Below are 288,358 nucleotides of genomic sequence, written 5' to 3' on the forward strand. Positions count from 1 at the left end.
AAAAAAAAAAGAGCCTAACCGCCCAAGACTTGGAGTCCAGCAAATTCAGGCATCCTGCTGGGGTCACCAGCGGTGGTGACGGGGTGGACACTGCTGGTGAGCTAATCCTTCCAGGGCGTTGCCCACGGCAAAGGCACTGAATGCAGTGTCACCTAGGTTCCACCGAAACACTAGTAGGTAAGACGGTGTATGAGGTGGCAATTCAATCTTGGTCACCGCTGCTACGCAGCCTTACGATCTTGAGTAAATTACTTTACTCTCTGTGCCTCAGTTTTCTTATTTCAAAAGGTTGTTGTCAGAGTCACAGACACAGAAAACAAACTATGGTTACCAGGGAGGAAAGGGAGCAGGGAGGGATAAATTGGGAGCTTGGGATTTGCAAATACTAACTACCAACTATAATATGTAACTACTATATATAGGTCCCACTGTATAGCACAGAGAACTATACTCAATACTTTGCAAGGACCTATAATGGAAAATAATATGAAAAGGAATATATATATATATTTATAACTGAATCATAATGCTCTACACCAGAAATTAACACAACATTGTAAATTGATTATACTTCAATTAAAAAAAAAAAGGTTGTTGTTAATGCACATGAAGTGCTTGAAATGGTGCCTGGCACAGAGTATGGTTTTAGGCAGCGTAGGCTTCTCGTGTTTTTCTTAACATCCTCAGAGGAGGAAATGAAGGACAGCAGAGGTGCTGGGCGCTTTGCTCCATACCCTGGGTACCATGGTGAAGGGGGAGTCCAGGCAGGCAGGCTACTTGGGTTCTCTAGCGCCCTCTGTTGGTGATACTATTTTATGCAAGGACTTGTGACCTCATTCCTGCTGGGACTCACCTGAGGGTGATCTTCACATGTGTGTCATGTGCTCCTTTACCCCTAAATACTTCAGTGTGCATTCTCTAAAAACAAGGACATTCTCTTACAGAAACACAGTAAAAGGATCAAAATCAGGACGTTAACATTGATACAATATCTCATCTATAGACCATATTCGAATTTTTGCCAGCTGTTTCACTTCTGCCCTTTGTAGGAAAATCCAATAAATCTTTTCTGGTCCAGGATCCAATCTGGGATCCTACCCACATTTTATTTAGTTGTCATGTCTCTTTAGTCTTTTTTCATCTGGAACAATTCCTCAGCTTAAAAAATTAAAAAAAAATTTTTTTTTTGGTCTTTCATGATGTTGACACTTTTAGAGAACAGGTTCTTATTTTGAACACAGCCCCTCAGTTTGAAAACAGATTTACTTTTAATGTGCACCTTTTCTGGAAACCCAGCAAATTTACCAAAAGGAATGAAAAAATAGTGGGAATATATGAGACATCATAACAGACACCAGGTGGGAATATTTTGAGGTGGGTGGATCTTCTGATGACACATTGAAATTCATTAGGTTGCTCACTGTGAGTAAATCAGTCACTTCATACATAAGATCATGGGTTTGACTTCTATGGTCTCTCATATTCCTTCTGGCTCTGGAATTCTTCTAAAATGATGCAATTCAGATGCATTGTTAATGGTGTGATTGACATGCTTTTATTATGTGTTCCAACACTGGCTTCCCCTTGGAAAGGAACATCCTAGTTAACATCGTTGACCTCCTACTGTTCAATTCTCTCTTCCTTGAACCTTTACAACTTTTATTCCATTTTCTTCACATCCTCAAGCGCCTTATTTTGACCATGCTTCTGCCACTTGGCTGGTCTTGGAACGAAGACATGCCTCACACGCTGGGACTGGGATTCCAACCATTTTCTCCATCCAGGAAACGCTGGCTCCTGTGAAACAGGAAGGACTGCGCCAGCGCGCTCGGCTTCCCGCCACCGCCCGGGCTGGTTGTGATTTACTCTTCCCAAAAAATCAACTGCTGTGTGTAGGCACCTGGCAGGAAGTGAACCACCTGCTGAATGCTGGTGTAGACAGGGAGCTGGCGCCAATGCCGTTGCTCCCCGGCTGGCGGTTCTCGGGTACACCCGCTAGATGCTACTTCCAAGGGCTCTATTTGCTCCATTTGCTATATGGGGTAAAAGAAAGAGGCAAAAAGCCCCTTGGAATGGTAGACTTTGGAAGTGAGTCTGAGAGAGTAATGATGCTAAAGAGGAAGGTGAAATGTAGCTAATAATTGCACAGTGAAGGTGTAGAGTTTCCAGTTGCCTTTGAAATGGCAACGAATTGGCTATTCCCTTAAAAGGTGGGAAGGAGGGTTGAGGTCTACATTAAAAGGGAAGTTTGAGTTCCAAAGAGCCATCTGTGTGTCCCCACGAAGTGCGGCTCAATTTTGGGAGATACTTTCAAATAAAATTTTCTAACCTCCTCTAGCGTCCCAGAGGCTTTTTACACCCTATTTCCTGTTAATTTTTATAATCTGGCTTTATCCTCAAGTTCGAGGCTGGGAGGAGGAGGCAGGTCCAGGGCTTCTGGGCGCTGGCTCTGCTCGGTTCCGTGACTGGTTGCTGGTTACATGGGGGCATTCACGTTGTGAAGCTCAGCGTGCTGCTCATTTCCCTAAATGTGATAAAAGGTTGACTTAAAAATAAATGAATCCTGTTAGCGTTGAAGGTGTAACGTAGTGAAGGCAGAGCCCGATTTTCCCTTGGCCAGACCCCTTGCGGTGGGCGCGCCCCCCGGGTGGGCCCCCTGCGACCCTGCACCTTGGTGAGGATGCGGTTCGCGGTCCAGGCGGCGCCACCGTCGCCCGTGTGCGGAAGGCCTCCGTGGGCTGTGGGAATGGCGGCCTCGGATTTCCTGACTTTTGTGCATTGATGGTCTCACTCACAGAGTCGCATTAACCCCGCTTTGGAGTTTGAATGCCACCATTGGCAGCCTTCTGACGTGCTTTTCAGCCCGAGTGGAGGCTGGTAACGAAGCCAGGAATTCCCAAGCTTTCCCAGGCGAGCGTGGAGACACACTGGGACGTCTTTCTCTCTCTCCCCCCGCCCTGTCCATCTGCAGGCTGAGTGTGCATCCGTCAAAGGCAAACTCTGAATCGGGCTTTGTGCGCGTCTCTGGAAAGACACCCAGCATCGTGTGATGGGGAGAAGTGTCAGTGGGGTGGCAGTGACATCTGCAGAGGCAGCCCCGTCCCTGTCTGCCGCCGAGTGCGTGTGGGCATGCTTCAGGAGAGCAATCCACCCGTGAGAGAATGGAGCTTTTGACATCAGCTGAGGCCGGGGCCGCCTTACAATGAGAGGCCTGTTGGTCAAAGGGAGACTGTTTAATGAACTGAGAACCAGAGGCCAGCTCTGGCCATCTGGACTGAGGCTCTCCGGAGCAGCTCTGTACTGTGACTGGTTACACTGAAGCACGCTGCCTCGCAAAGAAAACAACTGCAACGTTAAATTCATATTTCAAAATCGCGAACTTCTAGGTACTTGTGTATGTGTGTGTGTGTGATGGAAAGCATGGTGTCAGTGTTAGATACCATCACCTTATTAGCAAGTAAGCCTGCAAAAAAGTATCCCACGTTTGGCTCTGAGGTCAATAATGATAATGGCTTTTTCCTGACAGCGGGTAGCAAGGTCCTGTCAAGGATGTGGAAACACGCTACGAAAACGAAATCCATTAAGGCCCTAATTATCAGGTGAGGAAGGCAGGTGATCACGATTGTCACCACTTGGCTGGTGAAACACTGGGACCCAGGGAGGACGACGGCTCTGATGACTCATGACCAAGGTCGAGTGACAGGTGGGAGGCAGAGCTGATATCTCAGCGTGTCCTCCAGCCTCTGGCGCTGGGCAAGGACACGCGAGGCTGGCGCTGACTTTTCCTGGCAGGCTCGTGGTTCGCAGCCAGAGTGCAGGTGGCGGTGCTGTGATTCCTGGCGTAACCTTCAAGGCGTCAGTGACAATCTCGTCGGCGCCAGGTCCCGGCTGAGTGTCACAGCGCAACGCCCGGGCTTATCCGAAGCCGGTGGAGGTTTTCCGAGCGGCGTTTCATTTATTAGTTGTGTTGGAAAGAAGTCACTAACAGCTAGCCGGGTACCTCTGGATCTTAACAGCTGTGGCTTTGTAAGGGACTTGGGAGGGGGCTGTTTTCAAAGTGCCCTTCAGAAAGTATCACCTTCGATGGGGGCTTCCCTTCTGTTCCAGGAGGACGACTCCCAACAGGAAACCAAGCCCACAAGGAAAGTCAGGCTGTATTTTCTTACAGTCCATTTTAGCAAGCATGCCTGCACACCACCTGACCTTCTGTTCGCCTTTGTTGGCAGAAGTCCTGATGCTTTTCTGTCCCATGTGAGTGTCTTGGAAGGTGCCCTGCGCAGACCGCATGGCCGGGGGCTGGGTGCTTGTGGTTGGATCGGGGGACCTAGAAAGCCCCTTCTTGTCTGAGATGTGACGACTCCAGAACTAATGAGTCTCAGCTCCCAGAATGAAATGGTGATAATTACCGATGATCCAGTACTTTCTGGGTTCCAGGCTCTGTCTGAGATCTTAACGTTACTCTGTAAATTCTACTGAAACTGTAGCCAATAATATCCCCATTCGACAGATGACGAAACCGCGGCTCACAGAAATTGAAAGCTTGTCAGATGGCACAGATTTAGGAAGTGACGGTCGCCTGGAAGTCGGTTCCAGACCAGCTAATTCTGTGCTCTAAACCCACAGCTTAGCCAAACGAACTTCAGTCGCCTTGTGGTGTCTCTGATTCAGATTAGCTCACAATCTCTGTCTGCATTTTTGAAAATGTATGACTGAATCACTATGCTGTCCACCAGAAACTAACGCAACATTGCAAATCAACGAGACTTCAATTGAAACAAAAAAGTAATGTTTCCTGGATTTTCAGAGGTGTGCAGGTACAGCAGCAGTCTATCCGGACGACTTTAACTGTAAATGTTTCGTGGTGTCAAAAGTCACTTCTTTTCCATGATAGACCCCAGGGTTTTTATGAACATAATTAAAACTTCTCTGTCTTAAAAGACATGTGAATAAAAGGAAAGTTGCCTAAAGTACTTGTGAAATATGCAAGTACAATTTAACACTCGTGGTGAAAAATACAATATTTTAGAATAACTCAAGCTTTTCAGTTTGACTTTGGAATGAAAATGAACTCAAAAGTAAAAAAAGAAAGAAAATAGCTTTATTGTATGTCAGGGTATGGAACACAAAGTATACAGCAGATATTTCAAGAATATAGCTTCATCTCATCACTCGATGCGCATTAAAAAATCAATACCAAGCGCAGACTGCATCCATGAAGCTGATATTTTTTCAGATTTTATGAGGACTTTTTCAACTTTGATGTTTTCAAAAATGCATCGGAGCTTGAGGTGGAAGTGGCCTGATGACACTGAGCGAGGAGGATGCCGGCCTGCCTCCGGCTGCCACCAAGAAGATGAGGTTGTCTGAGCTTGGTGGGGGTCCGCTGGTGGTGCAACCCACGTGGCCCCAGGACACTCATCTGCAAGGCTCTCACTGAGGCTCTGCAAATCTTGCAAAATAAACAACAGCTCTGACACTGACATTTTATCATTGGAAAGAGGTCATGAACATTTCCAATGGCTACGCAGAGAGGTGAGACCTACTCCACTTTCAATGCCTACGAACTACTGTGAATAGCTCTTTTGCTCTTTCTTTCTTTCTTTGTTTCTTTCTCTTTCTTTCTTTCTTTCTTTCTTCCCTCCCTCCCGCCTTCCTTCCTCTTTCTTTCTTCTTTCTTTCCTTTCTTTCTCTCTTTCTTTCTCTCTGTCTGTCTGTCTGTCTTTCTGTCTTTCATGAGCAAGGGGAGTGTGGCAAAACAGTCTTAGGAGATGCCAGCAGTGGACGTGCCTTGTTAAATGGGGACCTAGGAAGGAAGGGTGGGGGGAGTCAGGCCACCAGAGAGGGAGCAGCACGCGTCCGCTCGCTGGTCCTGTGGGTCCAGAGTGGGCCCTGCTGTCTGGCGGGCTCGGGTGGTGGTCAGTGCTTCAGGGAGGACGCATGCTCTGTGGCTTGTGTTGGTGGGAGTGTCCACTCTGCCCCTGAGGTTTTCTAGAGCTATTGCTGGCTTTCCCCTTATCCTTTATATAATGTGAATCTTGGCCTCTTTTCTGATCAGTGGTATTGCCTCAATATACAGAAAGGGGAAAATATTGATGAAATCTACCCATCCATCAATCACTTTATTTTATTTTTTATTGATGTATATAGTCAGTTACAGCGTTGTGTCAATGTCTGGTGTGCAGCGTGTTTCAGTCATACATATACATACATATATTCGTTTTCTTATTCTTTTTCATTATAGGTTTCTACAGATATTGAATATAGTTCCCTGTGCTATACAGAAGAAATTTGTTTTTTTAATCTATTTTTATATATAGTAGTTAATATTTGCAAATCTTGAACTCCCAATTTATCCCTTCCTAGCCCCTTTCCCCCAGTAACTATAAGATTGTTGACTATATCTGTGAGTCTGTTTCTGTTTTGTAGATGAGTTCATTAACGTCTTCATTTTTCTTTTTTTAGATTCCACTTATGAGTGATATCATAGGGTATTTTTCTTTCTCTTTCTGGCTTAATGCACTTAGAATGATGATCTCCAGGTCCATCCATGTTGCTGCGAATGGCATTATTTTATTCTTTTTTATGGCTGAGCAGTATTCTGCTGTGTAAATAAACTACAGCTTCTTTATCCAGTCATCTGTCGATGGATATTTAGGTTGTATTTTTGATTTTATATAATAAAACATCTGGTGCAAGAGAGGCTGGCTAAAAGATAATTAATAAGATGTCATGAGACAAAAACATTGTGACATTAGAGATTTAGAACTGATGTTTGAATGAAATGTCAGTGTTGAAAAACATGTAAGTTGCTGATTTTGAAGGGTCTATATTTGAAATTCAATCACCAATTGACATATTTTCGATTTGAGCATGAGCCTGTGATGTTCAAGGACGGAAAAGGCCAGAGAGCAGACAAAGGGGCAATGGCAGCGACTAGGAGAGCCGTCCACATACGCAGTGAGACAGGAGCCATGGTACCTTGAACCACAGTGGTTGCTGCAGGAGGGTGAGAGGTGGTTGGATTCTGGACGTGTCTGAACGAGACTGACCGACAGGATTTGCTTGTGGGTCAGAGGAGGAGAAGAGGTGGGAGATCAGACAGCACCGTCCCCACCAGGCAGGTGGAGAGTTTCCAGGTCTCAGCTGCATCCTCCAATGTAGCCACTTCTTCCCTTCAATCATTTCTTATTGCTCTCTGTTCTCCCCTTCTCACCGTCTTCCTCATTTCATCACCTCACATCGCGGTGTCAGTCCCAGGAGCAGTGTGAGGCACAAAAGATGGGATTTCAGACCTCCATTCCATCCGTCCGTCACAGGTGTGCCGGTGCCTCCCTGCCTCCTACCCGTGGCTGGACAGTGGGGCAGGGGTCCCTTTGACCAGCTGATGGGAAGAAGGAAGCCAAGTTCATGATGGGTCAGACTGGAGTGAGACGCGAGCTGAGACTGGACCGCTAAGTGGGTGGTGAGATGCACCATCCAGCCCACTGGCCCTTGATGTGCTCAGTGTGCAGGGGAGTGCTGGAGGAACACGGAGTCCTGAGCAGTGCCAGATGGCTTGGTGGTTGGTCAGAGGCCTTCAGGGAGAAAGCCTGGGCCCTCAGGGATGAGTGGGCCTAGGGAAGAAGCAGGTGGATGGGTACCAAGTGTGAATGGCTTTGTTCCTCATGTGAGACCTACGGACAGCTTCCACTGTGCACGAGGCACTAAACACACAGCTGAGGCCAGCCAGCCTCCTCATCTGCCTCCCGGATGGGCCTGTGGATGGAGCAGCCCTGCTGGCAGGACTGGAGGCAAAGTGTGGGCCATCGGCAGGCTCCTTGTCACCAAGACTCCTGGCTGCGAGGGTCCAACACAGCCCAGCCGCCTCCTCCATCCAGCGCTGCTCCCTTCGCTCCCTCACCAGTGTCCCGACAGTGTGCCCCAATTAATGTTTTGTAGGCAAATATCTGTCTTTGAATCGTCCCTGGGGAACCTGGGCTAAGACGGGGAGGGACACCAAAGAAAGTAGAAAATAAAAAAAGAGAAAATGAACATCCGACATGCTGTCACTGATTAACAGAGAGGATGCTTCCCCGGTGGGTCTGTATCTCTTTGTCTGTAGCTGACACAGGTACCTGCAACTTTCGAAAGATCCACTGGGTGGAGAACTTGCATCAAGTTTGTCGCTCAAACTGCCGCCCCGCCAGCCTGTCAACGGAGCTGCATTTATGTCTGTATTTACTTATTTATTTAACCATTATCGAGATGAAATGATGGGTTCTAATCGACAGTGAGATGCATTTATGGCTCTTCTTAGTGGCCTAAGCTTTTCAAACATTACAGGCCGGAAAACATTATATAGAATTACATTTCTCCTGCGATTGACTTTCTATGGAATGTTTTTTAGGAGAAAAAGATTAACTGGGTGAGGATAAGCTAAAATTTCTGCATAATCATTTTTGTTGAACGCTGAGTCTTGATGAGTTTGTTATGATTTATTCAAAGCTGTTTTAGATGTGCAAGACAGTATTTTTTTGGACTCTCTGGAAGTGAGTATTGATTGAAAGATAACTGCAGATTAAGGAAATAATTTTATTCATTAAAAAGCCTTATGCATTGGTGTGCTTTTTACATTTCAACTTTCAAGCACTGGGCGAAGGAGTTTCTTTTCCTGTGCATTGTTATTCTTGCTGATTATTGGGAAAGTTTTATTGAGGTCACAGAATGCAGGTTAATAGAATTGAGTAGAGCGTGTGGTCTTGGTTGCAGCTGGGAGAGGAAGGCATGTGGCCCCAATTCAGCTGCCAGCCAGCCCTGTGGTGGGAGCCGGGCCCCAGGACTCCTCGCTGGCTCCAGGTGGGGCCTCGGCGTGGGCGTCTTCCCTGCCACGAGGGTCAGGAGCCCTGGACAGCAACACGGTCCCAGCAGGGACCCCCTAAAATAGTCTAGATGTGCGTCTCTGCCTCTGGGTGCACTTTAAAGCAGTGATTAGCAAATCCAGCCCACTGCCTGGGTTTCACAGTCCTTGAACTCAGAGTGGTTTTCACAGATGGACGTTGTCCATCGATTTTATGACGGGAAACACTCACTTTGAACCACGATGGAGTGAAATATTTCCCTTCTCTTCCCCTCCAGCCAAATTCCTTTCTTTTTGTTCACAGACCTGTATTACCAAACAAATCATATGCAGTTATGGTATTTTGGATTTTGTCAATTAAAATGTGTGGGAATTTGTTTTCTCTTTTTTAATATAAATACCTAGATAATACTCACATCTTGCCTCTTGACCTATAAAGCCTGAAATATATATTATCTGGCCTTTATAGCAAAAAGTTTGCTGATTCCTGTTGGAGCAGGTCTGTCCAAAATTATACGTAAAACACGTGTGAAGTGTGTGGATTTTTTTTTCTGGGGCGAGGTTTCCTGGCTTTGTTTGATCTGAAAGGAGCGCGTGACCAAATGTTGAGACCACCAGTCTCACTGGATGAGGGCCTACCCACTGCCCCAAACGCTTCACACGTACTGTATGTATAAGAACAATAATTCAAAGCATTATGAGGCCAGCGTACAAAGAATGATCGACACATTGCCCATGTGAATTTAAGGGGGCAAACGGTAGGGCTGAATTGAATTGTTAAAAATTTGCGAGCAACTCTTTAGTCATGATCACGAAGCTTATTACATTTTGCTGGGAATAGCGTAAGCTATTGTTTGATCAGCTTTATGACATAATGTGAAAAACAGGAGCCCTTTTCTTCTTTTTTTTTTTTTCTGATGGAGGTACTGGGGATTGAACTCGGGACCTCGTGCATACCAAGCACATGCTCTACCACTGAGCTACACCCTCCCTCCCAAGAGCCCTCTTCTTCGATGCCCTTGAGAAAAGCAGAGCTTGGCGCGGCATGGGTGCTGAGCCTGGGCCCATGACTGACTGAGCCACCTGAGCACAATTAACTGGACATCTGACCTGCCAAATGCACGTAGTTAGGGTTATGAGATCACTTATTCTTATGCATTTGAAGCTAACCCACCAGCATGGCACCTACAAGGAGTCAGCCTGTAAAGATCTTGGCATTTCCTACGTTCCGTTGGGCCCACTCTGCTGTCTAGGCAATGGCTGTGAGACAGAGGAGCTCATGGCTTTTGGAAAACAGAGAGGGTCAGAGAGCCTTCGGAGAGCCCACAGCGGTTCCTGAGGACTCAAGTCTGATACCCTGGTTCCATTCGCTTGGAATTTCTGGCAGGCTGGTCTCCCAGCCTTTTCAGGCCACATCCGGCGGGTAGTCGGGGGGGGCTCAGAGGCAGGCTGGCCACACCAAACGCCTGCTTCATTTCTGATGCTGGCTCCAGCTCCTCCTTCCTGCAAAGCTGGGTGGAGACGCGTGGCCTTTACAGCCCCCGCCCCCGGGAAAGAACAGGAGGAGAACAGGAAACAGAGGTGAAGCCGTTGCCTGGAACCAAAGCCAGCATATTCCTGCCCAGCGGCCTGGGAAGTGCTGTCTCAGAGGACTGTCCTTCCTCGCTGGAGCTTATAAAAAGGAGGAGGATTCACACACCTTCTCTGATCGAGCTGTTTGTGAATTCTGGCAAATGTCTTCCAGGGCTTACCTGAGTGGCTTAAGTACCACATCACTGATGGTTCTGATTGAAGAAACTCTCCCGAGATGGCAGGGAGACAGAGGGTCCGCAGGGAGCCACAGCCCCGAAGCGCCCCGATGCTCTGCCCCGAGTTCCGCTCGCCGGGCTGCCCTGAGCCCCCTGTACCCGCTGCGGTGGCAAGCGGCCCAGGGAAGGGCAGCTCTTGCCAACGCTGCAGGATACAGATTTAATTCCATCTAGCAAACATTTACGACACCCCTCTGGGTGCCAGACATGGGGCTGGGTTCTGGGGCTGGAAAGATGAATAGGGTATGATTCCAGAACTCAAAGCGGTCCCGGTTTACAGGAGGGAGGCACAACCGCATGAACAATAAAGCGGACGAGGGGGCAGAGGGGACCTATCAGCGGAGGGATGACGTGGATGTGTCTGAACTGATGACGAGATGGTAACACGCAGACACGAGCATCCCAGGCCCGGGAAACAGCTCAAGCTAAGTTAAGAAGGTATCAAAGTCCATGGCATTTGGGGTGAAAGTTGAAAGGACTTTGTCCTGGAGAGATGTGGGAGGAGAGGCTAGCCCTGCGGCCTGGGCACAGCTGTCGAGATTCATTATTGCTGGAGACACACGAGCAAAGAAAAATAAACACATCGCTGCCACCTCCCCCCGCCCCCACCTCGGGAAGCTGACCTTTGCAGGTGAAGACAGGTAGGTTGTTTGGTAAGATGATTAGTTTCCTAGAGCTGCCATAGCAAAGTGCCACCTGCTGGGTGGTTTAGACAAGAGAATTTTATTGTCTCATGGTTCTGGAGGCTGGAAATCGAAGATCCAGGCGTCGGCAGGGTTGGTTCCTTCTGAGGCCGTGAGGGAGAATCTGTTTAGGCCTCTCCCCAGCTTCTGGTGTCTGTTGGCTTGCAGAAATATCGCGCTGATCTCTGCCTCTATCCTCACACGGTGTTCTCCCTGTGTGTGTCCCTGGGTCCAAATTTCCCCTTTTAATAAGGACACCAACCATACTGGATTAGGACCCACCCTAACGGCTTCGTCTTAACTCAGTCCCCTGCAAAAACCCTTCTAGAAAAGTTACATTCCCAGGTACTGGGGCTGAGGACTTCAGCCTCTTTTGGAGGGGCACAAGGCAACCCATAACGGTATGTTGCAGCAAAATACGGCATCCTAAGTGTGCTGGGCCGGGCATCTGTGTACGAGGCAAGGGTCGGGGAGGTTTGCGATTTTCAATGAGGCGGTTCAGGGTATGACTCACTGCAGAGGAGAGAGACATCTGAACAAAACCTCGAAGGAGGTGAGCGAGTGAGACTTACCGATGTTGAGGGAGGTGTAGCCAGCGCAAAGGCACTGAGTTAGAGTGTGACCTGTGGGTCCGAGGAGCAGGGAGGAGGCCGGTGAGGCTGGAGCAGTGTGAGGAGAAGGAGGCAGAAGGAGACGGGGTCAGGGATCACGGGACACGCAGGGCCTTACTGCCACTGGGAGGTCTTTGGCCAGGGGGCTATCCTGCAGTTTCGAGCAGAAGAGTGAGATGATCTGATACAGGTTTTCAAGAGTTTTGGGGGTTGCTGTGTGGAGAACAGTCTGGAAGCAGGGGCCAGGGTGGCTGTGGGAAGATGGGAGAGGAGGTGACTGTAAAGGTCCAGCTGAGAGGCAGAGATGGTGAGATTTCTGAGACGTGGGTGGTGAATGGAGGCGGTGAGACATTCAGATAAATGGGGAGTGAGCTGCGCCCGGTACGATCCAGCGCGGCGACTGTCTCCACCGAGGTGGGGGCTTTGCAGCAGGTCGGCCGTGGGAACCCGCTGTGTGAGGCAACCGGGGAAAGACAAGGCGGGTGGCCCTGCGGTCGGTAGACCCTCGTCCTCCTCTCCTTCTCCACTTCAACTGTGCACTGAGTTGTGAATCCTTTCTCACCCCTTCCTCTGTTACTGTCCAGTTTCAGGCCTGAATGTCCTCTCACCTGGAATAGGTTCCCCAATGACCTTCCTACTTCTAATTTCTCTATATTTCCTTCTAAACTCTTCTTAAAGTTATTTTCAGACTATGCCCCCCTAAAATGTGAAGCTGACGGTAGTCAGTTCCTGCGTCCCCTTGAGACCCTGGGGTGACTCGCGTTGTCTAACCGGAGCCTGCGTTCTCTGTCCTGGCCCGCGAGGCTGTTCCGCGTCTGGCCCAGACCCACCTTGTCAGCTTCCCCTTTCTCTGCCCGTGACCTCAGACCCCAGACCTTGTCCTCACCACGCAAGTGCCTTTCCCTGCAGCCTGCCCCCTCTCTGCCAAGAAGAAAGCTTTCATCCACAACAGTTATCATGATTTGTTATCCTGCATTTCCAACCGTACCGTTCACTCGTGTGGAAGAGTCCAAAGGGCGCGGACTTCTAAGCCAGCGAGACCTGGATTATAACCGTGGCCTTGACAATGATCAGCTGTGTGACTTCGATCAGCTACCTGATCCTTCTGAGACTCAATTTCCTCCTCTGTACAGTGGAGATCACCAGGTCTCCCCTGAGTATAGGGAAACCAGGTTGTTAAAGTGACTGCTCTGCACCAGACTTGTGAGAGGCGTTCGGTGAATGATGACTGTTATTAGCGGATATCAGTTTGGAGCTCGGAGGAGAAATCATCTGGAGTTAGACTTTCAGGAGTCGGGAATGTCTGGAAGCTGTGGGCAATTTATAATTTTCCAGGCAGACTGTGTCGAGAAAGAGACAACGACCCAGGACAGAACACACACCATTAATTGACGTTACGTTTTAATCTAACACACACTCACATGTCACCAGTTTAAATCCAACTAATTTAGATTTTATGACGCTGCAGGCAAAACTGCGTTGCAACTTACTTCTGTGCTGTTTAGGAGAAAATTAATGGGGAGAACATGATTCCGAGCTCCTGACGTGGGGATGTTTAGCCTACTTGAGCAAGTCAGTGGAAGTCAGGTTGGAATCGGTTTAGCAAGGTTAGCTTATGGGGAGGCAATGCGTCCCTTTAAATGATTTAGGGATGTAAAATTAGAATGTTGGAGAAAGAAGGACACTGAGATCATGAGTGTATGCCCCTCATTCTAAAGAGGAGAAAAACAGAGGAATCAAAAGGTCAACTGACTAGTACAAGAATAAACCACACAGAATAAACAACAAGACGGAGATGAGAATCAGGTGGGCGGAGTCCTGAGTGGCGTTCCTTTGAATGGGCTGCGTATCAGCTTGTACGCTGAAAGTGATCAGTGGGTTTTCCCAGGCCACACCTGGTTAGCCATTATTATTATTTGTTGTTATTATTTTTTGCGAATTCTTGGTGGTAATTAAGGAAGTGCTGTTTACAAATGATTGTGTCACTCAGACTTACACTTGACTCATGCTGGGGTCCCCAGTGAGGCTCTGGAACGGACGACAGGGGTGTGGCCTGTGCACGTGGGCCGCCGTGAAAGGAGACCGCACAATGAGTGCATTCCTGATGGTTCAGAGTTTGTTCACTCTGAACAAATGTTCTTTATTTTTAAAAAATTGGCCTCTAAATACTCAGTTTAGCTCACTGGTCCTTAATTAGGACCATTGTGAGTTGAGGATTTGCTCTGCAGAGTGGAGTTTCGGAATCCTGAAGTCTGGCTGCTTTATACTTAGTCTCAGCCAAGAGCAAAAGCATTTTATGAACAAGAAAACACCCTCCCTTTGTCATCTGATGGCAGAGAACTCTGGTCAGTGTCACTTTTGGAGTCACTTTTTTAGCTTTCCTTACTGGCTGAAATATGAGCAGGTCACATCCATCTCATTGAAGGGGGGCCCTGAGAATAATTAGCTGACTGAGGTGAACTGTCTTAAAGGGTGAATAGTTTGTATAGATCATTATTGGCTCACTCTCGCGCTCTCTCTCTCCAAACACACACACACACACACACACACACACACACACACACACGGCGGGTAGAGTATAGCTCAGTGGTAGAGCACCTGCTTAGCTTGCAAAAGGTGCTGGGTTCAATCCTCAGTGCCTCCATTAAAGAAATATATATATATATATTTTTTGCCCAGGAGAGTATGGTCCCTGGAATTCCTATCGTCTGACTTCAGGAGAATCTGAAGAGAAGGAAATCCAGTGTGATGCATTCTCAAAAGGTCCATGTATTTGTTTGACTTAAAAATTTGTACCCTTAGTACCACTGCCCCAGGCTGTCAAGGCAAAATAAATCAGTGTGTTAATTACTCGAATAAAAGAACAGTAGAAAAACAGCTGCAGCTGGTGGAAAAACAAACAAATGGAAGCCGAATTATTCCACTGCGGAAGATTACAAACTAGGCTGGAACTAGCCACAAAGAGAAATAGGTAAAAATGGAAACTTCTTAACCCTGCAAACCACACACCTCTTTCTACCTGGGAACGAAACAAACTATGACTCATCCTTTAACCTCTGAGGTTCCCCTGCTTTGTCTTTTTCTTCTCTTCTGCCTTCGTCTTGGATTTAACAAAGAGACAGTGGGAATAAGAGTGTAGATCAGTGTGAAACATTAAATTAAATATTATGTATTCTTTATCTCTTTTGGGTTAGAAAGATGAAGAACATAAGAAAGACACTGAGAGCACCCTACTGAACTGATAGTTTTTATAAACCCACTCTAACTCTGGCATGTGGGAGGGTGGTCGTGGCGTGCTCCGGATACTCTGTGAGCAGCTCAAAAGCTCAGGAATTCGGGGGCACTGAATCTGCTGAATTTGCTCAGTTCGTGGCATTTCAAGTGCACACTGGACACAAGCCACGCTGGGCAGGGCAGATCTAAGCCCTTAACACGATCCTTGAATCTCGTGCGATATTGGTTGGCAACTGGCTTCTTAAAGTCCTGAAGTGTGGATTTTCACCTTCTGCCTGGGAAACTCCAGATTCAGCATTTTGCTCTTCATGTCCTCAGTTTTATTGTGGAAAAAGGGAAACCATGTTAAGCCTACTTCTGTATTTCATTTCTAGGACATCCCTATTTAACTGCGTTTGTTCTCAAACATTGGTCATGAGCCATGGCTGGGTTGGTTACAAGAAGCTAGTGGCACTGTGTGCAACTGTCACTGAATCTGATTGGTGTCTGTCTCCAAACTAGCTCCTGAAGCATCCAGGGGCAGGTCGCAACTCCAGGGCCTAACACACTGTAGCTGTGCTGGAAAGTTTGTTGGATGTTAAGTGACCATTTCCCCAACAAACGCTGGCAACTGTTTCTTTCTTTGGATGAATTTCTTGGAATCATGCTACTGCGTGAGATCCTGAAAACTTTCACCTGTGAATCTGTTCAGCTCTGACATGGATTTTAGGACCCATGAGGGTCACAAGAGCAACCTGCATATAAGTGACTTGCTACTCCTCATAAATTACCAGTATTGCGAAATGGAAAGTTTTTTTTTTTTTTTTTTTTTTTTTTTAGAACATTCTTGCAACGTTTTAAAAGCAAGACCTAAGAACCTATTAACAGGAATCTGGTTTAGTTTGCAAAATGGTTCCCGAAGTTCACCAACCTTTTTAATTTTCTGTTACCCTAGTTTGAAGACTGTCCTTTGAACAATCACCAAGACCAAGATCTTCATGAAAACAGTGGGCTTGACTGTCAGGACCTTGGCTGCTCCGGGTAATTTGTATTATATATTCCCAATGAACAAATATGACAGCTCAGGTTGGGATATGCTGCTGATAGGAACAAAGCTTTCCTGACAGTGAGTTTTCACTCTGCTTTTTAAAGGTTGCTTAATGACCTGCTGGAGGTAGAAGTTTAATCCCGCCAACTTCTACTTGGCATTCCAACCACGTGCCCTCTACATTCCCAAATGTCAGTTCTCTCTGAAAAACTGGCAATGGAATTTTTACTTGCACACAAGTGTAGATTCAACCTTTTCATTTTTTTCCTCCGATCTCTATCAGCAAAATGAGGTTTGGGATTTGATGGGGTCATGTCAGAATCCAATTCCCTTAATTCCCATTTTAACACAGCGTTCTATCTAGTTGAAAGGTCTTCTGCTCTCTCGACGTTTCTTTCTTCAACACGGGATGAATCAAAAAAGGAAGTGTGAGAGTCTTGGGTTTTAAACATCAGTCTCACCTCTGGCAGTGATGGATAATGTTGGCCTCTCTCTTAGCTGTTGGGGATTCTTAACTACAGCATATGAGTTGGAAGTTACGGGTTTGAATGTCTTGATCTAAAATGACTTTACAAAATATCAAGTGTTGATTACTTGTGCAGATTTCACACATATTTTCAGCACTGTCTCATCTTGTAACACACGTTATAGCAGCAATATTCAACTATTAATTGGATGCTTACAGCCCTGGGATTCACCTTTCTATCAGAACAATACTATCTTCTATTTTGTCACTGTCTCCAATTTTTTTTGGAGCATTTTTTGCTGGCTTCATTCTTGATTTTTTTTTTGGGAACTATTTTCCCCCTTTAGGGGTTTGGAAAAGGGCTTGAATTTCTCTCTTCTTAATGTCTTTACTGCCAAAAATAGAATTATATCTATGATGCTTGGACATTCAGGAGTGGAACTACGTTTTGCGATTTCCTTCTCCTAAGCCATAAAGCATAAATGATTTTGAAATCCTTTGTTATGGAAACAGAGTTTCATAATCCAAAACATCTGGCTTTGATAGTCATATCATAAATGATACTGAGATAATGCTAGGACCGTGAGGGTTGAATAGGAATTTGGCCCTAGAACTGACATCAGAATGAGAGTCTGCAGATACGAAACACAGTGAGATGGTCAGTTTGCATCTTTTCTATTTTACATCTTCGCAGGACTTTGCATGGAAGAACTTTAAATTAAATAGGCATTTCTCTTGTTTCGCATTGGTAAAGATGGACAGATGGTGAAACAGGGCAAATTACAGGAAGCTGACATAACTTAACCCCGGAGAGTTTGAAAGGTGCATAGACTGAAGGTTGAACTCCACATCAGGGGTCCTCACCTCAGCTCTGACTTTGGGCCACTAATTTGATGAAACTGGAGGAAGGGAGGTCTAATCACCAATCACAGGGCCCTGAGATCTTCACTAAGGGAAAAAATATTCCTGTTGGCCAAGGCTGTTGTAAATAAATGAATAAGCAAAGCCCGTACTCCCGTGGAATCAGTCTGTTCTTTCATTTACCTAAACTCAGAGTCAAACCAGCGGATCTGACCAGCACCTTCTAGTGAGATTTATCATTACTACTTTTAATGTGAAATGTTTACATTTGATTTAATTAATTTGTAAATAAAACATAAAAAGTGAAATTTAATTAAAAAGTACTGATTTTTTAAAATTGGATTTGGAAGGGGTCTACATTTTAAAAAAAGGTTTAGATTAAAGCAAAATGCTTACTTTTCAGTTGAACATACCTAAATTGAAAGGGACTTAATAAAATTCACATCCTGAGTCCCTAAGAATAAACAGGAGGATTTTACTATAAGCAGATCGCATGTTTTAGTTCAGTGAACAAAGAGTGCCCTTAACTGACAACTGGAAAGTCTTCCTCTACCAGTGTTTCCAGAAAGAAGGACTTCAGAAACTAAAAACTCTGAAGTTTTAACAGCTTCCCTCAACTGAGAACTGGCTGATGGTCAACATGCCTGTAAAGCGGGTCAACGCAGTCAATTATACTGGGGCCAATTAAGTCAATTACCTGGGGAGAGTCAGCGAGTAGAGTTGGATCTCAAAAGGTGCTTCAATGAGAGTTGGTTTTCTTCCCTGAGATTTTGGCAAATAATTTTCCACACAAAGATAATTGTTTTCATGTTCTAAATAACAAACCTTCACGACTCAGCTGCTCATTTTTCTGTGTCTTTGAGCAAGAAATCTCGCCTGTGTGCCCTGCGCTCTCAGCCCCGTCAGTGCAGGAGCGGTGGCCTTCCTCTCTGCACGTCACCTTTCTCGAGTGTCTCAGCTTTTACACCCTTACCCCTTGCTCCGCTGACTACAGACACACACGTGTGGGCTTCTAAATGGCAATAGGAAATTCTTAAAAAAAATTTTTTTTTTTTTAAATGGAGGTACTGGGACTTGAACCTAGGGACCCTGTGCACGGTAAGCATGTGCTTTACTGATGAGCTGTACTCTCCCCCCACAACAGGGAGTTCTTGCACTTTTAAGTCCTGGCAAGAAGGGTTCCCCAATCCCAGTGCGCTCAGAGGCCGCCTTTATGGACAGGTGCTTAAAAGCCATGCAGCCCACTTTCTAGATACTCTATTTTTATTTCTGTGTCAAACCTAAACCACCTTGTCTTTGTTCTGCATTGAAGTTACCTTATTGAATTGTTTATATGACATGACATAGATACACCTGGAAGAAATGTATTAGAGATGCCTTATGAATATTCTTGTGTTTACTGTCAGAATATTGGTGAAGGTACAGGTGCTAAATTAAAGGGAAACTTCTTTATAAACACCTACCACAGGAGACATTTCACTCGGATTTCAGATACTCAACGTTCAATAGGTTTGGCTTACGATTCCCTGTGCCGTAGTGACCCCTGGAAAGCTCAGAGTCAAATATTCAGGCCACCTCAAGCAACTGTATGTGACTTTGCATTGTCTGCATACCTTAATTTACTTTTCTCTTTTTTTTTTTTTTTGAGTTTCCTTTTGTTCTTTGAACATTTAGCTACTTTAAAGGTTTTGGGACACTTTTATCAAAGTACACAAGGCAGGGTCATTTTTTTTTTTAGTTCAGGAAAATTTTCTTAAATTACAGATGTATTTATTCTCTTTCATTACTTTGTTCATTGCTCTGGGGACTCCTAATATGTACATTGGATTTTATTTTTGCCCTCAAAAAATTACACTTTTAGTTTAAACATATTTGTTATTTCAATCTTATAACTATCTTCAGGGCATTTTGTATTGTATTTATTCAGGTTTGCATGGTTTTCCTTTATTTTGAGTTCTTTGAGTCCCATCACCTTTTTCAAGTATTTTTCTTCTCCAATCACTTTATTTCTAAGCTTTCATAATTCTGATCTGTGTTATTCTTTAATAATTTCTACAATTATTTATTTTAGTTTTTGAAGTATTAGGTAACAGTTTTTATTTGCTCTGTGAGTGTGTTTCTCTGGTATGCTTTCATTGTTTAAAACATACAAGGATATTCCATCCTTCCTTCCTTTGTGATAATAATGTTGTATAGAAATTGACTGTAATTCTTTTCTGCTGCTCATTTTTAAGTGAAGTTAATTTTCCTGCACTTCTAAGAGGCAGAGGTGGACCACGACGTCTTTTCTAGCTTCACTGCTCTGGAGGCTCTTGTTTTGATGAAATGATTAAAACATGGCTTGAGACTGTGTTTCTGAGCTCAGCTCCGTCTCCTCTGCTTGCTTTCCTCACGTGTATCCGCACTTCTCTTTCCTTTGCCCCACGTATCATTGTCCTGCTCGACTTAGACTCTGCTCTCTTCAATTTCTCCTTAGCGAGAGGCTTGCTCTAGAAGTGAGCTCAGGACTGCAAGTTCTGGGAATCCTAGAACCAAGCCCATTTCAGCACCTCCTGACCTCCCGTGGGTCCCTTTGCTCTCACCTGTGAATCAGAATCTTCAGAACCCCCGACAGTTTTGCTGCTGTGTTTAGGGAGTTACTTACTGTGGGTGGTTTTGAATTCTCCTGTTCTCTAGGCACTCAGATACCCCATTTGCCTTTTTCCACATGAATGTAGATATCAAATGGGTCTTGTCACTGTTCGTGGTTCAACCCCCACTTCTCGTATTTTGGAATTCTTATCAGTCAGTTTTATTGTAGAGTCTTACATTCCTTTGATAGCGTGGTTTTACCCTAGACATCACTATACAAATAAATGTGGTTTCCTTTGAGCTTTTTAGATCACACCTAGAAATAATTTTGTACTTTAAATCTTGATGTGAAGCACAGAATACTGCCTGTAAGCAGAGGGGAGGTAACATAACAGACTTTCTAGAGTTTTTCTCACGGTGGTGAGGTCTCTTCTCTGAATCTGCTTAAACCTGATGAGCGGGTTTATCAAAATTTCATTGTATTTGAACTTTATCTCTGATTCAGTTCTAAAGAGCTTCAGAAAGGAGAAATGAAGAGTTTAGGGCCATTCCATTTCTGTGTTAAAAAATATTCTCCAAACAAGAAAAGTAATGTCTTCACCCTATGAAGTTGTTAGCTTCTTGAAATCACTGTTTTAAAATAACCAGGCCTTGATCATCAATTAGAACTAAATTTAAAAAGTCCTTAACTGCAAAGGTATTTGTTGATCTACTTTCAAGACAAGTCTAAAGCTATAAGCTAATCATATATATGAGAAAAGAAATCACAGTTGAATTATGGTCTATTTTTCATTATCAGAGGTGAGGCTTTGAATTTATAGTGAGTTCCCCAAAGTGAGTTATTTTATATGTGTAGGGGTTAAAAACGGTGAATATTTCTTTGTTGAACTGCTGATGTATAAATCTGGGGCAGATCCTATTTTTAGGAAGTTGTTCTGTAATAAAATGTAAGACTTGGAGCTACTAAAAAAACCCAATGCCCTAGTGCATTCAGTTTCATTTGCTCAGAGACAGAATAATTGATGGGATTTAAAAAAAATCACAACCATGACTTTGACATTCCTAGTTTCTTTGGTCCAATTACTAATTACTGTAAATCTCATTTAGATTTGCCTGTGTATTTCCTCATCAACAAGTAACAGCTTTTGATCTCTATCCTCTGTGGAATCGCATGGAGACGGAGAGAGAAGGAATGGGAAAGGGTGAAATAAAACAGAAAATGGAAAGTATAAAAAGATTTGCTTCTGTATATTTTGAATTCTTGAATTCACAAAGAGATTTGGTTTTCTTGAGGATTAAAAAAACTGGCAACTCAATGGTCCACAAATTGACTTTTTCATTTCATTCACTGTATTTTACATAATTTTTTTTCTCCTTAGTAATATAAAACAGTTTCTAGCTTGGTCCCCAAATTCCCTAGTGGTATGTGTCCCCTGGTCCGCCATCTGTAGGAGCAGAGACAAGGGAGCCGGGAAGGAGTGAGGCACGAGTCTGCAGCACAGTAAGCTTCCAGCAGCACGAGACGGACAGCTCGTGCAAGCAAGAGTGCAATGGGCTCTTCACCGCTGAGGAGTCCTGACCCCCTGTCTAGGGGTCACTGTCAGCTTTGAGCCTTTGGAAGTAGAAATTTCCATTACCTTTTCCACTTAGCATGCTACCGTCCATACACCAAGTAGGCACAATGAATAAATGAACTGAAATTCTGTCCAATCAGGATAAAACTCAAACATGGCTTCCTCTTTGAAGCCTGCCTCGACCCCTACTCAGAAGCAACCTCTGATCCTTCCCTTCCCTGGAGTCCTGACAGGAGACATGGTTCCTGGTGTTGCCCAATCCAGGGCCCACCCTAAGCCCTTTACGAGAGTGTAAGGTTGTGGGAAATTGTATCTCCCACCGTTGGCTGCTCTTATGTATTTGATCCCACCCCACATGCTCTTCTTACAATATGACTGACATTTTTCCCACCCAGAGATGGGGCTGTGGGAGGTTATGTCCCCTCCTCCTGACTTAGGGCAGTGTGGCTGAAGGGTGGCTTCTGGGCTAGATCATAGAAAGGGGAGTGCTCCTTCCCCCCACCCCCCTGTGATCTTACCCTCAGAACCCAGAGCTGGTTTTGTAACGAAGCCTAGGACGCTCCTAGATCTGTGACCAACGGCCAGCATCAACACCTGACCTGTGTGAATGAATCTTCTGGTGATTTCAATCACCAGCCTTTGAGTCTTCTTCCAAAAGAGGCCCCCGGCATTGAGGAGGAGAGATCCACACGTCTCCGCCATGTCCTGCCTGATTTCCTGATGCACAGATGCTTTGAGAGATAATAAATGACTATTGTTGTTTTAAGTCATTAAGTTTTTAGTGACCTCATTATGTACCTAGAAATAGACAACTAGCACACAGGTACCTGAGGGTCCATGTATACATGTGTTTTCCATCTTTCCTCCTCTTATCCTAACTCTTAAACTCTGTAGCATTTAGAGCAAGGATTTGCACATAGAATAGAAATTGTGTTTCTTTAAATAATTATAAGGATTAAATAAGATCACACAGATGAAACGACCTAGCTGAGTGCTCAGTAATAGGAAGTAATCAGTAAACATTACCTGAACAAATTGCTGAATGAACCAACCTTCTTTCCTTTTTTAAAAATTTCTTTCTTCTTCTGAAATTTCCCAGCTTTATTGAGAGATAAGAAATAGACACATAACATTGTATAAATTTAAGGTGTACAGTATATAAATTTAAGGTGCTAAACATATATTGCAAAATGATAATCATTTATGGTTATGATATTTATGGCCTGTTTGTTAAATAGTTAAAGGTGCAGCTGCAGAAGGTAATCATGACTTGGACAGCTCACCTGGTCTGAGGGATGGGTCCTGATGGTTGACTGTAGACTCCGTCCTCTCCAAAGTGCATTCATAACGAGCAGATCAGCCTCCCGAATCCAGGACGTTCTTCTATTCTGTTAAGAACATAGTCTGTGCTAGTGCCTTTCTCCTTTTCTTTTCTATCTTTCTTTCTTTTTTGCAGTAGACACTGTCTTCATGAATACTGCAAGTCCCTTTGTGTGTAACTGTAGACCTGGTGTTGGGAAACCCGGAGGCTTAGTTTCTCTGCACCCTTCTCAGTTGCCTTCCAAATGAGGGTGTTGAATAAAGTTAGTTTAAAAATTCTTGCCTGCTATATTATTCCATCTCTTTGGCATATGGAGCTGCATGATAAATCTGCATAGAAAAAGGAGACTACACAAGAATTACAAGGTAAATTCAAAAGAATCAATCTATATGTCCTTTAGGTTAATTAAAATATTGTTGTGACTTATAAAAACTCCATCTGATTCAGAGCTAATCCTTAAAAAATTTTTATGAAATCTTGGTGAACTGAACTAGAGAGTAAAATATCACAAACCACATGATTCACAGACGAAGTAGAAGCCTAATGCATCGTTGCCATGTTCATCAAACCTCTGCATAATTTTTAGAAATAATAAAATGTGAAACTTGATGAGGTCACCACTGCAAATGCACTCCTAGATTTTGTGCATATAGTTCTGAGAAATTTGTAGTATGATGCTACAGTTATATAATGGAAAATTTTCTCCCCAAAATAATGATTATGATTACGAATGCTAAGTGTTTGCATGAAGGAGATGTTTACTTGTTGACTGAATTACATTTATTGGAAAATAATTAGCAAAATAAATGATAACAGAATGACACTACAGTCATGAAATAACTGAGATGCCCAGCAGTTAAACTGCTAAGATGACCAGCTAGAAATCAGGCAATGAAGAAGGAAAAGTGATAAGTTCTCTTAGGGTGAAAACTTTTTCATGGGGAAATTGAGTGACAACCATTTACAGTTTGGTTTTGCAAAAGCTTCAGGCTATGCAGTGTGCAAAGGTGAAGCCAGAATTTCAAGTCTGGAAAGAGACATTCGATACCGAGAGACATCATACTGTTACTAGAGTGGCCTATTTATGCATGGATACTGGTTACTTCTACTGGATTGGGTCTAGGAGTTAATATTTCTGAGATTTTTATGCTTTAAATAAAGTGTGTGGCTATAGGAAAGGGATTCCTTTTGTTCTGAAACTTTTCTTAACGATTTCATTTTCTTTCACCTTCTTTCTCTCTCCTTCCCTCTCTCTCTCTCACAGAAGAACGTTCTTTCTTGTTCAAGCTGAAGCATTGAGGTGAGTTATGGAATACAGAGTGCTGATTAATTTACAATAGTTTGAAGTTTCTTTCTGCTGTTAATTATATTTTTTATCATATTCATCAAAATGAAGAAATATTATGCAAAATAACAGGCTTTTTTACTCTTGGTCTTGTGGACTAGATAATGATGACGTATTGGTGTTAATTTCATTATGTAGATGGTGGTGCTGTGATTATATAGTGTCCTTGTATTTTAAGAATACCCATAAAAATATTTAGAGCATCATATTTGTATTCTCAATTAGTTCAGGAAAAATTTATGTATATGTGTGTACGTATGAGAGAGAGACAGACAGAGATAAAGAAATGAGAATGCAAATGTGTAGCCTATTTACAGTTGGGGAAACTGAGTAAAAGGTATATGGGAATCTTTATACTATTATAAGTTTTTTTTTAATAAGTTTGGGTTTTTTTTAAGTTAAGAAAGCAACAAAAATGTTTTCCACAATATTCTCCATAGCTTTCACTTTTTTGGTGGAAGAAAAGCCAAGATAAAATCTTTAAGTTTGCCAATTATTTCTTCTTCCTACTCAAATCTACTGTTGAGCCTCCCTAGTTAATTTTTCTTTTCTTTTCCACTCAAGAATTTCTATTTTTTTTTAAATATTTTTGTCCCTTTATATATATTTTCTATTTCGGGATACATTGTTCTCGTCTCTTTTAGTTCTTTTTTTTTTTCTTTTTCTTAACTTTTTTTTTATTGAGTTATAGTTATTTTACAATGTTGTGTCAAATTCCAGTGTAGAGCACAATTTTTCAGTTACACATGAACAGCCATATATTCGTTGTCACATTTTTTTTCACTGTGAGCTACCACAAGATCTTGTGTATATTACCCTGTGCTGTACAGTATAATCTTGTTTATTCTTTTAGTTCTTTAAACATGATTTCCTTTAGTTCAATCTAGCTAATGATTGAACAAAGATTAACCTAAATACCTGGAATCAGTAAGAATCTCATTCTTTACTGAGCTATACTATGTGTGTGTTAGGGAAAGCCCTCGACATTCTGCCAGTCAGTTTATAACTCTGCCTTAGCCTTCACTTCCTCCTTGCCCAGAGGCTCAGGGTCATGCACAGGTGAGAGCTTAGGGCTTTCTCAGTTCTTTACCCAGCATCCACAGACCCCTAGTCATGAGCATGGTCTCTTAGATTTCCAGGAATATGTCAGGTTCAGATTTCCAGGAATACGTCAGAGCTTATCAACACCCCTATGGACTTTGCACCAACTTTCCTGTGCTTTTTTGCTCTATTTAGGCTCTCAATGGATTAGGTGATGCCCAACCACATTGGTGAGGATGATCTTTACTCAGTCTTCCAATCCAAATGCTGTTCTCTTCCAGAAACGCCCTCACAGACATACCCAGAAATAATGTTTTACCAGCTGTCTGAGCATCCTTTAGCTAAGCCAAGTTGACACATAAAATTAACCCATTACAGAGTAACAAAATATTATTTTAATGGTACTAACTAGTTTTAAAATTATTCTCCACACATATCGAGATGATTACTATACCTCCCGCCCCCCAAAACTGGAAAATACCAAGTGTTGGCAAGAATGTGGAGAAACTGGAACACTTGTGTGCTGTTGGTGGGAATGTAAAATGGTGCAGCTGCTGTGGAAAACAGTATGGTGATTCCGCAAATGATTAAAAACAGAATCACCCTATGATACAGCAATCCCACTTCTGGGTATATACCAAAAGAATTAAAAGAACATTCTTCAAGAGATATCTTCATAGCGTCACTATTCACAGTAGCCAAAAGGCAAAAGCAACACAAGTCTCCACGGATGGATGAATGGATGTACAAAATGTGGCAGACACATAAGATGGGGTATTTATTATTCAGCCTTAAAAGTAAAGGATATTCTGATGTATGTTACAACATGGATGAACCCCGAGGACATTACACGAGGTGAAATTAGCCAGTCACAAGAAGACAAATACTATATGACTGCACTTCTATGAGGTAACTGGATTATTCAAATGCACAGAGACAAAAAGTAGATGGTGGCTGCCAAGGGCTGTGGGTGGGGGGCTGGGAAGACTGGGAAGTTGTTACTTACTGGATACAGAGTTTCAGTTTTACAAGATTGGAGACTGGCTGCACAACAATGCGAATATACTTAATATTGAACTGTACACTTAAAAATTGTTAAAATGGTAAATTTTATGTTGAGTATATTTCACAACAATAAAAATAAAGCACTCTCATTTGTATGAGTGTGTGTGTGTGTGTGTGTGTGTGTGTGTGTGTGTGTGTGTGTGCTGTAACTGTTTTATGAGATTTGCAGGAAGGGAGAAATGACACATTTTATTCGTATTCAGAAAGGGTAACTAATTTGCCGCAATTCAGACAGTCCTGAGTGTGCTGGGATGGAGGCAGAGGACCAGGGATGAACATTTATAATGCCCCCTATAGCACTGGAGAGAGTATATTGTCCACGTATGTTAGATATGTTAGTTTCTTTTCATTTGGAAGAGGTAAATAATTTGCCCAAGATCAAAGACCTAGGAACAAGCGAAAGCTTGAGACTGAGGTCCGCTTGACTCCAAGGCACAGACAATTCATACAGTTCCAGATTCAATATTGCCTGGATTAGGGTATGACTGATATTAGGGTACAAACCCTGACCCCACAGCTTCATAGGTGGGACAACACCACAATGCAATCTAGGTTCCAAGACACCCATTTCCCCAGGGTTCAGGCTACGCTTGAGTTTTCCGAGACAGCAGCTTTGCTCTGTTCCTTCCCTTTCCTTATGGTGACGCTTCCCACCCCTTCCCGGTGCTTCCTGAAGAGCACGCCCTCAGTAAATCCAATGCAGCTGAATTTTGTCCTTGGTTCTGCTTCTAGGAAACTCAACCCAAGACACTGCCAGCAGCAGAAGTATGCTGGGAGTCAGTAAGAGTGGGACACTGGAGTTGCATTAGCCACTGGCTGGCCGTGAGGACCTGTTCCTGGTGGTAGGGGAGACACTGATGCTCCCCAGAAGGCTGCAGTGGTGTCGTTGCTAAGATGTTGCTGCGACAAATGTGGTGAACGGCAGCAAGATACAGCGGAAGGAGAGGTGGCTCTGTGCTATCTCTGTGGAATCTGGAAAGTATGAGGGGAGCAGACATACAGAGGCGGCGGAGCCAGGTAGCTGTTGCTGGATCCTGGCGCACGGAAGGAAAAACATGGCAGGCTCAGCTTGGTTCATCTCAGTTTTTAAAGTCAAGTGTGAGGATCAGCAGGTCTCCTTAGGTAGAGAGAGAAACTGGCCAGGCAATTTCTAAGTTCATCTGATAACTCTGTATTTCTACTAGTTACTGTGTTTTATAATTTACCCTGCACATACATTTGCATTAAACTATTGTGGACTGAATGTGTGTGTCCCCCCCAAATACATGCGCTGAAGCCCTAACCCCCAGTGCAATGGTATTTGGAGGTAGGACTTTGTGGAGGTAATTATGTTTTGATGAGGTCATGAAGGTGGGACTCACATGATGAGATTAGTGTCCTTCTAAGAAGAGAAAGAGACCAGAGTGGTCACGGTCTCCCTCTCCCTCCCTCTCTCTCTCTTTCTTCTCTCTTCTCTCCCTCTCTCCCTGCCCTGGGAGGACACAGCGAGAAAGCAGCTATCTGAAAGCCGGGAGAGCTCCCACCAGGAACCAAACCCTGGTAGCCAGACCCTGATCTTGGACTACCCAGCCTCCAGAACTGTGAGAAAGTAACTGTCTGTGGTTTAAACCGCCCAACCCATGAGCTAAGACATCTACCTGCCTCTTCTCTTTACTTCAGATGCCAAGGCAAATCTTCCTGCATTTTCCCACAGCCCACCCACTGGCTTAAAAAGGAGTTACCAGTCCCTCGGTCACACAAGAAACTCGGTGATTCATCCCCACTCCTGAGAAGCAGGGTGCTGGAGTGAGGATATCCCGGGATGTACAGTCAGCAGAAGTGACCCCGCAGAATCACGTCTCTGACTTTGGTCTGCTCATCTCTGAAATGGGAGAATAAGAACTCCTGCCCCACCAGCTGTTTCTGAGATTCAAGCACAGTTATTTTCATTATAAAAGGGAGATACTAGTCCACGATTCTGTTTATGATGACTTTTGAAAAACAGAAACACACATACATAAAACAAGGTTTTTACAAACGGACATGAGACAAAGGAAGGCGAATGAATTTTCTTCCCAGGATTAGATTAGAGAATGAAAATCCCTAACGCTGACCCTGTGGCTTCAGTCACTTATTTTATGGATCTCTGTCTTGTTCAGGTTGTGTTTTTTTTTTTTTTTCTTTCACTGTCATTTAATTTTCAGAAATAGGATTATCGCATGGAAATGAACTAAAGCATGAAATCAACCATGTCTTCATGACTGACCAGAACAGGGCAATCGAAAGAAAAAGGGAAGTGAGCGTCAGGGGAGAGATAAGAGGAGGGTGGAAGTGGAGAGGGTGCAGTGTGGTCTTGATTTCTTACCCTCCTTTCAACATGCATTGTTTAACTGTCAGTGTATGAACGGAAAAAGTAGTTAGAAAAAATTTTCTCAAGAAGCCATTGTGAGAAAAATGTGCTGTTTCATTTCAGCTAAGAAATCAAGAGTTCAAAAGGCATCTTCATATGCAAATTGAGACATCTCTGACATCCGAGAGTGACTTGCAAACATCCTGCTCTGGCTTGTCTCCCAAGGTGGACAACATATTGGTGACAAATGACATCTCTTCCACTTTCCATGAACACATTTTATTCTAAAATTCACCCCCACTTCAACTCTCCCTTACTTCCAATTACCAGCTGTTGTGGACTGTGTTTCTCAGTTCAATATGATTTATTTACCTTTGTCACAAAACTCAGATGTAGATTTAAGGGGCATCCCTTATATAAGTTTATGTTAGGTTCACCTAACATCTTCTTATTACGGTACTGGAAACCTTCACCTTTTCCTCTCCACTTGGGGATAAAAGAAAGCATTTTGGTTATCATATCCCATTGCTTATGTTTCTGTGCTCATATCAACTAGCAACAAAGATGGTGGTTGTCCATACCTGGTCTCTGAGACAAACAAAACCTAGTAGACTTAAGAGAAACTTTATATAGTGTTACAAATACAAAATATATTGGGTACATGGAAGCTATAGCTTGAGTTATGAATTGATTAATTAAAATACCCAAAGGGGATGATGATAGAGCTTGCAAATGTTAGAGATAAATAGATTTAGAAGTTCTGTTAATAATTATCCAAGCTTGGAGCTGGGAAGAAAAAGATGCAATTGTCAGCCTGTGTATGGAGTTTTTTCAGCATAAGGTATTGTTATATTTTCTTCCCCACAAAGAGAGAGATAAGTACAGGGCTTATTAAGCAAGTGTGCTTTGGCTTAGAAGGATACGATGGATGACAGAAAACTCTGTACTGACTAGAGAAATATTTTGATTTCCATTGCTGCCAAATCTTTTCTTCCCAAGCATACTGGAAAACTTTCTGCCTTTGGGGACAAAGACCAGTGGACTAGAAAACTAGTCTTTCTCTGACAGACAGAGGTTCAAGTGTAGCAGAGGGGATGGGGGGGAGGGTGCACTGCAAGAAGCCTTAGAAGGGCAGCCAGGAGGTGGGGCTTCTGTCTTGCACATCTGACTTGCCCACATTCTGCCTGAGGTCTAAGTAGACACTAAAACTTCCCCCAAGCAACAAGCCCAAGACTAAATATGTCTCCCTGGTCAGGCACAGACTCAAGATGAGAAAACAAACAACCCTGACTTCTCACGCATCGTCAGTCTTAGCTGTGCTGAGGAAGAAGTCTCAGGTCATGAAACTGTCATTTGAAGACCAGGGGAGGGGCGATTTCTCTTTGTCCCTTTGTCCAATCACCCAAATAAATAGGTCCTGTTTTTTTCTTTTCTGTACTCAGTATTAAAGTAAAGATATTGTATTGATTTAGCCTTGAGATGGGATAATGGAGGATTGGAACAAGCTGTAACATTTTCACGTGAATTCAAGAGTCAAGTTAGTCATGCTTTCATTTTCAGGTGGTACATCATATCTTGCAGGCAGTGGAAATGATCATATTTCATTTCCACTTACCAAATGATTCAGTATCCTTAACATCACTTTCCAGAGAGGATTTTGAATCAGGGACAAGTTTTACCACTTTTCTGCTCTTGCTCCTTGGAGAATTTGCAATCTAGTGAAGCTGGATGGAACGCCTAAATTCAGAGCAGTCACTGAAAATAAATAGATGTAAAATTCACCAAGTGAGCACAGAGAACAGAGAACTGCCTAAAACCTTTGTTTTTGCTATATACAATTACATTTAAAAAAAATTCTAGAACTTAAAAAAAGTCATCACACCCAAAGGGTAGCCAATTTAGTTCAGAGAAATCCGGATGAACTGTAGAGTCTGAATTTCATTTTATTTTTCCAATGTCCTAAGTCATAGAATTTCATCACCTCCTCAATTAACCTTGCATCAAAAGGGAGATAAATCCTTTGGGAAGCAGGTTTTCAGGACTTCCCTGCATTAATGCCTTTGAATTCACATCCAGATTGTTTGTTGTTGGAATTCAGATATTCAGGGGTTGACAAAAAAAAAAAAAGCCTGCTTCCTCGGATACACGCTTCTCAAGGGCATTCATAGTAATCGTCAAACAATTGCACCAAAACCTCACTTGGGATGGAAGCTACATATTAAAAAAAGAAATTAATGAAGAACATCATGTTTTCTTTTTCCTCTAAAGTTTCTCATCACTTTTCTCATCACATGTAGGGTTTCAAAAATAATAAGAAAAATAACCAAAGAGTAATAACAGTGCCAGGGACACCACCATATCTCTCTAAGCCTTTCTGCCTGCTTCTTTTCCAGACGCAGGTGGACAGTGAGAGGTGGCAGTTATTCAGAGGCCTGAAGTTTTTGCTTCCTCTTTTTAAAGAGTTCACTACTTTTGGGGGGAGGGTATAGCTCAGTGGTAGAGTGCATGCTTAGCATGCATGAGGTCCTGGGTTCAATCCCCAGTACCTCCTCCAAATATAAACAAATAAATAAACCCAATTACTTCCCCCTCATAAAACAAACAAACAAAAGAGTTTACTACTTAAACCCTGAACCTTAGTTTCAGGAAGCCAATGATGAAATCTGTTGAGCAATGAGTTTCTTCCTCTCCGCCTCTCCTAACTTTCTGGTTCATTTAATCTCAGGGATATCTTTGAGGGCGGGGCATTGACTTTGGTGAACCTCATAGCAATCACTCAAACCCATGGTTTCCTATTTAAATTCTTTCCTCACCTTGTCCTTTTCTACAGAATGTCTTGCCCTCCAGGAAGCAGCGAGACCTCAGTCCTTCGAATGCACAGGACCACGCTGTCTTGAGGCATTTCAGGTCCCCACCTCGTAGCCATGTGACTGGTTCTGTCCTGGAACGAGATGGTCTTTTACCCCTCGAGTGATTCCCCAAGGCCCTCTCATCAGAAATCCTGCTGCTTTGTCACTGTGATGTTTTCAGAGCCCAAACAGAGTTTCCCATTTTATCTGAAATATCAGAGGAGGGTAGGTCCCCCACCTGCAGATAAAAGATAGGCCTTTTACAAGAGTTGGAGGCATGGTTCTTCAGTTCTCTTACAGGGAATGACTACCTGAAGGAAAGAAAAAAGAGGTTTGGAGGTGATTACCAAGAAAAGGACCCCTGTTTTCCTGCCCACAGCACTCCTGGGATACAGTTGGTATCTCTCCACCTCAAGTTTCATTCCTTTTGGGTGTTTCACTTCCCGCCCCCCCCCCCCCCCGAAGGTACACAGAATCCCTTCCGACCTTGTTGAAGAATCTGGTCCTAAACCCCTGAATGACAGCACAGCCAGGCTGTCGTCTGGTTCAGAGCCTGTGCCCTCAGGAGGGAGGTGGCTGTGGTGGCCTGAATTCGGAAAGGTGTCAGGAAGGAGGTGGTATTTGAGTTGGGCTTAAAATGAACTTGAGTGGTGAGGCACCCGAGAGTCAGGGGAGAGGAGAATGCGAGCGGAAGGAACGTAGCTGGAGAGGACCAAGGTCAGGCTTTCTGGGTACAAGGATGGAAGGTACAAGAGGTCGGCCTGGCCCAGGCTTCATGGAAGGCAGCTGTGAGGGACGTGGTTGTGAGGGAGGATTGTAGACAGGTCCCTGAAGATTCTCCCTGCTCGGCAGAGGAGAGTCAGCACTGTATTCCTTGGGCACTGGGGAGCCATTGAAGAATTCTGAGCGGGGTGTGATAGTAAAATAGTCCTTCATGAAAATGAATTTGGTAGCTGTGGGTAGGATGGTTTGGAGGGTGGTGATGGGTGGTGGTTACAAAGCAAGTGCCTTGGCTTTGGTAATAAGAATTAAGGGTCTTGAAGGACTAGTGGTTACCAGTGGGGAGAGGGAAGGGGGAGGGGCAAGATGGAGGTGGAGGATTAAGAGGTACAAGCTATCAGGTATAAAATAAGCTACAAGGTTGTGTAGTACAACATGGGGAATAGAGCCAGTATTTTATAATCACTATAAATGGAGTATAACCTTTAAAAATTGTGAATTACTATATTGTATACCTGTAACATATAATATTGTACATCAACTATACTTCAATTTAAAAAATATGATGTTGTAAAATAAATGCACAAATAAATTTTTAAAATGAAAAAAAAAAAAAAAAAAAGAGAATTAAGGGGCTCGACTTGAAAAAGAGCCATGAGGATGGAGAGATGGGGACAAACACTGAGAATGTGGTCTCATTAGGAAGAAGTAATTGGATGGATTGGCAGGGGCCAAGGAAGAGGAAGAAGACAAAGGTGTATCCAAGGTTCTAAGCCTGAGTGACTGCAAGAATGGCGATCCCATAAACAGAAATCAGGAACGCGGGCAGAGAGGGTCTGGGAGCTGGGACGCTTGAGAGAGATGTTATAGCTACTGTGGATGGAGCTTTACAGACATTTTAGATTAAGAACAACAGCAAAAGTTTGGCCAGGTTTTGAACTCCAAAGGAGGAGAGGATTGAAATACTGCAGAGAATTGTGAAGAATAATTCAGAGGAAAATGCCCACCTTGTCACATTTGGAAGGAAGGTTAATTTTTAAATGCTCTCAATCCATTTGGCTTGGGTAGGTAAACATCTTCCTAGAAAATCTCTCAGGAAATTGACTTTATAGCTTCTTATATAATCCTTCAATATTTACTTTCTGGCAAGGAAATTCCATGCCCCATGAAAGGATCCCTTGTGTTTACTACTACAACTAAATAAAAATAAATGCCAAACAAGGTGGCTCTTAAAAGTTAAGAAAAAAAAATTACACCAAAGCACTCCTATTAATATTTTATTAAGGAAATCGCACTATTTACTTCTAAACAAGGGTGAATTATCTCTATCAAAGCACTTTTTATTGCAAAACAATTAATTTATTCCCCCCTCCCACCTCCAGGTCTCCCAAAGGTCGTAGTTATAACTGAACAAGCCTGCTGCAGAAAACACAGAAACTGCTGGAAGTGTTATTTTCAGCTCTTTTGAAAAAAATCATGACCAAAAATTTTTGCGGGTTTATCAGTTAGTGTTAACGTTAGGTTGCTTTTGTAATCGCCTTTCTAAAGTATTTATTTAGAGGACATAGGGAGAGGGAGGAGGGTATAGCTTAGGGGCAGAGTGCATGCTTTGCACGCACAAGGTCCTGGGTTCAATCCCCAGTACCTCCACCAAAAGTAAATAAGCAAGCCTAATTACCTTCCCCCACAAAAAAATTAAAAAGAAGAAGAAGAAATAGAGTACATGGAGCTATACACCATTCCATACCCAACGCTTTAACAGGGACTTCACACTTCTTACAAAGGCAGTGATTCTTCGAGCTCATGTTTAGTATATACCTGTCAAATGCTCGACAGGAATTATGTCACGTGTCTTTTCGACAACTGGCGGAAGAGGGTTACCACTGCGGTCCATCTGTGTCATTTGAAGCTTCTGTATCTGCCGATTCACTTGCTCAAATGTCCTTATCATCCCGCAGGGGTACTCACCGCACTTTCGCGGTCATTCGCGGACACGCACCTGTGTGGAGCAGGCGGAAGTTTGCTTGCTTGATGCCCCTGCTCCCAGGGGACACTCTGATCACCTTGTTTCAGCCCCACAAGTAAACAGGTGTCCTTTGTGGGGGGTCTCCCTAGTGCTGCCTCTGCATTTTCGTGCTTTGCGTTGGTGATCCGGTTGTTTGAAACGGCCCCCAAGCACAGCGCTGCGGCCTGCGCCTGAGTGCTAGCAGGTGGCGGTGGGCCTCGTGGGGAGAGCCCGCGTGTCAGGTCAGCTTCGCTCAGGCCTGACTTACAGGGTGCAAGGCTGCGAGTTCAGTGTTAACCAGTCAACGACAACGTAGATTCAACAAGGCCGGGTGTTGATGGGTTCACTCCTGTGACCAGAGGAACCGAACCCGTGTCTCCCGTAGGGCTAACGGCTCCAAGCTCACGAATTCAGTGTTTGCAGCGACTGCTTAGAGCATAACCACCGTGAAGGCGAGGATCCTGCGGTGTCTGCGTCTGGGAGACGCGGGCGCCCGGGGGGTGGCCCGCGCTTAAGCGCCGCGCCGCGATTCCGCTCCGTTCGGTGCAACGGCTCTGATACTCTGCCGCCTCCAAAAACCAGTGTAAAATGGTTCTTCTGCTCCTCCCCACGGCCTCCCGTGGTTTGTATTTTCTACTGCGACCATTTGCATTCTGAGGACGCTGTCTTCCGCTTGGAGTCTGAGATGCCTCACTTCCTGCCGGCACTGGTACCCAGCCCTGGGCTCTCCGCCCCCGAAGGCGCCGGCACCCACTCTGCTGGGTCCCCCGGGCACGCGTGTCCCCGGCACCTGGACGCGTGGGCCACAGGCTGTCCGGGCGGAAGGAAGGTCAGTCCGTGAACACGGTCAAAGGAACTGTCACCCTTAGTCCTCATGCCCAGGAATTCTGAGCGCAACACCAGCAGGAAACTGTTCTGCCTACATGTTCCTCCTTGGCCAACACTTTTATTCCTTGGCTGTTTGCTTTAATCCACCCGCCACAGTATATACTCATCCAAAACTTCCTGAGAAAAACGTATCTGTTTTCAACCACTTAAGGGAACTGGAGCATTATAATGTGTGAACACAAAAGTAGCGACAGCACGCATTTCCGTTTAACAGAATACAAAGTCAACACGCACCTTAGTTTGCAAACCTTTGCTCTCAAATAGCTCGGAGCTTCCAGGACTGGCATCTGAGCTCCTAAATTTACTTTGTTATTCTGGAAATTACTTTTTTTTTCCCCTGAATATAAAACTAATACATATTTATTGCAGATTATTTGGAAAATACATAAAAGCAGAGATAAGACTAGAGAAGGGCACCACTAATCCCGTTCCTCACGTATCATTCCTCTTAGTGTTGGGGCGTGTGTCTCTTCAGTTTTTCTCTCCCTTACAGTTTATATAGTACAAAATGGTGCATTCCAACCCTTTTCACTGAATGCTATGCTATAAATATTTTTCTATGTCTTTAGAGACAGTTATTACAATCAAATGATAGCAAAATAAGGTAGTGCATGGGTTCCCCATAAATTATTTAAAGATTTCATATAGCTGTATATTCAGGTGGCTTGCTTATTTTTCTTTATATTATAAAACAACTCTACAATAAGAATCCTTGTAGCTAAATCCTTGCACAAATCTCTAGTTATTTTCTTTGGAAAAATTATTAGAAATGAAATTGGTAGATCAACAAAATGCAGATTTTTGAGGCCTTTGAAAGACTCACACCCAGCAGCAGTGTAAATATTGGTTAGCATCCAAACATCTTTTACTCTTTAACTGAAGTTCCTGTATGCCAGCAAATATATTAGCAGTACAGTGGGCAGGTAGGGAGAGGCCTAGGGAAATAAACTTCAAGGATGATGTTTTGGACTAAGATCACTACCTGTTAAATCATCCAAGTATTGATAGCAGAAAGACGAACCAGACTGAATGTGTGTGCAGACGTCTCTGACAGCTGTCCTAAGGGGCCCATTTTCCCCCACAGCATGTTCCAGACCGTCCTGACTTAGGATGTGTACTTGAACTTGCCTGGAATAGTTGCTATAATGGGACAGTGACTTTCGAACAGCTTATACTCAGGACCTCTCCTTTAACTGGCCAAATTCCCAAACAACACTCATCTAGAGATCAGAACACTTAGGAATAAAGTAACTTCTGCAGGTGCAATTGCTGCAGGGTAGAGCTGCACTGGGTAAGCTCTCGATAGTGATGAAATAGAATCATTTACTACAGAAGATTTGTACCTGCAGCTGCTTGAATCTATTTCCATCTCTTGGAAAGACAGCCATTGTGTCATCCATGTATGAAATCATTGGCTAACTTTTAACCATTATGGCAAGAGAAAACCACTATCACCATCACCACCGCATCAGTCTTTCTGCTTAGAGAGTAATTAACGATCGATTCTTAGGACAAGCAAGATATGTATTGTTTACATCTAGCAGTAAAGAAATAGGCGCCCGCAGCTCTGCCTACCATAATGTGAATGTGAAATGAATTAGATCCAATAGAACATTAGCCCTGATTTCTGTCAGATCAAAATTTCTTTCTGGGACCTGAACAAATCAGATGGCAGAGAGCACTGGCATTCTTCCTTTTCACCAAAGAAACTTGTATCATGCACGGTTTCCATTTATATGTGACCAAATTTGTCACAAAGGCAAGAATTTGGTCCTTTGTCTTCTGAGTAGCTGGTGGTGGCAGCGATGGTATTTACACTGGGAACTGTGCTTGCAGGGCAACTCACTCATGCACTGGCCAGCAACCCAAGTGCTGGCTGTCAGGGCATGCAATGCGGTATGGAGGGCTGTTTGTCTCTGAGGTTCCTCCCACCCCTTCTTGTTCTGTCTTCACTTTCTGTCCTTCCCACTTCCTGTCTCACAGTCTGAGTCGCAGACAAGAAAGATCTGATAAACTTTCAGTAAGTTGATAATGCTTATTACTCCTCCATGGCTATTCTGACTTTAAAGCAGAGCCACAAGAAGGCAGAGACCCTTAACAAAAGAGTGATTAATTTCCAATGCATGCTCCCCTGCCATTTCCAGATGTACGCACATGTTTATGGAGGTGTAGATTTATTTTGGTGGGAAGAGGGTGAGAAATGTCAGAATCAATCATAGAAGAATGCATCCTCTGTAATGCAGTTGTTTTTATCTGGCCCAAGGATTGTTGACTGATCTGACAAATTGTCAGTGTAAACAGTCACTTAGTTGGTGGAAGGCTCATTCCTTTTCCATTTATAGTTCTGTCTAACTCCATCCGTTCCCCTACTATTACAGGAGCAGAATTTAGAAGCTGTTAGTGATTTGATTACTATTCAAATCAGTGACTATTTTCTTGCATTGTTAAAAAAAAATTCTTCATGGTTCATTTCACCAAATTTCTGCTTGATTATCCTGGAAATGTTTGCATAACTCATTGTTTTCTTTTTGAACTAGGAAAAATATTGCTACTGTTCCTGCTCACTAGTGGAACACGTAGGGTTTTAGAAGCGATCAACAAGATAAGTGTATCTGGTCCTGTATTTATACTCCAGGGTATCCTGTTCTTTTAGAATTCAAGTTTCTTTTTAGGCACAAATATCTACTCATAAAAGGCAAAGAAAGATTGAAGAGACTGTATTCAAATAAACAGGAGCTTTTCTAGTGTGATTTCATGGTACATATCTTTTAAATTATTTTATGTGCTTTTATTTAGAAGAAAATTTTACTTTATCCTTTTGGTAATAGGTAGCATACATTAGAATCTACAGGACGCATTATCGTGTATTTTTGTCTTTCATTTTGTTTAGAGGGGTAAACTCTAAAAAGAAAAATACTTTCTTTGGTCTTTTAGGGCAGTTATTACTATGTATTGGACAGGGAAAAGTTCCATAGAGATTTTCAGTTTATTTGTTACCCAATTTTTAATGACTTCATTTTATTTCAGGAGCTTCTCTTTGGGTAGACCAAGCTACAAGGATTTTTCATCAGTGTGAGAAAATAGTTCAGTGCTGCAAAGGAGTACGTGCCTTGTAGCTTTTGTTGAGTTGGCCCAGAACAATTCAGGAGCTAAAATCCAGATAAAGGTAGTAAATATCACACAAGTCTCTGGCCAGAGGTTCTGTTTCTTAGGCTGTTTCTGAAGAAGTCATTTAATTTCTCAAGCTGCATCCACTGTTGCTCTGTTTTACTTTCTTTGATTCATTCTCTCCAAATACCAACAGTATTCACTGTACCAAGTTCCATTAACACAGTGACATCCTGCTGTTTTTGAAAATGGATCACAGCATTTAGAAAGGGCATTCACACCACCACCGCCATCAACACCATCATCACCAACATCATCAACGTGATTCTGGTTGGTTTCTTGGAGTAAGCTCATCTTTGTGGGATTTCACAGAGCAAAAGTGGAGTAAACATGCATTTCCCAGCCATGGTGTGGGATGTCTCCACAGTGGGCACAGATGCTGTGTGGAACGTGTCACAAGACCCAGTGGGAAAATCATTAGGCAGGCCCCCAGCATTCTGGAGTCACACCATTTCATGAGCAGCATAGGATTATATGCTTTTTGAAAAGCACCTCCTGGTGTGATCCGGGCTTTGGAACACCCGGTGACCATTCATCTGGTCTGTCCATCGTGAGATCCACAATCTGTCAAGATGGCAAATACATAGAAGCCTAGCTCCAGAGAAGACTATTCTTGGCAGCAGAGCAATTTCAAAGGAAAAGTAATTTTTAAGCCAGTTAAGGTATTATCTGGAATTTCAGCATCCAGATAAAGCCTGCGTATTTGGGATAAGCCTGCTTTGGGGGTTCAAGACTTGTAAAACTTTGCCCTGCCCTGTATTTTGAAGCAGAAAAAAAAAATCTTTATACAATTGGCCCTAAAGAGACAGCATCTTACCTTGACCTCTGGGGGTGTGGTGTTGCTACAGCTCAGGTCAAGAGCTTCCCTGGTTTTCGGTGGTAGGAGACAATCGCAGTGTGGCCCTGTAAGCTACATTCTTTCACCCCAGGCAACCAGACAGAAGAACCCGACTCCTGGATGCCGGATAAATAATCCAATGGCAAATGGAACATGACAGAGAGCAGGAATTGCCTCAGGCATCTTCCAAAGACTAATTATGCTTTTGGGAGACCTCTGCTTTTAGAGATTTCGGAAGCAAAATAATCAGTTTTTCTCATATTGAATTCCTGGTTTAAACAGTGGGTGACGTCATATTAGGAACTTGTATCTTTGCTTCAGGGAAGGCCTAGCTTTGCATTTCCTGGGGCTCCGATACCCTCCTGAACATCTGGTACACCCGCCTCCCCAGTTCCGCCGCTCAGCCTGCTCTCAGCTCTCCCGCTGTGCGCCTGCTGCGCCCTCCGTTCTCCCTGGGTCCTAACAGCTTCCAAGTCTTTGCTCTGTTGGAAATCCTCCCCTCTCATCCCTGTCTCCTGGTATCCAACCCATTCTTGAAGGTCTAGTTCAAATATCACTTCCTTGAAGAGACCTCCTCTGGTCCCCGAAACTAGGATCAGTCTCTCCTTGCCAAGATGACTCATAGCACACAGAACTCATCACGTTCAGTTGCGTTAACAAAACCTATTCAGTACAAGTGTATCTCCTTTTTGGAGTCACAAACTGAAGCAGGGACTCCTCCCCTCCCCTCCCTTCCCTCCCTCTCTCTGGTCCCCTCCCCTCCTGTGCACACAGCCTGTGCAGGTCCTTACTCCCTGGATGTCTACACTTAACACAGACCCCTACCACTAAGGGCTTAATTGTCTGCCCCCAACCCCACCCCATCCCTCAGCCAGACTGTAAACTTCAGGAGCGGTGGTGGTTCTGGAAGCATCTTGGGGGCCACTGGATCCAGTGTTCAAATCCGTGGAGGAGCGTATGACCCATGGGAGGCACTGAACACATACTTGTTGTTGCTTCATCACTCTGCACTTCCTTTCACAGTGTGTTAAAATGAACAACAATTTTTTCATTTGGGTCAAACTGCATTTACTAATAAACCTTTCCAATCTGTCAAGTGCTTTTGGAAATGAAACAATATTATTGTTGTCTCAGCCCAGCTCAGGGCTCCTAAAGCACAGACCAGGCACTGTTGTTAATGACTTAAGAAACGCGCTGGAAGATAACCACACTGTTGATGTAGTCGAGAGTGAACTTCTGTAGGCATTTGGCCTCTCTTGAGTCAGCAAAAGCCACAAGGTTGGACTAGAAGCAAGATCCACAAATGAACACAGGGTACTTTTCCAAGGTAACTTTCCCTTTAACAAAAGGATCTTTGGGAGCAACTTGTAATCCAATGTGTATTCCTATAACTTCTCAACATGTGAAAATCAGGAATTACAGCAAACTGAAAACTATCATGGGCCAACCTAAATACATTAGACATATGTACAATTTACACCTGTGGTTTTCTAATTCTGTGATTTGTAATAAAACTGTCAGGATGTGGTACGAGAGTTGGCAACGTGTTTCAGTGTAAACACTGCTAACTCAACCAGCTAGCTGTTCTGCAGAGGAAAATGGAACTTGGGACAACTTCGCCCGAACGGCGTGAACGCGGCGAGCTCCATCTTCTCGGCCTCCGTGAAACCCGATTCCCTAAGTTTAGAAACTGCTTACATAAAATAACACTAAATCTTAGATCTTCTCAGATGCGCCAACCCAAGATTGAACAACATCACGACTGACAGAAACCGGGGGAAAGGCTTCACCCTTCTTTAAAGTAGGTCTTTTCATGGAAATAAAATAGGGGCTTTTTTTTTTTCTGAGTTAAAATTTGGTTCAGTTTAATGTAGGGCTGCTGTTGGCTCACCATTCTCCCAGCTGCACAGCATCTTTGGAATGTTCTTAGAAACCAGGGACCAGGCTTCTTCACTCCCGCGAAGACACACGTTTGGAGTGGAGATTGTCTGCTGCCTGTGTTTAGAAGTCTGCAGGCCTCCCCTTTCCAGTTCCTTCCTAATTAATCACGCCTGACATTTTCCAAGAGAAGAACAATGAGGTTGAAATGCAATGAAAGCTGGTTGTGTGGATTTACACACTTTTACTCACTTACTCAGAATTAGGGTCATTTGGGGGAAAATTGCCCAAAATGAGCAAACACAGACAGCATTGTACGTGCTTCCTTTTCTCCTAAATAGTTGAACAATAACCTCCTCCCTGGCCCGCACAGGCTTTCCTACATTCATATCTATGTCTTGGCCCATTTTTGCAAACCTTCCACTTTTTAAAAAATTTTTTATTGAAGTGTGGTTGATTTACCATGTTAGTTTCAGATGTACAGCAAAGGGATTCAGTTACATGTATACATACATGTCTATATTTTCTTTTCAAATTCTCTTACATTCTCTTGTTTACCTATTTTATATATAGTCATGTGTGTCTGTGAATCCCCCCAAACCTTCCCCTTTTCAACTTTGGATCCATAATAACTCTTTTGACTCTGATCTTTAGATGATTTTGTGTGTAGTGATAAAAATGTTTGAACACATCACAACTTGATAAACGTCTTCATCACAGTTACACAAAGCAGTTATGGGTGGATTCTGGAGTCAAACTACGTAGATTCAAAACCCGACCCCCCAGTTTCCTAGCTGTGTGACCTATGGCAAGTTACTGACCCTCCAAGCTTTCGGGCACCACCTCTAAAATGGACCTAATAATTGAACCCATCTCTCAGGGTTGTTATGAGAAGAAACGAGATTGGGTTTGTAAATAGCTCAGCAGCGTCTGCTAGGCAGCAAGGGCTCAGCAACGTTAGCTCTTGTTTATATGTGGGTTATCATCACTGTGCAGTCTTCTAATTTTAAAAATTCCCCTGGAAATATCACCTCATTGAGCCCTTCATTATAATCGTAACTGGGCCATCCTAAGTTATCTCTGCCAGAGAGGTGCTTCAGGCCGCACCTTACAGAGCACTGATACTAATTCATTTCTTTTTAATTTATCAAGGGACCTCCATCAGCTACTAATTTAGCAGGGCCCACGTCTCCCGGTGTGTCCTTGAGCGGCGATTAGGAGATGGAGTACGGAGGGAGGGAAAACGCGAACTGCTTGGTCTCCCAGCTGTTCAACTTCTCGTTCTCCAGGACCGCTCTCAGCAGCAAGCAGGAGGCAGGAAAAAGTATGTTCTACGTTGGAAACTTGATTTAATGGGTTCTGCACACAGAACTTTCACTTTCAGCCCTGTCAAGCCCCAGATCCACGAAATACAACCTGTAAGGTCCTCAGTCCGTGGTGAGTGGCCTAGAGGTCAAAGGCAGTCTGGTTCGAGGGGAGATCTGATCTTGTTCAAAAGCGGCTCCTGCAGCCTGGCTTTAGACGAATGTGCCCCAGTGTCACCTGGGTTCTGGGGGGCAGGACCAGGGAGGTTAGTATTGGCCCCTTTGAAGCAGGGAGACAAAACCCTCTCCTTTCTTTCCTTGTTTCTTAATGTTTGATTTAGGCCGACTGAGGTGGCCGTCGTTGAGGTCACAGGTCCATTGGTTCCATGCATAGAAGGGCCGATTGTGGTGCGGCCCGTGGCCCGGGCAACACGACACTCAGCTCCTCCAGGGCTCAGGGGACAGGGACACCACTGCGGGGTCCAGGGTCTGTTTGCTGAAATTGGGAAGGAAAGGGCTACTTCCATCTTATTTGGGGTGGAAATTGTTCCTCTGCCTTGTTTTCCTCTATTTTAACTTGTTGACTTTTATTATAGTCAAGACTCATCGAGGGGATAAAAAATTCTAGAATCTTCAACGGTATTTATCAGAGACAATCATCTCAGGATAAATTCTTGTCTTCTCTCTTTATCTTGATTCAAAAAAAAAAATCACACACTATGTGCTTAAATTGAAACAGGTTTTTACAGCTGAAATCTTAATTCTGATGCTGAATAGTTGTTTTGCGTTGGTCCCTTAATATTTCTGACGTCTACTTCTGCAGGTAAAAAATGAGGGGCTTGGAACAGATGAGCTAAGAAGCCCCTGTCAGATTTTAAAACTTAATTTATAAAGGCATACATTTCCCCACCCCCCCGCTCCAGTCAGTCCCAGATAACGTGCTATTTTTCACAAACATTGCTGATATTGCATTGATTTTCGGTTGCCGATGAAACAGAGAACAATGTGACCCATTTAAAAGCTAACTCAAGAGAGAATATTACCCACTGGTTATCAGTCCTTCTATTTAGTCCTCTTGATAAAAACCGTATGATAGAAACATTTCTTTGCTGCTAAACTAGTAGCAGTCTAGACTGCATTTGGTAACACCATTCACACACTCTGTAGTAGCTCTGAACAATGATTTCCTATTTGTTGCCAATGCGGTTTGCTTGAGTTGAGAAGAAGGAGAAAATTCACTTTCACATTCACCTGTCCTGAAAGACTGCATAGTTAGAAAGACACATGGCTTCTCCAGACCATTAGAAACTGTAACTGCTCATTTCAACGTGAATTGCTCTTGTGCCTATGACCCAGAAGTGACTACGATGAAGATCCTAAGAAATTTCTTTTTCAGTTTTAGGAAAACATTCTTCTGTTCACATCCACGCTTTCTTGAATGAATTAAAGGATGTTTACTAAGAGAGAAAGGAAAGCAGTAGGAAGCACCATTATTTTAATGAACAACTCAGTTCACAGATGTAGTTTCCTAAATTTTATCTGTTTAACAACAATCTGGCTAATGTCTCTCCACTGGTGACAACTGAAAGATTGTGAAAACCTGTTTGCTTAGGGGGGCACAAGGCTTGGAGATACTGGGTATGATGTCAATGGTTTCTCAGCTTAATATTCAATTTTAGTAACAAAGTTCCTATTCCTGACTGGGGCAAATACCAGCGTACGTATTTTTAATGATATATTAACTTCTACATGCATCATTAAAAAAAACACCACGAGGTGATGGCATGTTAGCCAATAGACATTCTGCACACAGAGATGCTTAAGAAATGCATTTTAAAAACAAAAAACCACTCATTAACACTGATAATATTTCTCATAATCCTTTCCCATCTCTGATATCCTATCTGGGAACAGTCCACACGCACAGACACAGATGTGCGAGTGTAAGCGCGCACGCACACGTCCCTTCAGTTGCTGATGGTGAGGAAGGAGGACACAGCCCTCAGCGGCAGCAGTGGTGGTGCTGATGGGGTCGGGAATCCGGGTCATGGCGGGGAGCACTGTGGTGCTCCCTCATCTCCGAAGGCAGCTGCCGAGCAAGTTACCCAGGAGAGGGGGAGGGCAACACTGCTCCAGGAAGATGCCTCCGTCTCCAGCTCACATTTAACAGCACTGATACGGAGAGAGAGAGTGGAAAGTGAGTGACGGGAGCAAACGACAGAAGGAGATGGAGGGTGAGGGAGAGAGGAGGAGGGAGGGGTGAAAGGCACTCCTTAAAGCACGGACGTGGCCTCAGAGGAGGGTGACAGGCATCCTGGTTTGCCTGTTGTCCCCATATAATTAGAAATAAAGTCCCTTCACTTTAAAAGTGTCAAGTGTGGATGACAAACTGTTACCCTAGATATGTCCCAAGTGCCAGTGGTGTCACTGACAAGAGGTCAGCCAGTCCTGGGACTCTGAAGGATCAGTGGTGCAGCCAGGGAAGGGAGACTGCTGAGGGTTTGCAGATAACTCAGACAAAAAGGAAGAAAAGGTCACTGCATTTTTCTTGTATATTTCTATGACCTGAGCAACAGGCTGCTTGCAGATTAGCTACACAGAGAAGTGTTTCTGTATCAAAAATGATCATCTTAAAGTTCAACAAGGCTTCTCCCTCATCAGATCTCTCCCACTGTCTCTGTCCTCCTTTTGCCCCAGTGGTATTCATACCCTTGTGTGAGCCCCTCCCCTGGGGTGGAGGCTGGATCTGGGGACTGGCTTCTAGCAGACAGAATGGGGCACAAGTGATGGGATTGCTTCTTCCAGGTTAAGTTATGAAAAGACTCTGGATGCATCTTGATTCTTTCTCCCTCGGTCGGTCTCTCTCTCTCTCTCTCTCTCTCTCCTCTCTCAAACTGGCAGCCAAGTCATGAGCTGCCCTATGGAAAGGCCCTCATGGAAAGAAGCGGATGTCTCTGGCCAACAGTTACCAGGGACTGAGGCTGCCAAAGGCCCATGGGGGAGCCAGGAAGCGGACCCTGCCCCAGTCCTCACCTGGCCTGCAGCCTCATAAGAGACGGGCTGGCACCCAAGCTGAGCCCAGAGCCTGACCCACAGAAACCACGAGATGATGTTTTTTAAGCCCTCGAATTTTGGAACAATTTATTACATTAGCAAAAGATAACTTAGATGAGCATCATTTCTGTCCCCTTGCCGGCTTTGTGGATTAGCTTCCCTACTTCTCACCGACCACCTGTGACTAAAGCAAATGCTACAACTGGCTGTCACTGTACAGCGTTCTTCCCAGGCCTGCTGCTCAGCAGGGGACAGAGATTCAAGAGTTTATGAGGGAAACGGCCACAGGGAGAGGGTGTGTTTGGTGGGTGGAAGGATTCATCCTGGTGGATTTGCCCGGGGCACTCCTCGCCTTGTGTCCCAAGTCTCTCACAGTTCACGTGTCAGCAAGAAGGCTCCCTCTGGGCCCCTCACGTGCAGCCCCTTCCCCTTCTCACGGAACTGCTCTTCGGTGATGGGACCCTCTTCCAGGTCCTCCACCCAAGACCCCAGCCCTTCCAGTCCCTTCCACTTGGGGCCGAGGCCGGGGCCAGGCAGGCGGCACGCTTGTTCTTACTGTGTTTGAAGAGCAATGGTTCCATTTCCTGCCGCTGGCCAGTAAGACTCCGGGCTGGCCCATTGCACAGTTCGCTTTGTTGGTTTTAAAGCACAGCTTATGTCATGGATTAATGAGGCCACCATTTCTCTCTGATAAGGGCTCTTATCTGGTTTCATTCACTCCTGAGAGGCCATGAAATCTGGTGGCTCAGAGCTTGGCTCTGGATCTCAACTTCCTGGTTTCCGGTTTTGCTCTCAGGCTCCCCCGCTGTGTGACCTTGGGCGATCTGCTTCACCTCTCTGTGCACCCGTGCGCTCAGACAGACATTGGATAATAATAACCGTTACTGGGTACCAACAACCACGTGTCCTTTATCGATAAAGACTAGAAATGGTTAGCTGTTCTAGAGTGCCGAGCCATCAGGAATACACGGAGGAGTCCTGCAGGGCGCTGGGGCCTGAGGAAGTTAACGAGTGCGTGTAGCAGTGCCTGGGGCCTTCTGTGACCGTCAGCTACTATTATCACGGTGTCATCTGGCATGCATATAAAGCAATCATTTTAAACTCAGAATGCTTTCTTGAGCGGGGACTACTTTCTCCAATTTAAATTTTTGGAATTTGCTGTGAATTGTGAAATAGCCCGCTGACACTCACTGGATGCTTAGAGACTGGTTCATGGCTCAGGTCGCTCAAAAGAAGTAAGACCTCCCAGCCGCTGGAAGGCATCTGCGTTCAAAGAGTCAGGATAAGTCCTGGATTACTTGGAGCAAACAGAAACCGCCTATTTTAATGGGTGAGATGCGAACTCTACGGAATCCTTTACAGAACTTTTGAGGAAATGCAATTTGTAAAATAAACGAGGCAGTGTGGAAAAGTCAGCTCTGGTAGCCAAAGGAGAATGAGATTTGTTTCGCTGTTTCTTACCAAGGAGATGGACCTGGACCCGGCGATGACACACAGGTATTCACAATAACCTCATTGCCTACATGTTATTAATAGCAGTGGTTTTCAGCGGACTAAGGGATGCGTATGTATAGAATGCTTGGTTTGTAAGACCCGGAAATGGATGCTCTGGTTTAGAATTAAACCTCAGATAGGGATTATACCCATACACACAGCACACACACGGACACACACGTATCAGAACTTGCACAAGAGGCGTGGGTGTATTTGCTCCCACACTTCTTTCTTTCTTCCTGCTTCCCTGGTTCTGCCCCCAACTCTCCTGACTTCCTCCCTTGCCTTCCCTGACTCCACCCTGTCTCTCCCTTGGTGGACCCTGCGATCCATTCACGTACTTAATACGGAGGGAGCTTAATTCACATACTCAGTGCAGAGGGTTGACTTATTTCCTTACTCCCTCTTCTGGGCTGCCTCGGAGCCTGGCACACACTTGCACTCCGGGCTTACCACTCCGCAGTGTAGCTATTTGTTTATTGCTCTGCCTTCTGCACTAGACTGTGAGGAACAAGGGCTGTATCTTAGTCTTTTTGGTTTCCCTCCAGAGTCTGGCACAAGCAGGTGGTCAACAAATGCTTTTGGAATCTGTGAACAGATGTTTGATTGGTCACTTTTGTTATCATCTTTCTCAAGGCCCAGTCATTTGCTTTTCTCATGCATTTTTCTCTTTATATCATTTTAATGCCATCAGTTGATATTTATGGAGAACCCATTATATGCAGCTGTATAATTTCTTGATTTACTAAATAAATTTTTGCATTACTTATATTTGAAAGTGGTGCCTGGCAGTCCTGATAATGCAAAATCCAGATTTCTATAACACGATTATTCTAGGGAGGAATTTCTGCTCTAAGTAAGTGTGGCCCCTGTATCCTTCACCAACAGCAGGATATGACTTCATCTAGTCTTAGCCCCTTTAGACACACATTATGGCATGTATTAAGCACTGAGCTATTTAGGCCTAATTAAGGCATGCAATCCTGTCTTTTGCCCAACAAAATACTAGCACAAAAAATCCAGCAATATATAAAAATGATGATACACCATGAGAAACTGGGATTTATGCCAGGAATGCAAGGTTGGTTTAACATCAGAAAATCAATGTGATACACCATGTTATCAGAATAAAAGACAAAAACTACAAGATCATCTCAATAGACACAGAAAAATCTCTGACAAAATCTACCACTCCTTCGTGATAAAAACACTCACCAAACTAGCAATAGAAGGGAACTTCCTCAGACTGATAAATATGCCCAAAACTGTCAACAAGGATCATACTAAATGATGAAAGACTGAAGGCTTTACCCTTAAGATTGGGACGAAGGCAAGGATGTCCACTCTCACCACTTATATTCAATGTTACACCAGAGGGTTTTTCAGGCAGGAGGAATGGGAGTGATGCTAATGGGTGTAAATTTTCTTTTTGAGACGATAAAAGATGATCTCAACTCAGATTATGGTGATGGTTGCACAACTCTGTAAATACAGTAAAAACCACTGAGCTGCATACTTTCAACAACAGGTAAACATTATGTTATATATTATATTTTAATATAAGGGTTCAAAAGTCATTACAAGACATAGTGACAAGTGACAAATGTTATAATAGCAGCTCCCCTTTCCCTGAGCGCTGAAGGTGTTGGGGCAGTGCAGGAAACTATTTAAATACATCCTCTCCATAACCACATAAGACGTAAGTGTGGCCATTGCATCTTACAGCATTTTACAGATGGGGAAAGTGAAGCTTAGAAAGTTCAAGTCATCTGCCCAGTTTACACAACCGGTGAGTGAGTGGTGGAGCTGAAATTTGGTCTTAAACACGACCAGGCTACAATGGACGGTGAGAGTAAAAGGGAAGAACCTTACAAGTTCTACTGCTATTGAACACATGCTCTGATTATGACATATTTATGCCATTACACTTCTGTGGACTTACACATCCCTTCCCTTGGCATGAAGTGGGGGGCCTAGATATGGAAGAGGGGGCTCTTCGGAGTCATACACTGTTCTAGAAGTGGGCTGGGCGGAAACTGGGATTCAGGGACGGGGAGATCTCACACCCTTCCGTTCACCCTACAGCAATGAGAACAATATCCTACCCAAATAACTGTCAGCACACACACGCGTAGCAGTAGGACCATCTTCTTCTTCCTACCCTTGGGAAGGCAGCACAGAGCTAGATTAGTAGCATGGCATTCTACCTCTTACAAAGCAACCCAGCCGACGGGGCGGGAGCACTCGGGAAGACAGGACGGGACTACAGCAGGTGGAACAGGACCCTGGAAGGAGGTGTCCCCTCATGTTGCTAAAGACACAGGAGACTCCATGAGCACCCAAGCACATGGTTCTTCTGCTCCCCTCTTCCACGGAGGCAAAGGGGAGATCTTTCACCCTCACCTACTCTCTCTGGCTTCCCTTTTGTGATCTGTCTTTACTTTCAGGCTCTTGGACTCTCTTGTCATGTGTTCAGAGACACTGAATTAGAAGCTGAAAATTGGGAGCACAGCGGGGGAAATCCGAGTCTGCTGGGTTCATCGCCACCTGCAGTGTCACCTGGGAGTGTGAGCTCCGTGGGGGCTAGGACTTACGACAGCCCCCGAGGGCCCCGGATCAGTTTCTTTTGAAAATTCCTATGAGTGGATTATAATTACAGAAGTGAGACAACCCGTTTCTATAAAGTTGGTCCTCAATTTCACTTACTTTTTGATTTCAGAGCAATCATCTCCCCATCGTTTCACTCTGCAAAAAACCCAAGTAAACTTAAGACACTTGAAAGTAGCTGTCCACAGGAGACTTCTAAAAGGGAACACAGAATAACTTAAATGAGTCTAAAAAAAAAAAATAGGTGCGTGGAGTCTCGTACACATCCTCCTTAGGAGCTAGGGAGTCACGGAAGCGAGCGGCATAAAAGCCGAGGCTGCGCACGCGGTGAGCACCATCAGGTACTCGCTCTGAACCAGCAAGTCAGCTGAGTGCGGGGCAGACTTGCGGGGAAGCCAAGGAAACTCAGGGTCCCTCAAGGTCATGGGGCCTCATGTGAGGCCCTGGGGAGGGGCTCCAGCAATTTTATAGTCTTCATTTTACACTCCCTGGAGGAGAGTAATTTTATCGAAGCACAGCATTAGGGAAGAGAGGACAATTGTGCGTTAGTCTTCCCAAGGGCAGGCCCCACCCGCAGACGGGATGCTTTTCAGCCCGACCACGCCTGCAGCGGTCTCCGTGCTTCCCCTGGCGTCTGGAGAGAGCGCCTCCCCCCCTCCTCTCTCTCCTCCCACCCGGGGAAGCAGATTTTGCTCAAACAAACGCCTCTCTGAGTTCTGACTGAGCTCTGAGTGGCTCTTGGCATCCAGTGTGCACTTTGATAAAGACATCAGTGACACGACAGAGGTTTTCTCGGGCCGAATAATGTGCTTAGATTCTCAACATTAAATTTAAAAGGCAAGAACATCAGAAAAAAAAAGCTAGCATTTGAGTTATAAAATAAAAGCTATGGGATAGGGGAAACTGGGCTAGAGCAGCGTCTGTGAAGACAAGAATTCAGTCGTGCTAGTGAGGTCATTAGAAAGCTCTGGCGTTGGGAGACATGGAGTAACCAGCCAAGCGCAGAGGAGCCCGCTGGGCTCAGACCACATCCGGTGTGTCCTACTGTGTGCTGGGAATCCTATTTCAGGAGTGTTAACAGCATGATTTTCAGAAAGGTGAAAAATCACAGAAACAAAATGAACACATGTCAAATATATTATTTAACTCACTAATTTAAATCCACTTAAGATGAGAGTCCGACTTATAGCTTCCCTTGCATCGCCATGAACGGGAGTCATTCACACGGCTGTGGGCATACAGCATTTGTGCTCTTACCCTTTTTCTAGAATTTAAACTCTCTTCCAGCACATTTGTGAAATAGCCTCCTCAACATGAGGCAATTGAACGTTCATACCCCTATGGAATTAGATCAACCCTGAGGGTCTGCTAACAATGCCCTGAGCTCCACTGAAAAGACACCAGAAATCACTTTGGCGCATTTCCAACACTTGGACCGTTTTTCCTACGTGAGGGCTATTACCATAGAGGAGGATGCTTCGCAGAGAGTAACCAGGAAACCAGAAGCTCTTGAAATCACGCATTATGTGGACAAATGATGGTGCAGGGGATATTTTCAGCCTGGCAAACACAAAGACACATTGTTGACATTGATTCAGGTTATAAAATACTGAAGAACTGTCATGAAGCAAGAGGTTATTCTTATTATATGTAGTTCCAGAGGTCAGAGCCAGGGTAAAGGAAAAAAAAAAAAAAACAACCTAAAACAAACAGGCAGTTACAGCAAAGCAGATCTTAATTCAATATATGAAAGACTTGTTCAGAAATGAAAGTGTTGATTGTGGATCCCTTGCCATTGAAAATATTCAGGCAGAGGTTACATAATTTTCCATAGGAATTTTGTGAAGTGTATTTTGACATTTTTAAGAAGTTTGGTCTAGAGCAGTGTTGTCCTATAGAAATATAATGCAGCTCATATGCAATTATAAATTTTCTTTTAGTTGGATTAAAAAAATTTAAAAAACGTATTAAATTGATTCTAATAATATACTTCGTTTAACCTGACATTTCCAAATCATTATTATTTCACCACGTAATCAATATAAAAACATTAAAGAAATCTTTTATGGGTTTTTTTTTTCTATGTTTCTGAAATTATTGTGAATTTTACACTTGCCAGCTTGTCTCAGTTTGGACTAGCCATATTTCAAATGGTTAATAGCAACTTGTAATGACCCTGTTGGACAACACAGGTCAGACCCCTGGTTCTCAAACTTCAGCCCAGCGGACTTGTTAAAACATGATCACTGGCTCCACTCTCAGAGTTTCTGATTCTGTGAGTCTGGAGCAGAGCCCAGAAATTTGCATTTCTAACAATTTCTCCGGTGAAGCTGATACTGCCGGTCCAGGATCACACTTAAAAAACCACTGGTTTAGACAAACCGAAGAACTTTACCTAAAAGGTGAGAAATGTTTCTTTTGACAATGGGTATGCAATTGGGGCATCTGTCACATTTTTGTGAGATGATGGTGTTTGTTCAGTAAAATTCAGAATTTCAGGGTTGACTCCAAATGATTCTTTCTCAGTCTTTATTAGTTTCCTCTATTACGTCATTGCTCATTCTGGGGCACCTAGTGCTTTATTTGCAAAGATAGTTCTAGATGTGATTTAGGAAGCAACTTAAAAATGATTACGAAGCCAATCTACACTTGTATAATTATTTATGATTCTCAAGAACCTTCACATATATTAGCTTCTGTCTTACAATTGTGAGGGGATATCTCTATAGTATATGTTTGCCTTTCGTACAGAAGAGAATGCCATCCTTGTCAACATCGCTGGTGCATGAATGTGGATGAAGCAAGGTGTGTGTGGTTCTTCCCACAGTGAACACACACAAGGTTGCCCTTGTATAAAATGGTGTAGTATTTGCGTATGACCTGCACACATCCTCCCGTACACTTCAAATCATCTCTAGATTACTTATAACACTAATACAATGCAAATGCTATGTAAATAGTTGCCAAGGCACAGCCAATTCAAGTTTTGCTTTTTGGAACTTTCTGGAATTTCTTTTCTCCCCTGGAATATTTTTGATCTGTGGTGGGTTGGCTGCACTGATGGGATGCGTGAATGAATCTTAGGACTTAGTGTTTGCATTCTCATCATGTCTTTAATGATAGTTCACATGTGATTTTTGCTTTTGAAGGTGCACAAGCAGGACAGATAATTTGCAAAAAGCTCACTTCTCGAATAATCTTGTCTTCCTCCCGTGACCTCAGCTGATTACTTTGCTTACACCCGAAATGTAAATATCATGCCCTTATCTATGTGATAATTGATTAAACAGGCTTATGGATAACTAGTCCAGAATACAGCTGGATGTCTGAAATCAAACTATCTTGAAGTCAAACACTTAGGGCTACCTGCTGATTACCAGCAGGTTCTGTTTTGCACTGTGGTCTCAAAGAGATACGGTCAAGTTTGTAGGGCAGGCAATACATTTGAAATTCTTAAGTGATGGACTGTTCCCGTACTGGTTCATATACTTTGAGCAATCTCACGAGTGTGCACATCCTAAAGACATTCCCGAATATGAATACAACAAGAATAATATTAATAATAATAGTAGCAACATGGACAGTATTCAAACTAATGATGACAATAATCAGATTAACTCGAAGAGAAAATGATCTAAGAAATATCAGTTTCTTATAATTACAACAATAATACACTATTTGAGTGCTTATTAGTGGCAGATACAGTCAGTTTTGCTATAATGTGATACCTGTGTTGCTAAAAGACACCGTGCTATGCAAAATTGGCAAAAACAGCTCCAGGGCTTCTGGAGAAAATGGGATTAGGGGCACAACACTCAAAAATCTTCAATGGTGACACATTAAAAATAACAAAGGAGTCGAATAAAATGGTAGCAGCTTTTTACACACATTCAAAGGTTAAGAAATGCATAAATGCTAAACTAAGGGTGGCATTTTAACTTGGAAAAGATCTGACGTTTGCCTGGGGATGTGTCTGCAGCTTGTGAATTACTGAGAAGGGGTGGAAGGAGGGTCAGCTGAGATCTGATGCGGAGTTGGAAAGTCAGGTGTCGTTGGCAGATGTTTGAGGTGGGTGCATGAGTGCCTTTGTGTATGTATGTCCTACATGACTTGGTTCTACTGGGTCTGGTTTTCTGCTTTAGTCTCGTGTTCCTCACAAGCACACAGGGAAGTATTGGTGTGCTTAAATCGTTCCCTACGATATCAATGGCATCGGAACAAATTTGCATTTTCACAAGCACTCTAGAACTGACTGTTGTAGTTTATTATTATCCTCATTTTACTGATGAGGAAACTGAGGCAAAGAGAGCTTAAATGTCTTGATCAAGATCAAAACTTACTAAGCCACAAAGCCGTTATACTATACCCACTTCCAATAGAGTATATTCTGCTGAGGGTAATAACACGTTTAACAAGGTATGTGTTTCCATCAGACTCTTGAAGAGGACTGTTTTAAATAATTCTTAATATCTGATAAGTATTGTGTCTCACCAAAATCTCTCATGTTGTAGTTTTAGTCTCTTTTTCTGTTATCTCCTTTGCCAGGTGGGGAATATGTCGTGTGTTACTGCCCCTTAAAGAATGAAGCCCCAGTTGAAACTAGCACGGTCAGCCTCGTTCAGCGCTTGGTGTGCTCTGCATCACGCTAGCCTCTCTCTTCCATCATCAAAAATTATGCTCAAAGTGATAGTCAGCGAAGCCCAGTCAGTGGGGTTCCGACCATAATGTGAACACGCTGTGCCCATTAGCATTAGGAATGTTTACTGCTTTGTGTATTTCATTAGTGTCCCTGGTTCCTCCTCATTACACAGGCTCTTTATGAAACAGAAACATTTCATATAAAGCATCTTGAAGGCTTTCTGCCTTTTTTGCTGAGCATGTTAGATTGTTAAGGAGCCACTTAATTCGTATCCCATTGAGAGCTGGTTGCAAATGTGAATGGATGAATAACTAATGACACCTTGAATGGGATTCTGGTACAAAAACCTGACTCGCAGGTGAGAGGTGAGAAAGGGGCACGCGGTAAGTGTTGGCTGCGGAGCTGGTTACACCTGTGTCACTCCTCCCCTTGCTAGCTGTGTGCTCATTCGCAGAACATTTAATTCTCTGAGTTTCAGTTTCCTCATCTATTAAAAAAAAATACCTCCTGTCAGATTATTATGAATTAATGAGTGAAATCACATGACACACATGATACATAATAGGTCTTGAGCAAATCATTGGTCCACGAGCAAGGACTCCGCAGTCCAACAGGAGACTTCAGATCCTGGCTTGTTAGTCTGAGCAGAGGAAGCAGGAGGTTGACGGTAAGCTGTGGATTGGGAGCCATGTGACAAAAGGCAGCAAAGCCAGAGCAGGGGTCCAGACAAACCGGCCAGAGGGACAGAGAGGTCAGAGGAGCAACAGAGGTGGACTAAATCATGGCTGCAGGGGAGGGTTGATCTTCAACATGGGATTCCAGCCACAAAGTCCCTTCTCTATATCTGAGCAGAGGCTTAAAATTATACACAGAATGTACAACACAAAGAGTGAACCCTAATGTAAGCTATGGACCTTAGTTAATAATAATGAATCATTGTGGGGAGGGTATAGCTCAGTGGTAGAGTGTATGCTTAACATGGACAAGGTCCTGGGTTCAAGCCCCAGTACTGCCAATTAAAATAAATAAATAAAACTTAATTACCTACCCCCTCAAGAAATAATAATGGATCATTATTATTGGCTCATCAATTGTAACAAATGTACCACACGAATGCAAGATGCTAATAACCGGGGAAACTGGGCTGAGGTGAGGGGGGAGGTGGCAACTGTCTGTACTTTCTGCTCAATTGCTTTGGAACAAAAAACTGCTCAAAAATAAAATCTTTTTATTTAATTAAAAATAAATTTTAAAAGTTTCAGTTTTGTACCTCTCTTTTTCCTTTCTTAGCTTCCTTGACACTTCCATTTTTGACCCTCCTGACCCCGGCTGCCAAGACTGGTCCAGTATACCTCCCTGTTTGCCCAGAGGAAGGATGCAGTAGGGCTGGATTGTGCATTTAAATTTCTGTCTGAACAGCTCACACAACTCAATAACAAAAAACCAACCCAATCAAAAAATGAGCAGAAGGCATAAACATTTTTCTAATGAAGACACACAGATGGCCAAGAGGCACATGAAAAGATGCTCAATATTGCTGATTATCAGAGAAATGCAAATCAAAACTACAATGAGGTATCACCTCACACTGATCAGAATGGTCATCATTCAAAAGTCCACAAGTGATAAATGCTGGAGAGGGTGTGGAGAAAGGGGACTCCTCTTATACTGTTGGTGGGAATGTAATTTGGCACAACCAGTAAGGAAGCAGTATGGAGGTTCCTTAAGAAACTGAAAATAGAGTTACTATATGATCCAGCAGTCCCACTCCTGGGCATATATCTAGGGAAAACTCTAATTCAAAAAGGTGCATGCACCCCAATGCTTATAGCAGCACTACTTACAATAACCAAGACATGGAAGCAACCTAAATGTCCACCAACAGATGACTGGATAAAGAAGTTATGGTGTGTGTGTGTGTGTGTGTATCTGTATGTGTATGTATACATACATATAAATATATATAAAATAAGTATTCCATTACTCAGCCATAAAAAAAGAATGAAATAATGCCATTTGCTTCAACATGGATGGACATAGAGATTATCATACTAAGAGAAGTAAGTCAGACAGAGAAAGACAAATATCACTTATATGTGGAATCTAAAAAAATGAGACAGATGAACTCATTTACAAAACAGAAACAGACCCACAGACATAGAAAACAAACTTGTAGTTACCAAAGAAAGGGGAAAGAGGGATAAATTAGGAGTTTGGGATTTGCAGACACAAATGTATATAAAATAGACAAACAACAAAGTCCAATGGTATATATAGTACAGGGAACTATATGCAATATGTTATAATAACTTAAAATAAAAATAATATAAGAAAGAATATGTATATATGTATGACTGAATCACTATGCCCTACACCAGAAATTAACACGGCATTGCAATTCAACTGTGCTTCAATAAAAATAATTGCTGTGTGGTTCCTAACTGTTCCTACAGCCCATGTTCTCCTGGTCGTGGAGACAGAGCACACTGGCTGAGTTCACCTGCTCCATGGGCAGTCAGTTTGGTGGTTCAGGGCACAGGTTCCAGAGAGAGACAGACCTCGGGTCACCTGCCCCCTCTATCTGTGGCCACAGGCAAGTCTAAGCCTTTTTTTTTCTCATCTGAACCTGAGATGATATTATTGAATCTCTTATGAGACTCAGAGGAAAGAGTCTTTGGGAAATGCTTACGGCAGAGCACCTGGTACACAGTCAGTGCTCGTTCGTTATTTTGTGCTGCGTAATAAACCACCCCAAAGCTTGGTGGCTTAAAACCATGATTTACGGTTTCTCATGATTCTGGGGACCGGGAATTCAGGCAGGATTCAGACAGGCAATTTTTCTGCTCCGCATCCTGCCAGCTGGGGCCACTCACTTGGCCACGTTCAGCTGCGGGCTAAGCTGGGCTGGAAGGTCTCCCACACCTGTGCCCCGGGGCTCCCGTGTGGCGTGGGTGGCTTGGGCCTCCTCACAGCAGGTGGGCTCTGGGTGGTGGGGTTTCTGACACCATGACTGGTTCCTAACAGCAAAAGAGGAATTGACCAGCCTTCTTAGAGGGGCACAGGGTCACTCTACCACAGTCTGTTGGACAAAACAAGTCACAGAGCCAGCCCTGATTCACTGGAAGGGGAACTAGCTGCCCCTCCCACTGGGAAGAGCAGCCTGTGACTACAGGAGGGCAGGAGTGACAGCTGCGATCTTTGGAGAACACTGCCAGGCTCAGACGTTCTTTTCCTGGGAACTGGCTTCCCACAGTGCACAACAGGCTGACCCGCGGGCCCTCCAGCCAACAGCACGTCAGCACGCGGGGCGGCAGGCGCGTGGGAATACGTGTGGCCCACAGGCTGCTCTCACTTGGCCATGGCATCTTGTCTTAATGTCGCGAGCGCTCAATGCATTTTCAGTCCTGTTGTTCTGCCAACAGGATGCAGTCACCGAGCATCTCCTTTGTATTTTATTTCACGACATGAGATTATTCTGAGACATGTTGTTTAAAAAAAATCACTAAAACAGAGACATACTATTTAAAGGTGTCATTTTGCACTCTTACTAACACCACAGAAAACCTTCTTAACGCCACAGGAAAAGAAAACAAAGTTGGCTCGAAAAGTGTACCCGGACTCGCTTCTATATTTGAGTTTTTGTTGTTTACTTTTCCATTTCACTGGAATGTCCTTCTTTCCTCCCTTCCTTCTCTCTGCTGCGGGCAAAAGAGTACTTATTTACCTTTTAAGACCCAGCACATGTGTCACTTCCTTTATGAAGCCCCTATTGACACACTTGCCACCAAGTACTCTTGATCATTCCCTTTTTGGTGGTCCCACTACACCCTGAAAGCTGCCACCCTCGTTGCTGGAAATTTTATTGCACCAGTATGTTGATAAATGCTAGTCGGGTGGCGCAGGGAAGCTGATTCCTGAGTCCTGCCGTAAGGGGATACAAGGAGAAATAAAGCGCTCTTGCCCCGGGAGCTCCCTGTCTGTTGGAGGAGGTCCTACGATACCTACTTCACACACGATCTTCACTTCAGGGCTGGAGATCTGCACGGGGTTACCATGGACACACTTTAACCACTCGAGCAGGGGTTTCATTTGGCAGAGTACCAGGAAGGCACCTAGAGAAGGTTTTGCTTGCTATGAACATAGATTTTGGAGACATAAACCTAATGATCTCAGACACCCTAAATTCAGCCTCTTTCATTTTGATGTTGAAGGAGGTGTAGGGTCCCAGGCCTACCTGGTGCGATCTTAGAGAAGTCCAGAGAGCTATCTATGGCCTGTGTCCACTAGAGGAGATGGGAGTTTTCCATGCATAAGGGCTTTCTCACTGTGTGGTGATGCTGTGAGAATCCCAACTGGGCTGGGCCTTCTGAGAAGTTTGCAAGGTGGGGAGAAGGGCACTGTTTGAAGCTGTTTAGTTCCTCACAGGCCAGAGAGGTACTTTTATTTTGAGAAAAAGAGAGATACCAAAAAGCATTTGAGCAAATGAAGGTTACCCTTGAAATCACCTTTACCTGATGGGCTACTGTAACAGTCAGCTTTTGCTAGGTTATGCTACTGTAACAAACAGCCCTGAAAGCTCAGTGTTGTAGCAAACAAAGGGATTGATTTCTCACTGACGTTACATATTGACTTTGGGATGGCTGTGGTTCTCATTCATCTGTGGCTGTTCTTCATTCCAGGATCCAGACTAACTGAAGGAGGCTTTCCTGAACTGGGTAATTTTGTGGCAAAGGGACAAACATGGTAGTGAAACCACACAGTAACTCCTCAAGTTTCTATTGGAAAGTGGTGCATGCACTTATATTCATATTCAATCAGTCAAAGCAGCGACGTACAATCGTGAATGACAGGAACAATAACACAATCTACACAGCTCTGCTGAACCCTAGGACTAAAAGCTGATGCTTCTGAAGACAAGAGAGCAAGAAGAGGGCTAACGAACTAGGTTGATAAACTCAACTTGAAGCAGGTAAGGTATGAGATTAATCTGCTGAAGAAAGAAATGTAAACAAAAGAAACAGAACATCTTGCCTTATAAGCAAAGCTTGAAACCTTCAGAAATCAGTGGATGTGGTCAGGAAAATTTTAATATCTTTACAGAGAAAACAAAAATCAGACTAACAAACGAAACAACAAGAGAACTGTCTTATTTCAGACCTGAGCACATGGAAGCACACATGTTCCAAGAGATGCAGATGAGTTTTGGAAGGCCACAGAAGGCACTTAGGGGAGAAAATGGATCTACAACCAGCTCTTCCATGATTCAACATCATTTCTTGGCCCGGCAATGCTCTTCCCTCCCTTATCACCCACCAAAATCCTACTCATCTTTTTTGGTTTGCCTCAAATGCCATCTTTTCCCAGAAACCTTTCTGGGTCATTGTCATGTGTCTAAATCGCATCTTCCTTAGATGTGATGGCAATTGCATTTCTACTTAACACATTATCTTTAATTATTAACTCCCACCACCCCACTCGCAAGAGAACTGTGAATTCCTTGAGGGCAGAAACAGGATTTTATTTGTTTTGGGGTCTCCCACAGTGCCCAGGGCAGAGCAGCGCACACAAAGGAACACAACTCACTGTTGCTGAAGTTCAAAAATTGATCATCTTGGGAAGAGCCATTTGACACACACATATAAGTGCCAACCTTGAGGTGTTCCCAGAGCATAAGTTACACACAAGCAAAAGGTAACAATTGTTTTTGACTAATCTAGGCCTCAAACTCACCAACACAGTAAGAAAGCCTTGGGAAGGTAGGCAAAGAGTGACAAAAGACTGGGAGAGAGGGTTGTTTAAATATGGGGTGCTGTGAAGCAATCTTAGTATCTCTTTATTTCTTTTAGGCATTTCTATTCCTATTTTCATAGTATCAAATAGTAGTTAGTTATATAGCTCTTAGTGTTAATACACTTTTCTAGGATGTGGTTTGACCTCTTAGGCAAACACTAGAAGTGAGTAATACAAAGTTAATTTAAGGAATCAGATATGACATTAGGTTGAAATGTGTTAAAACTATACAGAGTGATACACAGAATACTTATGTTCATAATATAGGGCATGATTATTTTTAGACTCTATGATACTAGATTTAGGTGTGCTTGTTCCATTTTGTAAATCAAAAAATTGGCCTATATCTTTCATCTGTGTGTTTCAGTTTTCTGGTGACAGGTATCTCATAATAACTGGAAATAGAAATTCCATCTTTAGTGATAATACAGTGCAGGGTTTTGAGAAGAGGAGGTCTTAAGGTGCTGTTAATTAGCAGAAATCTGAAGCACACAGTCTCAAAGCAATTAAGGCTGCTAATTGAATATTTGGATGTATGGTGAAATGGCTCATATGTTGCTGGGTAGGGCACCCCAGGCTTGCAGAGAGGAGTTACATTACACACACTATGTTGAAAAATTCACAAAGAATATGTATGGATAAACATATGTGTGTCTAGCAGTTAACTGCATTTATGAACGGTGATGCATTGTGGGCTATAGGCTAAACTGCCTATTAGCTGCAAAATTCAGTATCAACAATTCACTATCTCAGCTTGCCTGCTGTAAATATGGCACACTACTTACTCCTGAAAAACTGAGCTTTTTCCATGTGATTTTGCTGTCCTCTGGCTTGGTAAACATCTCTATAAGTTACGTGATCCTTTAAATGAAATTGGTTGTTACACAGTGGTTGCAATTTAGCACTTACGCAGGATTGAGGGCAGAAGGGCATGGATCTTGCTGAGGAGCTCAGGCTTGCAAAGTGATTTTGTTACTGATATTCTTCCTGAGTTCCCATTAGCTACAGCATTGGATGAATGTGTGAACATACTTCTAAGAAGAAACTGGATTGAAAATTTCAAGAATGTGAGAGTTTTCAAGAATGGAAAAAGAAATAAAGTGTTCCTTTCAGAAGAACTTCAGTGGAAAGTGGTTAATATTTTGGGTTGTGCTTATTACTTTTAAAAGCTAGTTGACTTCTGCTTCTGCAAATCCCAGGCTTACCGAGGTACAGGGGAGACAGGGTCTCCACTGAAGATGCAGGGGAGGGAGAGTTTCCACTAAAGAACACCAAAGGCAGTGAGTGAAGAGCGAAGTTAGTCTCTCTCAAACTGTGGCTCAGTCCTCTGATTGGTGGCTTTCTGATCTCTGTGCTAAGGGGAACGAGAAATTACAAGAATGCTTGAGATCCTCAAAGCTAAGTTGACCAATAGTTTTCACTTATTTTGCTAAACATTCCAGAAAGTGGCAGAATTGCAGAAATGATTGAGTACTTCCCCACCTGCCTAGTCCCAATCCATTTTTGGGAGAAATTTCTAATAGCCCGTGAAATGGCTTTTTATAAAAGTGCATGGCTGAGTGGGCAGTGAGGGCAAGAAACACAGAACCTAAGAATCTCCCAGACAGAGCATCTCCATCCTTATACAGAGGACTTAAACATTCAGAGGGTGGTACAGTTTAGGAACCTATTACTCAAACCGCTAACGTTTTGTTGTATGCACAGAGCACATAAAAACAAGTGTTACTTAAAGTCCAAATCTGAGCTTATTACGTACATATACCTTCTAAAACTGCGGGGTTAGCCTGCTCCGGGGTTATTGGCTAGAGCTTCATTTAAAAAGGCCTTCCAACAGGGGGTTGAAGCCATTCACACGGGACTGAGGAGCATATTGAAGAGGTAACTGTTTGGGTCAGGAAGGTTCCTGTTTGTTATGCAATGTGTGCATTTCATTATTTACACGATTTCTCCAGGCGATTTGGAGCTGTGTACACAGCAAGCTGCGCCTGCGGGAGCACCCCAGACTTGAAACTAAAACCAAACACCCTTTCTTTATTGTCTTTCACTCCTGTTGCCTTTGAATTTTTTTTTTTAACGGAAAAATGTCCCTAAATTACTTGTCTAGATTAAAATAAAAATTTTAAAAAATATTTTTAGTAACCACAATTGTAAATGTTTCCCTACTGTTCTCCACTGTGCTCCAAGGCCGAATCAAAAAGTTAACGTTCAATAATAAATATTCGGAGCGGGAAACTTTTTTGTTTTGTTACGGGGTCTCCCAGCCCTCTCTGTTCGCTTATCCGCTGCAATTCATCTTTCTCCTCCCCGACCCCTTTCTTTCTTTGTGGTATTTTCCGGAGGAAGGATGCGATAACTAAGGGTAAGAAGCCGCTGACCGAGGCCCTGCGTCCAGGGGTCCTAAGGGGGGACCCTGGGGCTCTGGAAGGAAGGCGCGGGGGAGCGGGAGCAGCTGGTGAGCGAGAGCGGGTGGGGAGGCGACCCGGCGGTTAGGGCGGTGCCGTGTGTGTGTGTGTGTGTGTGTGTGTGTGTGTGTGTGTGTGCGCGCGCGCGCGTAGTGGGGGGCGGTTCGGCCCGGATCCCCGGGGCCTCAGACGGCCGTGCACCCCGGCCCCGAGCCCGAGGCAGGGGGCGGTCCCTCCCGAGTCCGCCCCGCCCCTGCCCAGCCCGGCCCGGCCCGGCGGGCTTATAACTCGCCCGCTCGCGCTCCCGGGGCCGCGGCTCCTCCCGCGCTGCAGCCGGACTCGCGCCCCGCTCCCCGCGCCGGCCGCCCGAGGACCCCGCGCCCAGCGCCCGGCCGCGCGCTCCCCGCCCGCCTCGCCCTCCGCCTCCCGCGCTCACACTCGTCCCCGCGCGCTCACACTCGCGCACACACGCGCGCTCACACTCGCCCGCGCGCACCCCCGGCCGCTCACACGCGCTCACACTCGCGGCCCGGAGCGCTCGCCCCGCCGAGGCGCGGGCACCGCCGGCCTCCCCATGGCTGACCTGAGCTTCATCGAAGATTCTGTCGCCTTCCCGGAGAAGGAGGAGGACGACGAGGAAGAGGAGGAGGGAGTGGAGTGGGGCTACGAGGAAGGTAACCGGCCGCGCGTCGCGGCGTCGGGGGGCTGGCACCGCCGCGGCGCGTCTTCCCCACGTGGGTCTCCGCGGCTCTCCCGCAGCCCTGGCCGCTCGGGGGCAACAGGCGCTCGGGGAGACCGGGCGTGCCCGGCGCCTGCCTTCGCGTCCGGGAGCCTGGCCTTCCTGCCGGGCAGCGGCTGGCACCTGCCGCCATCCGGAGGGCGAGCCTGAAGGCTCAGGCGGTGACATTTCTGTCTTGCCAGTAGCTCAGACGAGCATCGTCGCACGGTACTGAACACCGTGAGGACACAGCGTTAGTGAAACTTAGTTTCTTGCTTGCTCAGAGGACCCTGCAGGGAGAAAGTGTCTCAGCCACGACTCTGCGGGAAGGATGCTGCCGCCGCTCCACTCTCTCTAAACTAGTCCTCAGTTTCCAGCCGAATCGGTGGGCCTGGCGAGAAGGGGGCTGAGCTTTTAATAAAAAGTTTAGTTTCCTTGAGGTATCCTTGAAGATTTAGGACTGCTAACAGCGCTGACTACTGGCGCTGATGTTGACTACGTACGCTGAAACAAATGTAGAGTTTATAAATTTTATTATAAAAATATGGAAATTATATTATGCGTATGTGCACGGTATATAGATACGTGTGTACGTGCATATGCACACTTCAAAATACTGTCTTTGCTTTTCTGATAAGAAGTGTTTATTCACTAGCAGCAGATTTATGCGTTTTGGCTCTCACCAAGCGTGCTGAGAGTTACAGGAATCTCCCAGGTACTGCACATAATTGAACTAATGAGCAGAGGAAATTTTTGTGGTATCATTTTTTTTCCTGATCACTTAAAGATGACCTACATTTCCTAGACCCATAGATTACTACATCTGTGTGGACAAGTAGAATATTTTGTTAGTCTGGGACTTTGAATGTGGTGTTTGATAACAGTAGATCATTCAAAATATGAATGCAAAATATGTGAATGCAAAAATTCACACACATTATTATTACTACATTGTATCTGTAAAGAGGTGGTAGCCATCACCTTCTTAATAATGGCAAGGATCATAAACAGTGTTTAAGCTAGCTTTCCCATGCTAAATTCTGCTGTAACTTATTTTTTAAATCTGTTCTAAATTTGCTTCGTTTTGTCCTCAGGTGTTGAGTGGGGCTTGGTGTTTCCCGATGCTAACGGGGAGTACCAGTCTCCCATTAACTTGAACTCACGAGAAGCCAGATACGACCCCTCTCTGCTGGAAGTCCGCCTCTCCCCGAATTACGTGGTCTGCCGGGACTGCGAGGTCACCAACGATGGACATACCATTCAGGTTATCCTGAAGTCGAAATCAGGTACTTGAGATGTTTTTGTGCGCTCTTGTAAACTAGAAGTCATCATGGAGCTGGTTAGCCTGTATGACCTTAAAGATAGAGCTATCTTAACTCTGTTGGCAGGATACCTTTATATACTACAAAATGCATTTTGGGGAATTGTTTTCTGAAACATTTTTGAAAAGAGGAAAGCATGAAATGACGAAGGTGTCAGTTTGGTTGTTGTATGTTGTATGGTGTTACTGGTACAACCTTAGTTGGTCAAATCGCAACTGTGTGGAATTTGAGGAAAAGTATATGCAGGTGCACCAACCTGCATTTTATCCTAAATTGTTGATTAGCTTAAATCATTTAGATAATTATAATTCTCTATCTTACTGCTTTATGCAACTAAAGCTTAGGATTTATTGACATAATATGGCATTCAACAGAGACTTTTCAAATTAATTTTCTCTACTATATTTATACAACAAGAATTTTACTAATAGCAGTCAAAGACATCCGTTAAACTCAACAAAAGATTTAGATGGCAAACAAAGCTCTTAATTTTATGTGTTTTTAACTCCCCTCCTCCCATCTAAACTTGTTTGAGATGGATCTGAAATGTTTTTTAGAAAAGCTCTTGGCAATTACCAAGGAAAGTGGTTTTTGGCTTAAATGTAGTGGAGGAGAAAGCAGAATACTTTAAAGTGAGCATTAGCATCATACTTTTCATAGTGAATAATAACTGTATTTCCCCCTTGGGAAGGATTTAAAATTAGAGTGTGTTGAAATACTAGGAGGTGCTTAATAAACAGAGACTGACTGTACTCAAATTAATTCTGAATCAATAAATTTAGTATTTCAAGCCATAAAACCTTTGAATTTATTATTAGAAAGGGAAGGTATTGATATCCAACTATGGATGCTTAATTTGTTGTGAATGTTCCTGAGCTTGGATTTAGAATCCATGAGATATAGATTCATGTAGTCTTCCCTGCCATCCCAAGTTCAAAGACTGGGCATCACCCAAAACAGAATCTAGGTGTTATATGGATGTGGCCAAAGAGACAGCTTCAGATGTACATTTGAACTTCAGATTTTTTTTTTGTCAGGGGGGTTATCTATGATGGGACATTATGCATTATTTTTAAATGTGTAGGAAAATTATTGAATGCTGACTGTTCTGATATATAAAAAACATTTTAAGGTAATATTGGTATTACATTTTAAGGTGTATTAACATGTTGGCATGCCTTTGTACTTCTGGAAATAAACATGTGTCTGTGCAACAAACACACATTTCACATCAGGCACCAAGGTGACTGAGTGTTGGTTTTATACACATGGATAAGATGGTTCTTGAGGATTCATATAAGTGAAACCAGAGACTTTCAAAGTGTCAGGGTAAATAGGACGTGGTTAGTGTCACAGTATTACAGGAGTGTAGAGGGGTGACTGAGGACCAGTGCTGTCAATTAAGGCAGTGTGTCTCCTTTCCTACTCGAAGATCAGATTTGCTTGCTCAAACTGAGTTTACCATTTTCTCCCCAGTACCTTCTCAGACGTTTACAATTTTCCTTCGTCCCCTACCTCACCCCAAAATAGAGATGATCAAGCAACGTTTCAGCCCTTACACCACAGGGTCCCCCCTGGACCACCACGGAGGAGCTGTCTGTGTTTCTCTCTGGGTCTAATTTGACGCACACAATCTAGTCCCCTTACTCCTGCCTCCTTGGAGACCTTGCTCCTTCAGATGCCCCGTCTTCTTTCTGCCACTAGACTCATTTCTTCTCCATTGTTTCGTCTCTTTTAATATTTCTCCGAATTAAAAAAAAATGTAACGAAAATACCATGTCTGGACTAGTTTGTTTATTTGTTTTCTAACATATACAAGCTTTTCAAAGGAATGATCTGCAAGCCCCAAACACTCTGGGCTTTTCATCTATTTAATTTAAGCTTTCATTTATTTAATTTATTTAATTCAAGCTTTGTCTGTATCAAAATAGGATGTAAACTTAAAATAGTTGACCGGTACTGTAATTCTGGCTGCACGCCACCCCTCCCCACCTCGAACTGTTTGCCCTGGCGACAACCACTTTCGACTCCTACCTGTTTCTCTTACTGCCTCATCCACATTTCTTAATAACACATTTATACTGACGTGCTTTGGATGGAAGACGAGGCTAGTCCTTTTATGACTCTTCCCCATCATGGTTTTGCCCCCCCACCCCATGTCCTTGTCTGCTTAAATTACAGTTGTCATTTAAATTAACTCAGTGTTTTTTAATTATAAATGTGCAACTGTTCTTTCCAGCTGAGACTATATTCTGTTTCCTTTATTGAATAATGAGGGGTTTCTCCCCCCTGGGGTTAGTGTATTTTTGTTTATTTGGTGTTTTGTTTATGATTTCATTTCCAAACTCTCTGACGGTTGGCTGGCAGATCTTCTCCCAGGAGATTCAGAAAGCCCTCTGAAGTCCTTCCGTCCTTCCTCTCTCTGAGGCCTCCCTTCCCTTCTTCTGCCCCATGTGGACGGCCAGCTCCTTGGACCTCGAGCCTAGGAAGTTCCTTGGCTTGTCTCCGTGTCCAGTCCCGTGTTTCCTGGATGCTGTGACATCGTCTTTCGAGGTTGTTCCCTCATTTCAGGGAGTTTCTTGGTTTATTCCCTTCTGCAGTTCATCTTCCAGTAACTTTCTGAAAAGAAGGTATCTCTGTGTTGGGTACTTGGTGGCCGCATTCAATCAAGACAGGTGTGTGTTTCATTTCTTAGAACTTTTCTTATATTAATTCATTGTTAAGTTTTCTTTTCTCTTTGTTTCATAACATCTATTTATCTTTTGGTCTTTTTCTTCTACTTTCTGGTAGCTTTTCTTAATTTCGATTTTTCTTTCTCTTAAACTTTTAATTTCTGCTCTTACATTTGTAATTTTCTAAAAAATTGTGTTTATTCTATGAGTCAAGAAAGACTTTAAAAAAAAAAAACAAACAGCTACCAGTATTTATTTCCTAATTACAGGATCTTTCTCCATTCTTTCCTGCATTGCTCTTTCCCTGTTCCCTGTATGTCCCTATTTATTAGGGATCCTTTTTCTGTTTGTTTTGGTCTGTCTCTTTTAGGTTGGAGGTCTTCTTAGATGCCCAGTGATCTTTGGCTCTTTGGTCATATGTAGGAATGGGTCTGAAAGTCAGATCAGCGGTTCTGTGCACACGGGCAGGGACTGAGGTCTGGGGAACGTCACAGTGACGTGACAATGTAGGACCAGGTTGTGTGGCTGGAGGAGTCTTTGTGGGCATGTCGGCTTCTCTGGGGGAGAAGGTGTGGTGGCTCCCACCTGGCTGTCCTGCTTTCTGGTTGTTGACCACAAGCAGAGGAGTGTAACCAGGGGGGCACATGAGCCTCCACTGACATTCACCGTCGCCTCAAGTCCAAGTTTACACTGGAGTTCACTCCTGGTGGTGTACTTTCCATGGGCTTGAACAGATGGATAATGACGTGTATCCACCATTGCAATTTCATACAGAACAATTTCTCTGCCCTCAAAACCCTCGTGCTCTTCCTTGTGTCCCCGCCCCTCCCCACCCCTTGGCGATCGCTAATCTTACCGCCGTCTTCTTAGTTTTGCCTTTTTCAGAGTGTCATATATTTGGAGTCACACATTTCATAGTCTTTCACTCTTTCACTTGGTGATAATGCACTTAAGTTTCCTTGGATGCTGTTTTTTTTTTTAAATAAAAAATTCATAGAATAAGCACAATTCTTTTTTGATTGTTTGGCTTCGTTTATGTTAAAAAATAATACAGAATTACCAAAAAGAGTTACAAGAGTTGTAGCCTAATTTGAGCGCTTATACGTATGAAAGTAAAGCTTTTAACATAATCCTAAGGCTATAGTTCCCGTACGCAGTAACCTCACCCGGGATTTTCAGTTTGAGTGTGTCACGGGTGCGAGCCAGGCAAGCCGCCTGCTGAAAGTTCCCAGACCAAGGTCACCGACGATCTTCCCATCCCACAAGCAGAGGACCACTTTAAAATTCTTAAAATGCTTCAATTCTGCTGCGTCTGCTGGAAGTTTTGGAAGCTCTTTCTCCCGTTGGTCTCTGGGACACGCACTTCTTGCTGTCTCTTCCTAATTTTGGCTGCCCTTTCTCTGCCACTTCTCCATTCTCTGTTATCCTTCAATGATGGAATTCTTCGAAGTTTCTTTCTCAGCCCCCTTCTCTTCTTGTGACCCAGTCGCCCTAGAAGCGGCTCACTCGTACGGACTGTATGCGGCTTTGTTCGCTGTTCTGATTTCTAGTCAGGGAGCAGATGAGTTCAGGAAAGGGCCTGAATCTTAGATTCACCTAGTGGGATGGGCCCCTAGGCCTGCCCGTCTAGCCTCGCATCTCAGACCCTCTGGCAGGTGGCTGGGTGGCCTCAGGTTGAACAGCTCAGGAAAGGAAATCTATTCCTCACTGAGGAAATCCACTTTGCTCTTGAGTAATTCTCCAAATCGAGAAGTTCTGTGATTACCCTCATTGTGTCTTCTTTCTGGACCGCCACAGAACACATGCGATTGTACTTTCACGTGTCATTCTTTAAAATACTGACCACCACTGTCATATCATGGAGCTACCATTTTTCCTTCCTGACATAGTTCCTTCAACCACTCCTCACGCGAGAGTCCTTCATTAATACCCGTTTATGAATCATTTACTACAGGAATTACAAATTCACTTGTCTCTGAGAGCCAGGTAAGGTATTATAAATGAAGGCAAGCAGGAGAGCAAAACTCGTAAATAGCTACTGACCCTCTGCTTTATCTGCAGTGTTGGAAGGCAGTAGGGACTGGTGGGGTCTGTGGGAAATCAGCAAACTGCAGAGAGCACGCCTTGTTTGCCAGATGTCGAGTCTGTCTGGAGAGGCTGGAGCTGTGGACCTGTGAACCACACACACACATTCCCTGCGCTTTTCTGGCCTGCAGGGCACAGTTGGCAATCTTCGTTTTGCTTTATGTGAAGTGTTCCATACTTGGGATCAAGTTGATATGAATCAGACCCAAAGCCAGCCCTCAGGGAGGTTACAAGGATAGGTGGTGAGAGACAGGCATACAGGGAGGGATTATTTGGGACTGAAATTATTAGGGAAGGATTTGCGGAGGAAGTAGCATTTGCAGTGATTGTTGAAGGGGGACTCGCATGTGGACTGGGAACACTGGGATGTGTGGAAAGAGAGGACAGTAGATGAAAAAGATGAGGCTGCGGGAAGGTCTGGAGAGCGGATGAGGAAATGCAAATTCTTCAGTATATCTGGAAGGAGAGATTCATTCACGTTGAATGGGGTTAATAGATAATATAGTGGAGAAGCTGTGTGAAGGCAAATTCACCAGGGATCTTAAATTAGGTCTAAAGAGTATAACCCTTTTCTTGGTTGTTCCGTAGGATAAAGTCATAATTAGCATGTTGTTTTAGGAAAATTAACCTGGCCACACTGAGTAAGACGGGATCTGGGAGAGACTGGGAGCGTCTGAAGGTTGTTGCAAGAGATTCAGTTGCCCAGAGCTGCCGCTGCTGTGTGCCGGTGGTGCTGGAAGGAAGGGGGCCCAAGAGCTTTCTGGGAAGCCGCCTGCCGACCTCAGTGATCGCTTGTGTGGAACGGGAAGCAGGGCCTCGCCGGGGTGGAGCCCCTGTGGCTGGGCCACAGTCTGGAGCCTGTCACCCTCCTTCAGCCTGTGCTGTGACAGTTCAAGGTGGCACAGTTCCCCCTCAGGTGGAGCTGAGCCCGGCATCACATTCCGGGCGTGACCCGGCCAGACTCTTGGTCCTGCCATCTCCCTGAGGAGGGACAGCCTTATTAAAGCTGCCACATGTGTCATTTAATTTCTCCCTAGGATCCACGAATCGCTGTCCCCTGGGAATATTAGCATTTTTAGCAAACACGGACAAATTAAAACCGAATATACTTAAGTGGTGTAAGAAGCAGCTTAAGTATAAAAATTTAATTGCAGATTTCTAGCCCGAGTGGTTTTATACTTAAGTTGTGAAAAAGGTGTCAGGCTGCCCAGGTTTACGCAGTAGAATGTCATTCTGTCTGAAAACAAGTGGTGCGTGACCACTTTTTTTCATGCACCATTGGTATCGGAGAAATTGCAAATTAAGGTAGGTCATTTGTGCCCTGCAGTGCAACTTCTTATAGAAACTTTAACTGGAAAGACTTACTTCTGGGTCTTTGATAATTCTCAATATTAAATTTAGAGTAGATTATTATTATTATTATTATTAATCATACTTTTTCCCCCAAATAGGACAACTTTTTAACATTTTTTATTGAGTTATAATCATTTTACAATGTTGTGCCAAATTCTAGTGAAGAGCACAATTTTTCAATTATACATGAACTGTCACACTTTTTTCTCTGTGAGCTACCATAAGATCTTGTATATATTTCCCTGTGCTATACAGTATAATCTTGTTTATCTATTCTACATTTTGAAATCCCAATCTGAAAATAGGACAGTTTTTTATGGTATATCCTAGGCAAACTTGCTGATTGAAAGATGAAGTCGTCAAAAAATATCTTAAAGTTATTTTCACTTATGAAGAGGCTCTATATTCTTTATATGAAACATCAGGGTTGAATTTCTTTATGATTACATTTATTATTAGCTAATTTTGGGGGACTAGAATTACCTGGACAGCTGCCCTCACCTGCTGACTTTGCTCGTGTAGACCCAGTTTAACTGGCCCCCTCTCCCTACCGTGGATCCCACCGTTGCACGGTATACAAGCCGATGATATTTATTCTTTAATATGAGGTAAAGCTGTGGGTTAAAAGCTCAGGACTATAAAAAATGTTGATTATTGCTTTCAAGACTTCAGATGTTAAAAAAGAACTAATACTATTTTTGCAATGTTTTATGAATAAATTTGGGATAACTTAAAAGTTAAAGTGAGATTATAAAATCTTTGAATCTTAAAAAAAAGAAAAAGATGGGGGGAAGATATAGCTCAGTGGTAGAGTGCATGCTTAGTGTACACGAGGTCCCAGATTCAATCCCCAGTGCCTCCATTTAAATAAATAAATAAATAAACCTAATTATCCCCTCCTCCAACATTAAAAATAACTAAAAAGAAAAAAAAAATGTTTGAACCTTTTGCAAATGAACCTTGGAGGCCCCTGATCCTCTGGGGACCATTGGCGTTGGTCTCCCTGCGTGCTGGGGTCGTGGCTCCAGCGGGCTGTGTCTCCCGGCCTCACCGTCTTTACCTGGCTGTCACATAACTTTTGAAATGGTTAGGCTGCCCTTTGCTGGTCCACCATCCAGGCAGGCCTGGGAGTAATATTTTAAAATGCAAAAATATTAGTTTCCTGCTTAAAAGCTATCGATGGTTCCCCCCATGATAAATTCCAGCCCCTCAGCGTGGGCCACAATCCTCTTCTGACCTTCAGATCCTTTGGCCCTGGGCTGGCGGACTCCTCCAACTGTGCTCTCGTGGGACGCACTCAGGCGGGTTCACATCTCCGAGCCTTTCTCAGCCTCTTCTCTCCGCTCGGCATGCACTGTCTCCCTTCTTCCCTTAGCCTTCTCTTCAAGACTCTGCGTAGCCGTCACCTCCCCCGGAAAGTCTTCCCTGACTTTCTGATGCCCCCTTGGCTTTGGCTCAGCCCCTGCGGGGGCCCCTCCGAGTGCCTGGTGCACTTTCCCTCACCGGCTCTGATGCAGTCAGTCCCTGCTGTTACATCTAGTTCCTTAAGCACTGAGATCCCCCCGCCAGCCCGGAGATTATGTCCTGCTCTTTATGCACTCAGTGGTCCACCCGGGCTGGGCGTGGAGCCCATCTCAACACGTATGTGTTGAACACCAATGGAACGAGGAGGAATAAGCTTTTGAACTATCTGGCAAATCTGTTTTCAGCAAAAGATGATAGAAGCTTGGATAGATCTAGATAAATGTATATACATCACGTCTTTAAGGGATTCTCAAATTTTGCAGTAGCTTCTGAAAGGGGCTCTTTTATGTCTATAAACAGTGGCCAGGCCTGTCAAAGGCAAGGCGTGAAGGAAAACGGAGGTGGGAGTAATGACACCGGTTCAAACTGTATTCTTTTCACGAGTTCGTCCTTCTGAGGAAATGCAGCCTGTCATCAGTGTGAGTTTCGTGTTGTCTCATTGTAATTTTATTGGACATAATGACATCACAACCAATAAACCTGCCACATAGTGATAAGAGATCACTCAGAAAAATTTGAGTGATATTCGTAAGTGCAGGAAAAGTGTTCCCCTTTTGGTGTGACTAGTTTTCCTATGGAAAAAGTAAGTGGTGAAAAGGGAGGAAAATGCCTTAAGAGGATGTTGCCAAATGGGTAAAACAGAGCTGCTCTTTACTTGTGGTCTGTAAACACGGTCATTCCTGGGGGATGAGCAGGAAATGCTTTTACCTGGCACCTCATAAAATTCTGCATTCAGGCTTTTGTCGTTCTTGACGGCTTTGCACAGCCGTGCGATCTTAGGGGGCTTATCTTTGGGTTGTTCATCTGCAGCAAAAGTGAGGAGCCCCAGAGCCGATTCCTGGCTGGAAGCTGCCCCTTTGTCACCTCCCTGGGGACGGGACCTGGGCAAAATGCTCCCCTCCTTTGCATTCACGTTCAACCCAACAGAACGTTAAGACCCTGAGATTATGGTTTCATGATAATTTCATTGAACGCAATGACGTCACAGCCATCAAAACTGCCATGTAGTGACCAAATATCACAGCAAAAATGTGATCTTCATAAATGTATAAATTGACATTTCATCCCAACAGAATGTAAGTTCCAGGGGCCTGTGAATTCTGTCTGCTTTGTCAAAATCAGTGTTATCTTAAGCACTGAAGATGGTGCTGGGTATAATGTAGGTGATCACAAAATATTTGTTGAAATATTTTTTGAGGGAACCCCTGCGGGGCTAGAATTTCTCCCTAACAAGACATAGATCTGCGCAGCTTGAATTTCCAGGGCATTTAAAATGTCAGCTGTGTTCCCAAGTTTTAAGCTAAAGGAATATTGGGCATTGGTCAGGCGGGGGGTGAGTTTGAAGCATGGGTCTCTTTTTGGTCCCTGAAATCACTGCCAGGATCCTCTTCATCTCTTTCTGTAAGAAAATACTGGTGGATGCTCTGTAACAGTTTCAGAAATTATGTGTGTGTACCTGATGAAAATGTTTTGGGGAAATACTTCTTTTTTTTAATACTCTTTCCCATCTCACGTGGGCTTCAGTCCACAATACACCCCTTTCTTTTTCCTTAGCCGAGTGTAGCTATGCCTCCTCCAAGACGATTTTCTGCTTTCTCTTAAAAGTGGAGTGTGACTGACCCCCCCCCCCCCGCCTCCCGCTCCCCGCCGGGCCTCAGGCCAGGTTGTAGCTGCACAGGTGAGGGTGTGTTCCCCCTTCTGATGCTGCAGGCTGGGGAGCAGCAGGTCCGAGACTTCTAAGAAGCCTTTCCCATTTGTTCTTTTTGGTTGAGAGGTGGAGTTCACAGCGGGGAGGCTCTAGGCCTCCTTCCCAGTTTTTCTTAAGACCAAGTTTGGACCCAGCCAAGGGCAAGGAAGCAGTGTTGGGGTTCTTCGGAAGCTGTGGCACCCTGGTTTGAGATAAAAACACCCTACTCCTTCGTTAATCCACGGCAGGGTGCTCACTGAAGAAGGTGCAGTGAGCCTGCATCGCGGTTCTGGATATCAGTAATCCCTTTTAATCCACGTATTGAAATCTTATTTTTGGATTGTTCTAGGAAATAGGATGAGAGGTAATACTCAAGGAGGAGACTGCAGTTTAGAAATCTAGGCTTAAAGAACTCACCATTTTCTGGTTTGTGCTCGCAGGTTCTGAAAGCTGGGGTTCCCTGGCCCTGTCTCACTGTGGGATGTGGGTCACAAGACTCGAGTTCCAGACTCCTGGACAGGCTAGCTGGGGGACCGGGGCGAGTCACACCCCGCCGCTCTCGGCCGTGTTTTCTCCCCTGTCTATGGGGATGATGACACTGACCCCTCCGAGTCATGGCGAAACGTAAAATAAGACCAAGGACGAGGAAGACATTAAAAGTGTGCGTGCCACCGTGGCATCTTAAAGGCCAGGCACCTCGCTTCTCTTCCCCCCGCATGTGAGGTCTGAGCCCTTGAAAAATTAAAATAGCTTTTGCCACTGATGCTGTTTTTCTTCATCAGTTGAACTGGAGGAAGGCTTGGCACTGAATCTGGGGGGACCTTTTAGCAAGGACTCGATGCTGTTCATGTGGGCGAGGACCTCACTGTTCCGTCTCTTTCTGTCTTTGTTTCCCTTTGCTCTTCTTCCTAATCGGTGCCGTCCAGCTGCGGGATAGGAACCTTGCTGTAAACAGCCTTGAATTCTTTGGGGGACGAGTTATCAGATGAAGAACCAACCAAATAAGTAAATATGGCTGCGCCAGCCCTGTTTCTTCTCCTCTGAGTTTAGAGTAAGGATGGCCCACAAGGCTGCTCCTCCAGGCGGCACTCACCTTGGCCTCCGTTGCTGCCTTCACGACTACAGCCTGAGTGTGAACACCCGCCTCTTTCAAAGGGATCCCTTCGACGGGGTGTGAACTTGGTCAGCTCCTTGACTGACAAGAACCAATAATCCTTAGTTGATACCATTTAGAATGAACAGTTTTTATAAGAAAAATGCAAATAACCTTTGTGTTGAAATTGGCCGCATGTAATAAACTTTATTTCACATTTCTCTGTACGACATCAGGGTGTGTTTAACTAATGAAAGTGTTCTGTTGCTTCAAGACAGGTTCTTTTTCTAAATTCTTTTTTTTGAGGGGGAGGAGGTAATTAGGTTCATTTGTTTATTTATTATTGCTAATTATTATAATTAATTATACTATTTATTTAATAATTATTAATATATTTAAAAATTAAGTATTATAACTAATAAGCTTTATTTATTTATTTATTTATTATTGCTATTTTTTTTTAATGGAGGTACTGGGGACCTTGTGCACACTAAGCGTGCGCTCTACCACTGAGCTATACACCCTCTCTCTGACAGGTTCTTAAACAGATGCATTTTTCACCATCCTTCAGCGTGCCCTTGTTTGGGACACAGGTTACATCCAGAAACGAGACTTAGAGACAAGGCCGCATGGAACTAAATTTAATATTTTAGGTATTGTGAATATTTTATGACAATTTTGTGTAGTCAATATTTGTGATACGGGATGATGGATTGCTTTTTTAAAAATGTGTTTTCATTGTTGAAAAATCAAGGTGGCTTCATAATAATTCTCTTCATGGACAGTTTTGTCAGTGGATACCTGCTCTCTAGATTGAAAGCCTGCTCGTATAAATGGATTATCTGTAAGCAAGGTTTAACTTGCTGACAGGCCTCGAGCACATTAGTGGTCAGTCTGAGACCCAGAGCGCCGTCTTGTCCCCCGATCAGTGCTGAGTGTAACTCTCAGGGCGTGTGGCTACTGCCCTGACCTGTTGACTTTCTCTGCACCTGTGCCTAAAATGCTCACGAGGTTAACGTCTATGTTTCATCGCCAAGTGTTGCAGAGTCCCGGAACTTCTGCTGTATCCAGGTGACAGGACAGATTCGCTGCCCAGTTGTAACACCCTTCTCATTTTGGCTTATGGATTTAATCTGTAGAGCACGTGAGACCTTGTGGCTGAAAAAAAAAGTTCTCAATGTTTATAACGCTGTGCTGGTGAATGTGTTTGAGATGTGATTAAACGGACTTTGTTTTCTTTTTCCAGTTCTGTCAGGAGGCCCATTACCTCAAGGGCATGAGTTCGAGCTGTATGAGGTTAGATTTCACTGGGGAAGAGAAAACCAGCGTGGCTCGGAGCACACAGTTAACTTCAAAGCTTTCCCCATGGAGGTAAGAGGAGCAAATCAGTTTGCAAAACGCTTGTTGTTCATGCAGAGTATTCAGTGATTTCCAGAAAACGATTTACTTTGGAAGTAGATGTATGGCTCTTGAATTTCATCGACTTATAGTAAAATTAAAAAGTGCTCAATGACCTGTAAGCTTGGGGCAGCAACTGAAGCTTCCCATCAGCCTTAGTGGGGCTGGAGAACGCACATGGGCTGTTGGCCACAAAGGTACTTTACGTTTAATATTAAATTTCATTCTGTTATTATTACTGTTAAAATTCTGCAGTCTGCAAATTCAGGAGGTCACTTTTGTAGATGCTATGAACAGAGGATAAGCTGAAAACAAATAACTTTTGGAGAAACTTCATGAGTAACTAAAAGAACTAGTTTAGCTCTGATTAAAACTGGTAAGTTGGTTTTATTCATACTAAGCAATGAGAGAGAGAGAGACGGAGACAGAGAGATTTTTAGAGTCATTCTATCGTCTGAAGAATCCCCTCCCCCACTCGTCTTCTTAGTCAACTCCTGCTCTTTCTTCAGTATCTGGTTGAGGTATCATTTCTCCCACAGGACTTACTTCTGAGTTCCTTCCATAAGCAGAACTAATTTCCCCTCTTCTGTGCTCCGAGCACACTTGATAGATTGCTGCAGTGAAATTGACTGTGTAGATTGTAACCTTTAGTGTTTAAAGAGTCCTTCTCTCTGATTGTGGGCTCCTGGTATGGATGGAAGTGTTGGTGACCACTCCCCTTCCCCTGAATTCATATGTTGAAACTCCCCCATGTGAGGGTACTAGGAGGCGGAGCTTTTGGGAGGTGAAGGGGATTCGATGAGCTCATGAGGGTGGGGCCCTCACGGATGGAATTAGCGCCCTCGAGAGGCTCCAGAGAGGGCTCACGTCTCCCTGCTCTCTGCTGTGAGGACACAAGAAGACCGCTGCCTGTAAGCCAGGAGTGGGTGCCCTCACCAGACACCAGAGCTGCCAGCACCTCGATCTTGGACTTCCCAGCCTCCAGAACTGGGAGAGATAAACTCTGTTGTTTAAGCCACACAGTCTGGTAATTTGTTCTGGCAGCCTGAGCTGATGGGACAGCACCTGGAGCAAACGTCTCCCTCTCCTCATGACACCCAGTGTTTAGTCTGGTGCTGGGTGCATCAGAGACAACCTGTGTTGGTGAAATTGAGAGGATGTCTCTGTTGGTCCAGGCCTTGTTCATATTTCTTTCTATGAGGACCTGCATTTCTCTCCAGGAAACAGTCCGTCAGAGGCAGGTAACAGTATATTTTCGGGGCTGCCGAAATGCCAGTCTTCCTTCTCTGTCGTTTCCAACTGCACAGACTTGAGTACAGAATTGCTTAGGGCCAGATACCACATCCAGAGCTGCGTCATTGCCTGGAACTCACGACTCTATAATTTTTATAAATGATGCACGTACTCGACAGGATGACATTGGAGAAAGTATGTCTCAATGTTACTTTAAAACTAATTAACAAATTTCTTTTGAAAGCTCAAAATATCCCTGCACGAAAAAAAAAAAAAAAAAACTCAAGTCTTAAAAGTGAAGTATGGATTGTTTTAAGGATGGAGGGGAATAAAAACACAATTGCAGTTCGTGAAAGAGTATATGAGGTCTGTGATGGTGAGAGAGGCAGAGAAGGCAGCTTCTTTAAGGTCTTGATGGGCAAGGCTGGGCCTTCAGATGTTACCTTCCAGGGGCTCTTTTCTCAGTCCTGCTGACATCCACTCATCGCTGTGCCTGCAAACAGTTCTGCCCTGTCTCTGTGTCAGCTCCGGCTGCTGCCCTGTCCCCACCCAACGTGAGAAGGAAGAGTTCACAGCAGAACATATCGAAGAGGAGAGAGGACACGAAACAATCCAAAATGACGGAACTGCTGGAGGGCTGGAGGGCGGAGGAGGGGCAGGAGGGCCCCTGACTGTCAGAGCCTCAGCCCCGCCCTCTTCTTTGAGTTTGAGAAGCTGCTTGCTCTCAACCGATCCTCAGAGACATGCTCTGGTCATCAGACATTTAAGGAGGCGTGGGAATAGTTGGACAGACAGCAGCTTCTGCATGGGGACTCCGTGGACTTGCTTGTGACATGGAACTTACAGCCTCAGGAAGTTTCATCAGATGAGGTGCGTCGGTGATGTGTGCTCGTTGCTCTGAAGCTGCATAGAGCTTCTGGACCGCATGTTCAGACTGGTCCTGCTACTTGGTGAAGTTTTAACTGCCCCGGTCCGTGAAGCACAGGTAATGGTTTGTGCTGAGTGGAGATTAAATTCTAGTAGTGAGGCTTTATTTCTGCAGAAATAGTTATATTTCGGATAATGAAATTACAGCCTCAATTTTTCCAAAATAGGCGATGAATGGTATTTAAATTCTTTGTTATCCCAGGTCATCTCTGATCCAGTCCTAGAGAAAATCCTCCTTTCAGTTGAGTCGTCTGACGTTTGTTTAGCGCTGTATCCTGTAGAGTGCGTAAGTGCTGTGGGTGTGCGGAGTTAGAGGGAGATACCTGTGGGCCAGGTGCTTTTGGTTTGTTTGTGTGTTTTGTTTTGTTTCAGTGGAGGCTGTGAACACTGAGCTGGGTTTGAAGGAGGAGAGGGCTGACCCGGTGCTGAGGGGAGAGGGGACTCCACGTGGAATAGCCCAGGAGGCAATGAGATGGCTAACGCGGAGACAGGTGGATAGCTTGCCACCATCCCCCGTCCTGAGCTGCCGTCAAGGACCACCTGGGACACAAGACCGGGGGTGGATTGAATGGACCGTGTGGTCCCACCCACGCTGCCGAGTGCTCACCAGGGTCTGGAGAGGAAGCAGTGAGTTCAGGGTCCCCCCTTAGGACGTGGCAGAGGGCACGCGAGACCTGTCAGCTGACTTCTGCTCTGTGGAGTGCTGCTTTTTCACCTTCTAAAGCCAGTTCTTACTAGGAAAGTCAGCTCCAGTTTGAGATTTTTATTTGCAGCAGTAGGTAATACTTTGGATTGGGGTTGCCTCGTGGGAAAAAAAAAGGGACTCTCACCATGAAAAGGAGCTAAGACTGACGCTAAAAGAAAGAACCTCAAATCTGAGTGTTCACTTTTCGGGGAAGCTTTATCATTTTGACCAGAAAAAGGAATCTAAATATAAGGATTCTTATCATTTGGTATCCTGGAGTCTTCTACAGGACTAGCAGATTATGCCTTGTGGGTAAGCACCTGGAGGCATTAGAACCTTGGGCTGTGGCCCCTTCAGTGGTCATAATTGCGGGAACTCTCTTTCACATCTGGGTAAAGAAAAATAAGAATGACTTTCCCGTTCCCTGGATTCTCACGAACGCTTGCATTTTTATTCCATGAAAATCACAGCTCCTGCTTTGATTCGGTATATTTATTTATTTTTTCACTTCTTAAAATGTATTTAGTGCAGAAACCTCACAGCTTACTAAACAGAAAATAAATTACAGTGTTGAACAAACAGAAATGTTCTTTGAGCTGTACCACACGATGTGGCAATCTGCGGTTTCCACTTAGAAGTAGAATTGTATGAAGCCAACTTGACCTTTGAGTAGTCACTTTGAACCTACCTTCAATTTTATGTTTGTATTTCTTATAGTACATTATTCATTGTCGTTGTCTAAAGGTGTACGAGAGGTTTCTTGGCAAAATAGCTGATTTTACTGTGTAAGGCAAACTTGTGCAAAATGAAAAATTAGTCCCTATCAGTGAATCTGATGTATAATTAATTTATAGGTGGTTATAGATTTGCTGCATTTGGAAAATATTTTACATTGGGTTCTAACAGGTTTGAATTCTACAGTAAAATACATCTCCTTTTCCAATAAAAAAATAGACTGATTTAAATATGTAGTTTGTAACCAAACTGTCATCTTTCACTGTTTTCCATCCATCCTTCCCTTTGTGAAAATACCCTGAAGGGAAACCAGAAGTTTTCGTTTGTTTGTTTCTGCAAATAGGCAATGTAGAGAATATAAATAGAGGAAAAAGTTTGAAGCCTTTTTTTTTTTTTTTTCTTTATAACCTCTTCTCCCTTCCTTTAATTGTGGTCTTTTCTGTGTAGAGAAATTCCTTTAGCATTTGTTGTAAAGCTGGTTTGGTAGGACTGAATTCTTTTAGCTTTGGCCTGTCTGCAAAGCTTTTGATTTCTACATCAAATTTGATCGAGAGCCTTGCTGGGTAGAGTGTTCTGGGTTGTAGGTTTTTCCTTTTCGTCACTTTAAAGGTATGCCCCTCCCTTCTGGTCTGCAGAGCTTCTGCTGAAGAATCAGTGGATGGTCTTATGGGAGTTCCCTTGTGTGTTATTTGTCACTGTCCTCTTGTTGCTTTTGATAGTCTCTCTTTATCTTTAATTCTTGTCATTTTAATGATAATATGTTTAGGTGTGTTTGTCTTAGGGTTAATCTTGTAAGGGACTTTCTGCTTCCTGGACTTAGGTGACTGCTTCCTTTCCCAAGTTAGGGAAGTTTTCAGCTATTACCTCTTCAAGTATTTCCTCAGGCCCTTTCTCTCTCTCTTCTCCTTCTGGGACCCCTCCTTTAGGTAAGCACATTGTCTTCTACAAGTCTAGTCCATGTGACATTTCCTGGTCATTTTTCCTGACACATCTCTTTATAATTGCTCTGTATGCGGTTGTAGTAGAATTTAGATCATCAGCTTATTCTGTAGTGAAGATCCAGTAAATATTTCCTGTGTGAGATAACTGACTAACAGTGTGATAAAACTTCTAACTGAATAGAAGGATGTTAAGAGATTTTTAACTTCATAAGATACTCGCCAGTATAAAAATGATATACATCTTTCTGGTTCTTTTTGTTTGTTTTTTTTTTTTTATATTTTCGGATTTAAGAGTGATGGGTTAAAGTGGCAGAGTGACATTAGTGAGATAATTTTGCCCTGGCCACTGCTTTGCTGTGCTTGAACACATTTTTTTCGTTTAGCTTCTTAGGGCTACACACAACCGAAACTCACTGTGGAATCCTAGAACAATGTGCCATGAATCCTGTGGGAAACCTGACTTTTTGGTGCTGTGGTTCCCCGGGTGGCAGCCGGCCCTGGTGATGTAGGTTATCAGTCAGGCAGGGCTACATTCTGGTCCCTGTTTCCCGTGGTGTCTCCTGTCCGATTTCTGTGTGGTTGTTTAACCTCAATTCCTTCATTAGGACGTAAGGATAATACAGTTGTACCTGCCCTTATGAAACATAGAGAGAGGCTGTAAAAATTAACGGCATAATATTAGCAGCACCATTCACTAAGTACAGTGGTAGAAAATATTGTTATTATTTACAAAATCTGGTATTCACTTAAAGTGTTTTCATGAAGCATTTTAAGGGCCATCGTTAGCTGTATTGAAGGCAAAGGTTGTAACTTGGGACAATACAGTTGTTTTGTATTTTTTTAGAAGCCTTGAATTTAGTAGAAAAAAGAAATTCAAATTTTAAACTGTTGGATATAAACATTAAGTATAGAAGGAAGACATCTGTAGTTGTGAGATCTGACAAATGAAAGATGGACTTTTTTTTTGTTTTTATCAATTAATGTTTTTACTTGGAAACCCTAAGACAAGTACATTCTCTAAGCCCAGCTTCATGAATCACTTAGAGCTCTGGATGAGAGAGTTTATTCCGCGGAACCAATTTATTTGGCTTCAGAGTTAGTGTAGTTCCCATGAATATTCCTTGGTGGGTGTGCAAATCAAGTTCTCTGAGGAGAGCCCATGAAGAGATCGCTTCTCTGCAGCCTGAGCTCTGAACAAATAGGAAATTGGCATCATTTGAGTTACCAGATAAAGGAGAACATTGTGGAGAAAGGACACTGGAGACAGAGCTTAGTGTGAGAGGAGAAAGGGTCGGCCCGCTCGGTTATAGGCAGGGGGTGGGGGGAGGGGGTGCCGAGGTGGGGGGAGGGGGAGGGTTGGTGGAGAGGAGACTCGTTCCCCGGTTGGGTGCATTAGCCTGCTCTCTGGGGGTAGCTTAAATTTCAAAAGAGGAATAAAAAGGAGAGAGGAGTTAGCTGAAGGAGTGGAGAGGAAGGCCAGCTTGTTTAGGGAAAATCCCTTTTTATGGGAACAAGGAACAGGGAAGAGGCATTTCCTGTTAATAAGACTAACTCTTCCAAGGTCTCCCACGGAGCCTTTAAAATCATGCAGCACGTGACACAGGAGCCCAGCCACGCAGGATCAGTGAGGGAAGTCCTGCTTCCTTTCACTGCAGGTTTGTTCATTCATCTGTCTGGGACCACGTCCCCTTTGCAGCTTGCAGCTCCGTTTCACCTAAGATAGTCACACACTGTTCTGTTTTTTGGAAGGGTCTGGGGCTCGGAGTGAGCGAGCATTTTGAAACATGTGGAGGATTTTTTTCTTTCTAATTTACTTGGGTGGTTTTTTTGCCCATTTCACCATCTCAGCTTGGACCAGTTCTTTAATCCAAAGACACAACTAAGGGCAGTTTATGAATGTTTCACTTTTCAAAACTTGTGACCTGGGATCAGGGCTTAAATCATGAATCCTATTCCGCATTCAGGTTGTACGACATTGGAAATATTTTGCCATAATTTTTAAACACAAATATCACTTACTCACCTTGTTACGGAGAACAAATGTTACAGATTTTTATCAGTGGGCATTGTTCCTAATTAACTTACCAGCCCTGACATGCTCTGTGTTTCCAGTCTTGCTGCTGTCGACTAAAAAAATGCACAACTTAAAAGCTGAGAATTTTGCAGTGGTCTTTCTGAGGACGTCAAGGCTGGGAAGCAGCTTCTCAGAGCGTTTTGAGGGACTGACTGCTCCAAAGAGGTGAGAGGGGAACCAGGATGTATAGGAGTTCTTGCCGCAAAGACCAGGTAGTTGGAACATCAAAAGATTTCTGTGAATTAAAGAAAACCAGATATCTCAAGTTAAGAAATTCAGCGCTTTTCTGTGGATGGGAAGGTGCAAGGGTCTGGGCTCATTGCAGTCCTTCCTTTGATCTGCACCTGAGCTCTCTAGGGCTTGTCCTGTTCTTTCCCATCCTGAGTCCCCTCAGGGGGCACCGTTGGGGGCGGCTGCAGTGGCTTGATGGCTGCAGCGTCCTTTGCTTATTGATACGGCAGACAACATTTTTCATTCACACTATGTTCTAATCTAGAGCTTGACTGTATTAGAGAGCTTGACTATGCTGGCTCAGTGGCTTGGGTCACGGTGCGATAAAGGCGATAGTAATGTGTGCCACCTTTTCCTCAGCTGAGCTCAGTGGGCTGTTTTATAGCTCTTTCTTCTCCAGAGTCCGTTTTTCCCCATGAGCAAGTGAAAAGAAAGATATTGCTAAATTTTGAGGCTGTTAGGAAGGCAAGATGGTGGAGGCGTATAAACCATTCAGTTAGCCAACGTTTGTTAAGTGCCTGCATTTAAGGCCAAGCTCTGTGGGAAATACGAAAGGTAAGAAGACGCCCTTTGTTTTAATGATTCTATCGTCTGGTTGGAAGAGGGAGAATTAAGATAGAAACCTGTGAAAAGATACCAGTTGAGGGGTTACATAACAGTGGTAAAACAGTTCACAAAGCCCGGAGGAAGCAGCCCCTGTGTGTTTGCCGCTGTGGTTGGTGCTGACGTAGGACCATAAATGAGAAGTAATCCAGGTCTGGAAGACGTTCACGTTCTTCAGCAGGGTGTGGCCTTTTACAAATGGCTGTTATATGTGAAAATACCCGTAAGGGATGAAATATAAAGGGGGACACATATCATGGGATAGTGGATTTCTGCTGGGCTCAGAGAAAACTGGCGAGAGGTGGATTTTGGGGCTGGACTTTAATGACTGGGTAGGAGTTTGCTGGATAAAAATGTTATGGGTGGGAAAAGAAGAGGTGGCTGTGAAAGATTTAGCACAGGACCTGGAGATTGGGCTTGGTGAGTGGTTAAAAATGGCCAGTATGATGCTGAGAAATGGAACTTGAGTAATTGAAATAGTGGTGGGACAATTAATAGGAAGATAAAAAAGGGAGTCAGAAAGTGAGGGACCATGGTGGGGAGAAGCTAATTAACCGGGAGTAAGAAATGATACTATTTTGTGTCACTTTACCCTGCTGGTACCCATGATGCTTTCCATTCCAGCACACTTTCAAATTAGGGAAAGAACAATAGGAGTTGGGGGTCGTGGTCCTTTGAAAAGTTGTGAAGGTGCCCTTTGCTGCGGGTAGCGGGGAGAGAAAACTGGTGCTTTTTTAAACCTTATGTGATTGAGTCTTCATTAGAGCTCATCTTTCTCTACATGACACAAGAGTGAATTAAACTAAAGATGACTAGATTTTAGTGCTTATTTATCGTTAGCTGGAGTTGCTTTGTGTTCTCAAGGGAGAATAATTTTTTGGCTTTGTGATTTTCATTCCATCTCTTTAGTCTAAAAGAATCTGAAGTTATTGACCGTCACAGGGTAATGTGTGCTTTGCCTGGGTTTTCTAGGCAGAACTCAGAAGAAGCTCTCCACTTTGGTGTTGATCTTCTTTACTGATGTATCCATTTCAACCTGGCTCTGGGTGAATGGGTCAATATCAGGACTCACGGTGTCTTTTCTTCATCTAATGTCATGGGATACCAGTGGCAACTTTCATTTGGTCTCCTGTTACCGCCGCTTATGGGTGTCACAGGAGTGTGTAATGCTCCCGGGTAAGCCTAGTCATGCAGTGCTTCACCAGGGGACGTTATATTCCTGACCCTAGGGAGTGGTTATTTTACCCCCTTAGTTTAATTTATTCCGATTGTAGCTATAATAATAGCATCTGTGGTCTTTATCCACATCAATAATTAATCCATTCTTGAAACTTAACTATACTGTTGCCCTTAATAAGAGAGACTCTGGGAACAGCAACTGACAACAGCACCACGTAGCAACTCCCGGAGCACAGACATCAAGAAAAAGCCCCTCCAGGAGGGGTAAATTAGGGGCTGGGGGTTAACAGACACAGTGCTGTACATAAAATAGATAAACAACAAGGACCTGCTGTAGAGCACGGGGAACTATATTCAATTTGTTATAATAACATAAAATGGAAAAGAACCTGAAGAGAAAATACAGATTTGTAGTCATATGTCTAACTGAACTGCTTTGCTGTACACCTGAAACTAACATTGTAGATCAGCTCCACTTCAATGAAAAATTTTTTTTAATAAGGGGAAGGTTTGCAAAAATGGGCCGAAGACGTAGACACAGGAAAGCCTGTGCGGGTCCTTAATAATAAACTAATGAAATCTACTGCTTATTGTTCAGAAATATTAACGGGAGTAGAAGAGATTTAGAATTTGATTTATACTTCTAAAATCCCCTTAGCTGGTACGTTTTATGCTCATTGATGATTGGTTTACATTCTTCACATCTTTACTTTTCAGGGTCTTATAAAATGATGAAAACGCCTCTTAGAATATTTCTGGGCAAAGCTCTCCATCAGAGCAAAAAACTCAATCCACTTTTGTCTGTTCTTCGGTATAACTTTATTTTTAAGAACTATGACATTTTTGTCTATCAGAAGCCCAGATTTGGGTTGTAGTGACAATTTTGTTTATTAAGTTATTTAGGCTATGCATAATCTGAAAAATTTGATGTAAGTGACCAACGGAGTGCTTTTGCTCAGCGTCCTGCAGTTCTTTTAAGGGTGTGCCTTGGTTTCAGGGAAGACATGGGAGACATGGCTGAGAAATAAAGAAGTTTACCTCTCCAATCACGAGAAGTCCCGAAGAGCAGGTCCAGGGTTCCAGAGTTGTTCCAGCTGCTCAGCCATGTTTCCAAAGGCCAGGTTTTTTCTGTTTTTCTGCCATTTCAGCATTTTGGCTCTTTCTCTTTTGATTTTTTTCTCTCATGGTTGCAAAATGGCTGTATCACCTGTAAGCATCAAATCCTCACAAATTAATGGTTAAAGGTCGTAAGAGGAGGAACTTTATCCTCTTGCAGGTAGTGAGATATAATTTACAAAATTCACCCATTTAAAGTGTACAGGCCAATGGCTTGTACGGCGTTTTGCAAGTCACCATGTTCTAATTTTAGGCCATTATCATCACCCCAAAAAGAAAGTCACTCCCTGTCCCCTCTCGCCTAGGCAACCACTGATCTGCTTTCTGTGTGTAGATTTTCCTATTTTGGACATTTCATATAAATGGAATCATGCAATATGCCGTCTGTTCTGACTGCCTTCTTTCACTGAGCATACTTCCATCCAAGGTTTATTCATCCATGTCGTAACCTGTGTCCATACTTCATTACTTCTGATTACTGGAGAGTATTCCATTGCACGGATATACCACATTTTGTTTATCCATTCACCAATTGATGGACACTTGGTTTGTCGCCATTTTTTGGCTATTAATGAATAACGTGGTCATGAACATTTGCATACAAGTTTTTGTGTGGATGTATGTTTTCATTTCTCTTGGGTATATACCTTGGTGTGGAATTGCGGGGTCATATGGTAAACCTTTGTTTGACATTTTGGAAATTGCTAATTTGTTTTCCAAACTGCCTACACCATTTAATGACCCCACCGGCAGTGTATTATGAGGGTTCCAGGTTTTCCGTATCCTGCCCAACACTTGTTACTGCTTGCGTTTTTGATTTTGATTGAAGGTTAATCCTGATCTTGCCTTTTGAGGCCATAGGTAGGTTTTGCCTGTTTGGGGCTTTTACGTACATGGAGGCACGCTGCTGCGTGCTACTGCGTTCTTTTGTGTCCAGCTCTTTTTTTGTTCCAGCATTACATTTAGAGATGCATCCACACTGTGGTGTGTACTTTTGGTTTGCTTGCTTTCATGCATGGCATTTCATTGTGTGAATTTTCCGTGGTAGTTTTTCTAACGTTGATCGAAGCTTGGGCTGTGTTCAGATCTGATCTGTTAGAAGAGAGCTTCTGTGACTCTTCTAGCCTTTTGGTGCACGTGCACGTCGACTTGCAGCCTGAGTTACAGGATGGGCGTAGTTCAGTTCCAGTGGGTACTGCTGGGCAGCTAACCAAAGTGGCTGCAGTAACCTACATGCTCACCAGGGTTTGAATCTCTTTTTCGGAACCAGCAAACGTTTCCCTAGAAGTCTCCTCCCACCCCCTGCCCTCCAGCAGAATTCCCTCGTGTAGCATTGGCTAGAATTTGTGCATGCAAGTTCCTGAAATAGTCATCTCAAGGGAAGAGAAAAGGGTGTAATTGTTTTAGCTTAATCAAGATTCACTTCCTGGAGCTGAGGAGGGATCTGGCCTTCCCCAGATCACTTGGCCTCTTGCTGTGTAAATGCAGGTGGGTTTCTGTTTGCCTGGGGGAAGGGGGTAGGGAATGGATGGTGAGTGTTAAGTCAGCTGTGTCTCCAGAGAGAAGGAACAGCCAGTTAAACCAATTAGATGCTTATCTGAAAAAGTGACTTTCTGCTCCACAAGATACTTCTTCTGGAATTATTGTGAAAATTTTCCAGGTCTTTTAGTTTCAGCTAAATATAGTAAGTGCTCAGTAAATATTTTTTGCAGTGATTATGTTTTTTTCATTTTTATTTATAGTTTTATAACATTGTATTTTCATAAGGCCTGCCATTATACACTGAATGTCCACCTTGGTACAGTATGTCCAGTCCTTACATCCTCACGCGGCTCTCCGTCACGGTGCCTTACTGAAAACGTGCTCTGAGGTCCTCGCTTCCAACTATCAAGTTTTCCCATTTTCCCAGAGAAACATGTTTTTATTAAACTCTTTATCCTGTTAAAGGCTTAACAGCAAATTAATTGAAAATACCTGGTACCATGTTATATAAAAGCAAAGGTAATAAAACAACTGTGTACCTCTATAATAATTTTATTCATTTTTTTTTAACAGAGGTACTGTGGATTGAACCCAGGACATCGTGTGTGCTAGGCATGCACTCTACCACTGAGCTACACCCTCCCCACTTATAATAGTTTCAGATAGCAACATTATCTTCTGAGCTGTGTTACTTTAGAGCAAGGCAGGCTTCTGCTTTTCTAAGGGGCTCGTCTCAGTGAGTACATCCACACACGAAGGTAGGGTTTAGTTCATTAATGTATTTCATCTCTTTAAAGCACGTGTGCCATCTGTAATAAAAACTTTTAGAAAACAGTCATTTTGTTCCTATCATTTGAATTTACGTAGGTTTTTGGCGAATGGTTTGGATGGCCAGGATGATAAAGGCTTTGAGTAGTGGGGCAGACGTCCTAGTTAGATGACCACGACTGCACAAACCGGAGAGTCGGAGGGGTGAGGGGTGTCGTAAAGAGGAGGCTCCAGCCACTTCTGGAGAGGTGGGCCGGGATCCGGCACAAGCAGAGTCCTCATTCCCTGATATCTGCCCTCTGGATGCTTAAAGCACGTCATTTTTTTTTTTCCCATATTCTTCTTTTTTTTTGAAGGCCCAGCATTTTATCGTTTTTTGGGGGGGGTAGTGATTATGCTTTTATTTATTTATTATTACTTTTTAATGGAGGCCCTGGGGCTGGAGCCCAGGACTGTGTGCATGCTGCGCACACGCTCCACTACTGAGCTCTGCCCGCCCCCCGGGCACTGCGTCCTTGATGATGAGACGTTTCGGGTTATGTGCAGCGTGAGACCGCCTGGTTTTGGAAATGCTCTCCCCCTCTGTCAGCGCGAGCTGGACAGCGTTGCCGTGCACGGCCCTGTAAATGTAGGTGAAGTTTCCTGTCTGAATTGTGCTCTTTCTGGCTCACACCCATTGATATCTTTCCTGTTCCTAGCTGGCCTTTTTTTCACCCGGGCTGTTTGGGGACAAGCGCAATCAAGGAAATTGATTCTTTACCTTATCACAGCACTGAAAAGAAACTTGGACTCGCGTCAGGAGTAAGTCAAAATCCAGTTTTCTACAATGTCCTTGAAAATAAGTTGACTGGTATTTGGTTCCCGATAGCCCTGCTCCTGTGCTGGCAGCGAAGTCTCAGGAGAATCTCTAGGAAGCCTGGTCGCCCTCAGCACTGAGGAGTGATGCGGGTGGTGGTGGGTTTGCTGAAGGATGGTTCTCTGTGCAGCTGTCTTGAGCAACAAGTGAGTTGGATTAATTTGTTACGATTTTAAAGTTAAGAACAAAACTTACATAAATAAGGAAGTACTTTGTGAGCAAGGGCTGAGCTGTAGCTCTGCAGGGCTTCTTGTCTGTAAGGTCAGGGCAGCCTTCCTCTGTTCTTACCCAGCTGTGGGTGACGGAGGGGGGGGGTCCTCCCACCCACAGGGAATGCTTTTGGTAAAATTCTGTTACGTGTGTCTCAGTGTATACATTTGTTTGTTTAACCTGCCAGAGCTCACTCTTCCCTAATAATTCAAAGATACAAGATATTTCTCTTGTTGGAAGATCTCTTGGATTATCTCATGGCCACGGAGTTCATGAAGGATTCATCTCACTGCAATTCTCAGGGAATTGTGGGGACAGTGTGAATGCATATGAAGGCAATCCACGTGCCAGGAACAGGCCACATCTTATTTAATCATTAAAGTATCCCTTAGAGGTAGATGTTCTATCTGTTTTCAGCCAAATAATCAGGTCAAGAGGTGTTCAACAGTTTGCGCAAGGCTACGTCGGTAACGGCTAGGACTTGGACCAACTATCATTGTTTTCCCTCTGCAATATGCTCCTTCTCCTATTTCTAATAAAACAGTCCTGATTTTTGCTCCAGATAATTGCATTCAAAACGGAAAAGCCTCTGAGTGTGCTGTGTTCACGGACAAGCACCTTTTCAGGCACAGTGCGGATTAAGGTGGATTTTCTTTACCATTTTCAGATAAGTACATTCTATTACGAGCTGTAATATTTGAATATTGTAATTGGATTTAAAAAATATTGTTCCTGAAAATCAGATTATTAGACTGTGTGTTAGGTGTATGAGGTTGGAGTGTGGAAACTGACAGTGGCGTTTCACAGAGGAATGAAAGAGTGCTAAATTTTAAATCCAATTAAAAATGCTTTAAATGGGTTCTGACTGCTTATTACTATAATTCTTACCGCCAGCTTACCTGAAACAGTTAATACATAATGAACCGAATTTGCCACACTTTCAAAACTATGGAAAGACATATTCCTTCAGTGTATTGGGTGTTAAGGAGTTTGGACCGTGCCCTGTGGACAGTGAGAAGCCTGCGATGGACTTTCCCAGGACAGCGATGTGATGGAACTGCAAGATGGAGGATGAATTTGAAAAGGCAACTTTGGAGGCGTGGAGACTGGTTAAGAGGCCTGGGCGATCTACACTAAGGACTTGCTCATGGGAATAAGCCAGGTGGATGCATTTGGGAGATTTTTAAGGAAGTAGAAAATGTCTGGACACAGTTCTTGGTTGTTTGTAAGGGAAGAGGAGGATGGCAGAGATTTCTGGCTTGGGTCTGTTAACAGAGTTGGGAGCAAAGAGGGAGACAGGAGTCTGAAGGGTGGGACTTCGGTTATGAAATGCCAAGTTGGAAATTTTTTAGGAGGTAGTTTAGTAAAGGAGTCTAGACTCAGGACAGAGATTTTTGGTTAGAGGCGTTGATTTGGGAATCATGGGCGTCTAGATGACAAATGAGCACGTGATGTGGACACAGTCACCCGACAGGAATACGCTCATAAGAAGGGAAGAGGTGAGAGCACGGGGGCCTCGGTAGACGTGCCGCTCGGGGCGCGCCAGGGAAGGAAACCCGTGTATCGAGGAGGAGGGGGAAACCAGAGAGGGGGATGCATGGAACCCACAGGACGGGGCGGGTTTTTGGGAAGAGCAGGCGGGGGGTGGGCTCAGGTGCTGTAGAGCAGTCTCGTCAGCCCCAGCCAGACGGGTATGAGTTAGCAGAGGAGGCTCTGGCGAACTGGAGAGAGCAGTTTCACTAAAGGGAAAGGATGCATGGTGGAGTTCAGGGCTTGTGGAGGAAATCAGCAGGGCGATCGCAGTGATGGGTTGTGTAGACTGAGTTTTTGAAAACGTCTGCAGGGAAGAGAAAGAGAAAGTCGTAGCAAGGTATGTGAGGTCAAGGCAGGGTTTGTATATTTTAAAGGTGAGAAGAATCTGTGCGTATTTAACTGAGGATGAGAAGGAGATAACAGAGAGGGAGACATCTGGCCAAAGAGCGATGGACCAAGGTCCCTCGAAGGGGCAGTGAAGAGTGGAGCCGGGCAGGGGCCAATGTTGGCTCAACCATCACATGGGGAGGAAGGAGAGGACGGCCGGATGTCCTGGCAGGAGGCAGAGGCAGCTCCTTGCTGATGCTTCTATCTTCACTGCCGGGCAGGAGCCCTTGTGTGAGACTGTGAACGGTATTCTCAAGGGGGCTGCAAACTGGGGCTCTTTGGGGCTGGATTTAGGGGTGGATCCCGCTAGCACTGTGTTTTTTTACGTTTGGGAATTTAAGCACCTTTGGGCAGGGCACTGTGTTTTTTACATTTGGGAATTTAAGCACCTTTGGGCAGCTCCCTCCTCCCCGTTTCACCCCATCTCTGCCTCGTTTATCAGCCTGCTTCCTGGAGGCGTTTGAATTGGCGACTGACGGAAGTGACCTGGCTCTCTATAATGGAAAGCATTGTTAAGTTACCATCAAACCTTAAGAAAAGAAGTGGCTGGGTTCAGCAGCATAATGAGAAAATACCCAGCCGGAAGGTTGATGAGTACACCTTCGTTTTCAAAGACCGAGCTCTTTAAACACAACCCTGCCCGCCTTTCCGTCGGCACCTCTGGCTTGTCTCGGCTCTGCCTGGCTCTCGCCAGCACTTCCTTGATATTTGCCAGGAGCTCTGCAGATAAGGTCTCTTGCCCTTGTCATTGCCTGACGCGTTGGGTGTCTGACCTTCGTGGTGCAGCTGAGACGCCGAGGACTCAGGTAATTCTGCCAGGAGCTCGTAGTGAGACGACGGGTCATTCACACCAGGTGTGCCCTTGGTGCCGTGTGCGTCGACGGCGCGCGCGGCCTGGCCGGAGTCTTGCCATTTCTTGGGCTGCACACTCCCCATTCCTTTTCCCTGGCTTTTCCCATCTCTTTAGAGAACACCGCGGGTCCTTCCTCCACGCGTTCTGTGAGTTCTACCCCCATCAGTCGTCTGCCTCCCCTCCCTCTTTGGAGAGAGCTCGCATAGAGATGCTGGAGCCAAACCTCCTGGGCCAGGTCCTGGCTCTGTCACGTGTCCGCTGTGTGTGGCCCTGGACCGGCCACTTCACTCTCTGTGCCTCCTTTCCCTTCTTATTAAGATGGGATGTGAGCAGCAGTCAAGGCATCTGCCGTCGTAAAGGTGATAGCGAGGGCCGGGTGAGGGCAGGTCTGTAAGGAGCCGCGGCCGGCTGAGCGAGTCACGCCAGTGCTCATTAAGCAGGTGCACTTCCCCAGCGTGGCGTCTGCCACTCACAGAGCCCGCAGACCCTTGTCGCTCGTCCTTTCCTTCCGCTGACCTATCAGCTCACCTTTTTACTTATTCACAGCCTGGATTCTTTTGTAAAACCCTTTGAGGTCTTTGTGTTTCCAGCGTTGAAAGCCGTGTACGCTGAAACCCAGTAGATGTGACGCTGAATGCCGCCGTTAGTTTAGAGCTCTCTTGTCAGGTGTGTTTTGGGGGCGGAGGGAGTTGGATCCCGCCATTGCTCACTGGTTCGCCGTGCGGAGTGCGCAGACGTAACCAATAGATGACTTACCTTCTGTAACATCAAGACCCTTTGACAACTTCTTTACTTTCGTTATTTTATAAAACATGAAATTTAGAGAATGTAAGTTACAGCCACTTTAATTGCAACTGTATCCCACAATTCAGATTTCCTTTTTCAGAAAATTAGACAGAGGATGTTTCTTGGAAAACCCAGAAACCAATGTCAATGAACTGGTTTCAGTTGCTCCTGATCTTGCATTAAATATAATATATTTCAACATGATGTATTTTTCTTTTCCTTTGATGCCCATGACTGCCCCAGCAAGGCCTTTCTAACTTTCCATCGTGGATTTCCTAAAGGAAGCTTTGTTTTTTGGGAAAAAAAGCCTTAACAGTATTACGATACCTTGTCCCTAAGAGGGCAGTAAAATCAAAGTAAACAAAAGGAAATTAGCATTCAAAGAGGAAATTGTTCTGCTTTGGAAAAAAAGCCTTTTCATAAATTACACAGAACTAGTGCCTTTTTAAATTGAGGATTCAGAGCCTTAAGAACACGACAAACACCTTTTGATGTTAATGTGTTCATAGATGAAGTTGCTCTGAAATGCACCAGTGCAGCCTCCTATTTCTCTTTTTCTGATATAAGAAAGTACATAATTAAGTTTAGGCAAACATGACAAGTCGGTGACAGAATTTCAAATAATTTCTTTTCAATTCCCTACTTTACAGCGGTTTGCCACTGTTACATCTGTCCACACCTTGAGCGTCCTTCTCCGAGTAATAGCTGCATAATACGTTGACGGTGACATCGTAAAGTGCAGCAGCGCCTGAAAATGCTGGGCACTAGGTCTCAGTCTGTCTGCAGATGGGTGGCTGCTCCGTGGGGTTAGGAGTGGCTCTAAAGAGAGAGGTGCTTTCTGTGCCGTGTTCCAGTTGCTCACGCTCCCATTTTGTTACTCAGACATTTCCCTTCCAGTCTCCGTTTCGTTTTTTAAAATTCCAGTACTTAATATCGTCTTTCTTTCAGCCCTCAGTATCGTAAATGAAATTGAGACTTCAACCTTTTTTTGTTTTCTTTTGTTAAAAAATCTACTCATTTTTTATTGAAGTTTGGTGATTTATAATGTGTTAGTTTCAGGTGTACAGTTAAGTGATTCAGTTACACATCTACATATAGATACATACATGTATGTTCTTTTCAGATTCTTTTCCAGTATAGGTTATTACAAGATACTGAATATAGTTCCCCAAGCTATACAGTAGGTCCTTGTTGTTTATCTATTTTATATATAGTAGTGTGTCTACACTAGTCCCAAACTCCTAATTGTTTTCCTTTTCCAGTTTGGTAACTTTTTCCGAGTGTGCTGAGAATGGACGTTTGGGCTGTGCTAGAGCACAGGGGAGGTGAGAAACTCAGCTTCTGAAACTCGGAATCTAGTGGGAGAGCGGCTACAACTCTCCATGCTTGGATTTCTTTGGGACCGACAAAAGCAATGAAGCAAAATCAGGACCCAGAAACCGGGACCTGCTCTTGGTGACTCCTTTTCCTCTGTCACTGTGCTGTGTCGTGGCTTAGCTCAGAGGAAGGTTCTTCATAAATACAGTTTGCAGAAGAATGGTTTTCAGGTTCGGTTACACCCGATTTCCTAGGTGCATTGAGGACTTCTGATTTTTCAAAGTTAATAGCAGCCTATGGCTCTTTCTGCTTTTACTTTTGCCCAGTAAAAGAACAGATTAAAAGAAAACTGCAGGTGAAAGGTGAGTTTAGTTTGGACTCAGGCATCCTGATTCTTCTTATTTAAAAAAATCTCCTAGCCCTCACTTCAGCTGCCTTTTGAAGTCTGTCTTCTGATCCTCATGGCCCACGCCCTACCCTGGTCCTTCATCCCAGTGCCTTTACCTCCTGCCTCCGCTCCTCTCAGTAATCACAGAGAAGTCGGTCCCAGTCTCGTTCTGTCCTCGTTGTCTCTCGTTTCTTCCCAGCTATTGCAGCTTCGTTGGTCTTAGAGCCTTGACCCTGCTGGCCCCACGTTCCTCTAGAAAGTGTTTTCTCTTCTGTCCTAACAGGACCTTGGAATTTCCTCCTGCGTCTTTGGTATTCCCCTTTTCTCCATCTCACCCTTTCCCAGAGCTCAGTCCTTGCCCTTCTGTCCATCCCTCTTGTGACTTGATCCTGGGTGAACTGACCTTGTAAGGCCGGCTCGCTTGGTATCTCGGGGTGTCTGTGATCTGTACCTCTGGCCCCTGCTTCTCAAGGCAGTCCGCGTTCTGCATCTCGTACTGATGGAAACCAGTGTGACTGTAACAGTGAAACTTTCAACTCTTACCCAAAACTGGACTCATCCTGCTTTTGTTAGTGATTTAGAGTGGAAACCCCAGGTGTCCCTTTCCCTTCATATCTGTTGGTTCAGGTTATCTCTGTCTCCCTCTCCATCATCTCCACCTCCAATCTATCCGTCAAATGTCTGTCAAGGCTAGGAGTGTGGGTAGAATTTGAATGAGTGGTAGGACTGTGGGGAACAGCATTCCAGGTGAGTGGAACAGATGTGGAATGGGGAGGGCGTGGTGAGGGGTCAGGAATCACACTGATTTGAGTATTTTCGGGCTGGTTGGGCTGGGGAAGGATGGGTTAGAGACATTGAAGCCTGGTATGGGTAAGAAATAAAGGAAAGGAGAGAGTTTGAGAGAAATGTGGTGAGAGCTACGGTAGAGAGGTTGGCTAAGCTTGAAAGACAAATGACTCAGGGTCAGGAAAGCCTTGGTGCATTGGAGAGAAAGGGGATGTGGGGGGTCCAAGGTCTCAAGCCTGGAAGGATGGGGGCTCCGTCGAGAAAACAGTGAGCTGGTGGCTTTGAAGGGAATGGATGTCGGTTCTCGAAATATTCAGCTTGAGGGGACACGAAGCCATTTGAAAGGAAATGTCCGTTCAGCATCTGAAGACAGGAGACACGCAGAACCTGTGTGAGTGCAGGGCTGGGGAGAGAAATGTGTGAGTCATAATTGCCTTTTCAGTTTTTACTGCTTTTTCCATTCCTCATGATTCATTCTTTTGTACTTTCATGCTGTCATGTTATTTATGTTAATAATAAACCTCATTTGTCTTGAAGATAGCGTTCTGTTGGGCTGCCACGAAATCTTCAAACTTATTTTTTCTAGGTGACAAATAAACGATTATAAGGCTACGGCTTGTCACAGTTTCATAACTTTGGACAGATTTATCTATTGCTCTGAGTTCAGTACATTAAGATGAACGTTTCTCAGGTGCTAATGGCCGGGCAGCATAATCAGCGGCAGGAGATTTGAATTTGCGAGCCCTTTAGCAAAAGCTCAGGTATTTTCTCTAAAACTACAAAAGGATGCTTTACAGTTGTTGTCCTAGGGTCAGATTTTTTTTTTTTAATAGGAAGGGGTGATAGTTGTGATGCTGACCGAGTCATAATGGATCTTTGCTTTTTTATTTCCCTATAACATGCCCACGGTTAACACACCGGGCTACAGACACAGAGGCCACGGTTGGGGGGGAGGGGGGCGCGGGCCAGGAGCAGCAGTAAGTGAGGACAGACTTGGCTTTAACTGCGATGGAAAACCACGGTCCTCTGCTCTGACTTCCCAGGTTGGGAGGAAGACAGACCTTTTGTCTTTTGTCTCTGGAAGGCGAGTCACCGAAGCGGGTGGAGAAGGGTTTCCACTCCCACGTTTCCGCTGAGGAAGAATTCGTGTCGCCTTGTTTTTCTGCTCCTGCTCCTGGCAGGCTTGGTAGGAGTTTGGGTTCAAACTGCAAGAGGCGGCCCCTTTGTCACCTACTGTCCTGTGCGCTTACAGACAAGGAAGGTCTAGGTTCCAGGAGTCCTTGGTGAAGCTGGGTCCTGCCTGCGGTCACGGGAGGAGTGCAGTGACCAAGCAGAGTGGGACCCTCCGAGTCTAGGCAGCAGGAGTAGTGACCCTGCCGTCCCGCCCTTATCCTCCTTAGAAACGGAGCGGCGTTGGTAATTTTGGGCTTCACCGTAAGTGGGGAAGCTGCTCTCCATTCTCAAAGTCATCGCCCCGCTTTCCTGCCTCTGCGGGTGACTATCACTAAAGCTCATGACAGCAAGATGTGACAGGAATACGGGAGGAATGAGGGTCCGACGGGAGGATGGAGAAGGCTGTGACGAAGCCGAGCCACAGATGTGGCTCTCCCGACTTTCCAGGGAGCCTGATGCTCCAGGAGGGTGGTGGCGTGTGACGTTCCCCGAGCTGAGTTGAAACAAGCATCTTGTGCTTGTGATTCCCGGGACTGGCGTGAGATCTGGTGCCTCTAAGAAGTTAGCGTTAGAGCGGCAAAGGTGCAGTGTTCCCACCTCTCCATAGTGCCCCCTGCCGTAGTAGACCCACTCGGCCCAGTTAGACTTTGAAAAGAACCCTCCTGGTCCCCTCGGTGGATAACCATCTGCTTGGACCTCTCCTGTGCCTCCCTTGGGCTCCGTGGGTGCCTCATCGCTTTCTCAACCACATCCTTAGTATCACACGCTTTCCCATTCCAACTCATCTGTCCCCAAACATATGCTGGAGCACATATCCTTAAAATGTGCATATTTATTAATAAATTAATTCATGCACTAATATGTATTTTATTTATATGTGTATGTATACATACATAATCTATTTTGTGAAACATAGGAAAATTGAAATAAAAGGACATTGGATAAAAATAAAGATAAGCAGAAGCTCTAAGATGTTCTTTCTGAGCATCTGTGGACCACTTTGTCCCCCTCTTCCCCTTCGTCGGAGGAGCTGAGTTTAGTCTGAAAAGAATAAGTTTTAAGCATCATCACTTTAATTGTTAGAGCCTCTTGTCTTTATTTCTGGTGCTTTGAATCTTGTTCAGATTTAAACCTCCATTCATCTCTGTGCCTTTTTTTCTTGCCACACTTTTTTGTTTGTTTGTCTGTTTGTACAATCTATTAGCCAGGGGTTCTCTGGAGAAGCAAAATTACATATTCTGAGAGAGAGAGAAGAATTAAGGTTTATTTTAAGCAACTGGCTCATGTGATTGTGGGAACTGACAAATCCAAAATCTGCAGGGCTGGCCAAAGGCTGGAAACACAGGTGGAATTGTATTCTGGAAGTAGAATGCCTTCTCCTTCAACTGATTGGATGAGGCCCACCCACATTATGGAGGGTAATCTGCTTTTCTCAGTCTACTGATTTAAATGTTATCACATCTAAAAAGTACCTTCGCAGCATCATCTAGACTGATGTTTGACCAAATGACTGGGCACCGTAGCCTAGCCATGATGACGTGCAAAATTAACCATCCCACACCCTTATAATTTTTCTGTTGGAAATGTTGTAGCAGCCTCCTCGCATGTCTTCCACCCTCCAGGGCCAAATACTTCCGTTCATCCCCATTCTGCTGAAAGGACTTTTGAAGGAAAGACGTCAGTGTAGGGGAGTTTGATTCATTCTAAGCAGCATAAATAGTAATAATATTCACTACAGTAAGATATTGCTTTAGTGTTTCCCAAAACATAGGTTAAAATTTAAATCTCTGTGCACTCTGAACCCCTCTAATTTTCCAGCTGCATCTCTCTTGTCACTGCCGGTCTTATGTCCCCTCTTGTCACCCCCAAAGTACTCTTAGTTCTCCACGTGCACTGATGATTTTCCTGTCTCTATGGCTTTGCTTTATGAAACAGAACCGACACTAGTGTAAGGCAGAATATAAGAGGACAGGAGTAAAGAAGGGGCTGTGGGAGACCGGAAGTGGATGTGAAGAAGCCAAGCTGTTCAGATCTGAAGAGCCCTCATTAAGCTGCGGAGAAAGGGAAGGGTGAGGTGGACGGTGTTAGATGCTGCACTGTGTCCCCCCCCCCCCCAACCAGTTCACACGCTGAATCTTAACTCCCAGTGCATCAGAATGGGTCTGCGTTTGGAGACAGAATCTTTATGGAGATTATTAGGCTAAAAGGAGGCCATTAGGGCAGATCCTAATCCAGTGTGACTGGTGTCCTTATAAGAAGAGGACACCTGGACCCAAACACGCACAGAAGGATGATGTGAGCCCCAGGGAGAGGCAGCCGTCTGCAAGCCAACGAGAGAGAGCTCAGGAGAAATCATCCCTGATCACACTTTGGTCTTGGATCGATGCCCCCAGATCTTTGAGAGAGTGAATTTCTGTGGTTTAAGCCACGTAGTCTGTGGCACTTTGTCACGGCAGCAAACTAACACAGCTGGAGTGAGGAAGGGCTCAGGGAGGACAGAGTGAGTTAAAGGCGAGAGGCAGCAGAGATGCAGAGTGTACTTATGGCTGTGGACCGAGCATCCTGGTCACTCCTGCTGGGTTGCAGCTGGTTTCCAGGATGTGCTGGAAACTTGCCTGGGACTGGAATTAACCATCCTCTAGGGGTGTGGAAAGGGGATCTCTGATGATGTTTTGTTTGGTCTTATGAGAGAGGAGGCATGTCCAAGAGAAGGCGGTTTCTCAGTTAAGTACTAGATCAGTGTAGTTTTTAAAGTTTGGGTTCGTTGTGGGCTGTGGGGGAGGAATCTCCTTTGCTCTTGGACCGTCAAGTCTCAGGTCCCTATTTAAGACCCAGATGGCAGAATGAACAACAGGTTGTAGAGATTCCCTTGATGTTTTTGTTTTGTGTTATTGCTCTAGTCACACAAAGGTCACAGCGAGCTTCTGTTAGCCTTTTTAGCTTGGACTGATGGAAGTGCCAGCATTTCCCTTAATTTTTCTTTTTAAAAAAAAATTGATTGTATTTTTTAGAATGGTTTTAAATTTGCAGGAAAATTGTGGAGACAGTATGGAAAATTCCCAACTAACCCCACCCGGTTTCCCCTGTTACTAACATCTGACATTAGTTATAGTTAGTGGACGAATATCGATACACTAAGTCCTTATTTTGTCCAGTTTCCTTAGTTTTTACCTAACGTCCTTTTTCTGTTCCGAGATCCGACCTGTGGCACCACGTTCCTCAGTGCTCACGTCTCCCTCTTGGCTGTGACATTTTCTCAGCTTTCTTTGTTCTTGATGAGCTTGACGGCTGTGAGAAGGACTGGCCAGGTGCTCTGTAGAATGTCCCTCTACTGGGATTTGTCTGAAGTTTCCCTCATGGTTACTGGGGTCCCAGGATATTGGGAGGAAGACCACACAGGTCAAACGTCATTTTTATCACATCGTGTCCAGGGGGCAGATGTCAGCATGTCTGATGCCCATGGTCTTGATCACCTGGCTTGGGTCCTGTGGCCATGTTTCCCCACTGTCAAGGTTCTCGTTCAGGCTGTACCCTTGGAAACTAAATCGCCATGTGCAGCACACACTTAAGGAGTGGGGACCCTTCATTTAAAAAAAAAAAACGTAGTTCTGTATTTTATTATCAATCTTCCTTGGTTTTATTCAATTTTGTAATTAGCCAAAAAACATTTCACTGTATTACTTGACTTTAAAGCCACTTACTTCCACCTCTTCATGCAAAACGAATGAGGGTTTCTCCATCCTTCCAACCTCCTCTTGTGGTGCATTCCAGGCAGTTAGGAATGGATCTGATAAAGGGACAGACACTCCTCTTTACTTTTACTTTCCCACAGATGGCATGGCTCTGTGGTTACATGCCCAGTTCCGACGTGGGGTAGCGGGGGTTCCACACCACCGAGAAGTTCTCCGACACCGGCTGTGTGTCCTGCCGTTCAACTCAGTTCTCACAGTCTACCTAGAGGCGGCATCAGGCCCCACGGGCTCAAGGCTCAGTGCTACAAGACTGCCCTCCTCCCCCTACTTCAGAAGCCAGTCACAAGTCTTGGTTGTCACCTGTGCTTCTGAGGGACCCATCATAGACGGAAGGTTACAAAGACCCCCTCCTTGGGTTAGAGTAACTGGCTAGTGCAGCTCACAGAGCTCAGAGAAACACTGTACTTCCTATATCACCACTTTATAGTGAAAGAATACATCTCAGGAGCAGCCAGATGGAGGAGAGCCAGGGCAAGGCATGGGGAAAAGTTGTGAGGCTCCCAGGCCCTCTCCGAGTGCACCGCTCTCCCCAAATCTCCACGTGTTCACCAGCTGGGAAGCTCCGGGACCCTCAATTTTTTAAACACAAAAACATGTGAAGTAACTTCTGAAGAGCAGGTGTGATCAGGGATGTTGCTGAATTACAAGGAGGGGCCAAAAAAACCCACCAAAAGCCCCAAATATGCTTTTTTGGCTTGTTTCACAGAAAAAGAAAAAAAGAAAGAAAGAAAGAAAGAAAGAAAAAGAACAAAACTCCATACTGTCACTATGAGAAGCAAGCAAAGTGTTGATTTGAACTTTGTAATTTGTCAAATAAAAATAGATTTCGACCTTGGGCTTTTGTTGTTGATTTAATTAAGGCATCCATTCTTATCTGTACCATTGTACACTTATCTGTACCACTGGGACTCCACAGTGATTGTTGCAGCCAGAAAAGGAAAGATTAAATGGATCTGTCTTTCATTATTAATTGAGAGGTAACAGAACATCGCTTCCTTAAAGGCAGTGCCTTGACAGTTGCATTTACTGGGCGGTCAGAGTCCACGTGGGCTTTTCACAGCCTGACCTACCCCAGGTTACGGTTTCTGGTATAGGCAGAGCTCTCATTACCTCCCTCTAGTGGCCAACTTCAGAATCTTCAATTCCAGTTGGACAAATTCAGCAGGAGAAATTTCAAATATGTGGCAATCCTCACGACAATTTTCCTTAATATTTTAATACGGATGCTAAAATGACAGGGTGATTGAATTTTAGTATGTCCTTTTGGATTAAAACTAATTTTTAAGTGAGGCTGTGTTTTAAGGTGGTGTGTCATGATGACTTGATTAAAGCTGAAGTGGTGAAGATGAGTGTTCTAGGCAGGTTTACCTGGCTGTCGTTACACTGAGACCCTCCGTGGCCGTCTGATTTTAACCAGGCAATTGAATTTGGCTTCTTGCGAGTGTTTTATCAGCGCTGTGGGAGCAAGTGCATATTCCAGATAAACTTGAAAGCTGCGGAGTTTTACGCGGCTGGCGTGAGCGAGTTCTCTAGAGCATTGTTCGTCATTCCTTCACAGATAGCATTTTATCTCCAGGGCAGGAAGAGCGCTGCATCGGCACCCACTATATTACCCTGCTGTAAGAAGGTGCAGCACTTTTTCTAGGACGCTATCTCTGGATAGTTCTGAGTTGAAATCGTTCACAGAATTCGAGACTGGCTTTGTATTATCCTTGATGGAAGCACTGGGCCACAGGGTCCTGGAGTACGCGGGTCCTTAGCCTCTGCGTGAGTGAGCCAGAGGGGGTGGCGTTTAAGGAAGGGCGACTGACACAGTGTGAAACCTGAGAGCCCCCTGTGATGTGCTCCTGATGAACGCTAAGGCAGGCCTTGAGAGGACGTGATCCCTTAAGCCCTGCTTCTGCTCAGAAACGAGAAGGAAGGAATTCATGCAGAGAACCAGTGCTGAACCAGCAGTCCCTCTGTGTCTATTTGTGATACTCCTGTTGCGTCTGGTACCATGTTGATACGGTCAAAGTCAAGGTCAAGGTCAAGGTCAAAGGGAAGCTGATGCATCTTTACATGAAGTGACAAGCTCACGTGTCTGTCCTTGCTCACCCAGCTCCACCTGATCCACTGGAACGCCACCCTGTTCAGCAGTATTGATGAGGCTGTGGGGAAGACCCATGGAATCGCCATCATCGCTCTGTTTGTTCAGGTAAGTGGCCCCCGGCAGTGCTTGTTATGTTGTTCAGAGATGCTCATTTCTAACTCACTTTGCAAAAATGCTTCTTGTTCTCTCTCCGTTTTACTACCTAGTGGTGACATTAAACACTTTTACAGGGAACTGTTGATACCTTAAAAATAGAAAACTTGACCGTTACGGGGTCACGTCTGAGCAGCCACATTCATCGGTAGAAAATGGTTCATTTGCTTATTGGAAACTTTTCTGCAGAGTGACATTCAGGGTCTTTAGAGAAATGATTTAGAAAATGTCTTCTGAAGACAGAGTTCATTTTATTAATGAGAAAGAATTTTGGAGAATATTTTTGGACCCTGGCTTACTGCAAAAATCTAAGAAAAATCAATACTATAATCATGTAGTAGATTCTTTTCGCTATCTATTATTATAATTTTCACTCTAAGGTGATTCGAAGTGCCTCATAGAAAACACTGATAAAATAAGACCAGCAAAGACCTTGGCAGATATAGACAATATAAAGTTTAGATCTGAGCCCCTTGGTGGGCAAAGAGTAGTATATAAGTTTAGTGAAATGTACAAAAGCAGGCCGTACGCTTTCAAAGGTAAGAATTCAATCCAGTTCCTAAGGTGAATCTTTTAAACTTTGTCTTATTATCTGCTTGATGTAATGAAAGATGTAGAGGTGAAACAGGCCCTGGAAATTTTAGGCTTCCTCTTCCCGCTCTTACAGGAAAGAAACCAAGGGCTGGAGAGACCGAGTCATTGTTTATAGTAACACAGGGATTTACTGTCGCCAGTCAGGGCCAGAAACCGTTGCCCACGCTGTCTGGTCCTGGGCTGCCTTTGGATTACCTGGGATTGGAACAGCAACGTTAGCATAGTGGTCCTTAGTAGCTGGATTTTCCAAAGAGAGTTGAGGAAGGGGCCTTTTGAAACCTGCTTTTTTTTTAGCTGGCATATAATTTCAATAATTTTAATTATAATAATTTCCTCTTATAGATACCTCTAAGATATTTCTCTGTTGATATTTGAAAGTAGCCTTATAGTTTTAACCTTTTATTTTTTAAATTGAAGTTTGGTTGATTTACAATGTTGTGTTAGTTTCAGGTGTACAGCAAAGTGATTCAGATTATATATATATATATTCTTTTTCAAATTCTTTCCCATTATAGATTATTACACGATACTGAACATAGTTCCCTGTGCTATACAGTAGGACCTTGCTGTTTATCTTTTTTATATATGATAGTGTGTATATGTTAATCCCAAACTCCTAATTTGTCCCCTCCCACCTTTCCCCTTTGATAACCATAAGTTCAATTTTTATGTCTGTGAGTCTATTTCTGTTTTATAAATAAGCTCATTTTTAGCATTTTTTTGATTCCACATAAGTGATATCATGTGATATTTGTCTTTGTCTGACTTACTTCACTTAGTATGATAACCTCTAGGTCCATCCATGTTGCTGCAGATGGCATTATTTCATCCCTTTTTTATGGCTGAGTAATATTCCATGGTATAGATGTACCACATCTTCTTTATCCAGTCATCTGTTGATGGGCACTTAGGTTGCTTCCATGTCTTGGCTGTGGTAAATAGTGCTGCTATGAACATTAGGAGGTGCATGTATCTTTTTTAATTAGAGTTTTCTCTGGATATATGCCCAGGCATGGGATTGCTGGATTATATGGTAGCTCTATTTTTAGTTTTTTTAAGGAACCTCCATACTGTCCTCCACAGTGGTTGAACCAATTTACATTTCCACAACAGTGTAGGAAAGTTCCTTTTTCTCCACACCCTCTCCATCATATATTATTTGTAGACCTTTCTGATGGCCATTCTGACTGGTGTGAGGTGTCACCTTATTGTGGTTTTGATTTGCATTTCTCTACAATTATTAGTGATGTTGAGCATGTTTTCATGGGCTTGCTGACCATCTGTATGACTTCTTCAGAGAAATGTCTATTTAGGTTTTATGCCCATTTTTTGATTGGATTGTTTGTGGGGTTTTTTTTTTTGATACTCAATTTTAGCCTTTTAATATTTTAAAATTGAAAGTGTGAGACATGCCCTCAAATTTAAAAACAAATCCTTACTTTTTATTTATTTTTATTTTAATTTTTTAATTGACGTGTAGTTGACTTATAGTGTTGTGTTAGTTTCTGGTGAAACACTTACATTTTAAAATGAATCTTCTTCTCACTGTTTATTTCATGGCTTCTTCACAGATAAGGGCCCTATATTCCTTCTATTTTATGACCACATTGTATAAATAGAATGGAATAACAAAATATTCTTGAAAAACGTTTTAAATTACCCTACATATGTATTTGGATAATCTTTAGCATATTTTAGTAATAACTGTTAAAATCCATTTTTTGTAACCTGAAAAAATTAACAGAGCATCCAAATTTCACAACGTGAGGCAGTAGAAATTAATATCTTATTATTAAAAAAATTAGAGTAAAATAGGAATACAAATAAAAATAAGAATACAAATAACCAAACAGTCATGTATAGAAGGGAAAGGAACAGGTTAGTTCCATCTTTGGAGGGGGCACTCGATAAATACTTGTGAGTGGAATTAAGAATGATAACGTGATATGTTCCCTTACTGCCTCTCAGCGTAGACCAGCTGACTGGCGTAATCAAGCCCTGGATTGGAAGCCAAGTCTCTTGGAACCAACATCCCTGTTTCTTGGAACAAACTCGTTCCTGGAGGCAAGAGACGCTTGCACACGGTTCTGACTTCCCATTAGAGGGACAATTCAGGGTGTCCACGTGAAAACGCCTTTCTCAGGAGAGAGCGAAGTTACAGAAACTACGAGAGCAGACGTTCACGGAGGAAGGAAGGGTTTCTCAGGAGTGTCGGCTGAGGCGCAGAGGAAAGGACCCGCATCCCGGGGGCTTGCTCTCTGGCCAGAGGGCTGGGAGAATTGGAGGGGAGGGGGTCGGAGCGGTGCGTGTGGACTCCCCTTTCAAGAAGCCTGTCTCAGGAAAGACAGATGGGGGGTTCCTGGTGGTGAGACACCAATGAGCTTCTGTTTGTTTCATTTTGAGATCTGAGATGGGTCTGTGTTTTCACTCTGAGCAAAATGAACTTGTGCAGATACAGTTTAAAAATATCAGCCAGAAAGGGGATAACTGATGCAGGGAAGTCCCAGAGGAGGGAAGAGGGCACAGGATGGAGCACGTATCTGGATGGACTAACCTTAGACAGGAGGGGACCCACCCTTTCTCCAAAATAGAGGGCCAAGAGGAAAGGGTGGGCACAAATGGGGTGAACTTGTAGGTGAAGAAAGCCAGGAAATTAGGAGGGTTCAGGCCTGATGACCTTTATTATCTCTGAGACATGCAAAGCAAGCTTATTTATAGAGCAAAGGAAATGTGGGTGTGGGATTGGGTTCTGAAATAGCGCAGGAGGGGAATGACAATAAACTTGACAGTCAGTGTGGGAGACCCGCCTGATGTTGGACATCACAGAGTGTATCGTGGGCAGTTCTCTATCCAGGTAGAGGAGGAGAGAATTCTAGCAAATTGCTGCATCGATCCATCATTGCAGAGGAGAGGGCATGGGAGGACAAGGGGATAGGGAATCAAGAATGGTTGAGGAGATGTCATTCAGGCAGGAAGGGGGCGAGACGAAGCCAAGAGGGACCTGCGGGGGGCTTGGCTTCCCCGGCTCAGTGAATGGGAAGAGAGAGAAAAGAGGAGAGGGCTGGATGGATGAGCCGTTACGGTCAGAGGGGACGGCCTTTGGAGTTGCAGTTCTCAGAGTGAAAACAGATCCAGGGTGTGTTCTCAGGACTGGTTGGCTGAGGGGGAATGGAACTGAGAGGCATGGACTGAGGGGTGAAGAGAGACCGGGGAGGGGACAGGTCACCCACGTGGATGTTGAAGTCCTCCAGAGTGGTGGCCGGAGGTGATGACTGCAGGGAGTGACCAGGGGTCAGTAAATGACAAGCGGAGCAGGTCAGCATCAGAGGAAGACAGTCCACTCAGAGGAGGATGGCCCTGTGCTTGAGAGTCTGAGTACCCACCTGAAGGTTCTCAGTCCTGTCTCTGAGGGAGACTGTGCAGTGTCCCCTCAAAAGGCATGGGAGGGCTGTGACCTTGAGCACACCTGAGGGCTTGGCGTAGACCAGGAGGTGATGGAGAGCTTGTCAGAGACGTGGCATCGTCCTGTTTCAGAAGGCACAGTGGAAGATGAGAGGAGACTAGAGTTAGAAGTGGAAAAATGCAGAGCTGTGGGGGGCTGAGGGTCTAGGACAGGAAGCTGACCAGAGGGCTGGCATGTTGGGTGGCGGTGAACGATGGCAAAAGGGAGAGGTCAGACGTTGCCTGGTTCCTGGGGGACGCTTGGCACCGGGTTGTGGTCACCCGGACCGCTGTAGGATTTTAGGGGCTGGGATATGCAGAGTGTCAGCTACATTTTCTTTTGGGAGTAGTTGTAACCTCTTCATTCAAAAATTTGACACGGAACGAAAGGAAAGAGATGGAGCGACAGCTGGAGTTGGGGGCAAGATTGAGAGTTTTGCCCATAAAGTAGAGAATTTTATAGTTAGATACAAATATAGGAGGAGCCAGTAATGAAGTGCTGCTTTATGTGGAAACTGGATCGGGTGCTGTGTGGCGTTCTGATCAAGAGTGATACGGGTGATTTTCCCTGAATTACGATGCACTGTGCCCTGGGCTAAGGTGTTTGCTTGATTAAGTCCTATCTTCGACCCCATCACTTTTATCCTCCCCTCTGGACAGACGAGGAGGCTGAAGGACACAGAGGTTAAGGAAACTAGCTCAGGGCTAAAAAGTGAGTCAGTATCCGAACCCAGCGTCCAGTGGGAGTGCTCCCCTGAGCCACTACGTTACGCGGCCTTACAGCGTTCAGACGTGGACTCTTCGGAGCTACGATCTGACAAGAGACGCAGGAAGCGAGAACAGACGCCAACTGTAGGCACAGACATCGTGGTTGAACCAGCACAACAGAGGGTCCTTCCCCTAAAGACTGGGCAGAGGGGTCTGCCTGCAGGTCCAGGCTTTACCGCTCAAGAATACATTCCCCTAAGACATCTTTTTTTTTTCTCTAACTACAGAAAATTCATTTTCTGTTTTTAGAACCTATCTCAGGAATTGCAAACACTTGGGAAATAAAGTCTTGATTATTTTGAACTGATTGGCTCATTTTAGGTTATGTACGTTTATTTCCTTTCTAATGCCTTTTTCACCCAGTACGTTTCCCGGTTGGTTCACGTGGAGAGAAACAGGGGATGTGAACACGGTGACTGACAGCTCTTCTAGCTCCTTGTAGGTCATTCTCCAAAATTCATGTGGAAGAGAAAAGGCGAACGGTAACAAGGGTGGTTTATCTGATGTTATAAATTGTCTCTGTCCTCCTTTGTCCTAGAGCATTGAAACTTGGCTAAAAAGTGGAAATCAGATTGCACTTAGAATTTTTAAAATCAAGGATACTTAATATCATATTCTGTTTAAAGTCTCAAATTCTTTGGAACACTTTATACATGAAAACTGCAACGAATGGTGTAGGATGCTTTAAAATAGACAGCTACGGACAGCATTTTCTTATTTATTTAAGAATAAAAAGCGATTGTAGAACTATTGCCGGTGGTAATCAGGGAATGTTGTTCTGATTTTGGTGATCTTTAACATACGAAATCACGAACTCATTTTTCTGAGTTAATAACATTTTTTCAACGTTGGTAAAATCTTTATAGCAATGACCTAGAAATGCCAAAAGGGAAAATGGAAGGCTTTGGGCATGTGATGAATAATTTTCACTCAGAAATACCCTCCAAGTTTTTACATTGCAGTATTATAAGATTATATATATATATATATATATATATATATATATATATATATATATATATATAGCTATATGATTTGATATACACATATATGTATGTAGCACAGTGGGTGAAACCTGACCTAGCAAGGTGAAGTCAGAACGGATTCTTGGAAATGTCCGGGAACATATATAATACTTGCTTGTGCTGGCTTCTGTTACAACTTTAATCGCCTTTAGTAGACATTGTTCTGGTTACTCATAAAAAGGTCGTTCTAGAGAAAGACAAATGCTGTAAGATATTACTTACCTGTGGAATCTAAAAACATACAACCAGTGAATGTAACAGAAAAGAAACAGACTCACAGAGGTGGAGAAGGAGCTAATGGTTGTCGTGGGGAGAGGGAAGGGGGGAGGAGCAAAAGAGGCACAAACTGTCAGGTATGAGATAAGCTACAAGGGTGTGTTGTGCGCTGTGGGGAATACGGCCAGTATTTTATAATAACTATAAGTGGAGTATAACCTTTAAAAATTTGTGAATCACTATGTTGTACACCTATAACGTAATATTGTGCATCACCTATGGTTTAAAAATATGATATTGTAAAATAAATACATAAATAAATAAAAAACTGGTTGAAGATTTAAAAAATTAAAAAAATAAAAAGGTCATTTATTCCCTAAGAAGGACGTTTGGGTGAACTTTTTGAGTAAAAGCTATATATTGAAAATATTTAAAAGTGTTACGGTTATGGTTTATGCTCTATACATTTCAGATAGGGAAAGAACACGTAGGCCTGAAGGCTGTGACTGAAATCCTCCAAGACATCCAGTATAAGGTAGGTCATTATTTAAGAGAAAATAGAGGTACAGGTTGTGTAAGGGCTTTCCAAGTCCGCCGTCAGGCTTAAGGACTCACGAGAAGGGCTCAGAGACAAGCTGCCATTCCCCTGGTTGTGGTTTATTCCAGTGGAGGGACCTAGATCAGAAGTCAGCACAGTGAAAAAGGTGGATGCCCAGTCTTGAAGACAGGCCTTTTTTTTTTGGATTGTGCAGGTTTTGAGCAATCCAGCCCTGCTGAGTTAACCCTTTCCACCCATTGGTTGTAAGAAAGTAGTGTAAATGAAACAAAAATTGTGGCAACCACACTTTGAAGTGTTTATGTAAAAAGGAAAAAGGGCAAGTCCACATAAGCTGTAAGACAGTATATCCCAGAGAGGGTGATGTGGGTTGACTGGACCTTGTAGTGATTCAGCCTGGTGATGTAGGGAGGCCAAGTTCTATCACGAACAGTGCCTTGTATGCTCACCTTGAGCCAGTAGAATCCGAGTGGCTTTCGAGGGGGGAGTAGTTCAATCCTATATGGCTGCCGGAACAGCACAGGGACCCCAAGACCCAAGGTACAATCCTAAAGCCCATCTGGGAATGAAGTCTGATTAGCTCTACACCAGTGCGAGCCCCGAGCGTCTTGAACTGGGCAAGAACCTCTGCAGAAGGTGCCCTGAGCAGGCTCACAGGGAATCCAGCTCCCAAGGGAAAGCACAGACTGGCCACAGAAGCTGGTAAAAAGGGGACAAGGACACATTTTCACTGACATTTGTCCGATAGAAATACATGGAGAAGTTTTCCTCTGTTGCTTCAGCTGATCCGTATGACGGCAGTCACTGTGGACTACAGGAGGGTGGTGGGAGGCAAGTATGTTGGATTCTTTCGTGTGTCCAGTCGTCCCGAGAAGTAAGGAAGATGCTAAGAGGTTATGCATTATTCTTCCCTGTTATGTCTGTGTTAATAGGGCGACCTTGTAGGAGACGTCCACCTGCCATGGTACGTCCGGGTCCTGACAATTTAAATGGGACTCTTCCAACCATTGGCCAGAAGTGTGAATTGTTGAATAATGGCATACATATTTTATTGAAATTTAAATCTAGTTTTGGTCAATGTATGTTGAAATGTAGTATTTTCATTTGAGTGTCAGTCCTCTCTCTCGGGGAGAGGAGACCGTGTAGACCAGAGCCTGGAGCTGAGCTCCCGAACCCACTCGGGGTGAACGAGAACTTGGGAGGCAGCTTGTGCTGCCGAGAAGGTTAGGGACTGAGATCCGAGTACCGGGAGGAAAGTCGCTGCAGAAGAACTCCCTGAGCCAAGGCCCAGGTCTCCGGTCGGGGTGTGCCCGCGGCAGGAAAGGTAGTGACATGGGACGGACAAACATGGGGCAGTTTTAAGTTTCACACCAGGGACTGCAGGGCAGTTTGAGCTGCCACAGCAAAGAAAACCGCGACAGACTCGGAGCAGGGCTGTCTTGTTGGAACCGGCCACGGTGGCTCCGATGGGGAGACGTTGATTGACACACCACACATCCATCGGTTCTGATACCGCCATCCAGAAATGACTTCAACCTGGAGTTTTAGTGATAATGAAATTTTTTATTCTAAAATTTAGAGGTTTATGTTAATCTTATGGGGTAACTTTTATTTTTTCTTCAATTTTCAGGGGAAGTCCAAAATAATACCCTGCTTTAATCCTAACACTTTATTGCCAGGTAAGCATTTACCAGGTTGCCTGAGATGCGTTTTGACTGTGGCTATGCCTGCTTTGTTTTCCTCAGAAGATACACAACTATGTAGTATCAGTTAGTAAAGTTTCTTTACAGTTTGTATTCTCTGTAGCTGGTCCCAGTTTCAGATGGCTCGAAACGTGGGAGTAAATCTTTTGAAACAATAAACACTTTGCCACTAGTTCCCTTAATCCGTGAAGAGTTTCCTTTGGGTTTTCATTTGTACAAATTGCTACCTCTTTGTAAAGTGTGAGCATAATAACCATCTATGATTGGTCAGTGAAGTTCTTATTAATCTCTTGCATGAAATAAACTCTGTATCTAATTTTGAAATTAGATATTATTTGCAATGATACTGTTATGTAGCTACTGCAGTGATACTGTGTTGCAATGATGTTATTTAGCGATTATTCTAAAAATTTAGGTATGCCTGAACAGGTAAGAATTGTGTATAAAATACTTAGAATATAATTTGTAGATAAAGGTTGTTTTGTGCAAAATTCTGGTCTTCACATTTCTCTGCCTAAATTAGGTGAAATATTTTAGTGTTTCAAACAAAGCGTTGTATCTTCTTAACAAAACAAATGCATTATATCTTCTACTTTCTACATTTAATTGCTCTACAACAAACAAGTTTTTGCCATGTGTTAAATGTTTACCCATCATATTTAATCACAAATTCTTCTAAACACAGGAGTAAAGGATCTCATAAGAATGATTTCTTTCATTCCATCATAAGACGATTTTAATATTTTGTTGGTGAAGAACAATATAGAAGTAGTTGAACAGAATGGTTAACACACAGACTTTATCTCTCATTTTTATTATGAAAATCAGATACATGATTTAACATTCTTTAAAGAATCAAAAGCTCTAAATAATCACACCCAGGAACAACTTAAGCAGTCTCTTCCTTAAATCTCAGTAGTTACAAGTTATTGACTTTTTTTTTTGCATTTTACAAAAATATTTATAGAAATGAATTTTTAAAAGATAATATAAACACACAGACTTTGAAGCCAGACTGCTGTGGTTCGAGTCCTGGCTTTGCCAGTTACTATCCCAGTGACCTTGGGCATGTCAGGTAACCCTCTGTGACTCCATTTCCCCATCTGAAAAATGGGGCAAACAGTAGGGCCTATCTCATTGGTTTGCCGCAAGGGTTAAATAAGTTAATTAACTTACTGTATATACATCAAGTGTATACCTATATATAGCAGAGTGTATCAAGTTTATATATATCCAGTTCATATAACCATATTTAAATACGCATGGTGATCCATTGATAGAAATCACTATAAATAATAGTAAGATTAGTTATATTTTTCTATTGATTATTTTTCTCCATCTGATAAGTTTAAAAATACATAGGTGAGGCTCTACTTTAAAAGTGGCCTCAATCTGAGAAGAAGTGTGTTTTGGACAGTTTGTAACTTTGAAAATAGTTGTTGAACTCTTCAAAACTGCATTTAACTGACTTGCTTTTCCACGACGCGTCCCTGTGGCCACGCAGACCCGCTGCTGCGGGATTACTGGGTGTACGAAGGCTCTCTGACCGTCCCGCCCTGCAGCGAGGGGGTCACCTGGATTCTCTTCCGGTACCCTTTAACCATATCCCAGCTGCAGGTGAGTGCGGTGCTTTGAATGTTCGGGAGAGGAATTCTGAGTTCAAGGTTACGTGCTGTTTCTGTAGAAGGGCAATGTCTGTTCTGTGTTTTGGCCCCCTTGGGGTCCGTTCGATCGGTCACACCTTTTCAGAGGGAAGCTAAATGTCTCAAGCCAGTGAAAGCAATTGCAAGGTCAAAGGGTGAAGAGGACCCAGCTATCATTTCTGAGCTGTATTGTTAAAGTCAGTTTTTATAGAGTAAATAGAAGTCACCGAGATAGTCAAACTTCCGGTTAGTTATTCCTTCACGTGGGTTTTCCCAGGCATCGGAGAGGAGAAAGTTCCTGGAAGTAGAGTGAGAATGCTGGTTGTTTCTGCATGCCACATGCGGGTTTTATAGTTCCTCCTTGGCTTGCACAGGAAAATTCTGTCTGTAGAGGGGGTGGGAGCTTGAAGGAATGCTCTGGAAGGTTCTGGATTGTTCTCTTGCCGCACTTTTGGTTACCTGCCTCCCACCGTGGGTGTGGAATAGGTGCTCTAAATGCTGATGCACAGTGTGTGGGGCACCGAGGTGACGTGTCCCTGGGATGTCAGATGGTACGGCAGTATCACTATAACGTGTTTAAACAATGATTTTGATACATTTACTACAAAAAAAAAAAAAAAAAAAAAGGTGCTTTAAACGTCTCCTATACCCCAGAGATCTGTTTAAGAATGTGTTCTGGAAGGCTGTATTTTCTCTTCATGATCAGTCTGAAAAGGTTTGGGTAATACTCTCAACAAATAAGCCACGTCTCCTTTAGTAACTCTTTATAAACTTTTATTATATCCCCTATCATTTTATAAGCAGTTCCAGTTTACCGACTACCCAGGGAAGCCTTCTTTTGTTTGTCCTTAAATCGTTAAAACCCCTCTTTCAACCTTTAACAATCTCTTCTTATTTCTCTTTTCCTAAGGATTATTTTTAAAAGTTCCCCGTTCAGCATCTCTGCCGTTGCATTATTTTATAAACCTTGATCACGCCACCTTTGGGCCTTCATGTTTTTAATATGGCAAATCCCAGTTCCTTTATTTATTCATTCAGAGGAGACACTATTCCTGAGCCCCAACCGGGCACAAGGGACGTAGAGGCTGAAGCCCAGCCTCGACCCTCAGGAGGCCCACCGTAGATTTGGGGAGGTGTGATTAGGCAGACGGCTGTGTTAATGGTGGTAAGGAAGGTGCTCCTGTAACATGCAGGGAGAAAACAACCCGACCCAGACTGCAATGTCCAGGGAACAACTCCTGAAAAGTGTTAGGAGTTAGTCTAGTAAAGGAGAGGGAAGAAATTAGAAATTTGCGTCTAATGTTAAGAATAGAGCTTCAGACGAATGAGATAGGTTTGGAATTTAACAGCGAAGATGATAGCCGCTGTAACAGATCCACCTCAAAACTTCAGTGGCTGATGACAGTAGAGACTGATTTCCAGCCAGCAGGAAGGGGAGGAGGTGGAAGTTCTCAAGGGGGTTTCCTTTGAAGGACTGGTCCTGGGAATGGCCAGCAGCACCTTTGCTTCCTTTCTGTTGGCCAGACCTCAGTCACATGGCCACACCTGGTTGCACGGGAGGCTGAGAACTGAATTCTGGCTTCATGTCCAAGAAGAAGAAATGAATTTGATGATCAGATCAGCTCAAGTTGAGGAGGAGGCATGGTACCCAGCTGAGTGCATAGCCTCAGAGCAGGTAGAGGACACACCATGCAGGGACCTGGGGAGGGAGTGAGGTCCTGGGATCCAGAGACAAGAGGGAGTATTTCCAAGATGCAGAGAAGGGAGGTTACTAGTGACAACATCTAAGTAGGATGAGTGCTGCCCATTTGAGTGGAAAGTAACTACGCCTCATAAAAACGTGTCCAGGCGCCGCTTCCCGGTGCTCACCTTTCACTCTTGTTTCGTGGTCATGCGTGCTCACTGGTGGATCCTGGTGTTGGTACTTCTCTGCTGCCGAGCGTTGGCTGTCTTCTTCAGTGCCATTGTCCCCCGATCCCTTCCACCATGCTGCCCTGGTTGCTCCAGGTGAACACCCCCTCCAGCCAGTTTGCTTTGGGCTCCAACCATGGAGAAAGCTTTCATTTCACATCAGAGCTGCCATCATGCAAGCAAGATTCATGAGAAGGACTCTCGTCACCAGTTAACTGAGTTGTTAACTAAAGTGAGGTGCTTCCGTGGAATGCTGAGGTGAAGGGGGAGGGGACCAGGGATAAACACAGATGCTCTCCTGGGACATTTCCCAAGGGTGCCCTTTCTTTTATAAGAAAGCTATTCCTAGCTGGTAGGGTCCCATGGAACTTATCTGCCGATTCCAGGTCACTCCTCCCACTGGCATCATATTTCTAAAGCAGGAAGAAGGTCTGGGGTTAGCAGGTGGCATGTGAAGGCCATGCTTGCTGGTGGCTACCCCGTCCAGTTCAGACTGTGAGAAGCTGTGGTCAGAGCTGTCAGAGCTGGGCTGGCACCTTGGCTGTTGTTCTGGGGATGACAGATGTAAAAGATCAAAAATCCCTCTCCGTGTATGTTTCCTCCAGTTGGATGCTAGGACGATGATAGACATTTCCTTATGTTGTGGCAGGTAGCACACAATCTTAGATGACGAGTTTCCAAAGCAGAGGCTTAATGTTCAGAATGTCTTACGATGCTGGGGACACATTCACTGGCCTTTACTTGTCATTGACCCTATTAATACAAGGAATTTACTAGTAAAATAAGGTAATATATGTCATAACCCTGTCGTTTCTTTTATCCTTGACGTGCATGTGGAGTTGCTCCTTTGAGACTGAGCTAGATAATTTATTTATTAATTCGTGCATTGGTTCATTTGGTTATTACTTGACATTTGATATGTGCCAGACACCACAGGCCCTGATAACGGAGGATAAATAAGATGTGGCCCTGTCCTCTAGGAATTAACCATTTAAGAGGAAAGGCAAATAGGTTCACATTTAAAAACCAATAATTTCGTGAGCACAGTGCTTTGGTACAGCATGAACGTGGTCCTGTGGTATCACATAGGAAAAGTACCCCAACGAGATTGAGCCATCTGGTAGCCTTTCCCAAACAGGTAGAGAGGTGTGGCATGGGTATTAAGGGTCAACAGGGGGAGAGGCGTCTGCAGAAGCGCAGAGGCAAGAGAAAGCACCTTGTTTCTGGCAGTGCAGGAGGTCAGTGTAAACAGCCAGTGACTGAGCGAGGTTGGAGAGGGGCACACGGGCCTGACCTTCATCAGAGGGCCATGGTGCCGTGTCCTGGAAGGCAGACTTTCTCCTGAAGGCAGCAAGGAGTCCCCAGAATGTAGTGAGAAGGAGACACATTCAATTTCTTATCGTGATCTTATAATGCATTGTAATAGAAAAGAATCTGAATATAAATATATATATGTGGATATGTGTAACTGGACTGCTTTGCTGTACACCTGAAACTAACATGTAAATCGAATACACTTCAATGAAAGATAAAAATTAAAAGAAAGAAAGAGGCATGATCGAAACAGCATGGAGATGTGGGTCTGTGTCAAGATTGTGGCAGTGGGACGAGAGGAAGGGAATGGCCTTAGAGATAATAAAGAAGTAGGATCCGGAGACCTGGAGGGGTTTCATGGGGGGAGGACCCACATATTACCCCTGGATTCCAGCTTGGGTGACTGGTGCGTGTAAGATGTTGCTCTTTACTATAACAGGGAATAAACAAGGACGAACAGGCTTGATGGGGAATGTTACCACGTTGACCAGAATGTTACAGTAAAGCCAGGAGACAAACCATCACGTCTTTGGGTCTCACCGGCTTCCAAGGGAACTTTTCTTTGTATTGTCCCTTCCAGTAGAGCCCAAACTCACTAAATCATGCTCCTCGATTATTGGGAAGTAAGCCTTATCTTCCTAGAAAAGGAGCCAAAGCCAAAGGAGTGTGTATCGGAAGGAATACTCCCAGCTGCTCCTGAAGGTGATGACCTTCCCGTTAGCTGTGGCTTTTCGAGGAAAAAGATGTAGGTGCTTTTAGCGCAGAGCTCCATTACCAGCTTCTGTTCTGAGAGCTGGAATGTTACAATGTACACACGCATGTATATTAAAAAGCAATTTAGAGTGATTTAGGAAAAAATTATAATCTTAGGAGAATATAAATCAGTCTGTCCTTGACTTGAAGGTTTCACTGTTGCCACTCATATAATTTCAGAGAAGGCAGAGCGAAAAATAGAGATGGTCCAGAGAGGGCAGTAAAAACGAGAGAAACTGAAGGGAGAGGATGTGATTCTAGAATCAAACCAAGAAAAATTGGGAAGCCTCCTCTTGTTGCCCTGAAAGAGGAGCAGAAAAACACAGAGGCAGAGAGAGAGAGAGAGAGAGAGAGAGAGAGGGAGAGGATTGATACAGAAAGTAACAAAAGGAATAGCCGGTGGCTGGTGCTGCCGCTGCAAAGCTGATTATATTGAAAAATACAAAACTTTGGGTTGAAGGAAAAAATGTTTCCTCTTAGAGGGATAACATATGTAATTAAGCTGCTGGGGATTCTTATGGAAACAACTGGTATCTTGAAATGCATCATCTGCTTTTCTTCTGGGTGATAATGCTTGCGCTGGCAACTTAATTAAGGAGGAAGCTCTGGATCATAATGCTTTCCTCGGAAATGCCCAGAAGCTCAGTCAAGGAGGCGGAGTCCTGGGCTGAAGAGTAGCATTGACAGCTAAGCCTAACGTGGAGCCTTGACGTCACCCTGAGCACCGAGCATCTGGAGGCTGGAAGCCCCTGATTGGTTGAATTTTTCACATTTCTCCTGGTTATCACACCAGCTGCTGGGGGAAAAAACCTGCACAACTGGATGGGTTTGAATGAGTGTAATTTAAACCATTTTAAAAAGTGATCTGTAACCATTAAATTACTTTAAGATCAACAGTGGTTCTAAGCATTAGGAAGCTGAAATTAAAAAAAAAATTTTTTTCAGCTGGATTGTAATGTTTGGAAATGGGACTCCCAGAGCAGAATCAAAATACCAAATTTCATTAGATCTGACAACCGAAATCCTAAGACACATTCTGACTGCACAGAGGCATTAAAATGTGAATGATATTCAGAACTGATCAAATGTGGTATTTTGATAAAATGGCTTATTTGCAAATATGTGTGCGCACACACACACACACAGAAGTGACAGAGCATTCAGTGTTACTCTCCTTTTCCTGCTTTTTCCCCGCCCCTCTGATTCTGCATTTCCCTCTTATTTATCTATTTCTATTTAACTGACCTACTGTCTCAGTTAGATGTGTCTGTCTTTGTTTATTTCTTTCTCTTTCAAAGTCAAGTAACACCAGTGGAACAGAGGAACATGGGTGTTTTTATTGGTTTTTGTTGTGTGGATGTGCACCTGTTAGAAATGGAAAGCCACTTTTAATTTTGTTTCTTCGCAGTCTGGCCTCTTTGTCATCCTTCTCCAACCCTTATTTTCTGTGGGTTGAAAAGTGGACTCTTCCGAGCCCTGGCCGCCCGAGTTCAGGTGCTGCGTGTGAGGCTTGTGGGGTCTGGAGCGTGTCTGGTCCTGGACGGCTGAGAAGCTGGCTTCCCCTCTGCTCTGTGTGGGGCTGAGGGGCCGTTACCCCTAAGGACCCGGATGCTACGGGACTAACCACAACACGATCGTGTGTGAAAATGTTTCCAAGTGATTTGGAACAGATGTGGTATATTTTCTTCGGTATCCGTGGTTCTCAGATTTGAGCGCACCAGAGAATCTCCTGGAGGGGGTGTTAAAACCCAGACGGCTGGGCTCCACCTGGGGGTGCTGATTTGGTAGGTCTGGGTACTTATTCCAGGAAGCGCACCCTGAGAACCGCTGTTTCTCATCAGCTTGCACTGACCTCCATGGCTAAGTGAGGTCAGCACTCGAACACCGGGATGCTGAGTTTCTGAAGGCCAGGGTGATGGGCAGCGTTAGACCTGCCCTGTCCGATGGAAGCATGACATGAGCAGCCCTTGTGGGAGGAAACATTACTCTGATGCATGTGTTATCATTACCTGCTGATAGAAGAAAATAAGACGAGAACACTGACCTTTACGTGTTATTTTTCTAACTTGATGCCACGTGAGAGGTACGTCCAATTGGTCCACGAGAGGATGCACATAGATCCTCAAGGACTATAAAAGGAACGCGTTCCAAACCTTAAGCCCTGGGAATTAGCCCTTTAAATGCACTCATGGAGAAAGCAGTGTTAAAGCTGAACTTTGGGTGAATAATCTGGTTCCTGTGTCAGTGAAGGTTGGAATAAAGGTCTTAGACCAACTGAAGCGCAAGCCGGGTTCAGAGACCAGGGGCTTCTCAGCTCCGCCTTCATGGGATGAAGGTTTGACTCTGAAGTGTTGGATCTCTGTCCTTTCCACCCCTCTCTTTTCAATTGAATAAAACAAATACTATGTGTAAGTGGAGTAGTCGTCAAAGTCGGTGAGACCGTACGTGCTGGTACCTGTGATGGGGACAGTCTCTGTGCGGCCCCTGACATTTGAATTTTGTGGGAGGCTTTTATCCCGGAACATTGTTCTGTTCACTTCTCACGCTCTCTCGTTTCTGTGGGCTGCCGCCTTGTGCGCCCCAAAACCATTTGAAGTGACTAAAGCCCTGAGGAGTGGTTGCTCCAGAAAAATTGGCATTTCAGAGCGATGGTGTTTCCCCTCGATCTCTGCTGGCGTTTGAAGTCTTCAAAGCGTCGCTCTAATGAGAGAAGCACTTTCCCGGGAGCTGGTTCTCGCCGAGGACGCGGCGGTTTGAGGCCGGCTGCTTCAGGTCGCCCCTTCTAGGAGCAGCTGCTCTCAGAGACTGTGCTTCCAGGCCGAGACCTGGGGCTTGAAAGATTCATCTTCAGTGCAGAATGTGTAAATATAAAGTTAACCTAGCTTTAAAATAAGCTTCAAAGTCACTTAAAAGTGGAGTATTCCTTGCAGCGCGTCAAGGCGGCCAAGTCCCTGGTGACAGTGCTTGTCAGTGACCCTGTCCGTGGTCCACAGAGTCTGGTCACAGCTTCCCACGGGAGGACAAGCAAAGGGGACGGGGGAGAGAGGACCTTCTGTCTTCTCTGTCGGCGGCCTTATCATTTCTGGTCTCCTTTTTGCATATCAAGTTGTAGCTCAATAATTGTCTTAAAATGATGAAAGTTAGACTTCAGGAGAAGTTGTGAGACTATTTAGTGAACGTTTCCCATGTGCTTGGAACGCTGCAGAGTGATTTTCATGAATTATCTCGTTTATTTCTGACACCAGCCTCGGGAAAACTGGGATCATCACTGCTGTGATACATGGGTGGAAGCTGAGGCTTGCAAAGGTGGAGTGATTTGGTCATTTGGCTCTTAGGTGGCGGAGCCTGGACGAGAACCGGCTTTTTGATGCAGTCTATGGCCTTCGTCATCTTCTTTTTGAAAAAAGCAGGGGCTCCTCTGACTGAGCAGTCATTTCTTAGGGAAAACTAAGTAAAAATACTTTCCAGAAATGCTTACAGGTGGTTCCTATGCAGCCTTGGCTCTAGAAGTTTTTCTGATGCAGCAAGCGATCGACGCTGCCCATGTTCCCCCCGCTAAGACCCTAAGAAGGTCTGGTGAACAACCCTCATGTAGATTAAACCGCTCATGGCTTGGCACTTCTGTATACATACAGCATGTGCATATTTTATCCCATTTAGGGAAATCAGATGGTATTTAAAGACATGGAAAAATAAAACATTAGGAGTCAGATTTCTAACCTGGGTTCTGATCTAGCAAGCCACTGAGTTGTCCCCAGCTCTGCTTTCCAACATGTCTGAAGGTGGATGGAATTAGAATCTTATGGAATTCAGCTCTTTGGAGTCAGGGAGTGTCTTAGGTAAACGCACAGGTGAGATGTCACAGGTCCTCCAGGAGTGTCATGGGTCCTCTAAAGCCTAGGGGTTTCTAGACTCTTGCCAGAGCCCTTGAATTACTTAGTCTCTTGCATTTCTGGGGCCTCCTGGTTGGGAGATGTCTACAGCTGGGCTAAGTGAACCTTCGTAGATTCAAGCCTGTGGCTCGTGGACGGTGGACTTCTGGTGGATTGGCGCTGGTCAGAGCGCGTTTGCTCAGCCTCCTGGGGTTGCTGCAGGTTGTCGGGTCCATTGACTTGACCGGGATTTCTGCAGAGGTGGCTGCAGAGCTGGGAGAAGAGCAGGTGGACTTGGAATTGTCAGACCTAGCTAATTTGGAAACCCAACCTGTCTGGCCTCAGTTTCTCCTTTTGTGTAAGGGATGAAGACTGTGTGCAATGTGATTTCATGTGGCATTTAAATGAGGTAACAGATGATGAGACCTATAGGCAAACCAGTTGCAGATGGAAACAGGCCTGGTGAATGTTCATCACATGTTTGCTTGTTGCTTAAATACTTCTCAGAGGGTCATGTCTGGCAGACTTAGGGTCTTCGGAGGGGCTGACCTGGCAGGTCAGAGATACTGTGCAGCTGATGGAAATGGTCCCTCAGGACTGTGGGGATCTCTTTGTGGGTCATGGGAAACCATGCGATCTGGGAAGGCCATCTGAGAAAGGGCGATGAACTTGAAAATTGACGTTGCCAAGGGAGGAAGGTGGGCTTAAACTTTTGGAGAACCCGAGGCAGTCTTTGGATCTGTGCTCTCCAAAGGGCTAGACAAGCCACAAAAAGAGCCTTTTGGTGGAGAAACCTCCACCTAATAGATTTAACGTCTAATCAAAGTTAGCATACCGTAGCATCAGCATTCATTAAAGACGTGCGTGGGGAGCATTTCAGAACACTTATCCATTTGTCTGCTCTTTCTTATGTTCTACGCAAAGGTAAGCTTTCTGAGAGACGTGTTCACAAATCCAGCAGGTTTTGATGGCTGGGCTTCACAGCTCTACTCCTCGTGTCTTCATTCCTCTTGCAAGAGTCTTGTCTAATGTCTTAGGTCTGCAAGAACGAAGTGTTTTTGTCTCTTTGACGTTTAATCTCACTTTTCTCTTTTTAAATTCTTGTAATTGGTGCACATTCTGTCATTTATGAAGCCCCAGTCTCGTTAACGCCTGGTCAGTGATTAATCTGTTTTGTTCTGCTTTTACTTCCAGATTGAAGAATTCCGAAGGCTGAGGACACATGTGAAGGGGGCGGAGCTTGTGGAAGGCTGTGATGGGATTTTGGGAGACAATTTTAGACCCACTCAGCCACTGAGTGACAGAGTCATAAGAGCTGCATTTCAGTAGCCAAAGAGAACCGGAACCAGGGCGTCTTCGTCTGGGTACGTGCGGATTAAGTAAGGAAAATGCGGCGCACGGTTAAGCCTTGTTCCACCAAAGCTGCTCTCGTGATGGTCCTGATAATTTAGCAATACAAACGCACTGCGTTTAAATTTGGGACACATTCTCAAGCCCTGTTAATTATGAGTCAGGTGGTTTTTAAAAAATTTCATGCTGTGTTGAAAAAAAAAAAAAACAGTCCTTATGTTTTCCCAGCAGAGCAGCCTTTCATCCTACTTTCGCTTTAATATTGTCTCTCATAAGAGAAGGCGCCCCAGGCAGAGAAGCAGTGATAACACCATGCCTCTTTAGTGCTTTCCTCTGTGGCTGCACCCTTGAAAGTGCAGCTGTCACCTCCTGATGACCGGGGGACATAAAAGAAGGGACTGGAGGAGGGGATGAGCCTCCAGGCTGGCCCTTGTTGTCCAGTGCAGATTTGGCCGTCTTGCTTACCTGGGTGGGTGGGTGAGGGCAGAGCTGGCACCAGTGGAAATGCTTGTTCCATGGAAGTGCTTTTGTTTGCTAGGTCAAGAAACACTTCCTCATCCTCTGAGTATGGTATGTTTCTTTATTGACCGAAACAGAATTATACATTTTAATATACTGAATTCAATGTATGTATTCCTTACCCTTAAGGACTGACAAAATAAAACATACACGTGGAAAAGATAAAATGTACATAAACGCCTGTGTACTGGATGACTTCTTCACCTTGTCGTTGGCCCAGGAGCGCGTACCTGGGTCAGTGTGCGTTGCTGGCAAACCACTGCTTCCCGTGGGAGGGAAGCGTTTGTTGCAAGAGTTTCCTCTGTGTGCAGGACAGAGCTTTGGCTGTTTAATGGACCACTGGGAGTCGGGCCTCTCATCCCCTGTGAGTGGCACAGTGGACCAGGGAGTCACAAAGGGACAGACATCTCTGCCTCGAGCTTGCAGTCTCACGAGCTAGACAGTCAGCATAGGAATTTTAAAGGGTGATGGATCATTTTGTCCACGTGCTTCCCTGTCCACTTCCTCGCGCCTCTGTTATTACTGGACTGATGCGCCCTGTGCTCCCTGTCTTTTTTCTTCTGTGAATGTGCTTTGCTTACCCAAGTCCTCCTCCCCCTTTCTTCTGCCCATTGAAATCCTAGCGCCCACAGGCCCCAGCCTCCGCCCTCCGCACAAATGCTCTGCCTGTCCCTTAAATTGGGCCTCTTGTTTCACTTTTTTCCTTCCATGTAACTGCTCGTGTATCTCTTATTTCCTCTGCTAGACTTCAAGCTGCTTAAGAGTTGAAACCTGTTGATGTTACTTTGACTCCATCATGGCACGTGGCGCTTTGGGTCTGGAATGTCTTTAGGGAAATCAGAAATTCCTTGGAACTCTGTGTCCTGTGCCAGCCAGCTCTGTGCCAGTTGCTCCTTCATTCTCTGTTTCTCTGTTAGCCAGTACCCTTCGCCTCTCTCTTCTTCTAATTGTGGGGATGGTGAGGGCCAGGCAAAGTCACCCGTGGCGGGAATGAGAAGGAACTTTCAGTAACTCATCCATGGTGAGATGGAGAAAATCCCAGAGCGCTTTAAGCGAGGTCTTAACAGTGGATGAACTAAATAATATTAAATAATATTCAATCAAAAAATTATTGAACATCGACTTTGGAATTGGTTCTGCGTATCCAGAGCTGAAAAGAACAGATATGGTCTCCACCCTCCCTCCTAAAAGTCTCAGCTAGGGAGTCTGATGATGGCAGAACAAACACTTCAAAAATACACATAAACACACTGTGATGAATTCCATAAATGAAAAGAACAAGGAAAGGGAGTGAAAGGGATTTCAGACAGAGGGAATATCTTTTGCCAAGACCCGAGGGGCCACTCCCTGTGGAGGTGGGGAGAATCTGAAGCACCGAGGTACCTGGAAGAAGCCCGGAGAGTCTGGAGGATGGAAATCAAAGGGGAAGTCAAGCAGGGCCCCTGTCAGACGGCCTTGTCAGCCAAGTTAAGACATCTTTGTTTCATCATGTGGAGACCCCCTAAGGGTTCTCAGGGGTGTGACCTGATCCATGTGTGTTGTCAGGAGATCACAGTGGCTGGAGGATGAGTGGATTGGATTCCTGTGGGCCAGGCCAGGAGTAGAAGGGAATTGTAGAAGTCCACTGGGTAGCCTGGTGAAGGCATGGCGGCTGGATGCTCGAATAGGAGCAGTGCAGATGGAGAGAGGTTAACATGCGTGAAAAAGCCATTGCAGGTGACATCTGGTGATAAATTAGACAAGGGCAGAGGGAGAGGGAAACACCAGAGGAAACTTCTGGAGCTTGGGGCTTTAGAAACTGTGTGAACAGAGTGCCATTGCATGACAACAGGAAAGCTGGAGGAGGCTCTGTCTGAGATGGAGAGAGGGGCAAGGCTTGTCAGTCACAGTAGTGGACCTGTCATGAAGGCAGCTGGAATTTTCGAGAGTGGAGATCAAAAAAGGTCTGAAGTGAATGGGGGAGTCGTTGGCATAGAGATTATACACCGATGTGTACGTATAAAGTTCTAACGCTACCTAGGGTTGACCTCAGGCGTTCATAACATCTTAGGTGATACTTTAGGACAAGGTAACCAAAGACAGAGAGGTTAGGTCATTTGCCCAAAGTAACTCAGTCACTGAGCATCGGAACTGGAAGCTGGACGCAGGCAGCCTGGCTGGCAGAGCGTTCCCACGCTGGTGGTCAGGATGGCAGGCCGTTGGGGGCTGCGTGTTGCGTGAGCCAGACGTCGAGCGTGAAGGGAGGAGGTGGGGACACCTTGTGATGGCAGCTCTTTATAAGCTGGGTGGGGAAGGAGCAGAAGGCTGCAGCAACAGAGAGGGGGTGGGACTGAAGGAGTCTTCTTTTCCAGCCGAGATATAATTGGCATATAACGTTGTGTAAGTTTAAGGTATAGGATGTGTATTGATTTGATACATTTTCCTATTACAATTTGATTACTGCCTTAGTGTGGACTGACAGCTCTATCATGTTGCATATATATCATTTCTTTTTTTGAGGTGAGAATGAGACTTTTTAATTTTATTAAAAAAAATTTTTTTTGTTGAAATGTAGTCAGTTTACAATGTTGTATTAATTTCTGGTGTACAGCATAGTGATTCAGTTATACATACATATATATTCCTGTTCATATTCTTTCTCATTATAGGCTATTGTAGGTACTGAATGTAGTTCCCTGTGCTAAGAAGTACCAGAACTTTTCTCTGTGAGGGGAACGAGCCGATGGATGGGAGGAGCTGAAGTTGCTGTTTCTCAGAGGGGCTAATCCCAGCAGGAAAGTCTCTGAAAAACTGAGCAGGATCCTAAACAGACATAGAGACTGACTTTGGCTAAGAGAAAGGACACTTTCTGTGTTGTAATATGAAGGCTAGAGGGGGTGATTTATAGATAGTGATTCATGACTCTACCGTTTGAGGCAAAATGGGGTAAAAATGGTGAGAGCAGAGGGAGGGTGGGAGATTGAAGCAGAGGGAGGGTGGAAGGGGCTCACAGGCACGACGCAGTAAGAGGGGCAGGCAGTGAGGCGCGGTGAGGTTTGCTGAACATGAGTTTATGGGTTGCACCGGCAGGTTTGGTGTGCCTGCTTGCTGGGGCGGTAACTGGAAGTGACACTTTTTACTTTTTAAAAATTTATTTTATTTTATTTTTTATTGGTGTACAGTCAGTTACAACGTGTCAATTTCTGGTGTACAGCAGTGTTCCAGCCATGCATATACATACATATATTCATTTTCATTAAAGGTTATTACAAGATATTGAATATAGTTCCCTGTGCTATACAGAAGAAACTTGTTTTTTTAAATGTATTTTTATATATAGTGGCTAACATTTGCAGATCTGAAACTCCCAAATTTATCACTTCCTACCCCCTTTCTCCAGTAAACATAAGATTGTTTACTATGTCTACGAGTCTGTTTCTGTTTTGTAGGTTAGTTCATAATGTCCTTTTTTTCTTTTCCTTTTTTTTTTTTAGATTCCACATATGAGTGATACCGTATGGTATTTTTCTTTCTGGCTTACTTCAATTAGAATGACGATCTCTAGGTCCATCCACGTTGCTGCAGATGGCATTATTTTATTCTTTTTTTATGGCTGAGTAATATGAAAATGATACTTTTTATGAAATAAGATTATTGCCTTGAATTTTTGATCCATGTCTGGCCTTACACCAGAGTTGCCCCTCTCTAAATAACTAAATAGCCTTCACTATTTTATCCCTCTCTTACACACACACACACACACACACACACACACACACACACAGACACACACTCTCTGAAATGTTTATGGGAAGATAACATATATTTCACATACTTCATATTTCATTATATGATAGGAAGATAATGTATAATTTTCAAAGTCTTAATAATTATAGTTTAGATATTTTAAGAAAGAGGATGGATTTATTTCCCTATTTTCGTGGCTGAGATTACTTAAAAGGGGGTCATTTTTCAAAAAAATTCCTAAGAATGGTGCAGAAATTCTTTCAAAGGCGACTTCAATTCTGTCTTCACCCTTTTATGAATACATTTTTGAACCTTTTATCTTGAAATGTGTAATACAAATCTAGTCATACTTCTACATAAAAATTATATTGGGAAATCAGACTTATGGATGTGTGCTTTTTATTTGATATTTAATAATGCCCTAAGGCAGGTGATTCAAATTTTTATTAAAGTGAAATGATTTGACAGTCAGACTTTGAATTTAATGCATGAATGTTTCATTTAAGCTCTTGGAACTGAAAAGGAAAAAAACCCTTTTTTCCTGATGGTTCTCTAAAAAATGTTCAAAATAATTCAGATTTATTTCAGCTATGTTTTACTAAAATAACTTTAGTTTTTGGACTTAAAATGACATTTTTTTTTGCATGACATGTCTAGACATCTGGAGGGTTTTGATAACCAAGACTTATTATTCCCATGAATAATCTGTGACTTTTTGTATCACCATTTAGGAAGATTGAACTATGGTTTTGTACTTGTTTAAAGAATTAGCATATAACTCACCCAGGTGCAGGGCTAGTTCAGATTTCTGGGAGCCAATTTGAATTGAACTTTCTGATTGACATAGGAGAACCAAATCTTAGTAACAGTAAACCAAAATAAGACCCAGCTTTATGTCCAGCTTACTTGCTAATATTGGTACTAATCTTCCAATGAAATGATTATTTTTCTGTTTGTTTCATTAAGTAGTAGCCTATTTTCATTTATTTATTATTTATTTTTTTGGGATAATTAGGTTTGTTTATTTTTGGATGAGGTGCTGGGGTGAACCCAGCACCTCGTGCATGCTAAGCACATGCTCTATCATTTGAACTATGCTGTTCCCCCAGGAACCCATCTTAAAAAGCTGTTCTGGCTGTTCAAAGACTTGCCTGTTTCTACTGCGACTCAAATATTGTTAAACTGAGATATTGTAAACACATGTTTACAGTAACTGTAATTAATTATAATTATTTGTTTCCTGTAAAAAACAGTGCCACAAAGCTCTTTAAATAGTCTCCCTTTCCCCCTTCAGAGGGGAAAATATAAGTGTCCTAAATAGATTAGGGGAAAAAAAAACAGAAAAAAGGAAGAAGAAAAAATAAGGATTATTAAATAAATATCTCTGAATGATCCTTTTGTCAAACTTGTCCACGTTTTTAGGCAAAGACCTTTCCTGGGTCTTTGAAGTCACATTGGAGACTGCACTGAACTCTTCCCCAAGTATATTCGTGCAATTAATAATGTTGTCTTCTTAGCGTTAATAAAGCTGTAGCTGGCATCAACTTCAGATCAGGTTTCTTTTCTAACCTAACAGAGTTACAGGTTAGAAAAGGCTAAGACATGATAGAAAAGGAGGAGCTGTGTGGGGAAGGGATAATGCCAACTCTGAATGACCAAGTAGGTAAAAGCTATTACTCTTCCAGGATAAATGGAAGGCTCAAAGCCATATTTTCAGTCAATAGAACTTGGACTCGCCGCACTCTAATAGTTTAACACGATGCGCAGCGTTAGGGTGGGAAATGAAAGCTCAGTGGATATAGCTGTTTTCTGTTTACTGTCTTATATAGAATTTCCTGACAATGGAATGGATTTCCTTGAGGATTTCAAGAAAAGGCCAAAATACCAGGGGTGCTCAACCGATCTATTATGCTTTGTGTGATATAAAAAATTGTTACTAACCCAAGAATCAAAAATATCAAAGCTGTATAGACATTTCTTCAAGATTACTAAAGAAGGAAAGTAGTCCTTGCTTCTTTTTTATGTATTAGGAATGTTAATAATTTACTGTAGATAAAAATCCCTGAAAGATTTTTTTTTCTGCCCTCCCCCTCGATGAATTCAAACAGAATTGTGTTTGGGACGAAGAAAAGAGAACATTTTGCAGTCATGGGCCAGCTTGTCTGTTGAACATTAATATACTATGATATCTTAAATACAGTAGATTTCATGACTTTAAACTTAATATGTTTTTCATAAGAAAATTACTGGGACCAGATTATCTCATCTAAACATGTTGTATTATGTCTTTTTCCCCATGGGTGCTCATTTCCGGTAATTTCCTCAAATCAGTTTTTAAATTTTATTTTTCCAGTTTGAGACGTGTTTAGAAAACATTATTCACGAAGAAGCATTCACTTCAGCGTCCTCCTCATTTACAGCCTGTTCTTTCTGGTTTCTCTTTTCCATGATGACGTTCGCAGAGACTAAGAGAGCATCTTCATCCTAGAACTAGGGAACAGTGGAAGCCCAGCACTCCCGGGGGCCTCCCAGGAGCCCACCTGCCGCTGGAGTCCTCACCCCTCAGCCTGCGGGGCTGCTCTCTTTGCGGGTGAAGCATCCACACTCACGGCTGCTGTTGGCACTGAATGCAGAGGAGCCGCTCAGTTATACCCCGACCCCGGGTCCCTCTGTTAAGTTCTAGAATTGGATGCGCAACTGTTTGCACAACTTTCCTTTCAGATGTGTCAGAGACATCTGACACTCACCATGTAAAAGACTGAATCTGTGATCTTCCTTCCCAGACTTGACTTTCTTCCAGTTTTCTTAGAAATTCAAGTCATGGTTGACACTTCTCTTCCCCGCCTCACCTCACGTTTCCAACCTGTCATCCAGTTTTGCAGAGTCGCCTTCTGGAAGCTCCCACATCCACCCGTGTCTCCATCTCTGCCATCACAAACCAGAAACCATAAATCGGCTGTCCCTTAGGCTGTTGCAGGAACACCCTCCCTCTCTTCCACGTAGGATTGATGGAGAAAGATTTATAAAAATAAAAGACACAGAGGACTTAGTGCACTCAGCCTTGTGTGTCAGCTCTGATTGATTGGTGTGAACTGTCTCGAGAGTGTTAAGGAGGATTCTGCATCCACAGCTGAGCACAGTGGGAAAGAGTGACATGACTCATCAGTGCCATCTGTTGGGGGCAGGTAGCGGTACTGTGGTTTGTTATTTCCATCCACAGTGGGAGGCAGGTTTACTGGCATCTGATTTAAATGTCTCAGCTATGAAGGTGAAGACTCTTTTGAAAGTGGGCTTTGGAAAATTTACCTGCATTAGATCTATTGATCCGTACCTGGATGTTAGCAGTTACCAAGGAAATACAGAGACGTGATCAAAAGACTGACGTCCCCTGACCTACCTTTTAAAAAAAAAGCTATTTTCACTTTATTTTGTGACAGTTATGCTCTGATGAACATATATAGCAGAGAGCTCACATATAGAGCAAAACCTAGGAAATCTGAAATCTCAGCACAGAAATGGAGTGATCTGAGGGTGATGATGGGGTCATGGCGTGAGATTGGAGAGGGACTTACCTGCCCCAACCCTTTGTTAGGGATAGAAGCCATCGCTCGAAGAGGGGAAGAGGGTAAGTGAAAGAAGAAACCATGTAAGAAAGATAGCTACTGACATGCCCCTGACAAGGGTGATAAATATTTTAAAAAATATTTTTTAAAAATACGCTGCACTGAAAGATTGTCAATTCAGCTGCATAGGTCTTGGGAATATTTCTATGTTAGAACAAATGGATTTGCCTTATTCTTTTTTTTTTGGCTCCTTTCATTTTAATTAAGCAAACATGCCAGTTAAAACTCGTTTTGGTGGCATACCAGGCTAAAATAGTCTAGACAAGGGCTCATATCTTGGACAGAATCTGAAATACTTGTTGGATAATATGGAGGTTTCTCCAATCAAGATTGTTGCCTCTGCATAACACCATTATCAAAGGAAATTAATTGTTAAGAGAATAAGACCACCTTGGCTTTGGATGGGTCTGTTTTCTATTCCAGTGTTTCTTTAAACTCCTGCAGAATTTCTGAATTCTTGTGCTTTTGGTGGTTACAAACTCATAAAGGTTTTTAGGGATTGTCTGCAGAGACTGTTTTCATAGGCATCTTAGAAGCATGGAGTTGAATTGGATCCCAAAAGGCATTTAATCTAAGCTTCTGCTTGAAGAGATCTTTAAATTATTACAGATGGTTGCTCCATATCTAGAAACAAGCAAGCAGACAGATCTTTGTTGTGTGGGATTCCTGCTTCAGAGGGCTTTTGACTCCTGCATACTGCAGAAGGAAAAAAAAAAAAAGCCTCGTGAAATACTCTCCTGGTAAAGTATTCACTGAATCAGAACACCATTTTGATAGTAATATTTTTTATGGTTTGCCGTAAATGAGTATTTCTGATTAACGTAACTGGTTGCATTCCAAGGAGTCCCAGGTTTATGTTTTTCTTGTTTACACCATGTGAGAGTTCCTGTAACCTTTATGGTGCAGAGAAACTCATGTAATTTTTCACAGATACGAATGTTCGTTCTGATTTTAGTACGAGTAGAACCAATGGTTCCCTAATGGTATCTTTTCTTTAAAGAATGATTGTACTTAGTGAGTCCTAGCAATAAAATCACTGTAATGAGGAATAAAAGATTGTAAATAAGAATAACAATGTTATTAATCATCTAAATTGGTCATTTATGGCAGATTCCTGTACCTGAAATATTTCCATAGGAAATAATGCTAAAACCCACATTTACTTATAATTAGGCAGAATACAAACCTTCTCTCATTGTAATAGTTACGCAAATCCCAATCCAGCTTAATATCATTGACTTGGATTTCTGGACTAAAAGCATTAAGCTTGAACTAGAGAAAAATGTATAATATGTGCATTCAATTAAGAAGTAATTAGATACTCAATCACCCTTACAACACACCAGGGATGGCGGAGAAGGAAGAAAAATGTGACTCACTCTAGTGTAGCCAACAGTTTGGTTAATTAGTTTAGTGCTAATTGAGATTGAGAAAGTGTCAAAAGTATCGTAGCGTAGGTTTGCTTCCGAATGACTTTAAAAGCCAGATTTACTGTTTTATGGTACTTGGACGCAGAGTGAGGTGGAATACTCCAAGCAGAATGGCGTATCCTAGAGTTTTGGTTCACGTTTACAGACCCACTCTGAGTTGCACATACTAGTGGGCGGTGAAGGGGAGATAACGGATACTTTTTCACGTTTCAGACACTGGGCTGTATTTTATCTCTCGTCATCCTCACAGCCATCCTGTGAGGCGTGTGTTTTTGTTTTCATTTTAGAGATAAAGACACTGAGGCTGAGAGGGGTTGAGTAGCTTCCTCAAGGTCACAGCCAGCATAGTGCAAAGCAGGGATTCACTCCCAGGGAGGCTGAACTGCAAGCCCGGAGCCCTTTTCACTAGACTGCATTTCGGATAACGAAAGGCAGACAGTTACGAAGTCCCCGTGTAACTCTGCCTCCTCAACTCTTTAGGGAGGTCCCTGGGAAGGAGATTTCTGGGGGAAAAGGACACGCGTGCTTTCATTTTTGGTGGCTCACCGCTGAGACACCCTGCCGAAGGGTCATGCTAGTTTATACTTACACCATGGATGGGAGGGGCTTTTGCCCTCTTTCAATCGCACTCTGTGTACTTTCCACTTCTTTCCCGTCTCCTTTTCACTCCTCGCTTTCCTGAAATGTGTTCATCTCCATCAGCCTACTAAAATTGCTGAGGCAATTGCTTTAATTTCTCTTTTTGTTCTCTGTTCCTCTGTCTCAAAATATAATACATGTTCCTGGCAGAAGATTCAAATAATACAGAACAAAATGAAGAAGCAGCCAGCATCCCTCAGACCCTCCTCTCTGGGGCCGCCGTCTCCAGCGCTGGGTGGACACGGAGGCTCCCCCCCCATGGTGCAGTGGGGGGTGGCTTGGGTACCATCCTGACTCCACCACTCATTGGCTGTGTGTGACCTTGAAAAAGTTGCTATCGTCTCTAAGTCTCTATTTTCATCACATAAAAGAAGGCCATAGTAGTACCGACCTCATAGGGTGGTTGTGGCAACACTAAGGGATAATGCAGTTAAAGTGCTTGACATATTTTTGGTCCACGTGTAAGTATTTAATAAACGTTACCTTCATCACTATTTTTGTTCTTGTGATTTCTCTCTGGGCATCTATCTTATTAGCACATGTAGACATATAATGTCCCTTATGGAATTATATTATGCAGGATATTTTTCTGTCTGATATATCTTTTCATGTCATTCAGTAGAGATATGTCATACTTTTAATGACTGTATGTAAGTTGCCTTTAATTATGTACTGAAATTTATTGAGCTGTTCCTCTGTCATTGTCCATTCTAAGTCATTTCCAGTACTTTGCTGTAATCAGCGGTACTGTGGTTAAGATATGCCTCTGTTTTCTTAAAAATGTCTTAGTAATGAGGTTACTGGGTCAGAGTTTTCATTGTAATACTGTCTGTATGCGAATTGTATTACTTTATGTTCCCACTGACCATCTGTCCAAACTGCACGATTTTCTTCACCTTCTCCAACATTGAGTATTTTTACTTTTTTTTTTTTTAACGCCTTGCCAATCTGATTAAACATGACTTTGTTACATACATAGTAAGTATTTTGGTGAACACTTGGTTTCATTCCTGAATTCCCTGTTGTGTTGCATTAACCTGTGTACTCGTGGGCACCGACGACCGCATCTGTGGCGTTGTTGTGTATTCCAGTGTTTGGTAGCACAAGGTCCCTCACTAATCTCTTCTGCAGGATCTTCCTATTTCCACGTGCTTTGTTCTTCCAGATAAGCTGTAGCATCATTTTATCAGAAGGACTGAAACAAAGAATAAAAGAGAGGGTGAGGAAAGGAGAGAGAAAGAGGACGAGAGAAGAAGCATCTTGGTGAATGTTCTACTTGGATTGCGTTGAAGATGTAGAGTGATTTAAGGAGAATTGGTGTCTTTACAGCGTTGAATTTTTCTATCAAGGAACAATGCGTAGGTCTGTGTTTACTAAAGATTTTACGTTGTTCAGATGTTGTACAGTTCTCTCCTGTCAGTAGATTTACTACAGGATGCGCATTTGGGCTCCGGGGTCAGCCTGGGGTGTGGCTTGATGGGGAACCTGACATTTCCACCTGCTGCTCCACAGTGTGGGCCAATTATTGCCATTCTTTCAGCGTCAGTTTCCTCATCTATGAAGTGGGGGTACGGAGAGTCGTATCTCCTAGAGATGTGAGGATTAAGTGAAATAAGGTAAAATGCATAGCATGGTGCTTAGCAGGGGGTTGGCACTCAATCCATGTGGGCTCTGACTCTCATTATTGTTGTTTTGTTACCATCGTCAATTTTGACTGGTGCCATTTCCCATTACATTTTTATACTGGTTGGTATTTTTCCATGGGAAAAAAATAATTGCTTAAGTTTGTCCTTGGCTTCCTTACCAACCTTTCATATAGTTTCCAATAACATTTTTAGCTGACTGCTTTGAGTTTTCTAAATAGACCCTGATCACATCTGTGAATAATGAGAATTTCATCTTTTCCTTTCTAATTTTAATTGTTCGTATTTATTGTACCATCCAGAGCACACAGAATAATGTTAAATAATTAGCAGTGACATCTGGTACCGCCTTCTTATTTCTGATTTGCCTGGCTTTCCATTTCCAAATCCTGTGGCATCTTTTCCATCTTCTGTCCTTCAGAGCTTCAGAAGCAGTTGACATTGTTAGCCTCTTCCTTTCCCTTTCTTCTTATTCTCTTTATTTTCCTTCCTCCTGACCGCATACTGCTATTAATCAGTGCATTGAAAAAGTAGGTGACTATCTGCCCTTGCTTGTAACAGAAAGACATTTATTTTTAACCTTCTGTGTCATATGTGGCAGTGTTCTAGGGACTGTGTGCAAATATCAACATTATCAGGGTACAGCCTAGCACTGGGAGTGAGTCAGGGGACACAGCTAACTCCAAACCCGAGCAGCACAAGAAGACTGCCCCAGAGTGTTGTCCTAGCGGACAGGGGAAGGAAAGCCTTCCAAAAGGCAGCCTTCATGTCCAGCTGTTTCTTAAAGGGTTCTTCTTTTGGAGGTTTTATGCTGAATCATCTCACTTAAAGAGGGTCGTGTTAGTGGGTTATCCGTTAGCTGAGCCAGCTCAGTAGAAGCGAAGTCAGCCCTTCTGGGACCTGCAGTGGCCTCTGGGAAGGACACGTGTGTACAGGTGCTTTTTTATTTTTGATAGCTTTTTGGGAAATTCTCCAATGGTGATTCGATTTGCACTCATTCCCTAGGATTTCTTCACAGGAGATAATTTAAGGTTCAGAAATAGTCATAGGAAAGGTAGCGTCTGTTATAATTATACTGAAATAGCTGATGATTTAGACAGCTTCTGAGGATTATGGCCATACTTCAAGGTCTCATTATGAACAATGATCATTGTATAATAGAAAAGTCCTTTTTATAGTTAAGCTTTCTTTTTATATGTAGATAAATGGATATTTGGAGGAAGTCCCAAAGGGGAGAGAGTCAGCCTAATTACCTTTGTATATTCAAGGTGTCATTTCTTTAGATTGTTTTACCAAATAAATTTATATTCTGAGTACCAAGTAAGTAGATTTATTATAGGAAGTTTAGAAAATATACAATGGTATCAAAAAGAAACTTTTTTATCAAATTATGATAATCAATTAAACAAAAAGGCAATTTCGTTTCCACCACAAAGTGCATTAAAATAACAGGAAGGAGACTTTTTTTTTTAAGTTCAAAAACCTACAAGAGTAGAGAAAACAAAATAGGAGGCAGCAGCAACAATGTTTTGGAAGCTGGAAGCAGGTGGTTGTGTGGTGATGGAGGGAGCAGATGTGAGGGGCCAGGCTGCTTACGTGGCAGACTCAGAGTGTCGGGAGCTGGTGGCAAGACAGCTCTGGATGTTGGAGTGAAAGGAGGCTGACGTTGTCTGGATTTGTGAATAGCTGTTTGAGAAGCATTTACATTTCCAAGTCCCCTCCCAGTCTGTGGTGGATCCTGGAGGTCGTTATGCTGTGGCAGAGAGAGGGTCTCTCCCTCAGAGGACAGAGGCACGACTGAGGATCAGAGTATTTCATCAAAAGTAGTGATTAAATGACATCCGCACACCTCACGTGCTCCTCCTCCCCGACCCGGCCATCAGCGTCCTGGCAGAAAGACCTCTACTCAGGTAGGGGCCGGAGGGATCTTTCTGGAAGATCTGAACAAGCCCAGGAACTTCTCTAATGAAACAGCCCTGCCGGCTCACCCTGGGGTGAGGGCAGGACAGGTAAGCCTCCCCAGGTGCTCAGAGCCTCTGCTCTGGTTCTCTTGGAGCAGCTGTTCCCATTTGCAGGGATGAACAGTTAAAGGTATTTGAAAAAGGCCTATTACATATAAAACCCCAAAATAAACAGAAGAAGGCAAGGGATAAAAAATAAATACTGAGGAAAAGAAAAACTTCAAAAAGGTAATCATTCCTATCTTCAGAGAGGTAAGGAAAGAAATGGTAACCCTGAGACAGGACGAGGATGCTATTTAAAAAAGGAATATCAGGGGAAAAGAAACAAGAGCGTTTGGAAATTGGAAACATTATAGCAAAAATGAAAAAATGTATAGCAGAATCAGAAGGCAGAATTGAAGAAATTTCTCATAAGAGCTCTCAGGCAAAAACAGGAGAGAATAAAATAAGAAAATTGGAGGACAATCTAGGAGGTCTGTTACCTAAATAATAGGAAATCCGTAGAGGCAGCAGAGGAGGTTTGGAAGAGGACCAGCAACAAAGCCTTTCAGAGCATTTTCTCAGAGCTCAGACATAAATTTACAAGTTGGAAAGATCCCCTGAACTTCTAGTGTCGTAGGTCAGAATATACCCACACCAAGGCACTATCATTGTGAAACTTCTGAACAGCGAGGGAGAAATTACAGGGAGAAAAAACGTCAGAAATAAAGAACCTGGAATTTATTTGTTAATTTTTTAAATTGAAGTACAGTCCATTCCAGCGTGTCAGTCTCCAGTGTGCAGCTCAATGTCCCAGTCACGCTTTGGAATTTGATCATCGGATTTCTCAACAGCATACTGGAAGTTACAAGTCAGGGAAGCACGATCTTAAGAATTCTGAGGGAAACTTGCAACCCACCTGCAGTCCCTGACCCAGGCATGCTTTCAATAGTCATGGCCAGGTACCAAGGTCATTGAAAATTTACTTCCCAGGGAGTGACTGCAAGATGTGCTTCACCAAAATGGAGTCAGCCAAGAAAACATACGTGGGATTCAGGAAACAGGGAACCCGACAACGGAGAAGGACAAGGGAGGTTCCCAGAATGATGGTGAAGTGAGGCTGTTGGCATAGAGGGTGTGAGTCCAGATGCGAGCAGATGAGAAGGTTCCAGAACAGCTTCTGGAAGATGAAGTTGATAGACTGCATGATGTCTTAACTTCTTGAGAAGAGAGTCAGACAACTGTAGGCCATTTTGGATGGAATCCATAGAAGACTAAAGTAGAAAAAAAAAAACCCTCAAGGTATTTATTCATTCTAGAGAAAACAAAAAGTTGTACAGGAAAGGAAAATTCATGATATATTAATACATGGAACTCATTTGTTTACATTTACATCATCACAATAATAGAATATTATTGATTGAGTTGAATATTGATCCAACCACAATTACTCTATAATTGTCTTGGGAGCGTGGAGTGAAGAGAAGGGTTTACAGTGTATGGGTGATGTGTGTGTGTGTGTGTGTGTGTGTGTAGGGGGCTGACAGGCTGGCAGGAGGAAAGGAAAGGGTCACATTGTCATTCTCCATGGGGAAAGTTGACAGGCAATACTAAAACAGAAAACTGAAAAGGAATAATACAATCGCACCAATTATGGTTGTCAATAAAATAATCAGCTAAAAGAATTGAGGAGGAGAAGGTGGGTGACGTTTGGGACAAGGGACTGATAGTTTTTGTAACAAACCCTTTAGGACTAGTTAACTCTTTAAACTGGGTGCATGTATAGTTTTGATATAAAAAGTTAAATCAAATAGGAGCAATTGCTACCGTCATTTTGTTACACTTCTCAGTGTTTGTATGCATATATTGTGTGCACACACACACGTACACACATGCATTTCCTTGGAGTGTTTGCTTGAGGCCAGATGTTGTGTTGGGCTTTGGAAACACAGTGCAGGTGGAATCAAGTATGATTCCGTCTCATGAAAACGTTCTCTGATATGCTGTAAGTAAATTTCAAATACTTGATATGGAAAATAATAGGCCGTGCTATAGTTCAGTTTTCAGCTAGTGAGGTATCTGTAAAGTCAAATTGTCACTAGGAGCTCAGTTATGTGCCTGGGAGGCACTGTTGTCACATTATAACTGTCATCATATTCCATTCTCACACAAACCCTACAAAGGAGGTACTGTTATCTGAGGCTCCGAAGGGGTCAGCAGATTGCTTAAAATCTTACAGGAGTTTGGTGGCAGAGCTAGGATTTGAACTTGAGTCTTTCTGGTTGCACATCCACACCCTAGACCGTGATCAGTTGAAACATTTTTCCAGGTAACCTGGTATCTTGCAGTGAACAGGGTCAGGCATCGTCAGTCAGTTTTACGTTGATCCTTTTGATTTATAATTTGTTGTGTTATAGTTGTCAAATACATACATAAACAAGGTCCTGTTCTACCTTTGAAATCATTTCTTTGAGGCATAATCTTAAAGATTTGGTCATGACTCACTCTTACTTGAAATCTAGTTTGGAAATATGTATCCTAGCATTATTCATGTTGTCTAACAAATTGTTCTAGAAAGTATACATATTTATATAAACATGTGCATACGTGTGTGGACACGTGTACGTCCATGTGTACAAGCAAATCCATACATACACCGTGTGTGAACAATTTAAAAGTATTCCTTTGTATCATAATTTATTAAGAAAGGAAATTAAGTTTTTTCCAGCCTTTTGTTGTCGTGAATATCCTTACACATAAGATCTTTGCATGATTAGATGACTGTATCTCTATCATAAGTCCAAGAAGTATAATTCTGGGTCAAAAGTATATGCATTCTAAATTTTATTAGGTTTTTTTTTTTTTTTTGCCCAAAAGATTGGACTGGTTTATGTTTAGCAACTGTATGAAAGTGTCGGTTTCCCCAGTCCCATCTCTGGCACCATGAGTAGATATATTGAACTAAAATCCTAGCTGAATGGAAAGATTATTCATTACCTTAGAAAGTACCATTCATCCTTGCGTTATTCTGTATTTATTATTTCTTCATAAATTTAATACAATTATAAAGTTATTCGGGGACTTGGAAGAAGGAGTCTTTTGCACACATGAAATTTGCAGTTGTTACACATGAAATTAATGGCAGTAATTAAAAACTTTATTATTGTGCATGACATATAAAATTTTTGTTTAGAAAACAGTTCAGGCATTCACTTCCTTTTTTGGTTGAGAAATACGTGTTTTGGTAAAATTTTGAGCTAATAGATTCTACCGTAGAAATACCACTATGGTAGACTTTGTGGAAGAATTGCAAAGATGACAAACTTGAGGATGGAGATATTTTTGAAATTTCCACATTTTCTTATGAAATTTCTAGTTTCTACTGTCTCTTGTTGGACGGTAAGAAGACGTCTCAGTCAGCTGGGGAGAAATGCCCGTGCATAATCAGTTCCCTCTTTTTTGCCTAAAGGAGGAAGACAGTGGTCCTATAGCGCCCTTGGATGAGAGGCGGAAAATCTGAGCTACAGCTTCGATTTATCCTTGAAGCCTGCGTTGTTTGCCTTCATCTAATCCAGCTCTGATGGACATCTGTGACAGCTGCCTGTACACGTGCTCTTACAAAATATTAGAAATGGCTGTACATTAAAGGAAACCCCATATTATTATATCCACATCACTGCTGCTAATATCCATATTTCTGCACAGACTGTTCATTGCTTATGTGTAGAAGAAGTGAAACTAGTTCTCAGAGTTACTATTAATATGAATGTATATCGTGTATTAATACTGAGACTGGAAAAATACATTTCCAGCGTTAGCAGTCCTTCATTTCCTGTCCCCAACAGAAAGTTCACTCATTTGGAGAATAATGTAATTCTCGATAATAAAATGAGAGTTTTGATCAAGAACAGCATACAGCTTCACAATGGAATGTTAAGGGTTAGTAAAAGTCATGTTACTTTTCAACCCTCATTCCATGATTAATGTCAGGGTGATTTGTTATAGAACACAATATGGGAGTTCATGCAAGAACATAATACTCACTTTGTATATTACTTTCTTAGTTAAGGGATTTAATTGAATATATGAATCTAATCATATTTATTTGATGTATTAGAAGCTGTCATTTCTAGGAATTTGAGAAAGGTATGAGAAGCAAATAGGGTAAAACGAAAGTGGATACTTTATTTTTTATTTTCCATGATAGAAACAGAAATTTCATGGTCTTCTATCATAATTTAGTGTTGTACATTTTGTAAGACTTTAGAATATATTATTCTATAAATTCCACTTCAGTATATTGAGACGTTTCTTTTACAGATGACCAACAATATCCTTATTTTAATTAATTTAAGTGCAACTGGCAAATTTAAGCATATGCTTAGATGTGGTTGAATGTGACAGAATGAGATGATTTATGTAAAGCAGTAGAGGGCCGGGCGTACGACACATACTTAATAAATGTTACTTCTTGTTGTTATAATTATTGTTGTAAAACTAAAGACTTTAATACCATAGACCCCTTTGGAGGGGTTTTGTGATGCAAAATATCTAAGTTAGAAATAATACAGATGGAATAAGTGTGTGTGGAGAGATTTTGGATGTCTTGGGTAGAGGTTGTAGTAACGAAAGTGTTAAATACAAATAAAAATCACACCAAGAATCCCTGAAAGTGGAAGCAGAGAAGGCTCGTGGTGGAGCCTTGGGCGGGGAGAGAGAGGAAGCGGAGGCTGATGGAGGGTCAGGATGCGTCACAGCCCTGGACCACGTTAGGGTGGCTTCAGGCAGAGCCTCTGAGAGGCAAAGGCAGCCCTGGGTTCCTCTTTTCTGTGGTTTCTTGTACACAAAAATGAGGAAATGACTGCAAAAACTTGACGTATTTAAACACATATCTTACTTAACTTGATACCACACTTGCCCACATTGGCTGCAGTTGTATCCCCATGGGTGAGAGGCTGTGGGTGGCTGGCGCCCCTCTGGTAGACCCTGAGCTCAGGCCCTGGAAGTGAGCAGTACCAGGCGCCCACATTCTTCACCCCTGAAAGGTTGGTCCTGAATAGCCAGGGACTCTTTTAGACTCAGCTTGTGGTGGTTCCTGCAGTCTCCAACAAGTCGTCCCTGAAAAATACAAAATAAACCAAAGTAACACCAAAGCTAATTCAAACGGCTTTCAGGGTAATATCTAGTAGCTCATGTTTCCCTTCCAAAATATATATATATTTTAATTGAAGCATCAAGTTTATTTACTGTATATTTTCTGAATCAAAAGACAAATGAAATACTTGGTTTAGCTTGTGGGTCTCCATGGGTGGGACTGTGTGGATCTCAGCCTTTAATTTTGGGAAACCCCTTCATCCCCGAAATAGGTACCTGAGACTCAGACTATGAATGCTGGTTGTAGTGATGCTTTTGTAGGAGTGAAGCTGAGAGAGTAATTTGCCAATCAGCAAAAGCGCAAATGACTGATCACAAGTCTATGCAGTTCTGATGGTGGCGTGGGAAAGAAAAGTTGAAGGTATGTGATGGGCCCATCAATTGAGGAAGGAGCCTCCCCTAAGGCAAAGTGTGTGTAGGGGGTTAACTAGGGATACGGGACAAATTTCACAGATCTTAAAATTTAATTTAGGGTGGGTTTTGTTTATTTAACATAGGGGGAAAAAAAGGCAAACGGGTTTTTTATCACATAGTTAACAATATATAAGCACCCCTAATTCATGGTAATTAATGTAGCTGATGGTGTGTAAAGTAATACTGATTTGTTAGTTTGTTAGTTAAGATAATTTGAGCCTTTTTGTTGGTCAGTTTGGCTAAAAGACTTGCTGATTTTGTTTTTTCTCTCAAGGAACCAACATTTGATTCTGTTGGTTTTCTCTACTGTGTTTCTATATAATCTTTATTATTTCCTTCCTTCTGCTTGTTTTGGATTTATTTTGTACTTTTTCCAGTATCTTAAGGTGGAAGTTTAGGCTATTGGTTTGAACTTTTTAAATAAAGGCATTTATAGTTATAAATTTTCCTCTAAGCATTGCTTTAGCTGCATCCTGTAAGTTTTGTTTGTTACGTTTTTGTTTTATTTCATCCCAAAGTATTTTCTAATTTGCTCTGTGATTTCTTCTTTGACCCAATGGTGTTTTAGAAGTGTGTTGTTGCTTAATTTCCACGTATTTATGAATTCCCAAATCGTTGTTATTGATTTATAATCTCTGTCATAACATACTTTGTGGGATTTCAATTTATTGAGGCATGTTTTATGGTCTAGCATACGGTTTATCCTGGAGAATGTTCCATGTGTACTTAAGAAGAATGTGTATTGTGCTGCTGGTGGTGGTGTGTCCTGTTAGGGCTCGCTGATCTGCCTATTTCTATCTGTTACTGAAAATGGGATAGTGAAGTCTCCAGCTATTACTGTTGAATTACCTGTTTCTTGCTTCAGTTTGGTCAGTTTTTCTTCCTGTATCTTGGGGCTCTGTTGTTACATGTATATCTGATGGAGTTATCCTTTTATCTTTATAAAATGTCTCTCTCTATCTCTAGCAACATTTTTGCTTTATTTATTTAAACACTATACACTTTGTATGACATTATTATAGCTGCTCCAGCTTCCTTATGGCTGCTGTTTGCATGGCATATCTTTTTCCATCTTTTTGCTTTCAGTCTGTTTGATTTTCAAATCTAAAGTTTGTCTCCTGTAAACAGCTTCTAGTTGGATCTTGTTTTTCCATCCAGCCTGACAGTCTCTGTCTTTTGATTGGACTGTTTAACCCATTCACATTTGATGTTAATGTTGACATAGTTGGGTTTATGTCTGCCATTCTGCTTTTTGCTTTCTACCTGTCTCATGTCACTTTTGTTGTTGTTGTTGTTGTTAACCTGTCCTTCCTTTATATTAAGTGACTATTTTCCAGTGTACTAGGTCTTTTTTCCCCTGCTGTTATTTTCCAGTGCACTCTTTCAGTTGTTTTAATGATTTAAAAAAAAAAAACTTTCTTTGGAGTTTATTTTCTTAGTGGTTGTTCTAGGGCTTACCATACACATGTTGATTTAGCAGAATCTACTTCAGATTTGTATTAACTGAATTACAATGAGATATTAAAAGTGTTGCTCCTGTATTTCTCTATTCCTCTTCTCCCTTTTTGCGCCATTATTGCTCTACATAGTGCATCTAGATATGCTGCAAACCCAACAGTATATCGCTATGATTATTACTTTATCTAATAGTCTGTCTATGGCTTGCTTTTCCCAGGGTGAAACTTCCACCCTATGGATGAGCTGGGGCAAAGGTGATAAGCTTCAGCATTTTCAGCCTGCTGCCCCTGGTGCAGAATCTCTGCTCTGTGAGTGGGGGCTGAGTGGATGCAGGGGGCCTATAAGCTCTTGGAATTTAGCCTGGGCAGGCCTTTTTGGTATCCCTTAATGAGGAGTTGAGGGAAGAGGGAGCCCCATCTTCCTGGCCGTACCCACTTAGAGTGAATATTTAATCATGCTGAGCTGGAGTGGGGGGAGGGAGATAGTACATTTATGGCTCAAGTTCCAGATCACTGAGGTTTAGGAGATTTTCTTGAATAGATTTTTCTCCATTTGCTGTATGTCCTTAGGAAGATTTCCAGACACTTTAAATTTCTTCTTCCTTTTTCATTCTATCAGGTAAGGTGGTTTTGCTGAGCAGCAGGTCGTGGAGTTCCTCACATGGCCATTCTGGGTGTAATTCTTTATCATCTAAGATGGTACATTTCTCAAAATGTCAAGCTATCAGTTTCCCTTTGGAATTTTCACTTGCGTAAGCTTTTTTATTTTTATTTTTTTCAAACCTGTGTGTCAGATATCACCATTGTGATTGAGGGCAGACTCATGCTTTTGGGTAACTTAAAGTTTCTTAAAATGAGCATGAGGTTGACGTAGCAATAATAATCATTAACTTATTGAGTGAATTATTCAGAAATTTTCTCCTTTTAATCTCTCTACTTAGCTAATTAATGAAAAGCAGTTACTTAGTCTGTGCGGATCAATGATTTTTTAAGTCTGACTTGTACAAACTGAACCCCAGGACGGCATGCCCAAAGATCGACATGCGGTAAACGTCAGTTTTAGAATCCATCCTGTTCTGCAGGAACACATTCATACAGCAAGTACAGACACAGTACACGGCAACCTGCGCTTGTGTGATACGGAATATTATCTTGGGTCGTAGTATGGAGTGTCAGGTACAAGAGGAGGCCTTGCACGCCGATGATGCAATGCAGCCTCCAAGGATGTGCTCACAGAAACCGTCATTCCTTTCTCCTCTGTTCCTTTCCTGTGTCGTCTCCTGCACTACTTCTGTGTGAAACTCTTCACCGGCACTCACTGAGGTAGCCACCCATCAGCCTTTTTTTTTTTTTTTTTTTAAGAAAAAGATTAAAAACAACACAGAAGAAAGGATCTTAAATTGGAACTTTCGTGTTGTGTCAGACTCAGATTACACTTTACTGAATTATGCGAGAAGCCGTACGCCTCGGATCGCACGGGAATGCCCGTTCGGGAATGACCCTATTGAGGTTTAAGAAGCTTTTTTCAGTTTCTGAAACGTCGTTGAATCCGCATAAGCTACCGGCTTGTAATGCTCTCGGCACCTCTCGCCCTCCAGTGGAGCCCTGGTTTTAGTGAGCCGGCAAAACTTAGGAAGTTTCTTAGAGCTGCTCCAAAGACCTGGATATACACTTTTTTTCCCACTGAACTCCCTTTTGGGCCTGATTCATTTCCAGGACAACTCTACTGCACTATTCCTTTGATGAACTTTAATTGCTTTCAAATTATATTGGAATTCAGTCAACCTCAATAGGAATTTCCATGTGAAATTATATTAGAACCTGGCCCAGAGGGGTTTTTAAAAAAATGCATATTAAAGTCTATACATTGCGTGAAAAAACATTTTATCTTTCATAATAGAAAGATGCTTCTTTATGACATAAAGGGAATCTACAGTGTTATTATAGCACAAGGCTGGGATGAAAATTAACTCCTTGAAATTTCCGTCACATTACGTACATTTCCTAACAAATGCTGTTTTGAGCAAATCTCATTTGAATGAAATAACCTTAATACCAAAAAACCATTATAATATACATGATTTCTTTTCCCTTTTTTCCTACTCGTACTTAGAAATTATCTTCAGTGTGACATAGTTTCAAGAGTTTAATAAATACACGGGGGACCCTATTAAAAAATTGGCACGCATGCCTAGTGAAGTCTTTTATGAGGAGCTCCCTCTGCTCGGAGGTTCGGGGACTGCCACCGCCAAACGCAGCCTCGACACAGAACCCGAGATGTGAAGCAGTCTGGGAAGAGCAGGAACCAGGTAAGAAAAACCTGCAGATCTTTATTTTCTAAACCCACTCAAACGGAATGTGAATACAGTTCTTCCTGTGGGTAAACGGGTCTTCCTAGGAAGAGGAATTAACGCTTCTAGAGTGCCCAGGAGGTGCTTTTCTCATTTCTGTAAGTGTGAGAAATGCCTTAAGTGGCACTCAGGTGTGCAAGCAGCAGGATGAGCAGTGAACTCCGAGGAGCAGGGCATCTCCTGTAGGCAGGACCATCGTGACTGTTAGTCTGCACAAAACCCCGTATTTGAAAACATGACGACGTTGATTAGACCTATTGCTTCTCAATGCGGTTGTGACCCTTGGGCTCCAGCCTTGTGTTCCTCTGTTCTCAAGCCCCTCTGAGGAGACAAGAGGCCTGTTTCTTTTTCTTTATTCTTAATACTTAAATCTTAAGATGTTTGTTTGTATTATTTTAACACTCATGGGACTCTCTGAACGAGGCTTTGCTATATAATTGCTCCATCACTTATAGGAATGCCTAATGTACAAAAGAAGCTCTCTCACCATATAGTTATATTTTAGTTGTTTCTGAAAGCATGCAATCACTCATTTGACAGCTGTTTATTGAGAACTTTAAAAAACCCCAGGCACTGTGCTTGGAGATAGTGGGGCACTGATGAACGGTGCAGAAGCAGTCCCTGCCCTGGCGGGGCTGACAGGCATTAAGTGTGCAGGCTGCCTGGCGACCCCAGCTTGCCAGCCCATTCCGCTCTCTTCCTGGAGACTTTGCAGTGTCCGTGCTTCTGTGTTCAGCCTCTCAGTGTCCCAGGGCTATACCGATCTCCCCAGATCTCATTTCATATCCAAGATGATTAGGAGTGGTGACATCCAGTTACAGCTTTCCCTTCTCCAGTCAACACCAGGGGGTGGCTTTTCTCTAACCTTTAATAGTGATATGAGAAAACAGCAAACATTGAAAACTCTCATGACTTGCTTCTCTTCTTCCTTCTACAGCTGCTATTGCTGTAAATTAAACATGGCTGTGAACGTCTGACATTTCTCTCTTGGCAGCGCGGGGGACGTGGTGCAAGCCGTTGTCTGTTTATTCAGCACACATTTACTGAGTTCCTACTATGTGTCAGTTAGTGTGCTGGTGCTAAGAAAACTCAATTCTTGCCCAGAACACTCCTATTTATAATTCAGAGCATCTTCTAAAACCCATATTAGTGGCACAAATTACATGTTCAAAAAGGAAAAAAGTGCACCCCGAGTGTTTCATGAAGGTGGCACAGGACTTAAAAGCTGGAGAAGCAGGTGAGGAGAAGGGGTCCAGGGATGCAGAGCAGCAGGAGAGAAGGTGTGAGGACAGTGGAGCAGGCCGGTGACTACAAAGTTGGTGCTGAGTCAAAATATACACATGAGCGTGGAGAGACGTGACGATAAAAGGCGGGATGAAGGAAGCGGACTGAGCAATCTGAGGGCGAGGTTATGAAATGTGACCTTTATTTGTAGGACAGAACGAGTCTGTCATGCAAGTTCATTTCTGAGCCCTTGAGTAGCAGGCTCTGAAACAGACCCTGGAGAGACTGGAAGACAAATGGGCACAACGATTGCCCGCAACTAGAGGCAGCGACGACCCAGGGCAGTGTTGAACGTGACGTTGGTGCTTTTGGGAGATTAGTGCCCCGTGTTACTCGTGGCGGACTGGCTTGGGGCCGGCAAGCCTGTCACCCAGAGGTGTGAGCGAAAGGGGGGCAAGATCAGGGCTGAGAAGCGAGACAGAGAAGCAGACGAGTCAGGACAGGTGCCTGCTCTGTGCTTGGGAGCTGGTGTCCGAGGCTGCCTCGACTCCTTCATCTCAGGCTTTCTCCTCTTCATCTACAAATAGATGAGCCCAGACGGGAGCCAGCTGCTGCTCCCAGCTTCCTATCTGGGGAGAGTCATTTGCACGTTTCGTGCATTAACTCCTCAGGCTCCAAGAAATACAAACTAGCTCTCTCTCTCTTTAAATGTCTTGCTGGTAAATTGTCCTTAAAAGAACTCTACTGTGCTCACATCAGATCCTCCCAGGTGGCACCGAAGCCCCTCGAAGGGCTGACAGACTTCCCAGCGAGACAAAGGATTCTGAACTTATTACCAGACACAGGCAAACCTCACTAACACCTAAATACACGTTTACTTTTCTTCTTTGAAGTGTTGACTCTAACCTGCGGGCACCCCCCGCCTCCCCATCTTTTCTCAGCAGTCGTCGCTGAATTTCCAGGATTTCACAGTAAACGTATCTGTGACCTGGAAAACCACCAGTAACATCTTGGTTTTTAACATTATCCCAAAGGCACATCTCTTTCTTTAGAACGTGCGGACGACGAGCTGTTCCGGGGTCCTGCACTCCGGCTGGGCGTGTCTTCTTGATAAAAACTGACGGGCGGGTGGTTGTCCCTGCAGCTCCTGAGCCTGTTTGCGTTTTCTAAGAGGATGCCTGGGTCAGCTGTGGCGCACCCAGGGCCTGCATTGCGGCCTCGGCATCCGGGAATCCTGCCGGGCTGTTTCCCTCCAGGTCCGCCACGTCTCATCCGTGCAGCATAAGACAGATCTAAAAGGACATCTGCGAGGCCACGCTGAGATGTGCTCTGTGTTGCTCCGCCGGCTCATGCAGAGCTGGGGGTACCTGGTGCCTGGGGAGGCTCAGGGCAGAGCCGGGAGGGCGGGGAAGCCCACCCGGGGCTCTGGCCCTGGGCTGCACCTTACCTTGTCAGCGTCAGCATTTTCTAGCACTCGTTTCTGTTTGTTTGCAAACAGTCCTCCTTTTGAATACTTGTATTCCTTTAAAAATTGATTTAGTCTCCCTGCTCTGGGCCACCCGAGTGACTTTTCATTGCATGGAAACTGGTGCACTTTCTCGTTCTGATGAGTATTTCTCTTTAGAATTAATTTCAGTCATTTCTTCTCTTCGTCTCCTAGCAACTCACAAACATTACATGGAGACGCTAGTTGATATGATGTATTGGATCTTTAAAAAACCATTATGTCTCTTCCTATTCCATAATTATTACTTAAAAGGTTATAAAGTTATACTTTTTTCTTATTCAGACGTGAACATAAAAAAAAAAAGTGTCATTCTGTTTACATGGTAAATACAGGGGAAAAAAAATGACCAGGATGAGTTTGTGGTGTCCACATGTTGGTGGGTTTTCTTCAGCCTCTGCAAATACAAAAACAGTGCTAGTATTTTTCTTTTACCTTAAACCTACCAGAGAAACGGAGCCTTTAGCCATTTTTCGATTAGCTGAGTCATTCTTTTTCCAGTGGCCTGACAAGTGTGCTGCCCGGAAGCCTTCTCCCTTGGTGCTGGAGCAATGGACCCTGCCTGGTACCCTGCATCGCTGCAGTGACGTCTTCCTCTGCACGAGCCTTCTGAAATGACTGTGGGTGGGTAACCTGTCTTAAAAGGACAGCCTTCTGTGATGCGTCACGTCACGCTGGTGCTGCCGCAGTGGGCATAGCTGCATAAGACAAAAGGGCTTTTTCCAGCTTTGTGTGAGTCATGACTCAAGAATTTAAAGACGCGGAATCTGTTCTTTCAGCACAAAGTGCTCCGGTTAAAGTTAGTGAAAGTCACGCGTTTTACCTTCAAGCCAGACAGGATGCCTCAGTCTTTCCCCAGGAATCCTAGATTATGAAGGAAGAGTGTCTGTAACTTCTTTTCTCTTTGTAGTGAAGCAGAATGGAATGATGGCACTCAGGCAGAAGCTGGCAACATTTATACATTTTTTTTTAGTGGGGGGGGTAGGTAATTAGATTTTTATTTTATTTATTTATTTAAATAGAGGGACTGGAGATTGAACCCAGGACCTCTTGCTTGCTCAGCACGCGCTGTACCTCCGAGCTCTACCCTCTCCCACATTTAAAACAGAGCTCCCCACTTGTTGACGCTAGAAAAATACCTTAGTGTCAGAGCACAAATGCGGATGTCTCCCTCTGTGCTTGGTGCTTTTCAGGTTTCTTTCTGTCTCTTTTCCACTTTGAAGGGAAAATAAAAATCATTTTGATTTTTAAAGGATAAAACAGATTTTTAAAAACGTTGAACAGACACTCATCACCCATTTTCCCCTTCATTCAAATCAAGTGCTCTTACGATAGAATCTGAGAAAAAGAGAGGAGCGAAAACACAACAGATGACAGGCGCAGACAGGAACAGTGGCAGCGTAACCGTCCTGTTCCTCGGCCCTTTAGGGAGCGTGCTCCTTCACGCTCATTAAGCTAAACTACCTCTGATGCTGGGGGCTGAGTGCGCTGAGTGTGCTTCGTTTTCAAAGCATTAGCAGGGTCAGTTAGCAAATCCCCACAACCGAGAGTAGTAAAAATGCATTGGACAGTAGAGCAGTATCACGTAGCGTCATTCTTCTAAGAATTACCATTTTACGTTTCAGTTTTTCTATGTCAGTCCTACACGTTGAATCCTATTCATTTTGTGAATTTGAGGGAAGTTTAGTATTTGGCTCCAAAAATGGGAAACTGCACATGTAGTGAAAAGGGCATGGGTTTGGGGCTTTGAACGCAGACACAAGTTGATTTGGCCAGTAAATCCTCTGCACTCCTTTGCTCAGCCTCATAGGGACTATGGAATTTTGTGGGTTTAACTTAGTTCTTTTGATCTTGTGGACACGACACCGATCACATTTCGTCTGCTCAGCATTTTCTTTCAAGAGCTACCACTCTCTCACCTAACAAGGCTGCCAAGGTCTTACCTCCTCTGTGAGGTGACTGACAGGGCGGGCCACACCCTCAGCCCTGATGGCCACGGTGATCAGTGTGGAAGGCACCCACAGGATGTGGATTATTTTGAGCTGAAGTTCATTAAGGCCCAAAAGACTCAGGAAGAGCTTTTGACCTCTCCCTTAACTACCTAAGAGAATTGAGAGGGAGGGCCTGGTTTAAGAAGAGAGCCATCCCCAGGGACCCCTACAAAGAGTGTGGGTAGGTGTGGTGAGCTGGGGGCAGCTGGCAGGGTCTGGACATCAGAGCCCTCTCCGTGTCCCATTGTCTCTGTGGATGGAGGTGAACATTTGTTTACCACACATTCGCTCTTCCCTGCTTCCTGTGAATTATCTTCCTTCCCTTCCAAGTCCCAGACCTCTGCCACCTCCTCCTGAGCTCAGGATGGAACATGAGCCTCAGCTGCCTGCCTGCCTTTGACCCCTTCAATGTTTGTGTGACCCCGCTATGTGCATGTGATTACAGTTGCTTTTCTCCTGTTGATCTGTCTCATGTCAATTTAATGATTAGCTCGGCTAAAAGGACCTAGAAGTGCAGAGGAGAATTTTCAAGCTCTTTTTTTTTTTTTTTGGCTTCATTTTGTTTAGACCAATTGGAGTCCTGACAAGAGTATTTTGGTTATTCATTGGCAAAACTGGAATGCTAATGCTTTTTCCCTAAAAGATCCATTGTGATGGTGGAATGAGATGACGTGGGTGAAAGGGAGCTGCACACGTTACTTCTGGGCGGTTGTTACTTACGACGGCAGGTGAAGGACTTGGAGCGACTCCACTGCCTTTGAGCTGAGGGAGGTAAGGGAGTGAGCACTGCGCTAAGGTCCTCGTGTTCTCTAGGGAAGTTGTCAGTTCTAAGATGAACCTTGGTCTTCTGCTTTAAGGCATCGTTGCTCCAAGTGAATTGTGCTTATACTAACAGGAAAGGAATAAAAGCCCCATGGCCACTGGTGTCCATTTATTCAACAAATATTCACGCGCGCCTCTGCATATCAGGCGCTGGGGTTGTAGCAGTGGGGATGTGGCAAATCAGCTTCCCTCACGGGGCTTCATTTCAGCACAGACGCTGGCCTGTGCACAGAAACATACTCCAAGTAGGGCTCGGGTCAGCATTCGGGTCCTGGAGACATGACTAAGAATTCCAGTTTCATGGCTTAGCCGCCCCTGTCCCTGGGGGGAACATGAGGAGGCTAAACACCAGGTTATTTGATTCATTTCTTCAGTTACTTGCATGTATTTCTGACCAAAATCTGCCCTGATTTTCTTTGCATTAAACTTGGCAAAATAGGGGAATTAGCAGATACAAACTACTATCCACAAAATAAACAACAAGGTCCTACCGTAGAGCACGGGGAACTATATTGGGTAGCTTGTAATAACCTATCATGAAAAAGAGTATGAAAAAGAATATGTATGTGTGTGCACAACTGAATCACTATGCTGTACACCTGAAACTCACACACTGTAAATCAACTACACTTCAACAAATTTTGGCAAAATGGGAAGATGGATTTGCAGATGATCTCAGGGTCCGTGAATGAGGCACCACGGAGGAGGCAGAAGCAGTAAGACAGCTATGAATTTTGCCCATTCAGCAGTTCCCACCCCCCTGCCAGGCTGCCCGGCCAAGCGTACCAGGAGTGTTTGCTCAGCCTCACACTTCCAGGAGGGATCTTGTTTGGAATAATGAAAAATAGCCCTCACCCAGTGTTACACATCAACGGATTTATCTAAAGTTTAAATCTTCACTTTGGGGCTTCCATTGAGCTGCGCTTCCCCTGCCTTTTATTCATTCTAGCGCTGTGAACCAAATGCAGTCAATGTGCAGAGAGCAATGGGGGGCGTCTCGTGGAAGGAGTGAAAGCTCTGGAATCAGACGGATGAATGGGAGTCCCGTCTCTGCCACTTAGCGCTTGGCAAACAGGTGCTTAATCCATTTCTAAGTCCGCAGAAGACTCGACTGAACTCATGCTACCAATTTCACATGCAGTCTCACTCCCTCAGCCCTCATCCATGCATGATCCCAGTATCCTCTCTCCATCACCATGCCAAACTACTGAAATCGTTGCTAAATTTTCAGGCTTTGAGGATCTTTTTTACTTTCCTTTTGTTTTCAACAATAAATTTGTAATTATGAAATTTAGAGAAAGTTAAAATAACAACAATAAAATCAAGAATACCTTTTTTTCTCGCCACCAAGAATTAACCATCAGGAAGACCTATCATGTTTGCTCAGTTTGTCAAAGATGCAAAACATAGCACGAAGCCAAAGTCCCCTTTAAGCATCATTACTAGTCTCACCTACCCATTTTTCAGAGTCAATCAGTGTAATTAGTGGTAGCTTTCTAGTTCATCTAAATGTGTATGTATTGACTACATAATGTTGCTTTGTGTGTTTTTATTCATTCACTTATTGTAAGTATCTTTTTAATCTTGCTTTTCTCACCCAATATTATGTTTTTATTGTCTCTTGATGTAGAGTATCCTATTTTATGGCTTTATTTTATTTATTCTTTCCCTACTTAGTGGTCATTTAGGTTGCTTCCATTCAAAGATGTCATAAGTATCCATCTTTGTTTCTTCAGAAATTTTCTAACATGTACCATTTAAACATTTGGTACTGGGAAAGATTATGACACAGTATTAAAACCTAAGATATCCTCTGGTGGTAGAGTTACATTGATGCTAAAATTCTCTTCCCGTTTCCAGCATTGACAGTAGAGTTTTGATTTGCAAAGTGTCCCAAATCCCTTTCTCCATCTTTCCCCTCTATTCCGCCTGCCTTCCACACGTCTCCTGCCCCTCCTCATGGCTCCACTCATAAGCCAGCATCCCATCCTATTAATGCTTTACCCGGTGTAGCGGCTCAGAGGATGTACATATATATTACTTTCCTGTGACACTTGCTTCAGAAATAGCAAAAATAAATCTGATGGGAAAAAAATCACAGAGTAAGATCTATTCTTTATAATGCCAGCTATCAGGCTGATATGAATGACTCAGATTCAGGAAGTGACAAGTAATGTATTGTCATTTTTGAAACAGAAATTGCTAATCCTTAACCCTTGATCACCCAGATCATCGCAGGGAAGAGTCTCTTGGTACTCCCTGAATGAGGGTAGCAGGCAGCCAACCCAATGCAATTCATATCCATCCCTTTGTATGTCAGGCCTCATCGCTGAATATTTCATAATGGGAGCCAGGTAGTCAAGCAAATATTTGAAAGAGAAAAAGGAGATAATAAAGTTAAGTGACAGGGTGAGGAGGAGGAGGAAAACCTTAGGTGCTAACACTTTTTTCCTGGATTTAGACTGGATTAAAAACACTCAGACACACATAGGTAAGATATTGTATTTTCACACACGAACTTTTAAATTTTATTGCTCTGTTTATATGTGGTTTGTGAAGAGGAAACAGACGCTTGGATGGAGGCTACACTTCTTACCAGTGGCAAGTTGGTATTTGAACACATGTCAGCTGCTCCAAGTTCAGTGCTCTCTCCACTGTGCAGTTTTGAGGACCATAGCTCAGACAGTGAAGCAGTGGTCTCAGCAAATCAATACTTCACTTCCGGGGTAAGGGCTCAACGTCATTGCAGTGTTGCCATGAACGGGGCACTCAGTGTAGACGGTGTAATGGTTTGGAAGGATATCACTCATATGCGGAATCTAAAAAAGGGGCACAAATGAACTTATTTACAAAACAGAAACAGACTCACACACAGAGAAAATAAACTTATGGTTACTGGGGGGGAGGGGAGTGGGAAGGGAAATTGGAGGATTGAGATTTGCAGATAATAACTACTATAAACAACAAGTTTCTACTGTAGAGCACAGGGAACTATATTCAGTATCTTGTAGTAACCTAAAATGAAAAAGAATATAAAAGCAGATACATGTATGTATATGTATGGCTGAAACATTATGCTGTACACCAGAAATTAATGCAACATTATAAACTGCCTATTCTTCAATAATTAAAAAAAAGAGACAAAAATGGAGGCAAAATAAAGATTTTTTTATACCCAAAAAAGCTGAGAGTAATTCTTTGTTTCTTTGTATGTGTCCTTAAAAAAGTCTATCCTTTTTTCCCTCGGCTTCTTTTAAAATTATATATATATATTTATATATATATATATATATATATATAAATATATATATATATATATATCAGTTTCACTATGATAACTAACTTAGTGCTTTTATTTTATATTTTCCTAGTTGGTATTTGTTAGGTTTCACAAATATGTGGACAGTTTCAATTCTGGAAATTCATCATTTCTGGAAAATTTTTAGTTATTACTTCTTCAAATATTGCTTACACATCTTTCTTTTCATTCCTTCCTTCTGGGTCTCCAATTAGGCATATGACAGACCTTCTTCTTGTGATATGTGTTATGGTTCCTGCACTTAAAAAATATTTTTAGTCTTTTGTTACTCCATGTTTCATTCAGGTGATTTCTTCAAACCTATTTTCTGTGTCACTAACTCTTCAGCTGAGTCTTAATTAGTCTTAACTCTTCCAATTAGTCTTAATTCCAGTATTGTATTTTCAGCTTTAAACTGTGTACTTGGTTTTCCTCCAAATCATCTGTATCACTGTGTAATAGTTTCCATTTTGCTGCTGATAATTTTAAGCTTGGCTTATAATAATAATAGTTTCATACTCTGTTGTCTGATAATTCCACTGCCAAGGAGTTCCTGTGGGTCTATTTCAGTTTTCTGTTGTTTCTGCTGATTCAAGTTCATAGGATCTTATTTTTTCAAGTATTTAGTTATCTTAGACCTTGCTGGGTACCTGAAATTATAGGAGTAATTTGAGGTCCCAGGTGATACAAACTTGTCTTAAATATCTTTAGAATCTCTATAAATTATAAAATTTTGTCGTATCTGTCTGAGTTGACTAGTGAGCTACAAATTAACAAGATTCCATTATATTGTTGAGAAATATATGTGTGTACTTACCTTAATCTATTTATTCATATCATTAAATGCCTTCATCTGGATGCTAACCTGACCTAATAGCTAACTCTGGACCAGGCATTTAGAGTCCTGATTTTTGAATATTTTATTAGAACTGTTTTTGACTAATTTTCTGGTTTCCCTTTTAAGCTTCCTGTTGTGTACTGTGAACAGTAAAATAAATTATTCCAGATATAACATTCTGAGTCACATGGCTTTTAGAGTTTTTATTGATTAAAACATGTATTTATATTGGCTGAATTAAAAAATCCTGTTTTTTCAAAAAAAATTAATTTCTATACATGATTTCTTTTTGTCCCTACTACTTTAAAAGATACGAGTTCAAATAGTGGGATAGTAGCAATGCCTTTGCACAGGAACAGTCATACAAATATTGCACTGTAATTTGTCCTGATTATATTGATGGCTTCTTACAGAATCTATGAGATTTTAATCATAATGATATGGCCCCCTGAAGACTATATCCAACAGCTACCTGCCTGATATTACAGAATGCTGTAGACAAAAGAAATATGTTTTAAAAGTAACTTTGATATAATTTAAGCTTATTAATTATTAAGCATGGGACTCATTCTTTTCTAGGAGCTGCTAGTAATTGTGTCTTCTCGAATTCAATATTCATTCCAACAAAAAGATAAAACCAAATTGCAGCAAGCCATAAAAATTCCTTTTCTCGCTCACATTTCTTACCAGACTAGTATTTTATTTTAACTCTTTCTTCAGCTTTAGTACGTCTAAACCTAAGTGTCTTACAGTCATCCCTCTGATTATAACACTGTTCCTTTGGGAAAAACGAGGCTTTGCATTATACTGTTTTTCCAAATGCTTCCAGGATTAGAAACACATTATTCAAACAAGTCATAGGCGTATGGGTTTACTTAAAATTTATTTCTTTTGCAACACAAGAATAAAATGTTGGTCTGTTTATAACTGGGTCACCAGATAAATTTTCCTTTTTCTGCAGAGGACAGAATCATGCCCAGACTTTAGATACAGGAGGAAAATATGCGCACATGTGGGAATTGACATCATTTGAATCGGTTGCCTTCCTCTCTGCCCATATCTCTTTTCTTCATCATACTTCGCTCTCCTCATAGACTCTGTACTGAAACAAAACAAAGCAAAACAAAAATGAAATCAGATGCAGAAATGGAGTTTTCTTTCCTTCACATATAAGAAACGTCTGTATTTTGGTCTACACTGGGAACAAAGTAATTTCACTTTTCTTTGATTTGTGTTTTCTTATTTGTTGAATAGAATAGTAATTTCTCACTTCAGTGGGTTTTTTTAGCCTTTTTTGGGGGGTGGGGATAACCATATCACTTTTTCAGTAGCCTTCTCAAAAACGTCTAATTTTCTCAGCATTTTTTCTATTTATTCTTTAATGTGTCATAATCAATTTACTCTTCTGTAGCTTGGTTATTTTTTTCCCCTCAGCAAAATCTTGGCAGTCTGTCCATGAAGGAGACTTGCATAGGTCTCCGTCATTTTTTATACTATAAGATATCATGTATTATATATGGAGCACAAATATACTATACATTGTGTAACCTATTTAACAACTGTGCATAGTTTATGACTTATGTCCAAGTTTAAAATTTTTACCACTACAAACACTGCAGTGACAGATGTCTCTGCACTGGTTTTTCTGGCCCCGGTGTGTCTAGGATAAATAATGACATTTGGAATTTCTGAGTTGAAGGGTATGAGCATTTATAATTTTTAAATAAATTTTCAATTTTTTTCCCAAAGAGGCTGTAATAATTCACAGCTCTTCCAGCAGTCCATGGCATTGCAGTTTCTCTAACTTTGACCTGGATTTAGTCAATTTACATTTGTCAACATAATGAATAAAAAGTGGTCATTTTAATGTGTGTTTCCTTGATCACTACTTACATTTAACGTAATTTCCTGTTTATTGGGTATTTGAATTTGCTTGTAGGGGAACACCTGTTCTGATGCATTCCTTATTTCTCTACTTTTTGGTCTTTTTTCCTAATCAATTTGTGAGCCATAATCTGGATACTAATCATGTGTGTGTTATTTTGTTACATGTGTTTTCTGCCATTGTCCTTAAATAGTACTTTTTTTTTTCAACTTTAACTAATCTTTTCATTTTCAGTTAGTGTCCAATTTACAGAAAAGTTGCAAAGGTCAAACAGAATGTTCCTGTACACCCCTCACCCAGTTTCCCTTATTGTTAATGCTTCTAATTACGAAAGTTCATTTGTCACAACTGAGGAACCAATACTGGTATCTTTTTTAGCGGCTAAAGTCTATCCTTAACTCACACTTTGTTAATTTCCCCCAGTGCTGTTTTTCTGCCCCATGATTCTGTTCAGGACACCAGGTGCCATTAGTTGTCATGTCCCCTTAGCCTCCTCTGCATTGTAATGTGTTCTCAGACTTTCCTTTTTTTTTTTTTTTAATGACCTTGACAGTTTTGAGGAGTACTGGTCACGTATTTTGTCCTTCAATTTTACAAAATTGAATTTTGTTGGTCTGTTTTTTTCATAGTTTGCCTGGGATTGTGGTTTGCAGAAGAAGATGAGAGAGGGGAAGTGTTGTCTCGCCATATTATACAAGGGTCCATGCTCTCTTCCTGATTTACCCCTGATGATGTTGACCCTAACCTCCCGGGGAAGGGGATGTGTGAAGTAGGAAGTCCTAGGTGAATCACAGACTTGCAATCGTACATTTGCTTTTTATTTTTTTCTTTAGAAATTAAAATATTTCTATATTGCTTTAATAAGAGCTAATTGGCACAAAAAGCAAAATCAGAATATGGGTAATTGAGTTTATTGAATTACCTCAAGTAACTGCATGTTAAATATTTATAAAGTCTGTTGTTTTTATGAGTTTATTTATGAAAGATAGATTTTGCCCAAGAGATTACCCTGGTTAAACTTTCTCTGAGGCTATTTGGTTAAAAGGAATGGTTTCCTATGTTTGTTTTTTAATAGTAATCAACATGACAGGAAATAAACAGAATAAAGAATAGTACAGTGCATTTTGCATTTATAATAATATAAATTTGCAATTATGTCTAATGACCAACATTAAGTACAGTGTATTAAATTATTCAAATTGCTCTTTGGTATAAATTATGCCTTTGATTAGATTTACGGTGGTAGCTCTGAGATGTAAACTAAATATTGTGACATACTTTAATTGAAATAAATGCTTGTACTTTAATTAATGGCAATTTTTTAGGTCATTAACTCTAGAAATTTGTTTTTATAGTCTATTCAGAATTCTACAGTCAAATGAATTAAGACATTGGCAGCATGGGTTTATTAAGAACAAATCAATGTCATATAAACCTGGTAACATTTTTCGGAGATAATGGTAAGGCGTCACATAAAGTTTGCAATGCAAAGGAGTGAAAAATGTCTATCTCTGTCTCTTCTGAATCCTGCCTACTTTTTTCCAAATAATGGTTGGCGGGCAAATGATATGTAGACCTTATGGTGTGTGAATTTTGCTCTCCTGTTGATTAACCCATCTGAGAATTCTTCAGTAGTCCTGATGAAATGCAGCCACATTTTAACCTCAAGTCCAGAGTAGGCAGTGTCAGCAGGGTTATGTCCGTGCGTCTTAGTTCATGGGCATCATCTGGAGGGAAGGGCAGTGTCTTTATAAATTATCTTACAAAACTTTACCAAACACTTGTTTTTCACTTCTGCAACGCTGAAGGAGTAAAACCTTTGAAAGACATTGAGCAAAGTATCAATGTCTAAAGGATATTTCTTAAAGTAGGGGCCAAGGACCCGTATCAAAATCACCTTGAGCGCACATTAAGATGCAGACCTGCTGAATCATATGCTGAGGAATCGGACAGGCATCTGCATGGTTGCCATCTCTGGGTATTTGTATGCAAACTAAAGTCAAGGTCCGCTGGTAGGAAGGGCACTGCTTTATTTATAAATATGTGTGGGAGAATGAGAATGAATGCACAAAGTTCTCAATTAGAAAGGACTTCCTGCCAAATAAATGTCTGTGACAGGCAGTTTTGTGTTTCTGAGGCTATGATTTTCCATGTAGCTTGTCTTTGTTCCTTTAACCCTTTGGGGCAATTGACAGTGTTGCACTCCACCTCGTGGCTACCCAGTGTCTCTGCAGTACTAGGTGTAACCTCCCTGAGGGCAGGAGCATGTGGCGTCATCTCCACCTCCTGATAACACCTATTTGACTGGGGGCATAGGAGTATTTGATGATCTGAATTAGGAAAACAGTTAGCTAATGAGACTGAGATAAAGAGTTAGCGTTGCTGAACATTTGTATTATTATCAGGCCCTATGGCAAGTCATGATAAATGATACTGCAAACCATGGACATAGTTTCTGCCCACCAGAGAGTGATACACTCAGTTTTCCTGATCATCTCCTAACATCTTCCTCGCTTATTCCAGGGCAAACCTCTGCTGTCATTTTGCTTTACACGTACGTAACAGCTTCTTCCCAGCCTCGAGGGACATTTCCCGGCTCCCATCGTAATGTTCATTGGGCACAGGGGAACCAATGTTTTGATTAAATATATACTGACTCTTATAAATGTATTCTTGATTATTTAGGTAATAATAATAAAAGTAATGCAGAAAATGTATTAAAGACGCGTAATTCATCCTAACCTTGTGATAACAGATGCATATGTGTTGAGTTCTGTTTTCCGTCTTACTTGCTAGAAAATTATGAGATCTTCCCTGTATCCCCTCAACAAACTCAGAATGCTTTTCCTGTCCCTTGGGTTTGGGGACAGAGCAGAGGCAGGGGCGGGGAGCAGGACTGAAGAGAAGTGTGGTTGTGTTTTCTCTGACTTCCTCGATCCAGGCCACACAACTATCTAGTAAGTGACAAGATCGCCCTTTTATAGGTCACCTGCCTCCTGGAAATAGTATCACAGAGGGGATTACTGCTTTGTAAATTTAATACTTTTCAGCCAGCCACATTACAGAATTGCTTTCCACAAGCGCCGCCCTGTGCAGTCCTGTACCACCACGGCAGGTCATGCCAGGAAGTGTGTTCAAGCCGAGTCCTCCCTACAGGGGTGCTCTGTCTTTTCGGGGTGTCCTGCCTTTGGTCTCAGCATCTGGTACGTGAGGTGCATCCTTCCTCCCTGGCTCCCTGTGCTTGCTTAGTCCCTAGACTTTGCTCTGGTGTAGACTCTGGCTTTCTGGTAGATGAGCTGTCTTTCTGAGAACCCCATCTTTCTTGGCTGAGACCCTTGGCCTCACCGCTCTCTAGATTCAACGCCTTACTTAGATTTGCACTATGCTAGTGATTCAGCCAGAGCATGGTCAGCAGGGGCCGTAGACTTGACTGTAGTCTTTGTCAATCAAGAGAGGCCATCTCTGTCCCACCCACTTCTGCCTGACATCCTGAATTGTGAAGCAAGCCTTGGCTGAAAATTTTATTCACCCTTTTCTTAGAAGATTTTTGCCATATTACGATTAAAAACAAAATAAAAAAATTAAAATCTGCAATTTAAAAGGCAAAACATTTGAAGTGTATACAAAAAGATTTTAAGTTAATAGCTCACTGTGATCCAGATTCAAGGGGGAAAGGCACAGGCTAGGGCCAGTGACCACGGTTCGTGTGCTGGGCGGTTGCCGTCTTTTCTGGTCACCCAGCATGCGTCACCCCCTCTCTGCGGGACTTCTCTTTGGAGAGATGGTTCTGTCCTGCTGTGGCTGGTCTGGGTGGGGTGGTAAAGTCAGGTGTCTGCCCTTTTGTGAGGGATGCGGGGGGTGGGTGTCTGTATGTCCTTTATCACCACCCTGTGCTGGCCAAGGTGAAACCATGGAAACCATGGAGCTGCCTTTTTTTCACTTTTCTAAGCTGGGTTCTTCAGTCTGCCCTCCAGTCTTGGGAGCTTTCGTAGAGTTTCCTGATAAATCACATTTTGCTTCATCTAGCCAGAGTTTGGCTGTTGTTGCTCAAAACTGAAGAATCCTCACCCAGTGAAAAGGGTAAGTGTTAGGGAGCATGTTGCTGTCTGGAAGGTGCTGCTGGGTGTCTGTTTTGTTCCAAATGGGGCAGGGGACCCTCCCGTCTTTGCTACTGTGGTATCCTTATTTTCAGCCTATGATTCCTTAGGTTTAATGCTCTAGCCCGTGAATCAGGCAAACATGTTCACACGTACCTGTTTACATCCTAAGGAATTTACAAAGTAATCCCCGTGGATGACGACCTCTCTGGGAGCCAGGTGAGCTATGAAACGTCAGTCCCCTGACATTCAACAGGGAGTCACGTGCCACATTCTTTAAACTGTACGTTAATCAAAATCATTAAAGAAGTTAGCTGCACGAGCCAGCCTCATTAGTTTTAATCCATTCTGTGATGTGTCACGAAATACAGAGATCACGTGCCTGGATCAGGAGGCAGGATGCTCTCAGTAGCTCTCGCCACTGGCTTAAATGAATGCTGATTCTCACCTAATTCACAGGTTTTGATGGCCAATAAGCTTAATTAATTCATAACTGATGCCTTAGCCCTTGTTTCCCAGAAAGAGTGTCATTGTTTACCAATTTCTATAATTCACTGCAGAGAAAAAACAAAACAAAACAAAACGGTGTCTGTGGGATTTGCAGTTTTGAAGCCCTGAAGACCACAGCCATCAGGTGAGGAGACGTCCCTCAGCGGTTTCCGCGTCTCCCGCTGTTGTAACTGGACAGCTTGCACTTTGATTTTCATGACTGAGGAATCTAAGCCATGCATTTCATTTATCGAGTAACTTTTCATTTTTATTTATACAAATGTATATTTTCCAGCTTCATTGAGGTATAACTGACAAATAAAATGGTTTTTATTTAAAATGTACAACTTCATGATTTGATATATATATATACACGTACATTGTGAAATGATTACCAGAATGAAGTTAATCGCAGTTACCATGTTGTGTGTGCATGTGTGTGTGTGGTGAGAATGCTTCAGGTAGATGACTTGTTCAGCAGATTTCAAGCAGACAATGTAGCATTATTAACCACAGTCGCCGCACTGTACATTAGATTACCAGAACGTATTGCTCTTATAACTCAAAATTCGTACCCTTTGACCAGTATCTCCTCATTCCCTCATCCCCTCATGCCTTGGCAACTACCAATCTATTCTCTCTTTCCATGAGTTTATTTATTTATTTATAAAAAATTTTTAATTTTTATTTATTTATTTATTTTGTATTTTTTAGGGAGGAGGTAATTAGGTTTGTTTATTTGCTTTTTTTTTTTTAAAGGAGGGAGTGGGGATTGAACCCAGAACCTCGTGCATGCTAAGCATGCGCTCTACCGCTGAACACACCCTCCCCTCTTCTGTTTCCATGATTTTAACTTTTTTTTCTGTGTAATAATTTTTAATACTTATCTTTATGGAATAATATTTTATTTACCTTTGTGGAAATTTACAAAAGAAAATATCATACGAGATCTTGCCTTTCGAAAAACAGACCTTTCAAGTGTCTTTGCTCTTCATGTTCAGATTTACACCTGGAACAGGAAAAAGTGGAGAAGTCCCGTGATGTGATGATGCTCCCGCGTGTTGAGAGCTTCGACAGCACAGTGACTAACATCAGTGGCTGGGGAGCTGAAATGTCTTGCAAGCATCAGAATTCTCTATTATTAAGCGTATGTCCTGGGATGTGTTGGCTGTGCAGAGAGGGGCCGGACAATGAACCTTTAGTTGTGTTGAAACTGCTAATTCCTGCTGTCACCACCAGGGGATGTTCTAGGCACATTTTTTGTCGGAGCATCTCGCGTTGACTGAAATAGCCAGTCCTTCCAACAGAGGTAGCAGAGCGGCTCCGAGGATGTGGAAAATCTCAATGTCAACAGCCGCTCATAAAATGGAAAAGAACATGGTATCAGCTGTGTGTTTAGAAAAGTCTGAGGCGTTTAGCCTAACTGTTCTTGAATCATTACTGTGATACTGACAAGCAAAGCTATTTCTGAGAAATCTGTCAGATTTAGTCCTCGACTGCATGGTTAATAGAGAAAATAGCCAGGCTACCCCCATGACAGTTCTTCAGTTTTGGGCAAGCAGCCATTTTGGTTATTAGATTAAAAAAAAATAAATCCTTGCAGGGAGACGAGGGAGAGACACAGGAGAAGAGAATAGAGGGGAATATTTTAGGGGAATTTTAGTGCAGTGTTCTTTAGCTCAGGAAGGGGAAAGATAGGAAAATCGGCCCTACATTTACCCTCCAAATAAGCTGTAAAATGCTATCAAAAGAGTAGGGAGAGCACCTGTTACAGATAAGAGCTTTCAAAACTGACATCGTATAGCCAGGTCGGTTATCAAATGTCAAATGTCAAATGTCGAAAACAACTTAGAGGTTGAATCTCCTGTCAGCTCAAAAGGAGACGTAGTTAAGCTGAAAAGCAACCTGTTTCCCATCGGTTTCACCTCATTATGTAAGTGATCCCCCTTGGCGCATGCTGCATGAACACTTGAGAAGATGTGATATATACTGAAATGTTATTAGAGGTAAATCATTTGTGTGTACATCTGCGTATGTGCGTGTGTGTATGTGCGTGTATGTGTACATGCATCAATGAAAAGCACAGAAAATGTTTTTTGGAGTTTGAGGGCATGGGTTTTAATATAATACATATTTTAAAGGACATTCTCTGCTTTTAATAAAAAGGGGTACTTATTTATTTATTTAAGAATATATAACATGAGATCTATCCCCTTAACAGGTTTTAAAGTGCAGACTATAGCATTACCTACGGGCACAATATTGTACAGCAGATCTTTGGAACTTCCTCATCTTGAATAACTGAAAGTTTATGCCAATTTGGTTAGCAAGTCCCCGTCTCCCCTCCCCCAGACCATGACCCCATCATTCTCCTCTGTGCTTCTATGAATCTGACTACTCCAGGTACATGGAATCACGCAGTATTTGTCCTTCTTTGCTTATCTCACCTATTTCCCTTAGCATACTGTCCTCAACGTTCATCCATGTTGTCACAGATGGCAGGATTTCCTTCTTTTTGAGGCTGACGAGTATTCCATTGTAGGTATGCGCCACATTTTCTTTATCCATTCATCCATCGATGCACCTTTAGGTTAATCCCACATCTTGGCTATTGTGAACAGAGCTGAACTACATTTATTATTATAAGGTTTTGATTTATTTTTTATAAGATCCTCATAGTAAAATAATGAGATGTTTCAAATAAATTGTAGTGACAGTTACAAGATAAAAGATGGACAGTGGTTCTGTTTTGCCAACTTATAGTGAAAAATTTGGCACCTGAACCCCTCTAGGCACGGAATCCAGTAGGGAGGTGGACTTGGTGTACAAGTCAAGGTCCTGGTTGCAGTCCCCTGGAACTTGAAGAGACTTGCGAATGGCTTCTTCCTAGAATCTAGTGTCTGGAGTTCCACTGCCACACTGGTTACCTCCTGCCCACCTGCTTGTTCTGTGAACACAGGCCATCCAGACAGCGGGGGCACTGTAGCAGCTCACAGGAGTATTGTGAAAATGGAAGGCAGTAACAGATGTGGTGTGCGTAGCCAGTGCCTGGCCCATAGTAGGCACTGAATAAATCTCAACCATTATTTTTTCATTATTTCTGTTTCTTGCCAGCCATAGCTGTACCATAAGAAGACCACATTCAGAGCCAAACTCTATTGAGCTTGGAAGGAAAACAGAAACTCTCATCTTCAGAAAGCTTGAGGAGTCGCCTGAAATAGTCAGACAGAAAGTCCCATGAGAGGCCCTTCCGGGTTCCCTCCTGGAGGACACCTCACTGACTGCATCATTTCACTGTTACCACCGTGATGATTCTGGTTCCACTGATTTTTATCAAAGGGGTATTAACACGTCTTTATCAGAAGTGACCTTAATAGCAGTGATTCGTGGTTTATTAGGGCTCGTGAGGGCACCGACGGCCGTAAAGTAGGCTTGCCGGGGGTCACCTAGGAGCTGCTGGTTCTGGGAAAATTTGTGCCAAGTGACAGAGTTCTTGCTGGGAGTGAAAGGAGGGGTCAGATGGAAGGAAGAGATTGAGAAACCCTTCCCCGCCGCCCAGTGTGAGTCTGGTAATGAACCAGACTGTGATGTTGATATTGACTGTTATTGAACAGCTCAGTTTTCTGAAAAAGAATTCTAAAAAAAATATCAGGGGAAAAATATCAGAACCTTATCACTGCTTGTCAGAAACAAATGCATTTTTATCAAGCCTTTACTTCACATTCCTCTTCAATTTGTTTCTTAAAATTATGCTAGTTCTACAAAAGGCATTGTAAACAAGAGTTGCTGGATTTTACCAGAACTCTAATGTGAAGGTCAAATTTCCAATAAAAATGCTACGGGTAAAAAGAATTTGGGTCTCAAATTGAAGACAGACATTACTTTGTTTAAGTGTATTTTGGTAGAAAGTCAGATTTAAAAGCTAACTTTTTAAAAACATAAGCACATACATTTGAAAGGAATTTGGTGCATGGCTTCTTGATTTATGGTTGTATACATACAGCAAGTAACCTCAGTCTGCTGTCTCTCTGCTTCAGCATTGCTCTGGAATGCCCTCCACTGCCTCTCCATTCCTATTTCCAAGTCTAGATATTCTTCTCCGACAAGTCGTAGGCTCTTGCTTCTATTGCCTCCTCTTTTCTCGACTGGGTTATTCTCTCTCTTCTGTTAACTGTGGTCTCTCTCTCTTCATTGGCTTTTCCCTCGGCCATCAGCTATTCTCAGTTAGAATGCCTGCCACTGATCTTCTGGCCTCCTGGCATGAGCCCATCAGCATATGGGCAAAGTAATCAACGTGGGCCTACAGTTCAGAACCACTGAGCACAAGGGTCCAAGACCGGTAAGACAGTCTCTACCTCAAGAAATGTAGAGCCCAGTAGAGTGAGACAGATGGATAAATTCACTGGGACACTGGAGAGAGAGACACAGAGAGAGAGAGAGAGAAGGCAGACAGACAGAAAGAGAGAAAGAAGAGACAGAGGGAATGATAGAGCAAATGGATAAAACAAGTGTAAACAATGATTTGAGGTGATAAAATGTAGTCAACACACCAGCAACTTTTCTGTAAGTTTAAATTTAAGTCAAAACAGAAACTTACAGAGAAAAAGAAATGAGTATAATTTTCTCCTCAGTTATCAACAATATCATGAATAGCCCCACACTTGTATTTGAATATCGCCTACCAATTAAATTGTTGCTGTTGGCAAAACTTGGCCAGATGCTCAAGCAGGTGACCCTTCATTTTGGGCCTGTTTCCAATGCTCAAATTTTCCCTGAAGCAAATTTGTCAAAATGATTGTGGAATATGCTCACATTTTAGAAGTTGTCGAAATAGAACCACTGTCCATCTTTTACCTAAGAACAGATGTGGACTCTGGGTATGCATAGCAGGTGGAATTAGAGGTTGATCTTGAACATGGACTAAAATTCAATTAGTGTGATTTGGGTGACATATCTATTTCCCCAATTTAGTAACCATGATCCAAAATAAATACCTGTACATTTCCACTTCAAAAATATGGAGAGTGAGGTAGTTGTTAGGGAATGTCCATCAAGGTCATCTCTTTTTTTCAGAGATTAAAGATTTATTAGGTGGGTTATAATTCTCTCTATGGCTGTCAGTGTCTTGTAAGCAGAAACCACATTTTAACACATTTTTTTAATCATCTCTACATGTAGTAATAGAGACATGGTTGCGGATTGATCGAGCTTAACTGCCTTATGCTCTAGGTGACATTTTTTAGGAGGCATTTTGAGATCTCCAGGTGCCTTTAAGACATGACTATAAACATCAGTTTCCATTGTATTGTACAGGTACACAAGTCCTGGTTAATAGATAGTTCCAGATAAGTAGCTTCTACCGGACTACAGTGTAGAATTTGAATAGTTTTATAGTATCTGTGTCATTATGGAACAACGGTATTCAGTAGCACAAAGCTGTTGAATTAATTACCCCAAATACAGTGCTAGCTGCTTTTGAACTATTTTAATATGCAGCTTATCCTGCAGGACTGAGCAAAAAGAAAATTATGCCTGTTGAAGAACAACTTTCCGGAGGCTGTATTCAATATAGTTAATTTTTTTCCTCTGGAAAAATCTCATCAATCATTAACTCTATAATTACATAGTTACCTGTTCCAAAGGGCACAAATTTACCAAGAGGCATCTGGAAGATGTTCTGAAGGTATTCTGTCCAACTGCTTAGCCTAAAATTCTGTCCATTCATGATTACTTAGTAGGTTTTTACGGATATAAATATAATAAATACTCAACAGATATTTAAATGCTGAACAAATACTTACTGAACGGGATTCATTATCCTACCTCGAAGAACTGACTTCAGAGCAAATTTCCACAAGTACGTGAGCCTCCTTATTCCATCAGCCTTTCCAGTTGACCTCAGGGTCAGTCCATTAATCTCAGTGGTGGAAATTGTGGAGAATCAGATTGGACCACACACACCTGGAATTTCCAACAAAATCTACTCTTGGGTAAAACATTTTCTGATAGACTAACATTGTCTTCTGTTCCCTGGTTAACAGAAAGAAATCATGGACACATTCATAAGTTAGAAAACTCAGCGAGCACATCCACGTCCAGGGCTAAGAACAAAGTGATGCGTGGAGTATTGTGGCGTTGCAAGCTGGGGAATGATGGGCAGACGTACACTGGGCTTATCCCTAACTCGAATTAGAAATTAATTCCCTCCTTAACTTATGAGTTTACACAGACACTTCTGTTGCTATTTATTTGACATTCTCTATGATAACTAAGGAGGACACAGCAATGATGAATCTATGCTCTGGAGATATACCTAAAGTAAGGAAGGGTTTCCCTAAGTTGTAATTGACTAAATGTGTAGTTTCTGGAGGGGTGTTTCTTAAACTAGAGTTGTTGGTTCTCTTTTCTAAGGTCCAATACTCCTGTAAGAACATTCCTTCTTTTGTGTTTGTAATATGAAGGTGCTTAAAATAGAACCACAAAAATCATGGAAGGATTCTCTGGGTCTTGAAGGTGACCACTTCACAATCGAGCCTTACCATGTACTTTCAGTGTCTGTGGTTATATTAACTTCTGAGACAACACCAAAAATTTCACACTGATATCCTTGCCCCTCTGGGGATCCAACGACATATACTCCTGGGTCCCAGTTATCTGAATTTGAAAAATATTACTCTAGGTTGGAATACCTGCCAAGAACTCCACAATCCTTAGGTCAGAGAAATACTATACACTCCTTACTCTGGTAGGAAAAGGATTAATTAAAAGAAACAAACTGTTAATTCGATGGATGCTGTGAGATGCGGCTATTGAGATTAGCTGGATGGGAGTGGCTCTCAGTGCTGTTGAACGAAGTAATCACATCTGACCTAGAAATCCTGGAGGTCGTGTTATTCACTTAGACACAAGGGTTTCTATACGTATCAGTAAGAACTTTGCCAGGACAGGGCGCCTTGAGGTTACTGTGCCTGAAACAGGGAAACAGTGGAATCTGGTATCTAAGCACTTAAAGAAGGCTTTAACTTTAGATCCTCCAATAGGTGAATTTTGAAAAATAAACATTTAAAACATGGTTAAAAATGGTTTGGTTTTAGGATGATCCAAATGAATTTCTCCTCAAGCACATTTCCTCTCGGTTTTTCCCCTCGTAGACATTTAATCTGCATGCTTCTGATTTATCTACTCCTGACTCATCCAAAATCTGTTTTTAGAGGGTTCTTCGATGTCCAAGGAACCTAAATAACACTTGTAAAAAATGTTTAAGTCTGGAAATTGTGTTTGCGGCAGAAAATAAAACATGAGGTGGCCAGTTTGAGTTGCCATCGATACTGCTCTGATGGTCTGCTGTGAGGTCCCCTGTGATCGTCCTCGTGACGGACTCGCTCCTTGGATAGTGGCAAACTTGAGAAGAAAAGCCAAAAACCTGCATTCTCTACCTGCCTCCCCATTGAAGATACAAATGAGTGCTGTATTCAAAAGTGGAATGTTTTATGTGGAGTTAAGTTCGAACAGCTGTTGCATTTCTTTAAAAAATGTTTATCCATTAGATTCAGTATCATCAATAATGTGAATAAGACAGATTTGGAAGCTTTAACTAATAGAAAAGAATATAATAATTCCTTGAATTTGGGAGTAACTAAGTTTAGGTTAATTCTGGAACGTCTCTCATCTTCTTTTGACCTGATACAGGTGTGCCTTCTACATCTGGCAAAAGTACCACACGGGTGATTCACTTAAGATGGATGAAGCCACCCTTGGCAAACGGGGGAATTGTCTCCTACTCACCAATTTCGTGTTACCCGTTGGCCTGCAGAGATGGGCACGCTTTCTGTGTCCATGCGGTTGCACGAGGTCCATCTCATCATCTCAGCACAGATGGAGAGATGGCTGTGGGTTGGGGTGGAGTCAGGACCAGCCAGCAGAGTGAGGGTAAGCAGCTCACCCAGGAACCGTCCCCATGACTAGCATTGCAAACAGCTCAGTCAACGGGCCACAGCACATGCCCGAGTGAGAGGGAGGAAATACCGGTGGGGACAAGATGGGGGAGGCTGACGAGCCACTTCAGGAAGGCAAATGGCAAAAGCAAAGAAAAATACAATCTGCACTACTCAGTACAGTAGCCGCCCAGGGCTCCTGCCACCTAAAGCTCTTTGCATTAGAATTAATTAAAATGAAGCAAAATTAGAGACTTCATTCCTCGGTCACACTAGCCACACATTAAGGATTCAGTAGCCACATTTTGGAGAGCACAAACAAGAACATTCGCAACATCTCAGATATAAACCATCTCTGCTATAATCCCAGATGTGACCATCTTCGCTCCAGGTTAAAAGCAGAGCCTCACCTTTGCCCAATGATGTATGGTCAGCATAGGCATTTTTATTGGATGTGATGAACAAAGGAGAGATGTTGCCTTAAGAGTCACTGCTAAATTACATTCATACCACTTAAAAAATGGGATACATGGCTAGTTTCTGATTTTTCCTTGAGAGAAGGCATCTCTTTAAGAGTCTCCAAGTCTCCAAAGTATCCTGAATGCCTTCTTAGTGTTGCTATTAAAAATACTTTGTGAATATATTAGTTACATTATTCAAAAAAGACACGCAAGTGTCTACGGAGCGGCAAGTTGCAGTGCCACTGGAACACAGCTGCCCTTTCTCACGTGGCCCACTGAGCGCCAGGTGATGTGGGCGCTCTGCTTCTCCACCTTCATCATGTTTCTCCCATCAGCTCCTCCTCTCATTCACCCAGCTCCAGACAGACCGGGGCCCCTTCTGTCTTCTGAACACAATAAGCCAGTTTTCAATCTAGACACGTGGCCAATACTATTTCCTCAGGGTGAAGATCTCGGCCCTCAGATCTTTGCACGGCTGGCACATGGGACCTAACACCAGAAATGTGGCAAGAGGTTAAGTCGAACGTGATCCTTCTTGGCGGCCTTGGGGCTCCTGTCTTTCGCCGCTGCTTCCCGCCCTGCACTCCTGTAACTCTATGTAATGTACCCAAATCAGCTTCTTAGCAGTACTCGTCACCCTGTGAAATGACCTTAGTTACTTGTTTAATGTTGTGAGCAGGGACCTTGTCTCCCTCCCTGCTGCAGACTCAGTGCCGAGAGCAGAGTCTGGTAATAAACGTTTGTTTAAAAAAAAATGAATAAATAAATGCACGGAAGGGCTGTGGCCCTGCTTTTGCGGTGCTTATGTTCCAGTGAAGCAGTGATAGCTAACAAGTGAGCACTTACTAGCGAGCTGATATTTCACACACATGATCTAACTTACTAATATAGCAATCCGATAGAATGCGCTTATTATCCCTGTGCAACAAATGAAAAATATTGGGTTTTAGGTCAGTTAAGTAACTTGCATAAGATTAATGGGCGGAGACAGAACTAAACGCAGTCTTGTTCCGACGCCTTCATCAGAGGGCTGTCTCTCTCCTCTCCGTGTACATTTCAAAATTAATTTCCTCAGTTGGATTCCACATCCCCTTGAGCCCTGGTGCTTGCGTCTCACTTTGGATGAGTAATAATAATGATGATAATAATCTACAATATTTAGAAAAACCCTCTGCAGTTTATGTAGCAGATTCACAAGAGTTTCTCTCTTTTTGGATCCTTATAACTCTCCTCTGAGCTACACAGGAAAGATACTATTATCAGCGAAATCACCCAGTGGAGAAGATATTCAGCACAAAGGAAGAAATCATTATTTTTGCATGTGAGAAAAACAATGTCACCCTGATTCTAAATGTCACCCCAATTTTGAAAATAGCCCCTGGCTTCTCCGTGAAATCATTGGAGTGAAAGGTAGGAGACAAGTGGCACTCCTGTGCATGAATAAACCATGAAATATATTTGACAATAAAATTTTCAATTAATGTGGAAATATTTGCTCTGAGACTTGGCTCTTGAGGATTTAAGTCTCGGCCAAATATTAAAAATATGTTTTATTTCATTGCACAAAGTACATTGCAGATGCTTAGATTCCTGAGAAACTGAAAACTGCCATTTTTGAGAATCCTGAATATGAATTAGGCTGATGGACAGATTGGGTTGGAAGAGTTGGATTCTCTGGGACACTAGACAGACCTTATCCTCATGCAATGTGGCTCAGTTAGAGAAATAGGGTCTTCTCCCCCGACCAGTTTTTCGATGGCAGTTTTCCTGGCCCTCTTGATTCTTTGTGGAATCCTTTTCAATTCAGTGAACATACCAAAAAGAATTAAAATTAAGAAAGGGGAAGTTGATCAAACGTTTTTGACCAAAGCATTTGTTTAGAAGTGCATACTTTAGCAAAGATCTGTGTGATGTCTCAGACAAATATACAATAACACATTTTAGATTATTCTTTTAAAGATTGCAGCGTAGGCATTCTAGTGATGGCCTTAGTGGACCTCTGCTTTGCTAAGAGTTGGAACTTGCTAGTGATCTATACCCAGTTTAGTTTATTAAAAATGCAAGTCAACACCACGTACCTCCTATGTGTAAGTCACTGTGTGCTAGACACTCAGACACAGACCTTGTGCTCATCAATAAGAGATGGGAAAGGGCGGTAAAAAAGGAGAATGGAGGAGGGGCGGTGGGAGGGGAAGTTAGTTAGACAAGACACAGTGGCAGTTTTGCACCCTACAGCTCCCTCTGTCGCCCCTCAGGGATATCCTCTTATGCGTAAATGCTGGAAAACACCATTGGCCTCCCAACGTGAACAAACATCCTCCCAGAGTAACTGGAGAATGAAAGCACCCAGCTTTTCTCCATAAATGTGTTCCTGCTTTGTGTTTAATGTAAGCAGGTACAGTTTATAAACACCATACAATTTAGGTAAACATGAATTTTAGGCTCAGAAATTGTATCATGGGGACACTGTACTGAAACAATGTATTGAAATGGACATTGTCAGATTTTTTTAAACTAAAAATGATTCTGAAGTAAGTAACATGCCCAGAGCATCGCTTGACGGCAAGAGCAGCTCCTGCGCCCCGCCCTTGCAAACTTGGGTCGTTGAGAGTTGGACCAAGCAGATGACCATTGCCATTTGCTTCAAGGCCAGCTTCATCTAGGTCCTCACGGTCACTGTAGCACAAATGGTTCTGCCAAAGCGAAAAGTAAGAAAAACTAAGATCATCATGACCAGGTGAGGAACCAGGAGAGGCTTTACAGCGTTGGTGACTTCTGAGCTGGACCTTAGGCAACATTCATGCTGTTACAGGCAGAGATAAGGTGAGGCCAGGCAAGACGCAGGGTGGAGGACAACATGAGCAAGGGGGAAGAGGAAAGGCCAGAGCTGGATTTAGGAACCACTGGGAAGCCTTGGTTCTCCATAGCAGGGCACTCATGTTGGCAATAGCTGATACATATTAAGGTTGGAAAAGGAGGCTTCCGATTTATTGTGGCCCATCTTAAATTTAATAGGAATTGGTGCCATTGAGGACAGGCTATACACACACATTTTAGAATAAGTAAAATTCCATATTGTCTCTCTCTCTCTCTTCTGTGTTTGTACTTACTGTGTCTAGGTCAGTGCAGCTTTCTTGCCCTCGTGCCGGGGGTCGGCAGTAGGAATTGGTATCTTTCATTTCCCTGTTTCATCATTTTGACTTGGGAGGTAGAACGCATGTCAGCCATGAATTGCTTTTCCTCTCCCCTCTGACAACCTGTACCTTTCCTTCATTCTGAGGTCAAGCTCATTGGTCACTCTTTGTTTTTGATGTTGTTGTAGATTCTTGCTTCCTAACTGTCTGCTTTCTCAGATACCAGAGGTAAGTTGAGTAAGGCCTTTTTTGGGATTTGTTAATTAGTCTGCATTCTAATCTGGAAGTTCCATATTATGGAAGAGGTGATGCTGTGCAGTTCTGGACCTGGGCCTTTAAAGGTCTAGAACCTCCTGCTTTTATGCTTCAGGACCCCAGCTGCCAGGCTGTTGGGAAGTTCAGACTCTCCTGCTGGAGAGACAGGCCACTTGAAGAGGCTGTGGAGGAACAGAGTCCATGTGGAGGAGACCCCAGCCTTCTTGGACTCCCAGACCATGACTGATGCCAGACTTCATCACATGGAGCAGAAGAAACAGAGGCCACTTTCAGAATCCAGTTCAATTATCATTCATTATTTTAAGCCACTATATTTTGGGGAGGCTTGTTACACAGCAATTGATAACTGGTACACTTGAGTCGTTTTTGCGTGTTATTTATTGGCAGACCATAGTTGATAAGAAACTATGTAGAATTTTCTGAAGACAGGCTTTCTCTCATATCCTCAATGTTATCTTTGTTCCACTTGTATATTAGATTTTAATTTTAGTCTGCATCTAACAGGATTATTCCCATATCTGCGCTTATTTTTGAACACATAAATCCCTAATTTTGAGTTTAGATTGATTTTTGTTTCATGTCTGCTTGAGTTAGTGTGATCTTTGGGGGAAAATTTCTACTCAGAGAGCCTAACAACAATTATATTGCTTATGGATTCTAGCAACGCAATGTTTTTAGAGGTGTATTCACAGCAGTGCATTCACAGCATTTATTGGGGATGAAATTGTTAAGATCTAATGATGATCTCTTTAAAACATTTATTTGGTAAAACTTGCAGGTCCGGGGGGCCAATATGATGGCAGCATAATTGCTAAGTCATTGTAAAGGCACCGCTCTATTTAATATGTGCAATTTTGCACAAACCAAGCGAAACTAATCAAAATATTGAAGGTAGGTTCTTGTTCCTAGTACTCCCCCAACATTTACCAGGATCGCTGTTTACAGGGCCAAAAATATGACTTTATATGTCATGAGTGAATTGGATTTTTCAAATAATAAACTCTGGTTGAAATGAAGCAATAATTCCTTCTAAAGAGATCTATTAGTGATGTTTTCAGCCATCAAGTTCTCATTGCACCTGCCGCCGGTCCATCTGGGGTAACACAGGCATAAGAGTAAGCAACCCCATCATTTAAAAACCCATCTTGGATACACTTTCACGACAGAATCTCTCTGTGTCTATTTCAGAGCCCCTGTGTGGAGTGTGGTCTGGCTTCCTCTGACATCCCCTCCCTGTGTGTGCCCCGCCTAACCAGGACTGACCCCACATGATGCAGGGAGATGGGGAGAGGCAACCTCATGGGTTCCTTGCCTGTCACCCTCTTGCTGATCTTCCTCGCAGACACTCAGTGCTTGCCAGCCTCGCCCTTGGCCTCCAAAGGCTCCCATACAGATTCTCCATCTCAGGCTGTCCTTTCTTGCAGAATATCATTGGCTCGTCTGCCAGAATTCAGCTGTCCTGTCTTCTCTCCTTCTAAACGTCATTCCTTCTGTGATGGTGGGGAGTCGCAGAACTGACAGTCTGCAGGAGATCACGTGATGACCAAATGAGCGGCCCTAAAGATGGAATTTTTCCGCCACTGGAAAAAATTTTTATAGAACATAAACAAAAGGCTACATGTATTCTCCTAAATTAACATCAAACTGTTGGCGGCTTGGTACAGTGGAACTACCAGTTTACAGACAGATGGATCTGGAGGGGTGGGGATTTCATTAGCTCTGAGTCTCTTGATCACAGCAGTGATCTCAGAGGTCTGAGAAAAAGCTGAGCAACAGTGAGAAAAATCTGTCAAAATCATCTTGTTCTTTTTTCTGTATCAGGCAAAGAATCACTTTCAGAATCAGGGCTGTAGGTTCAGGGACACAATGACGGAGTAGAGTAGCAGCTGTCGGGCCGAAATAAGAGCGGAGCCAGGTGGATGGGCGGCCCGGGAGACGGAAGAGGCAGGGCGGCTGGGCTCCTTGTGCGTGGGGCGCACTACGTGGCAGGCTCAATAGCTACACAGTTATATTAATACTGTAGGGAGACGCCCAGCCATATTAATAACAATTACCCCACGTCCTTGAAAAAGATGAAGTTGTATTTCAATGCACTTTGTCTGAAAAGGCAACAAAGTGCAATACTATTTTTTTAAGGCTTAATTGTACATGGTTAACACAAAAGATTTGCTGCTAAAAGAGGGAAAACGTATTATTTGGGATAGTTACTCATTTAGAACAGATCATTCCCTAAAAATGCTAGACACGTGGGTGCACCTGCAGGCACGGACCGCGCACATCAATCTGTATTCAGCCCGGAAACGCAACTGCTGCATCTTAAGCATTTCATGAGGATCAGCTCCATGGATCTTGGGGATTATACAACTTTGACTTGCAGCCTACCAAGTTTCTAGTCATTCTCTGTAACTTCTAGCTGCCACCTGTTTGTGCTCCAGCAGTCCCTTCATCCTGTCCTTTCTAATCCCAGTCCCACATGAAGGCCACCTGGCTGGGTCCTCGGATGCTGTCTGCCCAGAGGTGTTGGTGGGAAGCGCCATTATTCCATGTCACGATGGTTTGATTCTATGGGATAAGATGGGCACTGGCACCCGGGAGTCCCGGCCAGCGGGCTTAGGGGAGGCAGAGAGGGAAGGAGCTGCAGGAGGGAAGATGCAGTGGAGAAAACCAGCCAGAGCCAGAGCTAAAGACACTGGGTCAAGGCTTCAGGTAGCTTAAACGAACATGAGTATTTTCATTTTATGGCTTTATTTTCCCTCTTCAGAAATACTTAGCCTTCAGCACCATGAATATTGTGTGAGTTAAAGATTGCATTAAGAAGTGAAAGGATGGGGAATGAAATCTTATGTCCACATTGTTACATTTTTCTTCTCAACTGCCCGTAAGGGTTTGCACATTTAATAATGAACTGTTGGGAAAATCACTATGATAATCTTAACTAAGAGAGTCATTATACAGAAATTATTGTGTATTTTTCTACAAATAATCATCTCAACTTGAAATAGGCTAATCAGCTGGATTTAGTCATATATTTGTTCTTTGTATCACGTCTCTGAGATACTCAGAGACGACAAATTACATATTTTAATAGAACCTGAAGTTTTGGAAAATGTTGCCCATCACATCCCATGGGGCTGGGGGAAGGGAGCTGCACCCTCTGGGCTGTGAGCCCTCTTCCCTCAGATATATGCATTAGTCCTCTCTGAGCACGGCCAGCTCAATCTTGGTTTAGAATCCATCAATTTTTTACTCCCATGAAAAGGCAATTTTGTCTAAAACCTTGGAGTCTGTAGACTTAGAAATTGAAAGAAAAGTCACACCAAAGGCTGCATTTTACTTAAACATTTTTTAAACCCCAAGTTGCAGAACAAACTAAGGCTAGAGAAAAAAAATCAACTATGCTATATGGGACCTTTAAGAAATGTATTATTTTACTTCCAAATAAAGAATAAGTTGGATTTTGAGTTTCTTAAGCTAGCAAATATTACTTATTATATTAAAACATTACAGCTACTAACATTAGCATCCTTGAAAGAAAATGTGAGACTAGTTTCCAGTATGTGCCTGGAAGACTTTCCCAGTGCTTGCCCCATGGCTTCTGGTTAGAGATGTGAGATTTTTATACCCATATATTCTTGGTTGGAGCAATTGTGCTTATGACCACACCCCCTTATCTCTTAGATAGTGGGGTGACTTTGCTCTGAAGGGAAAATAAAACTATGCTTAGACACCAGTTGCATGAATTTATACAATAAGCCTTTACTTTAAGATTATCTATGGGAATCTCAGTTAACGGAGACACCTATGAAAGAATCTTGGCATAAGAAATACGACACCTGTTGGGTATCTTAGGTTGGTTTCAATCCTGTTTACTCAACACATTTGTCTTGAACTATTGCCTTTTGTTAAATTTTGTCCTTGTCTTAGTTTGTCTAACATTTTGCTTCACGTTCATCAACAGTTTTCATCCACTCTTGTTTGTTCTTTGTATTACCTTCTGCATCTTAACGGCTCTTAATCTTTAACAAGTTAGTGCATATGATTGTCCTCTAGTTTTAGACTTTTGCTCATTTTTAGCTTTAGTTTTTCCAGATTACTTACAGTGTCTCTGAACTTTCTGTTTTAGTTAGGATTTTATGTTCAAGGACACACAACAGGAACTCTCACTTAACAGTGTCTGAAAGAAGCTAGAAACTGACCTGATTTTCCCCTCTGCGTAAAAGATGCCCACAGGCAGCACTTGCGGGCTGGCGGGGTAACCAACCACCATCAAGGATCAGGGTCCAGTTTTTCTGATGCTCATCCTAGTATGTACTTTCCACATTCCTGGTCAACTCGGGGTCCAAGATGGCTGCTGTAACTCCAGACTGGAAAAGGAATAAAATTAGAAAATCAAAAAGGTGCCCTCCCAGCAGCTGAACTATTTTAAGCAGCCCCCCAGAAATCCCATGCAGCTCTGGTGCTTACACTCCTTGGTCAGAATATGGACACTTGACTGCACCTGGCTTCTGGATGGATGATGCGCCCAGTGCAAAATCAGGGCTCTGTGACTAAGTGGTAATGGGAGAAGGAATGCTGGTCCAGGCAGCTGTGTCTGCCACTTATTTTCTTATATGATGCTACTTATTTTTAAATTCATTCATCTTAATATCTATAAGCACTTTGAATTTTGTTTCACTATTTTAAAATATTTTATTATTCTTTAGGAACTATTTTTTCTTATTATATTTGACTTCAAATTTGTTAGTTTAACCACTTTATTGCTATTTGTAGGACTCATTTTTTTCCAATTTTATTAAGATATAATTCACATAATATTGTGAAATTTGAGGTGTACAACATAGTGAGTTGATAAATGTATATCTTATGAAGTGATTACCACAATAGATTTAGTTGACATCTGTCGCCTTCAGACACTATTTAGACATGATTATTGTTTTTAATTTTCTGACTTGTTCTGAAGCTTCTATTCTCCTAGTGTAGTAGTAAGTGGCAGTAAGGACAGAAATAATGGGAACATCTAAGACAGGAACAATTGTAAGCCAAGGAAGCAGGGTGATTTTTCCATTAGCTGGACCTGAGCTGCTGTTTGCACTCCTTGTAACTCACTTCTTTGTCCTGTCAGTGTTGAGTCCTCTTATGCTAAAGACTGTAACCTGGATGACCCAGGAGGCCCTTAGGATGAAAGCGGCCCTGCCCACATCCGTGGTAGCTATGATTCTATTTTTATTAATAACACTTTTGAGCTGTTGTAGCAACACTTTCTTTTAGACTCTTCCGAAATCCACTCCTTTTGGAAAAATAGGTAACACTCCCTGGAGTGGACGAACACTTCTGCTGTAACCTTAACTTTTGTTGTACCCCAGCACTTATTTTTTAATGGAGGTACTGGGGATTGAACCCAGAACCTAATGCGCGCTGGGCATGCACTCTACCACTGAGCTGTACGCTCCACCCAGTATACCAACATTTTCAATTGGCCTAAAGATCAGAAACTTGAGCATCATTCTTCATGTTTTAATGGAAGGCTATGGAAACTGTTACTTCATAGCATTCCTATGTGTACTTAATAAGGACACCCCAGAATATCACTTGAGAAGTGACTGGCTTGGATATTTGTTTATTGGTGTGTGCCAGTTTGTGTGTCACAGTGGCATTTCCGATGTGCTTTTTGCAGACATGAAGGAAACCATTTGGATCTTTACTGACCGAAGTAAAATTCCGATGACTGAATAGCAATTGACAAACGGTCTTGACACCTGCTGGCTTTCAGTGGGACTGACTGAGTGCGACTGGCTGTGTTAATGGCCATGTAGCGTCTTTCTATTATGTCTTCACAAATGGAGTCAAATACCATTAGAAATAGAGCCAGTCGTAGTCGGTGGTTTAAATTTTATGTTACGTTACAGAATGTATTTTATATTTTAGTATTGATAGGTTATGAGAACATACTTCTGATATATTTTTAAAAGAATTTTATTGAACTGTTTATATATTGAAAGGTTACCGTGCACTACTACGGGAAATAAGATACATTTCTAGCACTAAAGTAGCTAAAAGTATACTTGTAAATAAACTCTTGTATGCAATATTTGAAAAGTGATAAAACAAGTGTAAGTGCATGGTACAGAGGCAGCTAGAAGGGACCTTGGGTTATCCAAGAAGGCGTCCCTGAAGGAGAAGACATTTCATATGAAGCCTGAAGAATAAGCAAGAGGATCTTCATTTTTAACTTTATTTTTCTTGTAGGTACAGAAATGCTGGTTTAAGATCTTAAATTACACCTTTCTTGCCTTATATATTAGGGATGATTCCCCACAGGTAAAACCAAATTCTATCCCGAAGAACGGTGTGCAATTCATCCTGACACTCTTATTTAGTGCTGGTGTCTTTCTTCTTGCTTTTATCTGTTACGAGCGTACATGTCATAATATCTTAAACCCCAGCTGGATCCCAGCCAACAGAAGTAACTCTTTTGAACTAAGCAGAATTTCTCAGAATTGCAAACAGATTTAGAAACGTGGGCTTTATCCTCCATGTGTTGTAGTTGGGTTTATACTCATCAAATACCTCAGACTTTGCAGTGTGATCAGGCTGAATAAATACATCCCAAACTGAATATGTGCAAAATTATTCAAGTAGATGAATATGCATATATGTAGATCTATAAAGATAGTTGGGTTAAACTGTGAACACAACTCTAGGGATCTTAACAGATGAACACATGTCAAAGGGACATGTCTCATTTTCTTGAATGTAATGTATTTTTGAGTTATATATTTTATATGAACTTTCCATCCCATAATTAATATTAATTTAATGACTTTTTTTGTGATTAAAGAATCCTGCTGGTTCTTTTATTCACTCAAGCAAACTTTTATCAAAGGTCTGTTATGGACAGGAGCCATGCTATTACTCTAGTCAAAGCACAATTATTCAAATATTACTAATCTAATTTTAAGATGAAACAGGTCTTTTGTTCTTCCTCCTTGCCTCTCTGCTTGCTTTTGGAACATGTAAATGTTCATTGTTCTTTAGCATCTTTGCTGGTTGATGGACAGGAGAAATAAAATGAAATAAAAAAATTAGATCAAGTAATTCTGCTACTTGTCTGCAAATTTGGTAGGAAAGGAGATTGTAACTGGTTTTTCAGGGGGGGGCATCTCTAAGAGTTTTTCAATAAATTTGGTCTCTGAGTCACATTTGTTTGGGTACCATGAATTTCTACTGTCCTTTCCCCCCATTATCTAATATTTTGACTATATGAGACTTGCCTAAATTCAAATTTACCTTTTGGATTTAACAGGGTTATACGGTTTTAACCGTATTACCTTGAGTGAGGTGTGGTGAGGCCAGATGTACATGGAGAGAGAGGAAATTAGAGTTTCACAGTTGGTTATGCTCAAGTTTCCCCGGGGAGAATGCAGCACACGTGCGGGGCTACGTGGTGGATGCACTGAGGAGGCAGAGGGAGCGAGGGGAAACGGGGGGAGGGTGGCAAGAGCCTTTCTTGTGGTATCCACAGCAAGAAACAGGCCAGGCAGCGTCAGCAGGCTTAGGACTGGCTGGTTTCAATCATTTCCGTGGGCTTTGCGGAGTGGGAGCTGTCCACGGTGGTCTGGTACCTGCCTTGGGGTGATCAGGGCGGGTGCGCTCATGGCACTAAGGGAGGGGGCTGGGGAGATGGACTTAATCAGCTGCTCAAGAAGAACTGACCAGCCTCTAGCTGGAGCCTCACAACTGAGTCAAGGTAGACAAGCTTAAAATACTCTATTACACATACTTACTAAAATACCGCAGTCGGGACAATGTCTACTTCTCTGCACACTGCCACCTCCCAAGTGATAGCTGTTCCATCTCTGGCTTGGAGCACTGTGGCTGACCTCTGTCCCCCATCCACTCGGGACCCACTGGGGCCATGTCTCTACACTGCAGCCAGAGTGAGCTTTAAACATGTGATTCTCTTCCCTCTACCTCCACCCTCACCCCCGTTTCTGCTGGAAATGCTCTCATCGCTCTTACAACAGCAACAAAACTGCCGTGTGGCCCTGCCTGGCTGGATATACGTCCTATCTTTTGCTGGTTCACCCCTGCAGCCTCTGCCCCCCCACCCCCCGCCTTGCTCTTCTCTCTGAGGATTTGCAACACTTTTCACACGAGGTCCCCCCAGACATTCACCGACTGTATTTTACTAGCTCTAATACACCACTGATGGTAAGAAACACCATCTTCTTCCCCAAGAAAGCTTTGAGAAGAGCTGACAATTAAAAGAGGACTCGGTGTCTTATTTATAACTCAGAGAATGCAAAATCAGCTCTCCTTAACCTGTTTTTACTTTAAAATTTCTTTCTTGTATTTGAAGGGATCAGGTGGCATTGGCTGCCCTTGGTCACATTACTTGGTGTGTGACCAGCCAGCTTTGTGCATGTTCCTCAGGAGCAAGATGGATCCCAGCTTCAGCCATTTGTGAGCATCTCGCTTGCTTACGTTGCAAAATGCTTTTTGTCATTGCTTTCAAAGAAAATACGCAATTGTAGTCATTCCTCCAACAGGAAATATTTGCTCCATTAATACGCAACCTGGAAATCTTCTTTTGTTTTCACGTCATTCTGTGTTCATAGTAACCTTTCATTTTGATGGCAAACCAAAAACATGTTAAAACATTTTGACAATGCCTGTCAAAAGAAGGACGTGCACAACTCAATTGAAGAAAGGAGCGTCTGAGAGCAAAGGCCACGTTAATGCACAAGCAGGCAATGACAGTAGTGTCACTCCAGGGTCTTCTCTGTTTTTTCACTGGAACCCATCCTCTCAAAATGATTGTTCCATGATTTTCTCCTTCTACGCCCCCTTTTATTCCTAATAATCAAATTTAATTGCGAATTTTCATGCCACAGCCTCACGAGATCTAGTTGATGCCAGCCAGCTTGTTATGTCGTTGTTTAGAAGCTGAGAGTTGCTGCAAACAGGAAGACTTCACTCTGAAATCTTCTGAGTGATTTATAACATTGCTAAGTAAGATTATTCTAATTAGTGCTTCTCTATACCAAGACATATATTCTTCTTACCTGTGTCTCATCCAGACAAAGCATTCCCCATAATCCTATGTCAACTGATTTGAACCTGAAAAATTGACTGTCTACAGAGCCCGAAAAGCTAGCTATTGGAAAATCCAAATAAGTTATGCGAATAAATGAACCCTTTTTATATTAATAGACAGACATGATTTTCCTTTATTTAAAGAGACTATGTTGCCTTTTCTCCAATGGGCTATGATTGTAGCATCATCATCATCATCACCACCATCATCATCACCTGTGTCATTTCTATGGCATTTTATTCTTTTCAAAGGATTTTAACATATATTATCTCATCATGTGCTCCGCGCTCCTACTTTTCGGTTTCCGCTAGCCATGCCATGAGTATGCACTGAAGGTACGCTGTTGAATAAATGAATGAGTGAGCGAGGGAATGATCATCATAATGTCACATCCACGGTGATCCAGAGTCTCACTTGGTTTGCGTCATCTTCGGGAGGACTGGCTTACTTTGTAGAACTTCATCATACTTGGCAGTGAGTTTTTAATCTGATGCAAAGTGAGTCGTGAAACAGTCATGAGAGAAGCGTACAGTTCTTCCAGGATTTTGATTTAAAAGCAAGATTTAGATGGTTAGAACAGTAATAACCTGTGAGTAAGGGTGGAAAAACTGTCTTTCTGCTGATGTCAACTTTCAAGTGCATCTCTCACCTTGCTGTGGAGAGCGTTAACAGCATTTGCTAATTATCTACTAGGTTCCAGGTGACTGTAAGAAATGCTTTCATCCATTCATTGCATTTGATCTGGTTACACATTATTTTTCCTCTTGGCTACTGCTCTGGGTGGTATCTTTCAACATCTCATGTTCACTTACAGAAAGTGTTCTTTTGCTTCTTCTCGCAAAGATATAGATTCTCTTGTGCTTATCAGTCTATTACAAAAATGACCTGAATGTGTGTTGTTTACTTGTTAGTTTGCATCTTGGTCAGATGAATTGCTTCCCATCCGAGTTGGCTATTGCTCCAGCATCCCTCAGTGATGGGCTCAGTCTCCATATCCCAGCCTCTAGGTCCCTCTCAGTCTCTAAAGTTGCTCCCATCTGCTGCTGTTGGTTCCCTACTCTGCAAAACTCATCCAAAAAGCCTGAGAAGCCACCGTCTGGGCTGAGGAGGCACTTGTTATGAGCCATCGGCTGCTCCAAGAGTCTCTCTTTCTCCTTGGTTCCCAGGAAGCTATTTCCAGAAGCATAGAAGAACAATGGCCCATTTGCCTAGTGGACCTTCACCCTAGTGGATGTGAATGAGAACAGCAATTGGGAGTTTTCTCTGAGTTTATGTTTTCCCTTCTAATCGGTTGCTTTCACAGCAGTAGTTGTCTGGATGACTCTGTATTCACATCCTGCTTCCATCAAGGAGCAGAGTGAGTGGCTATTGGTTTCACGGCGCCAACTTTGCTATTCTTGTTTTACATTTTATACTTTTCACTGACTTGCAACCTAATGGGGAGAATATAAAAAAATAAATAAAACCCCCCAAACTTGCAATTAAAAAAGAGACGTTCCTTTAACCTCAGGGTGAAGAAACCACTCAGTGCATGTTAGTCGTCGACATGTCTAAGGTGATAGGCTTTGTGGAGTGTTAAGCACATTGAAACATTTGACTGCGCTGTCAGAGCTTGCACGTGGCGATGGCTGTGACACTGGGCCAAGCTCCTGAAGACTCACACTGCAGTTTCCCCAATGTTGTCATCAAAAATACTGGTTTGAGTGTTGTTAGCCAGTATATTCTGACATACTGCACGTTGTAAAAGGTGCTAAAGATGAGATCTAGTTGGAATGTTGACCTGCTCACATTGTCAGTAGGTTTGTTTCTAGGAATTTCTTTTCAATGTGGGAGAAAAGAACCTCTGGAGAATAAGTTACAAATAAAGGTGAAAATAAGTAAAGCCAATTCCATCTCCTGATGCAGAGACTTTTAAGTATTTCCCTGTGAATAAAGCCCTGAGGGCTGGAAACCTGCATTTTAAAGGGGTATCCTTGTTCCTCTTCCCAAGTGACTGAAATTGGGACTAGTCAGTAAATATTAAATATTTTTAATTGAATCACTTACATTTATCAACGATCTGATTTTAGCTACTTCCACTTGGAGTTTCTTCTCCTTCTTGAATCTATTGCTGCCAATTTAGGGGAGAACTTTTTCTTAACAGGAGAATACAGTTTTATGGCCATGGAATCTGGTTTACCTAAAGCTATTTTTCGTATGGCTTTATTGTATGTATTTATGTGCTATATTTCTATTCCTATCTTCATTTATTCCTGATGCTTGTACATTCAGCTTGCCAGGAAATAATCTTATGCCTGTCCCCTTCATTCTCCTGTGTGTACAATTTACAAAGCAACTCACAAGATTTCACTTACTCTATCTATATTGGACACAATCTTACTTTCTACAGATATAATTTTCAGAATGAATTCTTTATGTTCAGTTGCCAAGAAAATAGCTTCTCTTGGTATATCTATGGTTTCATATATATATATATATATCTGTATAAATGTGTATATATGTATATGTATTATATTCTTACACCTGTAATTAATTTTAAAAACTTGCCAAAGACATGGCAATTTAAAATAATTCCTACTTTGTTCTAATTAAAGACTTAGAGATTTATCGAATATAGGAGTCCTTACAATCTGATGCTACAGATTTGATTTACTACAACTAATTCTCATGATTCTTCTGTGGAAGTAAATGTATTACGATGGTATCCTAAGAGGTGACCAGAGCTTTCAGGTGTGTTTATAGAGATGTCTGAGATCTCAATTTGACTACCATTCTGTTCCCTGCTATTAGCCGGTGATGATTGGACCTTCAAACTATTTCTAGGTAAGCCCAGTACAAAGTGATACAGCTGTAAAAAGCACTGTGAAGATGCTACCTTCCAAGCAACAGTGATAGAGTTCTTGCAGATTGCTTTCTCCAGAGGGACTATAAAACATCGCCGCTGTCTGATGACATAATGGAGGTGGTCAAACTGCCTTCCATAAATTTGCCTGGATAGAAAAGTCAGGGCAGAAAAATATTTTTCATTGCATTAGCTAGAACTTGACCACAGCCAATTAAAATACCTAGAAATGCTTGGAAGCGTGTTCTGTGTTGGGGATTTGGGGAAAGAGGAGACAGTGACAGTCATCCTGAGAGGAGAGGTTGCTAGCATATGGGAGGCCAGTATCATGGAAGGACAGAGAAGCATATTTTGTCCCAAGACATAAAATACTCAGAACAACTACACACTGAGATAATTGGTCTTACTTTCAACATCCCTCAGTTTCTACTGTCAACTCTTTTGCTGGAGATCTATATGCAAGATGATCTCTGATGTCCTCCAAAAGCCATAAAGCGAATGAACGTATGCAGTGAATCTCAAGGAAATACTTGTGGACCAAAGGAAAGGAGAGAATGAGGTGATGGCAGATAGTGACGCTATATTTTGCAGGGTGGATTTTGGTATTTCTTTGAATCAGATCACATGGATCGGCAGCAATTCTGCCTCTATAGAGCTAGCCTTGGACAAAACCAATGCCATGGGGAGGAAACGATTGTGTTTTCTTTTAAACAGCCCAGTGTGTGAAGTGAATTAACACTCTGAGGTCCCTTGAAATGTGGTCTGACTTCATTTCTTAAACACTTTCTTCAGGATTGGTAATTGCATGCTCACGTCTAACTCTTCAGGCCTGATCAACACTTGATTGCCACGAAACACACATTTTGGTTATCCAGGGAATATCCGTTTTCAGTAAATTGATATTTTTACTAAATAGCCTTTAAAACTTTTTTTTTAAATAAAAAAGGTTCTTTGACATATTTCCAAACATAATCTCTTCATGTTTCATTACAGCAGTGACTTTTAATTCCACTTTCTCTAGGGAAAAGTTTGGCGCCTTAGTTTCTGTGATGTTTTTCTGGTTCTTGGTGTCTGCACTATTTCCATTCCAATTTCAGTTTCAATTTTAATAACTTTATTGTCGTGACAAAGTTTGTGAGCTTTGCCAAAGTCAATCCAGTGAGTCTCTGTGTCTAACCTTTTAGTTTTCTCAATGGTATTAGAGCTTAATGTTCCAAAGTCCCTATTCCCTCTTGCTTTCTGATTTAAATTTGGCAATAGGCTGCTGCACGGTGCAAAATTGCTTTATTTATTGCTTTTTCTCCCCTCTCCAGAGTAAGACAGGAATTTTTTGGTTCAATTTTGTGTGTGTGTGTGTGTGTGTGTGTGTGTGAAAAATTATACCATTTCAATGATCAAATAACTAGCTTCCTTATATTTTTCTTTACATAATTTTTGCCCCTCAGAAGGAAATGTCTTCCTTTCTTGCACACTTTTCATTAGGTTGGTCATCTTATATTTCTAAGCATCTCTCGTTTCAGTTGGTGACCATGGCACTTGTATTTGATTTTCCCTGTATTTTCCACATTTGAAGCAATAAGAAAGTCTGTACTTAATGCGTAAGGGGGTTTTGTTTTAGCTCAACGAAGACTTTAAAGGAGATGGAGTTAGTGCATATTCTTTAACGCCTGGGGCTAGCTGACATCACAACAGTTTGGAGGGTCAGTACTCTAATAGAATTTAAGTAGTACTTGTGATTGTAATTGACTCTAATGTTTGATGTAAAATATTCATCTTGCTAAGCAGGGTAAAAATTATTTATCAACAAATTGTGATGGGTTATCTCACCCTCTCTTTCATTTTAATCATAATTACATGATTATTTTGTACCTTATTTCATTAAAAAATAGTACTTAAAGAGAACAAAAATGAAAGGTATGGCTATTTGGAGGTTTGTAGCTAATGATAAAGATGTTTTCCTTTATCATGCTTTCTTCACTATATTCCAGCTTTGTCTCAAAATGCTCCTGGTTTTTGCTGTTTTCTTCCTTTCCCTGGGTCTGATGGGTTGTGTCTTTCTACAAAGCATCTTAAATAAGATTATACTGTGTGGCGGTACTAAAAGAGGTTTTGTGACTTGGCTAAGCCCACAGACCTAATCTGTGGAAAGTTCTTTTTTCCCCAAACCTGAGCCTGGATGGCTCCGAAGTATTTGTTCCTTCTACCATATGTATAATACTGCTTTGTGGTAAGAGTCAAAACCATCTGTACTCACACAGGTTGTCACTTATATTAACACGATTATACTATTTGGCTGTCTTCACTAACTTAACTTTATTGTTCCAGTGTTTTTTTCAACATAACTTCACTATTCTAGGAAACTCTGGCCCAGGGAGATAAAATAATTTTACAGGTGGTATCAGGAACTTTGTGGAAAACTTCATGTTTTAATTTTTATTTTTTTATTGACGTATAGTTCTTTTACAACATGGCTAGTTTCAGATGCACAGCAAAATGATTTGGTTATACATATTATGTGTATCTACTCTTTTTCAGATTATTTTCCACTATAGGTTATTACAAGAGGTCGAATATAGTTCCCTGTGCTCTACAGCAGGTCCTTGTTGTTTATCTCTTTTATACATAGTAATACGTACCTGTAAATCCCCAACTCCTAATTTACCCCTCCCCTCTTTTTCCTTTGGTAATCATGTTTGTTTTCTATGTCTATGAGTTTGTTTCTGAAAACTCCATTTAAATGAACATCACATTGTTCAACTATTGAACAGAGAACATCAGATAACTGATTACTCCCCAAAACTCTTCCACGTGTGCACTAATGTCCTTTCCTTGCTTTGTCTACCAATCCTAAACTATTATACTGTGACCTCTACCTAATCCCTGCCAAGCCCGCACATTGAAAGGTCTGTCTTAAACTAGGTTCCAAAACCCCATACATCTCCTGACTCTGCCTGTCCCCTCAAGGATGCTACTTAAATTTTGTCAAGGTAGTGTTCTGCCGTGCTGTGGCGAGCGGTCCTCTCTACGGCCTTATCCTCAAGTTGGTTTGTTGATATTATCAGGGATTCAGCATTCGAAAGTGGTTAGGACTCACATTTCTTTGATTTGATCTCATTTCTTTGGTTTCTATGATAGAAGTGCTAAATGGGTATCTGTTGATTCATTCTGAAAGAGGCAGCAAACAGTTCCCTTGTTTCTATTCCTAAATCTTATTGGTGTGTGATCTGAGTAAAGTTACTTATCTTCAGTTTTCTTCTGTGGGGGATGTGATGTAAATTACAGTTTATCTTATTCAGGTATCTTTCGGTTGTTTCCGTATCTTGGCTATTGTGAATAATGCTGCAGTGAGCAGGGGATGCAGCTGCCTCTTTGAGATACTGATTCTGATTACTTTGCACACATACCCGGGAGGGGTTGCTCAATGTTACAGTGATTCGATTTTTTTTTCTTTGGTGGAACCACCATATTGTTTTTCATAATGGCTGCACCAATTTACATTTCCACCAACAGTATATAGGGTTCCCTTTTCTCCACATCATCACTAGCATTTGTTGTTTCTTATCTTTTTGATAGTAGTCATCCTAACAAGTGTGAGATGTTATCCCACTGTGGTTTTGATCTGCATTTTCCTGATGATGAGTGATGTTGAGCATCTTTTCATGTGTCTGTTGGCCATCCATGTGTCTTCTTTGGAAAAATGTCTATGTAGGTCCTTAACTGCATTATTTCCTTTTTGCTATTCATTTGTTTGAGTTCTTTACATATGTTGGGTATTAACCCCTTATTTGATACATGTTTGCAAATATTTTCTCCCATTCTACAGGTTGCTTTTTCAACTTATTGATTGTTTCCTTTGGTGTACAGGAGCTTTTTAGTTTGATGTAGCCTCACTGGTTTATTTTAGCTATTATTGTTTGTGCTTTTGGTGTCATACCCAAAAATCATTGCTAAGATCAATGTCAAAGATATGCTTCACTATCTTTTCTTTAAGAGTTTCACCTGTGGACCTTATGCATTTTGTATATGATATTACACAGCACTGGTAAACTTATTTGACCATGAAAACCTTTGTGTACAGACCACCTCGCTGGTGTGGTGTGCCTCACAAAAGTCTTTAAGCCACACTGCTTTAAAGAATGATTTCATTCATTCTTTTATTTAATAATTACTGTGAACCTACTATGTATTTTGTGTTCCTCTATTAGGGGCTGTGGAGAATTAAAAAGAATAAACCATTGCCTCTGATCTGAAGGGATTTACAGTTTCTTTTATTTTTCCTCCCTTTTTTTGATTCACTGGAATATTATATTTCCTGAACATTTGAGCTGCTTTCTAATATTTGATGGTGATTTAAACCCAAAAAGGAATTCATATTTTAACAGCCCCTTTCTCCATGGCTTAAATTTTGTCTTTGAATTTCTCTTCTCCCTGTGTCATTTTTTACCTCTCTCTCTCTCTTTTTTTTTTGTCTCATTGAATATCTTCTCACTGTTTCTTTTTGATTGTAAGCCCAAGGTGTGGAAACTGTGTCAGACTTTCTTTTGTACAGTTCCTAGCAAATGCGTCACATCCGGAGGTTAATGAATGACAAATAATGAAAACTGGGTGAATAATGATGCACTTACCAGTGTCTGTGTCTATGTCTGTGTCTCCTTTTATTAGAGGAATTTCTGTGGTTGAGATGGAAATGGAATGCATTCTTTGGGTATTGATTAACAGATGGAATTTTTCTTGCGTTGTTCTGTAGCTGTTATTCAGAAGGTTTTTGTATTCTGAAGAGCAGTCATTTGTCGAACAGCAAGTGCAATTTTTCAGTTGGTGCGTTCCACCAGCTTCTATAAATCTGTAGTTCTTATTCGGCTTCAGTTTTTCTAATATGTACTGGGTAAGGTGAAGCATGTTATTGAATAAAATCAACACTAACTTTGTCAGATGCTGAGCATGTTCATGGACTTTTTTTTAATCTGAAAAAAAAAGTCTCAAAGCTTCTGTTTAGAAACAGTAATTTTCTTTCAAGCTGATCTGAAATTCCTTAATGTAGTTACTATGAAGCACAGAGAGGTGTGTGTGTGTATGTGTGTGTGTGTTTGTGTGTAAGTACGTGTGAATGTAGTTTACTTTGTGACTTATTTCTGGTGAAAGAGAAATAGAACTTTGCATGTCTCTTCAGTTTTTCTGGATCGAATATTTTCCATGTAAGTCATAAAAGAAAATGATGCTAAGGCCAGGGCTAATATTCATAAGTCTGTGATGTTCCACAGATGTCATGATTATTAACCTCAACAGTGGTGACTAGCAGTCTACTGCAGGTAGACCAGCAGAATGAATGTATGGCACAATGATACTGACATCTTGCAATGTGAGATGTGGGGGGAGAACTGCTGGGTCTGCCTGCGTGTGCACAGAGAAGCATGGAGCACGAGGGAGCACATGCATATAGACATCCCAGAAGAACAGTTACATAAATGATTATTTCAGGAAGCAGTTTAGACTCATTGTATGTACTCCACTCTCGTTAACTTGTGGTAAGGGTTGGCAACAATGGAGTCAAAGGGCTCAAAGTATTTGAATGCCAGCTGTTGAAGATCTTCACAGGCACCCAACTTATTGTTGGCTTCGGGCTCTGCCGCAGCATCTGACGAAAGCTTTTTCTGGTACTTTAATGGAATTTAATGGATTTAGTGGACTGTAGGAAATTTATGGGGAGAGTTTAGCAAGATAGAGTGCATAGTACATGATGGAACTTGGAAACGTGGGCCTGTGTGGGTGACATGAATTGTTTTGTCACCCAGCAAGCTTCCCTGTCCATCCTCCCTCTCCTGGGGTCTGAGGGAACAGCACCGCCCTTCCTCTGAGAAACGCTCCTTTCCACACCCCTTTGCACTGGTGGAGTCTGCATGGTGTGTCCATTTTGTTATTGACTCCAATGTGGTCATAGAAGATTGAGATCCAGGAGTGGACTTCCAAACCAGCCCCATCAGAATCCTTCCCTGGAAGCCTTGCAAACATAAACAGGGGAAAGACAGAGTCCCCAGATGGTGGCGAAGCGGTGAGGTATCAGGCCTTGGAGCAGCTAGTGGCCATATTTTCAACACATGGAAGAAGTAGCCCAGAGACAACCACGTATCCAGGGGAAGTGAAGCAAGGCAGGAGATGGAGAGCCTTGGAGGGTCCATATTTCTCTTTGCAGTTGTACCTAGAGCCTGCCCGCACTCTGATCTTTTTAGCCTACGTGTCTGCTACTACATTCCTCTTTTGCTCAACATGGTCCCACTGGGTTTCTGCCACTTTCAAGCCAAAGAGCCTTGACTCAGTAACCTGATGAATGTAAACCAGGCAGAAGTAGGATTTAGGGCCCAGAAAAAAGTCAGTTGTTTCTGTTAAACCAAATAAGGTTGCTCTACTGAAAAAAAGCTGGTCCACCTGTTTGAGTGGAGTGCTTCTCTGCCAAGGTCAGATATGCAAGAAGAGCGTGATTAAAATCCGATCAGTGTCTGCATGAATCTGTTGTGCAGAATCTAGAAAACAGGATGAAATGTAAAAAGCTGCCACATATGTGAGATTAATATTTTATTCATTTCGGCTTTTTCTCTCCCTCATCCTGCCACATGGAACTATTCAATTGGTATGAAACGCGGAAGATAGTTATGTGCCAGGCAATCACGAGAGTTATAACGCAGCCAGTATGTCACTCAAATAAGCATTCATTTCATACCAATAGTGAAGTTCATACTACAGAAGTCAGATGAGAGGCGAGCAGTTTCTTTTCCACGGAAGCAACCCTAGATTGTTAAGTAGATATGTGCTGATCAGAGAGGGGCATATTTATAATTTAGAAATATTTTAAATTTATAAGATTGCAACCCAAAACATTTTCCAGCCACTTGCCAATGAGCACAGGATTTGAGTCTCACTCACCCAGCTTGCCACGTGCGTGCCCTGCCCTGACTCCTCAGGACATGGATGTGCCTTCCAATGGCCATTTCCAACACCTGTCTTCACCCCACCCCGCCTTGAATTTGGTCTGTGCTTCCCAGGTAGCTGTACCAGAGAGGAATGTGTCCTACACCAGAAATCTGGAGATACCGAGGGGCTTTCCCATTTACACATTCTGGAACCTTAGAGTAATCTCTGGGCCTCTTTGTTCATTGGTATAAAGAAATAATTCTAACCTCGTAAAGTCATTATGAAACGAACATATATTCATAAGTTGGTTAATTCAAAACTATTTATTGAGTGGCTGTCATGTGCAAGGCACTCCTTTGGGAGCTGGCAGTGAACAAAACAAACCAAAACCTCCAGTTGCCTGAAGCTTATTGTCCTACTGACAGCAACAGGCCACAATGGGTAGAATATATGCTATGCAGGAGGCTGACAAGCACTAAAGAAGAAACTGCAGTGGAGAAACGGATTGGGAAGTAGAGAGGGTGCTACAAGTTTGGAAACATGGCTGGAGAAGACCTCACTGAGGCTACATTTGGGCAAAGACCAGAAGGAAGGAAGGAAGGGCCAACCCACATAGATATCTGGGGTAAGAGCTTTCCAAGTGGAGGAAACCGTGGGCACCCAAATTCTAAAATCGAAGCATGCAGGCGTGTGGAAGTACATCACTGCAGCTGGAGTGGGGATGAAGCGGAGGAAGAACCCTGCCAGGACTTAGGGTTTCATTTGAATGAGATGGAAGACTGTTGAAGGGTTTTGAAACCATTTTCTTGAAAGTGCAGATCTGTTCTGGCACATGGCAGGTGTTCAAGAAGTGTTTCTGGTTAGCCAGGACTTGGTGTGATCTTATCTATCTGCGTGCCTTTTCAGCAGGAGCTGGTAAGGTTGGGACCATGGGCACGTTGTGTCACAGCCTTTACATGGAGGAAGAGGTGCCTCTGGATTTCCTGGGAATGCCTGCTGCAGCTTGCTGCTCCTCCGTCCCCATCATTTCTTTAAAAGGCTGGAGGGGGTGATCAGAACACCTACAGTGCAATAGACTTATATTTTTACCAATAAGCTGTTAGTATTGGTTCATTTCTTAGGAGCAGTTCCGACAGTCATCATATTTCCTCTCCGTCAACATGGATGGGAGCTCATTGAATATATTTACTCAGTAGTTTTAGAACCGTTAGGGAAGTTAATTCGACAGTGCTCAAGAGAGCATAAAAATAGAAAAACAAAGTGAGTTGATCAGAGGGGAAGAGTCACACCTGCTGGGTTTCCTGTATGACCTTGATCCTGAGATAGAATTGTAACGGGAGGGAAGTTGGCCCAGAATGTTGGAAGTAAGGTTTCCACCCCCTCTGTGTTCACAGATGTTCCTACGTAGCTCTACTCGTCTCTGAGAAAATCAGAAAATTAAGGTGAGCGATGTGCACAAATGAGCACTTGCTCTTTGAAACAGTAATTTAGAAAACTCCCATGATACAGTGAGCAAACAGAAACAACCAGCTGCAAAACAAAATGTGACTTTCTTGTTTTTCCTTTTATTTGTTTGAGGAAGGCATTGGCCAACACTTGCTAGTTCTGAGTCTTGCTGGTAGAAGGCTGTTTAAGCTACTAAATAGGAACCGAATTTAGCTTTACTTAGTAACATGTCCATCAATACCATATATATATATTTTTCTTAGCACGCATTTTTATCTCACCATCTTCTTTGTCTGCAAAACAATAAGACCCATTGACTTTTTGGTCACAACTATGTTGCAAAATTTTTCAGAGTGTAGAGTATATTTAAAATGAAGAATCCACATTGAAGAGGAAGTTGAAGAGGATGAATTTCACATCTATAAACAATCTGTTTATGATATGATTTACGGTCATGGTGGCAATTATGCTTATCAAATGTGCTTGCAGTGAATGGGGGTAAACATCCCTGAAATCACAGACAGTTGTTTTTTTTTCAAAATAGACACATTTATTAGTAACATCTATGAAACATCATATGGAGTATCTAATGCGTCTGTGATTTTTACATTTTCAAGGCAACTGTGAGAATGAGATTTGTTGAAATAGATTGGTAAAGAAGAAAATTGAAGTAAATAAGATCAAAGAGCAGGGCAGACATGAGATTTATATTTTTCCAGACCAGATAATTATGATCTGACTCAGTTTAAATTGGAGTCCATGAAAATGGGTCCTATAAGAATTGCCTAGGCAAGACTAATTTGTGTTCAAAGAATTTTAGCTATTTTCCAATTTCCTTACTTTCTTAAAAGCCTGACTAATTGGAAGGAAATATAATTCAATGTATTGTATGAACATTTCTTTTGATGAGGTGAAGTTGGCAGGAATGCATTTATTTGTCTATTGAAATATGTTATTAGGTTTGCCAGCACCTCTTCCAGCCTCTGATAAAAGCGTTCACCTGTTGTTAGGAAAGGGTCCTCCCCGAATTCTTTACCATGAGATTTAGTGGATTTATCTTTTTCTAGAATGGTTTCTTCCCAGCCACAGTGACTCTGTGAAGAGCAGGCAACTGGGTGAGGCTGAGACAGCCTTAGTGCCTAATCCCACGGCTGCAGGCACTGGTTTGGGAATGGAGATATATGAACCAAACTGATGCAAATCAGTCTTCCCCCATTTTTTTTTTTAAATTGGACTTAATGAAGGAATAGTAATCCTTTTTGAAGGCTGGAACTTATGAGAAGCCACGTGTCTTGTGTGGGACAAGTGGGCTCTATAGAGTTAATGAATTGCCAGGACAGACGAAAAGCAGAGTGGGAGTCCCAGTCTGGAACTAGCTCCCGGGTCCCACTGTCCCAGAGACCCAGTCATGTCTTTGGTGTTAGACGCTCTTTTTGGCTGAGCTTAGGAAAGACCAAGGCCTGGTATTCGGATCTTTGAAAAAAGATCGCATTGTATCTCTGATGGCACAGAGGCTGGACAATATTTTTCCTACCCATTTAGAAATCTTGGAAAACCCAAAGGTAAGCTTCTCTCTCAGACTGAGCACAATACTTCAAGTGCTTATTTGTGTGTATTGACAATGCTTTCAAATACCTTATTTATGTTTGTCCTTAATCCAGATACAACTAACATGCTTCAAACATAGCAGACATTTTGGGCAAAAGCTGAAATTACCAACAGGCTGTATGGAAGGCAGCTGAAAATATGACCTTTAAATTTTTCAGTGTGTATTTTTGTATTGTTAGTTCTCATTCAATATAGTCTTATCTTTATAAAGAGAATTCTTGCTTTGATAGGCAACAAGGATTCAGTCCTGCACCTGGGCACTTTTGCTGGGCTACACGTATCTTTTGTCACGTAGAAACATGACATACACATTGTCACCCACACACACACCTTCAGTGAAACCCATAATGATGCAATTTGCCATTTTACTGAAACGAAGATCACCTCAACTTACCACAGGCTCTTTGCAAAATATTCTAATGATAAATGTAAGCTCATTGGTAAATTTTTTTTAATTCTTATTTTTTAATTGAAGTATAGTTGATTTACAATTTCAGTTTCATGTGTATAGCAAAGCAATTCAGTTATACGTATACATACATATATGCGTGTGTATTTGTATGTGTGTGTATATATATATATATATTTTTTTCAGATTCTTTTCCATTACTGCTTTACAAGAAATTGAATATACTTCCCTGTGCTCTACAGTAGGTCCTTGTTGTTTGTCTACTTCATATATAGTAATGTGTATCTATTAATCCCAAACTCCTCATCTAGCCCTCCCCACAACTGGTAAATTTTTAAAAATCAGTTTAGATGATTTTTGTTGCAAAAATTCCATCTTGCATGGTTTTTTTTTTTTTTTTTCCTGCTGGCTACTTATGAGAACAGTGACTATCTGTGGACCTGCCAGGAGTCTGATGAACCATCCCACAATCATCAATGTTCCTACGTAGATGGACACATTGCTATCTTTGACATCAACAGATGTAGCATTTTCACACCGTACAGAAAGTAATGGTGCCTGACATTTCTAGGTTGAAAGCCCTTCTTTGTTTCTCACACTAATGGAAATAGATTTTGTGGCCCTCTTGTTGACTTCAAGATTGTATATAAATGTTCCTATAAAAATAGGGAGGTTTCTTTCCATTATCTCATGAAAGTTGAGAAATAAAGGCGAAGGGAGTAAATTGCTGGACAAAGCAAGGACGATTTTAAAAAAAGTTTAAATTCTATGTATCAAAGACAGAACTGAAAGACCAGTAGTACTACCTGGTTTTTTGTTTTTCTTGCTTTTTGTTTTTTGTAGATGGCGCATTTGTATGACATTTCCATAACAAAACTAAAGGATAGAACACTTCCAAAGAGAGAGTTTCAAACAGCTGAAACACACCTATTCCTTGGTGTCATTTCATCTTTAGGTGTTATTCTGTTCTTGAGGACAGAATGAATATCCCATTGCTTCCATTCGGAAGAAGACAGCCCTCCTCATGTCAAATGGGACACATCAGCATTGGGGTGTTCCACCAAGTCCACAATTTTGACCGGCTTCCGTTTTCTAGTGAAGCACTGGGGTGTTCAACCAGGTGACATAATTTTTGTCCCCTGAATCTTTTGACAGGGTGGGGAATCAGTTGCTCCAGAAAGAATTAGCAGCAGAATACAGTACAGCTGTGGGTGGAGGAGGTAGATGGTGTTTATATCCTGGAAGAGAAAACTGCATTTTTATTCTTACATATAATAGATATTCTCTAATACTGTCAAATCGTGAAGCTGACTGTACTCACATACGATGTAGGGGCTCTAAGGCAGTGGACACCAGTGGGTGAAGAAACCAATGAGACTCTTCAAAAAAAACTTTTCTTGAAACTTGCCTTACCGTACATAAGCCTTAGTTTGTATTTCTTTAAGAAAAATTAATATTTATCGTGAAGTTCTTTCAGTAACAATACAAACATTGTAATTTACTTAAAGGGATACACATTTGGGTACAAAATTTAAAATACACAGAAAAGTAAACATATGAAAAAAATTATTACCCATTATCTCAACCTCCAGAAATAATGACTGTTAATATATTGACAATATTTACTTCCAGTCATTTTCTACACAGAGGCCCATTAAAATGTCAATCTTTTAATAACATAAATTATGGTGTTATTTCTCCTTTTCGCTGTTTAAATATGAAGTTGTATAATAAACATTTCTCCTAGTTAACTGTTGTCTAAAAAGATTTGTTATGGTTACATGATTTTATGTCCTATGAATGTAAAAAACTTTATTTAATAATGTTGTTTCAGGAAACTTACACAACTTGTAATTATTTGATGTATAAAATGATGCTCCAGTCTGTATTTTAGCGGCAGTTTGGCAATACTTAATAGAATTGTAGCTGCGCCTATGTTATAGCTTTGCAATGTAATTTTACTTACATGCTTGAGAGAAACTCTTGCCTATGTGTTGTAGAAGGGAAAGTGTCCATTGCTGCACTGTTTATAACAGCTAATTGTTCTGTCAATGCGGTGTTATATAATATGTTGGGGTCTATTTATGCCGTGTACCAATGCATCGATTTGCACCTTGGGTAGGGTAGCAGTGAACATAAAGTGAACAGACTAAGTGTGCGTGAATTCCCCAAACTTCAGGTTAGGATTAAAAAAAGTGACAAACGGATTCAGACTATGCTATTTATGAAAAAATTTAAAGCACAAGTTTATTACCTATTGTGTGTGGATAACCCACCAGCACACTTACCACCTAGGAGCACCCCCAACTGATGCTAGAGATGAAATATCCCATGTTTTATTTTAAGCCAGTCCTCCTATTAGTACACAAGATCTCAGCCCCTTTCCCTACTGTCCTGTTCCAGTCCGCTGCCATCTCTCCTTGGAAAACTCCTCCGGCCTCCCCTACGGCATCACTGTTCCCACCCTGCCTTCCACAGTTGGTAGAGAAGCCAGAGTTATCTTTTTAAAGTGGAGGCCAGATCACATCCTCCCCAGCTCAGAACCGTCTGGTGGTTCCTTATTTCTCTGAAAGTAAAAGGCAAGAGTCTTACAAAGGCCTAAAGACACCCCCCTCCCCCCAGTCTGTCTCCCTCCTGCACTAGGACCTTATCTCTTACTACTGGCCCTCTTGCTCCCTACAATGCAGCTACACTGAGCCTCTTGTTTCTGGAACACACCAAATTTGTCCCTGCCTCAGGGCCTTTGTTCTGACTATTTCCTCTGGGGCAGCCCTCTTCCCCTGTGTATCCATGTGGCTCACCTCCTTCAAGCCTTTGCTCAAATGGCGTCTCCCCAATTAGGCCCCATCCAAACACACTATTCTCTATAACCACCTCTGCCGTCCTCCAGGTCCCTCCCCTCCTGCTGTATTTTGTCCATTACCTTCTACAAGACTATTTATTTAGGTGTATTGTTTATCTTCTGTCTCCCCTTACTTAGAAAGTGAGCTTCATTATATCAGGGACTGCTGCATCCTTAAGAACTGATGTAGCTCAGACGTCCAGAGCAAGCCACAGATCTGATGGGAGACTCTCAGTGCGATTGGGTATGGAACAGCATCTTTAAAGCGTTGAAAGGAGAAAAAAAACCTGTCAAATGAGAATTCTGTATTTCTTAAAAATAGCCTTCTAAAACTTTTTTAATTTCAATAAAATTAAACCTGAAAGAATTCATTGCCAAGAAGATTGCACTACAAAAAGTGTTAAAGTTTAAAGTTTTTCAGATTAAAGGAAAATGATACCAAGTGGAAACATATTTTTATAAAGGAATAAAGAGCAGCAGAAATAGTATAAATGAAGGGAAAAATGTAAAAGGCTTTTTTCTCCCTTTTTTCATCTATTTAAAATGTTCTTAGCTGTTTGAAGCAAAAAATAATCACATATTGTAAGATTAATTACAATAGGACAAAAGATGAAATGGGAGAGATGGAAGTATACATTGTACACAAAATGATGTAATATTTGAAGGCAGTCTGTGATAAGTTAAACATGCATATCATAAAACCCAGAGCAATTGGAAAAACAAGTAAATGAAGACATTTAACTATTAAATCAAGACAGGGGATAAAATAGAACATGGAAAAAAGTGCTCAGTCAAAAAATCAAGAAAGAAAGGGGAATAAGAGAACAAATAATAGAGGGGGCAAATAGAAAATATGTAGCTAGATGATAGATTAAAATCCAAATATATTGATAATTATATTAAATATAAATGGTCCAAATACTCCAATTTAAAGATAGAACTTGTTTAAAAATAAAAATAAAGATAGAACTTGTTAAACTGGATTAAAAAAGCAAAACCCAACTATTTGCTGTCTAAATATATGAGCATTTATCTCCTAAGAAAGAAGGTATTCTCCTACCCGCCCATAACACAACTAGCATGCCCGAAGATTCTTTTCTTTGATAATGCTGACACTTTTTAAGACTCCAAAGCAGTTGTCTTGCAAAATTCTCCATATTATTTATTAATCTGATTGTTTTCTTCTGATTAAACAAGAGTTAAACATTTTGGCAAGAATACTATATAAGTGGTCTGTGTGACCTTGACTGCATCCCATCAGGAGGCATTATCAGAAGACTGACCACATAATTTATCATCTAAACTGGGACACTGTTTACTTTTTTTTATTGAAGTATAGTTGATTTACTATGTTTTAGGTATACAGCAAAGAGATTCAGTTATATATATAATATATATATATTTACTTTCAAATTCTTTTCCATTATAGGTTATTACAATATATTGAATATAGTTCCCTGTGCTGTACAGTAGGTCCTTGCTGTTTATCTATTTTATATATAGCAGTATGTATCTGTTAATCTCAAATTCTTAATTTATCCCTCCCTTACCTTTCCCCTTTTGTAACCATAAGTTTGTTTTCTATGTCTCTGAGTTTATTTCTGTTTTGTAAATATGTTAATTTGTATCTTTTTTTTTTTTTTTAAAGATTCCACATATATTTGTCTTTCTCTGTTTGACTTACTTCACTTAGAATGTAGTCTCTGGGTCCAGCCATGTTGCTGCAAATGGCATTATTTAATTCATTTTTATGGCTGAATTATATATATATGGTGCAACTTCTTTATCCATTCATTTGTCAGTGGACATGGGTTGCTTCCATGTGTTGGCTATTGTAAATAGTGCTGCTATGAACTTTGGTGTGCATGTATTTTTTCGACTCAGAGTTTTTGGCTGTGCCCAGGAGTGGGATTGGATTGCTGGATTATATGGTAACTTTATTTTTAGTTTTTAAAGAAATGTCCTCACTGTTCTCCATAGTGGCTGCACTAATATACAGTCCCTCCAACAGTATGGGAGGATTTCCTTTTATCCACACCCCCTCTAACATTTAGTGCCCATAGACTTTTTGATGATGGCCATTCTGACTGGTGTGAGGAGATACTGCGTTGCAGTTTGATTTGCGTTTCTCTAACAATTAGCAATGTTGAGCATCTTTTTCATGTGCCTGTTGGCCATCTGTAATGTCTTCTTTGGAGAAATGTCTGTTTGGGTCTTCTGCCCATGTTTTGATTGGGTTTTTTTTTTTTGATATTGAGCTGTCTGAGTTTGTATATTTTGGAAATTAATCCCTTGTCGGTCTTATCGATTGCTAATATTTTCTCTCAGTCTGTAGGTTGCTTTTTGTTTTGTTTATGGTTTCCTTTGCTGTGCAAAAGCTTGTAAGTTTGATTAGTCCCATTTGTTCATTTTTGCTCTTACTTCCATTGCTCTAGGAGATGGATCCAAAAAAGTTGCTGTGATTTGTGTCAAAGATGGTTCTGCATATGTTTTCCTACAGGAGTTTTACAGTATCTGGCCTTATGTTTAGGTCTCAATCTGTTACCCCAAAGGGAAAGGCCTGGGTTTTTGTCTCGTTCAAAAGGGAAGAATTCAGACAGGATGTAAAAGCACCGTGTAGTTAAGATTTTAGAGATTTTATTAGCAAAGCAAAAGTGCAACTCCAAGAATGGATGGCAGCCTTGGTCTTTGTCCCTTCTGTCTTATACCCTCACTTAGAAGCGATCTCTTGATTGATTGACAGCCCTTGCCCCTGGAATGCTTAGTCATGCTCATCCCTTTTTGCACGTCCTTACCCATTATGCACACAGAAAACCCATGGGGGGCCCTAAACCACAATGCTAATTATATTATCATGAGCACTGGGTCATGTCTGGTTAGGTCCTTGTCACTACTGCATGTTCATGGTCATTAGGTCCCAACCGGTTTCTTACTGGCGCTCATTTAGAGGAAGTAGAGCCCCTTACACTGTGGGCAGGCATAGCACTATCTTCCGGACCATCCTCCCTCTCCTCGTTATCTGCCCGGTGCCCCCACTTATCTAACTGCCTAACAAACCCACTTGGAGTTTTATTTCTGTATATGGCGTTAGGGTGTGTTCTAATTTCACTCTTGTGCGTGCGGCTGTCCAGCTTTCCCAGCACCACTTGCTGAAGAGACTGTCTTCTCTCCATTGTATATTCTTGCCTCCTTTGTTGTAGATGAACTGACCACAATACTTGGGTTTATTTCCAGGCTCTATCCTGTTCCATTGATCTGTGTGTCTGTTTTCTTGCCATAAACTGGGACTCCTTTGAGAGGAGAAAATGGTATAGTTAATAAGTATTCGGAGACATCAGGTGAAAACTAGGCATATTCCAGAAAAACTGGGAACTCTGGTTACTGGTCACCTAATTACTGGTGATACTAAGTTTGATCACTTGGTTGAAGTGACATCTCTCGGAGCTCTCCAGTGTAAAAGTATTTTTTTCGTTTGTAATGGTTAAATTGTGAGATAACACATTGAGAACATGTAAATGTCATGTTCCTCGATCATATGTCATGTAATGGCTTTAGCACCTACGAAGTTAGCCTTCGCCTTACCTAAATAAATTATTACAGTTAAGATGGAAAGTGGCAGCTTTTCCATGCTGTCATTTCTCTGAGTTTATTAATTGTATTCTTATATAAAGGAGATCTTTCCTTAGCCTCTCCCTTGTCCTTTTACTATCCTTATGGATAATAGGATCCATCCATTAGAATCATTATTCTTTATTATATTCAAATCACTAAAAAAAAATTGGCCAGTGGAAGCCCTTTCAAGCTGGTGTCTGTTGTTTGGATCTGTCCTGCTTGTTTTTGAGTGCTTCCTTGCTTTGTCACAAGACGTTCCAATTTAAATTTGTAAACTCCCTTCCCCATTGGTTTGTCTGCCTGTTTATATACCTGAAACGTGCTGTTTTAATTACTGATCTTCATAGTTTTAATATCTAGTAACAGTAGTTCCTCTTATTATTCTTACTGTTCAGGATTTCCCTAGGCACTTTGGGATGTTTTTTCCTTATGCACTTTGGAACTAATTCACATGGCTCCAGAAAAGAAAAGTTGGTAATTTTCTTAGGATTGCCCTGAGTTAGTATATTAACTTGGGGGAGAATTGGCATATATTTAGGATGTTAAATTGCTCTATAAGAAGAGCTAATATCTTTTTGTTTTGAGGTTTCTCTCTCTCTCTCTCTCTCTCTGCTTCAGGACAGTTTTGAAGTTTTTCTTTAACGTTTATTTCAAAGTATCTTTTATTTTTGTTACTGTAAGTGGGTTTTTCTCTTTCAGTATATCTTCTAACTGGTGTCATTTTGTGTTTGTGAAAGCTATTTACTTTTGTGAGCTAATTTTACATCCTGAGAGATTATTTAATTTCTTTAATGTTTGCGTTAGTTTTATCATTGGTTCTCGAAGTTTTTAAAGTTCACTATCAAAACCTTTTGAAAGTTCACTATCACGTCTTCTTCAAAAAGTGGTAATTTGACCTCTTTGGCGTGTGTCCTGGGAAGACTTCCCTGAACCCTCTGCTCATGATCACCCTCCCCTGTGCACCTGTGAGCACACAGCTCTAAAAGCTGTGGACAACGCTTGCTATTTCTCTGTGTGTACGTATCTGAGCGCCGTGAGGACCCACGTGCCCTGTGATGCTTCGTAAGCATCTCTTGAAGGAATGAATTGAATTTTGGTTTGGTTTGAGCAAGTAGAAAAGTTCAAGAAGGAATGGACTTATGACTTCATCGAGGCCCTTCAGGCCTGACCCTGAAGACAGAGAAGGGAAAACACTTGACCGTGGAGGCATTTCTGTTTTCACTCGAAGAATAGATAAAAGGGGATGGGAGAGGAGAAAAAGATGTTTCCAGAAAAGCTTTAAAATATCCTTTCATTCCTTATATCATGGTTGCTTTTATAGACTTGGCAAATATTCGCCAAATATCCACCATGGGCCAGGAACCGTGGAAGGTGCTGGGAGTGCACTGAGGAAAAAAGATGGTCAAGATCCTGAGCCACAGACTGCGGCCCTTTGTCCTGCCCTGCTCATGGATCTACTGCGTCCCCTTATAATCTGGTCCCATTTAAGGCATATTTCTCCAGATTTATGTAAACCAAAGTGGGACAGGACAGAGCCCTTCGTTGGGTATTTGGTACCTGCCATAGTCTCTTAGTGGCACTGGCCCAAAGGGTCTATTTTGAATGTTTGTCACTGGGTAAAGGGATCTCTGTGGTCTGACAGATGTTTAATTCATCCATATGGTTCTTCTCCACTAGAAGCAGAATAAGAAATGATTTCTTCATCTTTGGAAACCATCAAGGGTTTAGGATGAACATGAATATTGAAATAATTGTCGAATGCCTGCTTCTATCACCCAGCAACTATTTGCGGCGTGGCACCCCGGGTGTGTGCCCTTTGGAGATTCAGGGAGTTCTGCAGTGATTAGGGCTCATTGTGTTTCTGATACACATTCACTCACGTTTTTCAAAATGGGTGTGTGTATGAATCGGGCTGGATTGAGTTTCCTTTTTCCTTCCAGGTAAGCTTAAAAATCTGATGGCAGGATGGGGGGCACCCACACCAGAGCAGCAGCATCAGATGCATCGCCCCCCCGCCACCTCCCTTTATTCATCTCTAACTAATACTTTTCACTGCAAAGAGTACATGACAACGTAAGTGCAGGCGCCGCTTGTTGTGAACCCCGAACAAAGAGTCGTGCTGTAGATTTCAGTGCGTTTTGGACCATAATGTGCTGCTTTCTTGATAATGGGCTCTTGGCATTGAAATGAAAAGCAAACATATCATTATGAAGGCGCTCCATAAAAACTATCTGTCATATATCTTAAGCTTCATTAGTTTAGATTAATGACTTACTTGATATACATGACAATAGGTGAAGCAAATCTTTGTTTATTTATTGACAATTAAATGTGGTGGTGACATGCATAAACAGGCTTCCCTCTGATTAGTTCCATGTTTTAAAGTAACTTTGTGTTATAAAACTTGTTAACTACAGTATCGTTTTATTGAGCTCTGCTGGGTGAATGATGCGAACTCCATTGAAAGGCATCAATATTGCAGCCATTCCCGGCAGTCACTGGAGCATCGTGCTCGCAGATTGGAGTTGATATCTCATTGTACGAATTCAGGGACCCAGAAAATGTCCAGTTATTGAGCCTCTGCCCTGTGAGGACAATGTTCTATTCATGGAATCTGGGTGCAAGGTCACAGAATGAAACCTGAAGGAAGGATAAGATTCAAATTCGTTTATGGGGTTTTGCAGACGACCTCCCTGAATTTCAGTGTTGGGAAGGCATGGAGCTTTTCCCAGAATGTCCTACTACAGAATAATAGTAATGCCATGCAAAGGAGCATGTAAATAAATCCACTTGCTCTGATGAGGAAGCTGCTGTAGGACAGAGCAAGCTTATCTTTTAAGAAGATGCTGCTGCGTCTGATATTACGTTGCTTCGGATGACATCAGCAAGCTTCCAAGAACACCTCATAACAGACGTGCCATTTTAGAGGAATGAAGAGAAAAAGGGGAGAAGGGCAATGTGGCATAAAATTTATCTGCCGGCTAGTCTTGCTGAAATATGTGTGGTTTGCTTTTCCATGAATTCCAGGGTTGGAGGCTGTCAGGGATAATCAGCCCTTCCCATCACGGACACCCCGTGGTTCTCCTTAATAGCTCCCTTTTATGTGCCGTCAGTCCTCAACAATATATTTAGAAAAGACTTATTTCGAAGGAGGCAGAAAATAAAATCCATGTTGCGGCTGAGTATTACAAATGATTTCTGGGCCCCATTCTGTGCCATTAGGCTCACTGTAGAATTTTCATAAAAAGTAAAAAATAAACTCTCGGCCAGCTTGAAAGACAGCTCGTTTGACAAAAAGAAACCAGCTTATGCTACAAAGTCACTCACAACATCGCATAAAGGCAGAGTTCCCCGGACGCTGGAGTCCAGGAAAACATCTTTGCTTTTTGGTGGGCAAAAACTGCAGACCTAGAGATCTTTCCTGTAGAACTGAGGAAAGTGTGAATGCAAAGGACCGGATGATATGAAGTCAAGTATAGTCTGATTTTAGCCACAGCCCCGGAGAATCTCAGACACAGACCTTGTCCTAAGACGACTTTGCAAGGGTTTTGTTCGTAAGTGGTGTTAAGATTTAATTTATTTAATATGCAGAATGAATCCCTGTGATGTAGAGGAGTGACCAAACTCTGCCCCTTGAATGACCCTTTCCCTTTTCTTTTCATTAAACGAGCTACTTCTCCCCTCCTCACCCAGCCCCCCGACCTTCCAGTCTACATTATAACTTCATCAGCAGTCACCCTAGCCTGGGGAGCTTGAGCTGGTGTGTCCCACCTGCAGACAGGCTCTTCAGATGGCAGTATTTTAACTTTCCATGAAGCATAAACGATACCAATACTGAATTACTGTGTTTACACTTGAAACTAACAGAAAAGTGGGACATCAAGTGTGCTTCAATTCAAACAAACATGAACAAGCAAAAGTTGCCCTCATTTTATACCCATCGTCTACCACGTTGTGCTACCCTCTCCCAGAGGAGCCAGGCGAGCCCTGAGGCCTGGGTGGGGGTAACCCCTGCAGGTGCTGTGGATGAATGTGGACCCTGTGGATTGAGAAGTAACCTTCCCCTGGGCCCTGGCTGCTGACTGCCTCCTTTCTTCCTGGACTGGAAGACTTAAAAGACCTGCTAGAACAGTGACACCGTGAGTTTTGGGCTTTGCAGGCAGGGCGCAGCCGAGCATCCCCCATGCTTCAGTCTCACATACACAGTGGAAGTTCTCACATCATCATCACGGTCATCAGCTGGCCATGAAGGGCACTTGGGTGCTGAGCCCTTCGCTTCGTTTCATGGTGGGTCTTATTTTGCAAATGACACCTTTCTAGTTTAGAAAAGTCTGTTTATATTTGGAAAGAGCCAAATAGATGCTCGGAGTTTCCATAATCTAGGAAGATGTGCACCCTCACTGCAACATTTTTGCGGGTTCATTTATTTACCTCCGCATTGAAACTTTTTCTTCTTTGTGATTTTGGAAACATCTCTTTTGCTATCATGTTGCTCTCTTGGATGAAGAAATAGCAATCTTCATATATTTTGCTGTGGTTTTGTTTATAAACCAGATGCTTTTAATAATTGGGAACTGTTATGTTGTAATAAATATCCGAAATAATGTAAGGAAACTGGTTTCAAGATAAATTGACCAGGGTGTGTTTTATTATTGGATGATGGTGCTAAAACTAAGACGCAATCATGTAAAAAAGATGAGTTGATACGATTTTTGTATTAGACCAACAACAGCAGGAAAGCTTACACAAACCAAGACCCTTACCAAACCACAAATGTAAACATAAAACATCTACAAATTCAAGATAATAAAAAATTATAAAAAAAACACCAAGCAAATGAACATGGTAGTTTTCTAATGTCAGAATAAACTGAAGCTTAAGAATTGTCTTTTCTTAGCTCACAGCAAAAAAAAAAAAAAAAATGTGACAATGAATATGCATGTTCATGTGTAACTGAAAAATTGTGCTCTACACTGGAATTTGACACAACATTGTAAACTGACTGACTATAACTCAATAAAAAACGTTAAAAAAGAAAGAGTTGTCTTTTCTGTGAGCATCTTTGCTGTATTTGTCCACGTTTCACAAACCCTGTGTCCTTAGGCTTGATTTACTATTAGAACGAGATATTCGAGATATTCGCAGGCTAACCAGGAGCTCCCAAGGCACTCATTCTTTGCCTAAAATGCTTTGTTTATTTTATTTTGCTCTCCTTTGTTCCCAAGATTCCGCTTTCCTTTCAAAACCTGCACCCTCTTTCCTCCGTGGCAGCGTTCTGGGGATTAGAACACAAATGATCATTTACAAATTGCAGGTTAACACAGACATGCGTTGTACTTGTGATCCGATGAGTAAAAACGAATCACAAAATAAGAACAAACAGCGGCCTTATCCCGAGGGAGAGAGCTCTGTGTATTGATCTATTATTTCCCAGCTTGAAATGTGCCACTGCGGTGGTTCCACTTGATTATGAGTCTTTTTTATCACTTCCCCTGGTTGATTCAACTCGAGTGCTTCTGACATTTGCAAAGTTCCTCACATATTCTGCTGAGCAGCAGGGGAAACCTTGTTAATGAAGAAATAACAAGCTGAAGATTTGAATAAATATTTAGCTGGCTGAAAGGAGGTATACAGTTAATTTTTTTTTTTTTTTAATGCTGACAACTGAGGGAGCTCAGTAACACGCTCTGCTTGTGTTAGCTAAAAATGGGTTCTAGTGGAGTTTTTTACTGAACCACAGGGCACTTTCATTTCCTGATTCTATTATAAACTAAGTGGCCACCTGAACCTGCCAATGAACTTGTTCTATTGTGTTTTTCTATTTTTAATCCTGAAAGAGTAAACACATTTCTCATCAGATGTGTTACAGAGTCCCGCACATTGGAGAGATTTATGAAGGTGCCATTGGGTTATTACAGAACCATTCATTTATAAATAAGGGTCCCTTCTGAAAGGAAACCATAAATGATAGCAGCGTATTCATCATTTCACAAATCTATATTATAAAAGGATGCAGGTATTTTTTTTTTAATACTTGCGCAGGGGCATGGAAAGAATTTGGATTTTAAGCCTGTTTAAGGCTGTGTTTTCCGTCCCGATATGTGATTAAGTTCTGGTCTCAGAGCTGAGGTGATGTTTTATGTGACTCACAGCAGCTGTGAGAAGGGGCAGAATGCTTCCTTCAGGAGTCAGGGATTCCTTACAAGACCTCTGGGGGCTTGGTTGGGCTCTTCAAGGAACGGTTGCTGGTGGACATGGGCATCTAGTGGGAGCTCCTAAATTTTCTCCCTAATGGGTTCTGTCCCCTGGGACAGAGCTGCTTTTGTGTTTCTTTTTTTAAAAACAAATTTTATTTTTTATTGAAGTGTAGTTGCTTTACAATGTTAGTTTCAGGTGTACAGCGAAGCAATTCAGTTATACATATACATACACATGCATCTATTTTTTTTCAGATTCTTTTCCATTATATGTTATTACAAGAAATTGAATATAGTTCCCTGTGCTCTACAGTGGGTCCTTGTGGTTTATCTATTTTATATATATAGTAATGTGTATCTGTTAATCCCAAACTCATGTGTTTCTTTTTAAGATATGAATCTATGTATGTTTTCAGAACATTTTTAGCCCCCATGATTTAATGTCCTGAGCTGAGAATATTTGACTCTTTCTTTCAAAGGACACTTCCAAATACCAGAATCTTTGAAGAAGACTCTTCTTTGAACAAGCGTACTCAGAGTGAAGATGAGGAAGAGCTAAGTGTGTGTGGGCATGAACGTTACTTGTTAAATGTCTACTTCCATGTGTGATATAACGCCCGCAATCATGACAGGGAAGGTTGCAGGGTAAACGTAGGATTCATGTAGTCTAAGAACTCCAAGAGGTGCATGGGGACCCTCTAGAATATTCTGAGAAAGTATGACTAAATAAATAGCCCCAGGCACCAGGGAAGCCTGCACAATCTTGTCAATCTTGTCACAGCTGCTGTTGTTGGAAAGACCTTCTTTATACTGAACTCAAATTTGCCTCTTCTTACTTTTACCAAGATCTTAGCTCTGTCTTTTGGGCAGAGGCAAGACAAGCGTCCTCTGACTTTGCACACGACGCCTACTAATACTGGAAATAGCGGTGATGGTCCCCTTTATAAACTAAATGGCCTTTAGCTCCTCTAGGTCAGTGTTTTCCTCTAACTCCACTTCCATGAAATTTATGAGGATAATGAAAATGCAGGTAGTTTTGCCAAAGTATCAGATTCAGCAACTGGTGGCTCTCACTGTCATCAGTATAAGAAGGGGCATGAGACAGCAGAAAATAGTAAAGGAGTTTGAATTATAGAAAAGGAGCTTCAGATTTAATCGACAGGAAAGTTCTGAATCGTGGTAACACAGTGACAATTTACCCTTTAACATACTGTGTTCGTGTCCACCACAGTGCTTACTAAGGCAGTGTTTACCAAGCTTTCCGAGGACACAAATTCTGCAGGATTTTAATAATTTTGCTAAAGATAAGAATAAAAACAACCAAAAAAATGAGAGATTTAATCTTTATGTAAGTTTGTGGAATAGCAGGTTAAAAAAAGGTAAGCAGGTTTCTTAACTATAATATTTATCAGAGACTTGAGATGTTAATATCTAGTTTTATACTCAGAGCATAATATATTATATGGGGTTCTCAGACCTATTTGACAAACAAAGGTTTCTGTCTCTCTCCCCCCTTTTTTTTTTTTTTTTTATTTAAAAAGGAGATCTCCTGAGAGAAGGGTCTTAGGTAATTCTTTAAGGAATCCCTACTAAGGTGTGTGTTGAACATTTGAACACAGCAGCCATAACTCCGGTCACCAACGTAGCTATTTCGCCCCGCTAGGTCCCCTACAACAGTTCCCAACAGCGCTGAGGCAGGCACGGCTTTAGATTTTTCACGAAGTGCCTGTGCGCGCAAGAGCTCAGCAAGCAGCCTTGCAAGCCTCGGCGGCAGACTCGGCTGGAAGGGCCTCGGAGCAGCCGAGCTGCGGAGGTCGGCGGCGTTGTCCAGATGGAAGTAAAGAGACCCACGGCCGGCCGGAGATTCAGACCTCAGGCTGTTGCAGGGCTCCCAGGCCCAGAATATTAGAAGATGGTATTAGAGAAAGTGGTGAGATAAGGACGCGTTTGAGACCTACGATAAACAGCACCGGTGGGAATAGTAAAGACTGGCGATTGGGAGTGAAGGAAGGAACTGCTAGGGAGGAATTCAGGGTCTCAAGACTGTAAGACTAGGGAATAATATTAATGTTCATAGACTGGATCCTGGAGTGGGTTAAGGAGGGAAGGAGACAAAGAATAAATGTTTATTGAGCACTTACTGTGGGCTCAACATTTAATCCCATTTATCATGATAAGGTTTTAAGGGGAACTCATTATAGAAACCAGATTTCTCTGCTTGAAAGGAAATGGCAGAGTCCCAAGTTCTACATGATTCCTTCTTGACTCTGTGGCTTCTTGGTTGGCTCTGAGACCCACTGGCGTGTCTCAAAGCACATCAGGAACATCAGTGATTAATTCCAACCCAATATGTGGAGTTGGAGGTGATGGTAGACCTCTCAAGGGTGAGAGGTTTTATTGCGACTTGTAAGTTTGAGAACTGGGTGCCTAAAAGAGTTGATGTGATTCTTACTGCTGTGAACATAATCTTCAATCAATGCTCATATAAATGCATTTCTTGAGAGAGCCTTGTATAGCAATGCCCTGAGAACTGGCATTTGAATATTGACATATGAGATATTTAATATTTAAAGAGACAAAGCTCTTTTACATATGATACAGTGAAGATTTCTCCATCCTCATCTAATGAATCACTTAATCCCAGGCTTAACACCAAGAAGAATATTTTGCCATGGGAGGAAGAACAGTCATCATAGAAAAATTGCATTCCCCTCCTGAAAACTGAATTTTGAGAGGTTGGCCTAAAGGATTCATATAAAGAAATGCTGTCAATAAAATCCACATATCCCATTTCTCAAACTGTGTATGTCATCTTAATGTCCAAAAGAAAACACGAACTCTTACAGAAGAGTTTCAGTAAATGTCCCTTTCCCCGTTCTGTTTCTAGTTCACCAGAAGGTCAGGAACATTAGCAGCATGAATCACTGATATTTGTAAAGTATATAAACTTTATGTGTAAATGAATTTAATAGACTGTCTTAGTGGATGCAAGGCCTAGCTGTTTAGTTTAATCTTGACGCTGGGAAGCAAATTTAGAACAGTCAATGGATTCTGTCCTTAGGTTCAGTCATTGGCAGATGTTAACCAAACTATACAAGCATCAGTTTGGCTATGGCAACCTGTTAGCCGGGGGGATTATCAGATTACAAATGGAAGTGCACTCATTACTGAACTAAACTTGTGTGCCAACAATGCTTTTTGGGTCATGCACAGTCAATATGAATATTATCTTGGATGAAAAAATGATTGGCGTTATGCAACATGGAATGTTGAGAGAAAGTTTTTGACTTTCATACTTAATCCTGTTCATAGTCTTTGTTCTTGAAAATAATGTTCTATCAGTGGTTTTCTAGTCTTATTACAAGGCAGTGTTGCTGTAATTCAACAGAACAGAGTCAGTTCTTAAAACAGAGACGTTTGTAGGACTGAGAAAGACAATTCATCAGCCTTAATGGAAATATCCCATGAGACTGTCCAGCTCCCTTTGTTCCAAATTTGTGTTCACAGAATGGTCTCTGCTTTTATAATTTGTTTCCCGGTGGGGATTTATCCACAAGGACTGGGTTTGCAGTTAGCCTCCACACACAGGCCAGGGAGGTCTGTCTCTGTAAACTACTGAATGACATCTGGTTGGTGATGTTGTCTTTTGTAAGTTTACCGAGCCCTAGTGTCCCCTTTTACCTTGATCAATAATGCATGTCCTTCATAGAATACAAACTTGTGGTTGCCAAGGGGGCGGGGGGTGGGAAGGGATAGACGGGATTTCAAAATTGTAGAATAGATAAACAAGATTATACTGTATAGCACAGGGAAATACAGACAAGATCTTACGGTAGCTCATGGAGAAAAAGATGTGACAATGAATATATATATGTTCATGTATAACTGAAAAGTTGTGCTCTACACTGGAATTTGACACAACATTGTAAAATGATTATAAATCACTAAAAAATGGTAAAAAAAAAAAATAATGCTTGCCCTTAAAAGCTGAGTTTGGGGCTCTGTAATCCTAGTGCCAGAGCCTGGAATTATGCCCTTCTGTCAAGGAGGAAAACACTGGAGGGAGCAGCCAGATGGTCCATCTCTCTGACAGTTTGAAAGCTTGTCAGCACCATTGGTCTTGTCTATGATTTACTGAAAAAAGGAGAGGTCAACTTAGAACAAATCAGAATCAAGGAGTTTTCCAATTCTTTGTGCTGGTTGAGCTGTGGATGCTTTCATGGGTCTATAATAGACCATCCCATTGCTGGTATTTATGCCCACATGGAGCCCCTCTCATGCTGACCATGGGCTTGGCCTCTTGACTTGATTTGGCCAATAGAACATTAGTAAGTGAGGTGCAAGCCGGGCCTTTGTAAACACTTGAACTGTCTTTTCAAGAAAAAGTCTTGGAAAACTGCCTTTGGAAGCCAGGTACCAGGCTGTAGGGAAGCTTGAGCTAGATTCAAAGAGCGATAAGCCAGGTGGGGAGAGGCTCTGGAGGGTGAGAGACCATCTTGAAAATTCCAGCCCCAGCCAAGGTCCCAGCTGGAAGTGCAACGTTGGAGACCTCAGCTCCATCCCTGCAGCAGAAGATAAGCCCAGCTGAGTGCAGCGAACCCACAGACACGTGGTAAATAGTACAATCCTTACCAGGAGGTCTTGTTGAGTTGGTTTATTGCGCAGCAATAGATAAGCAAAATAGCATTCTTTTGCCAAAGCTCTGGATCCTTTTATCTTAAGTGTATCAGTATTGAATATTTGAAGGAGATGATATCTAATTTCAGGGATGGCTTGATAGTACAAATCCAGAGTCCCTTAGGCCCATTCCCCCTCCCACCTCTTTCCATACATGGATGGTATCACACTGCCATCTGGTGGCAAAGACTAATTGTTCTGGATGTTTCATGGAATCTGATGGCTTCATCTGGCAGCATTTTTGAAACTGTTAAAATATGAAAATGCACACATAAGCACAGAGAATTCCTGGGAACCAGAACTACTAAGGAAAACTTCTGTGAGGTGAATGTGGGGACAGTGACCTGAATGTGTGCAGAGGACAAGAATCCCATGGCCAGTTACTCTTTCCTCCTCACCTCTCTGGCACTGCTGTGGACTCTGGGCAGAGACAGTGCTATGGGAAGCTGACTGCCTCTCATCTCATCCTTTCTGCTAGAGGAGGGAAGAGAGGACGTGATACTCAGCGATGAAAACTCACTTCTTCCTTCATCATGGGGGTGAAATGTTCCCCAGTCCCCTCAGAGATTTGCTAAGCACCTCTGATGTGGGCAGAGGCTGCTGTGAGTGGGGTGGGCAGTGGAAAATGAGAGAGTTTTCAGGTGCTGATCTCATTTGATGTTACGGTGCCTGATTTGCCGTCACCGACAGGAACTGGTACTTTCAGGAAGGAAGGCAGTAAGGCTGCTGCTAATGACTCAGCAGGCAGGGCCACCTGGCCCAGGCGTCTCACCGCCCAGGGCTCTACCACCTTGTAACTGAAGTTGCGTAGGTTTGGGTTTAGTTAGGGCTTTGCCACTGGGAAGATCTCTTCTCTTCCAAGATAGATTAAAGCAACAACTCGAATACATTCGGGGCTTAAAAATATATACTGTGTATGAACCACAAATTTCTTTCTAGAGTTAACTTTTCATCAAAGAAAAATAATTCTATTTTCTTTGTGTATTTACCCCCCAGATACATAAACACAACACCTTTTGGAATGAGTAGTGGGTGTTTATTTGTGCTCTTGCTAAGTCTAGAAAGGAAAAAAAACTTTCTTCCAAGTAAAATGGTTCTATCTGAACTTAGGATGTTGAAAGAAATAATGCTCATCTTTCCAAGGTGAAGTAAATTTCTCTTAACATAATATATATCACAATAATAGCTCCTAGTTACGATTTCATTATGACATTTCAGTTCAATATAATACACGATCCTTGCCATGTTTTTGTAAAACATTGCTCGGTAGGAGATATTCACATTAACTACAATTGCTGAAATGACTGATGTTTAAGTCTGGCGACAGTTCCTATCATTAGTAAACTTCATTATGAAGTAAAGTACGTGGGTGGAATTGTGGCTTGATGCTTTTGTAATTTGCTCTCTACCTTTTCAATGTACTTTTCAGTTACATCAATTGAATCATTTCATCTTACAGATGCAAAGATGAAGGGGAAGAACAAAAACATGGCCATTAACCGAAGCGGTGCAAATGTGCATAGTTAATGGAAACCATTTTGACATTTTGTATTTGATTCCATGGTGTACCTACTCAAACAATTTCAATGCCATATTAGAACAAAATGCCTGCATTGTGCTCTTCACTAAGAATGCAAGTAATAGACTTCAAAAATTACCTTTTCACAGAAAGTATTATCTGCTGGAAATGAAGAAATGTTTTACATTATGAGAGGCTAATAGCAACAAGAGGCAGCGATGGGCTGGCATGGTAACGCCAGCCGGGGAACGATTGGACCCTTTACTCTCCAAAATGCATGTCTCATTTTATAAAGCACAATAACAGTATTCCTCTTCAAATTCCTGGCTTCTAGTTGTTTTTTTTTTTTTTTTTTTTTTTTTTTTTTTTTTTTTACATCTTCCAACAGCATTGTTACTAATCCAAGTGAAGGCTTACTCTGGTTAAGACAGAACCCAGAGCTCTGTTTACTACAGGACCAAAGTGTAAGACATAGTCACTGCTTTTGAATATGTTAATTTTGATTCTGGGAGAGAGACTTGCTTAATAAAAATAAGTAGAGAGTATAAAAAATTCTGAACATAGGAAAAATAGCTACTTGGCCCCCATGGTACATACTAACAGGCAGCTCATTTATCAGGGAACAAATACAGGTCCCATGAATTCTACTAAAGATGTGGTTTACTAGGGGTATTTTGATATAGGACAGGAAAGAGGATGCCTACACATTTGAGGAAGTAGCCCCGGTTGTAGGAGGTGAGTACATACTCTGTATGCTTCACAAAGTACTTTCACATAGAAATATCTTATTTGATTCCCATAACAGCTCTGTGAAGCAAGCATTTTTTTCTTCATTTTTCTCACCCGAAAACAGAAACTCAGTATTATAAGTGATGTGTACAAGTTCACACGGCTAATAAGAGACATAAGCGGGACATGAACCTACCTCTTGAATCTGAGGAAAAAGTGGAGGTGGGGAGAAAAAAGGGACATAAACCAATGCTACAAGACCACGTGAGAGAAGGCTTTCCGATGGGGCTGGGTGCATTTTCACTCCGTGTGTTGACACTGATTTGATGGTGGAAGCGAGGCTGGTCAAAGAGATGTCAGTGATAAACCCTGGCCATGGTTTTGTTTCAGCAAGATGAATAGTATAAATTAACCAGATAATAAGTGACAGTATCTGATGGGAGGTTCTTGAAGAAAGAAATCTCAAGATTTGGCTTCCTGTATCCCGGCGCCTCCTCTGCAGCTAACTGTGCTGATGTGGTAACACACACCACTCACCATGGGCAAAAGCCCAGCGCTGACCTCAGTGAATCTCTGCCCCAGTGCCATGGTAATTTGATGGGAAAGGGGCAGGACGAGTCTAGGTCAGAGCTACAGGGAAACCCAAAGATCTACTTCTTTGCCTTGAGGAGGGAAGGCAAACGAGAGAAGGCCCATTGCAACATCCTTTCCACTGCCTTCTATTCATTATTTTTTCTTCCAACGCACTTTGCAACCCAAATTTCTAGTTCTTGGTCTACTGGAAGCACCAAAAGAATACCAACAATTCAGAAAGTCTCACGGTCCTGCTGATCAGGATGGGGCCTTCTATGAAACTTCACCTTCCTCACTGCTTCTTTAGTAGTTATAGGTTGGTGGGAAGCCTACAAGTCAGGTCGAGAAAAATAAGAGAACTGAATACTAAAAAATCCATTACTGTGTTATAAGAGAAGAAAAATGATAAATGTCTGCAAATCCCCAAGGTGCCCCAACTTTTTTTGAAAATAAAAATCACTCAATTCATTGGCTGTACTAGTCTTGAACATAAAGCAATGGAGAATAATAGTATTAGCTTACTTGAAATTCTAAATATCACTTCCTGGCCAAATCCTAAGAGAATTGAAATAATTGCGTACAGGTGTGTTTTGGGGGAAGGGATGTATAGTGTGAAAATTTTCCTTTAAAACTAGCTTCTTCCTTTGCATGAGAAATTATTCTTTTAGAGCAGTCAGCAGGTCACTCTGTGTTGGAAGAGAGCTCAGGGTAATAAGCATTACTGTAGTCAGTAAGCGCCAACCATTGAGAGTTCTTTCTTAAATATCTCCATTTTATCTCAATAAAGCTCTTTTTTTTTTCAGTGGAGGTGCTGGGGATTGAACCCAGGACCTCATGTCTGCCAAGCACACACCCTACCACTGAGCTATATGCCACCTCCCGTTTTAGATTGATTAGATACATCAACAACGAGTGTTTTTCACCTAGTTTAGAAGGCATAGCGATAGTTCCCGAGCTGTAACTCGTCCCTGCAGACGCTGTTTTTAAATTGGACATCCTTTCAATCTTGAAGTAAAGTGCACATCTCCGGAGGGGTTCACATCTTCTGGTTTCTCTCTGAAGAAGCAATTGCCACATTTTCTGGTTGAGGAATTTCTGAAGACCAGTTTCCGTGTGAGGACATCTGCCGTCAGCTGAAGAGCTGGCGGTCTTGGGCGAGGAGGGGACTCACCATGAGTGACTGTCATGGAAAAGGTGGATTGTCACTGGGAGGAAAGCGTGGTGGGGTCTGGGCGCTAAGCCAGGGCAGTGCAGTGAGGCTGCTCGGGGGGCCAACCTGGCAAATTAAGAAGCATCAAGGTAGATGTGAACCTTCAGACTTCACATGAGCATGGGTGTATTGGGGGAGAGGTGGAAGGTCTGTGCCTGTGGTCCCAAGCACATTAGGTAGCAGGTAGGGAGACAAAGACTAACCTTGGGCCCTGATGTTTAGTAAAGGTTGGGCTTGGGGACTCTCAGGATACTCTGGGCCTTGGCTCTCACTGGTGCATTGTCCAAAAAAATACTAAGTTGGACTGGTGGACTTTCTCAGACTAGCAGACTCTGGGCAGGCAGCACAGATGATCCTTTTACAGAATCTGAGCCAGAGGAGCAGAGAAGGCTGCTGCCCTCCTGCACTCAACACCGAAGGCAGGGAATTGTTTGGGGTAGAGCTTTGATAGGATTTGACTTGGTGGGCACTGCTCACAAGGATAGTGGCGAGGCTGGTAGACACTCTCTGCGTGAATAATTCAGGTGCTGGAGCTGCAAAAGGGATGCCTGGACCGTGGGTGCCCCAAGGGCAGGGAACAAGCTTTGCTGATTACCTGGGAGCCACCCGTCGCCTGCCTGGTGCCCGTAGACAAGTGGGTAAGTAGACACAAGGGTCCCATTTATGCCAATGTTTCTTTATGAAAACTGACAATGATTATTCTCATTATAATTGTTATTCAAGAAGCATATATACATATTCTGGTTGCTCATATACAGATATTTATGCAAATAACATGAGCCACGATGCACCTACAACTTATATTTGTACCTTTGTCTATTGAGGAACCAAAGTGTCACCTAAAATGAGAAACAACACTTTTCTTAGAAGAAACTTGAAAAAAAAAATACAGTCTAGAAAAATCAGCTCTTGAATTTCAGACTCTTCTGTCTGAAACTGTATCGTTGTGATCAAACAGTACTTTAAAATATGAACTATGTTACTTAAGCCAAGAAGCCATGTCTTATGTTGCAGGCATATGTATTGGCAACTGTATACAACGAAAAGAAAACCTGCAAAAAGAATGATCACCTGATGTGGGAGTAGTTAAGATAGACAATGGTGCCAGGTGGTGCCTTGGTGCACAGTAATGAGAACAGGACGGCAAAGCATAGCAATCAATACCAAAGAAAAATCAGCGCGCATTCAACACCGTCCTTGTAGTGTTAAGCCGATTATCCACTTCAGGTAACAGAGGCAGGGAGATGAATGTGTTCAACAGCCTTTATTGTCCTCCTTTCGAATGCAGAGCCAGGTAGAAAGGTCAACTGCTGTCTCCTACTGCTCACCGTTCCCTACCTCAGTCTTGCATTTCCAAGGAGAGAGATACCTTTTCCAGTGACTAACGCCTACCTAGTTCCTATCATCTTTAAACCATGCTATCCACGTAAAAGAATGTGAAAAGAGAAATTTGTGATTTTTTTCAATTGCACACACATATACATAAATACATATATACAAGCATGCAACATACACACTTGTATACGTACACAAAAATATTCTGTTAACATCACTTGAAGATTTCAGGTGCATGATACTCCAAAGAGACCTTTTTAGAACAGACTCTCCCGTTTTACATCTCCGCTTTTAACGAGGCAGCATATCTGTCTATACGGACAGAATTAGACCTGCCTACCACTTGGTCAGCTAGGAAGTGGGGTTGGACAACCCCGCCATCGCAGTGGAGAGACTTTCCAGGTCTCCACGGATTAGAGAATGCCTGTTCTGCTTAGACCCTTGAAAACAACATGGTCATCTTTCTTGGTAAAACATTTTGTTACTTCAACACTTCATTTCATCGCTATGCAAGTCTGAAATCTCTAATGTGTTAGCTTTCATACTTTGCTGTTTCTCACCCGCTGGGGAAGTGCCCTTCATGAAAGAATATCATTATAATGTGATTGTATCAACTTCCTGTTCACAAAACTGGAAGTTCTCAGTTCCTTTAACATCACTTAGAAAATCCCTTGGAATCCCATCTTCTTCAAGGGATTTTAATCTGAATCTTCTCTAAGCCTTCATACTTCACCTTAAGTCTCTGTATCTTAGTACTTGACCCCTCCTTTAAGGGCCGTTTTAAGTTGTATCTCCTCAACAGATCACTACCCTAAGAAACACCAGTTTCTTATCTTTTGAACTTCTCAAAATAAATCTTTAACACATGCCAAGCACAATGTGCAGGTTAAGAGCGTAGCCTCCATAATCAACAAACCTGAGTATGAAAGCTGGTTTTGCCGTTCCCTTTGGATGAGCTGGGTACCATATCTCCCCTTCATTTTTTCCTTTTGTGGATCAGAGCAACCGTATCTTTCACGTAGGGAAGTTGTGAGTATTGCATGATCAAATACAGGCAAAGCCTTCGAGCCAGGATACATGATAAGCGTCCCATAAAAATTTCCGTTCAATTTTACCACTTATGTATTGCCCTTCTGTACTGCATAGATTTCCTCTGTGTATATACTTCATGCAGTAGGTGTTCTGGAGCAGGACCCCAAATGTGCGTGTTCTGGGGTCCGATGTGACCAGACTCCTTTAGAGGAATATGGGGCCAGCACCCCAAGCATCTGTTTTCGTGAGTGTTCTAGGAGATTCAAGGAAAGGAATGTGTCTCTGGGTGATGGAAGTCAAGGAGGCACACTTGGTCAAAGAGGCAATATTCAGTGTGACTTTTCTCAAAGGATCCCCTAGAGCAGCTCGCCAGGGACTTTACCCAAGACCTGGGAAAATAGCTTATAAAAACAACTGGGGTGTGTCAAGAAAATCTCTGAACTATACTGAAGGCAAATGTCAAGATGTTTTTTTGTGTCTTTGGCAGCAGACCATGATGTTACTGGGCTGAAAATATTTTTCTACTTCAGTGAGAGACTACTGAAGTGTTGATGGCACAACTGGGGCAAAGAGCTCTCTCCCTGGCATTTAGTCAGCCATGAAGAGGTCATCTCCGAGACCCAGGGGCCCTGGTGCTGGCCCTTACTTTCCAGTGCGGTGGTATCAGTTAACACTAGAGAATTGAAGGGAACTCACGTGACCACAGCTGGCCACGAATGAGACGCTTACTACATGGTGTCCAGAAGAGCTAGGTTTTCCAGCACATTTTTTATATCATAGCAGAACGCGGTAATATCCTGAATTACCTGCATGAGTTTAAGGTGGGATGAGATCGCCAAGTTGTGCAGAAGTCCACCTGGAAGAGGACTGTGGTTGCGATGCTGTTGCGTGGTCTGAGTTTATGAGGTTTGAAGCAAAGTGGATTAAAGATTTTTGTCATATCTAGGCTGTAAATCCCTGGAGGGCAGAGATTTATCCATCTGGATTCGTCTGCTCCACCTGCCAAACAGAACATTACAGACTGACTGGCTTAAAAACAGAAATTTACTTTCTTGGTCTGGAAGTCCAAGATCCTGGTCCTGACAGGGGTGGTTTCTGGTCAGGAGCTTCTCCTTGGTTTGCAGACGGCCGCCTCCCCACCGTCTTCGCAGTTGCCTTTCTCCACACACAGGCACTCCTGGTACCTCTTCGCTTCTTAGAAGGACACCAGTCCTATTAGATTAGGGCCCCGCCTTATGTCCTTGTTTAACCTTGATTACCTCCTTAAAGGCCCCATTTCCAAATGCAGTCACACTGGGCTGGGGCTTCAAAGTATGGCTTTTGAGGCAACACATTCAGTCCGTAACATCACCTTTATTTTATCAAGCACAGGTTCACTGCTGGGGATGCATCTTTATTAAGAAGCCTGGATTGTGATATCAGAACATCAGGGAAAATGGACTGGGGGCCGAACACTGAAAGCACGAAGATTAAATTGGGCTAAAAGAACAGAGGACCGAGCGTATTAGAACTCCATCAGTCCTCACCAGAGGAGCCCCCCGATTCTGCTGCGCTTGAAGGAGCTTTCCTAGGATGTTTATGAAGAGCCTCTAGGAGATGAAATACTGCGATTCTCTAAGTGAGCTGACTGAGAGAGGGAGTGAGACTGGGGTATAGGTGACCGACGACAAGGAGACTGAGGAAGTGCAGACCCCAGGTGACCCCCAGAAGGATTTAGCTGGGCACCTGATTTGAGTACTTATCCACAAAACAACAAAACAAAAAATGCCAAAAAGTCTCATAATTAGCTGGTGTGAAATGTCAGTTGGTGCCCCATGCGTTGGTACAATTTTATTTTTTACGTGCCAGAAATATTAATTCTGCTTGCTGGGAATATATTTTAAGGAAGTAATTCAAAAGTGAAAAAGCTAATGTAGTGTTAATGAATATCTGTGTCTTACGACTTCCATAAATGGCTAGTTGACATTCAAAAACCTATTTCTGTGTTTTGAGGGTTGAGGGGAAAAAACACTAAATTATAATTTGAAAAAGGCACACTGCTTCCAGATTTTGACGTGTGTGGGGAAGTAGTATTGCAATGAAAATCCCAGTAATTTACTGTGACAAGTAACCAATAGTTTATCAAGACCAACTTGCACAGACTAGTAAGTCTTTTCCACGATAACATAAACATATATAAATTTATATATCTATAACACAGCTAGGTTACATAGCTGAGAAAAGCTAGAAAAGTGTACGCTAAAATTTAAGAATGATTATCTTTACGTGGTGAGACTATGAGTATTTTTAAAATATGTTTTCTTTCTTTTTCATCATTGTGAATAATGAGTGTGCATAATATGTAACAAAAGTGAAATAAAATTATACTTCAAAAAATATATATATACTGCTAAATTACCGTATCGAATAGTGGTGTCTATTGTTCCTGCTAACCACATAGGAGAGAGTCTACTTCCGGCACCCTCAGTGTTGGGGTCATATTTACCCATTTCTGCCTTCCTTCTCCAGTAGCAAAGTGGATAGTGCCTACCGTATTGTTGGGTGAATGAATGAATACCCTGAGATACTTTCTGCAGCCAGTATCTTTCTCTTCATTCCTACTGCCTCTGCTTCTACTCTTTGCCCAGATGTTTGCAGTGGCCCCTGACCAATATGTTCACAACTTCTTTCCTTGCCTCCTCCTACCCTGATGACTTGTTTTCTGATTAAGAAACTGAAACAGATCAAATCTCAGTTTCTTAATTAAAAAAAAAAAAAAAAAGAAACAGCTGTATAGTGCTTAAAAGACATTAAATAGTAGAAGGAAGAATGAAAAGCTCTGACTTACTTCCCTATGAAACATTATCACTCAGCACCACGTGGACATACCTTGTGTGAAAGCTGTTAAGGACTGCAAATAAAAGGGAAAGAAAATGAATCATTTCCATGCCTCCGGGTAGAAAAGAAGTGAAAGATAGTCTACAAAGAAAAGAAATTAAGTAAATCGAGATTAAGAACTGGGCTTCCCCCCCCCGCCCCTTCACGGTATACACTCGGTTCCTTTATCCTGCTAGAATGTGGCCCAGATGCGCCGGAATGCTATGAGATAGGAGACAAGAATGTGAACAGTGAGCTGAACTTTTCCTTGTCTCTTCTAAAACTGGTCTTCAGCAAAGTGAAAAGGAGGGTTTGATTGCTCCGTGTACATATCTTTCCAGAATTCAAACCAAGACAATTTCTCTCTAACAAAACTAACCTAAAATAAAATAAATCACAGCTACCGAAGACAATTTTGCCTCTCCTTCTTTTAAATGATTTCATAATCTATTTCATTGAAATTTGAGATGTAGTAGATTGAGCATTAATTGTAGACAGGTAACAAGTGTCAGGAACTTAAATTTTCTGAAATGTTGGTCCCCACCCCCATCCCACGTTGCACAGAATCTGAGACTAGGAATGACTCAGAGTTTGCTTTGGAGACTTTGGCGTGGTTGCCATGACGACAAAACTTTAGGGCATTGTTGCCTGCACGGAATCACAGAATGACAGATGGCCCATTATGAAACTGTACATATTCAAAGATGAAAAGAAAATACATCACTCCAAAGTCCATTCATTATGCTGCTGCAAAAGGGTTGGGATCTGATAACTGAGTGGGGTGAGAACAGGCAACTGGAAAGGAAAGGTTAAAAGGAAACTTTATCCATCTTGAAACCAGGTCAAGTGACTTGAAGATTGCTTATAGATCATTGCCTCTCCCCACTCATAGACAGAATTCTATCCCATCAGGTATTTATTTGGTACCATTAGTGCAAGTTTGAAACTTCCTCCATTATGACCACAGTTAGGAGGCCAAGGTCAAACTGACTTAAGACAAGAAGATAAAGCTCTTATGTAAATACAAATGGGAAGGTGCGGTTTCCTTCCTCAGCCTTTGGGTGGTTTTGACGGTGTGCTGAGTAATGGAGATGAGTGACTATCTAGAAAGGCTTGGTATTTTTGCTTGTAGCTCTGTGCAAGATAGAACATATTGAAATTATAGGTCAAACTGAATAATATCAAACTTCAAAGACATGATGTGAAGTTTTGGGTTAGGTCCTGAAAATGATCATTGCAAATTCAGCAGATAAGCTTAGGAGGAACTGTTGTGAAAGACTTAGCAATTTTGGCTGAGCTGGTAAGCTCGGTGGGGTAAACACTGTGACGTGTCTGCCAAATGATGGCTTTATTACCAAAAGCTTGATGCCCCGGCAAGACAAGTGCCATAGTCTTTTGCAAATTGCTGATCATTTTTCAGGATGTCTGCGGAAGTGTACCTACCTACCTATCATCTCTCCATCTGTCCATCCTCATCCTTGCTATCTATGCATAAATAACAAAACCCCTTCACGTAAGTGAAGCTTAACACAAGCCATAGGTCATGTGTTGTTATGCAACAAGATTTTACCTGTTTTTGAATGTATGAAGGATGATGATGTAGGAAAGAATTCTCCGCGGTCCTGAGGTGGGGGGGGGGGAGGAATCTTCCAGGAAAAATATCTCAGTTTAATGTTTTGACAACTTTCTGAAAGCCAAGCTTTCTCAAAATAGCATGCTGCCTTAGAAGGTAGTGAATTCTCTTTTATTAGAAGTGATCAAGCACCATTGTTTGGCCTCACGGCAGGTCTGTTGTCAGGAAGACTTAATCATCAGATGGGAACGTTGGCCGGATTACTGCAAGGCCTGGTCCAGCTTTGAAATCCACTGTTCGATGGTCCCTGAGCTGGCTCAGTGATGCTCATCAAACTCCTGAACCATGAAAGTCCCGCACTCTTCAGGCCGACACTTGATACAGGATGCACAAATCATTCACAAAATTGGATAGTGCAGTTGAGAATGAGCGAGTTTAAGGACAAGGCCAGCATGACTAGATTTATTCTTTTTGATGGCTACGTGGTGTATTTTTAACCTTGTCCTCTAAGGATGTAAAGTCAATACATTAACCCTGATGACACTACCTCTTTTCCAAGATTTCTACTTAATTAACAGAAACATAAGGCTTGTCAAAATGAGGAAATGAGGCCATTCCGCCTTTCTAAAGAGCTCCTGCAGTAAATCAAAACATATTCTGTTGAATAACACGTTCTCATATTTTCACAACATAACATTTATTGAGAAATAGTTTTGCTGGTTAGAATTTTTGTTGAATGCCATAAAATATTATTAAAAAATCTTTAATTTTGGGAGATATCTGTATGTGGTGTTGCTAACACACACACACAAATGGGTAAGTACTACTCATTTTTCGCATGTTGGCATGTTGTAAAACTCTGTTTTCTTTTCATTCCTAGATGTTGTAAATAAACTGGATCTGTACAGTAGGTTTTTGTCAGACTCCCAGAAAGACAATTTTATTTTATAGCACATCCTAGAGTGACAGCCAGAAACTGTTCTGCACCACCTCAGTACAAACAAAATTAGCTTTTCACAATATTTTTGCAGATGTTAAAGGTCATTAATAGAATGAAACCAGATGACTAAAGCAATACATTTGGAATGATTGGGTTTTATTTTTCTCCCTAGCTTAAAGACAGAGAGTCCCATTTTCTCTCCTACTTGGCTGCATTTCAATTTTCTTCAGTTATTTAATGGTTTCCAAAATCATAAAAGTGAGTGGTAGGATGTGTATTTCTTGGCTTTTGCCACCTTCCTTGTTTGACAGAGTTGGAATTTTATGAGGATGAAAATAGTATTAACTGTTCAAAAAGCCACACTGTTTAACAATTGCCCAAAGTTTCTGTTTTTAACAGGTCAAATTTTTGTTATGATTGATTTTAAATCCTCTTCCCAATTAAGCAGAGGAGAAGAGATAATTAACTGGAAGAGATGTCGCTAGTTTTCTCTTTCAGGAAAAAGAAAGCTCTTTTTAAAGCACAGCAACTTGTTGATTAAAGGATGATCTGGGCTTTGTTGGGACAGAAGGGGCATGCTGCCCAACCGTACTGTTTTATTTGTAGCATCTGGCCCACGAGTAAAGAGACTGCTGTTAATACCTACAAGTGGATATGTTTATGTTAGCAATATTTATAGATCAGTCTTTCCAGAATGATTCTGCCTTTATTATTCAGTAGGGGATGATTTGGAAAATAATTTTCATCATGTAAGTTAAAAAAAAAAACACATGCCTTCATTCAATTTTTCAGTGAAAATGAAGCAGCAACAAAAATCTGCCCGCTGTTCTGCAGATTTTCCTGTGGGTATGGGGTGCGTGTTGCAGGGGATAGTAAATTGCCCTCCTATCAGGGACAGAGCAGCCACTCCCTCCCCTAATACAGCAAATGACACAGTAAGATTCGCTCTTCTGCAGAAGAGAGACCTTGAGAAGGTGAAAGGAGACAGGATTCAAACACAAGTGGATGGGTTGGATTGTTTTGTGGCAGCGACACTTCTTCAGCTGGACCAGAGGGAAAGCAGGAAGAGTGGGAGGGCAGTTTGGTTCGGTGGGAATGCCAGGGCATCTGAGCTCTGAGCCACATCGCTCAGAATCACGGTACTGCATTTATTTTCTCTTTGTGATCTCCTGGGACAAAGTTTTCTCTGAGATTTAAAAAATTAGTCATGGTGCAGATAGTTCAAATAATAATATTGTTTGAACCAGTGTAAAGGAGGAATAACATCCTTCCCCTTCCCCACTGGGGCTTGCGGTGGGGGGGGGGTGGTTGTTGAAGTCGAGTTGGAAAGAAAAGCACGTTTCTCGGGAACAGAGCTGGGCTGTACTGTCTGTCCCTTCCCATCTGAAGTTTGTCTGGCAGATTTTAACCACTGGAGATTCTATTGTTGAATTTTGTGAACATTTGAAAATATGTTTTGATTCCAATTCTTTTTCTGATGGTATTTGTTAAAAAATACGTTAAATATAAAGCTGAATTTCCCTCTGTCGGCTACCTCTCTATCTTTTCTTTGGAACGTAAAATTATGAGTTTGATATGTGCTTTTAATATCCATTGTAATAGATTCACATTCAAGGACATAAAATAGAAAGGAGTATTGTTCTGTGTGTTTCAAAAACATTACATAAATTTTGTCTTGTAAATATTTATCTGCAGATAAATCAATTCATGCAAGGTAATTTTGACCTTTACCATGGTAATATGTAAAGGTATTTTCCTTTTAATTATTCGACCACTTTCATCTTTAATTTGTTCTTGAATTTTTAAATGTGCTTGCTGTGACATAAAGATCTACTTTCGGAGTATTTCATAGGAAGAGTAGTTTTCCCATTTATTGAAGAAGCGATCCTCACTTATTCTAATGCTATCAAATGCCAACTTCATATGTACATAGGGAACTGTTTTTGATTCATTCCCTTAACCAGTCATACTCTTTGTATGATTACTGTAGCTCTGTAATACACTTTAATTCCTAGTACCCTTCTTGGTATACTTCAGAATTGTATTTGGTTATTCTCATGCCTTTATTCTTCCTTACAAATTTTAGATTTAATATTTGAAGTCCATAAAATCTTGTTGGCATTTTGATTGGAAATGATTTGAATTAATTGACTAAAATGGGGAACTTCAACATTTTCAAAAAATGGTCATGTCTCCCCAGATATTTTTCTATTTGGGTATTTCTTTTATGTCCATGAATAAAATTTTGCAAGTTTTTCCATGTAAGTTTTGCCTATAATGTATATTACAAATGCTGCAACTACTACTGCACAGATTGAGCCAGAACCATTTTAGATAATTTGTATTATTTTGTTTCTCTGTACATTAACCCTCTGAGAATAATGCCAAGTGTTATTCTCATTTTTCAGATGAGAAAATCAAAGTTGAGAGAGATTGAGTAATTTGATCAATGTCATGAGGTTACTAACTGGAGGAGCTGAATTGAAGCCCAATTAATCTGACTCCATAAATTCTAGTCATTGTGTAAAGACAATTTCTGGCTTCCCTGATACTTTATAGATTTTATTGCTATTTTAAATAAAATATTTTTATTGTATTTTTTATTTGAATATAGCTGGCATTTTTAAATGTTATTAATTTTTGCATACTGACTTGAGTCTAGCAATCTCTCTGGTCTTCCAAACTAGTTTTAAGAATTACCTGTTGATTTTTTTTGCAAACAAATATACTGTATGCAAATAACGGCAGTTTTGGTCTTTCCTTTCCAATTTTTTTACCAATTTTTTATCTTGTCTTATTACAATGGCTAATCCTCTGGTACAGTGTTGACTATTAGGATTGCTAGTGGCCCTCATGGTCTTATTCCTGAGTTTAGTGCTTCTGCTTTTAAAATTTTACCATGAGCATGATGCTAGATAACAAGGTGAATCCTCTTTATTGAGCTGTGGAAAATCCCTTCTAAAACTTGTTTCCTAAGAGTCTTTATCATGAATGGGTATTGAATTTTTATTGAATGACTCTTTTTTTGTGCTTCTTTTCTTTTAATCTGGCAATGTAGCAATTAACACAAATTACCTGATGTTAAACTAGTCTTGAATTCCTAAGACATGTGCTACTACATTGCAATATCTTATATTTTAATTTACTGTTGAGTGGGATTCACAAAATTTTATTTTCTTCTTCTACTCCTTCCTTCTTTTTCTATTCTCTGGTACCTTTTACATAAATTAGAACTTTTTAAATTACTTGAAGATTTAGTACATTTTAAAATCACCTAGGCATGATGACTTTCTGGAGGCAGACTTTTCTTTAATGCTTACTCAGCTATTTGAGGTTTTATTTTTTTCTTAATTTAATTTTTGAATTCTTAAAATTCCCAAGAAAATGATCAATTTTAGCTGTTTTCATAATTATTGACATGCTATTCATTGTATGCCACTTTGAATGAAAATACTTAATCTGTCTGTAGTTGTGTCCTTTATTCAATTCCTAATATTATTATGTTTTTTATTAGTCTTGCCAGAATATTTTCTCTTCCATTTAAAAAAAAATCCAGATTCCTGTTATGTTGCTCTTATCCACTGTTTTGTGTACATATTTGTGTATGCTTTTGTGTTTTCTGTTTAATAAAAAATTTGCTTTCATTTTTATTTTTCCTTCCTTCTGTCTGTTTTTGTTAAGTTTACTTCATTATTTTCTACCTTTTTATGTTGAATGCTTAGCTAATTTATTTTCAAGTATTATTAAGTTCTACTGCAGGAATTTAAAAGTATTAACTTCCTTCTAAATATTTCTTTATCCATATTATACAATTTTCATTATGTACTATTTCAGTGTTCTAAAATTTATACTTTTTATCAAGATTTTGTAGCTAATAAATTATTTAGAAGTGTGTTTTTTGTATTCATACAACTTTAGGGGCCAGGGGAAGCTATATTTTAGAATTTGGTTCCCAATTTTAGAGATGGCATATGTAATAGGAATTCTTTGGCACTGATCTATTTCTGCATCTATTTGTTTGTTAAAGTTATTCTTCAAATCTTCTGTCATTTTTGTCCCCTTGATGTATCAGTTTGAGAGTAAAGCTAAAATTTCCCACTATTACTATGATGTCAGTTTCTCCTTGTGATTCTGTTCATTTTTATTCTATTTATTTTGAGATATGTTGTATACTGTAGCCAAATTCATAATTGCTGTATGCTTTTGGTGAAATTTTTCTCAACATAAAATGTTCCTCTTGGTCCCTTTTATAGCTTTTCGCTTGAATTTTATTTTTTCAACCTTGACTTTATTTAGATTATTATTTGCCTTTGTTTTTTATTTTCCTGTGTCACTTTATTTTTGTAGAACTCTAATAAATATAATTTGTACAGGCATACCTCAGAAATATGTGGAGCTCTAAAAGATAATAGGGTCATGCCATGTAGAGTTTTTACAATGCTTTTATTTTCACATAAAATATAATAGAGTTGTTTTCTATTTCTGTAAAGGTTTGTGGGCTGGAGACATGTTTTTCTTATTTGGCATTCCTGTAAGGGTGTCACACAGCATGCACTTAACAAATATCTGTCAAACTTAGTTATCTAGTTAACAGCTATTTATCTATTTCGTACTAAGTGTTGGGTCCTGGGACATCATAGTGAGGATACAGAGAGACAGTGTTTTTAATTCGATTAAAATCACTGAAATCGTGTCACATGCCAGGCAGTGTTCTAGCTACTTGGCTTATATCCACATTCAAGCACCCTATGGCTTGTAAAGGCCACTGATATTAATAATCACACATACATAGATAAAATTAAACCTGTGGTAGATGAGTGTTGTGAAGTTTGACTTTGTCCAGGAGACCAGGGAAGTCCTCCCTAAAGGAGTAATGGGGGAGAAATTATTTAACAAGGGAGAAGTGGTTCAAAAAAGGTGAAGGGAGGAACAGAAGAAGTGCTTCTGGAAGAGACTGAAGCAGATGCCACATCTCTGAGGAGACAGAGCGTGGCGAGCTGAGAAACTGCTGGCAGGCCAGAGGGGCTGGCAGTGGGTCAGGGGAGGGAACATCCTGTGAGGCAGCCCGGGAGACGCAGAGGGCCGTGTCGAGCGCAGGAAAAATCCTGGTCTCGTCTCTTCTGAGCAAGGCTTAGGCAGCCCATTGTTTTCGTCATGGGAACGACTGATGGGCATGTGATGCGATCAGACAATGCTTTTTGGAAAGATTCCTCAGGTTGCAGTAGAGAAAAAATTTACCTGTGGGTGGGGACAGTTTAGATGACAGACAATTAAGAGGCTATTACAGTTGTGTAGACGCCTATCACGGTGAGATGGACTAGGTGAGGGTGGTGGAAATGTGAGAAGAATGGGTGTCAGGGCTTGGAGGGAGAATGGAGAGGACCTGAGGACAGACTGCATGGCCAGGGATTGACTGACTTCCAGCTGGTAAACAGCAGTGGTGTTTTTGACAGAATGTTAGGATCGAGAGACTTGGATTCTAGTGTTGGATCTCCTGCCATCTTACCCAGAAAGACTTTGATGCTGCTCAAGCTGTCTGGGCTTCAGATTTCTCACAGGTGACGGTGCGAGAGGCTCCTGGAGGGCAGGGCCCGCACACTCCTTGCTCACTGATGTGTTCTTGTGCCCGGCACAGTGCTCTTTATAGAATAAAGTATCGATTGAGAGGCTGAACATGTTAAATTGCAAACAGTTTTACATCTAAAAGATATCGTGTGGATCAATACAGATAGGTTTTACTACTGCAATATTGACAAATAATACTAAATACTAAATATGTCAATTATTTTTCAATGATATCTCTTTACCTTTGTTATATAGAAAGTCATTTCCAACACAAAGTTAAATTTCTGGTGTTATTAAACACTGATTTTATTTTATTTTTTATCTTATTTATTTTGGGGGGGATATAATTGGGTCTACTTAATTTTTTTTAGAGTAGGTACTGGGGATTGAACACAGGACCTTGTATATGCTAAGCACGTGCTCTGCCTCTTGAGGTATAACCTCCCCTTAACCCTGATTTTATGAGTTCTCTTTCCACTGAACTCTCTGCTTGAGTATGTGTGGACAAATCACGGTTTTAGAAAAATCTGTGTTTGTGTTTACCTCTGAACGTCAAATGTTTTGATGAAGTGGATTTTGATGCCCCCTTGAGTACCTAGGCACAATACAAGTTAAGGTGATACTCCACTCCCACCCCTTTAGTGAGAATTAGCTCTTCTTTATTCAGGCATAATTTGATGCCAGATTAAGTTTGTCCTAAAATTGTGTTAGCCTTTACTTTAAAAGTTAAAGGACCTTAACTCCTAATTTATCCTTAGTTTGGGATTAACATAGATACACTGCTATATATAAAACAGACACCAACAAGGACCTGTGAATAGCGCAGGGAACTATATTCAGTATCTTGTAATAACCTGTAATGGAAAAGAATCTGAAAAAGAATATATATATGTATGTATATCTAAATCACTTTGTTATACACTTGAAGCTAACACAATATTGTAAATCAAATATACTTCAATAAAAAAGACTTTAAAAAATAAAGCACACCAAAGAAAAAAGTTAAAGGACATTAAGGATGTGTTTGGAACCTTAAAATGTGGAGTTTTTAACATGATGTCTCTAAGGTCACGTGCAGAATCACAGAAACATTAAATGCCAAATTGTGAGTAAACCTGCACATAAGTTCCCCCTCATTTTCTGGTTAGAACTCTCATTAATTCTCCCTCATTTGACGATAATACAAATGGCTTCCATCCTCCCAAACACCTCTCAAAGCATGATGAAATGACCCATGATATAACGACCTAGCGAACTAGGTGACAAACTGGGGTGACAAACAAGGGGGCCAGGCCGCCCTTCGGTCACCAGGCAAAGCCCCTTTTCCGATCAGCCGTTTTCCTCTGAGGCTCAGGAATCCTCCCGCTGTCCCAGCTGTGGGCGCGGAGGTCACATTTTACATTCTCTTCCTCCTTCCTTCAGCTTTGCTAGCGTCTCCTTCAAAGCACCTCGCAGGTGTGGCTTCTGCTCGGTCACATCGGCACACCATTCGAAAACCACGGCAGAAGCCGCTACCGACCGCTCCTTCTCCTCACCCCGCCCCGTTTCGCAGAGGGGAACTTGGGGGCAGAGAGGCCGTCCCCGAGGTGAACGGCTGACCTCGGGTTGCAGCCGCACAGTCGGCCTCCGGGCCAGCCCTCCTCCCAGATGGGCTGCGGCTTTCCCTCCTCCTGTCCAGTCACTCTTCCTCGTCCTGGTGCTGCGCCTTCATGGTGCGTTGTAACGCTGCCAGTCACGTTAAATCCAAGCCCCTAACTCCACCCAAGTAGCGTTCCCCAAGCCCTTCTGAGTGTTGCTCCAGATAATCAATATTTATTTCCTAAATGTCCCCAAAGGGCAGCCTCTATTCCACTAAGTGTAGACTGCCTGAAGCCTGCCCGCCCCATTCCCCTACAACGGGCATCTCCACAGACCTCTGCCTCTCGGTCCTGCAAGCATCCTTCTGCTTGTCTAAGCTTTATTCATGTTAGCACAGCTCAGCTGACGTGGATTTGCTTGCTTCTTCTGAGATACTTTCTACTTCATTCATCAGCTCGTTGATCTGCCGAGTGTCCCGGGGCTGTTTCATTGTTGGATTCCCACCTCACAGATTAATAGGTGCACACAATACTAAATTCAGCTTTTTAAATTTTTATAAATAAGGAAACCGTGTACCAAGGAATTCAGTGTCAGTTAGCAACATGGGGCACACAGGACCAATATGGAACTTCGACTGGAAAGACGCTCTGCTTGTTTTGGGCAGGTGAGCTTGGCTCAGCTGGGGGCTACCTGTTTTGAGATGTCCAGCAGGTCACTGGCTGTATGGATCTGAAGCTCATGACAGGTATGTAGATAAGAGATGACATTTTGGAGTCCACCACTGCAGAACTGGCAGCAGAAGGCAGGAGAGTGGTGGAGAAGGCCCAGAGAATGTTTAGAATTAGAAAAGGGTTAAGGTTTGGACCTTAGGACTCACTGACAGGCTTCCAGGAAAGCTGGAGGGAGAGGGGCCAGCAGAGGTGACTGAGAAGGCGGCAGTCAGGAAGGCAGAAGGAGAGAGTGGTGCTGCCCTGCAGCAGGGAGCTCCTCAGAGATCTCTGAAATGTCACATGGAAGGAAGCTCAGAGCCCCATCTGCCACCACATGTCCCTGGGCTCTGATCTTCATGCATACGCTCTTGAATACAAACATGCAAAGACTTTTCCTCCCTCTGCTGCGCAGCCAAACTGTGTATGGTTTTAATAAGCCTTGGCTAAATTTTTTTCAGTCGTGGAGGTATAGATGGAATTTATATAAATATCTTGTTCCATCTCCAAATGATAAATTGTGTAACAATATGAAATTCGCTTTAAACGTTATAAGTGCACGGAGTATGTGATTTAAAATGTCATGCTTTGGAGGTACTGTATGAGTAAAATTCCTATATTCAATCATCCAAACCAAACTATTATTTAGGAACTATTTGAAAATAGATAAGCTGAAAATATCTTATTTTAGGAACAAGAGAAAAGTGATGGTATATCAAAAATTACTTTTTTCCTATCATATTGGATTTTGGGTTAAATTTAGTGTTATTTACTTTAAAGAATCATAAGTTAGAACTTCAGAGTATCTCAGGAAGGCAATCAATATTTTTGAGAACACATCTCATTCAAATTTCTCTAAAATTGCTTTCTTTCAAATTTAATGCAAGATCCGTTTAATACCGAACAAAAATATTTTTAATATTCCAAAGGTTTGGACTGTTCCTTTCGGATGTTGCAAAAAATAAGTTTGAAGTTGACTCAGACTTTTCCATTACACACCACACACCCATACATACAAACACATACATAAAAGTATTATGTAAATATAGAAGCTATAGTGGGAAAAAAACATTAAGGGCCTAAAATGTTTATATAATGCTGGGCTAACTTGAAATATATGAATATTGAGAGGCTTAAAATCTTACAAGTTAATATCTGGAAAGGATAAACGTTATGCTCATCACATACAAGTGGGAAACAGGCCCAGAGGTAGCCAAACGTTTAAAAATAGCATTAATAACAATAGTGACAACAATGACAATAACTGTGTCCTTGGAGTGATTTCTCTGTGCCAGGCACACAGTGTCCTAAGTGTGTTCATGGACAATCTTATTCAGTCCTTACAGGTCAGATGATTTTTCCTGGTATTCATTTTACAGACAAAAAAATAACTGAGGCCCAGAGAGGTGAAAAAAGTTCCATGCCCCAGTTTGATAAAGCAAATAGACATTTCATAACCTCCTTCGGTGATATTTGAAATTCAGAATACATTATTACATGATGAAAACAGAAAGTAGCAAAATGCTTCTTTGTCTGCAGTCTGTGCTCCCTTCTCTCCCAGCACTTCCTCCCTCACCCCTGCCTTGACCGCCACTGCCTTATGAAATGTGAATCGTTTATGGTTTATGGGCCCTGCCCTTAGGGCGACCCTCTTGGGAAGCTTGGTCTTTCAGTGACACATTGATGGAGCAGGCAGGCAGCATGGTAGATGCCTTCATGGAGGAACACGGGCTGACAGGCCAGAGAAGCACAACTCAAAGCCCAGGGTGTGGGGGATGTGAGGGCAGAGGAAGCCCACCAGCAAAGAGTCTGAGCTGGGACTGCCCAGTGGGGGTGGGCATGAAGGTTCCCATTCAGGCGGGGTGCAGAGAACTTCTCTGTCAGGTAGCAATTCAAATCTGGAGCCCATTGTCTCTATCTTCCACTGAGAAAAAGGCAAATGTCTTTCTTTCTCTCTCCCCTGTCCTCTGATTGTGGTATCATGAGACTGTTCATAATGTCAAAAATCCATTAACTTGGCTTAACCTCAATCATAAGATACTCTTGTCCAATTAACACCAGTTATCAAATATATTTGGTTTTATGAAATCGTCTGAAAACAAAGAAATTCCTTTTAATGTTTATTTTTCTTGAAATGTGGCAGAACATCATAGAAGGAAAGGATAATGACTTCAGAGTCACATGGGTCTGGGTTTAAATACTGACCGCTCCCCTTGGCAGTTACATATGTGGGCAAGTTCCTTAAGGTCTTTGAGCTTCAGTTTATTCATTTATTAAATGAACTAGTAATATAGCCCAGGGCCGTGATGAGAATTAAGTGAAGTAACACTTGTAAATATCTTCTGCAAATGGTGTCCAAATGTTTTTTGAATTAGTGAGTAAAATGAATTGAGCTGAAACAAGGTTAGAGGCTATGCAAGATGAGATGGAAAATTAAGCAGAGGGACAGCGGTACGGTAGACCAGAAACAAGCATGATTAGTAACGTTCTTAGAGGTTCACAGAAGAGAAGTCCCAGTCCGGCAAATGCCAAACGTCTGGCTGTTGCAACAGTCCCAGGTGTCCCATCAAACTTAATTTAGTCACAGATCAAGTACCATCACTCATCTGTCTCTTCCCGGATGGTTTTGCTGAGGCTGGGGAACGGATAGCCTTTGTACACGGATCCCCTGCCGACAAACTGTGAAGCACGGAGGGGCATGCTTTGTGAATTACTTTATTTAAGCTTAAGCTAATGAGGATGTTTAGCACAATCCTTAGCAGTTTAACACCTTAGCATTCTAGAACCATTTCCCAGGGCACTGAGTAAATATTTACATGTTAGAGACAAAACAAGCTTCTCATTAAGAATAACATTATACATTCTCTGTGTGTTTTATCCTGCTATTTTCGACATGAAGGAACTTTTCTTTTCAGCTGGTGGTTTAGTAGACCATCTCAGGACATTTATTACAGGAGTTTTGAAGACTTTCCTATCAGAGGTCTTCGTGGGTCTTCTAGATCTCTCTGGTGGGAAAGTCTTTTGCAACTCTACCAATGCAAACCCTTAAATACACATGTTAATCACACAGAAATGATCTCCAAGATGACAAAATATGAAAGAAATCAGAGAGGAAGTGAAATAAAATTAGGAAATTCTGTTCTTGTCACTGTTTATTCTGAGTTAATGATGTGCACACATGACCATAAACTTCGTAGATGTGTTGATGCTTTAGAATGACACATTTGTTTAAGGAAATATGGGCTGAACATTACTTTCTTAGTTTTGACAAATGTACCACAGTTATGTAAGATGTTTTCATTAGGGGAAGCTGGGTGAAGGGTATACGGGAACTTTCTGTACTATCTTTGTAACTTCCCTGTGAATCTAAATTTATTCTAGAAACTTCAAAAAGTTTAAGAGAACCTTGAAAATATTCACAGATAGCGCAGTTCAAGTGAGATCTCTAGTTTGCACTTTGTCTTTCATAGCTTTATATAATCTTAAAAGTGCAAAGGAAGGAAAAATGCTTATCGAACCCTTCTAATGTGCTCTCCTAGGCCCCTGGGACACAATAAACAATATTCCTGCCCTTACAGTACCTGTAGCATATTGTCTTCTGACAATAAAGTACTTGGTGTAGCATATTGTCTTCTGACAATAAAGAATAAAAAGAGAAAAAAAAGAGAGAAAGAAAAAAAGAGAAAAGAAGAAAGAAAAGAGAAGTGGGATAGAATGTGCTAAGTGGTCTGGGAAAAAACAATACAGAGCTAGATGACACTGATCCAGGGTCTGCGGAGGGGAAGACCGGGGTGTGGGTGACAGGACCTCAGTGAGATGATGACATTTTAGCCACGGCCTCTAAGAGGTGCTATGACTAGGGATGTCTGGGGGAAACATGCTCCTGGAAGAGGAAGAGCCAGCCTAAGACTGTGGGAAAGACCGGCAGGGGGGGTGGAACTGGGGGAGAAGGAGGCAGAGTGTGGCAGATGAAGTTTTCAGTCCATCATGAACCTTGTGTTCATTCATTTTAGTTCGCGATAAATACATTCGGCTCTCGAAAGACAAAGAACATTTACCAGATACCTACTGTCTCCCTCACAATAATCCCACAAAGTGGGACCAACTGCCCCCAGTTCATAGGTGAAGAAGTTGATCCTCAGCGAGACCAAGTGGCTTCCCCAAGGTCTCACAGCAAACAGATAGCAGAGTCGAGACTCAGACATTATCATTTAGAGCAGAGATCACGGTCCATCCACACCGTCCACTCTGCCGTGTCGCCACCCCCGGGTCGCGCGGACCAAACATGAAAGCCTTTTGTTTCTTCAGTTTCTTAGATATTGCTACTGATTACAGAATACTGAGGAATGCTAGCAGATGGTTTTATACATTTCTATTTATTTTCAAGAATCTACTGAATTTGAAGAGACCAAATGGATCATTGTGAAATTTTGTTTCCCAGTTGCTAACTCATTCTAGACGGAAGAATTTTTTTCTTGACTAATACGTTAAAAGTTCCAGGCTTCCAAGGGGGTGGAGGGTGGGAAAGGATAGAGGGGATTTCAAAATTGTAGAATAGATAAACAACATTATACTGTATAGCACAGGGAAATATACACAAGATCTTATGGTAGCTCACAGAGAAAGGAATGTGACAATGAATATATATATGTTCATGTCTAACTGAAAAATTGTGCTGTACACTGGAATTTGACACAACATTGTAAAATGATTATAAATCAATTAAAAATGTTAAAAAAAAAGTTCCAGGCTTTAGTTTATTGCCTTTAATTGTACAACACAAGACAGAATCAGGAGCAACTGCTATTTCTTAATTTAAGGATCTTCAGTTTTATAAAAGAATGAGTTTGGGTTTGTCATCTAACGAAAAAGCACTGCCCAAGCTCAGGAGATCCCAAGAGTGATCTGGACATTAGACAGAACTTCTAGGTTCGATTTTACAGGAGAACACTTTGCTTGCAAGGGAGATTTAATCTTACGTGGAGGGAATTTACAGGACCTAATGTCACACTTACTTCATGCAGGTTGAACATTTTAGTTGCAGAATAGGAAAAAATAGCTAAACTTGGCAACAACTCTGAGGGACAAAGGAAAGTCTGACCATTTAAAGAGAAAAAAACAGTAAAATCAATACATAAAAATGAATTATGTGATCATCAGAAACCAGGAGACTATTAGACAGTATTGTCCTTTGCGTAGGGTCAGAAAGAAAATCTTTCAGAGAACATTAGACATGGCCCCAACTAAATTAATAATGTGCAGATCTCAGAATGACCAGAGATTGGTTTAAATAAGACTAAAGACTTATGTGAAAAAATCAAGTATTTGCAGATGGTTTAACTTTTTATAGAAGCAGTTTTTCTTGTAAAGTTGTGTCTACCATCACAAGAGATTACTGCTGGAAATACCCAGAATAAATATTATGAGCTCAGCATTTTTTATGACAGTTTCAGATTTGTGGTCTGATAAGGTGGAAGTCTCTGCTGCTTTCTGGCAGGTACCACTATTAGTAACAGCAAGCGGAGACCTCGTTCTGCAAAAATGCTGGCCTGTCGTGGGGCATGTGTCTTGTCAGCTGGAGAAAGTTACTAGGGGGCGGAGCTGCCGTCCCTCCTTTTCCCTTCCCTCGTTTTCGGTGGAGTTATCCCTTCGCTTTGCTTATTTGGATGTAGTTCTACTGCTCTGCCTTCTCAGTTTGTCCAGCCGTGAGTCTGGACTGAGGGCTTCCAGTCTATTTTTGTTGTCTGTCTGTGATCTGCTCTGTCTCCCCATCTCTTTGTACCTGATAATAAAATGAAAAGAAAGGCCCTGTTCCAGGCTTCTCTCCCAGCTCTGTTACATGGAGGGTTGGAATGAGCTCATTCCAGGCATCATGCTTTTACAAGAAGGCCAAATGTTTCAGAAGATACGCGTGAACTTCTGTGTAAAGAAATTAAGATTCCAACCTGAAAAGTCACTGTTGACGCCTAGACGGTTAACCTACTGTCCCATTCTCTTCTTTCCAGCACCTGGAAGACACGAAAGGGCCTGAGTCTGTTCCACATGAACGTGTCCTTGAGCGTCTCCAGGACAGGGAGTTGTCTTTCTGTCCTTCCATATGGGACAAAAGGTTTAGTTCTGATGAAGCAGCATTACAAGACAGTAGATCTGAAGGTTGGACTGTTTTAGCATTTCTCGGCAGAATTTACCAAACTTGACGAGTCAGCTGGTTTTCAGCAGGGTTGTTGCTGGTTTAGCATTATTTAGAAATATTTTTAGCCATTTATCATCTGTTTCTGATAACTTGAGCTAAGGTGGCTTACTGGAAATCACAGGGGAACGTGGACTCTGTGAAGGACCGCGATTCTGAGCATATGCAGAGAAACACAGCACCACTGCAAGCTGTCCGCACGGTCAACTGCTCTCTTTCCATAGCTCACTTCAGAGGAGAGTGTCTGTACATTTAATATTTTATTTTGATGAAAGCAATGTCATCAAGAGACTTAGATTTATAGTATTAGGCTCAAATTCTACTTCTTGAGTTACCTTGCTTATTCATGAAGGGCCTCTGAAATTCTATATGTAATCACAGGAGTTTCTGAATCCAGTTCAGTATTTCATAAAGAGGTTATTATTTGTTTTTATAAAAATTTTACATTCACAAAATAATCTGTACTCCAGATTTTAGAAATAGATAATCATCACGTTTGCCACTTTTCCTTTGAAAGTCACAGTTGATGACTCAGAATTCAAACGCCTGTAATTTGAAAAAGAACTTTATCTTCTTCACTGTGTTCATGATTGGAGACTACCTTCAGTCGTGTAAGAGCAAAACCTCAGAAAAAATATTGTTATTACATCTATCTGCTTCTTTCTTTTTTATACACAGCAACAGATATTTGGAGTCTAGGTTAGAGAACTTTCTCAATGATTCTCTACCATTTTCCCTTCTCTGTGGAACATAAATCATGTAGTCACAAATTTGCTGAGTACATTCATCTCTAGATTCGTAGTGGGTTGCAAGTGAGGATTGGAAAATAATCATTCATCCACTATTTTAAGAGTGGACCCACATTCTATAATAAAAAATCCCCAATTCCTTCAGGAAATGAGGGCAATAAGCCATGGGAGGCAAGCCACATGCTTTTCTGAAAGAAATCAGGCTTTGTTGCCAGGTAACCCTGGTTTTATATCCCTGTTCTGCCATTTGCCGATAGTCTGCAAACATTATTTCAACTCTCCAAGCTTCCATTTCCTCCCACGGGCAACAATAATGCTAATCGTTCCTATTATGAGCGGCAAGTGGTTTTGCATCCCAAGTGCCTGGTACCGAGCTTGATAGATGATAAACATTCACAAATGGTAACTGGTTCGAAAGACGGGATGCTACAGGTTGAATCCCAGCTTAGCCATCTACCAACCAAGTGGCCACAGGGAAAGTTGGTTAATTCTTCTGAGCCTTAGTTTGCTGATCTGCTAAATTTATAACAATAGCCATGTGTCTGGATTGCTGCCTGTGTACTACCTAGAATATGGTTAATATATGCTAATATGTGACAATTATTACCACGATGACTACTGTCATTTGCCTTTCCTGACATTCTTATTGTCTCTGCATCCTGACAGGGGCACCTCTGAAATGCAGACTGCCCCCCAGGATTTTCATGTTTCTGCCTCAGGTGTGGTCCAGCTCCATCATCAGGGTAGAGCTCCTGTCCTTCCCCCACGTGCTCAGGGAGTCTCTTTCTTTCCTGAATTGTGGAGGCCAATTTCATTCTGCAAGATTTTGGCAGCATCCTTGTGTAATTTTACGTTGCGTTGCTGGAACAGGGATTGCTTTGTTGTACACACATTGGCCATATGGGGACGATTTCAGATGGTACTGTTGATAGTCATGTTTACATTGCTGTTTGTGTCTTTTCTTCCCCCCCCCCCCCCCGGTACTAAAACGATTCAGACCTGGAAAATTCTATCCACGTTGCAATAAACGTCTTTTTCTTTCTGCCTTCCCACCCCTCTTCTTCTTCAAGCATAACTTGCTCCTCATTTGTATATATAGGCAAGTCGCTGACGTGTGTTTCAGATTGACGATGATGAGTGTGTTTCAGAATCTTCTGTCTTAAGGGAAAGACTTCACTAAGTTTCCACTGATGTAACTAAAAAAAGACAAAAAACCAAGTGAGAAAAAGAGGCGAATAATATGAGTCAAAGGGGGAACATTTTCAAGTTTAAATAAAGGACTATTATAAATACAAAGATAGGGAAATGGTATGAGTTTTTTCATAGGTTTTTGGGGTAAGTCAGACTAAAAAACCTATTCAGATTATAATAAAAAGAGCAAGATTACATATTTAGACAGATTGCAAATGCTTACCATAAATATCTCTTCTGGCTGAGAAGTGGAAATTTTGATCAAATTTTGGAAAGGAAGGGAGAGAAAATGTCTTGAGGTGATTTGCAACCCACACATACCTTTTGGCAACATGCTAAGTTTGGCGGACCACGTTCTGATGTTCTCTTAGTGATACATTTGCAGCAAAGGGACTGGATTCTTAGGCAAGAAATCCAAAGGAAAGAATTATCAAATTTGGCTATAGTCAACAGCTTCCCTATCATGAAAAATTCTTGTTCTAATCACAGAGGTGGGATGTGGTGCAAAATAAATGTAAAGGATGATTTCATTAATATGAAGTACTAAAACAGGCAAAACTAACCTATTAAAATCAGGTCTGTGATTGCCTAGAGCAGGAGGTATGGGAGATTAACTGGAATGGTGCCCAAGAGAATTTTCTGGAGTGATAGCAACCCGTATATTGACTGGGCTGGTGGCTGTGTGGAAGTGTACACTTGTCAAAACACACTGAAACGTACCTTTAAAATATAATGTGAATATTCTATTACATGTTAATAATACCCCAATGAAGTTGACTGAAAAATTGAATTTGTACTAAGGCATAGAAAAGAAAGTACCTAGTAATTAGGAAACTTACTGAGAGTTCGAGACAATTATCACAAATATAAAATATGATTATGAATAGATAATAAACTCTTAGAAAATTAGAACATGTGATCTCATGAAATACAATCTTTATTATAGGGGATGGGGAGGGATAAACTGGGAGTTCAGGATTTGCAGATACTAACTGCTACACACAAAATAGATAAACAATAAGGTCCTACTGTGCAGCACAGGGAACTCTATCCAATACCTTGTGACAGCCTATAATGAAAAAGAATATAAAAAGAAATACATATGTACGTACAATTGAATCACTGTGCTGTGCACCGAAAATAAACACAACATTGTAAATCGACTAAACCCCAATAAAAAAAAGAAATACAATCTTTAGTCAGTTGTTGACTAAAGCTGGCTTTAAACAGGGGACTAACTGCAGGCTTAGTTCTTGCAAGTTATCATTCATTTCATTGACTATTGGATCTGAATCAAAATATTCGGAGTCCGGATTCCTAAGGATTTCTCTACAGGTTTGGCCACATAATGGCCCAATATTTGGGTGAAGAGAAAACACAATCCAGACGTTCATTCAGACGTGAACAAACATCCAAGGACTCTTGGCGTCATAATTAATTTTCTCAGTAAAATATGTATCTTTGTTCAAAATGACAAATACGGGAATGTTAGTCTTTTGTTGGTGTCCCTCTGCAACTTCATTTTCTTCTTACGTGGAGGAGTTCTGTGCAGGAGAAGGCTAAAGCAAACTAAGCCTTGTCATCTTGGGGCATGTGTATGTGGTGGCAGTACTGTCCCTATCAAAACAGGTGCTGCGCTGAACTATTTAACTGCCCGACCATCACGTTAGAAGGGAGGCACAGACAGGGACCAGACTTTGGGGCAAGCAGAAACTCACCTGTGTTTGGGGCCTGTGCATAGTAGGTACCCCCAATATTTAAAATTTAGAAGATTTTCACCACCTTCCACAGTCAATTTGGTTTCCCATTTGAAACACCATAAGGATATGGAAACTAGTTAAGCTTCCTAATGACCTGAATTTCTTTATGAGTTAGATCTTTATTGGATACATTATTATCGTGTACAGTGCTAATTTATTTTTGTACATAAGTGACAATAAAATGGGAGCTTCCTCCACAAGCATTTCTTATGATGATAAATCGTTTAGTTACCAAAAGTTTGCCGTGAATTCTTTGGTGATTATGGAATTCTATGTAGGGTGTTTATTAAAATTCATCCAGGTTAGAGAAAAGCTTTACACATTAATCTAAGCCAGCCATAATACTCAGTATGATTTGGGGGTCTAATTTGGCTTCATTTGTTCTGCTTCAGATAGTGCTAACTTAATGATCCATTGATGTAATTGTACCATAATAATAAAAACACCTACCCATTTTAAGATTCAATGTGTTCCAAAACATTTCTCATGGAAATCTAATATATCACAGGGCGATCGGAGGGGAGAAAGTTTTTATGTCAAAAAAGTCTGGGAAACATTTTACAGTGTTGCATTTTCCTCGGGCCCATTTAGCAAATGAAAGTCCATCCTAATTAGTCCAAGCTGCTGTCAGAGAGGGCATGGCTCACCAACAACACAGGTTGGTGTCTCACGGTTCTGGAGGCTGGGCAGTCCAAGATCAAGGCACTGGCCGGTTCGGTGTCTGGTGAGAGCCCATTTCCTAATTCACAGATGGCAGTCTTCCCCGTGTCCCCACATGGCAGAAGGGGTGAGGGAGCTCTCTGGGGCCTTTTTCATAAGGACACTAATCCCATCCACAAAGGTGCCACCCTCAAGACTTAATCACTTTCTCAGAAGACCCTGCTTCCTCATAGCACCTCTTTAGGAATTAGATTTCAACATATAAGTCTTGGGGGGATGCAGAATTCAGTCTATGGCATTTTACTCCTCGTCCCCCAAATTCACATCCTCCTCACATGCAAAATACATTCATCCCATCCCAATATCCTCCAAAAAGTCTTCACTCATTCTAGCATCAACTTTAAAATCTCATCTAAATATCATCTAAATCTGATACAAGTGGAACTCAAGGTACAATTCCTCCTGAGGCAAGCTTTTCCTCCAACCTCCCCAAGGCCGGAGGGGATCCATGTTGTAGGCGCATCTGTAACCCCTTTGTGGCACATGCTAGAAACCACCCGTCTGGTGGTTCTCTGGAGGTAATTAGTGCCCTGAGATGTCAAGGGAATATTTACTCGTGTAGGACCCAAAAGATCTGGCAGGGAAAGTCATCTCGCTGGGGTCTGAGTCCAGCAAGAGCCCCTGTCTCCCCAGGAACAGTCTTCTGGGGCCATAAACTGACCCTGGAGTGATTCTTTAAGAAGGGAGCCATCACCCAACTCAGCTCAAACATGGTCCAAACCCAGTCTTCCTTTTCCCTGCCCCCCTCACCACTCACCTTCCTCTTTCCTCCTGGCCCCATCTGAACTGTTGCCTTCAATGCTCCACATTTTATCACTTAAAAGTAGTAAAACTCATAACCCTGACTTGGTGATTTATGAACGAACACTTGATGGGCCAGGGAAAGCCATCCCATCACTTATCAATGCAAATCCTAGTCCTCCATCGCTTGTTTCGTCTTTCTTAATGATAAGAAGGGCTCAAGCTGAATAACAAGATCCTCCATTTTTCCTGAAAAGAGAAGTGTGAAACACGTAAAACTCAATGCATCTATAGATTGTTAAAATATTATTCTAATGAGTGCTGATGGTTAACTAAGTTTGATCATCTTAATAAAAATATCGAAATCACTACCCTGGCGGATAGGGTCTTTGTAAGATGCTCACTAATGAATGTTCCGTATGTCTCCTTATTCATCCCTTCCCCCCAAGTATTGATTAGCTTGGAATTTATATACTTCAGGCACATGATAATTTCTATATTCAAATATTTATTTATTTAACAAACATTAACTGAGAACTGATGATGTCCCACCCACGGGTAAATATTGAATGCTAAAAGGAAGAGTAAATTATAGTTCTCTCACCTTGAAGAATTACTATTACATAGTGATACAAATACATAAACTGATAATCTAGGACACATCATGAAAAGCACAAAGATTAAGGGATGAGCAGCGGTCCACTGGGGATATAGATGGTGAATGGCCAAGTCCGCCTGGGAAAGTTGAGACGTTATCTGAATTGGCAGATTCAAGAATATCTGAGATAGAGGTGAGGGGATTAGAAATGGAAAGAGGACATTCAATGCAGGAGGAACAAGTCAGAGTGGCAGGTGTTGGGGGTGGTGGTGACACACTTAGTGTGAGTGTGGGATGAAGGGCAGGAGATGTGCTCAGGGGTTCAGAACTGGGCAAGAATGGGATGAGTCTGCTATGTCAGAGAAGAAAATTTACCTTCTGCTAGTTGGGACTAGAACATGCCCGAGTCCTGCTTTATTTCCTCAGGAGTCTTTTTGGAGGAATTATGGCAGTGAGACCATATAGAAGACTTTCGAGATCCCTATCAAGAAATAATGAGCTCCAACCAAGGATTGATGGGAGGCGAGTGGGTGGATTTGGAAGACATTTAGGTAGCAGAGTACATAGCATTTTGAAATTTAAGAAAGAAAAGAGTTGAAGATGATGTCAAAGTTTCTAGTATGGAAGTTTATTTATTAAGAAAAAAATGATTGAGGACTTGTTCCAAGCCAGGTAGAGTGCTAGATGTAGAGGCATAGTGGAGTTCCTCGTCTGGGTCATGTGTTTGTCTGCACAGGAAATGACAACACAGTGTGGCGTGTGCTATGTTAGGGGTTAGCACAGAGTGCTAGGGACACTTTAGTTACTTTTACTGCCTAACAAACCATCCCAAATGTGCTCAGGGATTCTCCGAGGCAGGGATTCTCCGAGGCAGGAATTCAGAAAGGTGACGTGGGGGATGGCTGGTTTCTTCTCTGTGATACCAGGAGCCCCAGCTGGGAAGATGTGAACATATGAAGAAACATGACCCATGGCTGTGGGCTGGAATTACGTGAAGGCTCACTCACTCACAGGTCTGGGCTACTGGGCTGGGAGGACTTGGAGGCTACATGTGGGTGTCCACTATATGTGCTTTAACCCTTGAAAATGAAATCAGACTTTGTCCAAGAAGTGGAAGGAATTCTTGAAGGGTTTTTAGCAGTCACAGGAGGGGGAGCATTTTCACATTTGTGATTTAGATAGATAATCCTTTCTGTTGGGTCTGGAATGATGCACCCGAGTTTGCTGAGGGGAATGGGACAGCAGAAAGAACGAGGTGGACAGTCCTGATGTGCAGAGTGTCCTCAGAGAATGGGAGAAGAGGACTGCGGAGCAGAGAATGGATGGGAACCTGGCAAGATCAGAGGCAAGGTTCTCAGGTACCAGGTGTTTACAGCAATTCCGCTGAGACAGAATAGTGGCTAACTTAAAACTATGGCAGAAGAGTTGGAAAAATGGACAGGTTTAGGAAATAATCAGGGGCTACAATAGACTGGACCTAATGACTGCTTATACGTATGTGATAAAGGAGAAAGAAGAAATGGGAATTCAATTACTTGAGATAGAAAATACAGGGGGTGGAGCAGGTTGGAGTAGAAAGAAAGAGCTCCTTTTCATCATTACATTTTAAATCATTAGTTTACCATCTAATGTGTGTGTTTGACATTATGTGAATTTTACATGCTGAGACACGGTGGGGTTTGCTTTCTTTTCTTTCTTTCTTTTTTTTTCTTTAAGAGTCTGCCTCTATTTCATACACAGTGTAGAGTGGGTTTTTACTCTTTAAAGCACTGTTAAATAAGTGAGGAAATCTTCTTTTGAAATAAAATACACATTTTCACATAAGATTAATAGAATATATTCTTAGTCATTTACTTTTGATTTGTCAGTCTTTGCCTATGTAAGTAAGAAGCGACTACAAAAATAACCTTATGGAATGAAAAGCATATTTGGTCGTGCAGGTATGTTAGGGTTGAGCTTGAGCTACCTGGGGACAATTGCACTGAAAAATGTATTGCAGTGGAGGGACAGCTGGAGGTCACAATGGAAACTGGCCTGTGGTTTTAAAAATCAGAAATTTCATCTAACTACTCAGAAGTTTCTAGAGACTTTAAATTGTAATTCCTACAAAGTCAAATCAATGACAACCTCATTCATTTGCACTTGTACTTCCAAAAGGAAATAGTGTTCTTGGTTATGAAAATACAATTTATTCTCTAATGGGCCGCCCTTTCTTTGTAAGCATGCTTGCTTTTATTATTCTGAAAGGACAAATGCAGTCAAGCTGCACACTTATTTCAGCAAAGAGAGACTTGTCACCTCATTATCTTTAGTTTATAGGCAATGTACCCACTTTCAAACCAAATAAGAATACTACAAAATATATTAAATGAGAATGGTGTGTAAATTTTCTCTAAATGGAAAGAAAGCCTATACATATATAACAGTAATTCCTACGATATTTATGAGTATACAGTGTGATATATATATGCACACAAACACATAGCTTAATGAAGTTATTTAGTAAATAAGTATTTATTAAGTGTCTACTGGGGGCCAAGTACCATTCTAGATGCTGAGGATCTAGCAGTTAACACAGACGGTGTAAACCCCTGCACTGGTGCATTTCACGTGCCAGGGGTGGGAAGGTATAGTTCAGGCACAAGGTGAGTTTGGATGAGAGAAAAGTGGACCTCTCTAAATAATTACCATCTCAAATGATCTCCTTTCTGTCTTCCATGAGTTACTGAAACTGTATCCATTCATTTATTGATAGATGCTTACGTTGTTTCCATATCTCAGCAATTGTAAATAGTACTGCTGTGAACATTGAGGTACATTTATTTTTTCAAATTAGTGCTTTTGTTTTTTTTCAGATATATACCCAGGAGTGGAATTGTTGGGTCATATGATAGTTCTAGTTTTATTTTGAGAAACGTCCATACTGTTTTCCGCTGTGGCTGCACCAATTTACATTCCCACCAATAGCATACGAGAATTCCCTTTTCTCCACATATTCACAACCTTTGTTATTGGTGAAAATTGCAGTAGTGCTTTTGGCAATAATTATTCCCAATGGGTGGGAAGCTAATAGGCGGCATCAATAATAATTATAAGACCTGTCAATGATCAGAACATATCATGGGGCCAAGTACTCTGCTAATTGATTGGTATCCAAAATCTTACTTAATAATCATTGCACTGTCTTAATGAGATAGGATATTTGTAGCCCTGTATTTTAAGGGAGAAAAATGGAGATTCTGAAAGATTAAGACCAATAAGGGACTAACAGCCAACATTTATAAACAGCTCATACAACTCAACATCAAAAAAAAAACCAAAAAAAAAAAAACAAAGAATATAAGGTATATGAAATGTCTAATTCCTCCATGATAGTTTTTTGGAAAGAAAAGAGCTTTCTGTTATAACAGCTAGAGGAAACCTAAGATGATTCCACTGGGGCATAAAGAACAGACTCAATTCCATCTACTCATTTGATGGCTAGTCAATGGCATTCCTAGCCTATAAGGGGCACATATTCGGGTGTTCAGTTGGTTCAAAGCTACCACGACCTCCTGTGCTCTGGATCTATTCCCTGTAACCTCTTAGAAGCTTTGCTCCATCATTTATTTCGTCTACATGTGGCATCAAAACTTTTTCTACCTGTTTTTCCCCATCATGTCAAAAATCTCTTAAACCATTATAAATCTGCTTTTCAAAATTACATTCGTCTCTCTCTCTAGTCTCTCTCTCTCCTTCCATCTGAAGGCACACTTCTTAAAATAATGCACAGTCTTTTCCATCTCATTATGTATTCGCCCCTCAATCCAATACACCTCCTTCTTTTCCACCACCACCGTGGATTTGTGGCAGGTAGACCTGACCACTCCTCTAATCTGAGCTAGATTATTTCTCTCTTCTTTGATCCCAGAGTCTATGGCTTGTTCTTTTTTTTTAAAAATCTTTAAAATGATACCTACAACTCTTCACTCAAAGTATTGGCAAACTTATTTCTTCTAGAAATAGAGTGTTAATTGGTTGTGGAGCTTTTATCTTTGTCCTTGGCACACAGTAGGGATTCAATTAATGTGCACAGCGCTATCAAATGAATGAATGACTCCGTCTGAGTCTGTTCTTTATGCCCCAGTGGAATCATCTTAGGTTTCCTCTAGCTGTTACAGCAGAAGTCTCCTTTCTTTCCCAAAAAGTTTCATGGAGGAATTAGACATTTCATATGCCTTATATTGTTTTTATAGAGGGCATTAATTTCTCTTTGATTTTCTCGATAGTATTATTACCTATACCACTCTATTTCTGATCAAAGTAGACCCTTGATGACAGAGAACTCAGGTAAAGATTTTGAGAAAATCAACCACAGGGGAATTTTCATTATATGATGGACTAAAGAGTGTCCTAAAGCAAGTCCAGTTTATGACATGCTGTCAACCTGCTTGAGGCCCGAGATTTCTGAAGTTACAGGATGCTTGTTTGTCTTCTGTTATTTTTTCCCCCCTAAATCTTTAGTGTTAGGGAGAGAATATTTTTATAAAACAGTTCGTCTTTATGTGTGAATGTTAGCAATCATGGAGGGAAATAGTTTAGATTTAGAGAGTTTTGGGTAAAAGCTAACATTCTTTAGTTACGAGAAATGATGTTTACAAATGTGCTAGTCATCCATCATGCTGGCATCATCAGTGGGAACATCAAGGGTGAAGCTGGCATGTTACATTAGGACTGGAGGCTTTCCTTTCTTCGTACAGTGAGGAACGATGGACATTTCTCAGTACTAGTCACCTAGTTTATTTATTCTCACTTAGTTAATACTCCATAATTATGTGGGCTCTATCATTTTCTTCCATTTTTTCCCCTCTAGTTTTTGACTTAATATTCTCTACCTCCTCCCCTTGATAGTATGGAGCAATATTTTCTGGCAAAAATGAAAAGATCTCTTCTCCATGCTCGACTAATGGATCTTTTTGTTTCTCTGCTCATGTTCGTACCTCATTCATTCCAAAGTCTTAAAAATCAATATCAATTTTATTTTTCTCATTTTTTGCTTTGAAAAAAAATAATCACTTGCTCCTAATCTTCCAGTGGTTTTTCTCATCCTTGGGTTTATTCACAAAGCATGAAAAAGAGCTTTCAGGTTCCATATTTATTCATTTATCTAACAAGTATTTATTGAGGACCTACCATGTATCAGCACTGGGAATGCACTGACAAACAAAACAAACACGAGTTGCTGCCCTGTGACCTTACATTTTAGCAAGGGAGGCATATAATAGCTAGCAAAGACAATAAATAAATGTGCATTATTTGGTACTGTAAAGATGATAAATTATATAAAAATGAAATAAGATTAAGGGAATCAGGGGTGTGAGGTGAAAAGAAGCAGTTTACAATTTGAAAGGGAAGGTTTAGCGTAAGTGTCATTGAGAAGATTACAGATGGGAGAAGACTGAAGCAGGTGAGGGAAATAACCTCGGACCTGAAAATGTGCATTCCTGAAGGAGAGAAGAGCAAGTTCAACTGGCCCTGGGATGTTGATGTGTGCGGCAAGCGTGAGCGACAGCAAGAAGCCGCAGCAGGTGAGGCGGAGCAAGGGAAAGGAGGGTGTTTGGGTGCTGAAGACAGAGAGGTAACAGGAAGCAGGCCGTTATGATCTAGGACTTTGGCTTTTATTCTGTGTGAAATGTAAAGCCACTGAAAGGCTTTAAACAGATCTGTAGTATAATCTGATAAATAGTTTAAAAATCTCACTCCAAATGCCATTTTTGAGTAGTTGGAGGAAGATAAAGTAGAGGCAGGGGAGATTTTAGGCAGCCATTGCAGCAGTCCAGGTGTGAGATAATGGCTTCTTGGAACAGGATGTCAGATGGGGAGAGGAGGAGAATTTATCAGGTTCCACATGATTTTTTATAGGCTAGCCTAACAGCATTTCCTGATGGATTAAATGTGGAGTTTCAGAGAAAGAGAGGAACCAAGGATGACTCTTAAGATTTTTTTCTGAGTAACTAGAAAGGTGAAATTGTCACTGAGATAGGGAAGACTCAGTGGAGCAGAATGGGAGAAAAATCAAAACTTCAGCTTTGGAAATGTCGAATTTAAGATGTCAAAAATCCAAGAGAAGATGAGTTGCTGTCAACATACAAGGGGGTATTTGAAGCCGTGAGACTGGATGAGGTCCTAAAGAGAGTGTGGATATGTAGCCTAGAGAACTAAGACTCAGTTTGATCAATAAATGACCTAAGAAAAGAGGAAGACACAGAAAAAGGAACTAAAAAGAGAAGCCCAAGTGTGAGGTGGGAGGAAAACCATAGTGGGATTCTCTGGAAGCCAACAGAAGAAAGAAGGTTGAAGAGAGAGGATTTAGTTCACTCCAGCTCCGCAGGTGGGTCAAACAAGATGAAGATGAAGGTCATTGGAAGGTCAATAAGGAGGTCATTAGTGACCTTGACAAGAGAATAACTTTCATGGAGTGATGAGGGACAAGCCTGGTTGAAAGGGTTTTTAAGAGCATTAAAGAGAGGAGTTAGAGTCAACAAGTGTAGACAGCTTATCTCGGGAATTGTACTGGAAAGGGTAGATGAAAAAACAGAGCGCTAGCTGGTGGGGGAAGTAATGTTGACAAGTGACTTTTTCCCCCAATAGAACAAATAACTTCCACTTGAAAGTTGCTGGTGAAAATGATCCATTAAAAAGGAAAACTTAAATCAGCTATGTGAGAGAGCCAGGAGAGAAATCTTAAGAGTGATTTAAAAAAAAATCTTCTCTTTAAAGAATGTTTTTACTTTTATTTTTTTCTTCTAGTTTTATTGAGATATAATTGACAGACAGCACTGTATACATTTTTTTTTTGGTGGGAGAGGGGTTGGATTAGGACTTATTTATTTATTTTAATGGAGGTACTGGGGATTGAACCCAAGACCTTGTGCTTGCTAGGCACATACTCTACCGCTGACTAATACCTTCCCGCTAAGACTGATGTTTTTGAGGAGGCAGGTAGGAATGAAATCTAGTGTACACGCTGGGGACTGGCCTTACCAATACTGTTAGGTGGGAAGACAGCACATGAGTGCAGTTCCTAGTTAGCAGATGGCTGTGGTGGTGAAGTTAGAAAATTCTCTTCTAATCACTTTACATTAAAAAAATTTTTTTTTGTTAAGAATGATCCATAGAACAGTATACTAAGTATCAATGTACAGCTCAATGAGTTATCGCCATATTGCATAGGCCATTATCTTGGTCAGATAGTAAAAAATTGTAGGCAGCCCCAAACCCCCTCACATGTTCCTTCATAATTCTTATGCACTTATCCCTCCCTCAAAGTAACCACTATCCTGAATTATAACACTACAATTTAGTTCTGAACTTTAAAAGCTAGTATGCAGTGTTTGCATTTGTGTCAACACCATGTTTGTCAAATTAAACTACTTTGTTGGAAGTTATTGTAGCAAGTTTATTTTTATTTCTATAGAATATTCCATTCTGAGATTATATAATTTGATTTTTCATTCTCCTGTTAATGGGCATTTGGACAGTTTCTAGTTCTGAGCTGTCAGCCTGTTATGAAATCTATGGTATCATTTCTTTGTATCATTTGCATTTCCACTGGCAGGTACAAATGTTCCTCTTGTCCCAAATTCTCTCCAACACTTGCAATTGTTATCTGTTAAATTTCAATGTTTCTGGTGTGGATTTTATTTCATATTCCCCTAGAAACTACTAAAGTAGAGCATGTATGTATCGGCCATTTGCAAAGATTTTCCCGTAAAGGGTCTATTCAAGTTCCTTGCCCACTTTTCTGTCTCTTTCATATCAATAAGGGATCTTTATGTATTCTGGGTATGACTCCTTAGCTGGTTGTATATATATATATATATATATATATATATATATATATATACACATAGTGTGTGTGTGTGTGTATGTATTTATCTATATACGTGTGTGTGTGTTTTCACACTCTGTGTTTGCCTCTTAACTCTTAACAATTGACTATTAATGGTACTTTTGAGGAGCTGATGTTGTTAATTTTAATATTTATAAATTTTTCAAATTTTGCCTTTTTGCTTAGTGCTTTCCATATGCTACAGGAAAATGTTTCCTGTGCCTGATTAAAAAGATATTATCTTCTAGAAGCTGTACTGGTCATTTCTCACATTTAGATTTATAACTGATTTAGAATTAAGTACAGTGTGAGATTGGTTCAAAATTAATTTTTTAAATGAGGAAATCCAATTTCCTCAGCACCACTTACTAAAAGGACTGTTGTTACTTGTCCACATCTCTGAAGTGTCACATTAGTCTTAAAATAAATATCTATATATGATTGAGTAGTTCTCTTGACCTATATTCTATTTTACGTCTATGTGTTTCCTTTTTCATCAAAACCATATTGTCTGATTAACATTGTATACTGACATATTTCTTAACACATGTTTGTTAAATACTACTATACTTTTATAATGTTTTAGAAGCAATATCCATTCAAATCTTTACACATGGTTATCATTTTTATTGCTTGTCATTTTTCATGGATTTCTGAGCTCCATCTGGTTTCATGTCCCTTCTGTCTCAAAAACACTTTTTAAGATTTCCTTTGCTGCAAGCCTGCTAGAGCTAAATTCTCTCAGTTTTCTTTTGTCAGAAAATATCTTTGTTGTATGTTCCCTTTTGAAGATGGTGCTCTTTGGATGTAGCTTTCTGTGTTGGCAGTTATTTTCTTTCTATACTTTGAAGACATCAACCCTGTCTGTGTCGTCTGTTGTTTCTGTTTGAAAATCTCCTGCAGTCTATTCTGGTCCTGTTGGATTAATTTCTTTTTCCCCTTGAGCAGTTTTAAAGATTTTTTTTTTTTTTGATTTTCAATCTTTTAGAATAATGTACCTTTTAAAACACGTATACTGCTTGGTGCTCACAGTGCTTCGTGAATCTGTTTTATAATATTCACCCATTTTAGAAAATTTTCAACCATTACCTTTTCAATACTACTTTTGCCCTCTTTTGCCTTCCTTCTGGGACTTTGATTACATGTAATATTAAGTAGCTTCTTTCTTTTTTTTTTTCTCTCTCTCTCTCTCTTTTCTATTTTCCATGCATAAATTTCCTACTTGTTTTGTTCAGAATATTTTCTTTTTCCTGACTTCTAGTTCAATACTATTGTTTTGAAGTCTGTTTAATCTGCTGATAAAATTGTCCATTGGATTCTTTTAAAAAAATTAAAGTATAGTAGATTTATAATGTTGTGTTAGTTTCAGGTGTACAGCAAAGCTATTCAGTTTTATACACACACACACACACACAAAAATAGTTTTCCATTATAGGTTATTACAAGGTATTGAATATAGTGCTCTGTGCTATATAGTAGGTCTTTGTTGTTTAAGTATTTTACATATAGTAGTTAGTATCTATGAATCCCAAACTTCTAATTTATTCCCATCCCCCCATTGGATTCTTAATTTTGATTATTATATTTTTCAGGTCTAAAATTATTTTGTTTTATTTTATACTTTTCAGTATTCTTTTGAAATTCTCAGTTTTATCTTTTATCTTATTAAACATATTAAGCATAGTTACTTTAATGCCTCAAGCCTGATAACACTGTTTTATGTGTATTCTGTATATCTGTTTTCTTTTGTGTTTCTTTTCTTTCTTTTTTTTTTTAATTTGTGTGATATTGTCTTTTTCATGAGCACATTTTTGAATAAATGCTGGACATGTACATAAAATATTTTTTAAAAAATTATTGAGGATAATATCTTCCTTCAGGGATCCTGTATTCTTGCTTCTGAGATATCTAAGGACACTAGCAATCTGAATTATCTAATCCAATTTCAGGGATTGAAATAATTTAAATCTTATCTATTTCAGGGTTTGCTCTATTCTTATGGTGTATCTTGTTTTTATTATCTCAACCTAAAGTATGTGTAGTTTACAAGGGTCTCTCCTTCTTGGGTAGACCTACTTCCCGGCATTTGTCCCCCAAGACCAGAGAGGATGTTGAATGTGCTGTTCAATTTTTCAGCCTTTCACATGCCTCATCCTGAATGGGCAGATGTCCTTGGGATAAGGCCAAGTTATCATGTGTCTTCTTCTTCTCCTGGGTCCTGTGCCACAATACTGCATTATGCTGTTAGTTCTATCTTGCCTTCAAACACTTCCATGCATATTTTTTCCTGGTTTCATGGTTTGTTTTTAATAGAAGAATTGTCAAGTCCCCTTTCATTTGAAATGAAATTAATTATTACTTGAATTTTTTTAGTCAGATAGGAAGAAAAGTCATCCATTTTACACAAGGATGGGAGAGGAAATGCTGGAGGTTTGAGAATCAAGAAAAAGGTGTGAAAGGGTCAATTACCACAGCGAGATTAAATGGACCAAGGAATTACAGCATGGTTGCTGGGTATTATTAAGAGTATGGTTGGAGTTTATAGTTATTATTTTGAAGTGGTACCAAGAAGTGTGATTGTGCTTTCCTTTTGTCATGTTCTTTTGTTATCAGCTGCAAAGGGCACAGGCTACTTTATCTAGGTTTGTGGTTTTGTCAAACAATTCCAACAAACACTGCAATGGACAAGGGAACTGAGTGTCTATGCTGAGGAATGATTAAAATGATTGACTATGGAATTTAATCCAGGTACAGAGGAAAGAAAGGAGATCATGGAGGTGAGAGACACTGAGTAGTGATGAGATCAGTGGGTTGAAAGTCTCAATGGGATAGAAAAATTGTTGGCACAGGAGGATTAAAAGAAGTGAGCTGGAGCTCAGGGAATGGGATTTGTAGAATCAAGTCTGCAGGAGAGGTAGCAGGTGTCGATCATGACAAGGTCCGAGGTAGGTCCTTAAGAGGAAGTCACTGAGATAAGGTGGAGGTCAAATTGAAGGAGCAGAGTTCAAAGACTGAGAGCTCGAAATTGGAAGGATTAACTATGTGCATATTGAAATGGTCAAGAATTAAGACAGGGTAATTTTCAGAATGTCAGTGAGCCTTAAAAGTGAGAAGGAAAAATGAAAATGTTGGTAGGTAACAGGAAAAAACAAGTAGTGGGTGATGTAATCTTGTGGGACTTTAAGCAGGGAGAATGGTCGGGGAGCTTCGACAAGGTCAGGCTGGACAGCTACGCCGCATCTACTTTTTTTTTTTTTAACATTTTTTATTGATTTATAATCATTTTACAATGTTGTGTCAAATTCCAGTGTTCAGCACAATTTTTCAGTCATTCATGGAATATACATGTTATGATAACTCACAGACTCCACATCTACTTTTATCAGTACCTGCTCCGCTTGAGAATTGGCTGTCTCCCCTGTACATACAGGGGAGACAGCAAATTCAAGAAAAGGAAGGACTCTTCAGAGAAGGGTATGAGGACAACCAGTATTTTGGTGATGAACCGTGCATTCCAGGAGATGCTGTAGCACATCCATTATCTCACCTTGTCCATGAGCTATGAGTCCAGGCAAGCTGTATCTTGCCCAGGTCGAGCTCAGGGTCTCATAAGGCTGCAATGAAGGGCTGGCCACACAAGTTCACATCCAGAACCCAGGGTCCTCTTTCAAGCTGATTAAGTTTGTCAGCAGAATTCGGCTCCTTGTGGGTACAGGGTTTTGCTTTCTGGCTGGCTGTCAGCTAGGGATGCCTCCCAGCCCTGAGAGGTGCTGCAGTTCCTGGCCGGGTGGCCCCTTAGACAATTCACAAGGCAGGTGTTTGTTTTTTCCGAGCCATCAAGAATGCTAACTTCCATCCCTCTCCAGGCTTCGACAAGGGTGTCTTAAGTATTTTAACACAATCAAGGGGATGACTCTCCCATCACCATTTGCCTTATAATGCAACTAATCGGGAGAGCGACTATCCTACCGTATGCCCGGTCTCCAACCACACGCAAGGGGAGGCAGGTTATACAAGATGTACATCCCAGAGGGTGAAGATCTCGGGGGCCGTCTTAGAATTCTGCCTGCCGGAATACAGCTGTGTTTTGTGATTATAATTGTGCTGGTTTTCATGCCCATGCAAATACACCTATTTGAAAGGAGGGTCTTTCTTTTCTCTGCATTTAGCACATAAACTTCTACGTGTCCTAGGACAAGCCCCACGCACTTCAGAAGCCAAGAACTAAAGAGATTTACTACCACAGATTGCTAGTAATAGCTACATACTCCAAATTGAACTCAGATTCTGGGACAAAAAAGCAAAAAAACAAAAAAAAACAAAAAAACCTCTATGCATGCGCAGTTGGGTACAGTGGTCCATATCTCTTCTTTGCCTACTTGCTTTTAAAAAATTCTCACTCCTTCTCCAAAGGTAAAAATTCTGTTCATAAATACTGCCTCAGAACATCCCTTCCCTTATTCAGATCCTGACTCAAACAAAACAGCTCTCAACGTGTTTGGAGGCCATCTGGGAACCTTGAGTGTGTACCCAGGCATTAGGTGTCATTAAGGTGTTAGGGTTATTCTGTTCGGTTTGGTAACAGCAGTGAGGATTGTAAGAAAATGTTTATAATTTTTAGTGATCCATTTAGAAGTATGTAGGGGCATAGTAATGGCTGGGGCTCTAATTCATAATTCATAATTCAGACAGAAATAGAAGGACGGGAAGGAGGAAGGGAGGGAGGGGAAAGAGAGAGCAACAGATGAAGTAAATGTGGCAAATTTTTGGTAATTATTGACTCTTGTGCTAAGTATATATGGCAATTCATTATCTTATTCTGTTTTTTTATGTTTTAAATTTTTCATAATGAAACATTTTAAAATGAGTTTTACCAAGTTGCTGTTAAAATTTAATACATTTAGGCACTAACTTCTCCACTTGAACGCTTTGCAAAAACTCAGAGAATAATGTAGGATGCTTATTTTCCTTCTATGTTTTTAATCAGAAGAGACTTAAACAATGAGATGATAAGTGTGCTTTAAACAGATACGTTCTAGATCAATTTTAAAGTTATCTTCCTCTAACATTTTAAAAATCGAATCTGGGTTGTTATTAAGTCCACAGTCTTGGGATTAGTCTTGGATTGAAATTTATTTCCCTTTCTCTCACTGCTTCCAGAATATTTTTTGAATTCATTTGGCAAGGTATCTGAAGGCTTGCCTTTATTTATTCATAAATCCCTGGGTTCTGCCTGCACATTTGGCAGCGAGACCATTATGAAACTAGTTTCTGAGTAGATTCCATCCTTCCATGTATTGGCATTCTTCGGAAAGACCCAGACATAAAGGGTGTTACAGAGGCAACCTCGGTGAATAAATTATGGTGGGTAGACGAGCTAAAAAGTAAAAGAAAAATGCTTCTGTGTTGGCTCCTGCCCAGATATGAAAATGCAGATACTACCCAAGTCTGTGGATGGATTACCACGTCCCCACTTTTGCTTTTTGTTTAGCCAATACCCCTGCTCTCTACGGTGGAACGTTCCTTCACACTCATCAGGGTGTAACTGAGTGACTACCTGTCTTATATGTTGTTTGTAAGCCTTTTCTATTTGTTTCTAATGCAGTAAAGTTGATGGAATTGTGTTATGAATTGAATTGTATGGCCCCCTAAATTCATGTATTGAAGTCCTAACCTAATGCCTCAAAATGTGACTTTGTTTGGCAATAGGGTCACTGCAGATGTAATGAGTCAAAATGAGGTCATCAGGGTGGGCTCTCATGCAATATGATCACCGTCCTTATAAAAAGAACACCATGTGAAGAGAAAGAGACATGCCCAGAAGGAAGACAAAGTGAAGACACAGTGAGAAGTTGGCCATCCTTAAGCCAAGAGAGAGTTCTCAGAAGGAGCCAACCCCACCGACCCTTTGATCTCCGACTTCTAGCCTCTGGAGCTGTGAGACAATAAATCTCTGTTGTTCAAGCCAGCCGTTCTGTGGCGCTTTGTCATGGCGACCCTAGCAAATTAATCCAAGCTCCAGACGAAGATCAGATGTCTTTTCATTTATATGGCCACGTTGAGTCTTTATTATTTTGCCTACATGCTTCAAGCATTCTTAAAATCTGTATCAGCAAAATATCTTTTAGGGTGAATCTACAAAGCACTCAGAGAAGAAAAATATCCATTACCTTTGACTGATACGGGATCATTTCTAAGAAAGGACACAGAAATCCCTAGCAGCTGTCTGAATTGGCTTTCCTTATCAGCCATTTCTCCTTGGCATTTCTAGCCTTCATCATCCTGATTAATTTCCTTCCTTCCTTCCTTCCTTCCTTCCTTCCTTCCTTCCTTTCTTCTTTCTTTCTTTCTTTCTTTCTTTCTTTCTTTCTTTCTTTCTTTCTTTCTTTCTTTCTTTCTTTCTTTCTTTCTTTCTTTTCTTTCCTTCCTTCTATGGGGAGTAGAAGTTGTATTGAGGAGTACTAAACACAAGATTATAATAGTTTTATTTGAACTAGTATTTTTATGTTATAAAATTACTTCTTGGGGGGTTATATTATATCTCTAAAGTCTACTGGGAAAGAATAAAAATAGTAAAGACTTCACTAGATAGTAAAGATATAATAAGAAGTTTTCTCTGTAACGTGAGTCTTGTTTCCATTATGCGTTACATGTATGACCCTGGGTAAGTCCCTGAACGCTTCTGAATTTCAGTTTACTCATATGCAAAATAGATATAACCAATCACAAGAATCTTAAGGGATAAAGTAAGATAGTCAGTATGCACAAGTTGTGAAAAGATACAGGACTATGGAATTGTAAGACATTGATATCATTAGGTCTATGAAGGCAGAGTCTGTATCTCACTGTAAACAAATATTCTTGTAACACTTCCTAGCATGTTGCCTTGTATATGGAGAAAATTCATGACTGTGTAACTAAAATAATTGTTGAAAACAGTTGTTGTATATTAAGAGAACCCAATAATTCATCCTTTCTCCAAAAGTCAAATGAAGATAATTACACAGCAGCATCCCATTACTGGTGGTGACAGAAGGTGTTTTTTAAAGAAGTCCTTCTACTACATTTATGTCATCCCATATGCTTTTCTTATAATGTGGCTGGCACTCCTCCCACGTGCATGATGGGTCTGTGTTCCCACCGCTTGTGACTGTTCTGTCCAACAGAGGATAGTGGGAATCACGCTGTGGGTCTTCTGAGCCTAGGTAATTAAAGGATGTAGCCTCATCACACTCTATCTCAGAACACATATCTTTGGAGGCCAGTCACCATGTTACAAGAAAGACCAGGTCACATGGGGAGTTTTGTTTAGATGCTCCAGTCAACAGCCCAGCTAAAGTCTCTTCCTGTACCATCTGCAAAACACATAAATGAATGAGTGAGTGTGCACTTGTTTAGAGCCAGGCCTTCAAGTTCCAGCTGGGACCCCAGACACCATGGAGCAGAGATGGGCTGACCTCACTGTGCCCTATCAGACTTTCTGACTCACAGAAACCATGAAAGGTTTCAAATGACAATTTTTTTGGAGGGGGTGAGGGGGCAACTTGTTACACAGCAATAGATAACCAATACATCATAAAAGTGGATTAGACAAAGGAGAGCTTCTTTTTTGCACCCTGAATTAACAAGTCACCCTCTGGGTTCAGGGTGAGGGAGCTACAGAACGGCTGTGACTCACTTGACCTTCCTTATGAATAAAAAAGGAATTGGAGATTATCCTTCATTTGAAGGGAACAGGGGAGGCAGTGGGGAAGTGTTCTTGTTCCCACGGAGTGACATTGCCCCAGTTATTAAGTCTAAGTGGACCGATGACAGGCTTTTTCCAATCTCAAATTAGACAAGTCACTTCTACGGCAGAGAAGAGCGAGTGCAGCAGCCAAAAGGAAAGCAAGAAGTCTTGACTTCTAGGCGTGCGGATTGCTGTAAAAATATCAAAATGGAATCAGTGTCCATCAATAGAGAATGTGTATCATAAAAAATCAGGAAAGGTAAAGCAGACAATTATTTTTTAGTCTTCTTTAGCAGCCGCTTTTTAAAGTAGGAAGGTCAGTGTGTGTGTGTGTGTGTGTGTGTGTGGGTGCGTTTGTGTGTTTTAATACTTCTAGCACACATTGACCCACTCCCCAGTTATAACTGTTCCCTTTCTGGCCTGACCTACTTCGTGTTCAACATCACTATGGTTATGAAAATGAGGGACATGATTAGCATCAGTAGTGGTCACTGGACCACTGAGAACACATGCAGTGGTTTCAAAGGAAGAAATTGGGGACAAGACTAATAATACTGAAATACTGAAAGGTGAAATCTGGTTCTGAGTAATGAGGATGTGGTTTCTAAAATCATCTGATCTGCCCCACCGAAGCTGATACAACTTTTCTTCATGGAAAAAATAAGTACTGAAAGAAGCCAGTGGTTCTTTTTAATCTGGTAATACTTAAAATTGTATGACAGCATTAAAACTTGCTGTTCCCTTTTAATTGACTTCCTTGGAGGTTTAATCCACAAAGCTTCTCTCTTTGTTTTACCCCCGACTTCCAAAAAAGAACATTTAATTTTTTCCTGCTACGCTGTTAAATTGCCAGGGTTTTTCACTACTTTCTCATAGAAGGATGGTATTTTGTCCTGGCTTTCAAATTTCACTTTAGTTTTTACTTAAGGCTTCTGTACTTAAGGGTCATCATCTTATGTAAGAAGCATATTGACATCTTCAAAATCTGCTGTAAAATTGGATGGAGATCCAATTTAGAAATTTGCTAAGGTTCTGCAATTTCCCTTTCAGATTTGTTCAACTGCTAAATCTCTCATTAAAAATTTTAGAGGTAAAATATTTTACAAAACTCAGACTGATTGTTTCTCCCATAAACAAAAGTAAGTGTGAGGCGAACGCTAGGCAGTCTTGTATTAAATCAAAGAGGTGCATCAAATCCTCTGGTGCACGAGAGCTGTTGACCACGGATCTTCCTCGACCACAAATGTGTTCTCTTTCATTTAACCCAGTCCAAGCCTGTCTCTTTGTCAAAGCTTGTACCAGCCATTTCAAAATGCAGAGATGCAACTTATTTACCAAAGAGTACTCTAAAAGGTTTCTGACAAATGATAAGCCATTTCTGCTGCTTGTAAATGTTTCTGGTGGATCATTGAGACTGACCTTGAGATCAGCCTTAAGCAATCTGGGTATTTTTCTTTCATATATTTCCCTGACGGGCGTGAATATTACTTGCATTAAAAATGATGGATGTGGGTAATTTCGTATTAATTGCCACAGGAGGAAAAGTCTTAATACCTTTGCACGCGTAACACTGACGAGAAAGAAAGGGAGAGAGGGACTACATTTCAGCTAAATATTTTTCCTGGAAATTTTTGTGTAAACAAGGTTTGATTTGATGCCTTAGAATAGTTGAGAAAAACGTGTCATTGGCAATTGTCCTAGAATTACAAAAAGTGCAAGAAAATGATGAAGTCACCTATTCAAAATTTGCCTTCAGAACCTTAGCAAGTCTCCAGGCACAAGAAAGAAAATAGGACATTTATTCTGTCTCACACTTTTCTTGGACCTGCTGCCGGGGAACGGAATCTCAGCAGGTTCTAAAAACAACTAGATCTGTGCTTATTCTTGGTTATTCCTCGTAGAATTTCTCTTACAACAGACAAAAGCATTTATCGCTTTATAATGTGCATTCCTCCCATACAAGTCTCTATGTTTAAAATTAATTAAAGAAACTTCTAAAAATATTTTACAAACTCAGTTCTGACTACTTTGGTGTGCTTTAGAGATGGGAGTATTTGGAACATTTTAAAGCTCTGTTAGTTGTGTGTGTGTGTGTGTGTGTGTGTGTGTGTGTGTGTTAAACTAGCGAGCATTCTTTTTACTGTGTATTGAAAGAAACTTGGCAAAAGTAATCTTCTTCTAAAAAAGTATATGTGTATTATGTTTAATCAGTTTTATTACATTCTACAGACCTAACAAGAGCAAGTTAATATTTGTCTACCCAAGCAGACAATTTACAATTTTAGTCCTGTTTCAATATACTCATTGTTTCCTTTTCTGAACTGTGTACCACATGCTTTCCCTTCAGAGAGCCAGAGTTGAGAGGAGTTTAACCCTGGGATGAGAGCTGGGGGTGAGTGGGACACGGGGTGGAAACCGTACGATTATGTGTCCAGTTCAAGATGCTGTAGAGATAAAGAGTCCCCCATTCTCCCTGAAGATGACAGAGGGGACAGTTTTATTTTTATATTCCACTTTATGTGTACACCAATAGGGAATAAATTTACCCTGTAAAAATATTATGAAGTACAGCTTCTAGAGATGGCTCATTAAAAGCGTAAGTACTGATTTTATAGCTCAAGATTACAAGTACTGATTATTATGAGGCTGAAAAGAATAGTTTGATGGAGCATTTTTCAAAAAATTTTCATTGAGACAAGTGCGTTTCACTTTTAATAATCCAAAAGACTTCGCTTGCAAACAAACGATGCGTTTAGCAGTCACTGTTCTGGTGAGCTCATCTGATTGAGATTCCGTGGTCTCGTCATGTGTACTTGCTACCTTCTTGGCACCCATGTTTCTTCTTGGACATTGGTAACGAGACACTGGCAATGAGACATTGGTAATGAGACACTGGTGATGAAAAAGAGTTCCCACATATTTCTGTTCTGTAGGTTTGGCTGCAGGAGTAGCAGATCTGGCCCAAATCAAAAGGCAAGAATTCTCCATTTTCTTCATAAACTCTGGCCTGATGAATGGATAATTAGGTGTTTTTCATTTTCTTAATGCTAAAATCAGATCAACCAGTTAAGAACAGTCAATCAGTTGCTAAGTAGACAAATAACAAAAACATAGCCCCACACTCGGTTAACAACCACAAAAATATCCATTTAAGAACTGCGTGCCAAATAATGCGACTTTAAAAATGCCTGAGTTAGAGAAAACAGGATGGAATCATCTCAAACTGCAAGCACATAGCACTTTTTTTTTTTTTTTTTTACTGAAGTATAGTCAGTTTACAATGTTGTGTCAATTTTTGGTGTACAGCATACTGTTTCAGTCATACATATACATACATATACTTGTTTGAACATCAGCAAAATTTGCCTCCAAGTCTTTGTAAAGAATTCTACCTTACCCTCAAAGAATTCCTAGCTTAAACACATAGGTGGGCATGTCTTCTGTTTACTTTTCCTGAAAATGTCATTTTGGAAACTCACTATTTGAGTTTTTAAGTATCTCTTGACTAACTATTCCCATTGGTTAAACAGTTAATTTAAAGAAATGATCAAAGATACATGAGTTAGAGAAAGGGGTGAGCTGAATGAAAATGTGGGCAATTTTAATCAAGACATGCTTTATTCAGTAAACTCTGTAAGATCAGTGAAGGGAAAAAATGTATTAAGGTTAATCAGTTTTGGAGAAATGTAACTAGTAGATAATGTGCCCTGATTTTTCCCCTCTGTGACAGGTGTAATAAGCACAATCACTGTTCATCTATATTTCACTGGGCGTAAATGCAAATTTCACATTTTCACAGAAGAGAGCATTTTATTACATTATATTGATTTAGAAATAATTCATTAACCTCTACTCCTTCTTTTTCTTTACGTATCAATCTGTCTCTAGTCAAGGTTTTATCTTCATTTTTCAACGGGTTACTGAGAAGTGTCTTACATCGCAGGCTATTAAAAGACTGTCTTTCATACACTCAGCTTTGCCATTCTTGGCACAAAACTGGTACTCGTCTTTGGATGTCATTTGGGTGTTCAGGAATGCTTGTTATAGTTCCTTGAAGTTGAGGATTTTGATAGCCTTATATAAGGAGAAGTATCTGTTACACCCTTACAGACCTCTACCAGTTTTTGAAAAAGAAATATGTTTATATGTTGTTTTTTCTTCCTCTTCCAAAGTCAGGGGTGTGTAAGTGTTGATGGCTCTAAATGGAGCTGAGTCTATTACATTAGGTCAATGACTTTCAGTGGTAGAGAGGTGTTATGATTCATCCCCTCCCTCCCCTTGCCTCCTCCAGGACATTTGTTGATACCTGGAGACATTTTTTATTGTTATGAGCGTGTAGAGGGAGGTTACTACTGGAATCTAGGGATGAAGACCAGCTATGCTGCTAAGTACCTTACAGTGCACGGGGAAGTCCAGCATCGCAAAGAATTACCTGGTCTCAAATGTTAATAGCTCTTGAGGTTGAGAAATCCTGTATTAGATGATTTGCACTGAAGGCTGGAGTCCATTACTTTTCAGAAGTGTGAAATCAGTACAGCTTAACTTCTCTGTGCCTCTTTCTTTTTGTATTGAAGTCAAAATTCAAATACCAACTAAACAACCAGAGGAGCACAAATGTATTTAGGCCCAAGGAAGCTCACCAAAACTTTATTATAATGGTGAAAGGCAGAAAACAACTTAAATATCCAACAATACAGAAGTTATAGAGTTAATTATAGTTAATACATAACTGTAATATAATAGCATAAAAACTTATATTGTGGGTGAATGTGGGAATAATTAGAAAAGTATTGAGTGTGTAAGGTGAAATGTTATTATACCATGTGACATATAGAGAGAGTGATCTAACATTATACAAAATATATACATGTTGTTTGTTTATTCTCATTAAAAAAGGTTGAAAACAAAAAAATGTTGCTTCATTACCTTTGGGAATATGGATCGATTCTGCAGCTAATAGGTGCGTCTTTTTAGTTATAAAAAGAGGAATGGAATTTTAGAAAGTGTGGGGAGCCACTTGATGTGGCTGTGAGAGCACAAAGCCTGGGGTTGGACAGGCGTGAGCTTGCACTCTTATTTGGCTACTCAGTTGCTGTGTGAATTTGGGCTTCCGTTTTTTCACTTGTAAATGTATTACCCTCTTTGCATGGTTGTTTTGAAGATTAGATGGCCCTGTAAATAAATTGCCTGGTTCAACTTAGTTCTATTCTTCTTCCCAAGGAGTTAATGTAAAGCATTATTAAAAGAATTCTTGAAGTGTTTTCCTTTTTCTGTATTTTCAGCGGTGACTAGTAGAGATCTCTGATCTCCGTTGGGCCCATAAATATAGTTACTAATTGATTTGTGCCTGAGTTGGTCTGATGTCACATTCCTGTCCCCACCACCACCCTGGCTCCCAGTTTCAATTCAGTTTGGATTAATTCTATGAAGTTCATCAATTCAATTCAACTCATAACTCTTTGTGGGAAACATCTATTTATAGGACAAATACAAATATGAATAAGACAAGATCCCTCTTCATCACAGCCTCACAGCCTAGCAGGCAAGACAGATGGATATACAAGAAACTCTAATAGACAGTGGCAAACAGGGACAAAGTGTGAAGTGAGTGGACAGGTAAAGGAAGGATGGGAATGGTCTGTAAAACTAAGGGCCGGTACTTGGGGAAATCTTCAAGAATGGGAAGAGTTAGTGGTGGGAAAGGAGAATTTTCTAGGAGTTCCCTTTGTGTTGAATTCAGACATCTTCAGGGACAGTAGAAGGTCTGAATTCTGGCTGGTACGTAGTAGACAGTTCAAGAACAAGGAGAATTAGCCTGAAAAGGAAGAGAGGGTAGATTAGAGACATCGTTAATGATCAGGTAAAGGAAACCAGGTTTTATTTTGTGTGCAATGGGGAGTCACTGAAAGTTCTTAAAGGGGAAGTGACATGAAAATAACTCTGATTAGTGAGCAGAGCAAGATTTAAAAGCTAAATTTAAAACCTATCTCATCTTACATAAAAGTGGGCTAACTTACTACTACACTAAGCATCTCAAAGCAAACCACATATTTAGTATTTTTGTAAGTAATTAGAATTATACAATTTTAGACAAAACTGTTTAGAGCAAGGGCAATATCTTATGCTCTGATCCTGATAAATATTGATTGAAGGTATAATGATAATGATTAAATCCTGAATAGAATTCTTATTTCTATCTCTAAAATGATCAGATAGAATAAATCTGAAGAAGTCATCTGTCATACAGTCAAGAAATAATGTCAATGCTTAAATTACCAATTCCAAATTTTCCAAGTGAAGATGTATGATTTGAGAACACTTTTGAGTACATATTTCATACGGGCAATCTGTAGGATTTATTTTTGAGAAGATTATGCTCTTGGCTTATAACCTTGTTAGTAAATTCATTTTCAGAGAGAAGAAATTCTTACTTTAATAGTCAGAAAAATTGGTCTTTATCAATTCTAACTTCAGTGCTTATGTTGTTAATTTTAAAGAATTGGCCTGAGGAAGCAAGTAAAAAGTGTTTGCTCATATGAGGAAGAATAGAATGGACCAGAGGATCTATCCACTTTCTTTTTAGATGAGGCTGTGGAATATGTTGGCCCATTACCAAAATACATACTTTAAGAATTATGCTTCTTTCTAAGCAGTGGTTTGCAGTCCATTTCCAAGTCTAAGGTGATTTAAATTACATGATTTCTCTGTGCATTTCAAATAAGGTTTTTAATATTTTAGTTTTAAGTAATAAAATGCCATTCAAGTGTGTAATTTATTACTAAACCCATTAATATTTATAGCCCAAAAATGATTTTCCTGAATGGTGGAAAAACCCTTAATATCAATTTTTGCCTAGGAAAAAAAAAAGCAACAACAATGAAGACTCCTGTGACAGAAGTATATTAAACATATACTTTTATTAAGACCAAAAACATAAACTTTCCCACTTTCCCATCAAATCATTTCTATAGGACCCTGCGCTCTGAAAATCTAAGTTAAGCTTAATTGGTAGATTAAGTATTTGGAGATGTTTATGTGGTTGTGTTGCACTCTGTAAACTCTGACTTTGGAAACTATCTTTTGAAATGAACAATTCAACTTAATGAACATGCTATTTTAGCTATTTAAGTAAAGGTTTGTGATAGCCACTGACATCAATCTTTAATTTATTCATTTAATAAATATATATTCAGACCTTAATAAGTGCCAAACGCTTTTCCAGGCACTGAAAATATAGTGGTGGGAAGGCGAATCCTCAACCCCTATGGCCTTATGGAACTTATATTTCAATGGAAATCAGAAAGGTTTTCCTATTTTAATATATATTACTATATGAAAAGTACAACTCATTTTTTTTTAATGGATATCATTCATTGTCAAATTCTGTAGACTTTTGATTTGCTTCTACTGTGTGCTCTGGACAGTATTACACCATGGAGGCTCTGAAAAGAGGAACACCATGGCCAGTGACTTTGAAGAGTTGATGATCCTGTGTTTTCTTCAGTCTCCATTCTGGGGATCTAACGTATCTCCTACTCGAATTACCATCACAGCCCATCTGGTCCTACCCCCGCTTCCAGTTGCTAACTCTCACAATCCAGGATGAAATCACAATGAAAACCAGTGTTAGATTCATCTCCCTGAGCACATTTCCAGTGTCACTTCCTGCTTGAGAATCGTCAATGTTCAATTGTTTCCAATGAGATCACAGCTTAATTCTAAAATCTATGTCAGTTGATGTCAATCAGGGAAGCAGAACCATTGCGTGTGTTTTAGATGAGGTGTTCATTTTGGGAATAAGACCCAAACAATTGCTCAAGAAGCTGGGGTAGTGACGTCTGAAAAGTGAGTTGGGGCATGAGAGGAGTCCCAGTGGCCCTCTGGACCTCAGGTGCATCTGTGCTGGAGGAGAGCCATGCGGGGAGCCACTGCAGAGCTCTACGGGGGAGCCGTGCCTTTGCATCAGGTGGTGGGTCTGAAGCCTGTTGGCGAGAAGAGCTGGACACAGAGTGGAGGAAAGCCAGGACTTGTTAATATGTCTCTGACTCTCACCATCCCCAACCTTAATAATGACTGTCAGAGGGTAGTGGCTATTGACTCATATCCTCCTTCCTAATCCATGCAAATTTCTCTTTTGCTCAACTCTAACTTGAAACTAGAGAAGGTGATTCTGTGAAGCATTGTTCCAGCTTTGCCAAGCTGATGCAAGACAGTCAGTCCTCTCTCTTCTAATTTCCCAGTCTGAAGTGCCTTTTTCTTCTCTCAAACTGGTTTCCTTACTTCTCTTCATAGTCATCTGACTCACCCTACTACTGGGCTTTGTTAATGCCATCTGACATACCTGGGTAACTTATCTACCGTCTCTTTGCTAATCTGCGTACTTCCCAACTTAGATTACCTGTTGAACACCAGATTACAGAGGCTTTGGCTTTGTTTAGGATTTTAAAAGCACTTGTAAATATAATCTGCATTCAGAATTCTCTTTTCTACTACTTTGAAATGGCTGTAGCATTTTTGAGAAGGATGTATGTAACAATGTGCAAAACTAGATTGTCCCCAAGGAAATGTTCATGAATCTTGATAGAAATAGTTCTGACCAACCTAGTACTGGCAGTGGTAGAATTGCACAGGCTTACAGAAGACCAGGTAATCTAAAAATGGGAGGGGAAAAAAGTAAGCTTGTAAAGGTATAATACTTTAAAATATGAAGGATCTAGACAAAAAGATGAGGAATAAATGAAAAGGCTGCTCATTATATTGCAAGGAAAAGGAACAAGGTGGAAGTCAGGTTTACCAGAAAACTGGAAGTGCTGTGAGAAAAACAGCAAGAGGAAAAATTCTATTTTTACTTTTCCAATATGACCTCATACTGATATCTGTCAAAACAAACAAGAATAATAAAGAAAGTGGCAGATCGTGGTGTATTGCTTGACTCACGCTGGGACCTGTTGTATGTGCTTTCCATGTTAGCTCAGTATTTTGTTCATATTCCAGAGAGAGATCTATTCTTTTTAACCTCCATTTTACAAATAAGGAAAATGTGACACAAAGAGTTTAAATAATATTTTGGCCTCCACTATTATAGCTATAAAATATGAACTCAGGCAACCCAGCTTGAGTCTGTGTTTTCACCATTGCACTATATTGTCTCTCTTCTTAATAAGCATTTAATTTGTGGACTTAGTACAAACAACTTATTTTTTCCCTTGACTAGCTAAGATATCCCAGGAACTGAAATATTAAAAGTTCTAAACCCTCAATATCATCAACCCATCAGCTTGGAAATCAGAAGAGAGTTCCCTCTGCCATCTTGCCCTTAAATTCTTAATTTTTATATGTGCCTTTTTACTCATCACTTCACCAAACTAGAACAGCAAAGTATGACCCACAGACCAGCAGTATCAGGATAACCAGGAAACTTGTTAGCCATGCAGAATCTCAAGTCTCATCTCCCACTGAATCAGACTCTGCCTTTACCAGGATCCCTGGTGATGTACGTGCACATTGAAGGTTGGGAAAAAAAAAAAAAACAAACTGCGTTAGATTATCTTTTAGGAAAAAGGTCTTCACAAACAAGGCCCAGCACATCTTCACAGCATTTTCCCCCTCAGCCGTCTCCCCTTCCCACCCAGTTTATATACTAGCAGCCCATGGATTTCACGTATCATCTTGGGAACTGAAAAAAATATAGATTCTTGGATCTCACCCTAGATCTATCTGTTGAATCAGAACTTCCTGAGAAAAGGCTGGTAATTAAAGTTTTAAAAAGCATCTTGAGTTTTTCTGAAGTGAAGTTAAATTTGGACGCTCGGGTCCAGACTCTAACACCCCTTTACCCTCTGTTATTGTGTCTAGTACATCACGTTAATCCATTTACATCTCTGTCTCACGTCTTGGGTTGAGTTGTGAATAAGAGCTCCATAAATTTTACTGAGTCAAGGAGTATATAGGCAGATACGTGTTATGAGCATGTAGTGGCATCCAGTAACAATGGTGCTTCCTTACCATTGACCATGACTGACTGCCTTACCATCTGCTCGTAGAGGAAAGGTCTGTGACTCTTTTTATAGCATCATCTTGGATCATCATTTTTATGATATATATTAAACATTTGTAATGATGTATTAGAGGAAAATGTGAAGACACCACATTATCTCCTTAAGTAAGTTTTCAGAAATAGCCCCTAAATAGTTTCATGTCAGAAACTAGCCAATGTATTTAGTTTGTTCTTAATTTAGTTACAAAAAATAAGTAATTAGGTTTACCATCTAATGTTCAAAGACCTTTTTTTTTCTTTTCCTTAGAGCTCTAAGAATGACTTGATTGTTCAAGGTAATGAAACGTATTTTGAAAATTTTCTAAAGGGAAGTTCCTTTAGAGTCAGGAATGAGTAGGATTATAATTTGACCCTTTTTAGTCTTTTTTAAAAAAAACATGGCCTTTTTATAGAATTCTAGATATTAGAAACTTCAAAGAGTGACTCATAGGAACTACAATTTCAACTTCCACTTCTAATTCTTAAACTTAGACCTTCCCAATGGAAATCAGAAATTGGATTTTCTGTGAGTGCAGGCAGTCTCCTGATTATTTAATTAATAATTGCTCCAGCTATTTAACATAACAAAGTTAGCTAAAGCAACTTGGAAATTAAGCCACGTGACCACGAGATGACATCAACAGAAATGAATGAAACTCTCCCTTGCCATGTAAAGTTCAGCTTCCTTATTTGTAGAAAATGTTTTACTACAGGTTCATTAAAGAGACATTTTAACCAGTTGGAATCAAATGAGATACCCAGTACCTTGTTTGATTCTGTTTGTCTTAGGGTTCATCTTAATTAACCTTAATTAGCCCAGTTGTTCCAGTTGTAACACGAAGTTGTCAGTTTGAGACAACATAATCAAAGGTATAATTATAGGGGAAACATGTAAGCATAACATATCCTCTTTCAAATATAATCAGAATAAATGTTTCCTCTTCCTTAGGAACAAATATATCTGCAGATGGGCCCAAGATGAGGGGTCTTATTTAAGGCAAATCTTCCTAACCACTAAGCATAACGAAGTTTACAGACCCAAACCTCTATTACTTAGCACAGGAAGAATGTTTGTACAAGGATGATACTGGAAGATAAAGACAAATATACAATTTATTCATAAACTATGTAACATCCTAGCTATAGTATACACATGTATCTCCACATCTCACTTCAGTAGAAGATCACGTTAAGAAGTGCAGGAGATGAGACAGATGTGGGGAAGCTGGAGAAGTTCCAGATATGAAAACGACTTTATAGGCTTAAATTAGAATCCATGGAATAAAGATCTAATGACCAGGAGACATTCTGAGGAAGAGAAGTGCAGTTCCATTTCTATGTAACCAAATCAATCGAGGTAAAAGGTGTAAAACTCACCACAATTGATGAACAGACTTAGTAAGTTTCCACCTAGTGAACTGATCAGTAAGTAGTTTGAATCAACAAAATTTATTTAACATCACCTGAAGGAAACAGCTAATTTTTTAACGTTTAAATTTATTTTCTTTCTTTTTAAAAAGTAATTTTAAAAACTGAAGTATAATTGACTTACAATATTATATTAGTTTCAGGTGTGTTACCTGGGGATTTAATTTTTTCCTATATTACAATATGATCACCTTGAGAAGTCCAGTTACCATCTGTCACCATACAAACTTATTACAATACGATTGACTATATTATTTATGTTGCACATTGCATCCGTGTGATTTATTCACTTTATAACTAGAAGTTTGGTACCCTTGATACCCTTCACCTACTTTGTGCAGCCCAACCCCTGTGCCCCTGGCAACCACCAGATTGTTCTGAGTACCTGTGAGTCTCTTTCAGTTTACGTTTGTTCATTTGTTTTGTTTTGATATTTCACAGATAAGCAGAATCACATGATGTTTGCCTTTCTCTGTCTGACTGGTTAGACTTAGCGTAGTACTCTCTTGGTCCTATCCATGCTGTTGCTGTTGGCAGGATTTCATTCTTTTTTGTGGTTGAATAACATTCCATTATTTACCACATCTTCTTTATCCATTCATCTATCAATGGATACCTAGGTTGCTTCCATATCTTAGCTATTGCAAATAATGCTTCAGTGAACATAAGAGAACGTATTTCTTCTCCTGACTTCTGTATTCCTTTATCCAACAACGTTCTGGATGTCTGTAATTATATGTCCCACAATCCCTGCGTTTTCAAAAAGCCCAAAGCAGAAATACATTACCCCATCCTAAATATGCTGTTCCTCTTCTTTTCCTTATTGAGAATAACCAATCCTTGTGGTTGTTCAACTGGGAATTCTGGGAGTCATCTCTATTCCTCCTTCCCTCTTAATGTCCCCAAAGAATCAACAGCCTAATTATACAAATTTTGCCTCTTATCTATTACGCTGATTCCATCTCATCCTTTTATGCTCTGAGTGGATCTGATGAGGCTCTAGGACAGATATCAGTCCCATGTCACTTCATCTGGACTGTAGCAATGGTCTTCCTTTATTAATTCTTTTCTTCCCTAAAATCTATTCACTACACTGCCAGCCATGTAACCTGTTTGTTTCAAATACATCTTTTGGTTTCTCTTCTAAAAAGTCCCTCGCTCTGGGGAAACGACCAAATCTGTGCTCCATGGCAGGTCGTACCAAGCCCTTCCGGGGCTACTTCTGTAATGACTCTTGCCTCAGTTCTTACGATTCTCAACACCATCTGAACTGTGTTAGCACCAACCTTTTAGCTTCTTAAACCTGTGTCCCTGTGCCACTGCTCAGTTCTGTGCCTGTAATGCCCCCCCCCCTCCGCCTCTAAGGGACCTTGTCAACTCATTATATAAACCCAAGCTTAGCATGGCCTCTGCTCCAAATCCTCCATGACTTTCCCAAAGATGATATATTCTGAAAAGCCAGTTCCTTTTGTCGCTCTAGGGGAAACTCTGTTTCCCAGCCTCTTCAGCTTCTAGAACCTGCCTTCCTTCCTTGGTTCATGACCCCTTTCTCCATCTTTAAATCCAACAGTGTAACATCATTTCATCTCTCTCTGCTTCCACGGTCACATCTCCTTCTGTGATGTTGACCCTGCTGCCTCCCTCTTACAGGGAGACCTTTGTGATTACATCAGGCCCACTGGGTAATTCAGGATAATCTCCAATTTCATGACCTTTAATTTAATCTCAAATTCTCTTCTGCCGTGTAAGGTTACATACTCACGACTTTGAGGATTAGGATGTGGGTATTTGGGGGGGGTGCATTATTCAGCTTACTGCAGGAGGCATTTTATAATCATGCCTGTTTAGAAATGAAATCCTGAAAATGTTTATCAGCCAGTGAAGCTAAATGCTATGAATCAGGTATTAAAACCTATTTAAGAAAAGACACAAGCAAACCTTTGTTATTCTCATTTGACTTCTGAGAGCGCAATATGGAACTGTGGTGCACCACAAACCAGATGGGGTCAGACATAACAAAAGAGGATTTGGAGACGAGCTGCTCAAAGTAGAAGGGATGTCCGAGCAGGAGTTTGGGGGCTGGAGGAGGGTGAAGCAGTACAGTGGCTCTCATGGGACATGGTAAGAAATCATTTTGCATCCAGACTCTTCTTAAGGACACTTGGCAGCCTAAAACTCACCCTAAATGGTACTATGGAATTTTTTAAACATTTTGTTTATTTATTTATTATTGTATTATTTTGTATATTTTTGGCAGGGGGGAGGGAATTAGGTTTACTTATTTTCAGTGGAGGCACTGAAGATTGAACCCAGGACCTCATGCATGCAAAACATGCGCTCTACCACTTGACCTATGCCCTTCCCCCTTACCATGAAATTTATATTTGAAAGTAAGACATGGCTATGCCACTAGTTGGATAAACAGAAGAGATCCACATGAATCCTTTGAGTAGTAGGTTGACCCGATCACATTTGTTTGCTCTATAAGAATTTCAGAAGTTTGCAAACGCTGAGAGCTTGAGTCACATTTCTGTGGCCTTGCAGAGAGACTTGGCTTAATCAACACACGTTCGTCTTGGCAAAGCTGCTCCTACTCCTTTAATAAATAACGGAGTGTATACGTTTAGGGACCACGGCTACTTACGCACCTGGTCATTTTTTTGTATTAGTAAGCTAGTATTAGCTGCAGATGAAGATACTGAACATCATAAAAATATTGATGTTTATTGCATAATCAATCACAGGCTATGCCCGCGAGGACAGCTTCAGTTTGAACAGCAGCAAAATGAGTGTCAGAGGGCATTTGTAGACCCCAGAGAGCAGCTACTCATCCTTCCCAACGTGTCCATCGACACTTGCTTGATTTGCTTATTCTAAACCCCAAAGGGCCAATGTTTAAAAAGAATGAAAAATTATCCAACTCATTATCAAGTGAAAAAATGGAAAATTTCAAAAAATCTCCCAGTGCAAATTTCCAAATTACGTCAGCTAACATCAATTATTTTTAGGTACAATCTTGTGCAAATATTTTCAAGTGAAGGTCTTTTCTCTTATAGAATATTTGCATCTTATTTTGAGGATGAACACGTCACCCTTGGATTAGTAATTCCTTACCGTAGCAGGTTCTTTGTTTTTTAAATGTATAATTACGTATTTAACACTATACAATAAAATTATAGTATTATATGGTTATGAAATGGATTCCCACAGATGTATTTCAGTGATATGTCCTAGAGATAAAGACTTTTATGAATATAAGATGTAAACTGAATTTTCACTACATAGAATCAAATATAATGAAAAGTCCTAGAAGTGACATCTCTAAATTTTGGTTTCACAAGTTAGAACTGAGACGCCCAACGGGTTCAGACAAGAAAGAGTGTAGGGAAAAACAGACACCCAGCAAGTGCTTTGAAAATATCCATAAAACACTAGAATCATAGCGTTTTAGAGATGTAAGTGTTCTTCAAAAGAGCATTTAGTCTAAGCCCTTTCCTTCCAGATGAAGAAGCTAATATTTAACATCACACTATTGCTAACAGAATTTTCAGAAAACTGAAGCAACATGTGAAATATTTTACTTAAAAAAAATGATCCCCAATGTTTAACAGCTAGTGCAAATCAAGAAAAAAAAATAAGTGCTTATTAAATTCTAAGAAGGAGCTTAGAGGTCTGGACATTTTAAAGAAGGGGCTTAGAGATTTGAAAATACAGAAGTCAGAGGGCCAATACAAGTGTAGGCTATACCACTCAGATTGACATGACTTTGGATTTGTCACTGAGCCTTTTTCGAGCAGGGCTTCCTGGCCGGCCTACTGTGAGGTTTTGTGAGGCCTGGTGAATACCTTCACGGTTCATCAGTGGCCTAAGCTGATTTCCTCCCATCAGCTGTAGCTGAGTTTGTCAAATGGTCTTCCTAAACCCTAGTCAAATTCGTTAATATTCTTCTACGTATTTACAGATTTGATGGGTAGAAATGTCTCCTTTAATTTACGTTTTTCTGCTTATCAATGAGTTGATCACTATTTTTATGTTCATTTGCTGTTTCATTATCTGGTTTCATTCTATTTTATCGGGTGTTCATATCCTTTAACAATTTTTTCTACTGGGTTATTGGTTTAATTAAATTGAGGTGGTTTTTTAACATGTAAGGAATATTGCTTTTTTCTGTTATGGACACTAAAAATGTGTTTTTATAGTGTGACTTCTGTTTTAACTTTCTTGACGGTGTTTGGGCCTTATAGATTTAAAATTTCAACGTGCCAATATAGTTGCCGATATAATTCTCTACGACTCTTGAATTGTGTGTCTTATTCAGGACGAATTTCCCCATCCCTAATAAAGCTATGATTCTATATTTTTGACTGCTGGATTTAAGAATTTTTAAACACATGTTGTTTTCCTTCACTTGATCTGGAAACTGGTTTTGTTTTTTGAATATTACAATGTAAGACTGGAATCTTCTCCCAGTGTCTGAGACACTCATGTGTTAGGGTCATGTTGCTACTTACTGGCTGTGTCTTTGTTCCATCACAGTGACTATAACAGAATGGTAAGCAGTGAACGGTAAGAGACACAGTCAAATCAGTGAGAAGTATGCAGGAGCACTAATTTGTAAGTGTTTTTTGAGCCTCTTTGTTCGAGGAAACGCACTCAGTCTTTACCAAGAAGTGAAAACAAATCTGACTGGCTTCCCTAGCTGTTCCCAGAATGCTGGGGAACGTTATGATTAAGGGCCCATTCTTAATCTGAATTTAGCTTAGATGTGTTCAATATTTATACTAGCACTGTATTAGAGTTCCCCTAAGACAAACTTTGAGGTGGTTCTGAGTATAAGCATACAGATGTGTATAAATGCTTAAGCAGATATAAATTGTTTCTGTGTAACTTGTTACATCTTCCAAGAGAAATCTGTAGCATTGCGGAGTACTGCTGTTAGAATGTCATTCCGTGAAACTCAGATGAATTCAGCCTCACAACTGCAGATACTAAGAGTTAGATATGAATTAACACGTATGTGGAATCATATTGGAAGTGTTTTCCTGCTTTACAATGATACCCGCAAACCACAAAATAAGATGGTACCCTCTTTGTGAGATTAGGAACCTAGTCCTAATTTCACCAAATTTAGAATTTAAAAGCTGAATTTTGGAAGCAAGAAAAATGTTCTGCTTACGAAGAAGTTTAGAGCTGCAGGAGAGATTAACTTCTCTCTATCAGTAGCAGAAGGACAACTTTGGGGAGTGATTCTTGTGGATCCGAAGAATCATGGGAGCTCTGAGGTTCACTGGCTGGTTCATAGAAGGCATCCAGCAAGTGCTCATTGAACACTGATGAGTAAACACATTCTGGCAGGAAGGAGACCTTGGGAGAGATTAGCTTTTTTCTAATGGTGAGAACAAAAGGGTACGTTAATTGATCCAACTGTTAAGGAAAGCAATGCTTGACATCCAACACATGTCCTTAGCTTCCAGAATAAGGGATGCCTCGAAGCGCGATGTCTACATTCAGGAATCACTGCTGTTGTTCAGGCTCTTAGATTACAGGTCTTTTTAGAGACTATGTTGGCTCCTGAAGATTCTTTGCATATGCTGTTCCCCTCTGCATTGCCCGAGACCGACCGAGGAGGAGCACAGGCTTGCGGTGCACGCAAGGAGCATGGGGCGGGCACAAGTGCAGCAAAACATCAGCCTGGGATCTAAGCTCCCTACTGAAGAGTCTTTTAGTTAAAATTTTTTTTTTTTTTGCCTAAACAGGGGATATTGAGGTCTATCTTAAAACCAGTATAACAATAGAGTCTTTAATTTGTGCCAAGACAAATGTGAAATTTGAATCAGTGGATCTCTCTTCAGATAGTTCCTTAACCAAGTAAACAGAGCACACTTTGGAGAAAGTGGGTAAGTGCTATGCAAGGGTCAGCGGTGGCTTTCTGCTTTACACCCTAAAAGCACGTGCAGAATATCCCCCCAGCTCCTCACGTCCGCCCCACGCGCACTAACTACAGTTTATGTTTGTCTGGGAAGAAGATGGATGCTCCTTGTAGCACTAATCGTATTGTTTCCCCGTTTGGCTCCTGGCACCTGTCTTTAAAATGGTGTGGGTTCAGGAAGGCAGGCGCTTCTGTTCTTCCAATAACGAAGGTAACATCGATACCCTGTGTCTAGTTATAAAGCACCACAGAGCAGTGGGAGCCAGTGTGTCTATTCTTCGTGGTGACACGGAGTGATTTATAGCAACCTGCCATGCTGAGCATATGCTCTCCCTAACAAGGGCAGTTCATTAGAGTGAACCAGGCTACACCAAACTCCAAGGCAAGTTCTGAAAACTTTAATTCTGTGGGACGATTTTTGTTTCTGTTTCTGTTTTACTCCATCGTATGCTTGCTAGATGGAGCAAAAAAGGGCCAGAAGACGCGAATGAATGTTCCTTCCAAAATGTGTCATTCAGAATATTTATCGGCTGCTTTGTGATTCTTTTCTTTTCCTTTTTCCCCTTTGTCATTCCTTTTTGCCACCATGGTCACTTCATTTTACTCCGTTTATTTACTTATTTTTTTTGTTTAGATGACACTTACCTTTCCAAAGAGTCTATGGAGAAATGTTTGAAACACATAGTCTTGATTTTAAGGAAAAATTGGGCAGGGATGATAATGACCACAGCAAAAGTGTGATGATAACACTAAAAGGAATCCTAAATGGCATTGGTACAGGATGTGGATGTTTACAGAAAGCCCTTGAACTCCCATGATTTCATTTAAGTAGATTTAAATCCTTCATTGTATTTTTAAGTGATCTTATTCCGGTTTTTATCCTTTCAAGTCGCTTTTTTACTAATTGGTAAAATTGGAAACAAGTGTATTGTAAAAAAAAAAAAAAAAAATTCAGAGCTGCTTAGAGCTTAAGTCACTACGTGATTATTCTTCATTTCTTCCAAGGGCATGGATGGCTCTGTCAGATGGAGCGTTCACCAGATAAATGAACGGTTGGAGAATGACCATATGCTCTCTCCTCTTGGTGATGCACAGCGAACTGAGGAGACGCTGCCGCCCCGGCTTCTGTTCAGCAGTGTCTACCTCCAATCGCACTGCAGCCTGCAGACCTAACACCAAAGCCGCTGACAGCCTCATCCTTCTCTTTGCAAACAAATGACTGTGGAAGGTACGAGCTTATTTGACAATAACTAAATGTGCTTTAAGAGCAAGTATGATACAGGAAGAAAAACCTAATCAGAATATTGTTATTTTGACACCTTTTAGAAAATGCCCTCCTAATTTGCAGCTTGATGGGATCTCAGCCTCCAGTAGAAAGCTGAGGGTTTTTCATCCCATTGACAGGAATCCATTAATAAAACAACAATCTTTTGTGTATAGTAATCTTTAATCTCATTTTGTCACACACTTCTCAAGTAACATTTCCACTCGTTTTACAGTGTAATTTATGGCACTGAAACAACTCCTGCCCTGGAAAAGGTCATTCTGTCAAGGTTTACTTGTCTTTGAAGAAAAGTAATAGAGCATTATTTATGAACTGAAGAATGCACTTCACTACTTTAATCAATCAGGAAGATGCTTGTATTATTGTATCTTTTGCTGCAACCTCCTCCCCACTACCCCCTCAAAAAAAAAAAAAAAAAAAACCCACAAGCAAAGGATATGCCAATCTTGTTTTCCCTTTTATGTTGCAAAAGGCCTCATACCTTTTATGTCTCTTCTGCTTTTGTGTTTATGGCGTTATGGAAATAACAAGGCTGATGATGTCTGATATCTGGGAACAATCTGTAAATTCTGTGCAAGGGGTTGATCTTTTCTAAAGATCATAGAGCCTCTGGACAGATGAACCAGCTCATCCAATATGCTCATTATGGGAAATTCATCTGATAAAACAGAAGGGAATTTGCGATTAAAAACCTCATGGATAGAGAAAAAGTTGAAGAGGTTTGAAACTGTCTTAGAGAGTAATCAGTGAAACAAAAGCAATTATCGTGTTTTTGTACAGAAGATTCCCAAACATAACCACAGTTGGTCCCCATATGTTTCTAGAAACTACCACACGCACAAATTAGAACATGCTGTGTGGGGAAATGAATTGGTAGTTCATTAGGGAAAACAGTTACAGTTGGAATAAATGTCTCCAATAAGGATTTAATTTAAGTTAGAAAGGATGTTGAGTATGAATTAAATACCAATAGACACCAATGCTATCTTCATAAAGTTTTAAAAGTATTTAAAATATATCTAATTACAAAATGGTTAAATATAGGTCCATGTATTTTTGGTAACCCATTTTATAATGCATGAGTGTGACTTTAAGAATATGCAAAAATCAGCTGACAATGACTTTTTAGAGCTTAATGGAAAAAAAAATAAACCACAGAACCAGAAAATGACATAAGTGTTTAAAATATTTTGTTTTAAATATCATATTAACCAAAACACCAAATAGAGTATTAAACCTTATATTGATTTCTATATAGATTTAGAAGTTAAGACTGGGTCAACTTAAATAATTACTTATTTATTTACACCATCACAAAAACTTTGAAGTGGCTTATATTCAAGTAAGGCTAACAACCTGAAAAGAAAAACCAACTGATTAATTCATCAAAAGTTTAAAAAATAACCCCCATCCTTCAAAATGATGATAGAACCAATTCCATTACCAACAGAGGGAGCCGGATTTTAAGTATTTAAAAATTGTTGTACTGACTGGAAATAGTTGCTTTTAGCTATAAATAGATATCTTGAATTCCAGAATGAGGATAATGAAAAAGGAATCCTCTCCAGTCTCCAGGGCAAAGGCACCTTGCCTTTGGGACTGGTGGGTCGGTGAAACATGGAAAAAGGGAGACGTGAAAAAGTGAGAGGTGTTCTTGAAGTATGGGACTGGCCATTTACTATGGTACTTGCTTTATAAACTCCTTCAGCTTCTCAGTAAAATACTCATGAAGAAATGAAGACATAGGATAAAGACATGAGAATTTACAATGTTAAATATAAGGCTGACTTTACGCCACAGGACAAAATGGAATGGCAATAGATAAAATCTAAAGCCACACCTACACTAGAGCATCCTACTCCCTGGAAAGAAAGCAGAGCTCTGCCACATTTCTTCCCGAAGTAGGGATGTACCACACCCCTTCCAGAACTACAGCTCTACGACGATTGGTTTTCAACATCTGTCCACCGGCTCACCAACCCTGACCTGAGTCTCCGCTATGCACAGGCAACAGTTTGCACATCACTTCTTTATGATATCATCTTCATATTAAAAAGATGCCTCATTTCGTTTGTTGATTTGGATCTTGCAATTCTCACCGAACAACAGGGAGGAAGACATTGACAGGGATTCAGTAAGCTGGAGGCTGGAGAATAACAAGGGGAAAAGGCATTATGTCTGTGTGTAGGAAAAAGATAAAGGAAATGGAAAAGAGCATAAAGAACAGCAAGTGTGATGCCCATGTTGACTCCTTTGACCACAAGAGAAGCTCCCAAAAGAAGGATCTTGTTGGTCTTATTTACCAGCACTTGCAAGGAGCAAGCCTGATGTACGAGGCACTCAAGTAATTTGTTGCCTGAATGAAGACTACATTTTACCATCTACAAAATAAACGTAAATGAGATCATCTTACCTGGTAAAAGGCAAAGTCTTTTAGAAATTTTATTTAAGATCATGACACTTTCTTTTGGCTTTGACAGATAATGTGTAAACATAAAAGTAGGGCTACAAGGAGCTGAAGAATAAATTAATGAGATTAAATTAATAAAGATAACATTTTACATTATGTAAAGAGGGCTCTACCTTCCTTTCAAGTGAATATGCCCTCAGGATACTAAAGAACACTAAAAGTTACAATAATGAAAACAATTAAATGCTGATACAGGAATAGGCAGATCAATGAGTTTTATATGTATATTTGGAAATGCAGTATTTAAGTTTATGATAAAGTTATAATAATAAATTAATGAGGAATCAATGCATTAATCTTATATAACTTTTTGTAAAATGGACTGGGGAAGAAGTCAAATTAGGTCTTTCCCTTACAACCCACAGAAAATTAGACTTAAAAAAAGAAACCAGAGAAAAAGAAAAACCTAGAAGAAACTATGCATCAGTATTTACTCCCTGTCTAGGAAAGAACTTTGCATGTCTTCAAAACAATGAAGAAGTTACACCTAAAATACTGATAGAATTATCCTTTAATAATTCAAGGTGACTTGGGTATTGCAAATCAATATGAAAATCTAATAAATGATAAACTGAATATTACATTTGTTGTATACATAATTTGTAATGTATATTTATATATAATATATTTATAATATGCTATCTGTATTATATTTAATACATTTTATTTTATTTATGTTACAAATGTAATTTTTAAATTATATTTACTTTTAATTACCTTAAATGTAAAGATCTCTTACAAATGATTCAGATAAATTCTAAATCCTGATTTTTAATAAGAGTTGAATCGTAAACAATTTACACAATGTCATATAAATATGAAAATAAATATGCAAAAATGTTCACCCTCACGTGAATGTTAAAATTAATGCAAATGTAAAAATATGCAGTATTTTTATTCATCAAGTTAGAAAGAATATCTTTTAAAATTTAATAATTGATGCTGACATGGGTGCAGTGAAAACAGTGCTCTCAGGCATTGCTCTAGCAAAATAATGAATACATTTCTAGAAAACGATTTGGCATCAGGTTTCAAAAGCCTTTAAGAAGTTCATGTTGCTTCACCCAGTAACTCTGTCTTAGTTAAAGCTGCAGACAAATATTCATGAAGAATGTTCATCATATAACTTTTAAATATGTTTGTATAATTTATATAGGCAGAAAAATGATATTTCTTTAAAAAGGAAAAAAGAGAAAAGAAAATGATTAAGAAAAAGTGGAGAACTGTATTAAATATAGAGTGACTATTCTATGTTGGGGAAAGAAACTTCTACTCCAATATGGAATATTGGGTAGAAATGGGTTGACCAGATGTGGGGTCAAGTTAATGTGCTATTAGGAGGCATCACAAACAAAATATATTTGGATACAACTGGGTCCCTGAAAGAAACAGTCTTTCACTCGTAGACTCAAAGTGAGGCTAAAAGTAATATGTAGCCTGGAACTGGAAGTGATATTTAATTAGTCATCAAGAGCATAACCCCAGCAATCAAAGCCTTAAAAACCGGAGAGATGGGTGGGTAGGTTGCAGGAGCTCCTGGCGAGCCAAGCTGCCAAAATCCTCAACAAAATATTAACAATTCACTGTCTTGAAGAGATATATGTACTCCCATGGTCGTTGCACCATTATTCACAATAATCAACATACTGAAACAATCTAGGTGTCTGTCAGTGGATAAAAGGATAAAGAAAATGTGGTATGTATCTATAATAGAATATTATTCAGCCTTAAAAAAGAAGAAAAGTCCTACCATTTGCTACAACATGGATGAACCTGGAGAGCATTTAACCAGAGAAAGATAAATGCTGCATAGTATCCTTTATATGTGGAATCTCAAAAAAAAAAAAGTCAAATTCATAGAAAGCAAGAGTAGAATGGTGGTTGCTAGGAAATGTTGGGTAGAGAATACAGGATAGGCTGGTTAAAAGGTATACAATTTCAGTTATAAGATGTATAAGATCTGAGGATCCATTGTATAATATGACTATAATTGATAATACTGTATTGTATAATTAAAAATTGCTAGAACTTCAGTGTTTACACACACAGAAAGTGTATATATGAGGTGGTGGATGTGTGAATTAACTCAATGGTGGGGGATCCTTTTCTTACATGTAGATAGAGATAGGTAGATAGCTAGAGAGAGATAAAATCATTACATCTTACACTTTAAATTTTGTCAATTATATCTCAGTAAAGCTGGGGAGGGTAGAAACCTTCCTGTGACTTATCTCACTTGCATATGCATGAACATTCCTCAACACTGCAGCTACACACTTGTGCCTTGGAGACAGACAGACATGAGTTCAAATGCTGGTTCTACAACTTAATAATGGATATCTTAGGTGAGTTATTTGACACTAACTCTCAGTTTCTTTGACTGTGTAATGTGGGTTGTGTGTATGTTGTATGTATCCAATAAATTTCCAATCAGGTTCTACCAAGTGATGAGAGTTGACATGAAACGTTAAATCTACTTACCATCTCTGATTTGCAAAAAAAAATTACAAAAGCACAATCATCATTTAATAACTCAAAATGCTTTTTTCATAGGATGCGAACATCATTAAAAGAGATTTGTATTTCTTTTATGTACAGAACTGAACATTTCTATACCACTACCCTCTACTTGCTAATGTTTGATCTCAAATTCATCCTGCTGGCTGATTTATGTTAAGCCCTGTGGTTTTCTAAGATTCTGTTTCTTTTATGATTGCACAATATCGTATTCCAATACCTTATGTGTTAGATACAACGACCACTGAAATGATAAAGCACAGTTTCTAAAGAAGGTGGCATAAACGTATGTGTTCTTTTCTTTCTTAACTAGAAGGAACTGTTTAGAATAGAAAATGGGAATATATTTTAAAGCCCATAGAGTAGGAAGATACAGTATTCTAAGGAACAATAATTAAAGCCAAGGAGATTATCATGCCACCAAGAAAGGTTATGTCACTTATTTGTGCACTGAAAGTGAAAAAATGCTGCTCAAAATTCTATGGAGAATATGATTGCTAATATCAGAGATGGCATCAATGAAGCTAAATTTTAATGAGGAAAGAAAATGGAATGGCTCTCCAAGCCTGTGTAATTTGCTCAACTCAGAGTTAAATATATAATCTAAAAATGTATAGAAACTGGTATGAGCATCACTCCACAGCGGTTTAATGTCAGCGGATTATTGGAAAAGATTCATTACTACCGAAAAACGATGATTCTTTGAAGCAGAAAGGGAGGCAGTAGATGGCACTTCTTCACAAAGAGCTAGTGTTCATTCTGAGGGTGAATTTCACAAATGTTGGAATGTTATGTTATACACATTCCTGGTGGCTTACAAGTGTTTGTGTTTACAGAATATAATGAACAGCTACCTGAAGGTCAGGCTGTTGCTAAAATTTAAATCCATCTGATATTCTGCTGGGAACCTTAAAAATTATCATATACCCCTGTTTATTTGTTTAAATAAAATGCCAGGGAATTTAGAAATTACACTATTTGAAAAAACATAGACTGCAGAATGAGGAAGTGAGATTCTAATGAATGGGGAAGATGCGTTTCTTGTCCCTCGGTTTTTTGGTTACTGAAGTGTAGTTAACACTTTCTCTGCAAAACAGCTTGTGTTGACCGCTGCCTAACCTATGGGTCGAAAGGGGGAGAAATGTGCCCCCAAGCAAGGAATATCCCATTTACTTGTTTGCGATTTTCAGAAGTAGCATCACCAGTTCAAGGTCTTTACCAGGAGGCTTATGTCTTAACTGATTGAACCAGCGCTTACTTAGGAAGTTGTGAAGAAGTGGGTGCTTGGCTTCTGCTGCTCTCTCCATGTAACTTCCCTCTGCCAGCACCCTCTGTAGGAAATAGGAGAGGGATTTCCGATCCACTAAAAGAATCCCTCAACCATCCGCTTCTCACTTATTCCGAATTATCCACTGCAATCTCTTATGTATATGTGAATGCATGTATGTTACCAAGTCCGAACTTGTTCTACTCACTGCATGGCAGCCAGTAAGCCCGAAGATGAGGTGTTGGGGCAAGGAATAACGACTTCATCAGAAAGCCAGCAGACCGAGAAGATGGGGGACTAAGGCCCTAGAGAACCATATTACCCGTCAGAATTCAGGCTCCTTTTATCCCAAAAGGGGAGCGGGTGTTACCAGTTGTTGCAGACTTCTTGGTGTCAGAATCCTTTGTTCTTGCAGCTCTCCACATAGGTCAGGTCACAATGTTCCTGTAAACCTCCAACAAGACAATTGTTACTTTTCTATTCTGCAACTTTTTATCTCTATATGAATGGAAAAGTGTTATACCCTTAAAGGTCAGAGCCTTGAGAATGGGCTCTCCTGTATACTTCAGGTTATAGGCAACATTCTTTTACAGAAGGTGCAGAACCAGCATGACTGAGCACAAGAAATAGAGTACAGGGCTGGAGCTAAAGGAACAGATCCAATACGGAGTCAGATTTGTTCTTCCCTATTACGTGTATATGTGTATGTGTTTGTCTGTAAGTATATGTGCGCATATGTATATATGCACTCACCATTTATTCATTCATGCAGTAATACATTTGCTAAATTGACTAAATATTTGCTATGTGCTGTTGCATTATTGCTAGGAGTACAAAGTGGAGGAAGACTCGAAGTTACTGTGTTTGAATCAGATAAACTTGAATTAAAATGTTCACCCTTTTGCTTATTATCCGTGTAACCTTAGGACAGTGGCCAAAACGCTTCTTTATAAGATGGTGGTAATACATGTAGCCCATAGAGAAATAATTACTTTGTGAACCAACGACACAGCTCTCTTTAGTTAGCACCCAATAAACGACAGAAGCAAGGTAATCATCACAGTTTTATTTAATGAAAAATAATTTCTTCCTTCTCTTTCATCATCAGTTTCTCTCTCTCTTCCTAATGGACCCTTTTCACAAAAAACAAACATTTTTGCTGTTTCATTTATTAAAAAAAAAATCTTACTTCCTCCACTTCTCCATCCACTTAGAGCCCCATTTCTCCTCCTTTTTACAGCAAACCTCCTTAAGTTGTCTGTACTCATTCTCTTCAATTCCTCTCCTCCTGTTCTCCGTTGAAATCAGTCAGATGAAGCCTTCTCCCTCTCAACTGCACCAGAGCTGCTTTCAAGAAAGCTACCAGTGGCTTCTATTTTGCCAAACTAAGTTCAGTAGTCAATCCTTAGCTGACCCGATGCTCAGCATCATCTAAGTTAGTGGCTCTTTCCTCTTTGAAACTTTCTCTTTACTGGGCTTCCGGGACAATGCTCTCCTGGTTTTTCTCCTGCCTCACCAGGAGCTCCTTCTTCACCTTCTTTGTGGTTTCCTCATCATCTCCCCAAGCCCTTCCAGTGCCCGTGGTCAGTCCATGGGTTATTTTTCTCTCTACATTTACCCCTGGAGAGCTCTCTTAGCTTCATAGCTTTCTATGTCAATGAATTAAAAATGTATATCTTCAATCTAAACTTTCTCCCTGAATTCCTGGCTCACTTAGTCAACTACTGACTTGCTGTCTTTAGTTGGGTGTCTATATGACGTCTTGAAATGAGTGGTTTTAACCTTTGCTCAAAACTTGCTTCTCCTGAAGTCTTTCTGATCCTAGTAAATGGCAACTCCATCTTTCCCATTGCTCATATCAATAACCACACTATCATCCTTGATTCTGTTTTTCTTCTCATATTATATCTTATCTCATCTACCAAATCTACCACCATTGCTTTAAAAATAGATCCCTCTGAAAAAAAATAATAAAAATAGATCGTAGATCTGACCACTTCTCATGACTCTGACAAATCATTGGCATCTCTTGAATGAATCAGTTGCCTCCTGACTAGCCTTCCTGACCTTGCCTCTGTATAATCTGACAGCTGGAGGAGTCCTTTTAAATCCACATCAGCTCATCAGACTCCTTTGTTCAAAATCTTCCAATTTATTTGCCATCTCGTTTTCATGAAAAACCATAGCCCTACAAGGCTTCTCTCCTCTCTAACCTTGTCTGCTGTGCTCTTATCACACTGGCCTCAACAAGGCTATTCCTCAGTCATACCCCAGGCTCAGGGATTTTCTACCCGTGGCTCCCTCTTTCCCCAGATATCCAACGGGGTCACTCCCTCACCTTTTTCAAGACTTTGCTTAAATGTTCTCTCCTTCTGAGGGCTTCATTGAGACTATCCTATTTAGAATCGAACATTAATCCCACCCCAGCACCCCTCACTCTCCTTTCTTATTGCATTTTTCTCTATAGCATTTATCACCATCCCACATACTATTTACCTTACTATTACTATTTATGGGATTTATTTATTGGTTGGTTCCCATACTAGAATTTCAGCTTCATGCAATGATTTCTTCTTTTCTTAAAAAATAAATTGTGTTTATTACTGTTTCCAGAGTTAGATCCAGGTTTTGTGGGGCCTGAAGTTCATACGACTTGGAGATATCTCTTAAAAACATAAAATAGGTTATGAAAATTGGTAATTATTTAAAATAAGAAAAATTACAACCAATTATACCTTTCTGCAAACTTACAACTGCAAACACTGCAAAATAAATGAATGTTAAAAAAATTGTCTGAACTTTTTTGATGTATGCCTTTAAATCAATATTAAATAAATACTTTGTATTATAATTTCAGTATAGAAGAACAACAAAAAAATGGAAACCTCTATAGCATGGGCACTTGGAATTTGTTTTATATTTCTGGTAGTTTAGAAAAGTTCCATTTTGTTTTCATTTGCTCTTTTCACTTGCAGATGCCACTTGTATATTTGGCAGGATTGGTGGAAAGCGGCAGTTAGTTAAAATAACTTTAAGTATATCCATGCAATATTTGGGATAATATTCTACTAAAAAAATTTCCCGTTATTCATCTGAAATTCAAATTAACTGGTGTTATGTGTCTTTATTTGCTAAATCTGGCAATCTTACCATTAGTTCTTAAAGAGAATATTCTGCCTAACATTCAAGTTAAGATAAAAATTTACCTGCTGCCTTGATTTTTGGTTTTGGTTTTTGATTTTAAAGTAATTTTATTTTGTATACTTAAATACTTACACCAACTGGAATTTATTTGAATAATTAATAGAAGGCGTGGCTCCTCTTTAATGTTTATGACTGTTTCGCCTGAATGGTTTCTCATTACACAGCACGTCCTTGCAGACCGGTGTATCTCACCTGTGTCAGTGGAGGACTCAGGGAAGGCGATGAATGCAGCCTGTGCTTGGTACTAGGTCAATTGTCTGTAGAGAATCTGTAAGCTGCACTAGTCAGCTATTTATTATTATGATGTACGTTATGCACAGTGTGAGTAATTATGTGCTTTTCCTTGCTGGGACACACCTCTCCATGGTCCCAGCCCTCTAGTATGCCAGTGTTTTGAATTCCTGTCTGCCAGCACAGCTCTCTTGTTCTTGAGTGCAGAGTGGTTTTTCTGGAAATGTTTGTGAGCTACATGGATGTCTCACCGAGTGCCTGATCTGTAGTAACAACTTACTAGATTTCCTTTCTTTTTGTATCCAATTTCTCTGAAATTTCCCTCTTTTCTTGCAGCTCCTCCACTGAATTTCACCAGCCCAAGTTAATCTCCACCTCTGCTACTTCGCTTTTGTCACACAGTTGACACACCAATGCTTCAAACCTTCATGTTCATGCTTTTACCCCGTGTCTACACCAACCCTTTGTCCTGGGAACAATTTTTTTCTTTTGTTACTAATGTGTAGCCTGTTTATTGGCAAGGACTGTCTTACCTTAGAATCACCCATTGTGTATAGCAGCTGAGTGTCAGACCTTTAGGATATTGGATAAAATAAGAACAAATTTTCATTATATGCCAGGCACTCTTCTAAGCACTTTGTGAACCAACAAACAAGCAAATAATGAACACTCATA

At 41.5% G+C, this 288,358-nt stretch overlaps 1 protein-coding gene and 1 long non-coding RNA gene across 4 annotated transcripts; one reads left to right on the forward strand and one right to left on the reverse strand.

The window, feature by feature from the left end:
• Positions 1-21,503: 21,503 nt before the first annotated feature.
• Positions 21,504-63,109, reverse strand: LOC116660417. Its single transcript, XR_004315916.1, has 8 exons — positions 62,992-63,109; positions 61,212-61,360; positions 31,586-31,713; positions 30,388-30,527; positions 22,955-23,059; positions 22,698-22,770; positions 22,190-22,402; positions 21,504-21,709 (listed from the first exon to the last, which is right to left on the reverse strand). It is a non-coding gene; the product is annotated as an uncharacterized LOC116660417 (long non-coding RNA).
• Positions 62,812-139,669, forward strand: CA8 (carbonic anhydrase 8). 3 transcript variants are annotated; one of them, XM_032469850.1, is made up of 9 exons: positions 62,817-63,142; positions 64,221-64,412; positions 76,109-76,233; positions 102,377-102,472; positions 109,037-109,099; positions 110,751-110,799; positions 112,328-112,440; positions 121,511-121,680; positions 138,656-139,669. In XM_032469850.1, exons 1-8 carry the CDS (start codon positions 62,983-62,985, stop codon positions 121,643-121,645), a joined length of 933 nt encoding a protein of 310 aa, XP_032325741.1. In that variant the 5' UTR covers positions 62,817-62,982; the 3' UTR covers positions 121,646-121,680; positions 138,656-139,669. The 3 variants fall into 3 exon arrangements, with proteins under 3 accessions (XP_032325743.1, XP_032325741.1, XP_032325742.1); XM_032469851.1 differs by having other exon boundaries at positions 62,824-63,082; XM_032469852.1 differs by lacking the exon at positions 121,511-121,680 and having other exon boundaries at positions 62,812-63,142.
• Positions 139,670-288,358: the final 148,689 nt, after the last annotated feature.

The sequence above is a fragment of the Camelus ferus genome, chromosome 29 (genome assembly GCF_009834535.1).
Source record: "Camelus ferus isolate YT-003-E chromosome 29, BCGSAC_Cfer_1.0, whole genome shotgun sequence".
NCBI classification, from domain to species: Eukaryota; Metazoa; Chordata; class Mammalia; order Artiodactyla; family Camelidae; genus Camelus; species Camelus ferus.

Bases quoted from the DNA above. Each gene is read 5' to 3' on its own strand.
- CA8 (XM_032469850.1), top strand. From the start codon at position 62,983: ATGGCTGACCTGAGCTTCATCGAAGATTCTGTCGCCTTCCCGGAGAAG. The intron at 76,234-102,376 runs GTAAGAGGAGCA...TTGCTCACCCAG, and splicing joins TCAAAGCTTTCCCCATGGAG to CTCCACCTGATCCACTGGAA. The intron at 110,800-112,327 runs GTAAGCATTTAC...GTGGCCACGCAG, and splicing joins TCCTAACACTTTATTGCCAG to ACCCGCTGCTGCGGGATTAC.